This window comes from Agelaius tricolor, unplaced genomic scaffold (genome assembly GCF_023055355.1).
Source record: "Agelaius tricolor isolate 1412-34295 unplaced genomic scaffold, bAgeTri1.0.p SCAF_2, whole genome shotgun sequence".
NCBI classification, from domain to species: domain Eukaryota; kingdom Metazoa; phylum Chordata; class Aves; order Passeriformes; family Icteridae; genus Agelaius; species Agelaius tricolor.
The window spans coordinates 26,825,025-27,113,382 of record NW_027269262.1 but is presented as its reverse complement, the minus strand read 5'-3'; positions in this window follow the sequence as shown (position 1 = coordinate 27,113,382).

Genomic DNA, 288,358 nt, shown 5'->3' with positions numbered 1-288,358 from the left:
AAAATCCTCTTTAGAGTCTAAGAGTTTATGTTCCTGCAAAACTCTCCAAATTCAATCCTTGTCTTACAGTGTTGCAGTGAATGTCTTGATTATAAGCAAAAAGGAAGCACATCTTTTATATATATATATATATATATATATATATATATATATATATATATAAGCTATATATATTTATGGTATAAATATATGCACATACATTAAGTCAAGAATGCAAAGTCACTATAATTGAAGTCTTAAAAATCTAATCTAATTCTGATCATTATTGGTCTGGATCTAATTTTCGATTAGTTACTGTAAAGGAAAGATTTCTACAGTTAGAGTGCTTTCATATAGGAAAAGTCTCAATAAGAATAATATGGTTACACTTTTTATGTACATACTTTTTGGTTTCTGTTTCTTTCCTGGGATGGTGGTCAGTCTTCCCCTGCTTTGGTTCCTGAGGCCAGTGGTTTCATCTGAATGAAGAGGAAGGTGGGGGTGAGGGGATTTTGCAATAAATTATCAGTGTCTTTGGTTATTCATCATCTCTGAATTTAGATGATTACCCCTAAAAGCAGGTTTGTTCAGCTCCAGGTTGGGATATATCCACCACTCTCCAAGTTTTCTCGCTGTCTGAAATTAGCTTTGTAGTGCCTGGCAGTTTCTTTTGATAATGCCAGAAGAATTTTTAATATTTTAAGTACCAGAATATTTGGACCATTATATGAAGATAGTTGAGCACACACATCAATACAGTTAATATTTTTAGGGAGGTGATCTGTGTATCTGGTTGCAAGGGCAGAGGAGCTGTGTTTTCCTATTTGAGTATATAACCAAAGCATCCTTATAAATGATGTAAGTATCTTTAAGATTCCTTTAGTCCAGTAAATGGTACTAGTAACTTTACTGAACTATTTTAATGATTTAAAATGAAGACCCAGATTGCTATCTTCAGCAGAAAAAAAAACCAGACTTAGGTCTGTACCTTATTATAGACATAGTTGCATTTTCTTTTCTAAGAGCACTTTCTAAGTGCTTATCTGTACACACCAGGTGAATTGTTTCCAAATCCTTTCCCAGGTGTGAATCTAGAAATGAGAGGTGATAGGTCTGGTCAGAGTAACTTGCTTTCTCCCTCCTGCTCTGCAGTCCCCTCAGGAATCAATATATTGGCAGATGATTCCTTGGGTCCAGCAGCAGTTTTTGCCCTTGCTTGCTCTGGCTGGGCATTTAATCCTCTTGTCAGTGAGAGCAATTGAATGTGTTTTTGTCCCTTTTTCTTTCATGATGAAAGGGGTCAGCTTGCCAAAATTGTTTGCTTCTTTCATGTTTCATCTGACTTCCTAATTTTTGTTGTGAGGTGTGCAAGGGAAACACAAAGCAAAGTCTGTAAGACTAAACAAATCTTCTTTTTCTCTGCACTCTTAAAAATGCCAGATCGTGGAGGAGTGTGCCTGAACGTTTTCCCTAAGTAATTCAAAGCTATGTCTCTGTCACCGTGTGCTTTACATTTAACCAGATACAGACTTGGTTCTTCCTCCCTGGAACTTTGTGCAGCAAACTGTAAGTACAGTGAATCCACCAGTCACAATTCACTCCACACTCTGCTACAGTGATTCCCACAAGCTGTGGTTTCAGGCTCTCAGCAGCTAGGACTTATGTTTTGTAGTGATCCCCCTGGTTCTGGTTTAGAAGCTTACTATATGCATTAGATGTATATTAGTATGGACTTCTGGAAGGTCTGCTAAACATCTATTCTTGACATTTTGGGTCTTTCTTTCAAATGAAGTAATCAAAGATAGGAAGCTGTATAAACAGTCTAACAGGACACTTTAACAGTCAACGAACATGCAGGTATGTTACTTTTAAAAGTAGTCCACAGATAATTGTAATCATTAATCACTGGAAGAGTTATTGATTGACTATTCTTCTATAAATGAGTTGACTAAAGAGTGACAAAAATTTAATAAGCATGCACACTGATGAAAACTAGAGTGATACAGATGCTGAGTAATAAGTATGTTGGAAAATATTCAATCAGTTCTAGTCAGTTATGCCTTTGAAATATCAGAGAGAACTAGTTCTGCCTCCCACTGGATTCCTATTTAGAGATCATTGGTTACTGACTCATAATTCTGCTATGCAGCATTTCAGCAAACAAACTGGCTAAAACTCAACAGCTGAAGATGAGGAAATTTCAAATTTAGCTGATGCCAGGGGTACATTCAAAATACCAGCTCAGTAATAAAGATTGTACTTCAAGTTATGGGTGATAGGAGAGAAATAAAAAGGGAAAAAAAAGGTTCTTCAAGTGTGAGAAATGTCAGGTCATCAAGATATATTTTAAATCCTGAAATAAGAGTATTTGTTTCTCCAGTCAACAACTGAGCATACAGAACTATTTTGTCAGATTATTTCTGGGAGAAGTCCATGTTTTTTGTAATATGTTAAGCAATACCTCTGTATATTTTCTTGATAAATTAAAAAAAATATTACAGGAAATGTGCTTACCTTGAATAACTGCAATGTACCAATGAAAAAGATATCTCTGAAAATTACAAAAGTCGTGCAAGGTTGTGCACACATTAGGGTTTCTGAGTGACTCTGACTAGAGTTATGGTATTGCATCCTGTCCTGTGCCATATTGCGTTATCCTTTGTTGCACAGGTACTTACTGGAGTGACTGATGCATCTATCCCTGTTCAACAGACACGAAGTCACAACCTCATCTGAATTAAGATATGAAAGAATCTAGAATACATGAAAAAAACACGTTTCAAAGATATTTTGTACTACTCTGTCAATAAATCTTTCATAGCCCGATTTGTGTTGGTATTAAACTACCATTGCTACTTTTTGAGAATAGAAAATCACTATTTAAAAGTTTGGGAGTTGGGTTGCTAGGCATTTTTTTGGTTTGGGGTTTTTTCTTTTTTTATTTCTTCCCTAGATATCCTGGTTTACTATAGTATTTGTTTATTTTGTCTTTTCTTATGAGATTTCAAATACCCTGACATATCTGCACTCCTAAATCTCTCAGGAGAGACACAGGCTCTGGGACTTGCTTCAGAAAGTTCCCACAGGGACTATAATTCCCCATGTCCATGCAGAGAGCATTTGAAATGTCAGATTACATGTTGGGACATGTCTTCTGACATAAATCCAAATCTACACAGCCAATATAGGGGTTTCTCAGGTTTTATGCAGTACACAAATTTTAAAAGAATCTACACTAAAAAAAAAATAAATTTTGCTCCTACTTTAATTCAGAGAAAAATAAGTAATGGTGAAGCCAAAACTAAAATGCACATACTTTTGCAACCTGGAGCTAGTTTGCTACACCTAAGAGAAGAAAAGAGTAAAATATTAAAAAATTCAAATTCTTCTCTTCTTTGAGTGATTACCTGTTGTTAGCTCTGTCCATCTTGAGCAATGCATCCATTTTAGGACTTAAAGATTTCTCTAAAATGTATGTACCTTATAAAAAAAAAAGTGAAGGAGAATAACACTAAGAGTCATATTATGAGAGATTTGTGGGGAATAGTTGAAGGACTTGTTTAGCCAAGCTAAATAAAAACCACAAGAGCAAAATGGTAAAAACCATTTATGGTGGAAAAGATTGAAGAAGAGTTTGTGTTGGTAGGATGCAAAAATTAAAAGCTCAATATGATGAAAAACTGGTGAGACAGTAGGAGAATTTAGAATGCTAATAGAATGCTTAGAATGCTTAGTGTGTTAATATTCTGAGTAGAAAGCCAGAAAAGCAAAATCAAGCTAAGGAAAATGAAGCGTTGCATTAGACAGTTAAGGAGGACTACAAAACCTGTCTGAAGGCTTATAAACCAGATTGAAACAACCCTGACTATAGTTATCCTTCCCATAAAATAAGGAAGGATAGACTGGGTCATTTCTGAAATTATATAGGTTCTATGCAAGGAGTAAGTGAAAATTTTTTAACACAAATGTGAATAAAGGGAGGAAAAAGCTTCTATCTTGTTTCCTGGACTATGGTAAATTTACCTTTTTGACACATGTTAACATCTTAGCTGGCAAATGTTAAGAAATCATAGAATCACAGAATCACTGACACTACATGAAGAATTTTAAAAGTCCAATACATTTCCTTAGTGATGCTCATTCTTTCATGACTTTCTCATTTCTTAAGGATAAAGTGAGGCACTTACCCTCAGGCTACAGCGCTGTTACACCGAGGCTGGCAAGCAGTGCTGGATGTGACTAAGGTCTGTGCTTGAGCATCCCTGAGCCAGGGGGAAGCCTGCTCCCACCCAGTTCCCTCCCAGACATCAGGGCCAGGTCCCATCACTGCATCTCAGATACCTTGGTACCTACAACCAACACCTGCTCAGGAGTAACTACTCAGAAACAATAGTTTGTTTGTTGTCCCTTTGTGTTGTGTGTTTCTATTCCCTGATGTGTTATGATTTAAACCTTGCAGATGGTCCCCATTGTTCTCCAAATGAGCATTTGCCTACAATCTCCACAGTGGCCTGTGCTGACAAATTGCTGAAAAGGGCTGCACAATGAACACTGTAGAAGTGCAACAACATAATGTGCAAGCAAGATGATAGAGCCCATATTTATCTCCTTGAGTTGAAAAATTCACAGTGGAAGTTTGAACAGCTGCACTACTTTGTTTAGTCACCAGAGCTGATGTCTCACATAAATTATTTCGACTCAAAGAAATATTGGGAAATGTTTGCATTTTTAGTTAATGGAAAAAGGGGGGGAGCATTGGAATGGAAATGATGCTATGATACATGCTGCAAGGATGTGCTACCACTTCTAAGTGGTAGCACTTAGAAGTATATTGACAACCCATAATAAATAGAAATATAGATGTGATCAGTGCAGAATAATGAATAGCATTGTCAGTAGATAGTGAAATATGCGTTGTTGTTACCCATTTAAAATTGACTTTAGGTTGTATAGAAATAAATACATATCTGTTGGAACATAAAAGGAAAGACCAAGAGTGATAAAAGAATAAGAATGCAAAGACAAAATGCCCAGTCCTTGTACCCTTACTTGTGTAATAAGCTATACTAACTCAATAGAATTAAGAAACTTTTGGGGTAAAAAATGACCAATTTTGGAATTTAATGCAAAGTTTGAGAAGTTCCTGAATAGAGGAAACAATAGAATATTCTATTTTAAAAGGTATTTCAGTTTAAAAAAAAAAATTTCAGTTTAAAAAAAATATTTCAGTTTGTCTATATTTCCTTTGTGACATGAAGTGAGAAGGCCAGAAAGTCTTTACTTTTTCCAGATCTTTAATGGAAAGGTTGAAAAGCTTGAAAGCAGCCATGTCCTTCCTCAGGCCTCTGATCTGAGAACCTAAAGCCTGAGTCTAATTACATGCATATAAACATCTTTAAACATAAAGAGACAGGAAATGTTGTACAATATTGATTCTACAGGGTGACATGCTGACTGTGTTCAGGCTACCTAACTTTTGCCACTGGATTACCCCTAGAGAACAAGTGATGGGGCAGGGGGGGTTATTTTTTAAATTTATTACTGTATGAAATAATGCTAGCAGCACTGCTGCCCCCAGAGTGGAGTAGGTCTGGGGTTTTACAGCATTAATCCACATTGCATGCCTTGGGGCATTCAAAAGAGTATGCCTGAATCTCAAAAATATATTATAGAATAGCGATGGAGTGACACACAAACTGAAGAACAATACAAATGTTAAAACTTGGCCATACCACTTGTTATATTGGTCCCTGATCTGGACACCTCCCAAACCAACTATTGCCTCCAAAAGTTTTAAATGTTGTGTGTTCAAACAGACGGTGCAGTCAAGAACAATCTCCATTGGCTCTATTAGTAGCATCATGGTTGAGCTGTCTGTTGGCAAATATAGACACATGGAGCTGTGTCATGGGGCTGTTGGAGTCTTCTTTAAATTGGTATATTTCACTGAAATGTCTTGCCCTTCAAAAGCCCAAATTTGCAAAATACCTTTTTAACCACTGCTAAAAAGGCTAATCTTTTATGGGAAAAGAGAAGCTTGGTGTTATACAGAGGAGAATAATTTCTCAGAGAAGATCAGATTGCAAGATGGTTAAATAAATAGAGTTGCTTCTATATCTTCCTCATTGAAGAAATAGGCAGGGACACAAATGGTTAATAACAAGGCATAGGTTTGACGCTAAGTTCTTTCCTACCTGGATGTTGTTAGTCAACCAAATTTTCTGCTGTCATAAATTCCCAGATGTTAGTGACCCCAGGATTGTATGATGAGATTGTATCACTTCACTGGGAATATATGCACTATTACAAAGGAAACTTGTCTTTAATATAGAATTAAAGGATTCAGAAATATCAATAAGAAGGGTAGTCAAGGCCTGGTCTGTATGTTTATCCTGTATCCAATCTCCAAAATTTTTCTTCCAGACAAACTATGAAGGTCATACAGCTTGAAAGCTAGCAAACTAACTCAACAAACAGCAAAAAAGCCATAGCAAGTCATTCACATCCTCTTGCACTTGCAAATAATAAATTCAACAGTAATAAAAATGGCCAGGAAAGAAGCAGAAGCTTCATGACAGGAAAGCAAGAAAGATGTAGTACTGTCTGATCTTTCACCAACCATATATCTGAGGCTGATGGAGAGGGTTTTTTTTGGAAAAAAACCACAAACAAACAAACAACAACCCCCCCCCCACAAAAAACCAAACAAATATTTTCAGAAAGTGCTGAAGGTCTTTCAGCCACAGGAGTGCAATGGAAACAAATTAAATTTAAAAACAGTACCAGGGACAATTTGAGTATGTTGCTCTAGTTTATTTCCCATTTGGGAGAGAGTTAATTTAGAAATTCTTAATCCTTTATATTGCAGGAAACATCACAAAAAGAGGCAGTTGATCACAAAGGTAGAACATTGTTTCACCCAAGAAACTTTTGTGCTGTCTACTCCTGCTTACGTTCAGTAGCAGAATTAGAATTGGATGAAAAAGCAGTTATTACTTTCCTTTAGTCTGTCAGCACATTTGTAACTGTATTGGGTTTTGCTACTTGTCTTGGGAATGCAGGACTGCAAGTATCCATAGAAAGCAACTGTGTAATAAAAGTTGAATCAACAGAACTTGACTTCCACACTACAAGACAATTAGAACTTAAAATAACCCTACGACCCCGTATTCCTTAGATGTTTCTTTTTTTCCAATGCTTTTGAAGTGCAGTAGGAGGGACTGTGGATGTGTTTGCAGTTTCTTCTGTCAGTCTGTCAGATCAGTTTGCAGTTTCTTCTGTCAGATCTGTAAAAGGAGGGATGGAAAGGAAGGAAGTGGTGGAGGGAAGGGAGGAAAAAGAAAAGAAAAGAAAAGAAAAGAAAAGAAAAGAAAAGAAAAGAAAAGAAAAGAAAAGAAAAGAAAAGAAAAGAAAAGAAAAGAAAAGAAAAGAAAAGAAAAGAAAAGAAAAGAAAAGAAAAGAAAAGAAAAGAAAAGAAAAGAAAAGAAAAGAAAAGAAAAGAAGAAAAGAAAAAAAGAAAAGAAAAGAAAGAGAAAGGAAGGTATTTTGTATGGCTAGCAGAGCCAAACTCTTCCTCTTCAGGAGCCCAGGCTGTCAGTGTTGTCCAAGCCTACAAATACAAACAAAACCACATAATACCTGCATAATTCTACATCATAACAGCCAGGTCTGATAGATTTAAATGGACAGACCTCCAACAAAAAATGGCAAAGCAGAGATGGATTCTGACAAAATTTGAATTAATAATAATGACATCAATAACAAAATTATGAATAATAAGCTAAAAATAACAGCAATAATAATAGTAAGGCATTTTTACATTGTGGGTGTAATTATTACTACATGGCTTAACAAAGCTGAGGTCCAGATTATTAGATCTTCAGTCTTTTTTACATGCAGATAAAAAGCGTGGAGCAAAGTATAAGAGAGGGATACAAACAAGTGGACAATACTACTGTTCATTCTGGGATAAAGTACAATTGTATAAGGTACAAAGTGACTAGTAAAAATACCATGACCTGGCCTAGTGTTTTGGAAAGATGTGAGATCTCCCAAAATTTCTCTGATTGTATCTCTTCTAATCTAAATGTATGACCTGAGTCATCTTTTCATGAAAATGATCAAGGCAAAACATAAAGAATATAATTAATTCCTTGTATTATTTACTATTTTTAGCTTGGAATAGAGTGAAGGACAGAAAATTAAAAACTTATCAGTTCTAAAATGTAAAAATTCTATACGGTAACAAAGGATTGTTTCCCCCCCTCTCCTCTATTTCAGCCTAATGCTTTAGACCTCCTTCACATCCAAATGCACACAAAAGTCTGCCCACTGAAGTGAGTAATGCAGATCTTTTTTTTTTTATTATTTTGTTTTTGATGTTCTTAGCTTAATTTTTTTCATTGAAAATAATATTTTAGTAGACCTCAATCAAGGGGAAAAAAATTACTTTCATCAGCCTAGCAGAGATATCACCTTGACTTATGAATCATTGTTCTAGGTCAATGTGTACAAAAACAATGTGTACAAAAACAAAAGTATTCATAGGTACACTATAGAAAATGCAGAGCTTTGTTTATTTGTTCGGCAGTGTTAATTTCCTTAGAAAGAAAACTTCTTTGAAACTGATTCATACAGATATACACTATATATATATAAAACATATATGCTATTTTACATAAGTATAGAAATGTGAAATGGATTCACAGAACTCACTGTCATGACTCTGTACCTGTTGGCCTTTAAAAAAAAGTGATTTTCTAATAGTTTTTAAATGAAAAAAGTTGGTTGGTTGGGGTTTTTTAATGTGTCTATAATTTAGAGATTGTAAATTATTCCTGTTTGGCAATAAAGATCTAGATTAGTATTTTTCTTCAAATATTTTTAAACATTTTTTCATACTCTTATTTTTGACATTCATTTTCAGAAATTTTTTCTCCATTTAACTGTCAGATTTTGTATGCCAGTGTTATACAAAATTTTCATATTTGTTCTTACAGGAAGAATGCATAAAAGCAATACAGTTAACGTTGTCAATGCTTTACTTATGATCTCAATGAACTTTTTAAAACATGCTGCCATAAATCTATGGTTACTGATCAGTGTTTTAAGGAAAAAGTGTTTGATAACTGCAGTTTACTTTCCTTCTATTCATTTAAACTGTGCACTTCCATGGAAACTTTTTTATTACTGTTATGATAGCTGGCTAGAAACATAACCTGAGGAATGGTAGCTGAATAACTACAAAACTGTACTTAACTGTGTGTATTTCTTTATGAGGTAGTTTCAAATTGTGTTACCTTCATAGAACTTACTCTCTACCTTGATTTTGTGCCATGTATTTGAAATGCAATGGTAGGAGGAGAAAGTTAAAGCAGCACTTTCTAGTTAATCAAAAAGTGATTTCATGTAGCAATAAAGGTTATTTTATACAAATATATATAAATATAAATATTTTTCTGTTTAAAAGCATAAGTTTGCTAAATGAATGAGATGAAAAAATGATCTTTTGGTATTTCCAAAAGATACTTCATATTCAACTGTATTTTCAAACTGTAGCTGCAAAAATTTTACTCTAAATTTTTACTTCAATTATGAAGCTGATGCTCATTAAAGAATAATAATTTAATATTAGATGGTATAGGTTCAGTTTTTCAGTGATCTATATTCATAGCTGTAAACTGATCTCAGTCCTTTTTGATTGCAGTGAACCTATGCCAAATTGTACCCAGGCAGAATAAAGGACAACCAGTATTTTTATTTTGTGATTGGTTAGCAAAAACGTTTTCTTACATGTATTGTTTCCTTCATTTCTTTGGTGTGATACAGCACCTATATAACCTACATTCTAACTCTGCTGCAAAGCACAAAACCTGGTGTCACATAGGTCATCCCTTGGGCATCTCTGTGTCAACAGTTATCCTTGTTCATGCAGACACACTAGTGGGAGCAATGGAAGCATTTTTATCCCAGTATTCCACATGAACCAATTGTGCCATTTGACCTTGAGCAGCTGCATTTGTCCCATTTGCATGACTTCATAAATTGCACAGCAGCCTGGGAAAATATTACTTGATTCCTGAAACATCTGTACTTCAGATCTGATAAATGTATGTGAGAGTATATTTTATTCCAGCTCTTTCAAATATACTAGTCAGAAGATTTGACATGGTGAAGGATTACTGTCACCATCACTTCTCTGAAAGTTGTCTTCACAGTGAGAAAATCTGAAAAGACCACAAATGGAAACATGAGAGAAGTTGGGGTTTTGGGGTGTGGGTCTTTGAGGGTGGGATTTGGAAGGCATTTGAGTTCATGTTCAGACTCATGTGTTTATTATTTCTTATCATTGAAGCAGCCTCACAATCATGAGTTTTGCAGCCTTTCATTAGGAAGGCACAAAATGGCTAATTATCTCTTGTTACAAAGTCTTTTAAGACTAAACTATCCAATTAAGAACTGACACCTTAGATGATTTTCCCTTTTAACCCAATAACTGATTCCTTGAAGCCTGCATTGTGGACTTTTCTGTCCAATTACAAAATACCACCCAAACCTATGAAGAAGAAGGAAGAAGAAGGTAAGGACCTCTGCCCTAAAACCTCCATCTTGCTTCATATTTATTTCTATATTCTAAACCCCAAACTCTATGTTTTTCCACCGTGTGATATTACACACTTCTAACCAACTACACCCCCATAATCCCAGTGCTGTTAATCAATTTTGGAAGCCTTCTCCAGCTTCAGGTCCATTGCAATGTTCTCTTGTGGGTCTGTGCCTTCAAGCACAGAAAGTTTAAAATTCTCAGCATCCAGGGTTCCAACACTGGGGGGTTGATGTTCTGGGGTTTTTGTGGGTTTTTTTTTTGACTTACTGGGTTTTTTTATGGGTAAGCAAAGATCTGCTCATGTGACTTGTGCCAAAGAGCTTCTTATTTTTTCCCAAGGTTTAAAAGGATGGAACTAGTACACTGCCCCATCTGCATATAGTATAATATAACTTGTCAAAGTTAATAAAAACCTCATGCAGTTTCCTGACATTCTGCAATCATTATCAACTCCATTTGCATTTCCCATCAGAGATGCACCCAAATGTGTGGAATTGCCAATAATTTTTCAGAAATCTTTAAAAGTGAGATAGCCATGTTCCATTTATAAAATGAAATTTGAAAGACTGGCCCTGGACTATGCTTTGCATAATCAGCCTAATGGATTAAGAAGCTCATTTACAATATAAAGAATCTAAAATGGGTCTGATAAAGGTTTGATTACAGTTACATCTGAAAGAGATGACATCTGTTTTTGCCTGAGACTAAAACTATGATTTGGACTCAGTCAGTAAAGGAAGATGCTGTCCTAAAACAAGTTAAACCAGTTGCTTTCAGGTTCTGTAAAGCATCAGCTAACAGATTGGAGCTTCTAGGAAAAAAATGGCAAAAAGCAACATTGGTCTGTTTGCTTCATTTACCATTTACCCCTCTAAAGCATTGATTTTCTATTGCTTCACATTTGCTTGTGTTGGAAAGTAAAAATGCCATGTAGGCACAGAATTCACTCAGATGAAATAATGAACTACTATGTAACATTCAAATAATACACAGGGGAACTTAGGGACCTCTAATTACTTATTATTTGAAGTCTAGTGAAATAAAGACACCTTGATACACAAGAACTATGAAGTGCTGCTTTTTGTCTCTAAAGTGCTCTTATAGAAAAAAAGTATTAAAAAAGAATTGTTTTAAAACATCTGGCATGCACCTTATTTTTCATATTTAAAGAACAATTTGCTGCAAATTGCCATGCATATCCACAATGCTGGGTCTGGGTTTTCTCAGGAGGTTTTCAATTATCAAGCTCCAATGAATATCAATCTCAGCTTTACAGGTAAACTCTGAAATTAAATTCTCTTTGGTAAAATTCTGCTAGTCACATATAAACATTAATCTGTATTTTAAATTTATATTACCAATTTTTAACCTCTCTTATTCTCTGCTCAAGATATAGCCTTAAGGAACTCTGAAAGAACAGAAAAAGGGATATAATATTTTAATTTGCAGAGAAATAAACATGTGTGACTTTTTGTAATTTTGAAAATTCCAGCTACTCAGAATGTTTGGTTTGGATTTGTTTGTTTTATTTCAATAAAACTGAGGGCTTTTTTTTCTTGCTAATTGTCAAGAACAATTATCAAGATTTATTCTTTAAAAAGGTATGTTAGCCTCATCTTTCCACAAACATTGTCAAACCAAGTTTGAATCCAGACACTTAAAATCAATATAGGGCTGAAGGGGACTTTTCTTTTAGCCTTCCCAGAAGTTTCCATTTAAAGAAAATGCAAGGAATTTTTCAGTTGGTTTATTTGTCAAAAATAAAACACATCTATGTGTGATGAAAAAAATCTTATTGTTTATATTCTTCAGCAATAGATGTTTTATTTCTTGTTTAAACCTTAGACTGAATTACTATCCACCACCATATTACAACCTCTAAGACCACAAGACTTTAGGCTAGACAGTCAGAATGGTAGAACAAGAGATGGGGCATGCGTTTCATTTTTCTGAATAGTCTTTCCTGCACACATTATTGCTCAAATTAAGTCTTGTACTCATCATATACTACTTATAAAAAAGCTTCACCTCTTGGAAGTCAAATGTTTCCTTAAAAATTTGCAAAGTACTTATGGAAGAGAAAAGACTTAGAGAGAGTAGGATACATTATCTCAGTGAAGAAGAATTCCTCAAAAGGCACAGAGCAGTGGCCTGAAGTTGTTACCCTGAAACCCTGAAAGGGCCCTACAAGGTGCTAGAGATGCAAAAATGAGATTGTCTCTAGTCATTTGGAGAACACATGCCCTTCATCAGCTAGAGATATTCTCTGCATCTTTCAAACTAAGATCTGATGTGGATTATTGCTCTTAGACTTTCCTTTTCTGTCATCTAAAGAGAGAAGTCATGATGGGATTGGCTGCCAAGATCTGGTAGATAAGCAAAAATGACGGTGTTCAGTTCTACTGGTCAGTCCCGCTGTGGCACATGGCCATGGACAAAAAGCAAGACTTAGCATCTTTGGTGCATCCATTGAGGCAGTATATGAGCAGCTGCATAAGAGAAGGGATGTTTAATCAATGCTTACATTTTTAATGACATCTAGTGAAGAAAGGGGAGGTAGTTGGAAATAAGCTTTGCTACAAAGCTTTCGCTTCTGATCATAACCCTCTTGATGTGAAAACAGCATTTCAGTTGAAAAAAACTATCGAAGCCTTAACTTCAAAAATACACTCACAGTTGATAATAAAATCTATCTTTTCAGCACAGGTGGTCTTAAGCCCAGATTTTATCAACTGGATGTCAGCTGGAGGCCTGCATTCAAAAGTTGCACAATAATCCTAGTCTTCACACCACACGTTCACATATGACATCTGAATTGCCACACTTTAGGCTTGTGAACATTGTTCAGAGGAGCAACATTGACCTGGGAACACCTTTCCAAGGGTTACATTGAGTACCCTGATGCTCAGATCATTCCTAACCCCAATCTGAATAGCAGATGATCCAAAAAAGAAGACAGCAATATAAGTGATCGATATATCTTAGGCCACAGTTAAGATTTGCAAGACTTCACAAAGCCTCTTTTTTCTTCTTTTGCAATGATGAAAATGAGAGGTGACAATGTTCCTTCTACACTTCTTCATTTTGGAGTAGTCTTCTCTGAGTCTGCTGAGGAAGCTGAACCTTGTATTTGGAAGTATTAGAACTCTTAGAACTCTTTTTCCAAATGACAGCAGTGACGTTGAGTATAATATTTTTCCTTTTCCACTGAAGTGTCAGAAGATCTTAATTCAGACAATGGTTCACAGTTTCTTGGTGCACAACCGTGGCACAGGAACTGCATCTACTGCTTTTTGCATTGCTGGGACAAATATATTCAGTTTTTGAGTTTATAAGCTGGCTAAGCCAGCTTGTTTGTCTTGGATCATCACTAAAATCTAATGCAGAGTACAATTTAGCCTTGAAAACTCTGAGTTTGGAGGCAGACGCAACTTTCAAAGCCCAATGAAGTATGCACAGGAAATGTGAACATTCAGCATGTGAAATGTACAACTTCTTTTGCATTACCAGGAAATGCACGGTCCACAATATTCTTCAAAGCCAGATAATTAAATCTGTCTCTGCTCTAACATGATCAGAAATGCCCAAAGGAACCCTATAATTCTTAGCCACTACATAAATATCAAACTTGAAAAAGTTTTTTCAAGTTTCAAGAAAATCAGACAATTGCCAGGTATCCATTACTGTAATGTTATTTGCATTGCCCCTAATTATTTGTCAATTATATCATACACTTTTTTGCATTGCAAAAAATCACGGCACAAAATAATACAACCTTCATCTTTAACAAGGGATTATAATAATATTTCTCTTTCATAAACCATGGCAACCCCCCCCCCCAAAAAAAAAACCCAAAACAATCAAACAAACTAAATATAGCATTTTCACATTCCATATAGAAAGAGCAACTGAAAATTGCACCTGATGAAAATGTAAGTCATGCAAATGGCTAGAGAAAATGTGCACTTCAAATACTTCATAGCTTCTCTTAATAAAGCTAAAGGAAACCTGATTTTTTTTTTTGGTAAGGTTTTCTTGAGAGACAAATAGGTAACAACCTCAGGGATATCCATCAGGTATAGAAGAAATGATAGCTTGAAGAGTTTTATATGTCACCACTGTGACTGAGGAGTGGCATGATATGGATCAGGAAAAGACATTTGCTTTACTTTTTAAATTAAGAAACTACATTACATATACCAGATGCCTTCTGTCCTGCTGTTTCCCTAATCTTAGGGAAACAGATAATCTAATTGCTTGAGCCTTTGAAGGAGTATTTAGCAGTGTAGCACTACTTGGACTTCAGGTTTCTGTATGTCATTTTTGATAATGTCTGCTATAATAGAAATATTCTGTTTTTATTATATTTAGACCATTTAACCTGTAATGTGAGCTGATGTTGGTTTATAGCCCTATAACAGGTCTCTGTTTTTTCTTTGACTGTCCCTCATATTACACAGAAACAAAACCAAACCAAAGCCTATCCTCCCTTCATAGTGGAATTTTAAGTCTATTTAACATAACTATTAGATATCTATTTATAAAATATTTCCCATTAAGACATTTGCTTGGGTTCACATATTACTTTTTCTGAACATTTAGTGGTGAATCTATTAAATCACTTATGAATTTAAACATATGAGAGCAGGCTCCTTTAGGAATTTCAAAATTTGTGTCAGCCAGATCTTCACGTCAAAGGATTTTAAGATTAAATTATTATTCAGGCAATTATATCTTTCCATTAAATAAATTAAAAATAGTAAAAGTTAAAATATTTTAAATTAGCTGTATTTTAAATAGTTATTAAGAACACACTTATCTCAGTTGTTGCATCTAATGGTTATAACTATATAGTATTTATAGGCTTTTGTCAACAAATTAGAGATCTCTTCTTGGGCAATATGAAGACATTGAAGATACTGTAATCATTCAGTCCCTCTTATGTACATTTAATTACTTAAGGTGACAATCCTGTTAGGAGTAAGGCAGTCCAGCACCTTAAGAAGTCTGGATCTCAATAATAAAGTTTCATAAGAAATGTTAGCAAAGACAGCTCTAAACCAGCAGCAAATGTGCTGATGTCTTTTGTTAAAATTCTTTCCAGTGCAAAAGTGCTTTTCCTACAAAATTTTAAATAACCAAGTGCAAGAACATACTGTGAGCATGTCACCTGATTCAAAACGTATAAGCAAGAAATTCAGTAGCTCCCTACTGGCTTCCTGGAAAGAACAGGAGAAACAACAATTTATTCAATTTGTTGAAACCTGATGCTATTTATGTGGAGTTGAACTATACATATATTTACATATATATACATAACTATACATTGTATACTGTAATAGTATATAGTATAACACAGCATGACATGCATTTTCTGCTACATAAAAACTCCACGAAAATCAAAACCACAATGAATTGGAAACAAGTGTGGAAAGAAAACCAAAAACAACCAAGCAGGTGCTAATGCAGTACCGAGTCAAATTTAAACAAAAATTTTCTCATACCTGACCATTATATTTGCATCTTAATGTGAGGAAGGTCTTCTTTCTTTACTGTTTCCATTTTTTGTTAAATAGAAACAATTTGCTTAATCACTTAAGCAAGTATTGGAATCTCTTAAGCAAGTATTGTCATCTATGATCATAGGACAAAATGGAGATCTGATAATATTAGCTGACCTGATGTAGGGAATACAAGGTCAATTAGCTGACCTGATGTAGGGAAATACAAATACCTGATGATTGGAAATACAAGGTCATTGTATTCCCAATCTTTAGTTAGGGTAGTTTTCAAAACCTGGGACATGTACACATGCCTTCAGCTTTTATGTGAAAGATGTGAAGATCCTTCAACCAAAATTAAAAGTAGAAATACATATTATATCATATATTCACTTCTCTACCTTTATCCCTCTTCTTCAATTCCAAGCATTAAACAGCATATTCAGCAAAGAACCATTGGGATCAGTATTTTTTAATCTATTGATCAGTCCTTTTCTTTCAGTGACCACACACTCTCAGACAGTATGTTGTCTTCTGTTCTACAACCAACCTGGTACAGATTAGACAACCACAAAAAGTTGATAATTGCCAACACAGTTGTTTTTACAGCTAATCACAAACTAAAATAGTTATTAATTCTCTTCTAGGTTGGATAATGAGAGAGATTTTTGCTCCAACAAACTTTACCTCTTACATATTCTGTTTGAACTGATAAAGATTGAAGGCAGTAGAAATTCAGTTCATAAAGGTAAGTTCTTTGAGCAATTTTTCCCCCTTACTTTTAATATGCATGTTAAGCCTGATGGAACTTTGGAAGAGATGTTCTTAGCAAATGTCTGACATTGCTCTGTTAAGAGTTTTTGCTGTGTATTTCCCTCAAGGCTGCCAGTAGTCATTTCCCATGAACTATAAATAGTGCTTTTCTTGATGGAAAGTGCAGAGACTTAATATCTTTTGCAAGAGAGCTTTTGAGCAGAGTGGCTAACATCTCCATTCAGATTCACAGCACAGGCAAAACAACTTCCCATCTCCATTCTTATGGGAACTGCTTAGTTCTAGTTTCTTCACAGCAGACACAGAATGAATTGTTGCTGATAAGGTTCAGCTTCAGTTTCAGCTAAAAAGACCCCTTTATCCTGTTTACTTTGGAATAGTTGTCTATCTTCTTTATAATAGCAATAAAGTCTTTCTCCAATGGCCAAAAGCCAGTCCAAAGTCCTCATTAGTGCTTTTCTTTAGTTATTGCCTCTCATGGTCTCAACTCTGGGCCTTTTTTCCACTGTCTGCATGATCTAACAGCTTTGCTGAGCTCCTTGCTCTGTTATCAACTCACATACAAGGTCTGACACACACATATACAAGCACAGAGAGAAGTGTATATACACACAAGTTCCATTCCCTCACTTCTTGATTGAAATCTTTTTTCTAAGAGATTGTGTGAAGAAATCAATTCCACACTCCTATCAAACCTGAGCAGCCATGCAGCAATTTCTGACAAGTTTCCATCTTCTCTCTGTTATGTTAATTGCATTGTCATTCATTTTATGGCTTCCATTGCATGTTGTGACTTATATTTTCTTCTTTCAGTTTGTGACCCTTGGTTTTCTATTATGTATAGCTCTGAAGTAATTTTCCATATCTGTCTATAGTGAGAATCTGCTAAAGAGAAGGTTATGCTGAGGGAGTTGTACCAATTGGACTTACTTTTATTTAAGCTTCAATTTCCAGGCATGAGTTAATTGACTGTTTTAGTGTTTTATTAATGTTTTGAATGTTGTGCAGCTCTAAAGTCAGAACTGTCAGTTCTTTGCAGCATTACAGAATATGTGAGTGGACGTCTGAAGGATGTTTTACATTTCTAACATGGATCAGAAAACTCTCTTGCCTGTGAATCATTACTTTAGCAGTATCTCTATCTACATATTTAAAGATTAATGCTTTTTTGGTTTTTTTATTTCTTTCTCTTTTTTTTTTCTTTAAAGAAGAATTTTAATGTGTCTATAGATATCTTAGCAGAAATTTTACCTTGTAAAAAAGCACCTCAGTAATCCCAGTTTTCCATCAACAATCAGAAAAGAATTTTTCTCAGCCACCCATCTGTAAATGTTTTTTTTATTTATTTTTAAAACCAGGGGGGAGTATTTAATGAATTTTGAGCATGTGATGTCAGGAATATGTAATACAGTTCCCAACAATTAACTGATTTTCTTACTACACTATCTGCAGTCAAAGCCTGTCCTGCGGTAAGTACAAGTGGGTATCCTTTCACTTCTATACTTGCCATTATTTTCAGAATGCAGATCTATCACTAATACCAGTTCAATGAAAAAATCTGATTATAGAATCTGAATTCTAAGTGATCATTGTCATGTTTCAGCCTTGCACTCTGCACTAACCACGTCCACGTCTGACATGAATGTTTTGCATTGGTTTAACTGTATAGCAAATGTGAAGTCAAATTGACAGAACGTAGATTTTGACTTTCTCAGATGAATTAACATTTCTTCAGTCTTGTCATCTTTAGAGATTTATTAAGACAATGTCTCATATGAGTCACAATAATCACATTGGATATTTTTAGATTAGAATGTGCTCTGGAAACATGCTCATCTAGTTTTTTAGCTTCAGAGACAAAAGAAAATGTTTCATGTGCTTGCCTGATATTTTCTGGTCAAATATAGTTAACTGTTCAGTGACAACTTTCTTGTGTGATTTAAGACAAGTCATATATATTACCCTACTAGTAAAAACAGTGTAGTTTTCTGGATTTTGAGAAGAGTTATAGGCTAAATCTATTAAAGAGGGCCAGGCATTGAGTTACTTTGAAAATTAGGACCATATAAATACAGGAATGTATAATTTCCTTTTCCCTCCTAATAGCTTAGAGGATATGCAAATCCCAAATAAGACTTGATAAGACAAGGAGACACTTTAAACAAACTAAAAAAATGACATCTTTACAGTTCTGAAATATACTATTTAATAAATAAATATTGTAAAAATTATAAAGCCTCAAGTGTTTCGAAAACAGAAAATTTCAAATTTTACCTTTCGGATTTGAGAAAAGTATGACCTGACTAGCACTCTGTTGAAAATAAACAGACATTCTTAACTGGCAAAAGTTTCTTGCTATTTGCATGTGGGCACATTTGTACTCTATGCCAGGCACATCATAATGAATTTACTTCACAAGTTATTGATTGAGACTGATGATTCCTGAGATTTTGGCTCATGAGAACTGAAATGACTGCAGCATATCAGCAAGAAGCTTGAGCTTCACATTGTGGCTGCTCAGAAATCAACCCAAGTCAATCTTTGCTGTGATCTTAGATCAGGCAGCAAAAACAGAGGGACTGGTGAGTAATGCAAACTGGGTAATTGACAAAGCTGTCATGTAACCCCTGACAAGTTTCTGCTACAAGGCTGCAAAAATATGCTTTACCCATTCTTTGCTTGGGAAAAATGAAGTAGGAGTCTTAAACAGATTAACAGGAGCTTCTGAGGTTTGTTCTTTCTTGTCTATTTTTCCTTTCAGTTTACTGGCAGACGTGCCAGTTCATTTGAAAACCACTGTCTAGTGCAGCCTGAAGATGCTGATGGTCAATAATGGATATGCCGGGGAGAACACAATGCCAAGGAAACCAGGCTATAAGAAAATTTCAGAACCTCCTTGTTCTTTTGTACCTGTACAATTATTTTACTCCTCTCAATACCTGTAAAACATAGTTGCAGTATTTCTTTACTTCATAAACATTTTCTAATGTTTGCTTTTTTAAGGTGTACCTGGTCATTAGGAAATGACCACATTGTCAAAAATGGGTGGGAGTTCTCAATTCCTCTTTATGTGGTAATAGGTTTGTCACATTTGCTATTTACAGTTTCACAGTGACTGTAGCCACAATTTTAAAACTTAAAAGAAGGTGAACTGTGTTTTTTTCAGCTTAGAAGAGAGCATGTAAAGTAGGTCTGGGCAGGAGCTGGTCAGGACAGGAGAAGGCTATAAAGGAGACCTAAAAGTGAATACTCAGGCTTTAACTACTTTACAACAAATAGCTGTCTCATGAATGCCCTGTTTTTAAGCATTAAAGCCTGTGCCTTATTGCTAATAATTTGCCAATGTTATTAATAAAAAGTTGCTTTCTGCTTTAAGTCACTCCTCTGAAAATTTTCAACTAACTCTGCTAAAGAGGTGAAGCTGGAATTAATCTTGCTAGAGAATTTGGACCTTCTGCTTTGCACACTATGTAAAACTTATCCTATAACAACACTGTATTTTCCCTCTCTGACAAAATATCTAATTTTAATTTTTTTTTCAAGGAACATAGACTAAAGAAACTGAAATACACAGGAAACTCCATAATGCTTCACACTGTTTAATAGTCTGTTAAAAAAGGAATGAGGCAGGTCTCCTTCTCCTGATCCTTCTTCAGAATGGTCTCTGATGGGAATATCTTCAAATCTAATTAAAGAATCTGAGAAAATATCAAGGTTTTGACAAAATAATCTTTTTTTTTTTTTAATCTGACTATATTTCTGGTTCTTTCAAAAACCTCAAGACTTAACATTCCAGAAATGTCACTGATCTCTGACATGAAGGGAGGATATTCATCTGCCTTAGGGGGAAAAAATCCAAAACAAAAAACCAGCTCTGTATATTGACCTTAACAAATAAATCAAAGGAAAAAAAAATCCAGGAGTATCAAATCAACAAAGTATGTGGTATGGATGTGTGGGATCTGGATATTTCAGTTAAAGGAGTTATTATTATGAATTTGTAACATAATATTTTCTTTCAGATAAAATATAAAGATGTGTATTTTCTCAAACAGAAATTCTATTAAAATGAAGATTTATATTAAAAGGAAATTGAAGACAGAGCCAAACCCACCCGTATTATATTAGCAATCAACATGAAGATTGTTTAAAGATATGATACTAGAGGCTCAGAACTCTTGCATAAGGGTTATAAAATAATATTTCTTGAAAAGCTGCAAGAAATTCTCTGCTTGACAGTGTTTATCTCTGAATGCCTGCATGAGTTATTGACAGTGTTCAGAAGCAACGAGGTTATTTGAGCTCTCTCTGTGTATCTGAGCTTTCCTTCTACAAAATCTTTCAGTGAGAGAAAGTTCTCCTTGTCTAGACAGTCTCCCAAAACATAATTTAGGTTGTCAATGACACAATATGCTGAAAATACAACAAGGGAAGTTGACTTATACTGAGGAAGATACCTCTACATTCATATGATTGCATAGCTTTCTTTTTTATCTTGATAAAGGGTATTGAATAATTTTAATTTAAGGAGCTAGGATATCTTCTATAAGTATATTATATAGAATATATACTATATATTTTATGTAAATAAAACAAATTCCTCAAATAGCAACTCTATTTGGACATAAGCTTAATAAACTCATCAAGAGCTTCTTACTGGACTGAGACAAGGTAGAGAGAAATGGGGAATAAATGGGAAAAGAAAAATATTTTTAAGTAGAACAGTGAAATAAGTGCTATTTTTTAAATCAAGTTACAAAAACTGCTAGATACCAAGGATTACAATAAAATATTTTCAGCAATTTACTAACAGCATCTTTGTGCTTCTGTAATGTTTCTAATACAGAAATGGTGATGAGAACATACCCTGATAAAAATAAATATTGTCAAAAATCTCTTCTGTCATTAAACATAAACTTCTTGAATAATTTCTGAGCAATTATCTTCTTGAGAGACATCATTTTATGCAACGACTTACTAAGTTTTATAAAATGTCTGACCGTCAAATGTCTGTGTTAGTAGGAAAAGCTGATAAATCTTCATTAAGTAAATTCCAATTCTCTCTCAGAGGGGAGGTTAATAACTTCTTAATCTCAGACAGATGAATTTATTGTCAAAATATGTAGCTCACTATTACAAAGTTTCAAACAAGAATGAAAGGAGAGAAATCCCATGAAACCAAGTGTCTTGAAACTGTCTCTTAGATGATAAAATTTAATGAAAAATAGACTTCTAAAGTTAAAAAAAAATTAGCTGCAACACTGTAAATTTCCATTTAGCATTTTTAAAGCATTTTTTTAAAAACGTAAAAATGTTTACCTCACTGCTTTTAGTGCCTATAAAATAATAATTTAAAGTCAACTTAATATGCAAATTGAAATCAAGATTTAAGAGCAGGCTGTAGTCATGACTGACATGAATAGCAAAAAAAATCTCTTTCCACTAGCAAGAGATAATATCTTGCATAGACTACAAGAAAAATAACTCTTTCACAGCAAAAAAAAAAAACAAAAAACAAAAAAAGTCATGTAAATGTTTTGGTTCTCACTAAGGAAGTTCTCTAGTTTACTTTCCAATAGTCATATATATGGGCAGAGCTGTTGGGGGTGGTTTCAAAATTTTCATCTTCATTGGGCATGATGTTAGACCGACGTGCTTAGATACAACTATCAAGGTCATAACTTACCTGTAAAGCTGGATCAGATAATATTTACCAGATTCCAGGAGGAAGACCTGGGTTACCTTCCAGGTTCAGGTTGAGTACAAGTACATAAAAAATCCTATATCACCTTGACTCCAACTAATCCCCTTTCATGTTTCCACTTTAACTGCTGTAAAAGAGAAATAGAAGCGCATGGAACACAAGGTAATTTCTGCACTGCAGAAACAACCACTATAGTGACTCCTTCAGTGGGTTGATTTAGACATTTACTTTTGAATAGCCTTGTTGTATTTTGTTATGTATTCTCCAGCTAGGTTTATATGTGGTTAAACAGCATGTTATAAATAAATTACTTGACATTTCTTTGCCTTGCCGATCATTCCATCAAAATTCTATGTGTCCTGGAAGGCTGGGTTTTTTTTCAATTCATTTGGTAATTAGGTTGGATAGCTGTAAAAGTCAAAGCAACACCAGCCTCTAGCAATGCTTGTTACATAAATGAGTCAACAGAAATGTATTTTTTAAAGCAAACACAATTTAACACAACATGGCATTATTCCCTAAATTGAAGATAATCTCCAAAGTGTGTGTATTCCTATTTTTTTTTTTTGTCTCTGGATTGCAGTTTTGTGGATAAGGCACATTGATGTGTCATCTATATGCAGATACACTCTTTCACGTGAACTCCCTCAGTATTACGTTTATCAGTCAAACTGATACGAACTTATGCTCTTGCCAGGTCTTGTTGTGTACAGGTTTTCTTTATGACCTTTTGCTGTAAGGTTCTTTTATTGTAGGTCTCTCATTAGTTCTCCATTTGCATCTGCAAATATGTCCTGAATCACTGGGTGATGGATTCTGATTTGTTTATTTAGCTAGTATTCATTCTTCTATGTATTGCTATGGTCTCTAAAGTTGAATAAACCAAATGAACAAATCTTTAAAAAAGATTACATCATATTGTGACCTCATAGCACGTGTAAAAACAGTTTAACTGTGATTATTGGTTTTGATTTGATTTTTGGTTTTTTTTTTTTTTATTTTTGGCTAGGGTTAGGCTTAGGGTTAGAGGTTAGGGGTTAGTGTTAGAATTAGAGGTGGGTCAGGAGTTAGGGTTTGGGCTAGATTTAGGGTGTTTAGGGTTAGGGTTTGGGTTAGAGTTAGGGTTTTTGGGTTTGGGTTAGGGTTAAGGTTTTGGTTTTAAGGTTGTGTCAGGGTTAGTGTTATGTTTAGGGTTTAGATTATGGTTTTTATTAGGATTTGGCAATTTGCACTCACAGCCCAGAAAGTCAAACATGTCCTGGGCTTCATTCAAAGTAGTGTGGCCAGCTGAATGTGGTAGGGAATTCTCCCCCTCTACTCCGCTCTGCTCTGGTCTCCTCTCGCTGACCTCAGCTGAAGTGCTGTATCCAATAGTATTTAGAAAACTCTGGAATGTTCATAATCGATATACTCTCTGCAGTCAAAGCAGTGTTGTTGTGGTGTGTTTTATGCTTGTTCAGTTTTCCCTCCATTGTTCTCTCAGAAAGTCCTGCCCTGTTACCAGTTTGTGTCAATCCCCAAACCCCTCCCCAGTTGTCTTGGTTACCAAATGTATCTTTCTTGTTCCCCACCCCTGGCAGCCTGCCTGTCACTCGACACCCCTGCCTCTTTTTCTAGAGAGTTCGGGCCAGGGTGTCGAGTGATTGGGTTAGGGGCCAGGGTCCCTCCCGCAACTGTGTTTGATGGGTTCTCCGATCATGCCAATCCTTAATGTATCCCTCTCTGATTTGCTATCTTTCACCCCTCCCACCCTCTGTAAAACCGAGGCTTTTTCCCTGCCTCGGGGCTCTCAGCTTCTTCCACCGAACCTGCACGTTTCCCTACCAATAAAACCACCCCCCCGAAGAAACTGAGGGTCGCCTCTTCATTTCATCCTGCGACTTCGGAGCTCTTTACTGCGGCCACACGTCCGCAAGGCTTGACATCGCCTTGGGCACAAAGCCCTGACTCCGGGTTGGGGAAGTGCCTTACTGGCTGGAGGTTGGCTGGACACTTATCTAGCCTGGGCGTTTCACTTTTCACCGGCCACTGCTCCACAGTGTTTAGGATGTACTAGAGGCATCTAACTATTCATAAGAATTCTCTTTTACAATTGTCTACATTCTTGTTTCTCTATCCCAACTCCATCCCAGCAGATACCTCTTCTTGTTTGTGTTTATATCTAGAGGTTGTTCCTGTAGTCATATTCTTTCATCTCCTTTCACCTTGAGGAATAGATGGCATTTGACATTTTTAAGGCACAGCCCTTTTCCCCTCCCACAAAATATGTATTTTTAAGCTATGTATTTTGTGTCCTGTGACAGAAGCCTTTTTGGAATGAACTTAACAGCTGAGAGAGGCAAAGCTGATGCCTCCAGTTTTCTCTGAGATTGCTTCTAAATGAGAAGTAAAATTCTCAATGAGTGGCTATATCTTTTAACAGAGAATTTGGATAGAATATATAACAGTTTTCTTTGAGGCTTGGGTATTTTAATAAAGATTGAATTTCAAACTCCAGTATTAAAAATTTCTACTCTCTCACATATGACTTGCAGATGCCTTTGATGCATTCAAATATAATTTGCATATTGATTTCATTAGCTTCATTTTAATGTTTTTGGATTTTTTACTGTCTGTGAGAATTTTGTTATCCCATGTTCACAATATATGATTGTGATTCATTCTGATTCAACATTCTGAACAGTTTTGGTAACCCAGATATATTTTTACCCAGGAAATTTATATATTTGTGGTTGAAGTTTAAAATCAGACTTTTATCATGAATGGGCATTGTGAGATCAGCTAATGTCAACATGAGAGATGTGCAGCTTAATTCTAAACGTATTTGCCATACAACTGGAGGCACTTAAAAACAAGAAAGGTAAGCCTAAATAAATCATACTTTTATCTTTGCATTCAAACCCACCCAAGGTCATACTTCACTTGCCAATTTTTACCTTTAATATTTTATTTATATCTATACTCATATATATACATATATTGGGGAATATGCGTGGGGAAAATGTAAGCCACAGTTTTCACTGAGAGTACTCTTCCTTTAAGAATAATTAATCAAAAGGGCCAAAGTTCACAGTGTTGTGCTGCAGTGAGACAAATCTAATACAGACCGTGCAGCAACAGTGACTGTAGGTTGGCACCCATCTTGCACAAATAGTAAAACAGGGTTCTTCACATCTATTAACTCCTGACAAAAAACCTGTTATAATCATTGAAAAACTGTTTTGGTCTGAAATGCTTAAAGACATCTTTATGTTTGCATATTCAAAACACTTCTTTGCATATGCAATCATAATCACCAATTGCTTAAATTTCCATGTAATTACATGCATGTCAGGGTCTTCGACCCTTGGAAATAGCTTAGAACCAAAACAGCTGTCAGAACCCTGACTCTACATACTTTTCTTTCTAGAGGTCACCTTGGGTTTTCAAAAGGAACTTTCTTTAAAGCCATTTTGGTGGTTTGTTAAAATAGAGAGGGGGTGTTGATGCAAACGAACCTTCTAAAAGTGATTTTTCTTTTTCAAGAAAATCACATAAATTATTAAACATATAAGAATTATATTTTTGTATACAGAACTTCTATGAATAATAATCCTGTTAAGTAATCATGTACTTTGATCCTGTGTTCTTGCCTTCCTTAAATCTGATGATGATGATTTCCTTTTTTGTTTGTTTGGGGTTTTTTTCTGGAAGAGACAAATGTAAGAATTTTTCCCCCCTAATGCCAGGCCTACTCCAGCAAAATTTAAGCTACATTTTCTTTTTTTGCTCAGGTGTGGTATAGATTGAGCCATTAAGAAGGTGGAAATACTTCTTAATTTTTTTTTTTAATTAGAACATTATTTGGCATATTTTTGTGCTAACATTTTAGCCTCATATGCACAGAAAGAAATATCCAGCATTGCAATATGAACAGGAATCCTTTCTGTTTGGGAAAAGACGTGCAAAATTCTATATGGCTCATAGAAAATGTTCTGTTCTTTTATCACAATTTGCTGTTAGATAATTATTTATTAGTTTATATAACCCCCTATGATGCCCTGAAGGGGTACTCAGGGAGTATTTATTCAGAATCTCACAGCTACTCTAAGTACTGTTAAGCAAGCTGTATTGTTTTCTGCATATTCATCATAAACTACATGATTTTTTCCCTCAGTGTTATTAACAAAAGAAAAGCATGAACATTTAATATAAAATCATGGTTTATCAAGGATAATTAATTCTTTGTGATAAGCTTTAAAATTACATACAAATTTCTAAAATCATCTTGTTCTATAAGTCTGACAATCTGAAAGTAAAACAGAGTGAATTTAATAGAGAGAGTTGAGAAACACAAAATAAACAATGTGATTCTTATTTCTATAAAGAAAAAAAAAAGAGAAAATAAAAAATGAAGTATCTCATTTGCAGTATGATGAAACATATTTTCCTCTCGTCTGTGCTTCGGAAGAGCTTGTAATGTTTCGACTGACATAACAGTGAAAGCTGTAAGCCTACTGAGGAAAGGAATGTAAAACCCATACTGTCTTTAGGGGGTCACAGTGATTTGACCCATTAGAAAGAAGGTACGAATTTTGAAAGCTGATGGAAATATGCGTAGAACACGTGTAAAGCAAGATTAGGTGAACAGGAAATGTCTGTTATTAAATGTGCTGGACTGCTTTTTCTGAACAAAGCCACAGTGTAATGAAAAGGTGGCAAAGAAAACATGTTTTTCAATAAATGCTTTGAGTATTTGATATGGAGTTTAAGTTTATTATTAGATAGCTTGAAGGGGACTACCTTATACTTTTATGAGCTCATATTAGCCTTCATCTATTGTTAGAAACAAGAATGGAGAAGGGTAGTGAATATTTTTTCAAAATCCCTAAATATACTTCCCTAAGGGACAGAAGACTTTTACTGTATCCTTTATTTGACGCAGTTAGAATTAGCATTTAACGTGTTAGCCTATTATCTATACACTGGTAAACAAAAATGTGAGGCCTTTTGACCCAACAGAGCCTTGCATAAAAAAGAAATCATATGAACTTTTCTTGTCAGGAATAATGAAGCTCACAAAGGAGTCCAGTTCCCAAGTTCTCCTATCTTTGAAATGTTCTCTTATCTTCGAAAGTCTATTGAAATATCTTTGAAATTACAGGGATGATTGATTGACAGTTCCTTCCCATTTTTAATTTCAGAAGTTTTTTTGTCTGATTTTATGGTTAAAGTTCCCATATATACATAATTAATACAGAGTTCTTTGGGAAATATATCCCTTTTACTGTAGTCTCTAAAAACCCTGAGATATTACTGACAGATCATGATGATTGTATTAGGCTTGTAGACAAGATTCTCCACCCATATAATTCCAGAAAACATTAGCAAGGACTTCCTTAGTCATCATATGCAGTGTAATATGCCCTACCTTTCACTGAAAATAGCAATATCATTTTGTGAGTGAATATATTTATTACCTTCTGGTTGCCTTTTAAAATGTCTCAGCAGCTTTCAGAAAAAAAGAGAGTTAGCATTCAGTGATTCACTGTTGTTCTGATGACAGCCCATAATTTTTTCTGGGTAAGCATTACAGTGTGTAATACAGTTAGACATCTTTGACTACTGAGTATGGTTCTTAAAAAGAGCTGTCATGCAAAAGTTCAGATTGTTTTACTTTACCTAAGGTGCACGTATATGATGACAGGTGCTTCAGACTTCACAATATGTTTAAAACAGGAGATATATTCTATTGCTGCTCTTGAATATGAAGCTTTTCAAAATCAAGACCTGAGAAAATAGGAGAATCTGTTGTAAAAAGTAGACTTCTAAAATAACTAAGCATCAGCTGAGAATTATGGATATTAAAAATAACTATTTCTTTAAACTTGTTTGGAGTTAGAAACAACTGTGTTAATAGTTCTTTAACTTTACTGCAAAGCATATCATGAGCAATTATATCACACATGACAAGTTCAGCAGCGAAATATTATCAGTTGGCAGCTGGGTCTTTTACAAACATAACAGAATAGAAACACGAAAGGGACTAGAACTAACCATCTGCTGAAAAAGACTGAATTACACATTTAGTACAGCAAACCAACAAGAAAACAAAATAAACTTTAGAATGCAATTTAATTTACATCTCTATATTAATCTTCTGGGACATGCATAAAGAGTATATGAAGTAGATGATGGATTGTTATAAATGCATAGTTGTATTTGTAAACCAGTGAGTTTTTGATTCATTGAACTGTAATCTTTATCAAGACTTATGCTATCTGTGTGTACTGACATAGATTGCTTGCTGACTTTAAGATGGCAACCAATATTAATTTGACAGCAGAATTTAACAGTCAGGCATTACCCAATATTGTTCAGAAGATCTGTGAAAGTATACACTGGTCTCAGTCTAGGACAGGCCTTCCAGCCAGAATAAAACTTACCATGGAGATTGGGAGAGGTAAGAATCACTATTGACATCTTGAATGCCAGAGAGCTATCCTGAAATTTTGAATGTGAACAAAAATTACTATAAAGATTAATCAGCATACCTTCCCTTCTTAAGAGGCAGAACAATATTGAAGATGGGGAGATTAATTTTATGTTTGCATAAATGTAACACTTATAAACTCTTAAAGAAAGCAATATTATTTTATATTAGTGATATAATTCAATGTAAGAGAAATAACAGTTGCTGAAGAAAGCATCAGTCTATGGCAAGGCTAAGAGGGAGAGATATCTGAGCAGTACTATATCCTATAAAAAGTAGTATTCAATCCATGGACCTGACGTTGAAAATCCTACCCATACATATAGCTCTCTTTTCTCAGATTTATATTCAAGAGCCGAAGGCATCCTCCTAATTGTCTCATTCAGTTGATGAAAAGTGCCCTCTGTGTATGTCTGAATTTGCTTATTCAAACCTTGCTCACGACCTTCCTAAAGTCTTGAATTTAAATTCTCCCCTGATTTCAATTCTTGGTTTTAGCTTTGAGATTAAATTTTAGCTTGACACGCACTTAGCAAGCACACCTGACATTTACGATAAATAAAACGCCTAGTCTTTCCCAGGTCACCTTGTGCAGAACGCACGATAATGAAAATGACTCATACTTAAATAACACCTTTTAAAAGTCTTACTGAACCTGGTAGTTCTCTTCTGAGGTCACTGCGCTTGCCTTGTACATGAAATAACCCTTCCCACCCTCAATTCAAATAAAACATGTAAATATTTCCTAGAGCAGCATGTAATATTTCATAAAATATAAGGCTTTAATTTCATAATGAAACAGGTTTTAAAATATTATGCAAAAATTTAATCTGCTTATTTAACTTGTGCCTCATGTGATATGCTCACTTTTCACAGTGATATTAGCAGGTTTAGAAATGTTTTTGAGGGCCCATTCAGAATTTACATAAAAAAGAGTTTCCAGGTCTACAAGATTCATGAAAGAAGGACTCATTAAATTACAGATCTGAATGCCCACAATATTTATTGCCTACATATTTACATATCAAATTAGAAACATCTGTAACTAATTTTCAAGGATATTGAACACCCATAGATTCCACTTACAGTCAGACTGTTAGTGGCTGGCAAACTGAAAATCTGGCTCTATGCATACAATCCTCCAATATTTCTGTAGGTCATATGTAACCAGCAATGAGTCTGCAAATTTCCATATCCATTCAATAACATCCTTGGAGTTGTTATGTGTCTTTTTTCCTGGTGTGTCCTCATAAATGAAGTAAAAAATATCATCATTTTCAGTCAGTGCTGCAGCCTTATTCTCCACATAGTCTGGAGTGATGCTTGCCAAACCTAAGAAAAGCATGGAAAAAGAAATGAGTTTCTACTCTATCTAGTCCAACATGATCCAGGAAGCAGCTGAAAACTAATTAAGCCTTTTGAATCTTTACAGCAGCAGCTGACTGTATTTCAGCTCAGCTGAATCTCAGGTGTTGAGCACCAGTGACATTTCCTTTCTCTACCCACTCTACCCCAGGGAAGCTGCACCTCCAGCCCTTCCAGCATCATGATAAACAATTCTCCTTTTGTCCTAAAGACAGCATGCCTCTGTAATCTAACAGATGAAGTGTAGAAAGAGACCCCTAAGTATCTGAAACAAGAGTCCAAAATTCTGTTGACATTTTTAATCCAGATTTTGGGGGGTTTTCTGATCTGTCAGTTGTAATTTATGTGTGAACACCTATGAGGGAAATAATCACCCATATTTCTTTGGGGATGGATTCAGATGGTAGCTGTGCACCTGTGTAAGAAAAAATGTACATTTCTCTCACAGCTGTAATGGGGTAACTTTTTTCAGAAAAAACAGCTTTAATGGGTCTTAGATAATACACTACTCTTTTAAAGGAAAGATGGTGTGATTCTGCCTCAGAGAAAAGTAGCTCATTTCATGTGAAGCATATCTATTACCACCAGGAAAAAGTACATTCTATCCATCAACAAGCCTTCCAACACCAAGACCCACCACTATCCACAGTTTTCCATTAGTAGGTAACTCTCCTATCCTGTTAATACATATGGACTGAGTATCCAGCCAGGAGATTACTGAGAAGGACTAGTGTCTCTTTCTTGTGGTGGGGAGTTAAAGAAACATCAGTAGTGGCAAGTTTCGCACAAATGACAGAAGCTTCTATAAGAGAAACGTGTCAGGAAAAGGAAGCTCTGTCTTTCACAGAAAGTTTCCGTAAGGCATTAAAATTGAGCAGACTTTCAAGTAATTCCTAATATTTTTCACTGTCACCTTATAGGAAAATTTCCTTTGGCTAATGGATAATTTAACTTTTTCCTTGAAAAATTAAAATTATATGAGAGAAGACAAACTACAAGAATTAGGAGTAAAACAAGATGTTAAATACTTCTGTGAGGATGAGTTTTTAAATCCTGGTCTGTATAGTCAGAGAGAATGAAACAATACTGTCCCCATGCCCAAATCTAAGTAAGCATGCACTGAAAATATATTATGTTTTTTATAGTTAGAGTTTCCACCATAAAACACTAGCAACGTTGTTAATGAGAATCCAGGAGAAAAATGACAAAGGTGTTCAGATATGAATGATATTTTATGACTTAAAGCATTATCTTTGTTCTGGGAAATTTTATTCTATATTCTATTCTATTTTATTCTCTTTTTGTAGGACCCGGTGTTCTCTAAATAGGTAGACAACACATCAAGTTTAATGAGCCCACCGTGTTTAACAATTAAAATGCACAAGAATTCTGACAGAGATGGTTCCCACTACATCCTGAAACAGGAGATCAGAAAAACCCATATACTAAATGTCCCTTTCTCCTACTTTTACCTAGAGGTTCATGTAAACAAAGGGAACTTTAACTGACTTGAACTTTCCATCAGGAGCTACTTTAAACAACTCTCTTCTCTTGGGAGCTACATAAGAAAGCGTGTTTTCCACCCACAACCTTCCTTTTCTGTTATCAGCAACAAACCTTTGACACTTATAAGTTAGAACTGGATAGATTTAATTTTTTTAATGAAAATTAAAAAAACAGCTAATCATCAGGATCTTGATTCTTTGACTGAGACTAAACCATATGTCCTCCATAGTAAATTTGCATGCCCCTATGTGGCTCTGGCTAAAAGAACCTGACCCTAAACAAGGATCAGTCTTATTGATAACCCCATATTTCTGTTCCAATATTGATCTCTGTAATTGCTTTCTCACCAGGAACTAGGTTGGTTGTATTTTATTGAAATGCTTCTATTTAGAGAGAATTAACACTCTCTTGAGACTTATTAATTGTACATAAAGCAAAGCCATTAAACAGTGGACATCCCTTTTCCAATAGACAATAATCAGAAAACCTCACTGTTAATTCCAAAGGTGACCTGAAGAGCCCACAGGCAGTGTGCATTTACTATTGGGGGTTCAGAAATTCCTTTTTCATGTATTCTTTACCCACTTATTTTCAAAATAAAATTTCTCAGAACCTTAATTAGAAAACTCTAATAGAACTTGTGTGATCTAAGTCTGGAATCTTCATATGACACAGATTCATACATTCAGCTTTGAGTTCAGATGAAGAGAATTACTTGTGTGTCCCTTAACCTGCATTACACTGAAGATAAATGTATAGCCATGGTATAATCAGATCATCCACACCTATTCCTGTAATTGGACAACACCAGGAATTCCTGTTTTCTAAGATCTGATCTTCCTTTAAAAATCACTAAATTTTTTCCCATCCACCATAAAGTCAATCAGATATTTCAACATAATCTATCTGTGATTATGGTATAGTACTCCACCCAGCATAGGCATTTTCTTGACAGAAGTAGCATCTAGATGTTAAATCTGACCCTTCATCTGACAAAAAGAACAATAAAAAACAACCAAGAAAACCCCACACCAAATAAACAACCCCCAGGAAACCACTGTTAAAAGAGCTGAGGGTTAAGTCTGTACTGACACAGAAATACTATCAGAAACTGTTGATTATGTCAATGGATAAAATACTGTCAGATAGACACTACTTTAAATTTTGGTGCTTCATGTTGCATATCTATAATTAGGTATTTTAACATAGCCAAAAGTATCTTGTCAACCTAGCCTTATCACTAGCACTTTCATTTTCAACTTGTGGTCACAATCCAATGAAACTGTAGACTGCTTGTAATTGATCCTAAAAGATAGCTTTAAGAATTTTGTTTTATGCTAAATGATAATATCTGGATAGGAAATTCCATAAAGGAGATTGCCCAGGGAAAAATATGTACATCTGTAAACTAAAAGCATTAAAGTGGTGAAATGTAAACCCATTGAAATAGTCTATAAATGGTTTAGTATACCTGATATATCACATGGACATAATTACAATAGTAGTAATAATAACAACAGCAAAAATAGCAATAAAAATAGATCATATAAGCAAAAAATCTTAAACTAGTATTATACGGCCAATCTTTATTGATTTTACTGAGCACATTCTGCTTAATATCAGTTTAGGAATATTTAGTCTCTCCTTGTGTCAGGAAAGGCCTTACCTTTACAAGCTGGATGTGCTTGTGCTTTGACTCAGACCTTAAGCTTATCAAAAGAGGATCTTTTTTCCATGTAGTTGATCAGATGGCTGTAAATTAGCACAATAAAAAGAAATCTAAAATTAATATGGGGTTTTTCAGACTTAAATCTTTGAATTCTAGAACACTTGGTGCCTGTGTTCTCAAGTTTACTTAGAAGGAAGCCTCACATTTAAATAACCATGTGACTGCAGAACCCCTTCTTGACACCTTGCTCGATTTTATGTTGAAACTATTCAGAGCTTTCTTTAGCCATCTTCAGAGGAGCCCCAAGACTTAACTAGTGCTTAGCAGATCATTAGTGAATTTGTGTTGGATCCCCAAGCTAGCTGTTTCTCTTCCTCATACTAATATGGGATTCTGTTTGCAAGTATGCTCTCAAATTGTCAATGGATACTCCCAAATTACGTGATAAAACAAAAACACCTCCAGCCTCTTCTCTTGGAGATACATCACTGTGCTGACAAAATAATTAAAACATTTTAGTCTTGAGAGGGAAAAGCATGAACGTGAGAGATTATGAACATGTTTCCAGATTACTGAGGGAACAGAAGGAGATAAAAGCAACTTGTAAAAAACAATGGAAGGGACAGAAAAATAGTTGCACAAAAAGGTTATATGGAAATCCCAGAATGTGAGTAAAGTGCCAAAAGGAACAAGTGGATTAAGAGTGGAAAAGAATAAGAAAGAAAATGCAATATAAAGTATGAAATTGATATTTTTCTAACACAAGAAAGTATACACTCAGCAAATTGGCAGATGACACTAAGCTGAGTGGTGCAGTTGAAACACCTGAAGGACAGGATACCATCCGGAGGGACCTGGACAAGCTCAGGTGAGTGTGGCCACAAGAAGTGGCCCATGGGAATCTCATGAGGTTTAACAAAAGTAAGTTCAAGGTGCTTCACCTGAGTCAGGGCAATCGCCAGCAACAACCCAGACTGGGGGATGAACAGATTGAGAACTGTCCTACTGAGAAGGCCTGGGGGTTGCTGGTGGGTGGGAGGCTGGACATCACCCTGCCATGGACACACACCCCAGAAAGCCAAACATGTCCTGGGCTGCATCCAAAGCAGTGTGGGCAGCAGGACCATAGAGGGGATTCTGCCCCTCTGCTCTGTTTGGCTGAGACTCCACCAGGAACATTACTTCCAGCTCTGGGGACTCCAGCATAGGAATGACATGGCAATGATGGAGTTGATGCAGAGGAGGCCACCAAGTTGATTAGAGGGGTGGAGCATCTTTCCTATGATGAAAAGCAGAGAGGATTCAATTTGTTCATCCTGAAGAAGAGAAGGCTTTGGGAGATCTTACTGGGGCCTTCTGGTACCTGAAGGGAGCCTGCAAGAAATCTTGAGATTGGAGAGGGACTTTTTAGGAAGGCATGTAGTGTCAGGATGAAGGGAAATGACTTTAAGCTGAGAGTAGGTTTAGGACAAATATTAGAAAGAAATTATTTACTGTGAGAGTGGTGCAGCATTGGAGGCCCAGGGAAGCTGCAGATGCCTCATCCCTGGAAGTGCTCAAGACCAGGTTGAATGGGTCCCTGAGCAACCTAGTAGCAGAAGGATTGGAACTAAACAATCTGTGAGGTCGCTTCCAAGCCAAACCATTTTATCATTCCGTGATACTGAAAAAGTGGCCTTCTTTAATTTTGTTTGTAACTATGTTATTAGTTCTACTTACCAAAAATTCTTATAAGTTTGTATAATATATTTCTTATCTGAACAAAAGGGATGAAACCAGACACTTTATCTTGGAAAAAGTGGAAGAAACTTGCCATTTCTATATATAAATAGTGCCATTAATATTGTAAATGGAGTTGAACATGACAATCTAGAGAAAAAAATATTTTTATAATTATGTTGTCCAAATCATCATTCAAAAACCAAAGTAGATATGACAGTGTAAGTTCAGACATTGTGTTTGTACTTTCTCACACTCCAAGTAATAATGCTGTATTGACCAACTGTAGAAAATCTGGTAATGAAATGCTGATGTAAGAAGCCAGAAACACTGTTCAGGAAAATACCGTTATGTTGGAGATTTCAAAAGGCTTTCCCAGAGCACCTGACTCTGTACAGTATTTAAAGGGACTATCTGATCTTAAAGGTCTTTTAAGTTTGCACAGGGAAAGAAACAAGTGTTAATAATAGGCACTCATCTTGGCCAGTGCAGGTGCAATTAAACTGCCCAGAGGATTGACAGAATGTCCTCTTCCATACCTTGTCTTCATGAACTTGTGTAATTTATTTGGCAGCACTCAACCATGACCCTTTTTAGCTTAATTTATAAATCCATACCTGCTTAACAAATGCTTTTTACTGCAGGGCTAAAGGCTCAAGGGTTGAGGTTATAAACATTGAACATCAATAGCCCTGTTTTTAGTCAAAAAGATTAATTCTGTCTGAAAAAAAAAACAAGGGGTGGGAGCTGCACAGCAAAAGAAACTGGATAGGAAAAAAATGTCAAAAGTTAAGCTGTGGAGAAGCTTAAGTCCAAGCTCTGACTTTCCTGGATGTCCCCAGTTTTTCAGACTACTCAAAGGAATGAAGACCTCTCAGGAAAGATTGTGATACCTTAAACTAAGCTTGTATGCACATGGAACTGTTAAATTAAAATTCTGCAGTTTCTTTTTTCTCAAAGGAAACAGACCACTGCAAGGCACTGGAATTATAAACCACTGCAAAAATAAAAGTGAAAGAAAGTTATCTTGAGGTTTGGTCCTGAATCACCACCCAAAAGCAGTCCAAAGCACAGTGAAGCACACCTTAAACTATTCTTATTTGATGGAAAACCAGCAATGATTACCATTTCTCCTACTATCCTCCAAGGTAATCTGCCCTTGATATTCAAGAAAAAAGGTTAGTTGTATAATCCATGTACTGAATCAGTTGATATAAAAACTGAAATAAAATGTATAAAAAAACTATTCCCAATGCCCCAGACTGACAGAACAGCAAAACATTTGGATTTACTATTTTTCACTTGTTTCTGAGCTAACAGGTTCTTCTCATGAATCAAACTTGTTCTTAACCACTTGTTGGTCAGTAATGCTCCTACAAAATGTTTTCTTGAAACTAAACAGATACTGAAAGGAGAAGGATTAATATTCTTATGTTTCTCATGGTTATTCAGGACATTTGTGCCTTTAAGTACAAACAACTTCATATTATTCAGCCCATTACAATAATTTTAAAGAAGTTGATATACTTCTGATGTGATCTTGAGTGCTGATTTTGGAATATGACAACTAGGGTCAGTACAGAATAAGCAAACTTTGCTTTCCTTCCTCTAAGACTAGAAGTATTGCAATGAGTCAATTTGCCACTAAATAAATTAAAAGAAACGAGCGCCTAAAATATACCTGAAAATCCAGAACAGTACCTTGGAACACCATTGGTTAGACTAGTCTAAGATAATATGGTGCTAGTGTTAGTTCAATAACCTTGGAAAAATATGTTGGATTGATTTTAGCAACTATTGAAGGATGAAGAAATGAAGATTTAACTTAGTGCCAGTGTCGAATATTTTTATAGTTTGTAAAACGTAAGAATATCTAAAAAACCTCTTCAGATAGTAATTTTGAAACAGCCACGTGAAAAGAAACACTAGGATTAAAAAGAAGGTAGCTTCCCTGTGCAATCATCATTTAAAAGAAAAGCAGTAATAGTGAGCAGCTTCAAGAATAGAAGTTAAAAGAAAAAGGGATTTATGTGTAATATAATTTTATAACATTTGTCTGAGTACTAAACAAAAAATCAGCAAAAATAGTCTTTCATAAAGTTCATCCGTAACGATTCTCATAGTTGTTTTAACTATTTTAATTAGGCTGCATGTATTATTGAAAATGTTTCCACTTTGATTATGTGTAGAGAAGGGTCTCTGCCTATGTAAAGAGATCAAATTGGCATTTGCTTCCCATCTCCTTCAGAGCATTCAGATAAGGATAATTGCATTAGTTCCTGTCTAAACAATGTTTCAGACTAAAGCCCTAGGGCCAAAATACTAGGTCTTAATTGGCTGCACTACCTACTCTCGTCATGTAGACAAATTAAATTAATTACAATATTTTGAAAATGCTTCAACAACAGCTTTTAATCACAAAACAGGGAAAAGGCCTCAGGAATTCCACAGAAGCTTAAATATAAACTCTCTTTGGAGAGACAGCTATGGCACTCTGTATAAAATACTGCTTTTGTAAATCAGGGGGGAGGTGAAAATAGTTCTGTTATTCCTGGATAATTTTGCCATCAGTACAGCCAGTTTCATGCTGGTTTGAACATTAGGGTTTTGCATTATGAGCACTGCAATGTCCTAATTTTTTCTACATCTCAACTAATTAGCCTATTCATGAGGCAAGTATCTTGTAGTTATAGAAATCTGCACCTGCACACTTGACCATTCCTTTGACATCATAATTCTAAAATACGCAAAATAAATATCATTTACAATGCTGTCTACTTTCACGAACCTAGGCTTTGCCAGACAAGTGGTATAGAAAGCCATAATTTAATGTAAAAATCTGGAAAACGGATTTTTTTCAGTTTTTCTTAGAAAATAATTCTTAAGAGATATTTCTGAGTATTATACCAGAAGATATCAGTAGTACCTGTTCAAATAAATGTCCAGGTTTTAATCTGAAAATTCTTGATCTGTTTATTGTTGTTTTTGATAAACATATCAGATGTTTCAATTATATGCTTAAAATTTAATTACATGTTTATATTTACTTAGGAATGCGAGACAATTTGATCCTGGTTTCTCATGGAAGCGAAATATATGTAATCATCCTATGTATGTGTAAAATCTTGACTCATTCTTCCAATATGTTAATCTGTTAATCAAATGGGGCAACTGGATAGAATCATCATTGACAATAAAGTTTTAAGTTTTGTGAAAGAAGATGGATGAAAACACTCATATGTCAGATAATTCACAAGGGAAATTAAACTTATACATTACCTAACAGAAAAATCCACAACAGCCAGCTACAACAATATCAGTAGCATCAATGCCAAGGAAACCTGAGATGTGAGCCCATAGGGCATGTGTTTAATTTGTTCTTCAGCTCAGGGAAATTCTCGCTCTCACTTTGATACCTTGTCAAATTAATGCATGCATGAATTTTCAGTAATGCAAACTCACAATATTGTTGTTAAGAAGATGACAGGTGACTATTGATCCTGAAAATCATATGTTTCTTACACAAAGCAGACAAAAAAATCAGTCTGCTAAAGCATAGCCTGAGTTTGTTCTGTCCCAGAGAATTTACCTCTACTCGCTTGTAGAAAATATTGTGAAAAGTTACAAAGTGTAAAAAAAGAAGGTTAAAAAAAGTACAATTACTCAAGAGGATTATGAAATTTTGTTATTGAGTCATACTAGCATAAGTCCATAAGCATAATGGAAAAACATCAAAAATCTGAGTTGCAGCCTTCTTACAGCACAACTGATCTAAAGATTATCAAGCTAAAAGGCCCTCAGAGAAGGATGTCTTAGCAGCATGACAAGAAGAGAAAAGTGAATCGATGATTTTAATATAGGACCCTGTTTTCATGAGCTAAGGCTCCCTTAAAAGATAGAAGTATGACAAAGTTGGGTGGTGGATTATGTCTTTAAATGAAGTTAAGCAAATAAATCAGCCTGGGAAAAAAGTGTTCTGGCTTAAAAAAAAAAAAACAGAAAAAGTGAATATGAAAAGATTTAGTATCACAGTTTTATTTTCCTTTCATTTTCTATTTTACATCACATATGTAAGAAAACATTATACAAAGAGCTTCAGGCCATTGATCAAGTGCAGCATCTTCCCCTTTAGCTTAAGTTGTTCACTAGTGGTAAGACCTAGTTTAGATTTCAGCAGTGTTCCATCATAATAATTCTTATCTTACTGAAAAGAATTCACAGACATAGCTTAACATTTATTGCTTTTATTTCCAACACTAATTGCAATGGATGACTCCCAGTAGTGTCTCCCAGAAAGGTGTAACTAATCAGTTTTATAACAATTACAATATATTCTTAATAGCTCTAAGAGGTAGGATTCTAAATTCTACTGTTATCATGGGATCATAGAATATGCTAAGTTTGAAGGAACCCACAAGGATAATTAAGTCCAACTCCTTGCCCTGCACAGGACCATCCCCAAAAGTCACACCATGCGCTTGAGAGCATTGTCTAAAGACTTTTTAAACTCTGTCAGACTTGATTCTGTAACCACATCCCTGGGGAGCCTGTTCCAGTGCCCAAACATGCTCTGGATGCAAAACCTTTTCCTGACAGCCAACCTAAACCTTCCCTGACACAGCTTCATGCCATTTCTTTGAGACTTGTTATTGGTTATCAGAGTGAAGACATCCGTGTCTACCCCTTGTCTTCCCCTGACAAGGAAGTTGTTACTGCAATGAGGTCGCCCCTCTCTTCTCCTCCAGGCTGAACAGACCAAGTGACCTCAGCTGCTCCTCATATGGCTTCTCCTCAAGACCCTTCACCATCTTTGTTGCCCTTCTATGGACATTTTGTGATAGTTTAATGGGGTTTTTTTCCATATTGTGGCACCCCAAACTGCCCCCAGCACTCAAGGTGAGGCCACCCCAATGCAGAGCAGAGCAGGACAATCCCCTCCCTTGTGGGGAGCTGAACTCAAGCTACTCTTGTATGTAAAGAATTCATATTTCAGTAGGCATATAATAATTGCTCAGTCTGACAGAAATCTCAGGAGATAACCAATCCAAATTTTGCAAAAGAACCCATAAAACTTATCAGATTCTGAGAGCTGATTGCAACAATAAATGGGCAACAATGAAAATTTTGGGACTATTTCAATGCTCTAGTTCCTTTTCTGACTATACATGAGATTAATTAATTTAATTATTTTAAATTATAAAACGATGGGCCCAGACTACTTTCTTCTGACATTGTCATTTACCAAAATATATGACATGTAAATAACACAGTAAAAAGTATATGTCCTAGACTAAACTTCTATAATCACTGTGGTTTTAGATGTGGATTTTAGCACTTGAAAGAGCAGGATGAAAGTACTTATTTTGTGTATCATGGTTACAGGCATTGAAACAACTTTGAATGAACCCATATTTTTTAGTAAGTGTCCAAAAGTTGTAGCTATAGTTGAGAAGGGATTCATGTCACCAAACTACACTTGTTTAAAAGTTAGACCTCTAGTCCAGGTAGTTGTCTATGTTTTCTGAAATAAATCAAGAAAGAGATGCATACTTTCCATTCTTTTTCAAACATATCCTAACAGGACAATTGTATTTCATTAATAAAGACAAAAAACTTAAATTTTGGAGAGCAAAAGATAGATGAGACTGATTTTAATTTATGTAGTCAAAGTAAAGAGCATGACTATAAAATATTCTTAGAATGAAACAAAGAAAGTAAGGATCTGGGGAAAAATAAAAAATTTCTCACTTGAGAAAAAAACCATCATATTGAGCAGAAATCTATGTCTTATGAAAAAGAAAAGAAATTTTAGAAAAAATTGCATGTTTAAAAGACTGTATTTAAGAGGTTTATTTACACTTTTAGATTAATTTTCTACTAAAGAAAATTGAATTTATAGAAATATTTCAGACAATAAGTTGGGGAGTAAGAGTACTGAAATCCTAGGAAGAGCTTAAAATTATAATTGAAAGGAAATGTGGCAATTGTATGTGGTACAATAATATTTAACACAGATTATAAAATAAAATCCCTTTTAAAGGTATTTTTACATGACAGTTACCAAATTTAAATAAAAACAATAGTTCCAAATTGTAAAGAAATAACTGTAAAAAGGATGGCACTGCTTGTGATTCCATAGATAATTCCTTAAAAATTAAGGCCTTAAAATAAAAAAACCACTGCCATCAGGTTTGAGATTTTTAGCACTTCTCTCATGGTATTTGATTTAGAATTTGTTTTATATCTCTTAAAAAATCAGTATCTAAGATCTTTTGATCACCTGAAAATATTAGAACTTATTTTGTGAGAGGAAGATTTCCATCTTCCTGCCTGCAAACAAAATCTTGAAATGAAGAAACTTGAAGGTGAAAAATCAAAGCCAAATAAACGAAACCCAGTGGTCTTGTTAAATCCCCATCATTTGTAATCCAGTCTTCTGATATTCAGATACTTTAGCTATGATTTAAATGTGTGTGCAACTGCAGGACTGAGCAAATTTGTTTCAAGTACAATAATTTCCTACATCTGTTATAGAAGAATCAGAAATTCTAAAGGAATCCAATGAAATAACAAAGATGGGCCTGGGAGAATGCAGAATTATTTATATATTCTAGTCCCTACTCCTTTAGTTGCTCAGACATTTTTGTCCAGGATTGAGACTTTTGGAAAGGTCAGTTGTGAATCTCTTCAGGAAGCAAAGGAAGATAAATTGCCATTTTCTACATCCTGAATGCTCTACTAACTGAACGAATACAATTGAAATGATACCATCCCCATAGGCTTCAATGTGCATGTTTGAATATCTCAGTCTAGTATACTTATATCTTCACTGATATAGGTTTTATAAGACCCACTAAGGATTGTGAGATAAATTAAAAACAAAACAAAAAAAAAAAAGAACTAGATCATGGAGACTTTTCTTAGATCCCTACTTTAGAAACCATTTCATCCAAAACAAAAAAAATCAGTATTTGTTAGAGTTTACAGTGATACCACTCTAATATATATAACTGGAGTATATAAGGTCTGGGCTTAGATGCAAATATAAAACAGTATCTAGATGCTTAACTAACATTAATTCCTTTAGCAATATCAGCCATAAGTAATAAAGATCGTATTTACTTATATAACAGAAAAATCTGAATAACAAGTTGCTTTTCTTATCTTTAACCTTTTAAAAGAGAAGCTTTATTCTTCTCTTTGTTACAAACATTAGCAACAAATAATGATGTAGTAGTCTCTGCTCATTTCATTGTTCCAGTCATTAAAATCTGGAGATCTGCAAAACCAGCTCTAGCCATGTGTGTGCTTCTAATTGAACAGAGGATATTCTTAAAGTATCTATCTTCCAATTTTCATGTCTAGGTAATGATGTCAGTTTTACACTGACAGTTAACAAGCATAATGTGATGTTAATCGAATGACCTTTCAGCAATAAGTGATGGAAGAATTAACTTCTCCAGCCTTAGATCACATTTTCACTGAATAAATTAAGTGGAGAAATATCTTTCCTAAGTATCTTCAAGCACAGGAGCAGTACTAAGAATTAAAAGATTCTGCTATCTTGAGAACAAGTTATTACTGTATTTTCTGGAATGGCAAGGATATGAGAAGAAATGCAGACTAATTACTCCCCTATAATTTTAAAAAAGCCTAATATTCAAAAAACAGAACAGAATTACGAAAATGAACACACACATACATACACATAAAAGTTGAGGAAATGTTTTTAACCTGAATTCTTCCTATTTTATTATAATGCAACATCATTGATATTTATTCATTCGCCCATAAAACATTTTTGTGAATCCATTTTATTTCAAATCAGTAAAGTTTTGGTCATATCTATTGCAATATTTCCAAAAAGTAGGCTCTTAAACAGATAAAAAAAAAAAAAAAAAAAAAAAGAAAGGGTGACATCCAGGAGTAGCATATCTCAGTCTCACAAATGCTAGTGATAATGCTATTACTACTTCTTCCTAAACACTGTTTACAACAGAAAGAAGAACAGAAAGAAGAATGAAACATAAGCCCTTTCCTCCTCTTTTTAATTCTCTTCTTTCTTGGTGGACATTAAGAGCAATGTTCAGCTCAGTTTGCTCCAGGTTGTTTCCACACCTCTACCTGCCTGGTACTGATACCACTCAGTTCTGTTCTCCATGAAGCAATGACATCTGTAACAGATTATAAATGAAGTTTTCTTGAGAAATATGAGTTATTATAAGATATAAGGACTTGGATATAAGATATAAGAGCTTATAATAAGATATAATGGGTTTAGATATAAACACATTTTTCTAGTTGGCTACTGCTCAGCTTAAGGAAGTAAGTCCGAATATATCTATGAGAAAAAACTATTCTAATCACTGAAAATGCTGGATAAAGAAAAATACATTAATATTGTGCTTTTCTATCTGTTAAAACCCCAGGCTTTAGCTAACAAGAGTAATTTTACTGTATACAGATCAAGAAAAACAGTATACAAATTCTGCATTGACATAGGCAGAGGATGCATTCATAAACATCATTTGGCCTACGATACTTCCTGTCTGAGATGTGTTGCAGAATATGAGTGAGATGCATCCTGCCAGACCATCCTCTTCAATGTTCTCCAATGATTTCTTGGTAAGAGGTTGGAAAAATTTTACAGGTTGATACTGTTCAACCTCTTTTATTCTTTCTGCTTTCCATTTCCAAAAATGTAAATACATATGTAATTGTGAAGAAATTCTGATTGTCAAAAAGTGCGAATCTGACTCAGACCAGTAAATATCAAGGAAAACAATAGATTATGCTTTTGAATATAGTGCCTCTATGTGCTTTTCTGGACAACTGTAGAAATGCTCATGCACAGACAATGACAACCATAGAATAGCTGGAAAGCACTTTATATTTACCCTGAAAAAAATAAATGAAGGTCCCAGGCAGCATAATAGACATGGTGTCAATCACTAAAACATGCATCACCAAATCCCTCTATTGCAAAAGCTGTCCCAGATTGCAGTACAGAGTAATTACTTTTTGGATTTGTAATGACTAATAAACTGTATTTCAACAAGTTATTCTCTTAAGCATATTTCACAATTAATTATGAATATAGGTATTATAACATCTCTTTGCTTCTTGTTTATCAAGGTTATCTTGTATCTTTGGAGATGTTATGAAGAAAATGAGGAACTGTTAATTGAAAAAAAAATTCTCAACATTTGCCATAATCTTTAAATGTCATATCAATAGCTATAAGCAATGAACGTCGAGAAACATTGTCACTCTACCTTTCTGTCATTAATAAACTGTAGAAGGGCACTCTATACTCTCAGGAACTGTTTGCATCTCTGGACCACTCTCTTCATTCTTGCTCACCATTAGCAATGTAAGTTTATAATTAAGGATGATCTATTCAAGGTCCTTTCTGCATATCAGAAATCCCAAAGCATAATTAATTGGAATGAACAGAGCATCTGGTTGCTTGTGATCTTATAGTTTCAATGTATATGATATTTAATTAAAATAAATGCCCTCCCTCCCTCTCTCATAGGGGAATTAACTCATTAAAATTTTCAAGAGTGAGAATCAGTCCTCCAGCAAATATTAACATTTGGGAGGGAGCAGAAGACTGGTTGGATAAAGCAACCTGTCTTCTGTGTTATACATTTGTCCCTTGGTGCTGGATGACACTGCTACCTCTACTTATTCATCTTAACCTTGAGGTATGAATCTTCGATGTTCTCTCAAAACTATGGGTCTTTACAATACTTAAAAAAAACCCCACTGATGTCATGGGTCTTTTTGAATTCTCCAGGTAAGCACACAGAGAACTACATAATTCTGTCAAAATTAATTAGTCACTATGCATCTAATCAGCAATTATTAATAAACTAGAAAATCTTCATCTGTTTTATGGACATAACTTATTCATTAGGTTCTTAAGTATCCTGTACTTATCCCCATCTAGGCAGGGACACCCTGTCTCATTCGGGGAGCTTGCATACACACGTCAATGAAGGTAAGGTTGCGGATGGAGTCTAGCAGGACTTTAGTAAAGCCTTTGAGACCATTTCCCACAGAATTTTCCTGGAGAAACTGGCTGGTCATAGCTTGAATGTGTGTATTGTTAAGTAGGTAAAAAATTGGCTGGATGGTGAGGCCCAGAGAGTGGTGGTGTTAGAAGGGTTGTCGTGTGTTGGTATAGGCTGCCCAGGGAAGTTGTTGCATCACCATTTTGGAGGTATTTAAAAGACATGTAGACATAGCATTTGGGGATGTGATTTAATGGATTTAAACAGCTGAACTTGGTGATCTTAAAGGCCTTTTAGAACCTAAATGATCCTATGATTTACCTCACTCTGTGTGGTATGAGTTGTCTGAATTCTTACTATTACATGTGGATTTTACACACAAGATGAGGGTGGAACAGACCATAATGCTATTGAATACCTTGCTGTACATGGGAATTCTACATGCATTTTTATGCTGCTTTCACTTTGTCAGCTGACATCCAAAGTGTCCTTTTCCTTTGTGCAGGAATGCCAGGACTGCTGCATAGTCAGTACCTCAGATTTTAGTAACTGAGTTGTTCTTGTCCCTGCAGACTCAACTGTAAGATGATCCTGCAGATTTGACCTTGAGGGGTAGATGGGGGAGCAGATGGTCATATCTGCAAGCCTGTTTCTCAGATTTCATCTGGGATAGTCCAGGTGACTACCACGATACTCTGGTACCACTAGCACGATACTCTGCAACCAGCTTGTTCTCATTTGAAACACTGGAGTGTTAAACAACTGACTTGTCACACTTTCTGCTCCCATCTCACTGAGCCATGAATTAAACAAACGTACATAAGATCAGTTTGACTTTATTGATATCAAATAAACCCAAAACTGGGCTCAGAAAGAAGAGATCTAATACAATATGAAGTACAATGATGTCAAAAATTTGCTCTCTTTTGATTACACTGATATGAACATGTCATGAACTCTGCCATTTTCCCTCAGACTTGATACAAGTAAAACACTTCACAGTTTAGTATTTTTATTTTCCCCAAGGCTCCCATAAAATATTAATTGTTAGGAGTTGCTGAATCTGGTAGCCTCACAGAGGCAGGACTGCCACAACCCAATGCTTCAAGGTCCAGCCAATAGTAGAGCTGAGCAGGAATTTCCAATAAGCACTCATACAAAAGCAACATAAACAGCATGGCTGCACATGGCCAAGAGAATCACCACAGACACTCTCAGCATTTGTGCTAATGCAAACAACTCCAACAGCATCATCTTGGCCCCCTCTCTCCCTGGTCATGATAAGAACCATTAGTGGGAAACATATACGCCTATATAATAAAGATACCTCAGCTAACTGGCCTTAGGCACTCAGTCTACTGAGTAACTAGTCATTGGATTCTCTCTCCTTGAGCTGCTCCACACAAGGTAACACACATACAAACAGTTTTCTCAGGCTTGGACCTCCTTGTTCCTCCAGCAGACTTCCACAGACCACAGTACATAGCATTGTTTTTCTGGGATTTGGGAACACTATGTTCTATCAAAGCAAACTTGAAAACCCACCACTAGGCAAAGCTGTTTGGTAACAACTCTATCCACAGCTCAACTTGAAAGCATTTTATATGGTATAGAAATTTAAAACATTTTTTGAACAATTTTTTGTTATCAGAATCTACAGCTGGGTCACTTTTCACTTTTTCAAGATTTATGATGCCTTTTTTCCATGATGTCCTACTTTATCTATCCAAGAACCTGCCCTGACTTGTAATTTTCAGTAAGCAGTGGTACCTTAAAAATTCAATTATTTTAGCTGTGCACTGCTACATTATTTGCCTTTTATAAACTGGCTCTTAAATTATGAAGAGACAATAAGAAATACAATAATGAAGTAATGAAGGAGTCCTGATCAGAGCTAATACAAAAGTCATATCAGCTAGGGCTTTGTTGAGTGGTGATAACCAGTTATAAAAAACATCACTCAAAACATAATGCATCCATTTTCTGAGATTTCAACAGTACAGTAAATTTATCTGGTACAGTTCCATTTTTCTCTGCTCTGCTGCACATTCCAAGTCAGGAATGGCGTTTAGAAGAAATAGTCAAAACCAATTTAAACAGTATTTGAGTAGAGTCTAAGTGAGATGTGAATCATGATATTTTTGTGGTTCTGTTTTAGTCCACATGGTTGTATACAGACTTAAGTACATGCATATGTACTCTCAGGTGCTGGAATACATAAATATATTAAAAACGCATTTACTTTATAAAAACCTGCAGCAGTCTGGCGAGAAACATCCCGGCTAGCTGGCCAGCAACCGCTAGCAGCACGGGGGGCACTTGTCCAAATAGCCGAGCTTCGGGACAGCGCCCAAGGCCAATGCTCAGCGTTATAGCTGTAAGCGCTGCCTCGTGCAAGGACGAGACCGGTTAGAGGCCGCGGCCAACAGGAACAACGAGAGCGCTCTTCGGCTGGGGTAGAGTCCAGTTTATTACACCCAGAGAGAACCAGCAACTGAAGAGGATGAAGGAGAGGGTTACATCAGGTTATAAAGGGAAGGGAATGCAGGGGAGGAGTCGGTCCTTGGACCAATAGGGTGACAGGGGGGAGCAGGTTACCAAGGGTTGACTTGAGGGAAGCACCAATAAGAACCCCTTGGAGGAGGGGCCCCAGCCCTTGAACCAATCACTTGCTGCCCTGAGTAGAAGTTTCTAGAGGGAAAGGTGGGAGCAGGCAGTGATGGACAAGGCACTGGGAAGGGAGTTTAGGAAAGGATACATTTGTCATCAGGGCAACTGGGGAGGAGTTGGGAAAACTGACAATGGCAAGGAGGAGAGGGAGAACCAAGGCAGAACCATTACAGAACAGGAGGAACAGAACAGCCCAACTTCTACAAAACACAACACAACAAAAACCCACTAACATATAAATGTCTACATCTAAACACAAAGATTTTGGTGACAAGTATGATTATTTTGACTTTTCCAATCAGGAAACTGATTGTGCTGTCTTTTGGGAACTGTAGATCAATTTATATAATGATCAAGAATCTATCAACCATGCACATAGCTGTTATAACTTTGCCTTCCCCTTCTCTGTCATGAAGCTCTGAGAATTACTTTAGTAATACTTTAAGGAAGTTTCACAAGGAAAACTTTACTTCTGCCTAGACATGCAGCTTTAAAGAAAGATAAGAAAGGACTGCAAGAAGTAGCTGTTTTTCAAAAAATATTCCCAAAACAATATTAGAGAGCAATAAGCAGAATTTTTTTTCTAGTGTTTCAATAATTTTGACATTACTGTGTATTCAGGTGTTCCATCAAAGTAAAACTACACTGGAGATTGAATTCTAACTAATATTTGACTTCAGTATTTCAACATAGTTCATAGGGAAAAAAAAAAAGCCTTATTCAGTTGAACTTAATCCATTTCAGGCCAAATCTTTGGCCTTTTCAGGTGAATTCAGCATCCCCTTTTTATCTGAAACTCTCTCTCTCTCTCTTTGTTTTATAGTGACTTACAGATGAATATTTTTTTATAGTGATTTACAAACTGGTATTTGTTTATATCAATACCTCTTGCACCAAATCTTGAAAACTCATTCTTGCTAGTCATTATTATTTCCAAGTGCATTCAATATATTCTGAATGAAAATTACTCTGTATAAATGTTTTCGGTTGGGTTTTTTTTCAGTAGGAGTTGAACAGAGAAAACTAAGTTTCCTCTTTACAGCCATGTGAATACTTCTACTGGGAAAGCAGGACTTCAATTAGTTGAAAGGCTCCAGCATCTCTTGGCAAGCCCCAGAGTGACAACTCCCCAACTTTTCATACCCAGAGTGTGCCTGGGACAATCCATCACTCCTTCACAGCCTGTTGACAAAGGTAGAAAGGCTGAAGGAGCACAACAACATGTCCCCAGGTCTCCCTACAATGCTGGGTTGCAACCTTGTCCCACAGACCTTCTCATCTTCACAAATGTAAGTGTATCAAACTTTGCTCAATATACTGTAATTGGTATATACCATAAAAATGTCTAGGATTCTAGTAATGTACTCTCACACACTTAAATACATACATGTATATTGCTAGGAACCTAAACTTTTTTTTTCATTGCAAGCCAGATAGTCTAAATTATTTATTAAAATATAGCAATTTTTATGTTACATTCTCAAAAGAAACTTTTCAGCACTAGTTTCTCTCTAGAGCTAAAACTACTTTGAGGAGGTAAACTACAGGCATTCCTATAGCTTCTACTTTGCTTTAAAAATTCTCAGTTAAGAGTCAAGGTGATATATTCTGAGTATAATATTAGTTTCCTTCTCTCACTAATCATATTATCCCACTAAATATGGATGATTCAATTGACCATGCAAATACTGTAGTCCTGGGTGTTTCATTTGGTCTTTTATTACATTTTGATTCTACTAATTATAGACTACAGGGTGAGAATATTTGTAACATATGAATAACTGTTGAAGACACAGAATAATAAATTCACCTGCTGAGTAGATTACTACTTCTCATAAGCAAGTAATATATGTAGATCCATATCTGCATATTTTACCAAATGTAGAATAGGTCTTTCCCTTCCCAAACACCAAACAATATCTTGGCAGGTCATTTTTTATTCAAATTGAATTTTGCTAGCCATCTTTCCTCCAAGGCAAGTTCATAGCTGTAAAATGTCTTCATTACAATGTTTCCCAGAGTGTAAAATACTCCCCAACCCCCCCAGAATATGCTTTTCCATTATCAAAATTCTGGGTGATAACATCATCTGTATGGTATCATCATTAAGTGCTTCAGTACATTCATAGCTCTGAAAAACTGACTTAAAAGCAGTCACATAAGATTCATATTATCAAGGAAATTTTGAGGAATCCAAAAACCTTCTCCCTTCTAAATTATATATAGCTCATAAATTTGATTGAACAGTTATACCTTTCCAAGTTACATTTTCAAAGACACAGAACTGCTGTGAGCAAGTTTGTGGGTGAATTTGGTACTAAGAAACAAATGAAAAAGTATGAGAAAGAAACTCTGCCTCTCAGAAATGCAAATCAAATGATCAAATACTGTATAGATACAACCTGAAACCCTATGTACTCTACTTGGTGCTATTACTATTATTAGAAATAAATGTGGAATCCTGAGATTGAATTTTGGTACTGTCCCAAAGGATTTTAACTGAACAATAAAAAAAACTAACAAATAACATATACACTGTTATTTGTCTTGATTATTAAGCTTCTAAAGAAAAACATTTCCATTTTCCATTTGAATTTTCCTTTTTGAATTTAAATTCAAATGAAAGAGTTAAAAACTGTCATTTTAAAAGTACGTGCATGGATTTTCTGGGAGTCCAAATAAAGGTAAGAGATTTTAGGCCACATATTCTCTCTGACAAGAGTGAAGGTTAATACTTTATGTTATAGGACACTCTACCCTCAGCATCACCTACAGCAGGTACTTGTAAGTTAATATTATGACCAATTAAGGAAAATTAATACAAATGATAGGACATATGGCTCTGGCAGGCATTTGGTTGGAATGCATGATTGGTCATAGAGCAACATGAAGCTAGCAAGAGAATTAATTTCAGTTAGGTAGATTCTTATAACTCTACTGATTTCTTTGTTCAAGGTCTCACAGCTTGTACAAGATTTATCAGACCTACAATAGCAATTACCAAAGTATTAGGAAAGAGTAAATTCAGATGTTCACACTATGCTAGACCTGCTGTAACAGTAGGAGGCCTTCTTGCTACAAACAATTAATACTGAAAGTGGTTATTTTGTTGAAAAAATAGTAACTAATTTGTGTCATATTCAGTTTGCTACTGCCTCCTAGATATTACCTTGTCGCAGACATCTTTTTATGAAAATCCTTTTCATAGGATTTTTTCCTGCTGAGAAGCTGAGAGTTTCCAGAAATAAAATGTAAACAATGGTTATCTGCGGCTGTGGAACGCAACAGGTGCATCTTTGATTGGCCCATCTTGGATGTTTACAATTAATGGCCAACCACAGCCCAGTTAGCTTGGACTCTCTGTCCGAGACACAAACCTTTGTTATTCATTCCATTCTATTCTTAGTTAGCCTTCTGAGATGAAGCTTTTCCTTCTATTCTTTTAGTATAGTTATAATGTAAAATATATATCATAAAATAATAAATCAAGCCTTCTGAAACATGGAGTCAATATTCTCGTCTCTTCCCTCATCCAAGAACCCCTGTGAACATCATCACATTACCTCTTTTGGGTAATTCAAGTACCAGGCATCACAGAAAATCAATCAGAACTGACTTTTTTCAAAAGAAATCTTTGAATCTGAAAGGAAAAATAGAGAAAAAAGGCAATCTCTTTTGGCCTAGTGCTGAGGAAAAAGCCACAGGGTCTGCTCTGCTATCAAAATAATCTGAGAAACACTGTCAAAATAATCTCTGTAGGATATTTGCCCTGGAAAGTTCTTGTTCTTTTTTCTCTATGAAAGACTTTTACCAGCAAATTTTCTCTTGTCATTTATTGTTCTCCAGAGTTAATTGTGTGACACCATATTCCATACTTAATATTACTGTCAAACACAGTCTTGGTGCTACTGCAATTATAGATGGTATTGAAACAGTTAATTTGTTGGGTGAACTGCTTAATTATGGAAAGTTCTTAGTACTTCAGAGAATTGCTTCCTATATCCATGTCCTTACTGCAAATTGGAATGCCTTTTTGTCTACTACAAATTACATTAATAGAGTCTGAAAGTATTGGTATGTTTTAGGAGATATGACTTATGTTATAGAGAAATTTGAAACCAGTTTCATTAAATCAGATGAAAGGCCTATCAGACATAATATCCATTCTTTGATCATAGAAAATAGCAGAAACTTGCAGAAGGCACTATGAATTGAGCAGGCAGGTAGTAATGCCAGCTCTCTGGTGAGAACAGCATCCTCTGTTGCATTCACCTGAAGTTCAAAGATACCATAAATCACAGGTCATATTTAGTATTTAGAGGTCTGGTGTAGATTTTCTTTGGCAAACTTTAGCTGATTTTTGAAGTCTTGAAAATATCTAGCACTCACAATGCCCTTCAGGAAGGATTTCCTTGCCTTACCTACATAAAGAGACAAAAACCTGTTTTATTTTGCTTGTTTTGAATTTATCTCCCGCTAGTTTTTGTTTCAGGTTTCTATCTTTATTGTTCTTAAATAAATGAGACACTGTCATGCTTGCATGAAACCATTAAACATATTCTTTTTGACTGTACTAGAAGCTGGATCGCAGCACCACACCTGTGGTATATTAAAAAATATGTGCTTATTTGCAACATGCTTTGCACTCATAAATAATCATTTAGGTACAAAGCACTGCAAGAAACATGTACCTCATTTGACAGTAAATCAATATTAAATCTTGATATCTTTGATGCTATTAAAGAGCTATCTTAGTTTTTCCTCATTTCATACTTCAACTATCAGGTTTCTATTTTCTTGCCTACTATTTTTACTTGAGTGTAACTAGTTGATGGATTTGCTGTCCTTTCTTCTGATGATAATGACATCTACTGATGCTGGCATTGCTTTTGCTAAGGAGATTAATATACATGAGGCTCTGTGGTTTGTCTTTGCACTATAAAATTACTGAAATAACCATCTATCACTGATACATGTCTAATATGTTCTATGAAGCTTACTTTGGATGTTCCAATGCCTCAGTTATGCTACAGAGGCAGTTAAATGATGCACAACATCTTTTAGGAACTGCACGACATTATTAATTTCTGATTAACTGTGGACAGTTCTGTCTCTCTGCTTCAATAATTGCTTCTAATCAGTGAAAATAGGCCCCTGCTATTCCCAGAAACTTGTGAATATGCCTTTTGCATATGCCTTTTGTCCAAGAATCTTCCTTTTATAGTAATAAAAGGAATGTGAAGAAAGATGTACAGTGTTCTTATGCAGTAATGTTTTCCATTTTGGGTTTATTAAACCCTCTGTGCAGGAACTGTTCCTGCAGAATCTGCTTGTTCGGTCTGTTTTTTTTTTCTTTTGTTTTGTTTGGGGTTTTGGGTTTTGTTAGGTTTTTTGGTTGTTGTTGTTTGGGGTTTTTTTGGTTTTGTTGTTTTGTTGTTGTTGTTGCTTGGGTATTTTGGTTGTTTTTGTTGAGTTTGTTTGTTTGTTTGTTTGTTTTGTTTCCAGGCACTAGCAGGGTTCCCCAGAGCTTAGCACTTGGGCCAGTCCTGTTTCATATCTTTAATGATAATGTGGATAAAGGGATCAAATGCACCTCCAGTAAGTTCACAGATAATGGTAAACTGTGTGGGAGTGTTGATCTGCTGGAGGGTAGGAAGGCTTTGCAGAGGGATCTGCACAGGCTGGATCCATTGGGCTGAGGCCAATGGCACGAGGTTCAAGTCCCTTGCTGTTTCTGCTTCTCAGCTTCTTAGAAAGAAAGTCTGGAATGTAGTAGGAAACACAAGACAGGTCTTCTTATTTCCCTGTAAACTTACCATGGGCCTCTTAATGTAATGAATAAATGACTAACTGTACTACACTGTACATCTGAAGAGCAGGAAAATGCACTCTCTGGGAGGAGGATGACCAGCTGTTTTCTGCTTGTAGCAGCCAGCTACTCAGAAAAATTAGAGTCCACTTTATATTCAAAAGAACACACACAGAGCTTGAACTGTGTGCACATTGCCAGTAGTTCTGAGCTGTATTATCTCAGAACACTTAGAAAAATACTATATCTCTGGCAGACAAAGTACTCCTAAAGGTTTAGTACAGCACTGTCACTGCCAATGAAGAAAATATAAAATGCAGAAAATTTAAAGGTATTTACCCTTCCTTCTGCCTCACACCATGCAGAAGGCAGTTTGAACAGGAGAGAGGAGCTCTGTGCACTCTATTTACTGGGTCCTCCACAAAGTGTCAAGAATCTGCTGTATTTAGTTGCCACAAAATCTATCTCAATAAAGCTAAATTTAAAATTTCACTGACAATTTTGTGTTCATTTGTGTTCTGTTTCTGATATTTGACCTCCCATTTTCACAATTTAATTCCTATGATTTTTTTTAAATAAAAGTAATTTCTTAGATGTTTATAACTTTGGTAAAATTCCTCTGCCTGGAATACTTTTGAACACTTAAATCTTATGAGCTGGTTTCAATGAGAAGCAGTTACTGTCCAGTTCTTTGTAACAAAGAGATGATTTCAAAGTCTTTAGTCTGAAAAGAGATAGTAGAAAGTTAAGCACGGTAGAAGCTAAGTTAAGAGCTCTCATTCTTACTTTCTCTCCTCCAAATAAGATACAGATTAACTACTCTGGGGTTTTTTTTGGGTTTTTGTTTTTTCGGGGGGTTTTTTTTTGCTTTTCTTTTTTTCTTGCCTGTGAGATACTTGTGTTTAATAAAGTATCCTTCTGGAAAGGCCAGGAGTCATATGAGTGAGTCTACTTTATATATACCTATATTCACAATTTGATCCCAAAGAAGGGTTTGTCTTGAATTAGGAGCCAAAACAAATTTGGAACACTTTACATAGAATCAAATATCTCAGACTGGAAAAGTCCCAATAGTAAGGGTCAATAAGTCCAGATCCCTGCTTTTTGCAGGACTGGCTAAGATTAATCCATGTAACTAAAAAGTGTCTGTTGTCCAGACACTTCTTGTGTTATGACAGACTTGGTGCTGCGACTTCCCTGGGGAGCCTGTTCCAGTGACTGGCCATCCTTTTAGTGAAGAATCCTAATCTCCAACATGAGCTTCCTCTGATGCAGTTTCATTCAATTTCCTCATGCCCTGCTGGTGATCACTGGAGTGAGGAGATCCAGCCCCTCTTGAGGACACAGCACATTTGTGAAGAGCTCACCCCTCAGCCTTCTCCTCTCCAAGCTGAACAAGACAGGCAGTCCCAGTAAAGCAGAAATTCATCTCTGAAAATGCCCTCGTAGGATGGAAAATTGCAAACATATGTCTCAGTTTAGCTGTTTATCACTGAGATATTTTGTTGTGCAGTAGATTTCAACAGCTACTTTTTACACAAAATCCCTTCCTTACCGCCACGTCCCTGACTAGACTCATGAAGGCAGGGAAAGAGAGGCAGATCATCCCAATGTCAGAGGAGATGGAGGTTATGGGAAATAGAAGACTTTTTGTCCTACTCAAACGCTGGTAATGTAGAATGCAGGCTTATAACAGAAACAGAAGGAAGTGATTCAACATGGAAGAAAAGTCGTCTTTGTGATGGAATTCTTACTAGAGCAATGTACTAGAAAAAGTATGCCAAGTGCATACCACATGAAACAGGGATATATGCAATTATTTCCATGCAATGGAAAATTAGTCTATATTGCCAAAAACTATAGAAAGACAACTAGACCAAGTCAAATAAAGCATCTACCATGAAAATTGAAAGAACTTAAACATAAATGCATTTGCATCTCTAATTTGTTACCTTTCATGACATAAATTTCCAAAAGTTAATTGCAAATTATTCTGAGTGTTCACCCTGAAAATTCAGAATACATTTGCCTTAAATATTTGTCATTCTTTATTTTCTTGTGAGTTATTATGAGCATCAGTGACACAAAATTAATAAAGTTAAATCAAAAATTATACCAGAAATTGCTAGAGTTAGCAACAAAAGACACCATCTGAAACAAAATGTCATAGCACTTGTACGTGGTAAAGGGAAGGATGATGCTGAGGGAGGTGAAATAAACCAGGGATAAGCAGTTAATGGAGACTCTGTTTGGATTATTTGCACTAATTTTCCAACATACCATTATTTGAAATTGTGTACAATTCAAACAATTTCCTTCAGTTCTTCGTTCTGCCAAAAACTAACTTGTAACAAAATAAGATTCTGTTTTGTATTTTTAATCCAAGCATCTATAATGAAATTCTAAAAGGAAGCAGAGAATGGCTGAAAATTGTAAGCCTATAGGACAACAAAACTGTTTTGCTATTTTTGGGTTTTTTTCCACCTAGGATAGGTTAAATTGTATCTATGTCTCTAAGTATCCTGTATAAGGTTTTGCTCATCACTGCTGTGGAAAGGCATCTCATCTAGCTGATCCAATGAATAAATAAAGTAACCCAACTCTGTTATCTTTTACATACTCTTAAAAACTGTGCAAGTAAACCTTCCACATGTGTGTGTGTGTATGTGTGTGTATATATAGAAGGTTTGTAGCAATTTCGTGCTCGGATAGTTTGAGGGTTCTGTCATTTCATGGAAGCTTCAAGTGAGACCCTTTCTTTGTCCATGTGAAATTATTTTCTTTTCTTTCTTCTCAGACATGCATCAGTTCGTGGGCAAAGTCTGTTTGCTGCATTGATACATCAACCTTTAATTTTAGCTTTGGAGGTACTTCCAGTAATCCCTGCAAACTGCGTAGTTACAAAAATAGGTGTGTTGGTGGTCCCTTTGTTCAGCTCTTTGCTTGCATCTTTTTGCAGCACAAAGACAGATAAGAGCTTTAGCAACATAAATATTTTATATGAGCACTATCCTTCTTTACTTTCTGATGGGTTTTTGTACTATTTCTTTTCCATAGGGAGTATATTGGGATGACATAAACTATGAAACATTGCAAGCATAGGGCCATGATTTAGCAGATACATAATGTAGGCTCCTGGAATCAGACCTGCTTCAACCACCACCTTTTACTTTCCATCAGGACACTAAAACTAGAAAATTACAGCCCCTTTTTTTTTCCCCGTAAATTTAGGGAAATCAGATATAATTATACACCTATTGTGCAATTACTTCATTGTAATTAGAGCCAGACATCGTAAAAAAAGACCTTACCAAAGGCATTTGAAATATGGAAAGAGATTACCTGTTGTATGGGGGGACGGTGATGAAAGATGATGACAGTATCTTCACAATGTGTTGGACCAAAACCAGAGAGAAGAAAACCCTGAAGTGTATGCTCCTGAAGTGTTCTGTGTATATACTAAATTTTTATTGTATTTATAATAGTTTTTCAAGTTACTAATATTTTTTTTTTATTTTTGAGAAGAAATGTATGAATTTTTATTCCTCAAGTTCTCAATAAAGTGTGTAGCTGCTCATGAAGAACTTGAAAAAAACAAGTTAAATCATTTAAATCAACAAAAGAACATCATTAAAATCAACAAAACCAAGAAATATCATTTTAGATACAGACAATATTCTGCAAACTTGAAACTTTAAATATTTCAAGAAATCCATGATTTCTAATTCTGTCAATTACTAAGTATTTCAATGAGCTTACCTGTGCGTGAAAACATTATTTTCATAACTAGAACCTAATTACATTGTGTTGAAACACATTTTAAATTAATCTTTATCCATTTAAGGGGGTTTATTATTTTCTTTTGTTAGTCTGTATTTTTGCAAGGGGAAACCAGACAGGTGTCTCGCACAGGGTTTTTTTCAGATGCATGACGGTGCAAAAGGACCACAGATGTCAGAATGGTGTTATTACGGAAACAAATTCTACATCTCCAGTGGAAAAACCCCTCACATATTTTTTGCTCAAAACCACTGCCTGCTGTCTGCTCCAGCTTGCCTGAATAATCTCTTAAATTTCCACTGTGTCTGAGATAGCTTTATGTCTTCACAAATCAGTGTGCTGAGATTCAGTACATTTTACCCTGGGCACATTTATCTTATAACAACAACTTCCTGTTGTGAAGCAGAACTAAGGGGAACCACTTGTCTATGTGCAGTTAAGACCTTGAACACAGCTTGTACCACTCTCAGAGCCCTTACTTGTTTGTGAGCAAAGCCCCTGCTTCGCAAATTGTGACTTCTCTTTTTATAGTGTAATTTGGGTAAAAAATGTTGGTGAGTCATTTCTTAATTTATTGTACTTATTATATTCTACCACCAGCTGCCAAATAATTTGTAGAGATGCATTATCTTTTTGTGAATGTGCCCTAAGAGAGAGACAAATGTAGAAAGGCTGTTTGTTAAGTGTATGACAAAGAAAAACAAATACTGTCTTCTGAAAAGCAATTAAAATTGATCATCTCTCTTGAGTAAGGATTAATTAGAGAAGAAGTAAAAGTAGCATTTTTATTTAACCTCAGGAAAAAAAATCATTAATTAATACAATACTCTAAGTACAATACAAATCAATTTACATACCTTAAGCACAGTTCAGTGCAAAGCCCGGCTTTACCTTCAATATCCAGATCCTCCTCCAGGATTGCCTTTCAAACACCTTCAAACATTTCTATGCCCACAGTTTTGATTTAGACTCCTCTCAATTTCAGCTTCTTAACTCAAAACTGGGGTGCTTCTGAATCAGGGACCTGTGTTTATCTTACTGATTCAGTCTTGGCTCTCGGCATGTGGAAGGGAATCCAGAGGTATTTGTCAACCTAATTCCTCTGTGTATTATTAGACATCCCATAATACATACAGGGTGACTACAACTATTCAGGAAAAAGAAATGGTGGTAATGTACTTTGTAGAACAGTAAAAGAGTACTCACTGACAGGAGAGGAGCTCTGAGCTTCTTTTTTTTGGTTATTTCACATAAATTAGGCCAAGATGTTTGTAATACCCGTTTTGCAAAGATTGAGAGGTCTTCTATGGTGAAACTCAACTAGTATTTGGGGGGAGGAGGGGATATGTTGAAATCTTTTGAGTGCAAATTCAGAAACTTGCTAGTTTAAATAAACAGCATAGATTAAAAAGCAGAATGGATGGGAATGTGGAAGAAATAAAACCACTACATCTGATAGCACGAAAAAAATTAAATTAGGCTTAGATCAGGTGCATCTCCAGCAGAGCTTCTTCGAGAAATAGTTTTGCAGCACGATTTCCAAGAAGAATCACTAGTCCTTAGGAGAATATAAGATGACTTTTTGTTTCTGTTTATTTGAAGAATTTGGTGTTCAATATTCTGGATTCAGGTGCAACAAAGACAATCTCCTACAGAGACAATACCAAATAGCATCACAGAAGATGAACATTGACAGCAGAAACCTGAACTCATTGAAGTCTGATATTCTTTTAGTTCAGGAGCTGGATTTGATGATCCTTGTGGACCCCTTCCAACTCAGGATATTCTATGATTCTATGATTCTATGAAAAATCACTTTATCACTTTGTATAAAACAATTTTGGTTTTTGTTTTTGGTGGGTTTTTTTTTTGTTTTGTTTTGTTTTGTTTTTTTGCTTTTGGATACAGAGTGCCTGAAGAAAGGGTATATGGACTCTTAAATTAAAAGTTACTGAAATTGACAAATTAATTTTAAAATTGTACGGTATTATAATCATCAATACCCAAATAACTTTCATGTAACACATTTTATTATTTTTCTCTAGAAGGCAATGTTACTTTTGTTGTTCCACTGCTGTAATAATGCTTTTATTACTAACAAAGATCTTTGCTTTTTAGGGAAATATCACCTATCTATGTATGAAAAGTATTTCATTACTTTTAAGTAATGTGATGTTAGTTTAAGTAATGTAATGTTTTAAAAGTGATGACTTTTAAAACTAATTAGAAAGTTAAAGCTAGACCAGAGCAACTCTATTATTTTGTATTTCTTTTAATGAAATTTTTTTTCTCCTCATATTTCATTTCCATTGAGCCCAAGTATAATGAGGGTGGTAAGAAGGCTTATTATTCTCTATATCTCAGTAATTAATTATCATAACTTTATTAGTGATGATTTAGAATCCATGTCTTTATTTTGAATCAGTAATGTAATTAGTGTCGATATGATTTCTGGCAGGTGAACTCCAGGTTAGAAAAGTCTTAACAGTTGTTTTTTTCTTTAATAGCTTAATATTTTCCTCCTTGTATTTCTTTACATGTGTTTTCTTTTATATTTACTTGACTGATCACTACAAAAATCGAAGCAGACCCATTTAGATAGCTTATTTTACTAATATGGAAATATTCCTGTGACTACAGTAACTTAATCAATGACCATTGAAAATGAACCTGTTAACAACCTCTTGCAAACAAACTTTTTTAGCTGTAATACTTACAAGTAAATTTTCAAAACAACACTTTTTTTCTTGGTTGGTTTTTTAATCTCAAGTCATAAATAGATGCTATTTCACAATTATGTCATCATGATAAATAAAAAAAGGAGGCTGATTCTCCCACTTGATATCCAGTCTGGATAGTTCCACAGAACTTCACAGAATGGCTAAGGTTGGAAGAGACCTCTGGAGACCATCTAGACCAACCTCCCTGCTCAGTCTCCACCAGAGCACATAACTTGGGATTGCCTTCCAAGCAAAAAGGAGAGAAATGTTACACTAGCCAAATCAGAAAGCAATGAATCAATTCTCTGAATTTCTAAAATATTACATCATTATTTTTCTGATGAGGCACCTTTTTCTTTCCTGCACTGATCCACGGAATGAAGGAATGCATTTGGAAAAAATCCACTGTCCATCATATGGGAGCATAATTTCTCAGTGATTCAGCTATAACTGGGCTACAGTACAAGCAAAGTATTCTTTGCAGATGTTGCCCATGTCTGCATTGGTGAGGTTAACAGGGTCAATGAACAGATAAAATGGCCCATGGCATGATTTTTGACTTGCTTGGTCCAAACTTTCCTGCAAGGTGCAGGAGTTAGCTGTCAATGGACTTTCCCAGTGGTCAGTGTTGGTCAGACTGATCTGTCATGGGGTTAATAAAAGGGAATTTAAAATGACAGATGCTGCTGCCATGTGAAAGGTGGTCTCAGTGTCAGATAACAAACATCTCAGTTAATGTACCACTAAACTAGAGAAGAAATCTTGTCTTCCTAATTAATTTAATCTCAGATTCATCAGAATGCTTAGAGAGCAAAGAAGTTCTTGTTCTCTGTCCTGCTCTAATTTTAGTAGCCTGTATTATGTCCTCTTAATTTTCCTCCTCCAAAGCCAACCAAGCTTTCAAAGGTTGTTTTTACTCATTGCTGTAAAGTAAATTAGAAAGTGTCAGCATGATTTCTTGATGTGATGTGAATACCAAAGACTGAAAGATATTCTGGTTATATTACTGTGTTTGCCTGGAACAAATGAATGAGTTCTTCTCTGTGTAACATAATCAGTTTGACTTTGTTCTCACACCAAATCAGTGGCAGGCAAAGTCTTTGAGAGATCTGCAGGCCAAACCTCTTCTGTTCATGACATCATGACTCACTGCAGTTACATCATTTTATAGGGTGAAAACCACTAAAAATATTTTTTTGTTCAGGGGAGTTGTGGAGGGTTGGGGTGCGTGGATTTCCTTGCTTTAATAGCCATGTGTTGAGATGGAAAAAAAGTAATTTTCTTTTGTTGTCTTCTGTATTTATTAGTGTTTCTTTTCAGAAGTTAATACAACAATAATCTTTCAAATATATACATGTTCTGGACATTTATTGTTATTATACAGATAAGAAAAAAATATTTGTCTGACTAAAATCAAAATGTAAGATAAGCATTTATTTTTTCTGCATTATAGGAGACAAGCCTTTCAAAGCATTATTGTAAACATTGTGTGTTGTGGCCAATGTATGGTGACAAGCAAAGGACAAGAACAGGACAGGAAGGTGAAGGATGTTTGAGATCAACTGCCTTTAGCTTTGGTTGACTACATCCTTCGGTCTATCCAAATAAGTGTTCATTACTAAGTTTTGGTTTTACTTTTACAATTATATAAAGACCTTAAATGTTGCATAAGTCTTGTAGAGGTGAATGTCAAACCTATCCTCACACTTTTTCTGCATGAGTTTCTATTATCCACATATTGTTTTATTGAGACTTCATTTGTTTTCTCTCTAAAATGATACTGATTTGCTATGGCTAAGTTCTTCATGGCATATTACACTTCAGAATTTGGTTAATGTAATGCACAGAAAGAGCAATCTGGCATTTTTACTATCTCTAAAATAAAACTATATAGTCCATAGCAAAAAAAACCCAAAAACCAATAAAACAAATTATATGTGGACACTAACAAAGAGAATTATTAACTGAGAACATGGACAAAGAGCAAGATGAACTGAGAAAAAGTCATTTAAAAACCTAAAGAAGGAGGAGGAATAAAGACAATTCCTTCAATCATAGCAAATTGCCCCAACACAGTCCAATTTTTCATACTTTCACTGTAGGATTTTGTCACTAAGATTTCCCAGGATTTAAGATAATACTGATCTTAGCCTTAACAAAAAGGAGGCTACAACTACTTCCTGTGCTGGAAGTGCACAATAATCCTCTGACTACTTATGTCTAAATATAGAATTACACCTTCAACTACAGCATCAACAGTGTAAAACTGAACGCACAGCAATCACACACTATTGTTCCAGTAACATGTGCTTTAGTGCCCCTAAGAGTGTATTTATGGGGATAGGCCAAATGATTCCAGAGGAGCTATAACTGTCTTTTAAATCAATGATGCCTGCACTGAGGAGTCCCTAGGCTCTCATTGACACTGTCATACCAAACTGCTCCCTTGACACCTGCACTGAGGGAGAACTTCCCTTTTCAATGGTAGCCAGGGACCCTGGCCACAGAAACCTGGCTACAGCATTGGCTCTCTTAAGCTGCAATCACCCCAATATTACCACTGAATGAAAAATTCTACTGGCAAGTGTACATTCTGAAAAACTTATCTACCATTCAGTGTCTGCTTTGTAGTGTGATAAAGGGAAGTAAAAACACTAACACAGAAAATACTGGGATTTTTAATTAAGCAACATTTTAAAGATATGTCCCTCATAAGTAAGAGAAAAAATGTAATAATTTTTTTAAATCTATCTTTCAAAACAGGTAGAACAATTATAATTTTGCCTTCTTGGAGATTATTAAAGCTCTGTCTATTCCTCCTGCTCTAAACTAGCTCAAAGGAGCTAAAATACATGCACATGGCACATACACAGGAATTTTTATGCAAAAGACAATCACAGAAGGAATTAGATAAATGCATGTCTCCTAATGAAATAAATTTACTTTCTTTGATAAGATATGAAAATATGAGGATATGAAAATGACATGTTTACACAAAGGCATAAATAAAAATCTAGACTCATTATATATAAAACCACATTATATACATTCATAAGTGATGCATATCTATTCTGGTATTAGCAGTGCAATTTTCAACATCATTTGTAGATCTTAGTAGCAAAAGCTGCCATTAATCACATCTTCAGGAACTACTTAGGAATATTGTACAGCTATAGCTGTGACAAGAGTGGAAGAAAACTATAGTTGTCCATTTTACTTACATTTTGTATTAAATAAGTGTTTTTATTTGCTTGGGGACAGCCTGCAGTTCTGCATGTCAAACCAGTGCCTCACCTAGAGCAGGGGATTGACACCACACTGAAGGGCTGTCACTGAGCCACCATGGGGATCCCCTTGACTTTGATTGGCCTGGAAGCTTCTGCAAAACCCGGGTAAGAGAGTTCGGCTTCCACAAGAACAGGCATGACAGGCTGGGAATAGGAACACACCTTTTAAAAACATGACATATTGGAGAGACAAAAATTACACTGTGAAATGCTGGCATCTGCTGTGTACACACAGTCTTGGACATCTCAGGTCTTTGTTATAAAGGTCAAAGGTCAGTTAATGTCTCCAGAGTTTCAAGTGGAAGTAAAATATTTGGTTGGGTGCTTTTTTTAATGGGATTTGTTTGTTTGTTTGTTTTTGGGGTTTTGTTTGTTTGCTTGTTTGTTTGGTTTTGGTTTTGGGGTTTTTTTGTTGTTGTTTTTTTTTTTTTTTTAATATTTCTGTGTAGAATTTCAACCAGAAGTACCCAATGTCCCCATACAGGGCTCAGGTGTGCCATACTGTTTCAGGTGTCTCCAACAGCCAAATATTACTTTCTTTGCTAAACCAGTCAGATATAATGCCAAAACTGGAAATGTATCCCGCAGCTCCCTGGCTAAAAACCAGTGAAAAAATTCCACTTATGTCTCATTTCTGTGGTAACACCTGGGACTTAGTATCAGCTGTATCCAAATATGAGCTTTGTGCTGCCAAAATTCAAAGTTACATAACTTCTTCCATAGGTGACCCCTTGAACCAGTCCTGTTCCTTCTCACAAAATGCACTGCTGGGAAAACTTTCATTTAAAAAAAACTTTAAATGAAATCCTTCCAATTTAAAGTATATGGTCAAACATCTTCAAGAGACTGGATAAGATTTTCTGAAGAACAATTGTGTGAGCAGTCTTAGCCAGTTTTACTGAAGGTACTCTGGCTTGTAGGAGTGCATAATTATTATTTGCAAGAGGAACTGAAACTTGAGAACCTACCTCCAAGGTGAATATTCTTATAGTTGGATTGCTGGAGCAGTCTTGCCCTCCCACCTTCCCAGGTGAAGGAGTCCTGGGACTTCTCCTTGCCTTCCCAGGCAAGACTCCTCCCCAGTCTGGACGAGTCTTGCCCTCCCACCTTCCCAGCAAACATCCTGCAAAGTCAAAAATTTTACATGGAAAATTTCTGTGTAAACAGAATCAAACAAAAATTGTTTGATTTCAGCAAACAAGGTACATTTGCTTGTTTACATATAGCACAATTTTTTTGTTTTTAAAGGAAGGAATTGTTCACAGTATGCAATTTTCTTCTAGTAAACGTAATTGTCTAAGTTATATCTGGAAATTCTATTCATTATAGTCCTACTAAATCAATATCTTTTATGGATCACATACTCTCCAATAATACGCTTGAAATAATGAATGCTTGTTACTGTAGTGCAAGGAGAGAGTAAGTTAAAATCCACTCAGTCAGTCAAGAATGTTAACATCTCAGATGAATTATTTTTTCTTTGCTTATAACAAATAAAAAGATAGAGTTAATCTTGCTATTGAAGGGGACATTTAACAGAATAAACTGAAATTCCTAAACTGGAAGATCTCTTCCTTGGAATCCTAATGTGGCCAGATTTGAGATAAACACCAAGGCACCGCACAATGTTAGGTTGCTATGTGCATACTTGCAAAAGGAAAGTTCATTGCTATATAGCAGTTTGGGGAAGAAAGATAATAAAAGAGTTTAGGTATCAAAGTTAAACATATGCAAATCTTGTATGAAGGTCTTCAAAGGCTTTTCCCTCTGACTACCTATGACTAGCTCAGGAACATGTATATAAAATAGGCTGCTTCAGCAAACACCAAATGCGAGGGAAAATTATACTCTGACCATTTGAATTGTCATATCCTTCATTATCTACTGGCTCCATGCTTCCATTTCAGAAAACACAATTTCTCTTGATGGAATTTGTGTATATCACTTTTTCTCTAATGATATGTTTTTTAGTTTCATTTGAAAAATGCAAGAAAGCCTTGAGTATTTTGTCATCTTGGCTTGAGGATGAGCGTCATTTTAATTTCCCTTTCCCTTTTCTCATTTTTGATAGAATGATTTTATTTTTCAGGACTAGGCCTCAGAAAGATTGCAAAGCAGTTTTTCTCAAAGTCTGAGAACAGTGATATTACTAAAATACAACATTAGCTAACTTTTTAAAGAACGATGCAAAGTGCAAGTAAAAAAAAAATCTTTAGACACTTTTAAACCACCTTTCATGGTTTGGAGCACTAAGTCAGATTTCACATTTTAAAATTTTGATGTTTCACTCGAAGTCCCTTTAAAATCCGATTCTATTGTGCTCAGCTCTAGTCTGGGGAGGCAGCACATGAAGCTGAGAACCTTAGAAGAAGGAGGAGGGAAAGCACTTTACAAAGGAGTAAAACCCCCTTCCTTAACAATGCACAGTCAGTCTAGAAGTCCTAAAATTCATTCATGTTGTTTGCATCCTGATCAAGGCTGTACCCAAATATCCATTAGAATTTTCATAAACATCAGCTGAGTTCAAACATTGGATTGAATGAGCACTTAATGTATCACATCATCCTTAAAGAGAGATGCAGCAGCATGAGAAAGGCAAGTGCACTGGTTTCAGCTGGGTAGAGTTATTTGTCTTCACAGTGGCTGATATGGGGCTGTGTTTTGTATTTGTGCTGAACACAGGACAGAACTGATAACACAGAGATGCTTTTGTTGTTGTTGAGCATGGTTTACACAGAGCCAAGGCCTTTTCTGCTTTGGTGCTGCCATGTTGGTGAGGGGGCTGGGGGGGATGCATGGGAGGTTGGGAGGAGACACAGCCAGGACAGGTGACCCCAGCTGACCAATGGGATGTTCCAAACCATATAGCATCATGCTCAGTGTATAAAGTGGGAGGAAGAATGAAGAAGGATTTGGTGGTGGAGTTTATCCTCCCAAGTAACCGGTATGAGTGATGGAGCCCCTCTCTCCTGGGAATGGCTGAACACCTGCCTGCCCATGGGAAGCAGTGAATTAATTCCTTGTTTTGCTTTGGTTGTGTAGATTTGATTTCCTTATTAAACTGTCTTTATCTCAACACATAAGTTCTCCAGCTTTTGCCTTTCTGGTTCTCTTCCCATGTGAGTGGCCATGAGGTCACATGGGGCTTGGTTTCTGACTCAGGTAAAACCATGACAAAAAGCTGCTCAAATTTACCTGTGAATTTCCATGCTTTTGTGAAGGAAAAACATTATTATACAGACATAGCTGTAGATATTTTTAAAGCCATCAGACTTAAACACACTGGTATCATAGAATTAATTTCTCTCAGCTGCTCATTATATGACTTAGTCTCCCGACTCTTCACCAGCTTAGTTGCCCTGCTCTGGACACCTTCAGCACCTCAATGTCTTTCTTGAATGAGAGGCCAAACACTATACACAAGACTCAAGATGTGCCCTCACCAGTGCTGAATACAGGAAGACATTCACTGCCCTGGCCACTCATGCTCACTCCTGGCTCATGTTCCATTCCAAACACCCTGCCCCTAGTCTGTAGTGCTGCCTGGGGTTCTTGTGAAAGCACAGGACCTGATACTCTGATTGTTGACCCATTTTGTTGATCTCAACCCATGGATCCAGCCTGTCCAGATCCCTCTGTAGAGCATTCCTTCCCTTCAGCAGATCAAAAATTGCACTCTGCAAACTGACTGAGTGTGCAGTCGATCCCCTCATCCAGATCATCTATAAAAACATTAAACAGGACTGGACCCAACACATATCCCTGGGGAATCCCACTAGTGAGTAGCCATCAACTGGATGCAATTCCTTTCACCACTACTCCCTGGGTCCATCCATCCAGGCAAGTTTTAACACAGAGAATAGGACACCTGTCCAAGCCATGGCCTGCCAGCTCCTCCAGAAGAATGCTGTGGGAGACAGTGTCAAAGGCTATGCTGAATTCCAAGTGGAAGAGGGTTCTAAAATTAATGGCTTCTGGTTAACTGTCATCTGGCTATTATACATAATTATTACAAAATGCCGTGTTTAAAAATGGAAAGGAGAGAAGTGTGCAAAACCTGTAAGATTGTAAAGGAGAGTAGAAAACTTGGAAATTCAAAGTAGAATTCCTAAAAGATACTAGAGGACTACATCCAAATACTTTAAAGGAAATTATTTAGGTTTCAGAAACAGAGGGCTTATACAAAGTATTTAAGAGTACTAATTAATAAGCACTGATGTTGATCTTGCCCAGAGTTTAAGAGTTTAATAGTGTTACTTCTCATTCATACACAAAAGAAAAAAATTCCAAGGGCTGATATGATTTGGCTGCTAGTCTTCTTGAGGGAAGACTGCCTCATATTTCTAAGTGAAACTTATGGTATAAATCTTGTCATCTAAATTTAACCCCCTAAGAGATAAGTATCTGGTCCAAGCTTATCAACCAGTCTGTCATACAGTCAGGAGAAAGTTTCCATTGTAATGATGATTTATTCTATTTATGATATGCCCTTATTTCAGTACTAAGTAGATATGACTTCAAAAAGTCTTCTTCTCTCAGCACTGACTATATAGAAAACTCAGATCATTCCCTTACACTAGATATTTCCTTTTTAGTTATACAAAATATAAAAGAATAAACCTCAATTGAACTAAGTAAAGGCTTTGAACTACTGTCTATTTTCATGAATCAATCCACAAGATTTGTACACAACCAAACAGAGAATGCATTGCCAGATCAAAAAATCTTTTCAATCTTCCATTTTTTTTTTCTCTACGATGATGTTTTCTATGCCTAGTAGAAGCCCTTTCTCACACCCATAAACAAAAGCCTGAAAGCTGATTCATTGTTTCTCACAGTGAACTCAGTGGATAGCTCAGTATGAATCATACCATTTTTGTGGAACTATTTGTAAAATTTCTTTGCATGAGTTGGAGCCTTCCTAAATTCAAAGTTTCTTTTCATGTACTGAGATTTGGGCTTCTGAGACATTTGTTGCCTGGAGGGTAGAAAAGGGATATGGAGAATTTGCCTTGCTTCACTACTTTCCTCTCATTTATATCAAAAAGTCTCACAAATGGGTCTCTTCCCTGTTTGTTTGCTGTAGTGCAGTGTTTCTGAAACATCTGCCAGAGCTACAGATTTTGCAGCACCGGACTTTGATTTATGCCTACATATTGCATTAAACATGGCATGCATTGGCTTGTGCAATCCTTTCATCAGTCAGCTACTTTAGCAGAGTCCATCTGTATTCCTGTAGAGCATTAACTTGTAGGCTATTTCAGAATTTCACATTTGGTCCTTGACCTCTCAGAGGGATAATTATGAACTACAAAAGCACAAACTAGTTTTCACATGTTGAAATTTCAGGAAATTGAATTATAATCTCTCATTAGATATGGCAATTCATATGACATCTAGAAATTAATGGACAAAAGGCAAGTGTGCTGGTTGTGTGAAATAGGACTACACTGGCATCTATGACATTGTTAGTTTTTTTTTTTTCTTTTACATTTTTGGGGGGGCTTATCTCAAAATATTTAAATAGCTTTTTTGTGATCAGTTTTTATTGAACTTGAAAAACAAGTTTTTCTACACTTCAATCTACCATCCAATAAATGTGATGCTTGTCATACTCCTTGATTTTTTGTTTACATTCTAAATACATAAAACTCCTGATTTTGATTTTAACACCAGCATGATTTTGAAGTCCTATACAGCTCCTATCTAGCAAACAGAGCTCCTAGATCTGTCCACTAGATAAATTTCACAGACAAACCTATAAATTCTATTGCTTTGAAGGATTGATGCACAAAAATATATAGATATTAATTCCAGAATGCCATTAATAACATTATGCAATCCTTTTTCATTTAAAATCTTCTCATTATCACCATATTGCTCAGGAATATATTTTACTGAATAAAAAATCTTCTTTCAGAGAAATCATCGTGTTCTGTTGATGGAAAATTAAATGTCATGGTCAATCTTGCCTTATTACATTTTCCATTTTAAATAGAAATGTAGCATGGCTATTGAATGAGATAACTTATTTTCAGTATTGAGTCTCAGCTGAGACCTTACAGATAATAATGCTGTTACCCATGTAATTTTTGGGTGCAATACGGTACCATGAAGAAGCTGAATCGATAGAGAGATTCGGCATGAAGAACTGCAGATGGCCAAAGTGTTAAGAAAACTTAAATCTACAATACAAAGTGTTTGCAGTTTGAGCAAATAGGGCTGGAAACCTTCTACAGTAAGCAACATGCCAGTTAATCTAATATCAAAGAGTTTTGGTTACTGAGTTCACTGAAACAAACTGATGCAAACCAAGAACCTTTAGGAGGAATAAACATTAAATCCAGCTAAACACTAGATCTTAGAACACTCTATGTCTTGGCTACAAAATGCTTATCTCAGGAAATAGGCTGAGGGCACAAGGGATCCACAGTCAGAAAATAATTTAACTGTTCATTCAGCTGGAATGGTGTGAATCTGGCCACTAAGATTTAAGCCCACATTTAAAGACCTTGTTTAACAAAAAACTAGGCATGTATTAGTAAAGAAAACACTAGGGGGAAGTTCATGATTATATAAAAAAAACCAAAACAATAACACTACCTCTTTAAGGCAATTTTTTTTTTCAACTATTTAGGTCAAATGAGGTAGAAAACAGTTCTTCAAAGTGCTTCAAAGTACTATAATTTGAAACTGCTTTGAAAAACTATGCCAAATGAACCGCATCAGGCAGGTCCTACTTCCTATTGAAATACAAAATTGTGCGGCTCTACCTCTAAGAGTAGATACCTTTCAAAACACTCTATCCAGATCAAGTTACAGGGAAATTTTGTTATGACTGCTACATTTGCAGCAACTGATCATAGTCAAGAGAAAAGGACAAAATAGAAGGTACTGCAATGTCACTTTGATTACCTCTTATCACAGTAACACCCTAACCATGCAAGTATCTTAAGAGGAGTCAAGAAGCATATAATGAAGACAATCTGGTTACTTTTAACTAAAGAAAATCAAGGGCAAGGAAAAAAATTACGTTGTCTTTAAGCTGTGAATACCTTTAAGGACCCTTCCAACCTAAACCCTTCTGTGTTTATATGATTCTATATTTGATCATATCTGTTTAATGACCAACCTTCCCCCTCCCCTCTCCCCCCAAAAAAAAAAAGCCCAAGACCAAAACCAACCAAAAAAAGCCCCACAAAACCCCCAAATGTTAGGTACTGTTCAATTTCCCTTTATACTGTCAGGTTTAAATTTGATACTGCATAGCACCACTATGAAGATTCATACCTAGCTTTAGGTGAGAAATTGCCTTGTAAGTATGGCACAAAAGAGCAGTGCCAGCTTATAGGATTTTTTTTCATAAGCTACAGGCTCAACTGATGGAGTTTTATTAGGGATACAGAATCAGCTCACATTTTCTACTTCTACTAATTTTGTGGGTGGTAGCAATTAGCAGAGGATTTGGCAGACAGCTGGGGGCAGAACAGTAACCTCTTAAGTGGCCTTACATGATTCTCTAAAGCTCATTTGTCAGAGTCATTAAGCTTGTCTGCATAAAGACATCCATTAGCAGAGTCTTGCTCTACTCATGCATCTTTTGAAGCACCTTTGTTAGAGATTTGCTGTCATGGTTCACACAGAGATACACAAATGAAATCTATTATCATAATGACTAAGTCTGAAATTAAGAGCTAAACCCACATTCGGTGTTACATGTTGTTTATTCTTTTGCACTACTTGTTCTTTGGAGTAGAAATAAAGGTGTTTTGGAGCAGGAAATGGTACTTCAGACTGGAATTATGAAATACATAGTACAGAAATGGTTGAGGATTACAACTGCTACCATTGTACAGCAACTGCACTTAAAGTTATCAGTATTTTGCAATGCACATTTGCAACAGAGAGGAGCAAAGAAGGCCACATCCAGCCCATAAACCCAATATTAAAACATTCAGATGCAGTTTCGGTCCATTCCAATACATGAATCATCTGTTAGTGAAGAAATTATGAAGGTAAGAGGCAACTGTTGCACAAGAAGTTCTGCCTGAAGACGAGGAAGGACTCCTTTCCTGAGTGGGTAACCGAGCACAAGAAGAGGTTGCCCAAAGAGGTTGTGGACTCTTCATTGCTGAGGATATTCAAGAACTGTTTTGATGCATTCCTGACCTGTGCCCTCAAGGACAACCCTAGTTAGGCAGGGAGATTATACCTGTGGTGTATTTTCTGCAAGGTCTAAATTCCAGCTACTGGAGAATCAGTGGTGGCCACAATGCCCCCAGGTCTAGCTGCCCGAGGTTGGAGGGACAGAGTGGTATTTGTACAGTGCTAAAAAGTATAAGCAACAGTGAATGGAGGAGAAACTTTGGGCTGCAGATCCCATAGGAAGCAAGGGGAGAAAGCAGGGTGTATGGGGGTCAAAGTGGAAGCAATGGGAGAAGAATCTATCTGGGGGCAGTGCTCTGCCTGGGGACACTGCTCCATCTCTGGCAGCCTGTGTGTGGGGCCATGGTGGTGGCCTCTGTGAGTGTGTGTGCTGGAAGAGGGGCATCTCCAGGTCCTGGAGGGCTTGGAAATTCTCACAACATTCTTAATTAGGGTTCAATTTAGTTTTCCTTTATTTTTGCCCCCTGGAATCTCTGTCTAGTAAGAATATCAGCAGAACATCATGTCATATAAAAAATGTATGCAGAATAGAAATTTTCCTAAATCAAGATACAAATCCAAAATAAAATCAGAGATCACTTTAAACAAAATTACTTATTGCAAGGCAATAAGTAATAATAAAGCAATAATAAAGATACAGATACAGGTTCCAAATCACTCAAAGTACAATTTTGCTTTTTTTGAAATGCCAAATATTTCTATTTCATCTATCAATTTATTATCAGTCATTTAAATTTATTTGATCTTTATTCTGTCATCCCAGCAAGCAAATACAGAAGAAAGCTCAAGATAAAGTTACTAACTAATTACTTCTGGAAGTGAAAGTGGCATTTTTTAAATTACATGAATAGTTTTTCTTCCCCTTTAAATGGGGCAGACTGGGTACTTTAGAAAAATATCTGGTTGCCACTGATAAATATTAAATTATTGGACACTCAATGATTCAGAGCATTTAATTTATATCTTGATGAATATCTGCAATATGTAGTTGTGCTTTTGAACTTTTAAAAATGGAACTTAAAAGGATCAAGTCTCTCCACTGCAGAGTACTACTTTATAAAGTTCCAGTAAATGTATTTAAATAAGAGGAATTTATCAAGGAGAGTAATTTCTAACTGATATTTTAAACATCTCATATATTAATTGCAGGGCAGTAGTTCAGACATCAACGGACAATAGTTTGATTAACTTTTTGAGAAGCACAGTCATTTTATACAATATATTAAATCAATTGTTTCAATCTGAGGAGGGACAAAATGTCATAATGAAACAATTAGGTGGTAAGTGATGAAATAAATTGATCAAGAATGTATTTGATCATAAAACCTCATCTTTCATAATATATTGAAGAAATATTGTCAGTGAACTTACTAATTCACTATGGGCATGGTGTTACTTTTGATTTGGGAAGGACTGTGAGGTATCATATCCTTAAAATGTTAAATTTTTTCTAGAAAGAGGAAATAGTTTGCCATGACTGATACTCCCTTGGGATTGTGCCTAGCATATTTGGAGTAATATGATTTATTAATTTGATTATTTCATCAAGCCAAACAGCTCCAATTTTACAAAAGAGGGTGGGACTTAATATTCATTGACCTCAAACATCAATCAATAATTTTAGAAAATACATTTTAAATTATCATCCTCTGATCGATCTCCTAAGGTACCAGCATCTAAGGGTATGCATTAGACTAGCAAGTCTGTGTGTGGGTTGGATTCACTACTGTGACTTTTATGAACAAGTTTCTAATGTTCAAGGTCCACTTGGATGAGGCTTTGAGCAATCTAATCTTGTGAAAGATGCTCCTGCTAATGGCAGGGTGGTTGGAGTAAATGATCTTTAAAGATTCCAATCATTCCATGAGTCTATGATAGTGTTGGAGCCCTGGCAACAAGCAAGCCTCTGTCTCTGGACAACAAGTCCTCAAATCCTGCCTGGTCCTGACAAATCAGTTCCAATGGGAATCCTGTCAGAATATGGGAGATATGCTATGGCATGCATTAGATCCTTGAAAAACAGCCTTGCCTTTCTTTTCTTCTGTAGTTTCTGTCTAGCCTCCCTAGACTGCATAAAGAGGTAGTAGTTTAAAAGTAGTAATAGTTTAAAAGAAACATACCTGTAAGGGAAAATGAGTTTTCATCCTTTTCCTGAACAGTTATTAGTTATATAACAGCAATGTCACATTCATCCTACTAAAATTTAGTCTGTTGACTAAAGCAGAATTAAAACAAAACCATTTTTATATATTAACCAGCAATATCGTATTACAGTTTTCTAAGATTCTCTGCAATGCCACTTTCAACTTGCAGTTTTAATGCAAATGTCTCAAATGTCATTATTAACAGTTATGCTAACATGCAGTGTTACCTTTTTGTTTCCTAAGTGTAGAACTTGCAAGAGGAAAGTTAAATAAGTTGACCTATACTTGCCAAAATTCCTCCCTCAGATGTGATGCCAGTGCCAATGTGGAGTTCTTAGAGTACAAGGAATCCTACAGTTTAAGGAATTGAATATTCCTGGCACTGAGCTGATGGACTCATTTTGCACCAGAATAATGTGAAATCACAATAAATCTAAATTAATATTAGGTTTCTTTTGTATTCCAGGACGTGGGAGAATACAGAGATTAGAGAACCATAAAAAATGCAAAACAAAATCTGAATTTTAGTAGGGACACTGAATAACATCCAAACATGAATTTAGGGGTATCTTCAATCATTTTGTGGTATCATTTAGTTCAGTAGGAGTCTGAACCTGCCTGACTGTCAACTCAAAACTGTTTTGAACAATCAAAATGACAGAAACACATGATTCCCAAAGATGCATAATCCCATATTTTTCTTGTCATTGTTTTGAGACACTAATGAGTGACCAGAGATGAATCAAAGTGCCCTGCTGAAGCACCACACCTGTAGCAGAGGAACAGAGGGAAGAAACCTGTGGTGGTACACCATTTCATTTACAAAAGACTTAGGCCAGAATTAGCATAGAAGCATAGAAGTATAACGGTTATCAAGGCTCATATCCTATTATTGTAGTAACAGTGACCATCTTATACAATGATTTTCATAAATTGACTTCTGTCTGCAAAATATCTTAGTTTTTCATATTTCACATTCCTCCTCGAAAAGCCTTTCCCACATTGAACATCTTTTTGCCAAATAAAAGCAAATATTTTTTAAAATAAACTTCTTTCCAGAAAAATTACCATCCCTTTTTTAACATTTTTCAAGATTTTCTCCAATTAACCAGACTTGACTTTCCTTGAAAAGTTAAATGCTCACAGTTAAGTTCAAGATGTTTTAACTGCCTACCCATTTGTATTTTGATGTGTCATCTGTATAAATACCATTTACTTCTCAGGTAGAAATGGGTATCTCACATATGTTGGCCATAACTTTCCACTGAAATCCACCATTTAAAACTACATCTCTTATGTCATGTTTCCCTTTACCACACCAAACAATGAAATGTGATTTGTAGATTTTCCTGCAATTGTATGGCATTAGAGTTATTCCAAAGAGGTGAAGAAGGGAAATGTCTTAAGCACATCCATAAAAATAATTTATATTTCTAGCTGGCTAGAACAAAAGCTATTTTGAGCATTTTGGAAGATTTAGATTGTCTAGGGCTGCTGTAGTTGTTAGTAGAGAAATTTTCCTCAATAAGAAATCAGGAAGTTTTTAACAGTTTGCAGAGGTGTTTCTACTGAGCAAACAGCAACTTAATAAATGTACATAGTAACAACATTTCATGCACTGCTATTCAATTTTACATCTTCTCTTCTAATAGCCATTCATATTCTAAATTATATTTGTGAGCAAGAATCTCTGCCTTCTAAGTATTGTTACAGAAAATCATATCAATTAAACCATCCACAAGGAACTTCTTGAAATTTATTGAAGAAGAAAGTCTAAACTATTCCTATAGGTACACATTTATATTTCACTCTCTAATCTAATGTAGCTGCCAGCACTGTTAATTTACTTCAAGAATAGAGAGTGATCATATTACTTAAAGAAAAACAGTGATGGGGCTTCATGTTATTGCTAACAGACTCAGATGTATTAAAATATAAAGACAGGTAATACAAAATCCTAAAAGGGGGGAAAATCAATTCATTGAATTACAGAAGCCTGTAATTAGGAGAAAATAAGATACTTTAAAAATACAAATATATTCCAAAACCAGCCAGAACAGACCAAGAGCTGAAAATGAGCCATCATCCATTAGAACAGAGGCCCATTCTTCCCTAAAGAGGTGTGGCACCATGTGATGTGGAAAACTTGTTGATATTGGTAGAAAATATTTCCACTTCTTGCATGATAACACCAAACCTACCTCAGAAATGTGGGTTACCACCAAGATATAAATATGCCCTTTTTTAAACTTGTGAAGTTATCGGGAAGCCTGCTCATATTCCCTAAAATTGTTTCATAGCCATTTCTGTTCCTCATTGACTATCATGGTTTTGTAGACTTAGACATTACTTTTCCCAATCAGCTGCTCATCCTTACTTGCCATTGTCCCAGATGTAGCATTTAGGACAATTAGGGCTATTTCACAGACCAGTTTTGGTGACAATGTGTTTCATTATCTTGAAAGCAATGATGATGTCATAAGCGTTGAAGATGAACATTACTGAAAGAATCAGACAAAACACAGAGATATTTAATCAGCAATGAGGAGAAAAGTAATTCAGAAAAGGACACAATGTCTTCAAATGAGGCTTGGAAATTGCATTTTATTTTCTAAAAAGTGTACTGGAGTACAGAATTGTCCATTAAATAGAAACCCAGGAGAAACATCCCCTGCAGTTGATCTGAACAGACAAGTAAAAACAGCCCAATCAGACAATGAATTTCTAATTAGTGACCTGACAGTTTGTTTTTTACTTGCCACAGATGTTTTTTGTAGCATTTTCTGCATATTCAAGATCAGCTGTGTCTGTGATTTTGCATATATTAACAAAAAAACTTTTTCTGACTGCACTTCAGAATGGAACTTAGGAAGGAGTGAAAAAGTGCACCAGGGAAACTGAATATGTTTGCCTTGCCAAAAGTCTTTTTCTATGTTATTGATTAGGAATAAACCTCTTTGATTATTGATTATGAATAAAATCTCTTTTACAAAGTTAGCTTTTATTCTTCTATTACACAACAAACTTTCAGTCCGGAGAATAAAGATAAAATTCTATCTGCAGTAGCCAGTCCTCATGAGTAGTTTGTCATGAAAGCCCCTACAGGTTTACCTAACCTAAATCCAGACCTCCTGGTTCCTGTTAAGCCTAAAATATTAAAAATCCTTCCAGCATACTTCCTGAAAGATATACCTGTTTTTATACCTCTCTGGGTACAATACTACCTGTATTATAATTTAAACTTCCAAACACAGGATTAGATTCATATAATGAATAATTAACCAGGTGTGAGACCCCCACCTGCTGCATCCAACTATGACATTTCCACCACAGAAAGGACATAGATTTTTTGGAACAAGTCCAGAGGAGGCTCACCAAGATGATTAGAAGGATGGAGCACCTGTCCCATGAGGAAAGGCTGAGAGAATTTGAATTTTTGGGCCTGGAGAAGAGAAGGCTTTGGGGGGACCTTATTAAGATCTTCAGGTACCTGAAGGGAGCCTACAAGACAGATGGAGAGTGACTATTTACAAAAGCATGAAGTGACAGGACATGGGAGGAATGGATTAAAACTGAAACAGAGTAGTTTTAGATTATATATAAGGAGGAAATTCTTTACTATGAGGGTGTGAGGTACAGGAACAGATAGTCCAGAGACACTGTGGATGCCTCATCCCTGGAAATGTTTAAGGGCAGGTTGGATGGAGTTCAGATGAACTTGATCTAGTGGAAGGTGGCCCTGCCCACAACAGTGGGAATGGAAGTGGGTGATCTCTATGTCACTTCCAACCCAAGCCATTCTATCACTCTTTGAGTGAGTAAATGTAATTGTCAGAGTATAGTGCAATCCGCAAAAATCCAGATTGATCCTCAGACTGTCTGATGTCTGTCTTTGTTTCCCTAGAGACATCCCTAAGCATTTTACTTCCTTCTAATGAAAATAAACCCAGTAACGCTTTCATATTCATGGCTAGTTCATGCTTGCATCCCATTAAATTTCATGGAAAGTTTTTGCTCTATCTTGTAAGACAACTTCAGGCACTTGTGCTGAGGGTACTAGTCAACATTTTAGAAGAGTGGAAAAAATAAGTTGATATATAAAAGAAACAGTTAGGCTTAAGGACCATTTTCCAACCATCTGACACCTCCTGGAAGTTTGCAAATTATTCAGCAGATTATTTTACATTGGTGAGAAATTTCTCTTCTATTATTTTCGAAGACCACTAAACTTCAGGGTGATATTTATCAGTCCCAGAAAGAAACAGCAATCCCAAACTGACAAGATTTAAATGTTCTAGGTCCTGTAACGAGAAAAACAACTATTGACCTTGTATTCCCCATTCTTACTTCTCGATATTAAGCAGTTCCTTGCTTTTTTGCTAGCTTTTGTAAAACACATTTGTCCTGGGGTTACCAGCCATAAAAAAACCCAGGAAAAGAAAGAAAAGCTATAAAACAAGGAGAATTAGTAAGGAAGAATTCAAACTAGCAAGAGTCTGGTTGGAGACGGTACGGAGTACTTTTAGCATACACTACAATCGTGATAAGTCATTTAACCTAAAAATATATTTACTTCAAATGTATTTGCATTCCATGCTCATCTGATCCAATGCATTCAAGGTTCCCTGAACTGTTCTATGAGAGTAAGCTGTAATAGTTACTTGCATAGTACAGAGTATTGCAGTTTCCAAGGTCAATATTTTAAAAATGGGACTAGCTTCATGTGAGAGAGGTACAGTGGTTCTGTCCCCATTTTAAGAATGATAAAGGTATTTAAAACCACAAAATGGATTGTCAAAAAATTATTGCCCAATATTTTAAGTTAAGCTGAAATTGCTGTTAATGTACCTTCAAATGTCATTAAAGTATCCCAAGGAATTTATAATTTTGAAATAGTTTCTCAATTCCACCTTGTAACCAATCATCTGTTACTTTATTCTCAATATGTGTATGGCTTGGACCAAACCTTTACCATCTGTGTCAGTTGTGTTAATCAGCTCCCCACAGATCCTTGGCCAAGTGGTGCAGAAAGTTGATAGCCTTTATGATAAAGTCCATGCCCTTCAAGTTAGATTCTACTCATGCTAGATATTAAAAGAGTGCTCCATTGAGTGAGCATTAGTCTCTCATTCTTTTTTTACTTAAAAGTAAATTAGTTCTAGATAATTGCTACAAATAAAAGGAACAAAATTAATCATAGATAACAGTCATGGTGTATTTTGCAATTACATCAGTCAAAGAAAATACTCTGGACCAGCCTAAGTTTTTCTGCCTTGAAACTCTTTTGATTTTACTTGCAAGAGAGCTCGGGCATTAAGTACCACATAATGGGCACAAGTGGAGGATCAAGACCACAAACCAGAAAATAAATGAGCTTGATAGAACAGGTTTTCCCAGATGAGACTAAGAAAGTAGCCTGATCTTTTGATGCATGATTTGTACTCGTCAAAGTGAGAAGTGTTACCGTGGGCCGTTGTTTATTTTTATGGTTTTTATTATTTCCTCAAATCTTCCTTAAATGCCTCTGGTACTCTCAAATATATCTTCCTTCTCAAACATGACTCTTAATCTGAGGTTTTCTATTTGGTTTGAGTATATTTAACATCAACTCTTTAGAGGCCATGCTTGCTTAAATACGGTCAATTTAGCCTTTTAAAATTTTCTTCAGTAGAATAAAATTTTATCACAAATATAGTATTCTAAATGCGTGATCTCAAAGTGTTGCAATTATGTATTAGCTCTTTACTCTCTCCCCTTTGCAGATACCCCAGGAGCAGCCTGTGGACAGTCTGTGTAAGCAGGTTTGGCAGCAGAGTGATCTGCCCAGTATGCAGAGTCCTGCAGAGTCTGGAGGCACTGTCTGTGTCCTGTCCTGCAGCTGCTGCTAACAAAGCAAGCCCAGAGCCTCCCAAGGATCTCCTTCCCAGGCAGACCAGCTATAGCCAGTGGCATGCAAAAGGCCACCAGCCTCACCCACATTTTTGAAAATTAATTAAAGCAGAAGAATTTTGTGAGTGAATAACCAGACCTGATCATAGCAAACAATCTTTCTGTGCATAAGTCCTTTAAAATTCCTGCCTCCTAATTCTTGCCATTTTTTTAAAGTTAATATGTGTATTTAAGACATTTTTAGATGCATTTAAGTCTACTTTCTGTTACTGTGCATCATTCAAATTGTTTCATACATCCAAACCATATACTTCCACATATTAAAGTCATCTAAGTGAATGAACAGAAATACACTTTAAGCTCTAAATAAGGAGGTGATGTAGTGGTTAAATAAATTAGTAGAGTAACACTGTTAGTTCTGCCAGTTTCCATGCATGCCTAAAATGTCTTAATCTGCTCCTCTTATCTGTGAGGAAATGAACTTCTCCCAGTGGCAACAGTATATAAAAATCAAGTTGCTACCTTACTGGTGTATATATCAAGCATCTTTAAATTATATAAAAGTATCCAATATATCCTTGCATATATCAAAGTTATCAAGTATCCTTGCTTATATCAACAGTGTTTGAAGGCAGGACTGTTTGTTGGAGGACTTGCAATGTGACCAGCAAACACATGTATTCTTTCAAATTAAATTGCTACCTGAATAAAATCAAACAGAGGAACTTGGGAGTTACTCAGCTGAGGCCCTTGATTTACAGGCAATAATATTTTTTTCAGAACCACATAAAGCAACACCTAAAAAGGTTTAAAAATATTATTTTTTAAGGTTTTTACAGAACCTCACTGTCCAGATAATTATTTAAATCCAGATTAAAGCTACTTGTCCAGCTACTTTTCTCAGGTAAACCTTAGTTAAAGAAAAATAAGCTTATCTAAAACTTATTACTAAGATATATTGAATATTAGAACATACTGCATTAAATTGTGTAATGCCATAAAAAATACTATCAATTCACCATATGATGTTACAGTGCGCTATACTAACAACATTTCTACTTTAAATGTTATACTTATTGTGATACAAAATCCTTTAAATATAATTAAAATGGAAAAATTAAAACATTACATATTTTTAAAGTAAAAATTATATCTGAATAGGAAATCTGCAAGGCATTCTAGTCTCAAATAATTTTCTGTGAGAAATTCCAAATATGTAATTTTGTTCTGACTTGGATTAAAAGTAAGTTCTGAACTGCTGAATGGAAAATGTAATTATGAGTTTCAAACAGTTCTGAAGAAGAATAATTAATCTTCTTTTTTTCCCCCCTCCTTTTCCCTCAAAATAAGACTTAAGAATCTGCAATTTCAAGGTTGCAGTGTAAGCAGTGATATAACTAAGTTACTATTTTTCAGGAGAAATAAAGAATATAGATTTTAAATAAGAAAAAGGCCTGAATTTCCTCAGCCAAATTATTTTTTGTTATTCCATAAAACAAATGTATGCTAAGATGAAATAGAAAGGTTGATTCTAGACCTTGTCAATACAGATTTCATGATGGATTACTTAAAAATGAATTGGGCAAAATACAATACATTTTTTTAAGTTGGTAATCTTGCTTTTAAAATAACACTTACAGATCAGTAGCTCAGAAAATCAATATTTTAACACAGTGTACTGTGAAATCATAATGTTCCTAAATCTCATTACTGGAAAGTGTCACTGAAATATCTGAATGCCTCAGGTCAAAGGAGAAAGTGATAAAAGCAGTAGAGGGGGACAAGTAATATACTTCTTGCCTAGACATAGCCAAAGTAATGGAAGAAAATACTCAACAAGACAGAAAAACTCTCTGAGATAGTGGAAAAGAAAGCACAACACCTTAAAACTAACCAATGTATCTGTATAGAGCTATGCTGGATAAAAATAATGTCAGTCTGCTGCAAAATATGAAGTCCTTATGAATGACTGAAATAGAACTATTTAGAAAGTTTTCTTTTTGTGTACACCCTTTTATATATTAGAAGATTATTTTAATGTTAAAATATAACAACGGTTTTTTTAGCACTTAAAAAAACCCCTAATTTGATCTTTGCCATCAAGCTTCTGTTTAAAGAATCTTATTAAAAATCTGTAACAGATTTTGATGTTAGTAGGTTATCACCTAAGGCTTGAAGGCATTCCTGACTGTTCAGGAATGGATCTTCAGTCACACAAATGATTAAAATTTTTCAGACGTAATAATTTTAAATACAAATATATTTAATCACAAGTATATTTAAAGAGATTTAGGAGTGCACTTTTCCCTTGGACAGGGAAGAGTTTGCAAAGAACAAATCCAATTTGTTCTAAAGGCCTGGACTGAGTGGGGGTTTTAAGCATGTGCCAGTAAGAACAGCTTAAAATAAGTACATCCTTAAATATCTTGCTCAACTAGAATTTCTATTACCACACATCAGGATGTATTAGCCAACTAGCTGCTATATTTCATTATAAAGCCAGTCCCTTTCACTTTTAGGACAAAGCGATTTTTTTTAGGAGGTGCTGTTGGGGGACTGTACTGAGTCCAGCTAAGTAACTCACCATGAGTCTGAGGCCTGAGCAGGCAAAGAAGGAAGAGCCATTTTTCAAGGCACACCAGCCTTGAAAGATGCTGGTGTGAGGGGTCATGGGATGTAGGATGTGAGTGGTCATCCACAATGTGTGCTTTAGTAGTGCAACTCTTTCTTCCTCCCAATGCACCTTTTCCTCCAGACAGTGTTGTAAGGGTGTGTGGAAGGAGAGTGTCTGTTCCTTTAAGAGTGTTGGGTAAGGGACTTTCTTCACGGCAAGGATGGACAAAAATAAAGGGAATAAGCCACAAGCAAGAACATGCTTGTGCGGACACAGACCTGACAGGTGAATGATAAAGGAGGAAGTGGTGAGACCTAAACCTGATGAGTATTAAAGGGATGACATCTTGTGCAAGAAAGAGAAGGCTTATTCCAGTAAGGTTATATAATTGGAGAACATGTCAATTGGGAAAAAAGTGGAAAAGGGGGAGACCAGAATCAAAATACACAGAGATCACAAAACAAACATGTAGACAAGGACAAGAAACAAAACTCACCAGTCACTCTAATCGACAGGCTGTCAAGGAAGGCACCACTTTCAGGAAGATCAACTTGGATTTGTTACTGATGAGACTGTAAACCAAAGACCTAGACTGGGAGGTGTGAGGGAATAGGGGGAGTAAATTCTAGGAGGAAAAAAGCAAAGGAAAAGCAGAAAGAGGTCAGTACAGTTGTCTGTCTGAGCCTTACAGCTGATGACCACAGTCTGTCCTATAATTTTACTAACTTTTTTCTCAGTGATGTCTCTGAATAACCCCCCTGTCTGCGTATGAGCACCATGGAGACTAAGGGCCAGACACTGCTGAGACGTCTTTGTGTGTGAGTGAAAATTTCTGGTTGCTACTGGAGTCAGAACAGAGATAGTGGTGTCCCTGGACCAACATCCAGCAACGGGGGGAACCTTCAGGAGTCAGGTGGGTGAGAGTCTAACTGTTGATGGTTGAAGCATGGCCACAAGTGTGCCCGTGTGCCAGCTGTTAGACAGTGACTGTATCTTCCACAGTCCTGGGGTGTAAGCCTGTATTTGCTGGCAAACTTGAAGCCAGACCAGTCATCAATTAGCTGGGTGTCAGATCCAGGACGGAGTATTAGGAGGGTAGAGGATCTGTGCCAAGAATGTGCATTGCAAGAGGCATGAGTGTCTGTATATGTGTGTATGTGTGTCTGTGTCTGTGTCTGTGTCTGTGTGTGTGCACACTCGTGAATGTTAGGCTGGACCAGCTGGCAGCTGAGGACCTGTGGGAAGAGCTGGGATCTAGGCAGGAAAGCCAGTCAAGCAGATGGATGATGCCAGTGATTATGAGATCCACAAATATGTGTGTGTTTTGGAGAACATGGAGAGTATCATGTGCGTGCCTGCACTGGTGGCCTGTCTCAGACAGCTGAAAAGGAGGGGGACATCACTGTCTGAGCTTGTGTTTTATGACCATCCTCTGTGTAGGCAGGACGAGGTGACTTCTAACATTCCTCTACAAGAATGACCTTCTGTTGTCAGATCGATGCAAGCATGACATTGTGGTGAGCTGAGAGCTACCAGGGCACCCTGAGCCATGGTCTACTTTAACCCATGTGGCAGATCTCAAGCTCTTCCACCGCTCATGACTAACCCACAGATTTACATCCTCCTAAGTCTTCTCAGTCAGGCAAAAAAATGTGACATCCAATAATTATGTTTTCAAAAGTCCTGCAGAAAAAAAACAGACACCCAATATGAAATGAGGAATGACGTTCCCAGCTCTTAGGTGTTGAACACAAATATTTTAATGTTATCAGTTAAACTAAGATACTCATACTTCTCCTGATGATTATACCTGTATTATTTTTTTGTGAGAATTCTAATAATTATGTACCATTTTTGGGGTCTGCTCTTTTTCTGCTTTGGATTTGGTTACATGCTTGGATTGTACTGTAATTAAGGTGACTAGCAACTAAACAACATAGCAAACCATGACATTACCAAACAAGAGGTAACTTATTAGAGAACAATATATTAAAAATGTACCAAATTATGAATAATTATGCAGTTATTCACTTTGCTGTTTAAAAATTACATGAATAATTATTTGGTGAAAATGTCACATCACATAAATTATGTTATTGTTCTGCTATATAGTATTTTCTGCTCTTTCAGAAGGTGTGCACCATGCATTTGCACAGTGTTATTTCTAAAGGATTTAGCAATAATAAAAAGCACAAAAAGGCATATTTCTTTTAGTGAAGTTAGACTTGTTAATGTACACAGCTCCAAGGTTTCCTTGACAGCAAAGAAAACATTCTTGCTCGTGTAGAGGTTGTAACAGATTTACACTATTAGACCTTACTGGAACAAAAGCAAAATTGACAGAAACAATAATAAGAATAATCCTTTTAAAGTGAACTCTCAAAGCAACAGAAATTATGTTAAAAGTATTATAGGCAAAATTTGCAGATGAACATACTATGAGGGTTTTTCTGCATTAATAAAAGTTTTCTGGCCTTTCTCAAAGTATTTGGATTCTACTTCTGCATAATGTGAGGTGATGATCTTTAACACCCAATGGATGCTCAACATTTAAATGAGGTACGAAAAGACTAAAAAAGTAAATATATTTTAAAAATTCGTTTTTAATTATGTCCAAGATCTGGGCCGAAAAAAGCTCAGATAAAGGGTACTTTCACAGTAGTACTGTGAAGAGTATGTATCCCAATCTCTAGGTATCCTTTCCATGGACTTGATCTACCCTGTATTGTATTAAAGAACTTTAAACAAAACTTGCTGGAGAAAAGGAAGCTCAATCCATCACACTCCTACAAATTCAATACCAGGGACATCAAGAGATGTCTAGAGCCTGAAGAGGGATTGCAGGTCATCAGGAGAACACCCACAGAGCAGCACAGAGGCATTCCAGTCACTCCAGACAGTAAGACACATTTGTCAGAGGCCCAACCCAAATATTGCTATGGAAACACACTCAGCATGGGGAGCAAAAAAAAAGGACTTAGAGACACATGAATGCCTGCAGGGCTGTATCTTATTGACACTATGGAGCCATGTTGGGATGGCTCTGATGGCTAGAATGGATGGATACAGGCTCTTTAGGAAGGACAGGCATGGAAGATGAGGAAGAAGTGTTGCCCTCTCTATAAGTGCACAGATGGAGTGCATGGAGCTCCACCTGGGGATGGATGAGGAGTTGACTGAGAGTTCAGGATTAAATGGATGGGTCAAGATTAAGTGGAGGACAGGGAAAGGGGACAATATTGAGGGTCTGCTCAATGTGTTGTCCAACCAGGAAGACTGAGCAGATGAGGTTTTCTGTAGATGGATAGAAATGGCCTCATGTTCACAAGACGTGGTCCTCAAAGGCCCCGACACTTCAACCACACTGACACTTGTTGGAAGGGGAATATAGCAGGGCATAAGCACTCCAGATGGTTCCTAAAATGTGTTGAAGTTAATTTCTTTTCCAAGAGACAAAGAAGCCAATGAGAAGAGGTGCTATGCTGGAACTTTGTCTCACCAGCAAAAAAGGGCTGTGGGGAATGTGAAGCTCAAGGAAAGCCTAGACTACAGTGTCCATGAAATGGTGGAGTTCAAGATCCTCAGGACAGTGAGGGGGATGCACAACAAGCTCACTGCCCTGGACTTCAGGAGAACAAACTCTGTTTGTCTCCTCAGGGATCTGCTTAGTAAACTACAATGGTATAAAAAACCATGTCAAGTAGAGGGGCCCAAGAAAGCAGATTAATATTCAAGGATCACCTCCAAGATCCCCTCCCATTCATCCCAACAGAGAAGAAGTAGAGCAAAATTGCTAGCAGGCCTGCATGGATAAACTAGGACAAACTCAAACAGATAAAGGAAGTCTACAGAGAATGAAACTAACACAGGTAGCCTGAGAAGAGTAAAGAGAAATTTTCCAAGCAGACAGGGATAAAGTTAGGAAAGTTAAAGCCCTGATGGATTAAATCCAGTCATGGAAGCCAAGGGCAACAAGTAAACTTCTACAGGTACATCAGTGATAAAAGGAAGACTAGGGAAAATATGGATCCTCCCTGGAAGGAATAGAAGACCTATTTACCCAGGATATTGAGAAAGCTCGGATACTCAACCACTTTTGTGCCTTCATCATGCTGCTCAAAGCATTCAGTGGTTCTGTGAAGGAAGAGACAATTAATTTAAATGAAATTTCTACATATTCATATGATGGCAGCTTATGTTTCAATGTGATATAAACCTATGATGACACAAGTCATCAATGGGCTGGTTTTTTGTCATGGAATTGTCAGAGGAAAGCTGGAGTTACTGATATCTGAATAAAAAAAAGGTGATGATTCTGATGCTGGGGAAGAATGGGAGGCAGCTGAAATAATTGTCATTGATGTATGTTTTTGCTGAAATAGTCATTAGTGAAATGAGAAGTGCCACTGGCAGTTTGTCACCATCATGTTTTCAACAACAACTTAATAAAATAAATTTGGACAAGCTTCTTTATTCCCACTTGTAATCATGTTTTCATACTTGTCTTCATGGCCTTTTCCTTTTGCATCAAAGTTTAGATGTTACAATATTCAATTCTAGAGAAAAATAAGACAAAAAAATTTTGGCCAAAAATATTCTGAATTCTGAGTAGAGGATTCCCACTTACCCATTCCTTCATACATATTGATTTTAGTGATGGCACTAATTTAATTATTTATACTCTATCAATATAAAGAAACAAAAATCTGTAATTTCAGCCATGGCTATTAAGGCCAAGGTGTAAATTTACAGTAATATTAAAAAAAAAAACAACAAAAAAACAAAGAAAAACAAAACCAAAAAACTAGGAAAATGAAAAAGACAAAATTTTAAAGAAAAGTTGTGTGTAAAATCTTTTTATCAACATGGTACCTGATCACTTGTAGGAGGAACATGAACTAATTCAAACAGTGCTGGATTTGACTTAAGGCCAGTGCAGCAGTGCCATCACTGCTCTGAGAGCAGCACTGGGGATATAAAGAAAGATCTGAGGACAGAGATCAGAAATTTCAGCTGAAAAATTCTTCACTTGAGGACAATGACAATGCAGGGTCAAGCATATGAAATACCATCACAGAAATGGTAAAGAGCATCAAGAATATGTGACAAGCCTAGACAAAGACTTCTGCAATCTTTTTTCCTAACTCCTTTGCAACTGAATTTCTCTGCTATCTCCTGCCCAGTACTTGATGTCCCCAGAAGTTTTCACCTGCCAGGCTGGAGCTTGTTAGAGAGGATGACACCACAGCTGTACCTAAAGAAGATTTTCTTGGCCTAAATAGGCATCTAACAGATTAATGCCCAATAGAGATTTTATTTTTTACAACAAAGAAACTAACTAGGCTGCATCTCTGCTTGAGCAATTTGAAGAGGTTTCATGACCATGCCTTCACTGTTTGTATTAGTATATATTCCATCTTTCAGCATATTAGTGGAAAATAAGAGCTTAGGTACTTCATATATTATATATATTATGATTCTAACCAAATCACAAAATAATTTGTATTCCTCTTCTCTCTTCTTTGAAGACTCAAAGGTAGCAGCAGGAAATCCTCATGGAGTTTTGCTATTATTTCTAATTTTCTTCCTATATTAAGTTTCTTCCCATCTTAATTTTCCTTCATTTTTACTCCACATATCAGTCAATGCTCACAACTCACAACAAGAGCAGTGACATATTTGTTGAAGTCCTAACTCTACTTGCAATTATGTGGTAGATTTTATCATTGCATCTGATTCAAAGCTCATTGAAAACAATACAGACTGCAAATTCCTGTTGTAGAGCTGTGTTTCAGTTTATTTTTCCTTGTGTACACTGTAAGGCATTTTTCTACAATGAAAATTTATTGTGCTTTCCTCTCCACACATCACTTAGAAGTGGATGTGCCTCATTAGAGAAGTGTAGATGTTCCAATTAAATCCCTTAATAATATAAAAAAGTCAGAGTAAGTTCATGACAGCTATAAAGCATTGCATGGAATAGGACACACAAGAATAGCTGAAAAGGAAGGTACAGCAGGTATGGAATTAAATGTATTACACAGTAAAACTGATGGCATTGCAATTTACTATCCACTGAAAAAAAACCAAAAGAGTATCCTTTGCATATAAGCCTGTATGTCCATGTACAAGTCTACAAGCAAATAAAAGTCTGTATAATACATGAATGAAAATTTCATACTGAAGGACATAGACATGTTTCTGGTACTTGTAGGATCTTTGGAAATTGAGAATGATAGTCTCTGGCTACTGTGACTTGAAACAGAGAGTGCTTTCCACATACATGGCAGAAGAAAGCCACGACAAATATCTGAACTGAGGCCAGCAATATTTCCTTGAAATCTGGGGAACCATTGTCATGTATCCACAACCCTCATTGACTTTGGGTTTCAAATTTTCAGCTTGTAGACTTGAATGTTATTGGTTGGTGTAATTCTTTTTCATCATATTAAATGGTGCTTTGGTACCTTCCTGCTGATGTTTTCTGGTTTGAGGTTTTTTTTTTTTTCTTTTTCTTTTTATAAATCAATTCTTAAATCTGAAAAAATACAAAGTAAAAATAGTTTAAAAATTCTCTCAAATAACTTGTTTATAACAAATTATCAGCTAATTAAATAATTTCAAAGGAGACAATTGTCTTTCCTCAAAGCGTTTTTACCACTTATAGAAAGATTCGGAATCCCACTTCTGGAATTTAGTCCTTATTAATGTTTCCCAAAGTATTTTATTTTTTATTTTCAGCAACTCAACACACTATCACTAAAATAACCTGTCTGTTATTTTTGAAGGGTTTTTACACAAATAACTGTAGCATAAACACAGATTCAAGGCCTCACAAGGTTGCATGATATCTAAATAGATTAGAATAACATTTTTCTAGCCTAAATAGGTGAAAACAAGTAAACTTGTTTTCACCTATTTAGATAGAGAAATTAAAATTGCTATGTAAAATAGGTCTCAAACCAAATCTTTGTTTTTTTCTTTAGTTTTTCTGCTTCCAAGAACCTCTTGTGTGGGTACCTTTCCTATGTGTACCTTTATGTTGTGAACTTCTATCTTTTTGATCTCTGCCTGTTTCTCCAATCCAAAAATGAGAAGACAGCTCTTAGAGTATACCTATAATATAAGAAAGAAGAAAAAGGCTCAAGATACTCAGGATAATTTCTTTCCATACTTTCCAAGTATGTCTCCACACTTTTTCTTCAAAGAAATTTTTTCTCCTACTTCAGACATGCCTGTTCAAATGCCAATTCCAGTTTTGACCAAAATAAGCACTTCAACTTCTTTTTTTTTTGTTATGGAAGCAAAGGAAAAAAGTATCCCAAGCTTGTCAATTCATGTCAAAACACAGGCTCTAAGCCAAGAGCTTGTATAAAAGCCTCAAAAGGAATAAGCATAGATACAAAACAATTGTGACAGTTTCTAAACCTGTTCTTCCCTTGCAGACTGCTATTTACGTCAGCTGCACTGCTTCTGGCAGGAACACACAGTGGTTAAAAAGTGCTAATCATGCTTCAAATAAAAAATACCCTCTCTGAAAGGTGAAACAGGAAGTTTTAAGACTACATACTTTTGAAAATGACCAAGAATAAGACTTAATTTGTCCTTTCTCTAATTAATCACTATATGCATATATATCCATATGTCTCTCTTTACCTAATTTTCTACATTTTGAAGTATGCAGGTTGTATAAGCTCATTCTTACTCAAAAATTTACCAGAACTTTTAATGGAAAACTACTTTATGGTCAGATGCTGATGTGATTATAAACTTCAGGTGATGACAGTGTTGAATGTCTTCAGACAAAACAGGAATTGTGAGCCCATTACCAGAATTAGGATCAAGAGTGGAGTTCAAATAGACCTCAATTACATTGGAATAGCTTGATTTTCTCAGATTTATCCAAAGCTAAAGAAAATATGCTGTTCCTGCAAAAGTAATTTTTGTATAAACGTTGCAAAAAACTTAAAGTATCTGTCTTTTGTCTCCTTTCCTAGATGATGTGTCTTTCCAGTAAATTACACTGGGCATCACATTTATGACCAAAAATATGTAGGTTTCATCATTTAGCAGGCTTCTTTTTTAGACTATGAACACCTTGTGAAAGTCTCTTGAAATTAGATTTCAAATGTTACACCTCATGAGTTTCTGATTGTACTGAATGATGTTATTTCTATTAACTTCAGGAGAAACTGGAATTGTTCAGCAGCACCAGTTATCAATAGAGATTTAAGAAAGGAACTAGGATTTAGCACTAAAGAGAAGAATCCTAAACTTTAAATTGTTAGTCTGAACAGCAAATAAAGGATAAGTTTTCTGTGCTTAGAACATCTGAAAGAGAGTTTGGGAAAACACATTTTGGTTTCTGATTTCTGCACTGACATTCCTGACCTTAGCTATATGAAGGAAAAAGTATTTCAATTCCTTGCTGCAATATGAGAATTTCAGTGTATTCTGTTCTCAGTATTTATTCTCTTGAGATGACAAACCCTCCAGATTAGAATACAGCTGTAACACCATGTTTGTGCATTGCCTATGTATTATTGCAAGCTAAATAATTAATTAGATTTGTACTAGGAGAAAGGGTGTAATCAAGTACTGAGCATTTGAATTGCTGTCTTTTGGAAATATCATATTTTGATGATGAGAATAGGTATTACAGTCTTCTCCCTCACAGTCCTTCTGATGCCCCAAACCATATGTAATTCCCAATATTTTTGGTCTTCTAAATTTAAGCATGTTAATTTTATTATAAAACACTCCATACATATTAAACTGTTATCTCTAATATCACAAATATTATACCTAGATATAGCAATAAATTGATATTATATTTCTAGAAAGAGATAAATTATACGACAAAGGAAGTATTCATTCAGCAATCCCTATACCTCTAATAACAGGTAAATTAAGCATCTTTCATGGTGTTAAGAATTTCACCGAGGTGAGATAGAAAATGCAGGTCTAACTGTGTAGAGGACCAGACCTTAGCATGTTCTGTCTAAAACAGGCTGAGTACTGCTACAGGAAAGGTGACTGAAGGACAGGATCCTGTAGAGGTGGGGCAGTGCTGGCTGAGCCAGAGCCCTGCTCTGCCTTGAGACCCATGCTCAGTCAGCAGCTTTGATTGTGTGTTATGGATTGTGAGTCAGCACCTCTGAGGAGTTTGTTTTGGGAATTGAGAACTCATTAAAAAAAATCAACGGCTTGTTAGCCAACACTTTTTGTGGAAGAGGCTTGTGAGAATTTAAGGGCTTGTTAATCAGCACCTTTTGAGTCCAAGCAGTGAGCTGGTTACTGGAGTTACAGAAGACTGTACAATAAAACACAAAGAGCTCCCTGACACATGTCCAGTGTCTTTGTTCAGCCTGACAAGAATTTATAATGAACACCACACCCCCTACTGATGGGTCACCATAAAATGTAACAGATATTGCCTCAGTAAATTGATAAACCTGCACATGGAATAAGCACAAATCAGGCATAAGCAAAAAATGTCTGCTGTTATAAATAAGATTGAGTTGAATATGTAATTTCAAGTTGGTTTTTATACAAATCCAGTTAGATTACACAGTTCATTCATGATTATTCATACCAGCAACCATGTCAGATATGAAATTTACAAAATTACTTCTATTACATATGAGGAGTAATTTTAAGAAGGCCTCTGCCTGTCTTCTAATTATTTTCCTACATTCCTTCTCACTAAAAGATTATAAAACAAGATACAAAGATTTTAAAAAGCAAAGGTTTATAAAATCTACTCTGTTTACCATTATCTCTTGGGGTGTTCTCCTTCCATACTCCTGAAGAGAGCCTAACCTCTGCTGCTGACCCTCTATGGACTCACACTAATCCTCTAACCACGGTAATCTATTTATTAAAGTACTGTGTCCACCCACCTGGCATCATTAATAAAAGTCAGCCTTGCATGGATAAACAGTCCTCTGACTTTATGTCTATATTCTTTTACTTTCAAAAATTATTTCAAGTGAAAATTATATTCTCTGTAACTTCAAAATGAAGGAAAATAAGGAGAAAAGTTTAGAGGTAAAATGAGAAACAGTAAATAATAATATTTTTTATCACAACAAAAGTCAATACTTCTCATCTGAACAACTGAATTTTTCATAAAATAGGTTTCAGCTGCCAGCAGCTGTTAAGTTTGAAGCTCTCTGTCCTCCAAAATGCTTCACTGATCTGAAAATCTCACAGACAATAGTGACAGTCAGAAGAGAAAAGTACAAAACATCTGCATGGGTTTTTTTCTAGCCTTAAATGTATGGAAAAGCAAACTACATTTTACAGTGTGTTATATAAGTATTTTCTTCAGAAATAAAAATATAAAAATGAAGGTTGATTGTAAACTCATGTTACCAATATTAAAACCATGTCTTATGTACCAAAATGTATAGACTCTACTATTAAAACAGCAAGCAGTAAGGTAATTCAAAATTTAGTGTTCTAGAATTTCATTAACACAATTATGTAGCTTGTGTCAAGGAACATCTTCTTTTCCTTTTGGTTTAACTGAATGTGAAGATCTACTTTCCCCCTGCACTGTCCATAGTGCATATGACAGGGTTTCATGTACATTGCATTATTTGTAAAATTGACCAGCTCAGTGTTGGTTTTGGTGATTGCTCCTCTACATTTCTTCAACTTTTAAATGAAAGAGTTTTATATTGACATAGTTTCTATTAAGTACAAATCAAGTGGAATTGCTCCTTGCGATAACATTTAGAGCAGATATAAACTTACTAGAGAGCTAATAAAATAACACAGAATTAGTATAACTCGGTTGGTACAATTTTAATGGAATGGAACCAGAACAGCTCATTCCCTTACCTGCAAAATTATTTTATTTAGAAATATACATGTGACCCACAGATACACAATGCTGTGTCCTATCAGTATTTATATCAAATTATCAGTTTCATAAAAATAGCAACTCAATATGAATTGGTTGACAGTTTAATCAAAACCAACAAATTAGTGCTTCACCAGCAATCCCTTTCTGGAATTCTGATTTCTACTAGATAAATAATTTGCAAAGTATATTGCTTTGCAGAGTAAATATATCCATATTCATAGTAAGAGTGAGGAAAACCAGAGAACTATGTGCTCAAAACCAATTTTAAAACAATTAGTTTAGTCTCATAAATAGCTCCAGAGAACCACATCAAACAATTATTTTTCATAAAAAAGATCAATGCAATATCATATCAAAAAATAGCTGAATAGCATTTATTTTTCTGAACAGCTAAAGATTCAATCAATGTAATTAATGAGTAATTAGTTTTTGAGTTCATCATTGTGTAGAGCTAAATTCTGTGAAATATGGAAACAGTGAATGCCCCGTAGGGGAGAAGGTCTCCCATTTAATGCTTGCCTTTATTTCCTGAAGGACTTTAAGCCTCCCCTAAAGTCATACACTTTGCACAGCTGTGGAAGCAGAATATCCCAGCTCCTTCAGGGGATGCAAAGTGTGTGTGTGTGTGTATAACACCAGATCTGCAGCATTCAGGCCTAGGAAAAGACCCTATTCCAAACAGTACTGTATATCTCTTGTTCTGGGTGCTCTGCAATTTTTTGGGAATAAATTCTTTCTATTGGCCTCAGGCAGAGTATGCACCATCTCCATCCATCAGTGGAGAAAACTGCTGACCCTATTCTCACTGCTTTGCAAATAACATATACTGAACAACCGAACATGAGTTTTCTCAGGTATGCTAATAAAGTAGGTTAGTAGTAAGTGTAGTAAGTTCCTCAGCTTTTTTTTTTTGCTTTTTTTTTTATTTTGTGTTTGGGATTTCAGTCAGCTTCTTTGTTGTGTAGATTTACATTTTTAAATAAATGAAATTTAAAAATTCCCTTCTTCAAAAAGGCAAAACTATAGGTAAGCTACAGGTTTTTTCTATCCAACCAATACGTCCAATGTCTCCCATGGCTTCAAATATTTTGTGTGTAAAAATCGTGTTAATATCACCTTGTTGAGTCCTTACAGCTATGTCTGAGGGTTTAATTTGCAATAAAGAAATATAATTGCTCTCTATTTAGCAAAGGTGAATTTTTTCAAGATAGTTATTGCTGTAGCTTTATTTGCCAGAGATTTCTTTATGCTCCTGTGGAAGCAAATGACAGGACCCATATTAAACTGCAACTCTGTGACGGAGAGAAATAAACCACTTTACCAAGAGCTCCTGACTTCCCCTTCCCCAGTCCAATTCTAGTCATTTCAGCAGGGATCAGCTATAATAAATCAGCTTTGTGCTCATTTCAGCAATGGCAAACAATAAATCACAATAATTCTCTTACTGTTCAGAGAGATTTCAATTCTTAGGAGATTTTTAATCACAGCAGAGAGGCAAGAGTGTTAATGAGGTCTATAAATTACCTTTAAAGAGGGTAATTATGTCCAGTGTTGTAATAAAGGCTGAGACAGCTAATATCATTAAAGCAATTAAACACTTTTTTAGATTGTGAAGATAAATTTGAATTAAAATATTACTGTAAACAAGGGGCCCATTTATTATGGAGCAATTGATTAGATAGTGGCCTCAGCTAATATTGCTCTGGCTTAAATAGGTCCTGTGAACTTCATTCAGATTTTGTAAAGTAACAAGGCTACATATCACAGGTAGATTATTAGTACATTATCATCACATAAATCCATGAACAGCATCTTTACTTGCACTCTTAATTAGATTTTGTTGAATGCAATTAGTATAATTTTTTCTTAACTAGCTTCTGCTCATCTTTTTTTCTTTTCTAGATTTGTCCTTACCTTTCAGCTTTCTTTTCCATGGTCTGCATTTCTAAAAAAACAGAAAATGATGATAAAAGAACCTCATCATGAAAATTAAATAACTAGACATTTCTGGATGTTAAGCTACAATCCATTCCATGGATGCATTAATCACAAAAACATTAGCATTAGAAGAGCTTTTCATGATGAGCAGTCATAAAATCTGATACCTAAGGGAACAAGTAAAGATTTACTATCTTCTATTTAAGGTATACTCAATGATAGGCTGAAATTAAAACCTCTGCTGCGTACCTAATCACCCTTGATTTTGTGCCCAAAACTGAATTAAATTTTTTTCTTATCCTCTGCCTTTTCAGAATGATGCAATGTATTGCTTCCTTCAGCACAGTGGCAAAGTTCATTAGCAGAAGAGAGAAATATTCTTACAATAATTTATCCCGTAGATTTGTGATTATGATGTTTTTAGAATGGAAACAAAGATTTTGACTTTATTAGCCCAAAGATGACATAAAATATAATTTTCTGTATAGCTGATCTAGTAACTCTGAGCTAATCACAAATTGTTTGTTAGTGGGGAGCAGATACCTAGAAGATGCAAGAGAACAGCAGCCCAGAAGAATGGCCTAGCCAGCAGTCTGTCGGCTAATTAGGGAAAAAAATCAGGAGAAATTATGAATCAAGGGGAACAGTGTGGTAGTGTCCCAGTATTCTACAGAAGAATTAAATATTAACATGGGGAGAGCAAGCAAACAAAAATCCACTGGACTAGCTCAAGAACAGAGACATTCACTTATTAAAGACAGACCAATGATTTATGCAATCCCTGTCCCTAGGAGCTGTTCCCTTCCTAAGGTAGTGCCCAGACCTAGTGCACAGCAGACTCTTGATTTTCTGGGATCAATGAATGTTTAACTAGAACAATGAACTAGAGTTCATTGGTGGAAGAAATGCACTGAAAGGCTGGGCAGAGCATTCATACTGTGTGCCTGCATGAAATGGAGAGGAGAGCAGAATTGTCTGCCAATAGTGCTTTATTCCATATTCATTTTATTTACCTATAGGTTTTGAAATCATTCAGTATATTAGTTACAAAGAGTGTTTGTGGACACAAACACAGAGAGGTCCCTAAATCTGGAAAAGAAGTTGGCATTTAATGTATATCTCTATTTTTAGTATTTTTTTTTTAATCATATAGTGGTTTACTGCTCTGACTTTCTTTTTGATGCCTTTAATTTCTCCTCTGTATGGTTTAGTGACCATAGGAACACACCCTTAGGCCTGACTCTAAGGACCAAGAAGAAGATACACAAACTATGGAAGAATCTAATGAATCTCAGAAAACACTTGTGACCCTAGTTAAATACTGGATATATTCTTTTGTCTCCTGTTATTTGCCAAAGTTACATCCAGCCTCTGTCAACATACTGGAAGATTTAAATGTTTTTTGCTCTTCTTAGTTATTTTTTTTATATGCCCAGGAAGCTGCTGGACTGTGGATTACTTTTCTGTCTTTTGTTTCCAAAATGTGCATTTTACTTGTACTGTAAAACTAAATAAATTCCTTTTCAAGATGAGATGCACACTTCAGTCGACATCAGTGTTTAATACCTCTTCTACATTCTGCAACAGCAGGATTGTAAAAACAACACTGTAGGTGTTTTCAAGGCAATTTATCCATGGTTATATGTACATATGAACACAGTTTTAGCTTTTTGTTTTAAATGATTGCCAGAGGATATAATTAAGGGAAAAGTGACAGATACATCACAAAGATTAATCTTAGTAGCTGTAACTGTAAATCAAAGCACAGGTTGAATACAAATGTCTACCTGTATCTCACCTAATGTTAGACATATCAGTGAAGTATCCAAGGGAGAGATCTGAGATCTGGCTACAGACAACAGAAGGACAGGTACACATGAGGAGAAAAGACCCTAACTGAGCAAACTGCTTGCTCTACTCATTGTCTAGAAAACTGCTTAATGTTATGGGCTCAAAATTTAGAATTTAAGTTAAACAGGGAACAAAATTTTTCTAAGGAAAAAAATGGAAAGAAAACTAAATTCAACCTTGAATAAACTTCTTAATAGCAAAGAAAAACTAGTGAGAGGGAATTATTCAGACAATATATTTAAATTTGTTTTTAAAATGTATGCATTTTATACAATTGTCCAAAATTGCAATTAAAAATAAATAAATCCTGAGATGGCTGGATTTTTCAAAAGCAAATATACGTCCTCATGTGTAAGAGAAGCATGCATTCTTTTTTCTCTTTAACAGTGGAAAAATAATTCTCTGATATTATTTGATTAGCAAGGTAGACTAGCAACTACTACAATATTTCTTTGTTACACAGAGAAATATTCACAATTTTGAAACTGATGTTTTACATTACATGTATAGTTAAAGGGTAGCAAACACCTTACCCAAACCTCTTGAATATTTTCTTTCCATTTCACATAATACCACAGATGTTTCAATGTGTCTCCTCTCAGGGTGAAATTGTGGGAGGCTGCTCAGCATATCTAATGATTCAGGAGTAGTTGCCCACATTATTAAGCTTTCTCCATCTCTTGGCCAGCAGTTTCAATCTTATTTTGTGTGCATATTCAGGTGTCACCATTCATTAAACCCACCTCCACGTTCATAAAACCTTCCAACTCATTGGAACTTAAGAACATTATTTTGGTAATTTTTTTTCTAGACTAGTGAGTTATGTGTTTGAGTGGTGTAGGATAAAGTTGGGAGTAGAGAAAGAATGTTGCAATACTCATGTCTAGCATCAAACTGTTACACAGTCTAGAAGTGACTCACCTGACTTCACCCACAGTGTAGCCATTACTGGAAGAACTCCAGGCATTCAGCCTCAAATTTTTTTGTGAAAAATCTTTAAAATAGACCAGTAATTGAAGTATAGAGTACGGGCAATCAAATATTTAACTTTTTTAATATAACACATGCAAAATGATTTGAGACATCATTTTTATTCTTCCTCAGGTTGAGGGGTAAAGGGAAATCTCTAGTCAAGGAATGAGTTATGATGTCTCCCAACAAGCAATTGTGCTATGCTTGAGTGCTGCTTAGTTAGAAATTTGTGAATGTAAATATTGTGTGAAACAGAAGGTAATTTTAGAACTTTTTTCTGGTAGTATTTTCTAATTGCTACCAGCCATCAGACAATTGGATTTCTCAGGGTTATAACAAATATAGCTCCACCTGACTTACCATGTAACTCTTCATGGTCCTCCTCTTCCTGGTGCATATATTTATCTCACCTAAATGTCCAGAGATTTCAAGATTTCAATACAGGAGTAAGGGAAAGTTTAATTAATCAAATTAGTAATGTTATGAAGGAAATGGTATACACAGGTTGTCAAGAAATCAAGGAGTCTGGACACGGTATATGTATATCTTTGTTTTTCAGACCTACCTGTGTTTTTCAGACCAAAGCTATTGATGTTTCATGTCAACTAAAGATCATTTTTGTACAAGAACTGGACCTGAAAATGAACACTGGCTATTTCAGAAGAAGTAATCTGGAATAAATCAGCAGCACCTTGTTCCTAGTCACTAAAGTCAGAATGATCCATGCTCTAAAACTTGAAGCTTCAGGTTGTTTTGAAAAGGAAGAAGGACTGATTGCTATATAGGATTTTCCATACTAAATCTGGCAATTCATCCAGCTTGTTCTGTAATGTGCCTGAAGTAGTTACAAGTATCTTGTGGAATACCCCTAGGGAAAGAGAGAAAGAGAGGAAGAAGGAGAGGAAGAAAGAGAGAAAGAGAAGAAAGAGAGAGAGAAAGAGAGAAAGAGAGAAAGAGAGAAAGAAAGAAAGAGAGAAAGAAAGAAAAAGAAAGAAAAAGAAAGAAAGAAAGAGAGAAAGAAAGAGAGAGAGAAAGAGAGAGAGGAAGAAAGAGAGGAAGAAAGAGAGAAAGAGAGAAAGAGAGAAAGAGAGAAAGAGAGAAAGAAAGAAAGAAAGAAAGAAAGAAAGAAAGAAAGAAAGAAAGAAAAGAAAGAAAGAAAGAAAGAAAGAAAGAAAGAAAGAAAGAAAGAAAGAGAAAGAAAGGAAGGAAAGAAAGTCAGTCCCAGGACACAATCCATCAGCCAGTGACATACATTCAGTCACACCTAGGGTGATGTTTTGCAAGATTCATTTGCTGTTAAGGTGCACTTTATTTTTAGTTTACCTAAACTGTGGAAACAAATTCAAGGTAATTTATAATCTGTAAAAAATTAGGCTTATCAAACAATGAAAGCTATTTACATTTCAGATATATTTTTAATGGCAATCTTGCTTGGGCTTCATTTCAGTAGATGCCTGCTATCAGTCATGGACATAGTTTAATACTCACCTTGCCCAACCTAATGTTCAGGAATAGATTTCTGGTTATTAATTGCAATTCCACAATAAAACAGGTGCCTCATGCATCTCACCCCATTTACATTCAGGCAGGCTGGTACACCTCATATGCACACAGCACCAAAGCAATTACTGCTAAAAGCAGGTGTATTATTCATTGTGCTATGAAAAGTTCTCTTTCTGGTAGAAAAGTAATGAGTGCTTGGAAAGACTAATGTTTAATAATATTCTGTTAACAGATCATCTGTTAGAAATACTGATTAAAGGAAAGAGTCAATGCCAGATCTACATTTGGTGTTCATTTGCATAGCTCTGCTGAAATCAATAGCCCTGCATAGGTGTCTAAAGATCCAAATAAAAAGTGCTGACCTTAACGTTGGATTCTTGATCTCTGATAATTTGTGTGAGTTTTCAGCTATCTCTGAAAATACATTTGAATTACCCCAAATGATAGTTAAGGACATTTTTAAAAAGCATTAATTCTGAAGATATGTCTGAATTACAGAGCTAAGATTTGGATGCAGATACAAACCTTCTAGAATAATCACCAATCATCATCTTTGTATACCACACTTTGAATGAGAAAGTCTTAGAGGCAAAAACAGGTGACTAAGATATAGAGAATCTCATCCTAGAGGAGATTTTAAAGTGCAGGTGAAGTTAAATAAACAGCTTGATTTTCATCTATTTCCATCTCTGTAATGTAACACTGAAACTCTAGAGAGATTTAATTAATATCCTTATTAGACTACAGGTATCAGTAAGGTCCCCTGAGATGCAGGACTTGACATTGCTCTGTGTCAGTGCTTTGACTTCCATTCAAACAGCATGGAGCAGGATGCAAAGGTGAAAACTGGACAACAGTTCAGGAGCATTATTGCCTGTATTCCAAAAGACCTATTTGCAGATTATTAGAATAGATCACATAGTTTATGAGAGGTAACTTCTGATAACTGACAGGTTAGAGTCTCTTGCCAATATCCCTCTGGAAATTGAACAAATGTGAAAGAAATAAAACCTATATTAAAATAATATAAAAATGAAAATTATGGAAAAATTGTTAGCAGCAAGCAGAGAGATTATTTAAAGAATTCCAGGGATAGTCACAAGATCACAAAACATATTAAAATGTATTTAAAATAGATTTTTAAATTTAAAATATTTTTTCAATTCTCAGTGGAGTGTATTTAAACACTTAGCTACGTTCATAGCTTTGCTTTTTACTAGTGTATTCTAACGTGGCTCTAGATTAAAACATAACAAAATGCTGAACAGATTCCCAGATTTGCAATACTCAGTTCTAAATTTTGAGTACCTTGGAGACAATTTCAGAAATGCAAGACTGCACAAATATTTTTTGAAGGAAGGTTATTTCTATGTTTTAGATTATTGTGAGGAGGAAATTTTAAGTCCTTGATATATATTAGTTTTCTTTACCTCCAAACTTTCACTGATGTATATGATATCTATGGAGATGAGTAAAAGTTTGGTTACCAGAAGTGACTGAAATCCTTATAATTAAAGCATGTATCCATAGAAAAGAAATTCTTTCTCTAATTTAAATCAGAAATGTTTTCAATGTTGACTGTGTTCCTTCCTACCCCAGTGGATATTTATACTCAGGGGGAAGTGCCTCAATTTTCCATGTTTCCTTCTTATTCTTTTGCCAGGGGAATTTAAGAGACATAAATCATTTTTGTGCGCCTTCATGCAGCCTATTGGTCGAAGCCATGAGACCTTAAGATGGCATTAATCATTTTGAGGGTATTTATTCTCTTTATAGTCGAAATCCCTGAATTTTTTACAAGTTCTGTTAGCGACCTTCAAATAGAATAGATTTACATGGCAGATTTTAGGAGAAATACTAAGTAGATGACAATGTTTCTTCATGCAGCATATAAAAACAAATATCCAGTGAAGTCCAGAGGATGGAAATGTTTTATAACACTGAATGGAATAACATGTGTGAGCAAAGTTATGCACGTGCTGAAATGGCTTAGGATGGGAACCTAATATTTCAAGCCCTTATTTTTGCTGCAGTTCTGCCAACATATAAGCAATTCAGTCATTTCCTCATCCGTCTATGGAAGGAAAGGTCCCCACCTTGTTCAGTGAGAGAAAGACAATTCCTAAGAATAGTCATTTGGCATAACTGAAAGTCTACTGTTTTCATTATCACACACCACACACAAAAAAAGTTTTCTAGTTACCCAGGAAATATTTCCAACAATTTTTATGTATTCATCTGTGGACTTATAAATTTTCTTCTAACATAAAGCTTAGCTCCTCATTTCTTTCAAACACACCAATAAGCTACCATGACCTTTAGGAATAGGAACACAGGGAAAAACCCATTTATAAATGCATTTCTCCAAATTATCTTGAGTTCTAATTGCCATATGTTGCAGGTTGTAGCACAGTGCTGCTAACACCAAGGCTGTAGGTTTGAGCCCATATGGACCACTCACTCAAGAGTGAGAAGTGATCCTTGTGGGTCCCTTCCAATTCAAAATGTTCTTCAATAATGTATGGTGAAAATGTACATCTCACTTTCCCAAATGATCAGTATTTTCAGAGGTTTCACTGTATGAAAATTCTTTTCAACACCACGCAATTTTGTCAAAAAATAATACAAAACTTTTCAAAAGTTTTCAAAAGTTTTTTGAGGTAGGAATCCAGTCTTAGACGTACCTTGGGCAACATCTGACTTTGTATCAGAGATGGAAATTTGGAAACAATTATTATTAAACAATTATTTTTAAATAAATACAAATGAATTTCATAAATGTTTGTGGCTCTCATAATTTTTCACAAGTTAATGGTTCATATGCTTTACAAAAATTTGGAGAGGAAGATCTGCCAACAGGTCAATGATTATTAGATGTACATTATTTGATGATATTAATTGAATTTCCTTCCATAAAATCCACATAAAATTAGCCTTCATATGAGTCTGTACACCTAGGGATTTTTTGCCCAGGAAGTTGACTTTGCTGCAGACTTAACTATTGGATTCAGTCTGACATCTATTAAAAATTCCTCAGCTCTTCATTGATAAACAGACTGAGCTGTCCAATGTTTCTCCAAAGAAGGATCTTCCCTACCTTGTTGCCAGGCTGTGGGACCAGTGTGGGAAAACATCAGAAGTGTTTTAAAAAGGAAAAAAGCTGTGGGAAGTGACAGAGGAGAGAAAATTGCAATGCTTTGAAGGGAAAGGAAGTAAAGGCTTTAAAGTAAAATGTGATGGAGAACAGAAAATAATTGCACAAAAGAAAAGATGAAACATAGAAGCAGTTCATCTTCTTAGTTGTCCTTTATATTTAAACTAAAAAATTCATTCTAAGAACCTTAGTCAAGATTGAGTCCCAAGGTGCGGATACTTCTGAGTCACATGTAATAATAATTTGATTCTGCATTGAAAAAAATATTAAGGTGGTTTAGCAAGGTCATTGTGGTCTTCAGTTCATCTCAACTTGGAAAACTGAGAAAGTGAGATAATTAATCTGCACATCAACAAATGATGAATCTTGCTTATGAATCTCTCTCTGTGCTTATGAATCTTGGACAGTTTTTTCCTTCATTGTATACAAATATTCATAATTAAGGATGGCTGACGCTACTAACCTTCTGGAATTTCTCTCTATTATTTACCAAACTTTGGTCATGTTTTAGTGAGTTCCCTGTACAGCCCTTAAGAAGACCACGTCTGCAGTTGGCTGGCAATTTTATCAAAACCTTATTTAACTTTCTAGAAACTGAGAGCAGCCTTCATCTGTGGAAAACAGCAGATGGCAAGTAAGTTGGCTGCCAGTAACCAGGGAGATTTAAAGAGATATATAGATCCTGAATGTAATTTAGTGGGGACAGCTCTCAATGGTTTACACTAAAACTCTTTGTTTAAGCACAATTAATGCCAGAACCATTGCTTTCACATGACTGGGTTCTGCAGCAGCTATTAACATTATTATTCCAAAATACCAAGGGAGTAACACAGTGCTCTGTGAGGAATGATGCATCTTTCTTATAGTCTGTAATTCTAGCATTTCAAGATATTAAAGATCACTTTCAAGTACCTTAATGATGTGAGCAGATTTTCAACAGCTCTCAGTGGCAGTTGCAGGTTGCTGACAGAGACACTGAAAATCCAGCCAACTTTGTGTAGGTACTCAACAGAAAATTAGCTATTCTGAAAAATGGTAATCAGCTTTCAAATCCTGAATTTCTCCACAAATTTGGACCCATTTTACAAGGAATGAAATTGAAAATTCAAGGCAAAGTATAATCAAAATTTTGCCTGCCCTGACTTTGAGATGGTTTAAGAGTATTCAAGCTTGACCTTTCTCTGTCATGATTCAAATGCCAGGTTCAGACCCATAGTGACTGGAGGATTGCTAGAAAGAAGAGATGCTGAGCACTTTTCTCAAGGCTACAGAGGAAAACTCAGTACAAGAATCTGAAATCTGAAGCATTTATCTATAAAACAGCCTCAAAACTAGCTCTCCCTTCACCTCTTCGCTTCTGTGTCAGCAGAAGTCATCTGCAACACAAAGCAGATGCTTTTTAACCCATTTAGTTGGCCAAATGCAAAAAGGTAATAAGTGGTATGTATTTTTTTTATATATAAGATTCATACTCAACCAAAAATATTTTTTGATTAGCGTAAATGAGAGCCCTTTAGGCAAAAATGTAGTACCGTGATCATTACTTGACATGCGGAATGTGCCACAGTGGAGAAGAGTGAATAGAACTGGGGGGAAAACATATCTTTGTTTTTCTCTTTCTTGTCTTCTATTCAGCTCATTAGGTGAAGCAATGCTAAATTTTCACGTACTTAAACTTTGCAAACATCAGACAATAGAATTAATACAAATCTATTCTGAGTACTCAAACAGAAATGAACGTTAGGAGCAAAGAATCTTTGTAATGACTTGCAAAGATGTGCTCTGGATTCAGCTCTTTTAGAGGACTGTTCACCACAGCAGCTAAGATTATGACCACATGATGTAGTTCAATAAGCAACATCAACCAGTAAGAAAAAGGCAGCTGCAGACAAAATGAAGGGATTTGTCCTTCCTACATTCCCTTTGCAGGGCAGTTTCTTTCCAACATCAGAAATTTCTTAAAGACCTCATACAGTTTTCTTTTCTTTTCTTTTCTTTTCTTTTCTTTTCTTTTCTTTTCTTTTCTTTTCTTTTCTTTTCTTTTCCTTTCTTTTCCTTTCTTTTCTTTTCTTTTCTTTTCTTTTCTTTTCCTTTCCTTTCTTTTCTTTTCTTTTCTTTTCTTTTCTTTTCTTTTCTTTTCTTTTCTTTTCTTTTCTTTTCTTTTCCTTTCTTTTCTTTTCCTTTGCCACAAAGGACTTCTAATACCAGTAAAAAATTTTTCTTTTATGATTTGTCTTTCAAAGCTTTGTCTTCTGTAGTCCCCTTCGTGTATGTTTCATTACACCTTTTTGTACCAAAATCAAGCAATGATGGGTCACAGAAAGCTAATAAAATGCTATATTCCCTGCTTTTTACATTGTGTCATGTGTGGCATATCCAGGAGCAACACAAGCATTAAATGTCAGCATTGACTATTGTAAGAAACAAGTTTCAATGGTGGTGTAGATTTTCTTTTTTCAGAGGAGGATTGGTTTTCCCTCCTTTCCATTTCAGTTCATGGCACTGTTTCCTTTACAGTGATCAACTTTTTGACTGTCTTCAGAAACTGGGAGCAGTTCATATTTGAAGAATTTATATTAGAGAGAGATGAACCAATGTAGCTAAAATAACAAGGACTAGGTACGTAATTTCTCACCTTTTGTGCTTCATTATTTTTCATTTCTGAAATGTTGGTGCACATACAAGGTCAGACTGCTGGCATTATTAAAAGAAAAAACTCTGCATGCAGTCCCAAAACTAACATTATTTCTAGTGCTATTTTCCAATTGCTCTGGAAAGACAAAAAAATTTCACAGCAAGACTTAACATACCCAGCTCAATACTGGACATCCATGTTGCTATCAAATATCATATAAACACCCTTTTTGTTGACATATCTTTATAAAAATACCACTTTTTAATAAACACAAAGATATTGGGAGGCATAAGGACAGAAGGAAAAGTAAAACTTAGTCAATTAATATTAGTAAATCATATTAGTGGCGAACAATGTAAAAACAAATTATTCACATTACTAGCAACCATATGATAAAACATTCCCATAAGTGTCATCAAAATTCAATCAGGTCATAGCTACGGGCATTAAAAAGCAGCCATTGAGCATCCAGCATGTATAAAATTCAGCATGTATAATTTCAAAATGTGATACAAAAGAGGGCTGGAGATTTGACTTCTTTGCCTGCTGTTTCCATGAATAATCCTGTACAGTAGAGTACAGCAATGCTTGCACTATCTCCAGATGAATGGACTAGCTGACTGGGATACCATCAATAGATTTTATTTCCCCAAACCTGAGCTAAAGGGATGAGAATATTTTTTTCATGTTAGGACATTATACAGAAAGGAATTAATGCACAGCCTTTAACTGCAATCATTAACCTTCGCTTTAGAGGTACTTTGTCACTACAAAACTCAACCACATCTCTTCAAGAGCACATGTTGCCAAGCATACAGATACATCCTAAGATCCCTTTGCAGGTGTTCTCAAACTTAAGTCACAAGGGAAAGCCACCAGCAAGGAGAAACTAATGAAAAGCATTTCTCCACTTTCATTTGTTTCTGAGCTCTTGAATGTCTTCAGATTAGATTAGAGTCCACTGGAGTAGGATAGTTGTGTCAGAACAATCTGTACTTCAGTGAGAAGCAATTAGCACCTCATCACAGCATAAAACTCACAGCTTAAAAGGTGCTTTGTGCCTTTTCTGAGGATGTGTGCACACTTTGCTTCCAGCCTGCACTTCCCCGTCGGAAACTCTGCTCTGGAAATGTCAAGACATTCTGTTACAGGACATGGCTTTATGTCTGAAGTGTAATATCCGTTAGTTCTAACTCATTCTGCCTCTATTCTACAGGAGGAAAGAAACGGTTTTATCACTGCAACCTATTTAGATCTGCAAGCCAAAGTTATAGTTGCCTTTCCCTAGTCCATGCAGATCTGCTCACATGAAGGGGGTATGTTTCTATGCTTCTGTATGTATGCCTCTGCACCTGGAGGTCCCAAGATGAATGTTTCTAAAGCTAAGATTGCAAAGAGAAATATCTCAACTGTTACTCAAATTTTGCTCACAATTTGAGAGCTGTGGAAGGGATCCGAGGAAGTAAAAAGTTTTTATGCCAGTTTTTATGCCAAAAAGTCTGAAGTTATGCCAGAAGCAAATAAATATTTCAGCTAGAAATTAGGTGTTCACCAGTTCTCAACAAACACATACATCCAGGAATTATATGTTTTAGGTTTCAGGGGCGATGAGCTGCAGTGAACTATCCTCATACCACACACTGCTGTAGCAGTGAAAGGAGTACTGATGGACCCACAAAGAGGTTGCGATTATAGCAAAAAGGAAAAGAAGAGGGAAGAGGAAGAAGAAAAAAAGAAAGAAGAAGTGGGGAAACAAAGAAACAAACAAACAGGCCAATTTTTTTAAATTGTTGCTATGAAAAGAAGAAATTTTAGCATGTTACCTGCTGGTATTTAAATGAGTAGTAATTAAAGAACAATATGAGATATAAACAAGCCTTGGGAACCAACATTTACACATACACAGGTCAGTTCTGTGAGAACTCAGCAGCCATTCAGATTTCTGTCTAAAAGAAGTAGAAAATAAAACTAAGCAGATGCAAACCACTTATTGCTCAACACTGAGATCCTTTGCAGAGCAAATCCCTGCAACCTATGTGTATTTGTGCATCAAACTGGTAAACTTGCCACCCATTCTGTGATACATTAATTCATTCCTCATGACCAAATGAGATACAAAATTATGATAACTGTCTTCATCAGATATATTTAGAATAATTTTTTTTCTCCAATTCTTTCATTTTTCCTTTTTTATTCTTCCATTCTGCTTAGAAAATGTCTTTATTAGAGTTGGAGAAAGTTGGACAGGTATTTAAGAGAATGGCACATAAAAATACTGTCTCTGTCGTATTTGTTTCCTGCTTCAGTGAAAGCATGTTGATTCAAGAGCATTCACTGTTATTTCTCTCTCTTTTTAACACATATAGAAAACTAAGATGTCTTCACCATGTTTTTTACAGATAAATTTCTAGGACTCTGATAAAAATTTGAAACTTTATGACAACTTTTATGAATTTTCCCTCTTCAACTCACACTTTCATAGATACAATAAGGTACAAGGAAATTGTAAGTCCTTGATATATAGTTAGTTTTCTTTACCTCCAAACTTTCACTGATGTATGTGATACCTATGGTGATGAGTAAAAGTTTGGTTACCAGATGTGACTGAAATCTTTATAATTAAAGCATGTGTCCATAGGAATATGAAATTCTTTCTCTTGCCTCAATCTTTTCCCCCCTTCATCTTTTACTTTTTTTGCTTCCTTGCATACTCTTCTCCCAAAAAATCTGTTTTTTCTCACCTCGAAGTTTTCCTGAGTCCCACTGAGTACAAAGAAATACAAAAAAATAATTTTTTTTTGTTTTAAGCTTGCCCTTTTCTAATTTTCCTTTACAAGAGGAACAGCTTAAGCTCTTAGTTTTGTGAAAGATCATGCAAAAGTACTTTTCATTAAAATAAGTTATCCTGTTTTACTGAAAGTTTTGTTCCCATGAAATCACATTGCTTCTGTGGCTTAAAAGTATTCAAGAATGAACAGGAATAAAGTGCAAATCACGAAAATCATGTTAAGACTAAGCTTTTTTTTCCCCCCTCATATTTAATTCAATATATCTGAATAAAATACATGCAAGTTTTGATATCTTCATTTTCTTCCGGTGTAACAACTGGGATTTACATGAAACAAGGTACCAAAATGCAGATATCTATAAATCAATTAACTTCTGGCATTTTAAACTTGGTTCATGACTTTCTCTTAGTTTTTGCCCTTGTCTCTCATTATACAATTTTTTCCCGATTCATACATCCTCTTCTCATGGCAGGTTTTTATAAGTAATCTCTGTAGTGATCTACATTTGCTAAAAACCTCTAGAGTCATAAGCAGGGAACAGACTCCCCTTTTTCAACACAGAACATGTTCAAAGTGTGAGACACAAGCCCAAATGCAAGCTTTTAAAATCATGCCAGTGATACCATCTCCTTCTGTGGTTAATTAAGTGCCACTCCACCACGGTTTCTTAATGACAGCTCTCTCACTATCTATCACCACAGCCTAATCCAGAGCTAGGGGTAGATGACATGACTGTTCTTTGTGTAGTGCCTGTAGCCAGGCTTAAGAATAATCCACATCACATTTTGAAATATCTCCGATAAAATAACCAAGGAAAAATAATAGAATATCCCAGACCATGTGTCCAAGAATTTGCAAATACCATCATTCCAATACTTCTGCTATACGACTCTTACTCTGTATTATATGCATTTCCATTAACTTTCCATACTTTTTCCCTACTCTTACTTTTGAATGATAAAAACAAAAAGAAAGAGAATTTATATGGCCTGAGTGCCTGGAAGTAATTAATTTGAAAAAATGACAAATACCTGCCTCCTCTTTAAAATGAAAAAAGAAAATCAAACGTAAGACAATTGAATGTGTTTGCAGTACACACATCTTTAGCTTCTTATTTTTAGTTAGATTTTTATTTTTAGTTTCAGAACTTTTTCTCTCAAAAAAAAATCACTGTTAGGAAAACAAATTCTTCTCTGCTGTCATCAAAGAATGCTGAATAATTTCACTCAGAAGTCCACAATCTTCTTTTTTTCCCCTCACCAAGGTCTTCTGAGATTCCAGATGAACAGCTTTTCCTTCAAGCTCCCTCAAAGAAATGGATAGATGAAATAAAATGTTCATTTAGCCAGAAACAGAAATATTTCTCTTTGGAAACGAAAATGTGTGCTGTCTGTCTTTGTGTGTTTCTTTTAGGTTTGTTAAACATAACTCAGTAAAACACTTTCAGCAGGCATAAACTTAGGAATACAATAAATCAAGAGCATAACAGTGGTCTCACAGCTTGAACATGGAAAATTATGTCATCCAGATAATGTAAATAGTTTGAAACTAGCAGCAGACACAAGGAAGATTGCTGTGGAATAGTAGTTATAATTTCAAAGGACAGAGATATATTGTTTCTGCTAGAGGCAAGAACCTGAAAGTGATTTATCAATACCAAAGAACTCCTATAAAAGATTGTTATTTCTTCCCTCCATCAAAAAGCTAGTTGAAACAATTGTCAGTGAACTGGTAATGACTTGCCCTGCAGAGACATGTCACAATGGGATTTGGTCTTCATATCTCTCCTCCAAAATATATCAGTTTTTAATTGCTGATGAGAAAAATTCTATGGGTAAAACTGAAGAGGCCCTTGCTACGTTTTCCTACTTTCTTAGTCAATCTTCCTTACTCCTACAGGAGTATGTAGCATCTAAAGCTATACTTAAACTCTTCTAATACCAAGAAATTAGCATTTCAATAGTACCAAAATGAAACTTTTTTTTTCCTCCTGTTTTACTGTTAAAATCACTCAAATTAATATATTCCCATCAGTTCCCCCAGCACACACACAAATGGAAAACTTCTTCAAGTATCTCTTTGATTGAGCAGCTATTCACAATAATAAGGCTTCCTCAGAAAGAATGAGACTATTTGCATTTATTAAATAATTTTGAATCTTCCAATTGCTAATCTAGCATAGGTAAAAGAAATTGTTTGATTTAAAATAGGGCAATAATACAGGTTTTTATAAGGAATGTGTCACATATTGTCATGGCTTAAGCCCAGCCAGTAGCTAAGTACCACAAAGCCAGTCTTTCACTTTCCCACCAGTGGAACTGGGGAGATAATCAGAAGAGTAAAAGCCAGAAAACTCATGGATTGAGATAAAGACATTTTATAAGAGAAATCAAAAGTCATACATCCAAGCAAAGCAAAATAAGGAATTAAATCACTCCTTCCCAAGGTCAGGCAGGTGTTCAGCCTTCTCCAGGAGAGCATGGTCTCATCAGATGTAACAATTACTTGGGAAAACAAAACCCATCATTCCAAATGTTTCCACTTTTTATTTCCCCCATCTTTATACAGTGAGCATGATGTCAAATGGTCTGAAAAATCCCTTTGTTCCTGGCTGTGTCTCCTCCCAACTTCCCATGGATCCCCAGCCTTCTCACCAGTGTAAAAGCACAAAAAGCAGAAAAGGCCTTGGTTCTGTGTAAACCCTTCTCAGCAATAACAAAAACATCTCTACATTATCAACCCTGTGTTCAGCACAAATCCTGATTGGATTACTTCAAAAATGAAAGTTAGGTCTGCAGTATAATTAGAAAACATAAATATAATTGAAAATGGGAAAGAGAAGAAGGAAAAGTATAATTGGACACCTTTATCTCTGTGGTCACGATAGGAAAATAGGTTTCCTTTGTGCATAAAAAGATGTTTATTTTATGACAAATAATAATTATATACTATGCTCAATTAGACAAATCTTGAGTCTCTTGCTGCCACTTATGCCCAGGTATCCCAGATAATTTGGACCATTTTTTCACAGGACATTAAATTTTTCTTCTTAAAGTGATTTGTCTCCCTTAAGTGACCAAAATGGGGTTGGTCATCCCAGATCAATGGAGGGAATCACACATTTAAAAGCATGGACATCTCCTTTATAATCACAAACTACATTTGGAGGCTTTTAACTTAAGTCCATGAAGTTAGCATGTTCTGCTGTTCTATTAAAAACCTGGTACCTAAGGAAAAAATATAAAGATAGCTGTTTTGGTCTGGATTGCTGTTTTTTATTACAGATATTTGGGAAGAACAATTTCTACCTAATAGATCGAACACTTTTAAAAAACCCATAAATGCAAGCAGCAAGGTATAGCTCTGAGCAAAAGAATCTGGGAGCAGAAGAATCTGAACAAAAGAATGAACTAAAAGCTGATGACTTGTGGAAAAGTGCTCTGCTCCAGCCTCTAGTCTTTCCGCCAATATTAAGAAATATTGACATTATTGTCTTTTTATATGTGGTTATCAGAGACCTTCCCTAATGTCCATTGATTTTTTCCTCCATTACTCTGACCATCTTCTACAATGTGACCTAGCCATCCAAAACCAGTTTGTTTACCATGGATAAACAGCAAAACATATGCAAAATCCTTTTAAAAACAAAAAATAATGCTTCAAAAATGACAAAAGGAAGGGGAAAGACCAAGGAAAGGCAACAAAAAATGAAGATAATGCAGTTAATATTTCTGTGAGCAGCTGCAATGTTCATCCTAGCATACCATAGAAATTATTTGACTCCTGCATTATAATTTTTCTTAAACCACGTTTGGGAGTATTTGTATATACATATTAATAAAATATAAAAAGTCAGTTTATTAAAACTACTGGTTGATTTATGATCAAATATTCATAAATTAATTACGCATAATTAGCATGAAAATATAGACATAATTTAATGTTAATTAATTTTGTTTCACTTATCTTACAAGAGCATATGTGGCATGTCTTGCAGCAAAAGGTGTTATACCAAAATGTCCTCTGGAATGTAATACATTTAAAAAACCACAGAGATGCTCAGAAATGCTTTCTAAATACATTTGTCATAGTAAGAGCTCCAAAAGCATGTCATTGTCATTATATTTGAAACAATAAGGTGTATTTTAAAAAAAAGGACATGAACCTCTGATTCCAAGTGATCAAGGAAAACTTATCTATTTAACTTATCTATTCAGTTCCCAGATATCAGTTACCCAGATGTACCCTGACATTGCTTTTGTCTCAAATATTTTTCAAAACATATCTCTATTGCTGCCCTTTGTGCTGTCAGTCATGGTGGAATAATGCTTACTAGAAAGTCAGGCCTCCTGAAGTGTTTGCACATTCCCCATAAAGAAATTTGAAATAAACAACATTTCTTAGACTGGAGTTTAGAAAGACATTTCAAAAGCTAATTGAAACTGAGATCTGTAAATAATGCAAATAATTTTGAAATTTCTTAGCTTCTTGAAATTTAATTTAAAATAAAAATCTAAGGGCAATAATATTTTCAATCACTTTTCTTCTGCAAAAAAGTCAACTGCTATACTTTTCTGAAGGTATCTACTGGGCCTAAATTTTCTGAAAGTATTTGGATCCTATTCTGATGGTTCTCAATTGAGATTACCAGTTAATAGATGAAAATAGTATTCCAGATTTATACATACAGGAGAGATGGGCAGAAAATAGATAATGTTGCCATTTCATGTGCTCTGAACTGTCAGGTACCTGAAGAAAGGAAAGTTTAGAATAAGTTTAATGGGTGAAAATCCATTATTTATCGGTAAATTTTACTTAGGCATTTTGTCTAAGTCATCAGCACTTTGACTATTCCTTGATCACGTCCTTAGTTCAGACAAGGGTCTTATGAGAAATTCACTTTTGTTTGATGCCAATGGATCCACTAATACTCTTATGGGTCTTTATGTGCTCAAATAATTGATTTCTATAAGAATAAGAAGCATTTCGTTAATGGACATTTTTAATTGAAAGTCCAACCAAAATTATGCACAGGAGAAAATACCTAAATAAAATAATCTTTAAAAGTAACATCATCCAAGGTATTTTTATACAAGTTGTAAGGAGTGGGCTATCCTCCTGGAGAAGATTATCAGTAAGTGCAGAATGTATCGGTGTCCATAAAAATAATTAAACTTTAGGGATGGGAAAGTCATGGATGTATGCAGCAGCACTGCAATGTATTTTATATTCATGCAGATTCAAAACATGAAATATGGTCAGAGGAAATATTTCTTTTTAACCTTGAGGTCTGAAAAAGATAATTCAACTTGATAACCATTTTGCTGCACACCGTATTAGGCTACAAGCCAGACATTTAATACTAAATGAGGCTATATTTGCATAAAGTTGTCAGGATTGGGGTTTTTTCAAGAGGGGGTTGGAAGAACATGTTCCTAGGAAATATTGTGTACGCAGAAAGAAAGAAATATACTTAATATTTTTAAAGTTGATTTGAGTTTACAAAATGTAAAGTACTCCAAAAAACGTCCTTTTTCAACTACAGTTCTTTCCTGAAATATTTGAAAGCACATTTATTTGCGCTATTCTGGCTGAACAAAAAAAGTCAGTGTTAAATGACACTTCTTTATTTCCTGCTGTTTCGTAATGATTTTTTTCCTTACCAATCAGAGTTTGCAAAAAACTGCAGTTTGATAACAAGGAGAGCTCAGAAAGTCATTTTAGATAAACTACCAAAGACAGAGAATTATTAAGTGCCACAGAATGAGAAGAACATGTGAACACAAAAGTGGCCTTTCTGATATAATTTATTACAAAGCAGTTAAGAAAGGAAACATGAAGGAACATAAAAATTACTGCAATTGAACAAACTAGTGAACCAGCAAATATAGCATTTTCTCTCTGACAGTAACATGAAACAAAGACTTTGAACTATATTTTTTCCATTTTCTTCTCCTCCTTCTTCTTATCCTTCCTTTTCCCTTCCCCATCCCCTCTAATTTCACTGGGGAAGGTAGAAAAACAACTCAAGGGGATTTAAATCTGGTTTATTTATAAAATAAAAATACTTATAAAACTTGTTTACAAAGATTATGAGTAACAAAAATTGAAAAAAAAAACCACCCTATATTCAAAATCACTGTATTTAACTGACCAGAAATATACTTTATTTTTTTTTCATTATAGGAAAAAAATGTGTTATGTAGTATCAGGAAAAATTTTTTTTGGAAATCTCCAAAAGGTTGAGAAAAATGGAAAAATTGATTCCTTTTTAAGTGTTGCTTAAACTCAAAGTGAATACTTAAAATGGTTTGGAATTTGCAAATTAATTTATTTTTCTTATATATATCTTGATCCCATGAAAATTTAACAATGTTTAGCACAATTATGAATTAATACCACATATGTATTTGATAAGATGCATCATTAAAATAATAAATTGTTTGATGTATGGAAATTTTTAGATCATGGAAGAAACGGATGGATGAATTATAAAACACAATTGGAAATTACAAGTGAAAGTAGAAAAGTCCTGACTACTTACGGCTACAGACAACACCTTGAAGAGATTATTTTATCTTTTCTGGAAAATTATGAAAACACATGATGCCAGAATTAACTTTTTTCAAGTACTACTCTTGACTATTTTCACTGAGCTTCAATCTTAATATTCTCAGGTCTAAAAAGAGAAGTGTGATCCAGGTACACCTGCTTTCTGCATTTACAGCTATCATTCCTGTAAGTTTACAAAGTGTGACGCCTGGATCATTGTGAAAATTTACTGTCCTATATCTTATCATGTACTCTATTTTTTTCTTTTTTCCTTCAGGAAACGGAATGAAATCTTGAATTGGGAGGACCAAGTTGAAAAACACTCCAGAAAGGAGCAGTAGTCAATCAAAAATGAAATTGAAAAAGCCAGAAAATTTGAAATGGAGTGACTACAATGAATTGTATTGAGATGAAATTGGGTGTAGAGAAATAGACCAAAAGTTACTAAAATTATTCCCAGTGAAATCCCTAAAATCAGGAAAGAAAAATAAACAGACAGAGATGGAACTAAAGAAATTAAATTAAAGAAAAGTAAATGTTACGACATGAAAAGAAGGAAAGAAAATGGGATGACATGAAGTGCAGGAATATGGACCAAAGCTTGCCCAATTGATCCTCATTGAAATTGCAAGATTTCATTCCCTTTCCTGGAAAGAAATTCTCTTTTTTGAGAGGGACTAAATGATTCAGTACCCATATTTTGACTATTTTTGCTTTTTTCTTGATCAGAATGTAGCATTGGAGTCCTGGCAACTTTTCCTGTGTTTCTCATACCAAAAAAATGTATTTTAAATTTCTGTCTTTCTGTTCTCAATCTGACTTTCTCTTCTTATTCTGAGTCATTATTGACTTCCAACAGCAGTAGGCAGCTCTGTGTTTATTCCCTACCCAACTTGGTACAATTCTTTCTGTTTCAGATATAAAATTTTCTGTTTCCCTTTGTTTATGATCTTTAAAGATTTTGTATGTTTTTAACACTTTAGGAAGTAATATTTCTCTTAGGAAAATTTACAGATAATTTTAAAAAAGATGAGGTTGCAGCCCTCTGGAAACCATTCTACATGAATAAAGATTGGGCTGAGATCAGGTAACAAGACAACTTAAATCAAAATAGATATACCACTTTAAAACTTACCTGCGGTCACTGTGTACAGCTCACTGTCCTGTCTTTCTAAATTGTCTAATTGCAACTTATCTACAAATGTATTTAGTTACATCCTTATTGCTTCTAAATCTTGTTGCCTTTTCTTTAATCAATTTTTATGCTGCTCTTCTCTGTCGCCAAAAGCAAATGCCAATTTAGATATTCTTCTCTTTGCCCCTTTATTGCTGTTTTGCACCTATTTGTAAAAAAAAAAAATTATTGCCTTCCGAGAATCACTTTAGAAAATAGTATTTCGTGTGTCACCAAATGATCCCATAAGATAATGAATAATAAGGAAGAAATAAAGGGGAACTGCCATTTCTCTGGGTTTTCCCAGAAGCCCACAAAAAGATTTAAATCAATAGGCTGCACTGAAAATATTTATGCCTTCCAGGGATGAATTATGGTATTATAGCAAGTAGCAGAACTATTACTATGGATAAACACAGAGATTAATAAATTCCCAAGTCAGTAACTCTTTCTACTGTGGAAAAATTTGGCATGACACCATTGATGATTAAAGTAAAAAAGACCAAAGCCCTAATTTCTGAACATCTGATGCAGGATCTCTGAAAATCATCTGGTTTTCACAAGATGACATAGTCATTTCCTGAAAATCACTTCCAAGAGTGCCCAGCTATTACCAGACACCAAAGGTCACTTGAGGGAGAAAATCTCAGGCTTTTCTGTGAGAGCTAAGCACACAGCAGAACATACACCAAGCTCTTCACAACAACCCATACAACCATAACATTAAAGTCTGTCAAAACCAAAAGGATGTGGGGAGTTCCCTGTGCCTAGTTCCCTCATAAGCACACACATCACTCCTCATGAGACTGCAAAGTTAGAAATGACTAATCAAAAAAAGGCATTTGATTGAAATATTAATATTGTTGTCTGAGAAAAGAAAATTAATTTTGGACTCCTAGGTTTGGCACTCTGAGTGCCAAATACAGAACCATATACAAAACAATGACTTCACAATTAGTAATTACACAGACATGAATGAAGCTGCTCATGAGATTCCCACTGATCAGGCCAGGCTGGGGTATTTCAAAACCAAGGCAATATCCTTTGAATTCACATTTCCCTAATCCATTTTTTTACAATGAAATGAAGTCCTAGTAAAGTGAGTTCTAAAGAGAAAAAATAACTCCTTTTGTAATTTCCAATACAAGTAACACACAGAACACCACACACAAAGTCCACAATGTGGCTAAGGTTTAATGTTTACCATTTAGTTCAACAACAATTATTTTAGAATCAACATATGGAACATCTGCACAAAAAAAACTATTTCCCCCCTTGAAGAAGTAAATACAGTATTTTAGAAATTATGTTTTAGATAAGTACATGCCATGAACTTATATTTTATGCAAGATGAATATACATATTTAGCACATATTACCAGATTTTACAGCAATTTAACACTTCATATGAGTACAGGCTTGTGTCGTAAATTTGTACCCAATTTGTAAAAAATTTGTTTAACAGATAATGGGAAAAGGAGAAACATTCCATTATAGAAAATGAGTCTGCAAAATAATGTTATCCTACAGAAACTGCCTAGCAGAACATCTAAATCCTATATCATTTCTTCTTTATTTATTCATAGAAACATAAGAATTAGAAAAGCTTAACAGAAAGCGCTGAAATGAAATGCATTAATTATGTTATCTTGCTTTAACCCTGAAAAAACAAACCCTGAAGAGCGACACGGGCTTTCTCATGGTTGGACACAGTTGAAATCACTGACAGAAACATGCCAAATGACATCAGACACACTCTTTAACATTTGATGCTGGTTTGAGTAAGGCCAGTCCAGCTGACAAAGCCACAGCTTTGTTTTACTATTTGCCACAGTTTTAGTATAGTGTACAGAAAAAAATTACTTAATTTATCTTTCTCTTCAGTACAGCCGCAGCAAATCTTACAGAGACTCTCTCCTAGAGCTTGAATCCTCTACCAAACAGTGTACAACACTTTCAGGGATGGGAGCAGATCACCACCATTCCAGCTACAGCTATGGAGACAGGTATACAAGGAGAGTTTCAAAATCACCAGCTGTGCTCAGTATTGGGGTCAGTCCTGTTTAATATCTTTATATATAATCTGGATGAGTGGATAGAGTGTAGCCTCAGTAAGTTCATGGAGAACAAATACTAAGTTGCTGATCTGCTAGAGTATAGGAGGGATCTGGACAGACAGGCTTAGGCCAGAGGCATGAAGATCAGCAAGGCCAGGTGCTGGTCCTACGCTTCTGTCACAACAATCCTGTGCTGGCAGAAGAGTGGCTTGAAAATGGCCCTGCAGAAAGGGGCTGAACATAAGTCAGCATATGCCCAGGACACCAGGATGGCAAATGTCATCCTGACTTCTAAGAGAAATTGTGTGGCCAGCAGAGTCTGTGATCATCCCCCTGGACTTGTTACTGGTGAGGCTGCCTCTCAAATCCAGTGTTCAGCTCTGGGTCTCTCATTACAAGAAGGACATTTAGGTGCAAGAGTGAGGCCAGAGAGATGACACTGAAGCTGATGAAATGTCTGGAGCTCAGTTCTTATGAGGAGCAGCAGATGGAGATGCCTACTTTCTTAGCCTGGAGAAAAAGAGACTCAAGGGGGCCCTTATCACTGTCTACAACATAAAAGGAAGTAGGGATCACTTTCCCAAGTAACAAGAGACAGGACAAAAGGAAACGGTCTCAAGTTGCACTAGCGGAGGTTCACGTTGGATATTAGGAAAAATTTCTTCACTGAATGGGTGGTCGGGCATTGGAATTGTCTCTCCAGGGAAATGGTGGTTTAAGTATCCCTGAAAGCATTCAAAAGTTGTGTGGTTATGGCAGCTGTGGACAGGGTTGAGTGGTGAACAGTGTGGTCCTGGGTTAAAGTTGAGCTTGGTGAACTTGGAGGTCTTTTTCAACCTTAATAATTCTATAATTGTATGATTATGAACAACAGTGGAACTACCAGAAAGAAAGTGTTTTTAAAGGTGAGCCAATTATGTTGATATAGTTTGAAAGATATTTCCTATCCCATTTTGTTCAGATTGTTTTTCTTTTGCTCCCTCTTTTTGGTTTGAATTTACTGGACTTTCAGACAGAGCAAATGTTAAGAGTATTATAAAGAACAGCCACAGATGTTAAATTTGAATTTGCAAATATGAACCTTTGGACTTTCATGCCCCTTCAGTAAGAAAACAATGATTTACCACATGACTTCTAGGTCTAGCTAAAATTGCAACTGCTTAGCACCACAATGGGGGTACAACTATTCAAATTTATCTTAGTGATAAATAATTATGGGAAAAAATATTTGTGAGGAGTCTGAATTTATTCCTCCACAGTATGAAAAAATGGATGTGTACCAAGAGACTGGCTGACTTAAAATAAGACTATACAGAGATAGTTATGTTGACAATTGCATTATATTCAAGACATACTAAAGTAATTGAATTATTTTTTTGAACTACAGAAGGCTTTGGATAAGACCTTAATTGTTTAATTTCTTGGTGCATTTAGCAAACAGTTGAGCATTTTGTTAAAGAATGATCTTAGGGAATTGGGATATTGATGAAAAAAAGGAGGCAGAATTTTTAGATAAATTACCTTCTATGATTTGTTTGCCAAAATTAGCAAAATCCCTGAACCTCTGTGGTTTCCCAGAAGTAATCATCAGCTGTCATCTGTGTACAACAGGTTTTATTTTCAGCCTTCAAAAGTAAAAACCACATTTTTAACAACACCTGCTGCCTACTACTAAATGTATTGCCACGTAAATGGTACACTGTGTACTGCAATTCAGGTTTAAAGAGTTTCAAGACGGAAACATCAATTTAGGATCTGTTCTGCACCATATGCAGGACTGAAAAATTAAAGTCAAGGAACAGATACTGAAAGACTACCCACTGAAATCCTACATAAATAGTAACTCTCACTGCACCTCTGCTATCACCTGAACTGAAATTAGTATTATATGAAAGTAAGGGGAAAAAAGCTCCCCACTTAATATACCTTTCATAGTCTTCAACACATAAACTATTATTTATGATCTATTATGTATAGAGCAATTTTCAACCTTTCTGTGATTCATGGTTCTGAAGGAAATTTGTAATGTTGGAGAGTCTGTTTTGAAAGTTCATCTTATGCAGACTCCCACGTAGCACATATCATATTATTCCTCTCAGTCAGTTTTGCAAGTTATTTCAAAGAATGGGTAACTCCCCAGAGTTTGTGGACCATAGGGTGAAAGCCACTGATCTGAAGGACAGTTGTCAATGATTAGTGAGGCTTTCAAGCTCACTTCCTGTCACATTTCCTATTCAGATGGTTTGAGAGTGTGTGCTTCTATTGGTGCTACCTGTGCACTAGTACAATTATGAGCCTGATTTTCTTTAAAGAAAGAGGGAACAAGGTCTTTTTGTTTAGACAGCCAAATATCACACAGCCATTTGCTCACTCTAACCCAGTGGGATGGGGAAGAGAATAGGCAAAAAAGCAAAATTTCTGGATTGAGATAAAGGCATTTTAATAGGACAGAAAAGGAAGAGAAAATAATAATAATGATTTAAAAAATGTAAAAATCAAATAATGCACCACGCAGTTGCCTACCAGTCACTGATTGATGCCCTGCTGTTTCTCGTGCAGTGAGCCACCACTGCCCACCCCCTACGCCATTTCTTTTATGCAGCATGACGCTATATGTTATGGAATATCCCTTTGGTCAGTTTGGTTCAGCCATCCTGATTTCTTGTGCACTCACAGCCTCCTCCCTCTCAGGGAAGCATGGGAAGGGAAAAGGTCCTTGACGTAATGCTACTCAGCAATAGCTAAAAAATCACTGTGTTATCAACCTTATTCTCATGCTAAAGCAAAACACAGCACTCAGCCAGGTACTAGAAAGAAAATTACCTCTATTCCAGATGAACCCAGGACAATGGGATCAATTCTAAATTAGGAGTTTTAGTTGTTTGCTGGTTCTTTGAATCTCAGTGGTTAAAGTTACCTTCTTATATAAGGAACCTGGCAGACCATTAGAGATTGGGGGTATGAGGTGAGGAGGTGGGGAAAAGTCAAAAGATAAAAACATTGAACTTTTATGTTTGGGAAGGAATGGTGGAATTTTCAAGTTTCAAACCAAAGCTCAGCCTTTAAAATACCAGCCTACATATATTTTGCATGGAGTTATTAAAATTAACAGGAAACATTATTAAAATGATGGTACACAATATAATGGAAAAATTAATCTATCATTATTTTAAAGCAATAATATAAGAGATGACTGATGTACATCAGAATGTATTTTGATAGCAGGTCAAAATCAGTCTAATTTTTCCTCACTGAAAAATACTAAGACATCCAAGTCATGCAAATAATTTTCATTACAGTTCACTCAATGTTCACAGAGGTCCCTGTTCAGCAATGCAGATAGAACTCCAATAAGTTCCAATGAGAATGGAAGAACTACATTTCTCTGTTATCTATTATAGAAGAAGAGGATGTGCTATCAGATCTGATGGCATCAGCAAAGCTACAGGAAAATTCCAGAAAATATACTGTTGATCTAATTACGTTTGAATATTTCTATTCATTTCAACAGAAACTCGATCAGATGATTTGTGAAGAGAATTATACAGATTAAGCCATCAGTCTGTTCCTCCTGGATGGCATTTCACCAAACTGAAAATTATTCTGACAGGGATCAGAAAGAGAACCAGTCCCTCAGAAAAGCCCAGAGTTCAGTCTGTGTATCACAAACCCAAATGTCATTGTACATAATATCTATGTGAACACAGACTACAGAAAAAGTCCCAGCAAGTGGAACCTCTCACTGAGTTGCTGCTTCTTCTAAATTTTGTGAAAACTGTGAGAGAAAAGACAAAACAAATTATAAAATTACACTTCAATACTCTCGTTACAATGGATACAAAAACCATGCAAAAAATCAATTAGAAATGAAACTCCTGAGCTGTATATAAGGACATAATATTTTTCTTCTTGTTTCTTTTTTTTTTTTTTCATGTGAGCTATGGATAGGGACAAGCTGATTTGCAACAATACAATAGTCATCTGCATTTTCATGAAATACAATGCTTAAAGACTATAACTATTCTTTCCACTGCCATAATGGATGACTGTAAAATATAATTAAATGACTCCTTCAAAGCAATTTCCTTAAAGAAGGACAATTGCAACTATAATACACAAACACCTCATCCTTACTATGACAAATATATTCATCTACAATACATTGCCCAAGAGTCTCTTTCATTGTCCTCTGAGTTTCTTATGTGCCGGTGCTGTGTTCAAAGTGGTTCAGATTTATGTAAGTGCTAAAATTTTAAAGCCCAGGGTCAAGGACAGGTCTCACCAGTTCCCTTTCTGCTTCATGAGGCTCTGCACCCCACCACATCAGTCCAATCCCAGCCACAAGCATTCTATGGCAATTCTAGAATTTTGTGATCCAAAATACTTCACTTCTTGGAAATACAATATTAATATCGATCAGAATTAACTGAGAAAAAGTAAGGTTACTTCAGCAAATTGCTTGAATTCTAGACAATTTATTATTGCTGTTCTGGATGTTACTATGACATATAATAATGTAACATAGTATTACCATGAGGTAATATGCAATATAAAGTTAGCAAAAATAATATCTGATCTTGTCCATTGAAAAATAAGAGAAGGAAATGGAGGAATTCCTGCCAAGGAGGAAATGAGGATAAATGAGAGCACTAGGTAGCATAGGCCTGGCTCTGTAGCTAATTTGTCAGACCAGATTTCCAATATGTCTGTAGTCCATCACAACCATTCAGGGTGCTCAAAATTATACTGTCTATAGCCAAATATGCAGACAACTCTACTGATAAATTACTTGAGTTTTGTTCTCTTCCTGCTGTAATTTCCACGCATCCTAGACTCCTTTTCTCCATCCATAAAAGCTGATGACATTAATATCAAACCGGGCAGTGTGATTACCATGTTTCCCTCCCTGCTTGGGCACTATGAGTATATTCTCTTTTCCTCCACTGGGGAAGCAGCTCTTCAAACACATCAAAAAACCACCACTGAAGCAATGAAGTCAGACTGTCAGAAAGGTGAAGAAACACTCTTCACAACCTAAGACTCTTCTAGGTTGTGAAGAACAAAATCACATTTGTTTTTGCACAGCAATTGGTAGCAAAACCCAGAATGTAAGTGGTCTCTTAGAGGCACAGTAGAGTTGAGACCAAATCCAAGGCTCCGGGCAACCACCATCCTGTGGTTAATGCTGAAAAGACAGAACATAAAGATATTGGTAGGTAGCAACAACAAGCAGAAAAGTGGGGTTTTTTTGTTATTATCAACACCTACATTCTTAAAAGCGTCCTTCATTACCAATATCAAGTCAAAGTGTTCCTGGTGCCATATTCACTGTTACCACAAAGTTGGCCAGATCTGTGCCCCAGAATGTTACCCAGGCAGAACCACAGTCACATTTCTTCAGAACTGTATATGGGATTTTGTTAAACAATAGGGAAGATGACTGCCCGTAAAGACAGCCTATCTTAGTTCCTCTTTTTGAAGAGTTTAACTCTGTGTGCCTTCCTGAAGTAATATGCCTATAACTTTTTTCCTCCCTGAATCCAAAGTTAGACATTTAAAATATGCCAAAAGAATCTGTAGGACTTCTATTGGCTTAGAAGACACCTTACTTAAATACCTTCAAAAACACAACCAGGTCTTTTTGATAAAGTAGGCCACCTACTTCTTTTCTGGTGGATTTTTGTCCTCTTAAGGATGCATTGTACTTTTCAACTGGCAGAAAATGTTGCAGGTGATGAGGAGCAGCCAGTTTGGACACTTTGTGACGGCAACAGTCATCAGCGATAACATACACAACACTTTCCTCTTGGCATTTAAGAAACATTTCCCTAGCCATTTTCTGATGTTGAACCTTGTCATTCCGCCATATATGTAGTCACAGAGAAAAAAAAACCCAGAGTGCTAGTCAGGGTAATTTGTATTATTAGTTTGGTTTCTCTCTGCTCACAGATGTGAATAGTTGGGAGCCAGAGGACTGTTGTATTTCTTCTGCAGACCTGCTTCAAGAAAAATTTCTGATAAGTTTACATAGAAATCCATACTAACCCTCTGTGATCTGTATAAATTTCTGTATAAATGACATGTTTTGGATCCTTCCTCCTTCTCCATGAGCAATTCTCTATCTTTCCCTTTTAATTACCACTATATTTGCTTCTTACACCTGAAACTAACTTTAGGATCTGGGAGAATTTGGGATGATTATTTAGAAAATTCAGCTTTAACTCAAATTAATTCTGTAATGGCCTTCCCTTATGCTCCTTAAGACCATCCACCATATGACCTCATTGGTATTTATTTTCCTCACGTTATTCAGTGCTGTTGCCTTACTTATTCTGCCCTTGATCAAAACCAAACAAGACCTCTGTGTGACTGGCAAAGCTATCCTATTTTCTTAATAGCTCCCAGAATTCAGGGTGAGATAAGTATATGCAGCTGCAGGATCTGCATGAGGGTCTGTCAGTCACTGGATTAGATTGAACATGGATCCTGGAGAGGCATCTGAGCCTCACTGACATCAGAAATCTGTTACAGAAAAACATGGCAGAAGAGGCAGCATTCGTTGCCTAAAAATAAAAGAGACAAGTCCCAGCTTGGAAACAAAGTGCAAATAAGGTGGGTAAAATATCAGGGATGCTTGGATAGCTGTTGTATACACTGTTCACAGCAGGAATAGTGAATGATCAAAAAATACATTGCAAAATAAAACACAGTAGAATAATAAATAAAATTACAAAAACACACAGAGAGTTCTAGGCCATTTCTTCTAAATTTGTTTGCTTTCTCAATTTTTTTACATTTCAGTGATAATTCTTAAATCTGCCCACTGGGACAGGTGCTTTATTAGGTGCTCTTATCTTTATGTCAGCTTATCCTTCAAATGTATACATATTACAACTGACAGTATTCTAGAAATTTATTTCATATGTTTATAGATGACCATGCATCAGATTTTACTTCCAAACTGCTTCTTGATCTCTCAGTTTCATCATGAAGCCACTAGGAAGGTCTACTTGGTTGAGTCACAAGGCAGCAGAACAATTTCTTAACAAGATATACAAACTATAATTTAGTTCTTCATCTAGATCTATTCCATCCAAAGAAATAAAATGAAAAAGAATCCATTGCTGGGAATACAAGTAAGCAATACAGAGCAGACCTAAAAGTGTTAGAATTAATATAACAAATGATGGTGGCAAAAAGTATTTTTAACAGCAGGTAACAATATTGATGAGATTACATTGAATTAACCTGGAAAATACTGTTGGTATCTAACCAGCTGGCAACACAAAGCCCACCAATATTGTTAAGTGAATTCAGGTTAGCTGGATCTAGCCAGCTGCTTGGAAGCCTGATCACTGTCAAACATCAGTTACTCAGCTCAAACAACACTTCTCAGAAATCCCATAAAAATGCTCTGAGTGTCTTCAAAACTGAATGTGAGCAATTATTTAGGATAGAAATTCTAATATATGAAAAGGAGAATTCTAAAAAAAAGCTTCCTATGAAGTAGCAAAATTAAAATAAATTTTATGATTATAAGGAATATTAATCCAAATATTTCCGGGTGGGACGTGCCTGGCCCCGTCTGACCCTTGCTGCTGGGCCAAAGGTGGCAGCTGTGGTGTTTCACCTCAGAGATACCTTTGGCCGGCTGGATGCTACAGCTGGGCACTTGGAACAAATCCAGGCATAGTAGAAACTCAGTTTACCTCTGGTGGAAAAGGTTCAGGTGACGGTGAAGAGAAAAAGGAGAGGATTGTATCGTAGAGTTTTAATACAGAGTTTTATTCCAGGATGATAGACCTCTGAATCTTGTAACAGCTCCCAACAGAATCCCGACTGCATGGTCCCCTCTCCTTTTAAGCCCGGGGACAGGGGGAGGGGAAAGTAGAGGTTGGCACACCTGGGGGGTTGGGATAGGTGAAACAGGAAATGGCATCACACTGCAACAGATGATTATGCAACATCTTTAAAAATATTTTTCTTCAAGAATAGCGGTGTTTTGGCCTTTAGTTTCAGTTTTATTTGATTTCATATTAGTTTAAAAGAAACTACTTTCAACTGGAAAAAAGCTGTTAATAGTTGAAGTAGGATATGTGGGAATGTTTTTCTGTCCCTTGAAATCACCATATTTTTTAGTGTAGTTTCATTTTCAGCAAGTTATATAGTCCACAAAAAGATGACATTTAATTTCTTTATACTATGTCTTGAGCAGTTACAAACAAGTCCATCTGATTGTGTGTTTTCCCATTACTGGCATCCTGCAAACATTGCATTTGCCAATAATTCATTACCAGAGTAGTTTAAAAGAAATTTCTTCATTTACTAGCCACAAAAATATGTTCAGGAAGAAACAGGAACATAGTAAAATGGTTCAAAATGTAGGCAAAGAGAGCTGGAGGACAATTCACGATGCTAAGTCCGTGTTTTCAGACATCTATGCAAGTTTCCTGGGATTTTTGTCTAATCTTCTTGGATGTTGAACTGTAGCGGGATAAGTATGAATCTGACATTTTTACCTGTATACACTAGACATGGACTTAATTTGTAGCTCCAATATTTAGCACAAGGAAATCACCTCGTAGGTATTTTCAGCAGAAACTGAAGCTGAATCTTGATTTATGGAGCTTAATCAAGAGGGACAGTGAATGGGAAAAGATCTGCAGAGGCATGGCAAAATAGAGACATGGAGAAAAAGAATAAATATGAATGGTTGAAGTTTCAAAGCATACCAAAGTTCATGTTAGATTTGCTGTAAGTTCCATTTTAAAACATATAGCTTTTAAAAATAGAGAAAATTAACAAACAATAAATCCAAGAGAGTTATCTGATGGGAATTTGATAACTTGTTTTGGTCTAGTGTTCTCACTAACTTGAAAAAAACACAGAAAAGCAAAAAAAATTTAGTGATATAAGGGTGTTCTTTTCTTCATACATATATTTCAAATGAAATAGGAAATCATCACGCAGTAGGTAGACTTTCTATGAATAAAGAAATACACTTTCTTTTTCCGGGCATCTCCAATAGCCCATATCCATTTCTGGAAGTAATGGATGACACTACCTTTGCCATTTTCTTGATGCTGCTTGCAAATTATATTCTGCTTGCCTGTTCTTTAGGACAAGCATTTTAGTGCCAAGTGCTTGTGTGGTGAACTTCAGTATGTTAAAAGAATGCAGTTCCCCATCTCAGTAAACAAAAATAGCCTTAGAAATTCTAACAGCTTGACTTGAATGTATTTTAATAGCATTCAATATTCTAGTATTTTTAGTGAATACATTTCTGCTCAATGTTGGAAATCCCACTGTTCCTGGAATTTCAACTTCACTATGTTTATCAGCAAAAAAAAAAAAACCCAAAACAATAAACCAGCCTATGAGACTGCATGTATTGTTTCATTATAGATTTCTGATGTACCACTGAATGAAAAGAATAGTTCGAAAACAAAATCATTACAGTGGCAAAAGAAATTCATATGACTTTTAAAAATTATCTAGAAAGCTCCTATGAGCAAAAATAACCTTAAAATGTTTAAACCATACTTATTTTGATAAAAAGGCATTTTTTTAACAAAATAATTTTTGCAACTTTTTGAACCAGTTACCATGATTTGCTTCACATGCTTCAACTACCACAGAAAAAACAGACTGTAAGATAATTAATTGTTGAGCAAGATTTAGCAATTCTACATTAGCATTTCAAAAACATAGAAAAGTATTTAATGGCCCATCCTTGAAGAGGTTAAAATGTGAAGACAGAAGAAAACTGACTTAGAATTACATAGTGCAGGTGTTCCTTTGAAAATTTTGACAGGATTTGTGATGCTCTTTAACCAAGTTTCCATAAGATAGATGAGGAAACCATTAAAATTATAAGCATTAACTGCAGGATATTTAGATTTATTCATTTTACTTGAAACAAAAGTAAGGAACATAGACCTTGCATTCTCAAAGGTACTTAAATCTTTAAAACTCCCATGCTGCCTAATCCTTCTGCCACCAGGATACGAAAATGAACCTTGCCTTGATTAATATTCTATTAATCCATGACAAAGTACCCGTATCACTCACACACTTAGTTTCTCGGGGCGAGTTCCTGTGATATGCCTCATTAACTGGATTACGCGTTTGATCTGATCGCTGTCACGTCGTTCTGGTGACAGCCAGGGTGCCTCATGCTGGACTGTGCAGTGAAGTGTCTTTATCAGAGCCAGATCTTTCATGTAATGTCTCTCTGAACCCTCTCCTCTAATGTAAGAAATGTTTCCCAAGGTCAAAATGTTTGTGATTAAATGTGAAAGTAAATGTTGGTGTCTTGCCTGAGACTAATAGAACTAATTTGACTAACCTTTGGTAGATCTTTGAGAAAAAATAAAGATGAAAAAGTCTATGCTGAATCATTTTTCATTCAGTAAAAAAAAAAAAAAAAAATTTTCATCTCTGTTGACTTTTTTTTCCTTATAACTTCTGAAGGAGCTTAGGGCTGCTTAAAGGTAGCATTCTAACAGCCCTGACATGAAAATTCTCAGCTAGTTACAGATCAGAAAAAACATGATCAACAGCTGCCCTCTTCTTTTCTCATAGAGAACAGCTCCTCAAAACGGAGTCAAATTTCCCACTGCCTGGGGCTGCCTGCTCTTCTTTCATCTTACCAAGAACTCAGTCAGCTTTAAAAGTACAACGACTTTTTATCTTGTCTGTAGGGCAAGTGGATCGACCTTGAACAAAAGCCTTTTTTCTTATTTTTTACCCTTCTTCTGATCATCCTTTAAACTTTAATTGCTTAATAAGATGTTGATATTTATATACACAGAGCTGTATTTTTAAAGGAAGTCTAACTTTAGAAGAGGGTTAGAAAGCAGTTTTGTTCCTTTTATCTAAAATGGAAGAAAAACTTTCATTACTGAGACATTTCCTCTCCCCAACATCTGGATATTACAGTTGTTTCTCAGTGGAATTCTAAATGTTGATATTTTCAGAGGAAGGATGGTTTTGATTGTCTTACCCAGCTGATTCTGTCTAGGCTGAAAATCTGTCTAGTCTTTCCTCAAAGATCACCCTTTGTAGTGGACTCAAGCAGACTATTCTATTGTTTCAGTATCTTTGTCATAAGCAAGTGGTTTTTAATATTTGATCTGAATACTTACCACAGAATTTAAGTCCATTAAAACCAGTCTTGACTACTCTGGGCACGGAGAAGAGATTGCATCTTTCCTCTTTTCTGCAGTTTCTGTATTATATGCTTTAATCCAGTTTTAAGTTACCTTTGGAGAAGAAAGGGGAAATATAACTGATATTTACTACATTATAATTCTGCTTAGTTTAGATGGAGTATTTTAGGCTACAAGTAAACATCAGTGTCAGCTTGGCATATTGATTGAGAAAACTCACATCCAAGCATAGCAGTCCCAGCTTCAATTCAGATAGTGTGCAAAAATCATTCTCATTAATTCTGAGTATATAACTGTCTGTCATTCAACATATGAAACATAAAACTCTCTACTGCTCTTATCCACAATTCTCTTCACTTTTGCTTTCATAAAAATAAGAAGAATTATTTCTTTGACTGCCTGGGATAACACTGATAAATAAATAAATGCTGATAATACCGATTTCCTGACTTAAGCTCTGTGAACTTATAAGAGATCATCCCATGTAAAACAGGTAAGATGGTGGCTGTAAGCAAATCCAGCTTTATGTAAGCATCACTGAGAGCCTGACAATGCATCTACTTCTTTTATCATGCATTCAATGCGATGGGACCAAAGTTTTAAGCAAATAAAGCACCTACTTATCTCTATAGGAAAGGTCCACTTTTTATTTCATGCTTCAAAGAAATGATTGAAAACCTCTAGCTGAATAAAATCGTTTCTGTAATGAAGTGAAACCACAGTGAAACTGCTCTAATAGTATATAACACACTGTTAGTCAGCAGCTTGAAAACAACCTTCACTGCATAATATAAAATGTAATTTTTACATGGCAAAGTTATGACAGCTTCTTAAAAAGCTGAGTAAATACAATCTTTTATATACCCAAATAAAAATTAACTGAGTGCTTCAAGGTACCAAAAACTACTATTTGAGACCAGGACCAATAGAGGTCCTGGCTGTACTGAGGTCAACAGTAAAAGTCTTGGGTCTTGACTAAGCCAAATTGTCTTGACTGTGTCTGATTCAAGGTGAGATCTGATGGATCAGTAAAGCATGAACTAATGTGCACAGAGACAGATGGCCAGTCACCAGCTTGACTTTGATCCTAATAAAGTGTTGTTGACAGCATAAGAGGATTTGTTCTTCATTAATAACCAGCTGGATAGAGAGAAATTTTCTTATTTATACCACATATCATACAGGTTAATCAGCCCTGGAATACATATAGATACCTTCCTCTGCCAGGAAGAAAATTATCTTGGCCAGAGATCATAGCCAGAGAAATCAGAAATTAATTGAACCTCCTTACAGTATCTAAGGGAACACTGCTGATTGCCTATGTATAAAAATGTTAATATGCAAGCCCACTAGATATTATTACTGATATACTGTAAATCAAAATCCTGAGCAATTCTTTGTCTTGAAAAAGACTGAATCCAGCAGGACAAAAATGTGTGTTTCAGTGGATGCATGAAGAATAAAAATTCTCGGATTTCAGTATGTCAGGCAAGATTTGTCCATATTATTGCAGCAAAAACAAAAAAAAGGATCATATGTGTAGGATGATTTTATAGATGGTTTTAGAGAAAAGTCATGGAAAGTAAACTTCCCAAAGTAAAGTTTGCCATTGTCTGTGAAACTGATAAAACATCCATAACAAAAAACTTTATGAAGAATTCTTTATAATCAATTATAAGGAAAGTCTAAATGTGATTGAGCTTATGTGGTACCTTATATCTCAACCACAAAAACATTTATATGCTACATGTTAGGTATTGAACAGATGATAAATGTGAGAAAGAAAGCAAAAGATTATCCTAAATTTTACCTGTTGTTGAATCAAGTGCTTTAGGTTCCCAGCCTAGCAAGTCCACTGTGAAGGTTTACTTCATTCCCAAGTAAATCTGGATCTAGCACGATCCTCTATTTGATTTTTAATTAGATGAGGTTGTTATTATTTTTAAAAATTATCAAGGCATTACATTTTATAATCCAGAGTGACTGTTCTCTAAGAAAGAAGAAAATATATTGAAAGACAATTTTCATGATTTAAATAGTTAATGGCAAACATTTTATTTGTAGCATATTTTCCTAATCTTACAGTGGAAATGAATATGGTTTACTATGAATAAACAAAAACCAGTTTGAATACATATTATTTGCTTGGGTTTATACATAAGAGAAGAAATCATTTTCTTCTGCTTGAATAAGTCGTTACATATTAGAGACAAAATTAATAACAATATCTATACTTGTGTTCTTTCTACTCCTAAGTCTCTTAGGCTGAAGGACAGTCCATTAGCTACTCCTTCCTTCATGAATGTTCTACCCTTTACATGGTAATTGCATCTGTGACACCTCAAAATTCTTGTTGGGAGAACAGAAATTGGCCATTGTGTGTAGATCTTGCCTATTCAGTATTTGAATTTGTAGTCCTTTTTTTTAAACTTTGCAGTGCTAAAGAAATGCATGGGTTGGCAACATTCTGGAAAACAACTTGTCTGCCTCATTAGTCTGGATCCAGCCAAGGCTATCCAGACATGTTTATGATCATTTTTGAAGGAAAGTAAGTCAAGTGTGGTATAACTAATAACAATTTTGAATAGATAAGGTCCATGTATCATTCAATAAAAACACATCTTCCTAAACTTCTCTTTTTCTTGAATAAGAATTAAACATAGCCCTAAATATAAATATTTGCTAAGTGTCAACCCAAGTGAAACCAACCTGAATTTCCCAAAAGCTGAAGCAAAATGCCAAAGAGCCCTGATACAGAACACAAGCAAAGACTGTGAAGCAAGGGATCAAGGGATCATTGGCTATTGCAGAATTATGTTCTATTTATGAACAGAAAGGGCTTTACAGTCTCAAGGCTCTCTCCATAAACTTGTGTGTAATCACCATAAAGAATGGCAGTGTTAAGAAATCAACATTTTAGTAGCTATAGAGACATAACTGAGCTGTACCACTTGGATGTTATACTGTGAGGATTCCAGGAGATGTTTTGCAGTCAAACACTACTTTATTGTTTGCAAAAAAAACATGGCATTTTTGTGCCAGAATCAGATTATAATAGAAAAATAAAGAAAAGTCATTCTTCCAAAATTTCCAGCCTGGACAGTTCTGTCAAGGCCTTTGAACTGGTGAGTAACCCATCTCACCTCAAGCAACCTGGCCTGAATTAATCTACTCTCTGTACTTCTGAAAATAATCTCTCCTTGCTGGAAACATCCTCAAAAGTTAATACTTACTGCTGTAACAAAAACAATTAAAAGTAAATTTAGGAGGCAGATTTCTTTTTTCTGGTGCTTTCTGTTTTGTAGTTGAAGGAAGCTTTATAAATTCTATATTTTCTTAATTTTTGCTTATTGCTTTTCAGGAAAGAAAGGGCTTTTCTTATGTATGTTTACAAAAGATGCCACTGAACTTTACAAAACGCTCATTTTGTATAAGCTTGCTTAGATGGCAAAAATTAATTCTTTTATTCCTAAATGATTATTTTAATAATCTGAATACTACTCTAGGGTTAATTTTTCTTTTCTATTTATGGTTTGCTACAAATTTTATAATTAAATGTGGGTTATAAAATAAATTAATTTTTTTGTCTAAATATATGCATTTAAAATACATAAATTTTTCATCCTCATAACTTGAAGTTCATTTAATAAATGATTTTCAGTTCAATACCATTGGTGCTTCTAGGTCTGCATGCATGCAGACCATATTGAGTAGTGGTCATAAAGCACCTTGTGTCACATTAGTCTCCTATTTTCTCACAATAAGCTCTTCTTTATCTTTGCATTCTACTTCATTTTTGGAAGCCGTGGGCATCTGAAGTTTTGCTGGTATTTCTGGAGTGTAGGCAATGACAATGCCTTTTTTTATTTTTGCAGAATTATCTCTGCTAAGTCTCCCTTCCCTACTGAAAAAGGTCTATGTAGGTCCTGTGTTCACTAATCTGAACTTCCTACCTAGTCTGGACTGCAATTTTTGCAGTGTCACGTTCCTGAGTCAAAATTAATTCCTCTAAAATATCTGCCTCTCTAAGAAGAAGATTTTTTGGCAACTCATACATACATTTCTGAAGCAACTGCAAGGGAATTTTTCAACTTTTGGGTTGGCTGAAATTTCTTCCAGTGGTTTCTCCAAGTTTTGAAAGTATTTTAAAAAAGTTATTCATCAAAGGTTACAAACAAAACTTTTTGTACAGTTTTCTCTTGATTTCTCAAAACAGAAGAAAAATACAATTTCTTTAAATTTAAACACTCACAAACCATCAAAATATTAGTTATGCAAATTTTTTGAATGCTATAGCTTCTATAAAGTACTAATATATCATCACAAACAGCGACTTATACCTTCTGCCGAACCAAAGGCTGTTTTTATATTTCAGGTGCCACTTTTTAGATGGCAGACATTTAGGATAGATGTTACTAGCTTACTCTTTTCCAGACATGGAATAGTGTATAACAAGAACTGCAGCCCCATCCTTGATGATTGTTCACATCCTGAAAATGTTCTACTAAATACAATAAAATTAGTACTTTCTCATATCTGGGAATATCTCGTTCAAGACACCCAATTATTGAAGGAAGAACATGATTTCAAATTGTGGGTGGAAATGGACTACTGTCTTGAAGAATCAGTCCTCTGCTTTTGGAAGAATAGATCTATAATTTTCTTTTAGCAGTTTTCAGAGGCTTATTTGGTAAAGGGACTTTCTGACATTCTACTATACATTTAAAAGAATTTAATTCTCCAATTTTCCTTTTATACATACATGCACAAACAGATTTGTATACGCATACAAGGAGTTTTGGGTGCCTAAAGTAGAGCAACAAGTACCACTAACTGCAACGTTCCTCAAGTTTTTTATGCATTTTTGCAAATTGGCTTAATCTATATGAGAGTAATATGCTCAACAAATTTACACAGAGTGCCCAGGATGGATTTATGCCGAATTGCACTTAATTTCAACATGTAACAATTCTGATTAGTTATCCTTTGCAGCATAGAATTATTTGACATGCAAGATAACAGTGTCCTTCTATTATTTATTTATTATAGTATACCCCAGCTGGCAAATAAGTACCATGGAACCACTTGTTCACTCTCTATGCCTCCCACCCCAGATTAGAAGGGAAGAAGAATCAGAAAAAGGTAAAGACCATGTGTTGAGCTGAGAACAATTTAATATCTAAAATTAATGTTATTAATAATTAACTAATAATAATACTGATAATGAAATAGAAATGAAAATGGAAATTATAATTAAATAGAAATAATAATGAAGAAGAAAAGGGAGATAGCAAAGAGAGAGAGAGGAATAAAACCCAAGAGAAAAAATAAATGCTCAATAAAACTGCTCACCAGTCACTGGCAAATTCCCAGCCTGTTCCTGAGCCACTCACAGCCAAAACTCCCAGTTTGCATTCTAAGCATTCTGTGGTACGGAATATCCCTTCGGCCAGTTTGGGTCAGCGGTCCCAAATATTTTCAGCATCACATATCCACTTGATTCAGCAAATTGAGGTGGTCAAAAGCATCCACTTGACTTTTAACAAATTGTTCTTGTAAAATTATTCATGGAGCATTAAAAGCATGTCATGCTTCACTGGGTAAAAGTACAGTGATCACTGCACCCACTAACCTTTCTTACACCTTGTAACATGCTGTAGCTTATTTCTTTTATTTTTCTTCTCTCACTTTTTGTAAGGATCATTAACTAATGCATGTTTCCATGTGCACTGGCTATGCACTGCCTTTTTCCTTCAATATTGGTTTACTCCACTTTAAATGCAGGTTGTGTGGTTCAGGGGTCCTCAAGTGTAGTTTGCTTTCCATGGGGTGTATTACCCTTAGAGTCACAATGGCACAGTTCTGATTTTAATTTCTGCAACTTCAGAAATTTACAGCAAAATGGGCCCAATTTTCATAATTTCTAAGCATGCACCATTGACTTTGCAAATGATCGCTGAACTAGAATTCCCATACTAACAAGCAACCTCCCCAATAGCCTTTTTAATGTTCCAGTCTAAAACTTGCACCTCATTTCTAGCACTTATTTCTTTTCCCATTTGTTACTTTTTGTGCAAAGGAAACCAAACTTGCAACATACTTGACAGCAGACAAGACCCTAAGTGCTGATCTGTAAACAGTCTGGATTTAATGTTGGTTCAGTTAACCATAATCTGTTTCCTAGTGGGCATACCTTTAATTTTCTTTAATAATTAATGAAGAAGCTGACTTAAGAAAAATAAAATAAAAATTACAAGGATCATTCAGCTGTGTTGATTCCTAGGTCTACATGCCAAGAATTGTAATTTGTCCATTTCTAATAAGTAGATTATTTTTTTTGCATAAACAGAAGCTAATAGTACCTTTTTTTTCAGTTTAAAACAGAAGATACTTTACAATCTATCTTAATTTTAATCTTAATTTGAGTCTCTTCTCACAGGTAGACATTCACTAAGTACTGTCTAATATTTGCAGTAAACAAGTGAGAGGAATGACAGATTTTTTATAATTTCTTATATCACTACAACATATCTTTAGGCATTATTTCATATACATGCTGAAAAAACCAGAAATTTTATGAAATGACACTTTGAAAATAAATAATTTAAGTGGTATGGTAGCATTCAGGTATGAGGGACAGTTTAAGAGTATCCAGGCTAACTCAGTCTTATTTCATTTTTAGTCACATTTTCTCATTTTATTCATTTGGTTTGTTAGCATGAGCACTTCATTTTGTAGCTTTCCTTTGTGAAATGTCCTAAGCATAGATATTTTTCTTTTAGGGAGTATAGGGCAAACAGCTTCTGGTGCAGTGAGTAATGAGGACTCAGCAGGGCTGTGTAACAACAATCTGAGGTTCCTCAGCACAGTGCAAGAGAACGGTGCCCGCTTTATACCCTCGGTGTGTGCCAGCAGGAGATGACACACACACATCTCTGCTATCAGAGCTCCTTTGATAACAGCATAAAAGCTGTTATCTTGCCACAGGCATGGCAAGGACCAGAGTGCCCCAAGGGTCCTGACTGAGACAGGCAGACTGAAGATGCAGCACCTAATTAGAGAGCAAACTTGCTTAAGTCTTTCAGAGTCTGCAGGGAATATTTACAAAATAATATTTTAAAAGTCTTAAAACCCAACTGAGTTGGGACAAACTTCAATGCCAGCTGAAGGCATTTCATTAATTTGACCATTCCACTTGGTCTTTGACATTTTTCAAATCCCTTTTTCACAGCATGGGAGCTTGTCAAGAGATTTAGGTACGTAAAAACTTTAGATTTTTTCATGTTGGCAAGAAAATATTTTTCTCAAACCTTTCTGAAACAGTTTAACAGTAAAATTATTTTCACAGATATTTTTAAAATTATTCAGCTTGAAACAGATTTGTTTCAAAAAAAGTATAAATATTTAAAACTTAACAGAGTATTAAGCAAACTGAAAATAGGATCTCATAATTGGAATGTCAGCTAGTTTTCTACACTTTCTCATTAACTGATGTCTCTCCTATAACATTTTTCACTAGAGTGAAACTCTAAGAATTCATGGCCTTCTGAATTGCCCTAAAAATTACTTCTGTTTAAATACCTAATAAATGTACGTCCAGCTGGGGAAGTCCTATGGTTAGTACCCTAGAGAAGAAAATAATTCTGGCATTGCTTCAATAATAGTACTTCACATTTCTCTAGGACTTCACAGAGAGAGCCTCCAAGAGTTTTACAGTTTTAATAACTACAATCTAGGAGCAGATTTGCATGCTTGCAAAGAGAAAAGCCATGTTATATATAGCAGCAGCTCACAGCCTGGGGTATTGCCATTGCAAGCAATCCCACTATCCTGCTGTCAGAGTATTGATCTGGATAATGCACCCTACATATTTATCTAAATAATGGCATAGTCTCTCTAATTTTCTCAGATTAGCAGCCTGTCTACAGTGCTTTATGCTGCAACAATGTTTAGTTATGGTAGCCCTAGAAAAAACATTAAGAATCTTTTCAAAATAGAATATGGCTTAAATTCTCTTTAGACTCTTTAACTGTAGAAGAAAAACTCTCATTTTCACACCTTTAGTTTTACTTTGTAGATTGGCTGGATGATTCACATGCAAATTGGAAGAAAATATCAAGAGAACAACTTCTTCATTTGTCTCCAAACAAAAACAATATGCTCTCCAATATACAACAGAAAGTAGTATAAAAAAATTACCAATAAAAATCAGTGCAAACCAGGAGGGCCTGAGCCTGCTTCCACAAAATTTGTTTTATATGAGTAGAATCTTGGCTTAGCACATTGAATACCCATACTGATTGGCAGCATATAGAGCATAATCTTTCCTGAGTTTTATCCTCTTACTTTGCAACCTATTTCAAGTTTCAGGACAGGCTATTCAAGGTGTAGAAGCAGCTGTTCCTCTTAATGTCAAATCATCCTTAGCCTCACAACATCTCTCCAACTGTTAAATGTTTTTTAAAGGATGGAAAAATAAGAATATCAAATATGCAGGGAGCCTCTGTTTAGTGATAGATCCTGCATACTGTGAACCTGCAAGACAAAACATAATCAAATAGACTTAAACTATGTGGCACGTTATGTCTTCATAAAGGTGACCTGCCTTTTCTCCTAGATAAATTAAGAGGAAGAAAACCACCCAGCTTGTAATAATTATAGCTGGAAGAAAATTCAATTTGTACTACAGTGAGCACACTAAACTTGAAGTGTCTACACTGTTTTTGACGTTTTGGGAATGAAAATAATTCAGACATGAATAAAACATCTCTATGATACATGGATGCACAATATAAAGTAATGCACTGTTGAAAGCGATTGAATCCTCTAAGATTATCAACCTGGAAAAAAGAAAATAGAAACAAAAACAAAGACATAAAAAGCAAGTGAAAATAATCACACTAATAATCAACTCTACAGTTTCCTAGTGAAAAAGATCTTCTTTCAAAGGTGACCACAGAGACTACCAGAACAGGCTCCTGGATGAGAAAATAAAATTAAGGGTAACTGACTTGACCAATTTTGTTTGTATTTCTCAAGCAACTTAACTGTCAAAAACTACACTATATTTAATTAATATAAATATGCATTTATATGTAACGTGTAATTTGAATTACAAGAACAGACAAACAGAGATAGAAACCTAAATTTTGAAACATAACTGCAGATATAGTACATAAAACAATTCTTGTCTCCCCCAATACTAAGAGACACAACATTCATGTATTTTACTTAGGAAAAGTCTGCTTTGATTGCACTTCTAGAACTTCTGCTTCCAAGTAGTTTCCTGCCAGTTTTCACATATTCGATAACTGCTGTTCTCACAGGTGCTGGCCCTTTTCTTTCCTTTCTCATCATCTTTCACAAACCCACGAGCTCCCGAGGTGATGCTGTCCCATTATTCTGCCGACGTGCGCACAGGAGTTGTGCCCCAGCCCTTGGTAAATGCGCTGCGACACATTGACTTCAGCTGGCAGCCACTGCTCCTGATGAAGGTCACGCACCCAGGAGGGATGTCCTTATCATTTAATCCACCATATGCTGAGCTCTGAACAGAAGTGCTCCTCACACGTCTCAGGACCAGGGCCTCCTGAAGGTGGAGTGGATGTCAAGTAGGGTGGCATACCTTGGCCAGTTTAGGAAAGGAATAAATTCAGGCCAGGATAAAGCGCCAAAAAAAAGCCCAGAATAGCTGATACACTAATGAGCCGTACTTTGGGTAAATGTGGATTAGGGCAGTTTTCAGTTTAATCACATTTAGTCTAGAAGTTAGCAGGTAGTCTAGAAAAGGTAGTTTTTTTCTTTTTTAGCTTGTTGTGCTGGCTTTTTACCTAGTTCAGGCCATGTGTACCGAGCAAACATGGCACTGCAAATTGAACAGAAACCTTTTTCTGGGTGTTAGCTAAAAGGCAAAAGAGGAAACATGGTCTACAAATTACATTAGGTGGTACACAGGTGCTTATGAAGTACTGTAAATACATTTTATAGAACCAGTGACCATTTACCTGTTCTAAAACATTGTTATGAACGAAAGCAGAGATAACAGCCTAAAATGTATAAAATATGATTCAGCATTTTGCACCAGTCTCCTACATAAGTAAATTCTGAAAAGACCTTTTTTTCATAAAATACAGGTTTTTTCTCATTCCAGGCATTTTTCTTTGTGTTTTGATGAGGGACAGAGCCAGTGTTAAACAATAAACACTCTCTTATGTCTCCTGATTTCCACACATACAAAAACTCACCTCTCATATTTTTGTTCTGTACAAATGCAATGGTTCTGAAGCGGATATTTTATTTTTATAGAAGTCTGATCATGATTTCTGTGTGCATTTTCTTGGGCCAGGATTCAGTATCTGGTTGATGTACCAGAGCTGGGCTCTGACAGCCCATGAAAGGAGACTATACATGGTAATCATTCAATTTAAGGTAGATTACAACTATATAATCAATGAATGAGATTCACTATCATATGTGCTACCTTAAAACAGCTGAGGAAACCAATTTCTCTCTGTTCAGTTAGGAACCATGGTGAGTAAATCAAGAGCTTCAGCTTGATAGGAATTTTGTAGAGTCCAATTGAGTTCATGTACCCGAAAATTTGCCAAATTAAGCCAAATGTAAATTAAGCCAAATGTCCCGTCCCCCCATAAATGTTACCTGTCTCCCAGCTGGGTTTTTTGTGTATGTGCTTCTTGAAGTTATTAGACAAACAAGCCCTGGGTTTTTATAAAAAGAATTCTACTGAGATTGTTTCTTAATGGATATTGGGTGTTTATTCACTAGTACATGAATATTGAGATCTGTCCCAATAATAAAAAATGCTTTAGTAAATCACTGCAGATCCCACCAGTGGGCTCAGCTGTAACAGTTTCTCTACTTAGCGGTCTGGTTTAGTTCTGTATGCAAGATGATTTCCACAACAGAGAATCTCAATTAAACAGGAATGTAAAACCGAGGGGTCATCCTCAATGTTATCATCTTAGTAATTAATGATAACATTGAGTTGCATTTCAGTCAGGACAGATGTCTGAAGCATCCTACTTTGTTTACTCATCCATTCACTCCCAATACTACTGAAATTAATTTTTTAAGAAAAGGAATTTCTGTGTTATAATACCTGCTGTGCTTGGCATTTGTCTGCCCCACCTTGCAGCAGCCACCAGTTGATTACTGTGTTTGTGGCATCAGCTGGTGCTGCTGTTGGCACCCACTCAGCAGTGCAATTGCAGTAGCTAAACAGATAGGCTGGGTGTGATTGCCACGTGCCAGGGGCATGATGGACACAGTTGTCACATGATGGGCACATGATTGTCACATGATGGGCCCATGATTGGTGTCTGCTGGGCACACAAGTGACAGATGGGTGCATGACTGTCATGTTCTTGCCATATGATGGATACAGAGCTGTCATGTGCTGGGCTTTTGATGGGTGTGTCAGGCATGCAATTCTTGAAGCTTGTGCTGTGAACAGCTCCTGTTCTTTAGATGCCCCTGCTTTTTCTCTGCTTCTGCTTGAGATGACCCAGCAGATTTTCTAACAGTTCCTTGTTATTCCAGCTTCTTCTTAGAGGTTCTGCAGTTCTGTAAAAAGGAGATGCTTGAGTATGTTTTATTTTTATTAGATACCTCTCCCATGGTATCTAAACCATGGGAGAGGTCTGCCTCAGTCTTAACCACCACAACAGCAACCTGCACCACAATCTGTGACTGCTTTTATAGTTGACAGCAGATTTCTAAGCCAATCTGCTCCCTTTTTCTAGGCTGTGACTTCTGTAACCTCATTTCAGAAACCATTGTTCCAAGATTAAACCATTGCTCCTTTCCTGGCACACTTAGGCAGAACTATTTATTTCCAAATTTATATTGCACTTTTACAGATTATGTCTGAAGAGAACTACTTGGAAGAGAACTCCAGGCAGCATGTTCTTCAAAATCTGGTACAAGTGGTCTCTGACCTCTGGGAGAGGAGTGGTGCCCTAGTGATCACCTTTAGCAAAAGGGTGTCAGGGGTGGACATTTTATTCCCTGAAAGGGTGGCCAGGAACTGGAACAGGCTGCCCAGGGAGGTGGTGGAATCACCATCACTGAAAGCATTTAAAGGATGAGCAGATGTGGCACCTGGGGACATGTTTTAGAGGTGGATGTGACAATGCTGGGTTAATAATTGGGTTTGATGATGTTAGAGGTCTTTTCCATCCGTAATTATTCTGTGTTTCTGTGACTTTGAAGCAGATTTACCTTCCCACATCTCTGCTGTGTCCTGCTTAACCCACCCCTGGTGTCACATGGGGCCTCTCAGTGACACCCTGTGGGTGACAAACACCATGCAAAAATGCAAACTCCAACAGCAGGGAGGTTTCAGCAAGGGTTTGTGTGTGCATCAGTGGTTTTGGCAATCTGTTTCTGGAATAAACTATTACCAACTGTTTGCCTATTTAGAAATGATCAGTTTGACAAATGGTGGCTATAAAATGAAGGCTCTTAAATTGCTGACCTTAGGAAGCCCAAACAGTAAATAGCTTTAGTAAGTATCAAGCCTGAAGACACTTCAGAATAGACACAAATCATATTCACAAATCATATTTGCCATCACAAAGATTATCCATCAGTAAGTAAAATAAAAATAACCTTTTCCCCCCTTAAAATTCAATACATGCAGAGAATTTGCAGCTTTATTTATGGAAATAAAAAGGGAAATTATTACATCAGCACTAATATTTCTCTATGGATTGCCTATCAAAAGACTGAAAAGCCAGCAAAAATACCTCTACTGAACAGGAACTAGATCCCAGACTAAGATTTAAACTTTTTGTGAATGTAAAATAGACATGAACTTTTGCATTTATCATGGTTCAGGAGAAACCACAACTATATTAATATTTAGAGTAACTTCCCATTTATTGTTCAATTTGCTGGTTTGTGTATCTCCCACATAATTTACCACAGCTGGTATGAATTTATGAAAGCATGACTTTATCAAGTTGGTGTGGTCCACTTGTTCAACTCACAAACATAAACTGCTCAGAAATTGACTTTTCCCATCTTTCTTCATTATACCTACAAGGGATAAATTGTTCCTTAGGTTTGATAAAAATCCTGTGGTTTAGCTTGAGGACAATGTTTAACAGTGTCTACTCTGACATTGTCTTCCTAAATTTCCTGAGGGTTTCCAAATGTATGTTATTAGTTATGAAGATGACATAAATGGCAGAGATTATATACAATAAGCTGGCAGCAAAATAAGACCTCAATGAACAGCTGAGTGATTGCACTTTGTAATTCAGATGGAGATGAAAAACTGTATAGTAATAAACATCTGAAATGACAGGGAAATGTGAAACTGTACTATTCAATTTTAAAACAAAATGTTCTTCTTCTTATTAAGTCCCACAAAAACCTTTTGTTTTTTCTCTTCAATGAGGAAAAAAGGCAGGAAGCAATATAAAAAGCAACTATCATTTACTTCAGTCACTCTTCAGTGTACATGCCAGGCAGCAGTGTATCTGCAAGTAATTTTTCACTTCCATGACTAGAGGTGACCTGAAAATTTTGTTTATCATGATAAACTACTAATCTAATGTCTAACTGCATGCTGTATTTTTCTCCTGTATACATTCCAACATAAAACTCTGTGAGAATCTGTTGAAGGTGTATCATGTAAAACCTCAAGACTTAACAATTTATCCAGGGATTTACTAAGTACACATCCTGTAGTACATGTTTTACAACAAACTCAGACTCATTAATGAGGCATTCTATGTATTTCATTCTGTTCTACTGCCGAATTCCAGATTTATTGCACATAGAAAAGTCAGGTGTCACCAGAATCAAACATAAAACATTTGTAACATCGCTGTCCCTTCCTGGAAAAACTTTGCCCTCAAGAACAGTGATCACATCCTTCTCTTTAATGAGGGAAAACCTGAGTGACGAAAAGAAAAGGTATTGGTCCCAACTGTAGAAATAATGTGCAAAATCCATATGACACTTACTGAAGCATGGGTTTCTCTAAGTGCCATGTTATATGAACAAGGCCAGTCATTCATAGGGGGAGAACTGGGGATAGATCCAAATCCTTTTGACAGAAGCCAGCCTCAGATAAAGGATCACTACAATGTAATATGTCAATGCTATACATATGACATAAAGAGGAGCCGTGGGTGCTTTTGGAAGAGAAGTCCTGGTCTGTGAAACCTTTTCATCCCTTAAGTCCTCATGTACTCTAAAGAAAATCTTACTCATTTGGAGCTGTTCTGAAGAAAGTTGCAGGAAACACAGGGTTACTTGCTTCTGAGTCAATCAGTACACTGATGGACTCTGTGGTCCATCCTCAAAGGAATTTTATCTCTCACCCAATACCAAACACACAGGTATTACAACTTTTCTAAGCAATATTTACAACTTGGTCATTGTTGTCATTTGAAAGGAATGGAGGGAGGCGTCTCAAGTCACTCTTAATTAGGTCAGCCTTTTGGAGCAGAGTAACAAGTCCCTGAATAATTGTTGGAATAAAACTGTTCCTAAGGAGCCAGAGTTGGGAGGACAGGGACATACCCTGAAAAGTTGTGAGATCAAATCAATATCAGCCTCCTGGAAAACTGATAATTACTCAAAACATGGAAACTACTGCTATTGGCTTTGATTTGTGCAGTGTTTTTGGATTCTGTTTTTGTAGGTCAGCTCATACAAGGTGATCAACTCCAGAGTCATCCTCAGGTGACTGGGGGACACCTTGTCAGTTGCTTTCAGAGACCTCTGCAGGCTTTGATGGCTCTGCCTTTGAAAAAGCTGCAGCTGGGATACTCTTTTTAGAAGCAAAAGGCCTGCAGAACTCAAAATGGAAGAGGGAGAATGACTATGTTTTTTTCTGTTTGCTCTTGCCAGTATTACATAAGGACTGAGGGTTATTTTTTTCCCCCTTAACAATAATTTCTGATATTATAGTAGTCACTGATTCAATTTTTAATGTTATTATATCTTCAATATATTTTGCTGTAAGAACTAAAAACATATTATTGAATATTTTTAAGTGTTAAATGAGCTCAATTTATTATGAAGCCCTGTAGATTTAGCTGTATAAATTAGGGATGCTTCAAGACTTGATGTCTCTGGGTCTATGATAATTTAGCACCTTTTGTTTTTTTATAATGCTCTATAGTGTCAGCCTATGTACCTAAGAATATATTTGTGGCTTCATGTACTCCAGACCAGGAAAATTGTGACATTTATTTAGTCATATGTAGGCACAAAATATCTGTAAACCCTTCTGAATCAGGTAATGTTAACCCAGTCTTTCAGATTTAAGAAAATGGCAATTTCTTCCTGTTTCAAAAAGCTGAAGGAAGAAAGAGGCTGCACATCAAACTAAACAGACAAAACTATGTATGCATCGAGTATTTTTGTTCTTAGATAAAAAAGCAATAACCAATTCAACTGAGAATACTGGATTCCTTTTATTTTTGCTTACAGCCCAGAGAGAAGATTTAGAGAACAACCACGCAGCTTTTCATGAGAGCACTATGCAAGAATCAATATGGCAGCACAAGCCCAATGCCTTCATACAAAGCTAGCAGGACTGCCCGTGGTGGCAGAGTCCTCCGCAGCAGGGAAGAGATGTGAGCTGGGCCCTGGCTGCTGCCGGTGGGTCCGGCTGCCTCAGCCATCTGCAGGACAGCAGGGGCTCTGCGAGCAGCTGCCACGTTACATCAGGAATGCCTCAGATCTGGACATCTCTGGCTTTGATTCCCACTGTTTGCTGGTGCCTGGACCATAGGCCAAAGAAGGCATGTCTGCTTCCTGCAGCTGTTGTTCTCTATCTGAGCATGCTGGAATTCTCGAGCTGTACAAAACAGCAGGGTTTTTCTTGTGGAGGGATAGCTATCTTATTAATTTAATATAAGCAGGGTAAGATTTCTGGGTGATATAATAGGAGCACATTCCTACCTGAAGATCTAGATAAAAAAATATTATGATCCATTTATTTTTTTTTACGTTGAAAGAAAAACATTTCACCATTTTAATTTAAAAAAAAGAAGATAAAAGAATCCTATTCACTAAGAAAATTTCTTCTCAAGCTTAAAGAAAATCACAATCATTACTGTGTAATTGTTAGTCACTGTATTATCCAGAGGTACTATAACTGTGTCACAGTAGGATTTACCAGCACATAACTACTGTATCATCCCTTTGAAAGCTCAAAACCTGTGTACACATAAATTATTCTAATAAATGGCAAGTTGACAGGGAACATCTGCTCTAGCTGGTGAATCCACTAATGTGATCCACCTGTCACTGTCTGGGTCATTACATAACTGCAATTCTGAACTGCTGTAATATTTTTGGCACATATACAAAGCTCCAAGTTGCACTAACAGATTGAACTCAGGTCCAAGATTAATACAGCTTTTAAAATAAAACCAAAACATTTACAGTACTCATTAAGGCCACTGGGAAAATACCATGGAAATTCATTTCAGCATGATTTTAGAGTCCTTGTCTTTAGTTCGAAGCATTTCAGAGCACATTTCACTATAGTTGCCATAAATAATAAGAAAAGTGGGGGAAGATAGTTGTCATGATGTATCGATTCAGAGATTATTTTAGAGCACCAGTTTTCACATTGTGTCTTCCTGTGTGTCTTTCTGTTTATTTCCACTTTACTTTGTCCATATCTGCCTAGAAACTCACTAAAACAAAATGCTTTTAGCAGTAATGTCTTTTAGCAGTAATGTCAAGACTCAGAACTTAATCTGAATTTTTATATGAAATATTTAGATAAACCAGAAATAACCTGGACAAGGTTTCACTACTTTTACCAAAGCACATAGTCATTGAGAAGGTAAGAGCTGACCCACCTTAAGCCTCTAAAACCAGAACATTATGGTTTATGTTCTTTATGTCAAATGCATATTAGAAAATGAAAGTTCTCTTGCACAAATGATGCTTGCCATGCATTGAAAGGTGAAAACTCTGATAACATTTCTACATATACAGATTACCGTTATATCTGAAGAGATGAACAACAAATCAGCATATATTTATTAACATATTAAAGTTGGGTCATTAGCCTGAAAACTGGAACATCTCAGCTTTTATTTTAGTTGGATAGCGATTATCTATCACCAACCTTTAAATGATGTTCAACATCCAAAAGGCTTTGTTTCCCTCTTATATGTATATATAATTTCATATTTCAGTGCATTATCAACAGTACAGCTTCACCTGGTATAACCATTGGATGTGATACTTAATTCACCAAAGAAATGCACAATGGCCCAAACAAATTTCTCCAATATTTTTTTTCTGTATTTTTATATGAGAAACAGCTTTGGAGGATCAAACCATTTGAGATATTCTCACATAATTATATGGAAATAAGGAGCCTACAAACATTACATTCTCTATGCTTAAACTTTACTATTGATTTATTCCTTGGTTCTGAATAAAATCAATTTGAACAATTAAAAGGCATTGTGCACAAGTCGTTCTTCTTAAGATCCTTAGTGTGTCTGAATCATCACTCTTTGGTAATCAGAGGTGTACAGTTTTTAGAATTGATTATCTAATATAGCAGCAATTATGGATACTTCAATGCAGCTTTCTTGTTTTGAGCCAGTCATAAGTTTTCTTTTTAGCTTGAAAAGTCAGGTCAGAGTCATGGAACCCCATTTTCCTGCATGCAGATATCAGATATCCATCTGCATTTGAGACAGGTACTTTGCAAAGGAAAGGCATTCCAGAATTCTAATCTAGAATCTTTTATCAGATTCAGTGGGAGGATCCTATAACCTGGCCTATGCATTTCTGCATTATACAAATAAGGTTTTTGGAAGAGAGAGCCTTCTCTGTGCTCTGAAGGACTTGAGTTCTCTAGAATTTAAAATGCATTCTTAGTTTCCTCTTTTCCCTGAAGAATAAATGCCATAAAATGTGTTTATGTACGGGTGATACTGGTCCTCTATTTTCTTTATAATTTCACTGTGATTTTACAAATTTATCCTTCAACTTTTACACATTGAACAAAATATTTTTTGTCACTGGCCTGTCATGATGAATTCTTACAATCCTGTCATTTTCTGGCAATTTTCTATTTCCAAGTGTACAGTTCGGAAATATTTTATTTGACTTTCATTGGTAAATCAATGAAAAGGTTGTTTTTTCTGATGTCCCTGACCATATAAATAATTTTTAATATTCTCAGTGTGCTGTCAGGGTATGGCCATTTTATGCCTTCTGCCTGGAACATAAAAACAACTAAGAGATGATTGGTTATTTTGTTCTGGCAAAAAAAAATGTTGTAATGTCATAGTACAGGTACTTCACAAATATGAGAATGAAGGTGGTGCATGAAGATAAAGGGGATAAAGACCTGGAAGTACTGAAAATGTACAAATATATTAGTTGATTAATTACATTGAATCTAAGTCTCAAAAATAATCTTGGAAATTTTTCTAACTCCTCCCACAAGGATCAAGATGTCATTCTCTGTAGACTTCAATTAAGACTTTAAATCATATGTTAAACACCCTTAAATATGTATCCAATTTATAACTTATGCAGGGATATTGGGCAAAATTGTATAAACTTAAATAGCATCATTTCAATATTTAGGAGTCTGACTGCAATCACATAATTTCTTTTATATAGCATTTTTGTTAAAAAATGCTCTAGTCCAACTTTTTCTGTTGATCCATTCTATATAATATTATCCAACACACTGAATCTATATAAAACTATTAAAGGGAACATATAATTATTATAATTTTAGCCATATTTTTTTTCCTTCTACTCAAATTTATTCTTATATGTTTCTTCTGTTATTTGTTCCTTATGCAACTCCAAGCTCGGTTTCTCACCAAGAAAAAAAAAAAGATGTATAAAAAATACCAGCAGAAATCACTACTGGAGAGCCACACATGTTCCCTTACCCAAGTCAGCAGAAATACCAGTGTAACCAGTGCAAACCTGTTCAATGAATGAATGAAGAAAAGGGGAAAAAGGAATGTATAATGAGGCTGCAAAGAGCCTGAGAATTTCGGAAAGCGTTTTTTTCCCGTCACAAATGAAAAAGTAGAACATTTGTCTCTGTCCTACTCAGCCTTAGTAGCATGGTGAGGCCAATGTCTTCCGTCTGGTAGCACAGCATGGGTGAGCCACTTAAACTCCCTGGCTTACATGATGGTAGATCACTCTTGCTATTTAACTGCTCCATGCAAGTTATTATGCATGCAAACAGCCCCCACAGTAAAGAACACGTGTGAATTCAAGCTACAACCCTGACTTCAAAGAAGCGTTATTTAAACAAAAATGCTGGAAAGAATGCAACTTTGTCACAAGGGTGAAAAAAGTCCCTATCAATCTGACTCCTGCCTGTTTTGTATTAAATCTCTACATGACTATTAGTAACCTCAGCTACAACATATCATGAGTATGTTTCTGAGGTAGCTGTGTCTTCTCTGCAGACACCCTCAACTGCAGTTTTGTCTTGGTTCTGATCCCTAGAAATTGGACTGAGGACCCACAGCCTTTTGTGTTTCCTTTTCAGTAGTTCTTCATTAAAAACTTAATTTATTTAATTTTATTTTAATTTCAACAAAGAGAATATCTTTGACAGAAATGTACAATCTTATGTGCTTCAGCATTTTTTACTTAGCAACCTGAACCCCTTAGATGTCTGCTAATTATAACATCTAAACAATAACTACTATCATCTACATTTCACCTGCTTTGAGGGGGTTTCCATCAAGCCTAAAAATATCATTCAGGTGTGTACAGAGTTGGTTCTCCATAAATCTGAATCCCACTGAGCTTTTTTGAAGCAAAAAAAACAGATTTCTCATCTGAAAACTGCTATTCAAAGGTTTTTATTTATTAGCCTTATTCTTATTGTAAATCCATAAAGCAATTAATGTCTAAATGTATAAAATAATGAATGCCTGTCTCCATTATGCAATTTATCCTTTAATAAATCAATTATATACATTAAATATTTAAACATCTTTAGTATATTCTGTAAAATTTGCAGTAAATGCCAAAACTGCTTTCTATATAGAAGGCACCTATATAATGTCAAAGATCAGAAAAATTATTTTGGTTCCCAAAATTATTGTGAACCAAAAATCCAGCATTAATTTCTTAATGCCATATCTTTGCTCTCTGTTTAAGAAGTTTTATTTTTTCATGACAGTTGTAAATGAAGTTCTCTGACTAGAAGATTTGATGAAGTAGGATTGATGACTTAAATTGACTGCACATTAGATATTGCCACAGATATTTACCTGAATGGGATTTCTGGGTATCATCTTAATTGTTTTGACAGGGTAGTGATTAATGAACATTTTTTAGCAAATTTTTGAAAGCATATGGTGCTGCACAGTGAGGTGTGCTGTGACTGATACACTGAAGTCAGTTTCCAAACTAAAGGAAGCTTCTTTTTTTGCAACTAAATACTGCAGTGAATAAACAGAAATGTTATAGCTAAGTTGAAAATTATCAGCTAATTCCATAAAATCAAATACATTAAATTCTTGTGATACTTAGAATCTAAAACATCCATTTAAGCAGAAAAGTCTGCACATACAGTTGTTTCTGCATAGAGTAACAAATTATTAGTTTTTATCTCCTTTATTGTTCTGAAGTGTGGTGTTTGCAGCATGCTCACTTCTTTCAGGCAAGGTCTGAGCATCTACCTTCACTTTATAGACAAACTTGTTTTACAGCCTACAATCTCAGACTGTGTTATAGCATAGACAATAGTTATCAGTGGGAACACTAAATTCTTGGAGAATGAGAAAGACTCAAGGGTAAAAACCCTTTTTGCAGGTAAAGAGGACTCCTGGGAAGTTAGAGGTTTCATGGAGGGTTTGGGTGCCCTAAGGGGAAAACACAAAGAAGAGAGTCTGAGAAGAAACACATCATCTTTCTTAATCTCAAGAAGATGCTTAGCATGCTTTTTTTTCTGGCTGGTAGCCTTCTAAAGTTGAAAGGAAACACCAGCCAAAATTTATTTCCTCTCAAGAATATTTTCTGGACTTCATTTTAGTAACTAAGCAGTTGTTTAATAATGCCCAGGGAAAGTTTTTTGCCATACTATACAGTACTTCTGTTCTCAGTTACAAATAGAAAAACAAAGAGGATGCCAAAATAATTACTTGTGCTCCTTATGGTAACTACGAGGAGAAATCCTCATCTTTCATTTGTGCTAGGACAAAATGTAAATCCTCTTAAATATCTGTTATTGATTGCTTTCATGCCACAGTGATTTTATCATTGTTTAGCAAGCATGTCTAAACTCTTATATAAGCACAGAAAGGAATAAAAACCTGCAGTTCACTTTAGCATAGATGACTGGTCCCATGAAACAATAAATACAATAGACCATTTCACAATACTGTTTCTTTCGCAAATTTTGATCGTATTGTACTTCATATATAGGTGATAATATAAGAAGGTACTTGAAATTAATAATTGAAAAAGGAAACATAGAAATACAATATAGCAAAGTTATGCAGTAAATGATTTTTGAATGACTCATGCTAATCACTCAACTTCAGAATGTTAAAATTTTTTGATGTAGTGTCTTTAATCTTGCAGATAAAAAGATGGTTCTTTAAAATTCTGTCTTATCTAGCAAAACCATCATTAAGTGAGAAATCTGTAAATTACACAGAAAAGGTACCGTAAAATACCTTAAAATATCTCAGATATTTTCCATCAAAAATATTATATAGATGTGACTTCAAAATAAATGACAACAAAAGTTTCTCTGATTAAGGTGTTTCATATGATGAGTGCACAAGACATTTCATCACAGCACAAAAGAACTTTTACTTAAGTAATGACTGAAGATGTGCTTTCAGTATTATCTGAAAGCAGTTTTTAAATTTTTCTACACAATGATCCTTTGATATCCCAAGACTCTTTATAAAAGAGATAATGACTGGGAAATTGGAGTTAAAGACACTGAATTTCCCGTTCTAAAAGAAATTCTGAGGAAGATGTTTTTACTTTAATTCAAAGACATCTTGGAGGAAAATTGTATTACTAGCTCTGAATTTTAATAATGAATAGCCATGCCAGAAGCTACTTTTGTCCATTTCTCTTGTTCCTGGCTACTTTACATCATTCTGAACCTTTCAGTACATCAAAGTGAATATGAAATCTTGAAATACAGTGCATAATCTCAGTGGTACTGCTTGATTTTAGTAATGGAAATACTTCAAGCAGACATTTCTGTTGAACAAAGCAGGAAAAGTAAAAAAAAAAGTATTCAAAGATGTTACAGGAATGATTAAAACACTACAGGAGTGAATGATGAGTCTTTACTGGGTTTTGCAAACTTTTGTTCCATAGATATCATTAGTAAATAGCTCAGATTTTTTTTCATTATCTTCTGCATGGATTACAGAAAAAAACCCCAAACCAGACAGTTTGAAAAAAATATATCCTTAAGGGAAAAAAGTAAAATTAAAAAATAAAAAACCTAGCAAAACTCTCAGAAGGGAGTTACACTCTTTAGTTTTTCTGAATTTGTAAAAGAAATGGTGAAAACAAAAAGCCATTAAAATTCCAATTGTTTGGGTTCTTTCTGGAGCTTATGAAAAGGAACAAAAAGAATGGAAAACATCTGTGAGGACTCTTAAGGCTGTGGGTTTGTTGATGTATAAGCTTAGCATAAATCCTATGATAATTTTCTCTGCCTACCTGAGTGTCTGCCTTATAGCCCTATTGAACTTTCAGGATTTGGTTTTATGTCCGTGCAAGGCTTTAGAAAAAGGGGTGAGGGAGGAGCCTAAGTGGTAACCTAATCAGCTATTGGGACTGCTAAAGGCTTTACATGTACTTGGAGCACCCAGGCCCAAGATGCTCACATGTATTTAATGTCTTTTTGTTCTTTTGTAGTGCAGTTTCCCATAACAATGCAGCATCTGCTTGGTGGCAAAGTCCCAAAGTAGAATGGAAGAGACCAAGGGAATAACAAAGCCCTTCCTCTTCAGTTGTGAAAAACACTTGAGCTGCTGCAGCAGGCTTACACTTGCAGAGAGGGGAAAAGGGTCAGATACAGATTGCCTGAAACGATTATTCTGAAATTATATTGAAGGGAAAGGAGGGGAAGGGAAGGGAAGGGAAGGGAAGGGAAGGGAAGGGAAGGGAAGGGAAGGGAAGGGAAGGGAAGGGAAGGGAAGGGAAGGGAAGGGAAGGGAAGGGAAGGGAAGGGAAAACTTTGACCATTTTTTGAGCACTGAATTAAGACTTTATAACCTAGAATTGAGTTAAACAGCAATACAGAATGCCTTTACACAGTTTGAAAATATTTTGAAATGTTCTTAAAATGTTAACTCTTTAATGTTAAACACAGTGTTTTCTAGCAAAATCTGACTGGCTGAGCTTGGAGACTGAGGACATAGACATAATTTTGAACAAATATTTTCAGCACACTGTGGAAGTGATAATAGTCATGATTTTAAAATGCACAGATGCCTCTTTGACTCCTGCAAAAGTATCATGGCACATAAAAATTATCTCTAGCGTTTGCAACAACTGTGTTTTTATGTCTGATTGAGTGTTCAGTAACTAAAAAACCAACTACATAAGTGTTATAATTTTAATTTCCATTTAGTCCCTTTATAAACTTCTTTTAAAGTTTGGCTATGTGCATTGCTTTGTCAGGAAAAGTATCTCCACTTCAGCATTTTAACTATAATTAATGATGACATGTGCCTTGATTGTTGCCAAGTTTATATTCCCTAAGAGATGGAACAAAACACACAACGTGTGAATTATTTATACTTCCATATGGAGGCTTATTGTTAATACTTTCTCAGTAATTCTTGAGCTTTGGATCTTAATGAGGAAATGTAGATCACTGGTGCATTTAGTTCAAAATATAAAGAGCAGCATGCACCAAAGAGATGAAAATACTCTGATACTTCAAAAATGAACAATAAAGAAACCTTTCTTCCTGTCAAAATTGCTGTGACAGCTTTCAGAATGCATCTATACATGAACCTAGATACCCTTCTCTGCCATGTAATCTTCCTTTGAGCAATGACACACTGTCAATATTTTAACAAGTAGCTTCCGTAGTTTTAGAAAAATAAAATCCCTGTTGTCCAGTGGTATCCCTCAAATTTCAGACTCAAAATCATGGATCATAATCTATAATCTATAATGGGTTGAATGAGTGATAGGATACAACTCTTTACTTTCTAATTTAAAGCCCTACCAAATAGGTCAATATTTTTGGCATTTTTGATCTGACCTTTTCTAGAACTTTGTACCCTCAGGCATGCAATCTCATTCTTGGGACTGCCCTGTACAGGAGCAGGAGTTGGTCTTCAGTGATACCCATGGGTGCCTTCCAAGTCAGGATATTCTATGATTCTATGATTCTTCCACTGTTTTCTGTAGTAGAGATTAAATATTTTTCCCCTTCTATTTTTCTGTTTTTCTTAAGTTTATTTTGTGCCTTTTGTAACCTTTTTGCACCTTGAATAATTCTTCTCAGCACAAAATGAAGATCCTCTTTTGATAATTGCAGATAGTGCTCCAGTTTTCCTTGCTCTTAATCGACTGTCATAAATCAAAGTCTGCAATCTATAAATTTGTGTTGGGCAAACACATGGCTTTGCATGCAGTATTGCCTGTGTGATCTCATCCATTGCACTAAGCAGTACAGGGTAGTGATTTATTGGAGTAGGGAAACCAAGTAAATTCCCTGTCTGGACTAATATAATCGTTCCCTTGTTCTGAAGGTTCAGTGATTTCATGGTTAGTTGTTCTATCTCCTTTCCCTACAAATGCATGCAGATACCTATTTAACTTTAACTAACTCATACAGCACATATTTAACTTTATGAAAATATCTTCACTTCATAAGACAAAAACTTTGATTCCTGAATTGGTCAGGAAATATTAATATCCTACATATGTGTGTATGCCTTCCTCTCTGCATACCTAGAAGAGTGAATCCATAAATATGAGCTAAAATACTGTAATGCATTGACAAAGTAAAATTTATTCAAGTCATGTAAGTCAGAGTAGTTACAGACAAAACATATTGTGCTGAAAACAGGCTGATAGGCAGTTTTGCCTTTTTTAGGAGAAAATTAGGAGACAAATGTTATGCACATTGAGAATAAACTATCTGAAGACAGCACCATGTGCTTTACATATCTTGTTTGATGTGTGCAGTTATACAACTTGCACCTCCACATAAAGGAAGTGTTGGTAAATCTTATGATGCAAAATCTGTTAAATAAATTTAACAAAGAAGAAGAAAATACATTAATCTCTGAAATTATTATTCCAATAGATACAGTCTCCAACTTCTGTGCAACACAGGAAGGTTCAGTAAGAGAGTATTAAGAGAATATTTCTGTATACATAATCTAGCCTCAGAATTTATTTTCTCTTTAACCTGGCTTGAAGCAGCTTCATATAAGCCACATTGGCTTTCATACCAGGTATTTATTCCTCATAAATATTTTTTAAAGTTACAACAATAAAAAATAAAAAATGCAAAACAATGAATTGTTTCATGTAATAGTTAAAATACATATATAACAACAATTGTTCTTTTCAGTTTTGCATGCCATTAAATATTCTCTTAAAAGTTAGAAAATATTACACAGTGGGAGAAAATGTAACTGCTTGGCTTTATGAATTTCAAATATTCTCATCATTAAATATGTGGTTTTCTATGTATGTAAAGTTAGTAATAGTTGCTTCCTAGATAAAGATTCTGGAAAACTAGTGATCAAATGATGCATTACTTGAAATTAATTTCTTCCCAATCTTAGTTTTCTCCTTGGAAATCCATATCTGTTGGAAAAGCAGAACTGAGACTTAACTAGTCAAATTCTGCTTCACATTGGTCTGCTCTGAAAGTCACTCCCTGAAGTAAATTCATAATGTAAACCCTTGGCTGAGTACCATTAAACTGTAATTAGATCATTCTAATTTGGAACATTAGTGCTCTCATCAAATGAAGGTTCTTTTGAAAACACATCAGGTATGGTCTAGAATCTCTATTTAGCTTCAGTTTACAAACTCCAAATGCACCTGTTTGAGCTATTGCAGTTTGGATTGACTAATGATGCCATCATTTATCTTTCCCTATAATTCCATATTGAAGGCTCAATTCTATATTGAACCAATGGAAGCAACAAGGAAGCAGTTTTTGGTTTCCTGGCAGCACATTACCTTTACTACACACAACAGTTACTGACATGAATGTATCACATATTATTAGCAGCATATAAGCAAGTAAGAAGACAACGTCCAGCATCTTTTCAGTCTTAAAGAATGAAATCAATTTGATTAATAAGAAAACACTTAGGAAACCAACAAGTTAGACAAGGTTTAGCAATCCCACTGTGGCTTTTTTAGTGCGGCATTCACAGGACAACAGACACCTTAAATAACAATTAACTCAGTTGAAAAGAAACATTGCATTTTAGAATGCATTTTATTTCCCTCCCTTTTATGCTTCAGCCTACCAGAAAATTGAAATCTCTATCTCTGGCAGCTCTGTGGCAGACTTCCAGCTTTATCTTAATGAAGAAGGAATTATTTTTGACAAAGTTCTGTTCTCCAAGTATCCCAAAATCCTCTAATTCATTTACATGAGGTAGAGGGGAAAAGAAAGAATGGAAAGAAGAGCAGTGAAGCACACAAATATTACTCAAAAAGGATATATGGATGTGTTCTATGGAAGGAAGACATGAGTATTTTATAGCAGAAAAGTATAGCAGAAGAGTAGAAAAGTAGAAAATAACATTTCCTTAAATTTAATGCTTGAAAATTCACCAATTTATTCTTATATATAAAACTATCAAATGAATAATAAGTGAATTTCAGCAGTTTTGAAAAACAGTTGAGACTGAGAGGAAGCTACCTGCACTTTCCCATGAATGCCCCAATGATTTCAAAGGAGATAATGTTATTTTTCAAACTGGTAACTGGTAGTACATCTTGTCATGATGCTTTCTTTATTTCCCAAAAAACTCACAAATGCAAGCCAATAACCAGTACAAGGAAAAAATTCTTGTTGAAATTTAGAAAACTTCCTTAAACTGACATGAGGACTATTGGTTTCAAGCAGGACATTATGTAATCTTTCCATTATATTTACCAAAAATCTTCATACTACCATGTGTTCCTCTGATTAGTTATGGTAAAAACTACTGTGACATCTGTGTTCAAAGAACGTTGCTACTGACTGAACCAAAGCAAACACAGATGCCTCAAGACCAAGAAAGAAGGACAAGAGTTACATCACTTTATCCTTTATGTCTAAGGGTTGCTATTCTACAAATTATATATTCAATATTAACTATATATTGATGTGTATAACTCCAGAACAAGAATTTACTGATACTGTAATTAGTGAGACCTCTTAATAAAGGGGTGCTAGAAAACAATAATGCTAAATCATGGTGGTTTATCTTGAAGAACAGCCAATCTCCCAATGTCCCACCCAGCTGCATGCTCAGTCTCCTCCCCTGTGTGGTAGATAAAAAGTTTTCTTCTCCACAGACTGGAGAGAATTGCTTCTAAATGCCGCAGAGGAATATTTTCTCTGTCATGGAGAAACTTCTCCATGCTTTTGATAAATCCTCTGTTGTTTCACTCATTTTATTTCCTTCTTCTCTTCCTTTGTGGTATTTTCTGCCCTTTCTTACCTGCACTTTCCCACGAACGTCCTAAATGTGGCTGATTAACTCAGCCGTCCCCTGTGATGGATCTGTTGCAGGGATTGCTGTCACTGACTTGTCTCCAGCTTGGGGCAGCTCTGGCCATCTTCCCACAGAGGCCAGCCCTGCAGACCCACTGCTTCCAAACCTTGCAATCCACATCAAAACACTTGGTTAAAGACTCTAAAATATTTTAAACATGGTTCTTCATCCAGCTCTTTTTAAATCTTGGAATTTGTAGATTTTATCCCACAGGAATATGAATTGCTGAGCCACATTTGAATAACACTACTGTATAAAATGAAAAAAAATGTCCCAAATTAAATAATAGTGCATGGAAATTATATCTGGACTTTAAATTTCTCCTAGTTTTACTAATGTGCAGACTTGGCAAAAATATAACATATACAGTGAGCTAAGCTTAAACTTTGGCAATGATTATGTCATTGTTAAAGGAAGAGTGACAAATACCCAAACCTCATTTGCAGAGTTTTCTCAGTTTTCAGTGTAAGAGAATGCCTACTTGGAAAAGAGAAGCTGAGTTATTCAGATATTCAGATTATTCAGGACATGTTTATACAACTCATTTTCAAATTATTCAGAAATTTTAAACTCACCAAAAACATTCATACTTACGTACGATACAGTTAAAATTTCTTTTCCTCAGACAAAAGAAGAAATCCATAGCAATGATTCTTCTTTTCTCCTAGGGCGACTGTTTGGTCTGGTTACTATCCAAGTTCAACATAACCAGGTGACACTAATTAAAATAAAGAGTTGAGCTACAGGCAATTTCTGATGTACTTCTTCACAGTTTTGGTACCAGCTTGGTTTCATGATTCCCAAGTTTATTAAAAAAGCATATAAGGTACTCAAAAGCATCATATAGGAAGAGGGAGGTTTGACAAAACTGAATTTTACCTCTGTTGACTTTGGAATTTTCTGCAATTTCTCTGTTTTTGTTCTGATGAATTACTAGTTTTCTTTGGGGCATTTTATAGTTGTGATAAGGTATAGATCAGAGAATTTTTTTAACACATGTAAATGTAATTAAGCATCAATAACCTAATTAATTTTTTCTGATGTCAAATAAAACACAAATTTAAGTGATTTCATTAGGAGTAGAAACCTCAAATCTTTTCATCAAGCTCAACTATGCATTTAATTATGTTTCATAGAGCAAATTCTAAATTCCAAATCGTCATAAAATCTGTTACCCCATATTTTTATTTCAGATTCATTCTCTTTGTTTAAAAATTAACCTCAAATAATCCTTTTAATTGCAGCCTTATGAATTCCACTACAATTTTCATGGAGCCTAACAGAAAGGTATCCTGTCCTGACACATTATAACCCTTAATATCTGGGATATCATAATGACATCAGATTCATTTTTTATGATGTTCCGTACGGTTTAAGTGAAAAAAATTCTGGCTTAAAAATAAGATTCAAACATATTTTTATTATTCAATATTCACTTATTAAAATAAGAGATTTATACTCAAAACTTCAAAATGTACAAAATAAAATCTACTAGTGTAAAAAAACCTATACAAATAACACATAAAAATTATCTACAAAATTGTCAGTATATCTACAAAGAGGAAATTAAGAAGAAAAAATATTGCATGGTTAGTCTACTATAAGTTTTGCATGAATTCAGCAGGATAGTTTAAGTTATTTGTAGGCATTTGCCATTTCTTAAGGTTGGAAATGATGAAATTTTAATTTTCAAAATAATATTTTTTAATCAATTTTATTCTGTTAAAGTATACTTTTGATTAAAGTAAGACAATAGGAACATCACTACTTTGCAAGTACAACATTTGAATATACCCATAATGCAGAGAATAGTTAGAGCCATAGAGAGGTTATTAACATAAATTGCAATTATGAAACTGATTGTCATCATTTACGACTCTTTTCAAATTACTTGACAGATTGTCATGGGAAAATGAGTTATGCAAATTTATTAATGTTTATGCAAATTGTTTGACTTCAAGACTGAAGTAAGACTATGGATCCAATACCCTTCAACATGTACCATGAAAAGCAAAGGATACTCATTTCACTTAAATTTATTTGAATTAATCAGGATAAAAACAAAATAATCTTATTTCTAAAATTGCTTTGATTGGAAAATGTTCCTGACTCATACAAACGGAGCAATTAATCTAGCAAAGTATTATGTAGACTGTGAGAGAGTTCATTTTGGATCTGATCATGGACACATTTTGACTTAAGATCAGGAACTTATCAAGAATGAATAAAAATGAAGTAGTTAATGAGGGGAAATTGGAGAAGGATGTTATGCTGTACTTCTTAACTGCATTTTTTTTAAGTCTTCTGATTGCTTGTAAATTTTGATTTAAAGTGCTTTACGTAATCATGTAAATACTTTGCAGGCTTCACCCAAGCCAAGTTACTTCTACAGCTGTTTTGCAGATTTAGACAGGAAAATACATCAGAATGCATTTGAGATTTGACCATCAGCTTTTTCACGAACTGAAAGTTTGCTCATTAACAAATTTTTTGTCCAAAATCATAAAGAAAACAAGTTTAAAAAGTAAAAATCAGTTGGTTTGCAGGTCTTCTAATTGAAATCATAAACAAGAAAGGAAAAATATGTCCAATGGGCCAATGAGTAATATCTACAGATGTTTCTGTCAACATATGATTATGAACTTTGATTTCACTATTAAATAGAAACATTCTGTTCTATGGTAGTTTTAACTGCTACATAATTTCAAGAAGACTATTATTTTTCCAACATCCAGAACAATAAAATGATCAGAGGAGGAAAAAGAGGACCAGAGGTTGCCTGTTCAGACTGATACAGAATGAGAAGTAGTGAGAATATTCCCAAATTCCTTTATCTTTCCAGCAAGATAATCCAAAAAGAGAATTTATGCATGTCTCCATAGAGCAGCTGAAATGTTTTTTTTCTTTGTCCATTTGATTGCTCAGCAAGAAAAAAGGAGTTTATCCCACCTTTAACCATCTATGTGACCAAAGAAATATGCCAGGTCTCTGTATGGAGCTACTTGGGTTCTCTTTTTAATCACTTAAAAGGTGTACTGTTTAGCTTTATGATTCCACTCTGCCACTACTTGAGAATTACCTATTGCTGGCCACTGCCTCAGTAGAGACATATGACATTTCAGGGTACTTAACTATAGGGAAAACTATCAAATTTATAATGAAATACTCAATTATTCGGAAGTATACACAGACATACCTCAAGGACAGTAATAGACAACCAAGGGCTTTTTTTCTTGTACTAAGATGTACAATATGAACCTGCTTGGAAATAAAAAATATAAAAATGATAATAATCTGTAGAGTAACTGACTTTGCTTTTCATATTAAATTCAATTTCAAACTTTTGCCCATAGTTATTACAGGAAAAGAACATCTGAAGTGTAAAGTCAATTAGCGTTTATTTTGTCTGTCACCACTTATTATTCATTATGTTATACTTAGAAGTCTCAGCTGTATTCCGAATCCTAATTTCCCTATATCAAAAGGCTGAATATCAAAAAGGTAGGGAAAGAAGTACATCTGAGGCCAGATATGATAGAGGCCTTGTAGTCCTAATGTCCAAGATTCTAAAATTGGCAGCAATCTATGCAGGAAATATGACAGAAAAAAGATTTAAAAAATCTTCTGGAAAACAAGATCCTATATGTAGACAGAAAAAACCCCAAACAAACAACATGGTTTGCCAGGAAAATTATGCTTTAGGAATCAGGGCACAGAAAGGTAAGAGGCATGTGAGTAAGACCTGGGAAAGGTTGTTAAAACAAATAAAGATTCTTCTGTAAACAGAAAAAATTTTAAAAATAAAATTACTAGGAAGAAGGTTCTGAATAAAGATTGAGGATAAACTTTATGTGGCTCTGAAAAAATATAGTTAATATAAAAATTTTCAATATGATGCAGTTCTTTTTGGGGGGACAAAGAGAAGATGAACTTGAGGACAGTAGGAAAACAGAATTCACCACAAAAAAACTGGTAGGAAAACTGAAAGAGTTAATGACCCCAAATTGGCTGGGACCAAGGATCTTGTCCCACAGGTTGTTCCATATCTGAGACATGAAATCAGTATAGAATCATAGAGTCATTTTGGTTGGTAAAGACCCTTAAGATCATTGAGTCCAACTGCAAGAATAGCACATCAAGCATTCATACAAAGATTTTGGGGTTGTTTTTAATATCCAGTGAATAGTAGTTGTAGCACATAGTAGAAAGTAAAAGAAAAAAGCTAAAAAAAAAAACCAAATAGAAAAAAAATCCAAAAAACCAAAACAAATCCACCATAATTCAGGAGACAATTATTTGATCCAAACATCAGAACTGTTGATATTAAGTGAACAAAGTGCAAGGCATAGTAACAAAGTTTTATGTAAAGAACAACCATAGATATGGAAGTTAAAGCAAATGAGGTGAGACATTAAAGGTCTTAGCAAAGATAATCTGGCAACTAAAGTTCCTAAATCAGAGAAATACAAGAAATATCATCTAGTTGTACTTCATTGCATAACTGGTTTGTGACACGAAAAACTGGTAGAGTTGGAAAAGACAGAAAGTAATTGCAATGGATGAGAAGCTACTGATAACAACCAATAATTTACTGGGAAAATATTGTCTTAGAGTGAGATTCTAAGAATAGTTACCATTCTAAATAATGGTAGATATCAAATGCATTTTTTTCAATGCCCACTTTTAATAAAAAGATGGGAAAGCACAATTTTTTTTACAAGAGACCGGCATATCACAGAGGAAAAAAAATCTAAAACCAGGTTTTCTCAATAATTAGGGTAGTAGTAACAACAATGACATGTAGCTCAGGTAAAAAAAAAATAGAAAAAAAAAAAGTTTACATGGATCATATGAAGGAAAGAAAGTAATATCTTCCAAGATAAGAATAAATGAAACATTTTGGCCCAGTAAAAGGAAGACTGAAACATGATATATCTACTACCTTTAAATATGTGGTGGTTGAGAATATAAATACCAGTGTTAGGGTGAGCAGAAATTTATAAACATGATCAAGAAAGATTGCTTTCTGACTGCAATTTCAGATGAAAAAGTGAGAGCAAAACACCCAACTACTCAGAAACTTAGCTCCCCACATCACACTGTGCAAGAAGTTTCTATTACTGAAATATTTCCTAGTGTATTAACATACCCTAAAAGGCAGTAGCCTTGAATCTAAAATTACTTTTGTTACCCAAGAATATAAGGCATGAGAAACTGGAGGGATGGAAAAGCATTTTTTAATTCTGAATCCATTTACCTCTGCAGGGTAAAAAAGCTTTTCCTTTAAGCTTTGATCTCTAGAGCAACTAGGACTCTTCTGGTAGCGGCATCTTTCCTGCATGGTTAGCTCCAGAAAAAATACAAGTCTCACAAGAATTTTGAAATGCCCACAAATTTTCAGATTTTTTTATTGTGCAAATATTTTGGCGGCCTTTTTTTTTTTTTTTCTGTTTACTATTTTCTAAAGATAGTATGATCTTTTCTACTAGTTTGCTAAGGTTAACTCTTGCCTTTTTCTCACAGACTATCTCCTGTCCTGCCCTTCACTGGTGTTACTGTGCTCATGATGGGACAAAGACAAGCTGCAAGCTTCGTAGAGTTGCAGTGAAACAGCTCCCCCAAATGGTATTGTTTAGCACAGAGATCCCTAAGGAAATGCAATTTAAATTCATTAAAATGCTAAATTATTTGGAAAAACAGACCTTCATAGTATGTATGACTTTTTATTAGCAATTTTTTTTTTAATCTCTCTGAAAATGCTGCTGACCCTCTATTGAGGTGTTTTGGATACCCAGATGTCTGCAGATCATATTTTGGTGCTGCAGGACATTGATCATGGCTGACACTCAGAACCATAAAGATGCTTGGTTGCTTTTTGGACCTTGAAAGGCAGCCAGGATGAAAAGCATTTGTGGCTGAGAAGTGTTCATTCTTTGTTTCTTTGTTAAAGCAACAAACAGCCAAATAGCAGAGGGAATGCTGGGTAGTACAGGGGAGTATCACAGTACAGAAAGGAGCCTGTGATATCCCAGGGATCTTGGTCTTCCAGTAGTTATGAACATGACAGCAAAATGAAAAAGAATCTTGACCTGTTCATGAAATATGCTTGTTCAACCAAAATTTTGTCAGCAACATGAAAGTTGGTTGCTTTTATTTTTTAAAGGTACTTCATTTTGCTCTTCAAGCTCCTCAGTAAGTTCACACTTCATAATGCTGGTTTCTTAAAAGCCTGATTATTTGTTAAAAATAATGACATACAAGTTCTGGTAAAAACAAAAAATATAAACAAAAGGTAAGTTTGTCACATGGAATTCCATGTAATTATATTTGCCATGGATTTTCAGTTCATAATTGTAAAAATCAGACCCCCAAAAGTGTTTTGATGCAACATACAATTGCAGATTTTTGGATTTATTCATTTATATATCCCTGTATGTTTTTAATTTGCCATCTGATCATTGAGCCTGCAGTTTGACATTTTCCAGCTTTTGACTACCAAAAAATAATGTGGGTTTCTTTACTATGATTTTTTATTTTTAATAGTCAAACAAGTCTTCTTTTATGGAGGAACTCCAGGGCCTGATACTTAAGACTACCAAGTGACCTAAGACTTTTAATAAAATTCCGGCAACACTATGCCCTGATTCATTCCCTTTTTGCTGTGTTGAAACAATTACTGGCAACTCACAGCAAAAGTAGGTAAAATACTGCAGTAGAGGAGAAAATATAAGGATAAAATATAACATCACCAATTTATTTCTAAAAGGAATTTATTTACAAAAGTGGAAAAAAAGCTGTTATGTTTTGAAGTTTTTAATTATTTATTAGTAGTCAATAGGTGCTGATTTCTACTTTTAGTTTAGCAATGAAAAAAAGCCAAACAGAACAATTTGCAATTTCAGTTGCTTCAATAGCTCCTATTTACAAATTTTGTCAGCAGGTATATTTTTTTTGAACATCAAAACAGGCCTTATTCACAATTACCTGTTTGGAGATATCTCTAGCTATTTTGTGTATCAAGTGGGTAATCACTGGAAAGCAACAAAGAAAGTCTGAAACACACTGGACAGATACAGAAAGTTTTGTGGACATGTTAAAATAATAAAGTTAGAGAAACCTACAATAGTGAATGACTCTAGCAGAAACACAGCCAGCTTTACCCCTATTTAATTTCAGTGGACTTTGAAATTATTTCATGTGGACACCTTGCAGAATCAGGTCACGGATTCATCAGATTTTTGAATGTCACTGGCTTCATTAGACATATTTGATAACATTGCGGTTCACATCCAGCAAATATGCCAGCTATATGAACAGCAGCTGAAAAAATTGTCCTTTCTAAAAGACTCTGGAAATACAAACACTGAACAGCAAATATCCACCGTGTGTCATTTCTCTTCAAAGCTGGCAGCACTTTGCATTTTCAGGGAGGTTATTTTTCCCAGTAGTTCCATCCTGACCAAATGGTGGTGGCAAACAAACAATGAGCCAATATCATCGGAAAGAAAGGCTGGCAATAATTTTAACTGTTTTGTTCTCTAAGGACTAGAGACCAAATGAGGAAATGACCAAAACCACTGAAAACCATATTTATCAGTGTCAGTGTTGAACAAAGCATTGCCTTGTGTTTCATAACAGATATTATTAACTCACTGGTAAGGAACAATATTAAATGGAGTACAGGCTGCTCAGCTTTAACACCTTTGTAAATATGCAATCTGCTCTCAGTGCATCAGTCATGGACATCCAGCAGTCTTTGCTAACAAGAATATATTTTCACTGTGATGAGAATGATACCTTCAAATAGAAGCACTTACAAATAAATACTAAAAGCAAAAAGATGAAAACGTAAACTTTTTAGAAGTTAATTAAATTACATTCACAAAAAACCTATACTTTCAAGAAAAGAATTTCAATACAAAGAATTTTAACATGGGCCACGAAGGTAAGCAAAGTTATAACATGTTGTCTTATCAAGTCATTCCAAGACACAGTAACTGCAAGCACATGACTAGATTATAACAAAAAAAAAAAAATAATCTAGAGAAAACATAATATAAACAACATTTGGTTTAATACCCATATGAAAACTTAAAACTATGAGGTCTTCCTCATAGGTTTTGAACTCTTAAACCTAACCTTGTATTTAGAAAATCTCATTATCGCAAGGAAAAAAACATAGAATTTGTCCCTCTGTAGTTGGCAATATTCAATCAGTATTCTACACAAACAAGTCTCACTTTCCCTGTTCTGTTTCTGGTATTTCAGCTGTGTCTAACTAATTCACACATCTCCCCTTCTTAATTTATACAGTGGTGTATCCCTTTTAACATATAGCATTTCCCAGATAGCATGCTTTTCCACACCTTACTTAAAAATCTATCAAAACTGTGTCACTTAGGGAATGATTTTTTTTTTTTTCAGTGCCAGAAGACTGCAATGTTTAGTGACCTTATCCACTTAAGAAGTCATCTTTAAAATTGCTTTTTCTCCTCTTGGCATGCAGAGACCTGGCTCATACCCCCTGGCTTGCAACTCAGGGTTGTGCAACCATGTAAACTGGTTTTAGCTATCAGAAGCAGCAACTGCAGAGTTACAGAAAAACAGTAATAGCTTAAAAGAAGCATAAGCCCTAGGCCAGTATTTTCTAGCCTCACAGCACAAGGCATCCAAGAACCAGTGGAAGGCAGGTGCTAGACATACCTGCCAGCACTTTGTAGATACCAGACTGGCCAGGCAGCTGGACTGGGATTTCCACCTTTTCACTTCTGCCCTCCAAGGTGCAGATATTTCTAGACCCCAAACTATACCCCAAACCCCACGGTGATCCACTGGTTGCTGAGGCCATGGTGAGTTTGATCACAACAGTTTCTTTATTTTAAGTTCTGTAGTGGGAGAGAAACCCAAGGAAAGTGTATGAGACAACAAAGCCCATCATCTTGTTCACTGAGTTGGAAAAATTCATAGTTCCTGAAAGAGAGAAATTTCATACTGATAAATTGGTAGGAGTTATAAGGAATCAAAGGAAATGACTGAAGAAAATAAGTCTTGGTTTTAAAGCATGCCAACACAAGCTTGGCCAGTTTCATTATATGAATTTTCTTTTCTTGCACATCTAAGTTATTTGTATTTATTAATAACACTACTCTCCTGTCTATTGATTGTAATCGACTAATCTCATTTTTTTTAACAAGTAGAACTAATCTCATTTTTTTTAACAAGTAGAACAAGATATTATGGATTGTGCATAGACATCTCGACATCTTACTTTGTTTTTAATTTTTTAAGTAACTGAACTCAGTTTATCCATTTTAGGAAAAGTTTCCAGGAACTGCTTCCCATAGGAAAGACCCATCACTAACAACAGTGATGATACCTCTTCCTCCTCATAACAGAGAGAGCTAGTCAGGAGCAATGGAGAACAGATATACCCAACACCTAATTAAGAGCTTTTTATTTTAAAAAGCAGTAAAAAATACAGTGTCACAGTTTAATTTTTGAATGCTATTTTTTTATTGTGCAAACACAGTGGTATACAGCTCAAACCTGTTACCTATAAGTATCATGTAAGGAGAAGAAATGATTCTGTGTTAGGTGATTTCGTTTGAAGCACAGGCCTGATGATAGATCTCTTCTCATTTGAAAATGTGAAAAAGGAAATGAACAATGCAATGGGTTACCCAAGATGCCTTTAATTTTACTTGAAAGCTAGATGTTTTGAGGATTTTTTTGAGGATTGTTTTCTGTGTTCATATTCTTTACAATTTGTTCATTTTTCATACAAGGAGAAAGTGAAGATTTAGTTTATATTAATATCTACCTGTGTATTTCACTATTTCCCTAAAAATAAAAAAATGGCTACTGAAGATATGACAACCTGTGAAACTGTTTAGAAAGCACTGGTTGTGCTTTGAAATTCTATTCATAAGCTCTCAAACTTTAAATTTGTCCTGTAATACTACATTGGTCCCTGTGAACTCACACAAAATTGACAATTTTACAAATGTCCGCACAACATAACTTGATAACACTGTTTAAGCTCTCTGGCATGCAATGACGCAAAAGATAACTTCTAATCAACCTAATTTCTGAATTTTTTTTTTCTCTTCCAGGTTGATGCAAATTAAATTTTTTTAGTTTGCAAAGTATGAAAGTCTATCTTAGATGATGTACCACTCTCAGTCTTGACTTCTTAGCCTATGGTCATTGTTTTGGATGCTAGTTTCAAAGAATATTTAAGGAAGCTAGCATTTTAAATTGTAGCTGATATGAAATTTCATAGTGAAATTTCTTTGAAAACTAAAATCTCCCCTTTTATTCTGGGTTTCTAAGATATGAACCCTGTTTTAGGGCTCAGACTGAAGCTCAGGGATGTAGGATGATCCTTCTTGCTAGATTTGTAGCAGTTCTTGGTAGAGACAATGAATGTCTCTTATTCCCATGGAAGCCATAGCTAGAAGAGATGTCTGTCCTCATCTGCATTAGGACCTTGCTCAAGTTATCAGATGTTGAGCATTGGGTGAGATAACTCAAAGAAATGAAATAAAGATGAATAGTGAACTTATCAATTATTGTCAGCACCCATGGCAGTTCTGTTAGTAATAAAATCAAATAGAAGTAGCAGGGGAAACTCGCATTTTCACTTTTGAAAATCTTTGGTGTCTGGTATCTCCTGAGAAACAAAGCATCTGCACCAATAATCAGGATGGAAAGTTTAAAAGTAAAGCAGTATACTATTTCAATACCTTACCACATGGGAATGTCACCATACCCTTTTGCAAAATGTAACTTTTTCCAATTACTGTGAGTTATGGCTACTCAGACACCAGATGTCCAGTCAGAGAGGTTAATTAGAAACTTTTTCTGTCTCTGGAACCTCAGTAACTTGTTTTTCAGTAACAGATGAAAGGCAAAAATAATACATATTATATTATTGCACTGTTAAATTGGTATAGAAGGATAGACTAGGAAGTTCAGTATTTCCATCAGAGCACTCTTAGCTAGCCAAATTTCTCTTTGCAATTCCCTACCTCCAGCCTAACTGTCTGACACTGTACAGAAAATGCATGGAGATCAAAATTTCAATGTTGAATTCTTGATTTCTTACTCCTGGGACAATTATTGAAGGTTTCAAGCTCATGGGGGGTATTTGATGAAGAATGATGACAGCTATGGGGACAAATTCATACAGTTACTCATAGTCATGACTGTAACGGCCTAGGAAACAAGAAATCCCATAGTACCAGAAATATGGTCCACTCACATGCAGACCTCCATATCTGCTAGGGAATTTCATCTTGCAAATCTAAAACCATATTGAAAACCTGAGAAAATAGGGTCTGAATCGACACTGAAACCCACTATCTAAAATAATTCTATTATACAAGGTGCTCATTCCTTCACAGTACTGTGTAAATGAGTCATGCAGGTCATGGTGGATAATTATTTACTAAGATCATCCATTAAACAAAATCATTGGGCATTCATACTATTCAATACAGCACTGCATATCAACAAATCTCGGCTACATTGAATTCAATGCTGTTGACCAAAAGGTCAAACTCTCATTCATGTTTTAACACCCTCTGCTTCTTACCAGGCTCAACAAGAACACAACTGGAGTAGAATACTAGGTCTGTTTCAGAAGTTAAATAATTCAGGCCATTTCAAACTTAGGTAATAACATACCTCTCTTGAGAGAAAATAAAAACAGTCTTTATCACTCAAATTGTCCATTGCTTCAATTGTCCATTTAATTAGCAGCAGAAAATTACAGCTTTTAATTTCACTTTCTCAGAAAACAAAGAAACAAGCAAAATCAACAGGAGCTGTTGCAATATTAGAAAAAAATCAGAAAAGTTGTAAAAACAAAGACATGCTATTTCTGTTGCAACAACTTGTGTTTCAGGGTGATCAATCCCTTTGTAAAAATGAAACCAACCAGACTAGATAGACATTTTGCACGTATTTTTCATTAATGTAGAAGAATGCAATTTTTCCTCACTCACAGATTAATTAGATGTGTTACATTCAGCTGTTTTTGAATTACTTACCTGAATTATGTTAAATATTCTCCTTCTGCAGAATTGAAACTTTTAATATTCTACACTATATTTAATGCTTCCATGATACATTGCTCTGTGTTTAAAATGAAGAAAAGCAAAGCTACATAGGATGAAGTTAAAACTACTTTCCTTTTAAATTTGATACTTAAATTCATTCATAAATTACTTTAGGCTTTTCATAAGTTTAAATATCAATTTCCAACACCTGTATTTTTTAAGGAGGATCCAGAGGAAAAACAGAAAATAATCAAAATTTTAAAATCTGTTAGTAACTTATTATTACTATTCTTCTTCTTACTATTACTATTCTTTTTTATTTTTTCATACTTAGAAATATTACCATATATTCACAATCTTTGTCCTCTATATTACCAAGTACTGGAAAGTCATCAAAATTGTATACAATATACTACTCCAGGCGAAGCAGATATATTATTTATTATTTAACAGCCCCGGGCTGTGGTTTGACATTTAAAAATATTTCGCCATGGTAATGACATGGGATATTTCTATTCATTCCTCCACTGAGACTGATCTAAAAATAAATTAATCCATTCAACATACAAACTTTCCCTAGTGACCAAAACTTTTAACAACCATAGCTTTGTTCTTTAACACACTTTTAATAAGTGAGGAAATAAATAAGAAACCACAGTTTGTGCAGGCTGTGCCAGCACACAGGGCATGTCCTACTGCAGAATGGGCTGTTTTTCATAGGTGTGCTGTGCATAAACACACAAATGCATTAGAGGAGATCTATACAGCCCACGTGAGACAACAGGTGCATGTAAAAAAGGTGGAAGAGGAGAAAGAAAGAGACAAGCAGCATCAGACATTTTTATGAGCAGAAATTTTACTCAGGCTAGTGCTGCACTAATATGAAATTTTATATTTTTTTGAGTTTTTTCGTCATGACAAGAGAAATGGGGTTTCTGAAGAAAAAATAGTAATTTTTTTAGGGATGTCTAAGGTGAAAATAGCAGGTTGGTGCTGTATTTTTCAGTGGTAGAGGGTGGCACAATGGGAAACAGATCATCAAAGCAATGGAAGTTGAGTTCTTGTTTGTGAGCAAGATTCCCCTGAGATTTGCAGCAGAGGGAGAGCAGACCACGTACAAAGCCATTTGGAAATGTCAAAGGGATCAGAAGAAACTTGCAACTTGGCAGGAACTGCAAAAGTTACTTCATCCTAAAAATACAAAAATTAGATTCTGAAGGGCAACCAAGAGAGGATCCCAAAGACTGAGCAACTGAGAGAATTCAGCTCACTGGTCTTCAATGATTGGATTGAATACTGAACTTGGACCCCAGCTAAAAAGACATCATTTATGTCCATGGCTAATTAAAAAAAAAAAAAAAAAGACTTCCAATTTGTTACTAAGGCAATTTTATTCATGAGCTAAAAATTAGATTCCTGTTATTGTTTTTCCGGAATCAGATATTGCCACTTTACATTCTGTTGTTATTTTCAAGTTTTGAAATTACATAGGTGATCAGCTAATTAACTGCAGAGATAACAGGCAGTTAGCAAATCCAGTGCACTTTATTTACACAGCGGATTTAACATCAAATTCATGGTGAGAGCAACTCATGCGTCATTCACGCACCACTAAATTCCTTTGCATTTATAAAGCAGTTGGTTCACTGCTCACACTGTGTCCAGGGCTTCCCTGACTATGAGGAGGTCACTGTCCCTCAGATTAATGCTCCATTTCCCAGGGTTGTCTTTCTGTAAGTACACCCTTGGTATTTAAAAGATCTTTGTAAACTCTCTTAATGCTGGTGTCTATCTATGACTTTGAAACAATTTCTTAGAACAATATGATTGGGAATTTACAGAGACAAATTCCTGTTTCCTGAACTGCACTGTGCATGTTTTCAGAATAGTCTTCTGTCCTCATATTTTTGGTCCTCTTGGTTCTGGCACAGTGCTCAGATACCACAGTAAATGGTATTGTTCAGGCATCTATGCCAGGCTTTATTTGGGTTTATTTTAAGTCTTGGAACACTTAGGTGACAAAACAGTTTGCTTTTCCATTTCAATCCTAACATTTGCAATACCTGTACATAAAAAAACAGTTTTGAAAAATATATAAATAGAAAAAAAAATCACCAGTGAAACTACTCAAACTGAATTTTACCTTTGCTTACTTATTTTTAAGTGCAAAAATCAGAATATTGGAATAGTTATAAACATACTTCAACAATTTCATGTTATTATTATTTTATGACTGACTTTCAACTGGGTATAGAGGGAATATTTGGGGTTTAATTTTGTTTCCAGAATCTCAGGCGCTGTATTTCATAATAGCATTTTATGCTGCATTAACAAAGTTTTATGCTGTATTAACACAATTTTATAGCATAATGGAAAACAAATGGGTACAAAAGAGAGGTAAAATGGAAAATAAACTGTAAACTTTTTTTTTCTCTCGTTCCTGTGCTGTACACTGATAACATTACCAACAAAACAACAAACAAAGGCTTTTCAACTATCCTCTACTTCAACTTAATTTTGAAATGAGCATTTACTGAATCATATATTTTCATATAATGGTACAGAGACGGACTGGAATCCCTATTTTGGAGCTGAAAGCTTTCCAGCATGAGTACTTAAGCTTCATAAATTTAATTAGGCTTGATTCTCTGTACAAAGTACAGTATATTATAAAAGGCAACTATCAAAGGTTCAAGAAAGTGAAAGAAAAGAAGATGCGAAAATTTACAGCTAGTAAAGGGGCTTACACAAAAAAAAGGAAAATATTACTCTTCAGCAATTAAAATTAAAGAGCCTTTGTGTTATGCTTTCTGATTTTATTGACCTTTTCCTCAGAATGAGTGTGTTCTCAGCTGGAATTTTGTACAGCTTAAGATATTTTTCTCAAGATATGTTTCATGGAAAACTATAAGAGTACTCAAAGACTAGAAAAAAATACAGGCAAAATGGAAGATATCAACATATTTAGACTGTTTCAACTTGGAAAGAGACAGAGGAAAGCAAATACAGGTCTTTAAATGCTGGACACAAGAACAGCAGTGAAATGAAATCATCTGGTATCTAGGTACATAGTAAATAGGGCAAAAATAAAAAGCTAATAATGCAGAAACAAAAATTTAAATACAAAATAAAAAACCCTACTAATTGAAAAATCTGTAGGAAATTTAATAGTTTGAAAACATCATTAACTTCATCCTAGGATCTTTAAGAAGTTCATGAAACATGCTGGGAATAAGTGTAGTTGCAGTTTGCTATGATTAATTTGATTTTGCTTCCTATGGAGAATAAACAGAACTTGGTGTTGAACTTTGAGCATTTTTCTCCTGCTTGGTTACCTTCCAATTAAACCAGTTCCCTGATTCATCTCACTGTGCAACCATTCAAATCCTCTTGCTCTCCAAAAGGCTGGGGTAGCACAGAGACAGAAATTGGCTTCTGGAACCTGGGAATTAAAATAGATAAGTTTAGAAGGGACCACAGTAGTCATCTGGTCCAAACTCCCTGCTCAAGAAGGGTCATCCTAGAGCACATTGCACAGGATTGCCATGTGGAATTGCTTCCTTTGGCTGATCTGCTTGGCATATGCAAATGAAAGATATTCATAGAATCATGTCTTCTTCTCGTATTATACCATGGTCTCTTTGGAAAGACTTTTTTTGTTGACACCAGTCATGAGATGGTCCTGAACTATGTTTGAAATTCCTAGGTATAGTAACAAGTTGAATAAGAAAATAAAAAGATTCACTAAAGTGATTGAACCTCTACACATCCTGGGGACATGTTAGAACTCTTTAATTTAAAATTTTCAGGAAATTTTACTGTTTTCAGATAATAAACAACTAATACAAAAGACATTTGTCAGATTTCTAAACAGGTTATTTGGTAAAAAGACCAGAAGGACTTAATTCCACTTATTTAATGTTATGAAAAGAGCAGAAATCTTCCATCAAAGAAAATCATGGTTATAGGCAAAGAGAAGAATCAACTTGTATTTATTTATCAGGAGGTTTCAATCAGAACAATGTTTACTGAAGACAAAAGGCAGGAGCGAGACAGATTTACGGGATTTAATTACATTTTTTTCCTCTTGTGTTCCTAAAAAAGGTGATTTCCAACATTTACTTCTGCTATCCCATCTCAACCAGCTCTCAGTGACTAATCTTTTCTCACCAGCAGCTGTCAAGACTTCAGAATTTTTGGGGAGGCTACTGAAGTGTTTGCCATCTACACCTACCATTTGCTACAACTCTGTTTCAAAAATCATTCTCAAAAACCAATTAATTCCACATAGTTATCACCCTTCTTTTCATGGTTTTAATACCTTCTGCACATCTAAATATTCACATTTTCTTTTGATTTTATTTCTCATATTATGGGCAAGAGAAGGTGTCGTACTTTATCATTTGGCTGCTTTTCAACTAACATAAATCCTACACTTTGACATTTTTACTCTATCATCCATGTGGATGGGAACTGTCCATGGACTTTTAGGATTTCTCAAACATATAAGGTAATTTTTATGTCAGAGGTATTTTATTTCAAGAATAAATTTCCAAAGGTAATATATACTAAATAGATGCTCTATTAATAGTAAAGCTGATTAATTTAAAACAAACAAACAAAGGAAGAAAAACAAAAACCACAACAAAACAAACAAAAAAAATGAGCAAAACCAAAACAAAACCACAAACAAACACACAAAAACCTCCCAACTGGTTAGAATCTGAAAATATATGAATATATGTCATAGAAATCAGCTACTGTACTCATATAGGAGTCATATTATCATTTGATTAAAAGAAGAAAATAAATGACACATAGGAACACCTTTTAGGATTCTATATTAACCATTCATGTGCATAATAATGAAAACAAAAGAGCATTTCAAGTTCTCCAAGGCCTTTTTTTCCTAATTTTCAAATTCATTGTAAGACAGGTAATAATAAAGAACTTGAAGCAAAAAGGACAAAGAACTGAAGAAGAAAAAATATAGTGTTCTTATAAGCCTCCAAAGACAGTTTTGAAAATAGCAGTACATGATAGCTTATAATTTACAGTCTGGTGAGAATTTTGCAAATTCTAAACATTATTAAAAACCATAATTTATTTCAACAGAAAAAAAAAATTAAAAAAATAAAGGATTCCAATGCAAGTGTAAAAATTACTAGGAACATGAAAGAATTTCATGTGACAGAAATGATGATATTTGCACTGCAAACTCAGAAGATAAAACTTGTTAAAGTATATAACATAAAATACAGTATAGTGAGGATAAATTAGGTACTTCTGCATTTCTGCAGTACAAATGATATGACTATCCCACAAAACTTAAAGCCAGAAAAGTCAAAATACATAAATGGAAATATTTTTGTGCTATGTTAAATTACTCTATGAAATGTGATGAAATAATTGTAAGTCAAAAGTAAAATAGATTTTAAAAAGCATACCAAATATGTCTATAGAAAGAATGCCTATAATTACCAAAGATTATCAAGAATTAAAAAGATAGTAAACTATGAAATAATTTGTTCTGTAGATTGTATACCTCTTCTCTGATTCTTCTCTTTCTTTTGTGAGGAACGTAGGAACACATTCTCTTACATCATATATATTTAGTAAATTTCATGGGTCACCATAGAGGTACTGGATATATTTAGCTCAAATATACAAAATACACATGCTATTGATAAAACTTGTCCAGTCCTTAACAAAACCCCATTCAATGGGATTTAAAGAGGTTCAGCATATATTTAGTAGATATAGGCAAATTCCTGTTTACACCTCACTAGCTGGTTGTATAAATAAGAAAGAGTTTTGAAATTGCTGCCCTTGTCTTTCAGAGAGACACACACACGTTCTCCACCACCCTACAACAAAAAAAACCAAACCCACAGACATTTTCTTTCACTTTCTCCTCAAGTGGGTCTTAAAAGAGAATCACATGGCATAGTTAAAGACATATTTACTAATCCTGTTTTTGCAAGTTCTTTTACAATCTTTTATTTAATGCCTTTGAGTGCCAAAATCTGCCAAGAAGGAAGTCTAATAAATTCCTGTAGTTCAGTAACAATACCTAGAAGTCAGGAGGAAACCATAAGACAAATATCTGAAAACAATCCCAAAAAACAATTATGAGTGATTAAGCTGCAATTTTTATGACAGAAAAAAATCACTAGAATTTAAATTTAGATGCTATCCATGTGCAGTAATTAAATAATTAGATTCTGTTTTTGTTATTACTACTCAAACTTTGAAAATTTATTTTCATGTTACTTTCAAAATAAATAAATCATTTTGGTGGACATGTCAAGAAATAGGAGAAAGATTGATTTACAGGCTTTATGATTTTTTTATTTAAAAATTTGATCACATTACTAAAAATATTAAAATTCTTATAGGGCATGGTTAAGGCAAAAAAATAATTGTCTCTAATTAAAAAAAAAGTTTAACAACTTCAAGAATGATCCATACTAAATTAATAATAAATTCAGTTGAACATATAGAACATATTATTTACTGATCTAATTTAAAATTCTGTTTTTATTCATGGAATGTCTGAGAATAATTTATAGGGTTATTTAATGTACATTATCATTATCTGGATTTAGTCAATGACATTTAAAGGTACTCTTGAATCTGAAGATTGTCATCAGATTATGATCAGGAACAGATATTTTTGAAAATTATTACTAGTTATTATTGTTCGAGTGGTAATTAGTCATTCCTTGTATTTGCATTAATTTTATTTTTGGACAAATCACACTGGAACACAGCTCCATTCCTTGACATGGCTTTATTTTTTCCTAGAATCTGTGTTCAAATATGAATCTCATAAAACTAGCAAGTTCTATGCACATGCTTTATTAAGTCTTACATTATTTCTAAAAAGCAATTTAAAGGTCCCCCACAAAATAATTTTAAAAACTCAGGTGGGTCTGAGGACTTGTGCCTTTCCTTTTGTTATTCAGCCTCTAGTCATGTTCAAGGAAGAGCTCTGCCCTCTATGGCTGAACTCTATCTGTTGGTGAGGCAGAGACTTCCTCACTTTGCCTGTCGGATCCTTGTTTACTGCACCTTTTTTCTTGCCCTTTATTTCATATGCACACTGCCCTTTGTGTATGATCTGTCTCTCTCAGAAGATTTTGACAGCTCATTCTGAGCTACACGGTTTGCTTTAACACATGGATTTTGGCTACCACTGTTCCAGTTCTTAAAGACTGTAATTCATAGTGACCTAAAGGCCTGCTGATCTCCAGGAGGAACATCATCTGAGGCTTCACACTGAATGTCAATGCATCCTTCCCAATATGGTAAATATTTTTCTCTGAGCTGCCCAAGGACACTGCTTGCATTAGTGTTTAAGCTCAGCACATACCTCAAGAGAACGTGAAGAGGAGTGTACATGCATAATGAAAAGTTTCCAGTGTGTCTATGTTACTGATTTTAATTTGGGGAAGGATATAACTTCAGAGAATGGACATTGGTTTACATATGCTTTATTTAAAAAAACAAAAACAAAACCCAAACCCAAAACCAAAACAAAAAAAAAACAACAAAACCAAAACAAATAACAATAACCAAAACAGAAACAGAAACAGAAAAGAAAACAAATCCCCAAAAACAAAAACAAAACCAAAACCAAAAAAACCCCAAAACCAAAAACAAAACCCAAAAACCAAACCAAAAAAACAAAAAAACAAAAGCAAACTGTTTCTAAACATGTACCAGCAACTCCAAGCATAGGTACCATAAAGCTGGAGCATATGGTCCTGTGTTATTGGCAATTCTCATTTACTCCCAGAGCAATATCCTTGGTAAGGTTGAATGCTCCTAACATTATCCATAAAATGTTATCAGTCTGCTGAAATTTGGTCCAAGTTGGATGGAATTACATAAGTCCACTGGGAACTGCTGCTCTAACACAAGGGAACTTTCAACATGGGTATTGGGGCAGGGCCACAGGAAGTCTGGAGCCACCCCAAACAACAGTGCATTTGGAGGGCATATTTCTGTGAACTACTGTCTCTAATGTAAACTAGATACAAGAAAACACATTTGTCATTAAATGCTTGCTTCTATATATGTAAAAACATATATCATGCTTTTATAGTAATGTATCTTAATATATCATATAGGTATATACACAAGTAAAATATTAATCTATAAAACTTCTTGTCAGCATGGAACATGTATTTATGCATTTATACAGAACATATACTATATATAAGTGTAAATATGGGTAAATTTAAAAAAGCAAAATCAAGAGTTCTGTAGATCATGCCTGCTAGAAAGATGACAGGAAAATAAATCCATGAAAGGTGTTAATAATATTATCTAAAGCACAATATCATAAGACTGAGGAATCCATAGATAGTGAGTCTACATCCTTGAATTCTTCTGGTGTTCTTTATCTTTGTGGCTGAGACATCATGTAAAATACAGTTACTCATTGTTCCTGGAGCTGAAAAAAAAGCCAAAGAGGAAAAATAAAAGACTGGAAAGAATACTAAGCAAGTTGCAGAAAAAAAAAACTGGGAGGAGATTTTGACTCCCTTGAAGGCAGAGAGGCCCTGCAGAGAGATCTCAAAAAATTAGAGGACTGGGCAATCACCAGCCCTATAACTTTAGTTCAACAAGGGAAAGTGTCAGATTCTACACCTGGGATGGGGCAGCTCTGGATGTATGGACAGACTGGGGAAGGAGATGCTGGGAAGCAGTGCTGAGAAAGGCACCTGGGGGTCCTGGTTGATGTCAAGTTGAACATGAGTCAAGAGTGCCCTGGCAGCCAGGAAGGCCAAGGATGTCCTGGGGTTCATCAGGCACTGAATCACCAGCGGGGCAAGGGAGGGGATCATCCCATTTTGGTCTGCACTGGGGTGACCTCACCTCGAGTGCTGGGGGCAGTTTTGGGTGCCACAATATAAAAAAAATATTGAGGTTTTACAGAGCATCCAAGGGAAGGCAATAAAGATGGTGAAGGGCCTGGAGGGGAAACTGTATGAAGAGCAGCTAAGTTCACTTGGTCTGTTCAGTCTGAAGAGACTAAGGGGACACCTCATTGCAGTGTGCAGCTTCCTTATGAAGGGAAGAAAAAGGTCAGCGCTGATCTCTTCTCTGTGGTGACCTGTGACAGGACCCAAAAGAATGGCATAAAGTTGTGTCTGGGGAGATTTATTTCAGATATTAAAAAAGGTTTGTCACCCAGAGGGTGCTTGGGCACTGGAACAGGCTCCCCAGGGAAGTGATCACAGCACGAAGCCTGACAGAGTTCAAGAAGCATTTAGACAACACTCTTGGACCCATGGTTGGACTCTTGGGGATTGTCCTGTAAAGGGCCAGGAGTTTGACTCGGTGATCCTTGTCGGTTCATTCCAGCTCAATTTATTCTGTGATTCTGTGAATTCAAATAAAAACTAAATTTTACTGAAATAAGTTATGAAATTGGCTTATATAAAAGTTATCCACTAGTCTTTAAAACTGCCTGAGAATTAGCTACTTAACTCTTCCTGAGTTTTAATAGGGTTTAGGTGCATAATACCATTTAATCCCTGATAAACCTATATGACTCTGATATATTATATTTATATATAATGATATAATATATTTTATACAGTGATATTTTATACAGTGATATAATATATTTTAAACAGTCACTACTTAGAAAAGCAAGCCAAAAAAATATGAGGTTATAACATTAAAGAACTTGATCTCACTACTGAAGCTAACTTACATAATCCTAGGTCAATGTAGATATAATCATGAATTTGAAGTTAGAGAATACTAATTTGGTTCTGAAGAACAATGCTTAATTTTTAGGGGAACCTATTAATTCAGGCATTATATCATATTTAAGTGTTGTTTATATTCAAGTTATCTGATCAGACCTTTATACAAGTCAAACATAAGCTTTGTTGTCAATGATTTCACCACAGCAAAAACTCCTAAGATCCGAAAGCTGGTCTCGTGACAAACTGGGAGAGAGACTGTATCTTCATTAATGGTCCACACCTACATCAAACATTCTATTTTAGGAAAGAAATCATATTTATTTAGGTCAGATAACAAGAATACAGAGCTAAAACAACCTCAGCTAATATAGTCTAAAATACAATTGAATTTGGAAGAGCACCTGGCACGAAAGGTTGTTTTAAAGATAAATGATAAAATTAATGATTCTTAAAAAAAAGCATTTAATTTTTTTTCTGTCACTGCTTGCTGTTTTAGGGTAGAGGTAAAAAATGAAATTATATTAATTAGGGAAAATAAAGAACAAATATTATGCAGATATTTTTGCTAAAATTACTACTTTACTTAGTAGGGATGACATGATCCTAAGATAACATTATTAGGTTGTAAAAGTTAAACTTTGAAAATTAAGGCTAAATTATGGTTTCTCTATGGTACAGCTCTAAGAGTGTCCTGTGCACCTGCATTATGAGAAGATTTTAATTATCTGATCACACTCATTTTTGCATAGGATGTCTGCCACTGCCAGTGCATAACCTTCTCTTAAGAAAGTGTAATTAATTTCTTTGTGGATTTTCATGTGGTGGTCATGACAACAGGAGATGAAGGCTTGATGAAAATAATTTGTCTTGTCAACATTGCTATTTTTTCTATCTTAACATTTGGTACACTTTGCACAGCCTTGTTCCTGGAAAAAGCTGTATTGTTCTGAGTGAAACTAGCTAAGTATAGCCTGAGGCAGACACACAGCATGGAAAAATTCATACCTAACTTTAAAGTTTTTCAAAGTTATAAACTACTGAGAAGAGGATGTTTTAGGTGGAATTGTCAAAAAACCTCCACAGTAGGTACCACAAGCAATTTCCCTATAATATGCCCTTACTCTCAACTGGCATCAATTAGCATCCATGTAATGATTTCAGTCTTATAAGAGTTGAAATCTGTCAGAAAACCTTGTATTTGAACAAAGATAGGAAAAGACAGAAGGTTCAGAAACTAGTTTATAACTGAAATCAAACAGAAAAACATATTGATGTGAGGACACTGGAAATCCAGGCTTAGAACTCAGGAAAGGGAGACCTATAAGGCCTAGGAAAGAACTGGTAACAGGCTTGCAGCAGAGAACTGCAACTCAGGAAAAAAAAAGGAGACAGAATGGTGGAAGAAGTAGGCTTGTCTGGGAAATATAATAAACAGAGTTGATAATAACCTCATTGGAGACAGGAATGGAAAAGTCAGGTCAAAACATAAGGAAAAGCAAAGCTCAAAGGTCAGGAGAAAATCGGTTAAGATGAAGTGCATGGAAAAACATGCACTAAACTCTCCTGATAGAGGGTACCTGGGTTTGAAGCAGAAAGACTATATTCAGGGACACTGCTTTCTTTCAGGGAAATGCTGGCACATCCTGTTCTCATCTCAAGGGTATATCAGCTTTATTGATTCTCTCTTTATCTCCATGTGATTTGTGCGTTAAACACAAGTGTCAATGGCAACATACATTCACAATCATTATGGAAATCCGAATAACTGCGCAGTCACATTAATTCTGACACTTGTTATTTCAACATTCTTGAATTTACAGTGGTGATATTGTTCTTGTAACTTGGGTTTTCATTTGTTATTTCTTTATTTCAACTTTGGTTCAAAACTAGGCTAGATGTTTCCCAGCAACATTTATAAGGCCATTTATAGATATCTATGAAGATTTTAATAATTAAAACTTGCCCTAAAACCCCTTGGCTTACAGCTAGTTTTTAGTTTAACAGAGTTTTAATTTTTTTTTGTTATTCTTATGTTTTCTGAAAATGCCACAGTCATTCTCACATGGGTTATTTATACTTTTGCAGATTACTTTCATTTCTGTATTATAGTTGTATTTTATTTGTAGTATTTATACACATGCAATGGACTTGGCTTAATCTTCACAGTATTTAAAACATATATATATATATACATATATACATATATATATATATATATATATATATATATATATATATATATGTACTGTAGTTATTTTTTTACCCAGTAAGCATTAATTAATGCTCGGTATTAGAATGGAAAGAGAATCTGAACAAGTGTCCAAACTTTTCCTCAAGTGAGACTACTATTTTTCATTTAATAAACAAAAAGCTTTTACATACCCCAAGCAGCCCTAACAGTTTTGGTTCTTGAGTATATTTGCAATTGTCTAAAGCAACTGTAAAGTACACATCACACCATAAGGATATGAAAGCTAATATATACTGAAATATATGCTTTATCTGTTTCTACTAGCAGCTTCCATGGGTTTAGTTTTAACTATTTCCTTACAACATTTGCATCTCACATATAGTGAGGATTTTCAACTAGTAATGTTTTTAAATCTATGCATTAAATAGATTTTAAATATAAAGGGCTTTTGGGGCCCTTTATAATGATGGGCATTTTGAAGCTTGAATCGCACCAGCAGAATTGATGCATTTAAAGTTTCTTCATTGTGTGGATAGGGAAACAGTTGTCCTGTTCTATGATGTCTTTCAAAATATATAGATAGATAGATATACAAACCTGCAGAGACAATATTGTGCATTGACCCTGGCTTGCTCTATAATGCCCCTTCTCAGCTGAGCAGGGGAGAGAAAATATAACAAAGGTTCATGGGTTAAGGTACAGACAACAAGGGAAGACAAGATCGTATTCATCAAATACGATCAGTGGCAAAAAATCTTGAATGAGAGATATTATTTGAATTTATTACCACATAATCAGAGTAGGATAAAGAGAAGTAAAATAAAACTTAAAACACCCTTTCCTGGGCTCTATCTCCCGCTTTGTAGCAGTGCTGGAAGATGCAGAATGGGGGCTACAGTTCATTGCATGTTATTTCTGCTGTTACTTGCGGAGAAGAGTCTTTCCTCTGCTTCAATGTGGGGTCCCTCCCATGGGAAACAGTTCTTCATTAACTTCTCCAGTGTGAGTCCTTGCTATGGGCTGCAGTTCTTCATGAACTGCTTCAAGGTGGGGTCACTTTCCCATGGGATGCAGTCCTTCAGAGACAGGCTGCACCAATGTGAGTCCCTTATAGGGTGACAAGTCCCACCAGGAAGCCTGTCCTAGTGTGGGCTCCTTTCTTTATGGGTCTGTAGATCCCTGCCAGGAGCCTGCTCCATCACAGGCTTTGAACAGGGTCAGAGCCCCTGTTGGGCATCTACCTGCTTCAGCATGGATCACCTCCATGGACTGCAGGTGGATCTCCGCTCCACCATGGATCTCCATGGGCTGCAGGGGAACCTCTGCTCCAGGGTCTGAAGCACCTCCTTCCCCTCCTTTTCCACTGCCCTTGGTATCTGCAGAGTTGTTGCTCTCATGCAGACTTGCTCGTCTTCTCTGGCCACAGCTACATCTGTTCAAACACAATTTTTTCATTCTTAAATATGTTATCACAGAGGCCTTACTATCAGCTCCAACTGGCTCAGTCTTGGCCATCAGTGGATCCATCCCAGAGCTGGCTGGCATTGGCTCAGTTAGACATGGGGAAAGCTTCAGGCAGCTTCTCTCAGACAACACTCCTGTAACCCCATCACTACCAAAACCTGGCAATGCAAACCCAATATAAAGACATATATTAAAAAAACCAACATCATGATTCAAGGGTCAAAATTCAAGTTACCTTACTTTAGGCAATTAAATTCTTATCAGGAGACAAATCCTGTTCAGTATACTAATAAAAGGGGAAATAAAAGGAAAAAAGGAATAGGTAATGATTCCTTGGCTTGAAAGATTCAAAACACATATGATCAAAGCCTCTTGTTGAATCAGTTATCAAGTGTGATTAAATTAGGGATAGCAAGCGCTTAAAGTTAGGCAAGTAACCAATAAGCGTGCACATGGGCAGATAGTAGGAAATCCTCTGTTATCCAGGACTCATTTCGTACAGGATTTTTCTGCACATTGAACAAGAAGCTCAGTTTTTTTCAAGTGGTTTCCAGAGAATGAGTTTTATTGTTCCTGTTTTTCAGTTGCAATACATTTCTGAAACGGTATAGGTACAGACAGGTGAGCTGGAGGTTTTTTTCTTTGAAAATACTTCTGTATTCTCTTCGCCATACTTCTCATTTTTATCAAAGTTATGATCTGGACAAAACAGTAGAAAGTCATCAGAGTTTGCACAAGCTTAGAAAATGGAGAGAACATCGACTGATTAAAACCAGGGTGCAAGACAAGACAGCTATTAGTTTGTCAATTATTTAGACACCTAGAAACACTATACTGGTTAGTCATTAATTTGCTCACATGGTTCTTGAAAGTGTATTCGCTCTATGTGTTCTCTCTTCACTTCCTGTGGTCTCTATTTTTTCCAACAAAAGAAAGCAACCTAAATGATTGTTCTTTTATTCATGAATAAAAAATGTACATCGGTAAGGCTGCAGCTCAGAAGGAATATGCAATTAATTAGCAAATAAAAGGGTAGTTTTCTTGAGGGCTAAGTAATTTAAATGAGGTACCAATAATTTAGACACTGCTCAACTCTTGCTGGCAGGCTTTATAATGAAGTTATGTGTGTATTTAAATATTTCTTACTAATTGTTCCCTACATACAATGAAAATTGCCTGTTTTATAATACATTACATGTCAGGATAACTGACCTAATTAAACTAAATTAAGATTTCCCTACCTAGCAATGTATGTGTTGTAGATGCTGCAGGAAGACTAAGCAGCAATTTACCGAAATTTTGTGTTTAAGGCCTAATTTTTTGGTAATTCATGCTAGTCAAGAAAAGTTATCTATTCTATATTTCAGTCATCAATTCCATAGCCTATAAATATGATTGTTAATTTACGCAATTTACCACTTGAATTTACCCAGAAATCTGTGGCATAGAATATGAATAATCTTTCAGGGAGTATTACTGAAGTACAATGTATATGTTTCCCTGAGTCTCAGAATTTGTTTTTGCAGATGCCACAGATCTGATTCTTTGAGACCCCTATTTTAATCGCCTACACACGAGCACAGAAATTAATGACTGCATGGGCCAAGTAGGATTTTTCAACCAGCTGCTTGTATTTTGCCATACCTGCGTGTCTGAGATTAGAATTAAGGTCTAGGTATCTAAAACTGGGTCTTACAGTTCTGCAGACAGGTATAGCAGAAAAATAATGAGCTCCCAGACAGACACTACTCCATCATTCTAAAACAAGAGCTGGTTAGTCGTTTGTTTTTCCCAAGACAAAATGCCCTAAGGCTTTCAGAAAGACAAATTACGTACCTTTGCTTGTATTCAAACTCAAACATGACCAGTGGAATTACCACTAAGTGTCCCAAGTCCACAGCAGAGAATGAGAGGTTTTAGTTGAATATTTTTCCTTCTTAGTGGTCATTATCACAAAATGAGACAGAACTAGAACTTAAAGAATTTACCTTAGACACCAGTTTTAATCTTCTCTCCCTGGGAAGGAAAGTAAATTCCATTCCTTTTTTTTTTTCCCCATCTCCTGTCATCTTGTTCTCTGCCTCCATTTTAGATAGTATAACCATCTCCTCCCTATCCCCACAGAACCACACAATACACATCCTGTTGTTTGAATTCCCAAAAGAAATCTTACTACCTTATATAAGGTATTTTTATCACCATTTTTCCTATCTTTTTTTAAAGCAAAAAATATCAACAAAGACAAGAAAAGTACAGTACCAAATCCCCCCATGCAATTAATCTCCCTATTTGTGAAGGCTATAGAGAGGAAAATACCACTGCTAAGAGGAAATACCTTTTTGTATATTTGTTATGCAACTTTTTGCCTTACATTAGACTTAAATTGTCTCTGAAATACCAAGTGCCTTAGTGATTGGAAGGGTCACAGAGAAGCATGATGTGAATTACTAATATTTTGCAATGATAAAGGTAAAAAAAAGTCTTCTTAGAAAGCTTATTTATCAGATTCTTTTTTTACATTCTTCAGGGCAGATCTCAGCTGGAGTAAGCTGCCCTAACTCCAGGAGCCCTGATAATTTATCCTAAAATGAATAGTTGACCCTTGGTTTCTAAACACCAAGCTTTCCAAAATGGAAATAGAGAGATAACAATTATATTAAAGAACAGAGGCAGTTAAAAGAGAGGGTTTCTGATGTGACATTTTCACACTGTTACATTAAATTTACAATGGAAATAAAGCAGAGTAGCAGCTCTTACTACCTTAGGCTCTATATCCATTAACTGTTATGCACCCCCTGCAAGCAGAGATGACACCTTTTTGCTATCTGTCAAAATTATTCAAAAGAGGAAAAAAATTGTCTGTAGCTGCAGAGACTTGTTTGGGCTACTTCCATAAGCACCTCCCAGAGAGTGTCAAAAGGACTGTGGGATTGCATCATTAAACACTCTGCTCTCTTCCCACACACTCAGTTTTTCTAATATCTCTGAGAACACATGGTTTGGAGGAGCTCTCCAGCTTAGACTGTGGTTCCTATCAAATGAAAATGCAGCAGGCAGAAAAATACAGGAGAACTGGAAACTGGAGATACACATTTTGAGCATTTTCGATACTTTTAATTTATTGTTTTAATCTATTAATACTGGATAAAGTATTCTAATTTTAATAGAGATTTGAAACCTAAAGGGAGGGGGAAATTAAAGGTATTTGTGACTTCTCATGTTCTGGCTCATTTTATATACTATTTAACCAGTTACAACTGCAAATAAGCACCAATGCTTGAAAAGTTTGATGAGCTATGTCAAATTATTATGATTGCCTTATCCTGATACATCACATAAAAGATATGCCATTAAGATTGTATATGCAACACTTACTGAAAACTACTGTTCTTTTCCTCAGAAGAAAGATAATGTTTATGCTCTAATGCTGTAGACAAATTCAGCTCAGAAGAAGAGTTTGTAGATTAAAAAAAATCAGTATATGCTTTTAATGCAAAATAGTAGAAAATAATAGACATGCTGCAACCTGTGATTTTACAAGGAATGGCTTTGCACAGGGAAAATTGCAGATTACCTTATTTTTACTTTTTTTAGATTACTTATTTAGAGGATTACTTGCCCTACCCCCAGAATATTTTTCTTCAAATGAATGTGGAAGTTTATGGAGTAAATGTTGTAGTAAGAACAGGATTGCTCAGCTCCATTTTTTAGAATTATTAAAAGTGTTGAAGTGAGTGAGAGAGCACCCTCAGACACAGAACTCAGCCCTTTGCTCTGGTCTATATCCTGTTGTCCCTGATCCTGAAAGGGCTCATTCAGATTTTGTGATGCCTGTTTCTATTTGAAATGAAAATAACAAGGATAATGTATGGGATTATAAACAAAAGATAGCAATTAAAAGAGAAGCATGGATTTTCCTGATATTTTCATTTTATTAGGCTAACAACTTCATCAAATGAAATATTGATTTTTTCTGATGACAAATCCAAGCAGAATCCTATTTGAATTCAGCTTAACCTAATTGCTATTTATCTAGCATTAAGGGGGAAAAAAGGCTACAAATGTTTTCCAGTTTAATGTACCATAGCCCATGAAGCTATTTGTCAGCTTGACTGTACATTGAGGATCCCTTGTGAGAGACAGGCACCTGCCAAAAAAAGATAACAAATATTCAATTGGCTACTTTTTCTACTACATATACCAGTTTTTCTTTGACTTGTACAAGGAAAAATAAATGGCAACATAAACAGTTTTGGGCAGAGTACATCATTGAATAATATTCTCTAAGAATATTTTGCATGTGTTATTGATACATCTCTTATTATGCACAGACTTATTTTGAGAAATGATGCCTGAAATATACTGTATGCAATGAAGGCTTTCAGGGCATCCTACAAGGGGAAAACACCTTTTCTCCTTAGGATTTCTAACATTTTGGAACATTTCAGACATCTTAACTTGGAGACATAGATATATGATCAAATGTAACATCTGAATAATTAAACTGGCTAGGTTGACATTGACATTCTACTATCATAAACCATAGCATTTAATAAAATTAATATTTCAGACATATTCATAATTTCATATTTCATCTCCCAAAGCCAAATTCTATTTCTTAATGCCTATGAAAAGACAAAAGATTTCAACTAAACTATTATTCATCCAATTAAAAAAATAACTGATGCATGCAAACTGTTTGATATTTAAACACAAAGCATAAGAGATGCAAGGACAGTATGTATACAAAATGTACTGTGCTAGTTAATAAGTTTAGTTTAGCTTTAGTTATTCTTGCAAATACCTCAAAGCATATTCATTAGTGATTTGCAACATACTTTTCAAAATACGCAATTTTTATGCAACTGTGATACAATAGTTCATGAGGGCCAATATGGTTAAAACATATTCTGGGTAATGATGACAGAATCATATTCCTCCTCAGTCATCATTAGATGTGAAAACTACCTAAAATAAATTCAGAATTATAGTTGGGAGCATAATTTTAAGTTATGGAATTTGCCAGGTTTATATAAACCCACATTTTTTTTTTTTTTTTCCAAAAATGAAGAAACAAATTTTGACCATCTGAATCAGGCACGGTTTGGGAATGGGAAACAAAACAAAAACAAACAATCAAAAAAAAAACCAGCTTGAAAACTGAGTTCACTAAGCATGAATCACAGTCCCACAGAATTGTTTAGGTTGGAAGTGACTGCTTGAGATCATATATACCACCCTAATGGTGAAATACTATTTTTATCCTGAAGAGATATTTTTGATTGAGATCATCACTGTAGCTGCTTCACACAGGCTGAATTGTGTACCACTGCTTTAGATTAATACTAGACTTTTTCATGTTTCTTATAAGACTTTAAAAAATTGCAGCAAAAATATATCAGAAAAATAGTTTCTTTAGAACACAAAGAGATTAAATACACATTACATAATAATTTCCATAATAATAATTTAAATTGATTTTTAAAAATCATAATTGATTTTTTAAAATAAATTTACCAAGAGTTGTAACAGTAGATACAAAAGGAAACCAGGAAGGTAGAAAAATTTTCTCTTTTGAAGAAGAGCTCCCAAGCTTTCCTGTCTAGTGGTCAAATTACAAAAGAAGTCATATTATTAAACTCCAAGTTTAGCTGCATTTTTATTTCAGTTGTAAAGCTTTTCCATAGCTGTGGTCAAAAATTTCTTGAAATGATTTTCCATGAATTTCCATTAGTTTATTTTCCATAATATAATGGATAACTCACTTAACAGTGTCTATGGAAAAGCTTTCAGGAGAAATATGCATGCAACTGCATATCATCAGGAGACACTTCAAAGAGGAAAACTCCCTTTATTTCCTGAAGTTAACAATATTACTTCTTACATCTGTACTCCAGAAATCTGACAATAAAATAAAATGTCTCTTCGTAAGAACCTCCTTCTTACCTTAATATCTCATAAGAGCTACTGACATTGGTTTGTGGTTTTAGGGTTTTTTTAGTTCTACTCAGCAGTCCAATTTTTAAAATCATCCATTCAGATTTCCTATTCTGCAATTTTTTCAATCTAAAAAGCTGATAAGTCTGAAAGCAAGTACAGTAAAGCAATAACACTAGTTTTTGTCACTTAAGACTGTATCTGCATGAAACAGCTACTGTTTTTACAAGATTACTTATGTTGACTTCCTGTTTGGAGGCATAAACATGGATAGCAAGTGAAATGTTCCTTAAAAATCCACTCATCTTTCTCAACTCCCAAATTCTTTTTGGTTTGCTTTTTTTCATTATGGCTCTCAAGGTTCCTAATAGATGAAAAAAAAAAATACCCATGGATGTTCTACATTGATCTTAATATAATAATTTCTTTATTCCATAAGAGTACATCTTCTATCTGGGCTTTCAAACAGCTTTTCCTTAATTCTAAAAGAAAAGAATTTTTCGTGATGGGTAAAAACTGTGTCACTTGAAAAAGAGTACCTAATTTTATTGTTGGGAGGAAGGTATTTTAGGTATTTTCTACTTAATGCATAGGCTGATTGTAACTCCATTTTACAAATTGCAGTTAAGGCATTACTATTGGTGGAAATGCTTTAAAAATCACCTCTTTTATCCCTTCTACCCTGCAAAACCAAAATGAAAGTAAAGCTAATCTCTCCTTTTCCCCACATTCTTTTTCATGCTAAGCTTTATATACTATTTAGAACTTTCTATCCAAAATCTTCTCATAAGAATTTCTAATCAGTAAAATTTAAAAGGATTTAAGTATTCCTCTGTATCCATGAGAGAACTACCCTAAAGAGTGTCTCAAAGTTTTCTCTTAAAAAATTGCTTGAGAAAATATTTAGTAAAAATTGCATATTATGTAGTGAATTCATAGCAAAATACCACATTTTGAATCCTATGAAAAGTCCAGTAGAAGACAGCATGGCCTCTGAAATTAGCAATTTTACTGACAGCACTTAAGACAAGAAGTAAACTTAAAAAATATTGTATTACATTTTTATTCTAAAACCTGAAAATTGTCTCAAGTAAACCATGACAGTGATTTATCATACGGTATGTAAATTAAGCTGGAAAAACTTTTAGAAGCAAATAATAAATTTAAATACATTTCATTTGCTTGTCTGAATTTCAGAAAGCCCTTTGTCATTGAAGATAAGCAGGAAAAGAAAAAGTATATTTTGTATCATTAGTTTCTCTTACCAAATGTTTTCCTTCTCTTATCCTGTCTCTCCAGGTAATAATTTGAAAGCCAACACATTTTCCATTGTTGAGTTGTTGCTTTGTGGCCCTTTCTATCACAATAATTAGAGGAAACTACCTTAGTAAACTAGCTGATAGCTCTAAAAACAATCAAAGCCATTTAAAATCATTACAAAATTTACTCCTATTTTGACTGTGTTTTCTCACTTTAACTTAATATACTTTACATTTTGAAGGATGTAAAATTGGAAAATTTTTCAAAAAATCCCGAGCAGCTGAAATACCATAGGCTGAATTAGAATTCTAAATACTCAAGATGTTTTCAAAATGGAACAGCTGGTAACATTTTTGAGCCATTTTTTTCACATAGGAATTTTGGAATGAATAATTTTTTAAAGATTATACTTTATAATGACTGATCAGGATATTTATATACCATAGCATAATACCATCAATTTTTACATTTGAAACCTTGCATGGAATAAGCAAAATAGAACATATGTCATAATAAAAAAGTAATTGAATTTGCATTTCAAACTTATCAAAGTATATGCAGCATTATTTATTATGCCCAACAGTAATTTAGTACTTTCATAATGGAATGTTTGGAGTACAAGGCAAATTGGAGTCACTGAGACGGAGACCTGTCACAAACTCTACAACAAAAGAATGTGACAATTAAATGTACATTACACAGGTGCTATGACTACCACTCAACTCCAAATTGCTTTTTGACTTACATTTGCATATGGTTTTTATATGTCTTATACAATATTACACTATCATTGGACTACTTTAAGGTTTGGGCTTCCAAATTAGACCAAGCTGATTTTCAAAGATATTTGACTTCCATAAGTACATTTCCATAATGTAGAATTTATTGTTGAAGCTGAACTTTGCATTTTCCAAGTTAATACTTTCTGAGGTTTGGGGACCATTCTAGTCAATTTACCTCACCATTCTAATGTATCACAGGAGAGTTGCTGAAGGATCATGCTGGGTTTCCAGGTACTTTACACTGAGGCCATACCAGAGACCACAGCACATGGGGGACTCTCAGCTAAGTAGCCTTTTTTTAATGTTTCTGTTAATTCATGGGATTTTTTTTTAAAGTAGTGAAATCAATAGAAGATAGAAATTAGATATTAAAAAGAAGATAGACATTCCCCATTAGAAACTCCACGGAGACATGGCTACCTCAGGTCTGCTTACTTAAGTGTACCAAAAACTGGGAGTGGGGAGGGCAGTTATGACAAGGTAGAAGAAGAGAAACTGTAGGTACCACATGCATGATGGTTTTTTTCTTTCATATATCTTAGACAATTTGCTCGTTCTTTTTTTCAGCATAAAATACACTTGGAAATTGGACAAAGAATATAAAGTATGTATTTAATATAAAATATAACTATGTCCAAAAACTGGACAAGAATATAAAGAATCCTCAAAGAATTCTGTATTTTTGATAGACTTTGGAAATACAGATATAAAGAACTACTGGAAAACTGGAATAAGAAATTTTAAATGTTTGGGGAGGACTATCTAAATAATGCTCCTTCTTCCTGACCCGATCTTGTAGGCTAGGCCAAGAAGGCTTTCACCACAAAAATGACTGTTGAGTTCATTCAAGCACCTGCTGAGTTAAAGTCAGTCACTTGTTCAAGTACAAAAGGTGAGAGAGCTGTGACCTCTTAAAACTGGTTTGAGAAAAAGCAAACAACCCAGGAAATGGGAAGTTTTTTTTGATTTTAATTGTAGGTCAGAACAGCCCTCAGAATTTTAATGAGATAATTTTCATGACCTTTAAGTGAAGCTAGCTTATAAGCTTTGAGCACTGTAAGTCTGCATACTATTCTAGATATAATCCCAAGTATAGCCTAGAAAAACCAGGAAGAAAAAGCTCAATCAGAAGTGTCAACTTTGAACATAAAGCTCAGAGTTAGGAGGGTTATACCATTTTAAGTTATGAAAGAAGATGCTTTTTCATACAAAAGAGACTGCCTCCATCGACATGCACATTATGATTAACACTGCCACATCTGATGAGAGTGCTCATCAATGAAAGATATTTCTGTAAGCTTAATGAAACTTAAAGAATACTCCATAAAGGTCCACAATTTCATCACCCCAGAAAAAAGAGAAAAGAATCTTATTTCCCTCTGAAAGCAAGGAGCAATGACTTCGAATGATTTCCACTTTTATTTTATTTTTATTTTATGTATAGCATTTCAACAGAATTCTTTAGCCAAACTAATCCTGAAGTCACGGGCTTACTACTTCCAATACCTTTTAAAGACCTCCATCTGAAATTTTCTGTCAATTCTGTGCAGCTTTTTTCAGTTTGGACCAGACCCTGATTTAATCTCTGTTCCAAAGGCAACAAGAAGTCTCCAGTTTGGCTGCACTAGAAAGAGTGTAGTCAGCAGTTTGAGGTGATCCTCCCTCTTTACTTGGCCCTAGTGAAGCCACATCTGGAGGGCTGTGTCCAGTTCTGGGCTCCTCAGCACAAGAAAGACAAGGAACGACTGGAGAGGGTCCAGTGGTGGCCACAAAGATGATTTGAGGTCTGAAGCATCTCTTTTAGGAGAAGAGACTGAAGGACCTGGGTCTGTATAGAGAAGACTGAGAAGGGATTTCATCAGCACATGTAAATATCTCAAAAGCAGATAGGCAAGGGGATGGTGACAGACTCTTCTCTGTGATTCCACTGGACAAGGAGCAGTGGTCATAAACTAAAGGACAAGATGCTCCATCTCAGTGTGAGGAAGAACTTTGCCACATTGAGGGGGGCAGAGCTCTGGAACAGACTGCCCAGGGAGGTTGTGGAATCTCCCTCTCTGGAAACATTCCAAAACCATCTGGACACGTTCTTGTGTCACCTGCCCTGGGTGACACTGCCTTGGCAGAGGAATTGGACTGGATGATTAGAGGTCCCTTCTAATCCTTCAATCCTCATTACAGAAAGAATCTAGACCTTAGAATCTTTCTAAGGCATCCTTTTTATTTTTTTCCATAATAAATTATAGACACATAAATATAGTTATACTGAAATCCTTCTGTGATTATAATTTGAGCCTAGACTTAGGGTTTTGCCCACAGTTTTGTTCAAATATATTTTTTTCTAACTTCTTTCTTCCTCTTTGTGCTGCCATTGAGGGAAAGAGATAAGGTTGTCTTAAACCTGTTTGGGCTACTGTCTGAATTGATTTCCTTCTTTTTTTCCTCTGGTTATTACAGATTTTTCAGGGTAGACTTATCTCTGAATTTTTTAGGTTGAATGTTTCAAGTATGAGATAACATCCTTACAATGTTTGTTTCTTTCTTAGCTTTCATTCAGTGACATGAGTTCACAGTTTCATTATTAAAGCTAAATGCTTTAATAATGAAACTCCTTCTGTTTTTAAAATTGTACAAAATCTCAAAACTGGGAAACAACAAGCAACCCAGATGAAAACAACAAGCAACTCAAGTGATAAGAAGATTTATAAAATCAACTGTAATTTCTATATTTTAAATTTCAGAAACAGCTCATCAGACCAGTACTAAGCACGCAGTACAGTTTGCTATTAAGGGATTTTATCTCTTGCAGAAGTTTCCAATAAAACACACTGAAATTGAACCTGGTGGAAGTAGGTCTTGATCAAAACTGTTGCTCTGGATTATAGCTGTGTTGCACTTTCAGATGAACATAAAGCAGACAGTACATTCTTATGAACCCAAACCCTAACAGAGACAATTATTCTACTTCTTTTTTTTTTTTTCCCCAGTTGATTAGCAGTAGGTTTATAGGGCAATGAAATGGATGTGTTATATTGTTTGGAAAAATGTGGATATACATCCTTGATTCTATCTGGATACATCTGCACAATATTCTAAAGACAGAAAAAGGTCTCTTCTGAGGAATACACTAAAGGTAAAGCCTTTCTCACGAATCTTTTGAAAATTGTGTGCCATCACAGCCATAAAATTAGCATGACAGCCAATGATCTTTGCTCTGAATGATGCCAGAAAATGCCTTGTAGAATAACAAAGATGTAGTCAGTGGTTAACTCGCTCCTTACATTGCCTTTTTGACACTTCCATAAGGTACTTTTTAAAACTTAAGATGTACTTTGGCATGCAACTCTGAGACCAAGGCTGTGAGCCACAGAATCTGGAATTTTTGGATCAACCTGTGGAAACTCTCAGCAAGTTTCCACAATGTCTCACCCATATGTTCACTACAACTTAACATTTACTGTATTATGTTGCTAATCATTTTCATTTAACTGCATTTCATAAATGCCTTTGAAGTACCTTCATGCAACAATTTGTTCTTGTCTACTGTTCTATATGCTCTATTAATTATTGTGTTGACAAGCTGTCTGCTCAGTTCAATGGATCATCTTGGGAGGAGAGACAAATTTAGGAACACATCAGCAAATATTTTAGACAGCCTTTAAGTACTAATTTTATTGTCTCTAAATATTCCTGGGAAAGTGGATTACTTCTAATTTTTAGGTAAGATATACTTTCTTTAAAATGGCTGAGGGATTGATTTGTTTTGTTTTTGACTTGTCCATGGTCCATGAGCAAGGTATGAAATGACAAATAAATACAAATTAAATCAAGATCTCTGCATAATTAGGTGTGGGATATGTAAAACTCAAAACCGAAGCAGCTTAAGTGACCTAAGAGTAAAAGCACTTTAAATAAGCCAATATTTATTACTCCCCTTCTAACTGTTACATGTGACAGAAATATTATGCTGTTATACGAACAGGTTTCACACCTAGAAAGAATGAATGTCAACAATCAGCTATGTGATGACCCTTCAAAGTGGAAATGCAAACTTGGGTTAAACTAGGCTCAGATCCAGCAATTCCAATTCAATGAGTGTGATAACAGTAGACCCAGTGAAAGTGAGTTGCTGACTAATTTCTTCATTACTTACAATGGCTAAATAAAGCCACCACTAATAATTTAAATTACTTTCAATTAAATGCAAACACAAGGAAGTAATCAAGTTACTATTTTGATGGAAATAAAAGATTGTCACAGATGTCAAACTCTCTTAAAGGTAAGTATTATGGAGATACAAGATACTCCCCTGAAATAATTCCCAAAAGGAGAAAACAAATCCCAATTCTGAATTCCTGGTTTTTTAATACATAAGCCCCATAGAAAACTAAATATCATATATTTTAAAAGCATGTTTCATGCTTGCTGTACCTCATGGTATAAAATATATTAAGGCTTACTATTATGTTTCAGAAGATTATGGGTATGAGATAGGTTATCATTATTCCAAAAGTTACAGGACAGGAGAAGTTCAGGTCTCCATCTATATTACCATTGCTATCCTTAGCTTCCACGAATGGAAACCAAAATAAAAATACTTTGAGCAATTCATATGATTTTGAGCAACACAAAAGAAATTACTGCTGTCGATGACTTTACTGACAAACTTTGTTGACAAGTTTGTTGCATACATATCTAGCACACTCTAAAGGATACCAGCCATGGTAAAAATTGTAAGAATTAATTATGTAGACGGACATGCTAGCTGGGATGTTTTAATTTAAACATGCATTTATGTCATCAATGCAAACTTGTATTTCCAAGCACTCTGACTTTCATCCTTGCATTTTTGTTGGCAACAGCCTGACATTAAATTTATCTTATGCATATGAAGCCTAACTCTGATACTTTTCAGAGGACAAATATGACTAGTTCATTATTTCTGTAGTTACAAGTAATGACTATGGGAGTGCTAAAGAGACCCTTAGGTTTCTTGTTCCCAAGATTCATTTGTAAATTCCATATGTAAAACTGCAAAGTGGGAAATATATAGTACCCAGATGGAAGATGGAAAAATGCCAGTTAAGAAAAAGGAAAAGATTGACACCATTAGTATGTTCAAAAATGTAATGAGAGCCCAGGAATACTGCAGAATGTCTGTCCTTCACGGTGTCCAAACATGATTGAGGAAGGCACTAAGCAACCTTCCCTGACTGAGGCTGTTTTGAACAGGAGCTTGGACTGGACACCTCTAAGAGTCTTTCCCAGCCCCTGTATTCCTGTGGCTTTTTGAATGTCAGCCTCCCTGCCTTGCCAAAATTAGAGCCACCCACATCTTGTGGAAGTTGGCCTTTGTTCCACAACTTGCTTCCTAGTGACTTTGTCACTTCACTTCCTTTGTCCAGCTCCTTGCTTCCTAGTGACTGGCTTATCTCTGACCCAAGCCACATCACCACAAATCTCATGGATGTGTTTTGTCCTGCTGATCACAAGGCAGTGGCTCTCTCCCTTTCTATTCTTTACCTGCCAAAGATTCTCCTTTGTTATTTTATCTCTTGGTTAGAATTGGGTAATAAAGAATACTACTTAATGTGAATGCACAGCCTAACAGTTAGCCAAACTATTGTTTGGCTGTTGAGAAGGAAATGACCCACAGAATTTTTCAAAACAAGGCTGTTTGGTATAATACTTTGCAGGCTAAGTACTTACGTACTTGTAAAATCTAATCTTTAAGCAAGTATTAAAAAAATTAATTTTGCCTACTACGAACTCTCATAAGAAACTCAAATTCCTAGCAGCTTGAGACAAGGGGTAAACTAGCCTGAAGAATTCCTAAAACTGGCTTTCTAGGTACAAGAATACCATGCAAAAAATAGAACTCTTATTCAGACGATTTTTTAAAGAGACTAAAGACTTTTGCTCTGCTAAAATTACCTACACAAAATTGTTCTTTGTGTGGCATTATGTGCACAAATATTTTTTCTGAGCATTCCCAAACCACACACATTTATGCATTCCATTGTAAGATGAGTTTTGCCTTGTATGGGTGCTTATACCCAAAAAACAAACACACCTGTAATTCTACTAGTGTCTCTAGGCAACATACAGCTGTAATAGAACGCAATTTGTCTAAAAAAAGAAAGATTTTCAACTATAATAGTCCCTATACCTGAAGGTAATTCTTTTAGACTTCAACAATTATATTCATTTCACTGAGTATGATGAAACTTTCTGATTCCACAGACAAAACCACTTCTTCTGAAAATAACATTTCCTAGTCTTGTACAGTTTGCACTTCATCAGAGTAAAAAAACAGTATAGTCCAATTCCAGCTGAACCAGTGAACCAATTATGGCAGCACATTATGAACTGACAAGTTCCTATAATAGCATTCCTAGCAGACAAAAAATAGAGATAAAATCTAAATTAGTCACAGCCTTAGGCTTTCCCTTCACAACTAAAAGGCTACTAATGGGAAAACCAACAGAATATTACCTGCTCCACCTCTTTATTTGGTTTTGGTTTTTCTCTTTTTCAAATAGACTATGTCCATTAAAGGCAAACAAAAAAAAAAAAAAAAGAAAGAAGGGAAAGAAAAACAGAAATCCTTGAGGATGAACCAAATTTGCCTGACAAAGAAACACAGGAAAACTTTGTTACATATAGATGGAATAAAATAGTAATGCCTTTTTGAGATAAAATAAAAGGGATAAAAGACATTGGATCTTGATGGTCAATAAGTAAATTATAGGCATGTACTAAACTGTCTCAGACCTGTAAAAACACTCAAGACATATATACTCCTCCTTTATATTTTTAAGAAAGTCCAGACATTATGTTCTATATCTATGGTAAAAAGAAAAGTAATTTTATTTTGCATATGAGTTTTTTAAATATGTCTAAACAGTGATAAACCTTGATATATAGCAGACATTCTCCCAGACACAAATCTCCTGTAACAGATAGATCATTCTCATTGAAGTCAGTGAGGTTTCAGTAGTATTGATGCCTTGGGAGGCTACCTGGAGCAGAGGCTGGACAGTTAAAGGAATAAAGTAGGTCTTTATTAAAAGGCTTTCAAAGGATACACCTTGGGCAGTACAAGAGCCTGGCCGTGGCTTTACCCAAGACAGACCCAAGATGGATGCAAGATGGATGACCAGCCATGAGCTTTTACACTTTTATAAGTCTTGGTCCATTTACATATTGGGGTTGATTATCCAATTACAGCTTCAGGTTATGAAGTCTCATCCTCCCAATTTTCTCTCCTCGATTTGCTGTTGTTTACACTTTTTTGGGCCTGAAGCTCTAATGGTATCCTTGGTTCTCAGGCTGGAAAAGGATTGTTTTATCTAACTAAACTGTGAAGAGAACTTGCTAACACTTTATATGAAGTTCAGAGTCACACACTAAGGCAGTACAAATCTGGAAAATGTGAAAGCTAAAACTTAAGGCATCAGTATGGAACAGCAATATCAGTGCTGCAGTGGATTCCATTAATCTTATGACAGCCTTCACTTGAGAGCTTTGCCATAAGATAAAACAGAGAGTGAAACTGTTTCCTTTCATTGGCGTTACCATGATGGAAGCCATTTTTTTTTCTCAGACTGCCCAGTAGACACCAAACGGAGGGAATTATCACTTCAGCATCTTGTGGAGAACAACAAAGTTTTATCTCTCTTCCACTGTGCTTTTGCTTGGCTACATTGCTTTCCAACTGCCCTGGCTGGACTGGACAATATAATTCCCACTGTTCAAAGTCCCCTTGGCCCTGGGACCTTTCTTTCTGCTGGCACACTCAGTGCTTGACTAGAAGTTTTGAATCTACCTTCACTTGCTCATATAATATGTCCCCAGAAAACCTTCTTGCCTTGATTCTGCCATTCATAAAATTAGGATCATTAGGGGATTCCAGATACGCCATTCTTGGAAACATGGTCTGGATGACAACTGCTGTTAGGATAGAAGGCTAAACATACAGAGGGTGCATGACCAAAAAGCCAAAACTCTTTGAGAGATATTCAACACCAAACTCACCATGTTTGAGTGGAAGGCATCCAGATTTCAGAGCAAACAGAGAAATTCCAAGAGGCTTTTGACAAAAGAAATCAGCATAAAGAGAGGTATAAATGAGGCATGAAAATCGGTAGCTGTGGGTAGATACACTGGAGTGGCAGTGACTGCAGACATGGTCTGACTGACCATTGCCAGCTGTCTCCTCATCCCACTGCAACCCTGCAAAGGGGTACAAAGGAGCTGCAAGGATGCTGCGTCTGGCTTGGTGCAGGCAGCATGTGAGACCCTCACCCTGAGGTGCCTGGGGTTGTGGGGACTTTGTCACTGTTGTGTACATTGGCATGCTCTAAGGAGCCTGCATGAGCAGCAGCTGGGCTGGAAAGATTTACAGGGTCATGAGAATAAGATTATATGGGGACACTATTCCTCCCTGAAAAGGGGAAAGAGGCCTGGAACACAAGTGTGCTGAATGTGGGGTAGAGTAAGGTAAAGTTTTTTGGGGATTAGTTCTATGTTAAGAAATTAATGATCTTAACAGTTTTAAATGTCTAGTATAATGATTTATTTGTTTCATTACTAATGTTGAATGCATAGTTCATTGAATGCTACTTAATTACCAGTTTTAAATTAACCTTTATCTTGCTTCAATTCTAATTTGAATCACACTAAAGCAATTATTCTGATTGTATGAGTGAAGCAGAAGTTATGAGACCAGTAAGAGGAAAAGTGTCCAGAGACTGGTACAATACAGAGAGTAGGTTACCTGTAATTCAAAACCTTACCTTCTGTTTTCCATGCTTGTAGATAATATCAGTCCAGTCAGGAGTAAGAGAAGTAATTTAAATTTGCTTGTTCAATGCCACAGTATGGTTCACAAATTCAAGATGTACTGACTCCACAGGTTTGAAAAGATCACCTCCAGACACATATTTGTACACAGAATATTCCTTCACAAGGACAAATACAAGGAAAGAAAAAAAAGAAAAGGTTATTAACAAGGGTCAAGACATTTGTCTCTAGAGACTTCAGTGGACTACTCCTCCACCCCCTATAAGAAGCTGTAAAAGAAAAGTGCCCAGGAACATCATGAACAACTTACAATAGGCAAATAAGGTGAGGTTATTTTGTTTGGACTATTTTGTTGTTTGTTGTTTGTTGTTGTTTTTTGTTCAGATTTTTTTTTCTTTTGGGGGTTTTTTGGGATTTTTTTTTGTTTTTTTGTTGGGTTTTTTTGGTTTTTTGTTTGTTTGTTTTTTGTTGTTTGTTTGTTTGTTTTGTTTTTTTTGGGGTTTTTTTTTTGGGAGCAAGAGGGAAGGCCTTCAACTTCTTCCCTGACCTCTCTGAATGAGCAAATGAAGTCTGGACGTCGAATGACAACAGCCACCTTTAGAAGACTGGAGAATGTCAGGGGACCTCAAAGACACAGCTAAGAGAGTACCTATCAAGAAACTTGATCAACAAACTTCAGCAAGAAAATAGGGGATCAGAGACATTTATAGGGGATCCAGAAGACCAAACTTCTGGCTTATTAACCACTGTGACCCAGAATAAAAATATATATCAGCTGTGATCTAGATAGGATCAGAAACCGATATATACATATGGGCACACAGGCATAAAATTTGCCACATGTTTTTAATAACTTTAAGTAGTTATAAATAAATATATTATAATGTATTTTCCCATCCCTCCTATTTAAGCTTCATAATGCTAAACACAGTTTGTCACTAAAATTATAAGCTACTGTGTCAGTCTCCCTCATCTGAATCTGTAGTGGTGATACACTTCATGCACATGATGTAACTACTGGGGATGATGCTGTGCTGGGCCAGGAGTTGGACTCGATGATCATTGAGGATCTCTTCCTACTCAGCTTATTCTGTGATTCTGTGGTTCTGTGATAGTCAAATTTTTCAGTGTTAGATTAGTCTTGTTAAAACCTGAGAGTTTGCAAACACACCCACTTTGATAGGGCACACCTTAACCTACACTCTAATGTCCAGCAGTATCACCAAAATAAAACAGAATAGACTACAGCTCATAAAAAGGTAGGCTTTGAACTGGCCTGTAGACTATAAATTATCTACCCTTAACTTGTTTCTGTTAACTCCCTTTCAAATCACAATTTTCTTGGCAATAAGCCTGACACTCACTCACCACCCCCCTCAATGTACAAAACATTATCAGGTTTTTGAAGAATCACCAAGCAGCTCATGTAACATTTCTTTCAAATAAATATGTGATTTGGTAACAGCTAACATATAAGAAACAAGACCGAAGTTTGATAACAACATGATGAAAGAGTAAATAGCCTGTGGGCACAGCAATAGAAAAATGATTTATATCTCAGCAATCCATGATGAAATAGGAAAGAAAAATGCATTGGAAGTCAGCATGTAACACTGTCTGGAATTGAAAAGAAACATGATAAAGTAATTTACACTGGAATACATTGACTAAGTCTCTCTGTATCAGGTCAAGCCATCTTATTATGAAATGGAGTACATCAAAATTAGAGCATTAGAAAATTTGATTGACCCAAATATCCTACTAAGCTATTTGCCTCCCACAGTCTTTTTCTCTCCACTAAATTTCTGAACATTTTACTTCATTGCTCCTGTCCCTCCACCTGCATAACCTATTTCCTCATTGATCAGTACTGCCTAAACTCAGGATTTTGCAGCATCTGGCAGCCTCAAGATCAGACTTCTGAAAGTCACCTAAAAGGTCAAGGGCACAGCATCACTCCTCTGTATCCAGATTCAATAGCTCATTTAGGAAAGGTCATTACTGTTATGAAATAGAATCATGCAATCTCAAACTTTAAAGCCATCAGAAGAAGAAAAGCACTGCAGCTTGAAGTGAAAAAAACCCCAAAAAAACCAACAAAGATGGAAGCTGCTGAAAGCATTTTTAAAGCATTTAAGTGGTGCAGAAAAGGGAAAATCCACTTTCCTAGTTAGACGATGGATAGATAATATGCAAAAAGATGGATGTAAATGGACTTTGCAATAGAATCTGTAATTTTGCTAAATATAACATTCAGAGGTGAAAAAAAAGACCAATGCAATTGCTATAAAGAACTTCTGAAGAGTATTTGCAAACTTTTGCCATCAACAAAGCAAATTTCTTTATTGGGACAGAAAAGGTTAGAAGTGGCAGATTTATTTCTGATACAAGGAACTAATAACCTAGGAGAAAGCTATGTGGAAATCTGTTGTTAGGCACAAGCTACAAGTTGCTGCTGTGAATATGTAAGTATCTCTATATTTAGGTTCATGAGCTACCTTAAAGCTTTAGTAAGACCAAGTAGTTTCTGGCTCTGTGAACTTGTTCCACTTTGTCTGACTTGTTGGATAAATATTCTGCTGGTTAAACAATGCTGAGATCCATGCCAGTTTCCTTGTAAGTAATAGCTAGTCCAGGCAAAAGGAAAAAATCAGAATTCAAGAGTACTTTTATAACCAAATGTAAGAGGCGGGGAATAGATACCAAAAGGGTTAATTCCATTTTCACTGTGCCTATGAAGCTTTTAGCATGGAAACAAGGCATGCAAAACCTGCTTTCAGCAAGGACAGTTGAAGATAAGAGGAAGATGTCTGGCTCAAGAATTCACTGATAGACAAAACAAAGGATTGAATCTCTGGGAGCTTGGGGTGGGATTTATGGTGATGGGTAACTTGAAAAATGCATATGGCTACTGTATAAAAGCAACACACTTGTAAAATCACACATCCACATAAGACTGGCAGTATCCCCCATGGGACCTCAGACCTGAATAAATGAAAGCTCTTTAACACAGCTTTAGCTTTGGAGAGTCACATTCCAATATTTCGGACATTTGGTAACACTTTTGACATACAAGGACTTGGAACAGTGTCTTACTTATTGCAGAACTTGAAACAAGTTTATAACAAGGCTTAAATTTGTAACAACATTTAGGAATAATTTTCAGATAGTTTTTATTTATTTTACTTACTTCCTAAGCAAGATTAAGAAAACTGCCACCATAGTACTTTTGTTTGTTCAGAGATATATAGCATTAACCTTTAACACAGTGCATCTTTTAAAATCACTAAGGTTGAAGTTATCTGCCTCCAAACCCTGACTAAACAGCCAGGTACACTAGCTGTATTAGCTTTTTTTCTTATAGAAATGACCTAGCAGAATATATTGGTCTATCTTTAAATGGCAAATGGCTTACTAGAAGTGAAATGGTCACCGTATAAAAGCACAGCAGAACTCAGCACCTGAATGCGAGTGATTTTCTACTTCACAGCTTTTTCAATATTCTCTAGCTTGCCCAGATGTTTGAAGTTTCTGATGGAATTGGGGCATTAATTTTGTGGTGAACCTTTTTGTATGATCTAATAGTTCATAGAGCTCTGGCAAGCACAGGTAGGTTACTTAGGTTACAAAAGAGAACTCTTCACACAGCTGTCATGCATCAGCAGGTCAGCAGTAAAAGGAGGACTGCCAATAAAGAAGTGGAAGAAACCTTGCTAAACTAAAAAAAATGGTGACACTAGTTGAATGCATATGATAATGTGTTTCTGCTTAGAAATGATAAAGAACATTTGCTTCTACTAAAGTTGGTCTGTATTCTAATCAATAAATTAGTCAAAAGTCATTATAAAATAAATTAATCTCTTCAAATATGGTCTACAAATCAAATATAAATTTCAATATAGAAATATGCTATTTATAAAGCATCTTAAAAATTTTAATATATCCAGTTTACTTTTGTAGATTATAGTGTATACAAAAGATTCTAGTATGGGATAATTAATTTTTGAACATAGTCTTAAAATTATTCTGAATTTATAAAGTATTTACTGGAATTAGTAGGAATTGGAGTGCTGACAAAGAGGAAGTTATATTTTTCATGCAGATGCAAACTTGGATCCTTATTGAGAGTACAATGCTAAAACCAGGCTGATCAATCTTTGTATAAAGTATTTTCTGAAGATATTGAGACATCTCCTTGATCCTTGAATTCTTCAAAGGGCAGTAATATACAGATAATTCAATCAAAATAAAGAAGAGGAAAATCATCTCAGATTTATACTGTGGTAGGTACATCTTGTAAATTGCTGCTTCTGTCCTACTTGTAGCAAGCACTTTGACGTCCTTCATTTAAGACAAAGGCAACAGATACAGAATTAGCCAATTAACCTTAAAACACAAAAATCTAGAAGGAAACAAGTTACAGTAAAGCTTAAATTTCAGAGATAGCATTACTTGTGTATTCTTGAATGCATCTTTCAAATGCAAAAAGCTTTGGAGCAACCGTTGTTCCATGTTTCCTCAAAGTAAAGTATTTTTAGCTGCCTCTTGTACCTTGACAATGGATTTACCCTACCAAATTACTCAGGTGTTATGTTGTTACCTCAGCATTGCTTGCTTTTGATGAAAAACAACTTGGTGCACAGCTTGTACATTCCTAAAATACATCTTAACCTCCCTATGTGATAAAATCAGGGCCTGAAGGGTAAAATAGTCATTGTTCCCTCACACACAGAGGAAGTCATTTTAGTTCACAGCATCTTATTTTCAGTGGACAGGATGTAGAAGAATAATTTACTGATACCTTTACTTACATCTCTGGTTGAAGTATTTCACTCCCCAGAGCAGGGCATATAGTATTTCATAAAGCACAAATGATTTGATGTTTCAGAACACAGTTCTGTGGCTGCTCAAAACTATTTTGGGTACTTGCAATAAATAATTCTCCTATTCTATGACAACAGAATAAATGATGGCTTAGAATCAGTTTTGCACAGCATCCTGCTCCAGTTCAGCCAGAATACACTATTAGAATTGAAATTCCTTGTTTGTATGAGTGAGAAGGTAATAATTTGTCAAATTGTTGACATTAGGATAAAATTTTAAGGTCATGCATAGTAAATTAATTTCAATTTGAAAAAAATAGAGAAGTAGTCATATGACAATTTCTGACACATTGGAAATGGAATATAAATTTCCCAAACCAAAGTTACCAAAGAGTAAAGAAAGATAATAGTTTTGATATTGTTCCAAATGCTTTTACAGTGGATATTTTGGGGGATCTTTCTCTCAGGCACATGTGTTATAAGTGTTGCATTTATATTGTTTGTTTTTTTTCTCCCCAAATATTTTCCTACATTTGAAAATTTTTTCTGCCGTCTGCCATGGAAAATTCACACACACCAATGGATGCTTTTCAAGCCCTATTAAATTTGAATCAGTCTACCAATTAGATTAGCCAAAATACCTTAATCTAAAACTAAATTCAATAGTTCACAAAAACCAAATTTCCATAAACACAAATCTCATCTGAACTCTTGGTCGTACCAGTATATATCTTTTAGCTGTTCTTCTCTTTTACTACTGTTTAACAAAAGAGTGACAGAAACATTGATCTTCATGCCATATTTCACCTCTAGTTGAGTAATGGTATAGTTATTCAGGCATGACAAATTATCAGTGTTTATTAAGTTTGTACACTGTGCATAGTTTTTTTATTGAAACTACCCTGATGTGATTCTTTAACAAAATGTAATGTCTGTACATTGTCAGTAATTCCTCCTCAAATAACAATAATATACTAATATTAATTTTTCAGCTAAAGGAAAGCTGGTTTATACTTACCAGAATTAAGAAAATCTGCTGTAAATTATAACACTGCTGTTGTAGTTAAGTGGATGTAGAAAACCTACAGCACCTCCCAATGATTTCATTGACAGCACAATCCATAGGTTTTTTCACATGGACTCAGAGGATTTCAAAACTGCTTGTGAACTTTTGATTGTGATAGCTAATGGTGGTGGGGTACACATAAGAATCTCTGTACTCACATGTGAATAGAAATGCTTGTTACACCTGACTGACAATATTTGTTCACTTTATTTTAACAAAAACACAAGATTTTATTCCTGTTCTAGTTCCCATCTTTTAGCATCTCTTAATATTTGAAGAATTTTTATTCACAGTGAATCTGCTGTATAGGATAATGAATCACCCTTGTTTAAGATTGCATTTCAAACCAGAGTGCCTTTTCTGGACACAGGAAATGAAATTATTCTTCTGTTACAAGTATACAAGTACACCAAATTCTTTTAAGGCATTAAATATTATTCTTCCTACTTCCCCGCTATCTTTTCACTCTATTTAAAATTGGGATTTCAATAGTATTTTAGTCTTATAAGTATTTATTTTGTTTTGATGCAGTTTCTTATACATATTTCAGCCTGCTCTGTAATTTGAAAGATCTTTCTTCTGCTGCTCGGAAAATTAGAAGAATCTGTAAGAAAGACAAAGTGAGATCTGGGATATTCAAAGTATTGAAGACTTATGAAGTATTATTGTGTACTGGTTGATAGATCACTCCTCTAATTCCAGAACTGCAATGACAATTACTCTCAGCTTGTGGCAAAGTAGAAAATCCTTATTTTCTACTTTCTACTTGCTTGTGGCAAAGTAGAAAATCCTTATTTTCTACTTTCTACTTTTCTACATTTGGAGCAGGCATGGAAAAAAGAAATAGGTCAATTACAGAAATTAAATGATCAGAGGAACAAAGAGAAAATATCTTTTCAATAGAATTTTAGGAAGGTGATTCTTTGTTGATGTTTGAAACAGTGTAGTGCTAAAAAGAGCCTTTGACATACATCAGCCAAATTAGACTGGGATATTTATGGTGCAGTAAATCTAACTACAAACAAGCATAATGAAACAGAAAGGGCAAGAGAACAGACAAGAAAAATTACTATAAAATTGAAGATTTTCAAATAAATCTTGCATCCATTTGTTACCACAATTAAAAAAAAAAAAAAAAAAGATGTTTTTGGACCAATATATATTTTACTCCTTCTCTCCCTCTGATTTTTTAACCCACTTTTGACATGGTTCTTTTTGAAAAGATTTTCACCAGATCTTCTTCAAATATTTCCAGTCTTGGAAATATTTGAATAGGATGTTTTGTATTTTCACCTTTCTGTGGGTTTTTTCTCATTCTCTTTTTCTGTTTTTCACCCAACTCACAGGCCACTATTCTCAATATTTATAAAATTATACAATGTTATTTTATATCAAATATACAGAGCATATACACATACTAGAAATATTTGACTCTTAGTTCAACTACACTATTAAGGCTCTGGGCTTTTGAACATAGTATTAAGAAAAAGCTATCTGCAGGAATAATTTTTTAATAGAATACTATTGGATCTATATACAAAAAATCATGGAAACGAGCAAATCTGGTTTTCTGACACTTCACTCACTAAATTGTGAGGAATAAATGCACCTTCTATAGAGAACCATTTTCAAATTCATAGTTCTGATCCTTATGCTCTTTTTTCGTGTTTTGTTCTTCTCCTCAACCTCCTTTAGTGTATTTTATATTTCCTAGAAAACAATTACAAGAAATTAGAAAGACAATTGCTCATGGAAGGAATTATTTCTGTTGAAATTATGATATTATTTTTAATACTTGTTCACAGAAGCCAGGATCTCATTTAAAATTGATAGTATAATTGTCACTCATGAGATTATGTTAATGCAAATATTTCCTCCAGTGTTATGGTTAAGTTTGATTATCACACTTCTCTGAACTCTTCCAAACAATCAGCCAAAGTTATTCAGTGCATCATGTCCTATTCAATATATTTAGACTAGATGTTATTCTCTCCAATCTCTTTATTTTAAACTTTCTGCTCTAATGGCAGTCCCTGTTGAATGCTTAATTATGAACAAAAATTTGTATTCATGGTAATTTTATTTAAATTACTGATGCTGCAAAGTTTTATCCATCAGTTTCCAAATCATTTAATAATTTCAATATTAGAAGGAACACCACTGCAAGAGATGCCTCATGACTTTGGGGAGATTACAGCACTCAATACAATACATCTGCATGACTTTCCATCTGAAGAGCTGCTCTGGATATTTGTAGCCGATAGAGCTTACAATTCAAGTGACCTTAGCTTCTGTGTCTCCAATAAATTCTTAGTCTGCATTAAAGTATTTTGTGATAAATACTGCCTGTTAATACTGGAACACTATTCAATCATTAGTATTTTTGCTCAAATGTGTTACAAACGTACAGAAAAATTATCTCAGATTCTAAGATCTAAGAAAAATTTAACAGACAACTGGGATCATTTTTTGTTGATTTTTTCTTCCCAGAATACCAATATTAGTTTCTTGGAATGGGGTTTTGGTATGCAATTATTTACCATTTCAAAAGATCTTTTTGTTTATTTGTTTAATTTAATACATCCAAGATAATTTTTCTCCACAACTCAATGTTTCTTTTCATAGGTAGGGTTGAACAGATGCATCTTAAGACTTCATTGAAGTACTCTTCAGTGTACTGAATTAGTATACAGTACATTTCTGGCATGCATATTCAAGTACATCAAATTATAAAATACTTTCTATAAATACATATATGGGTAATTTTAAAATCTGCTTCCCAGACAGTAAAACAATCATTTAAGTACGTGCAAAACCCAAATTCAGAAAAGAAATAAACATGGATGCAGTGAATTGGCTTCGGAACTGGAATGCATATTCATCAGCATATTTTACGATATTCAAACATCCTACCATTAATCTTCATGTTGATGAGCTGTCAGTCTGTTTAGGATCTGTAATCATAAACCCACTTATTTACATAGATGGTATCTTATGCAGCGTAAGTCAGCTCCTGTATTTGCATATTTCCAACATTGCTTTTAAACTTCATTAAAAAGAAATACATTGAGAAATATAGTAAAATTAACAAAGTTCAAATTTTCTTTAAACTCATTTTTGTAAAATGTTTTTGAATCAGGCCAGCTTAACTCTAACACTCCACCTCAAAAAAATCCACAAGTTTGTGGGTAGGCAACACTCTTTCTTAGACCTTCATGTCTCCAGTGATTGCACTACCTGGTTTGAACATCTTCAGTTGGAAGAAGCAACTAAAAAATCCCCTCACACAAAGTGAAGGATGAGACAGACATATAGGCTTAATGGGTGCCATGGGTAAATTTTATTAGTGTTCCTTCCCTAACTAATAACTTGTAAGATTATTGGTAAATTCAAACCCAACAGAACTATTCTGCATGAATACTTTCAATGGTAGGGCATCTGGATTCCCATTATTAACAATTGTAGTGGCTTATTTATGACCCAACAAATTCAGCAAATGCCAAGCAACAAATAAATAGCTTCACTGCATTTAGTATCCCTAAAATTTCAAAATTTATATAACCATTGGAAAATATACCAGGGAAAATTTCCAAAACAGCAATGCTCCAACCTTGCAGAAACAAGATTAGGTATTGAATTTTTGCATGCTGTTGATGAATGCCTAAACCCTCCTTTTCTAAGCTATATTCCTTCCAAGGAACAAACATGATAAAAAATGAAAGTGTCTCATAAGTTTAGTTACTTAGCAACTTTTCCCAGTAATTATGTAGCAAATATTCTTTCAATCATGCTTCTAGGCAAGCCATTACAGGAGAAATACAGTCTGAGCATGAGAAGAAACCTGTGATCAATTATGTATTGAAGAAACTGTTCAAAAGCCTTCATCAGCTTGAGCCCTGCTGCCTACTTAGAGAGAGCAACATAAATAATCAGGAGTCATTTTTTCCGCAGGTCACCAGCCTCTGTGCTCAAGCAAGACAGTTCTGATTTGGGTGGTTTGTTGCATTTGAAACTTGAAAAACCAAGCAATCCAAGCCTTGGATAACAATTTGAACATGTAAGGAGGAAGATATGGGATAAACAGCCAGAAATTGAATCAATCACTGCATTTCTTAAAGTGCTCCAGCTTGAACAAATCATAGAGTACTAGATGCCTCAGATTCAGGAGAAACACTGAAAAGAATTTTTCGCTCAATGATAGGGATTTGTCTGCCAGTAGAGAAAGTCCAGTAGCTTAAGTTTAATATTTGAAGAGATATATGTTTAAGAACAATTTTGGTTGGTTTTTTTCCTAGTGTTGACACTTCAGTAATGGTATTCCAAGTCATTGCACTGTATTTCTCCTTTCTATGAAATCCTGCCATGTGCTGGATCTTAATGTAATCTTGTGCCCTTGAGTACCACAGATTAATTCATAACAGCTCAGGAAAAAATCCAGCACAGGACACAGAGGTTTACCTTGAGAACCACCAACACAAGGTCCAGCTAGGACTGAACTTACCTAAAATAGAAAGATATTTTTACAAATACAAAGCTTAAATTTCCTTGAATTTCAATGACAGCACAGACTAACAGTAAAGTATTGAACTTCTTGACACTTTCAGATCACTTTCAGATGATCACTTTCAGATCATCTTTTCTCTATGGTCAAAACTCATCAGAGAACACTTAAACAATAGTCAGATCTTCTCATAATTGGGAAGGTCACATTTTGGGTTGCATTCTTATTATCAAAGGCAATATTAAATGCAAACATATTAACAGAAAGTACATTTTCTCCCTGCTTCCAATGATAGAAATAACAATTAATAAAAAGTGTTTTCATTAAGTATGTTACCAAGAGTTAACATTCCATGTGCTTTTATTAAAATACTGTTGATTCAAAAGTATGCGCTTGCACTTACTAAGAGGAGTAACTATTCCTACATTTTTATCTATAAAGATGATGCTGAACATTTATGCTGCAGCAGAGGAAAGGTGATTACATTTTGAAAACTAATAATGTGCAGCTTCAAGCAACTAAAACAATTCTATTGGTATTTATTATTTGTTTTCTAGAGTTCTGTATATTCTACAGTCCTTTTTCAAAACTGCAGACTATTTACACCACCTCCTAAAAATATATACACATAATTGGAAAGATAAAAGAAAGAACTGAGATTTTTCTTTTGTGAAGGGTTTTCTCCTGTGTACAGTCTTAATTGTTCAACAGCAAATCTTAAGAAATGCATACAAAAATCCCCACAAGCTTTTTTAAATTCACATGTACACCTGTCTCTCCATATGCACAACTATTTCAGCTCTAAAAATAAGCCTAGACAGAACAGTATTTTAGTATCATCAAGTCAAAAAGACATCAGCAGAATTAACTGTTTGTATCAGTAGATGCTGTTTACTGAGAGCATTTTCTATGTGACGAATCCACGGCTCAAGTGAATGGAAGGGCTACTTTTTATTTCAGAGGTTTGTGCCATAGGAGAAATAGACTTGGCATACACAAATGTGCAATAGTGTTTATAGCTATTTTCAGAGGACTATCAACACAGGATGGTGGGAAAAAGATACACTTTGCACCTAACTAATTCTGCTATGGGCCATCTGTTACTATCTGATCTGAAAGTGTCAAGAAGTTCAATACTTTAGTACTGTTGCCCTGAACTACTAAATATGTTGCTGTGGATATTCTTGTGCAATTTATTTTATAAACCTCCTGATCCTAATACCTAAAAGCAATAACACTGTCTCTGCCACTTTAAGCAAAAAGAACTATGTTCTCAGACCCCAGTGCCTCAAAGTCTTAGCATGTGTGATTTTTCATTTCTTTTGCAAAAGGCTTTTGGTTCACACCACTATTCAGGTCTTGCAAAAAACAACCTCCAACAGGGATAAAATAGGATAATTTGAGCTGGGCAGCTTTAGTATCATGGCTAAAAGCACATCCAAAGGAAACAGCCAAAGTCCAACAATCTCTCTGACTGGGTAAAACATATATGTAGTCTTCATCTTTAAAGTATACAGGTGTACTTCCAGTTTTACCAAGGTATAAAATAAGTCCTGTAATTTAATATTACAATTAACTATAATTAACTATATATTCAGATTATCAGATCTTTTTTCTCATAGCCTAATTAGAAGAACAGATTTTTTTATACCAAGCTTGATGTGCTAAGAGTATTGCAGCCTCCCTTTTCCTATCCAAATTCATGATTCACCTCAAGGAAAAGGTTTTTTCAAAGAAATGTGTGGTAAATCCTTCTTTCTGTGCTCCTTCAATTGAATCCATATATTTTTCTGATTTTTCCTCATTTCTACTTTCCAAAATTTCATCACTATATAACATGTAAACTGAACACCTCACTGTGCAGAGATCAGACCTTATAGAAATCCCTGCAAAAATGTTTGTACCCAGCAAGTGCACATTAGTGCCTACTTTTATATCCAGCATGCATTTGAGGGAAGCAGCTAAACTGGACTGATTTAATTCATGTAGGATATCACATATGCTGACATAAGTACAACTTGAGTGATACTGCAGGCTTAATCAGAAAAAAATAAATAGAGTAGGATTTTTGTTTATTACTCCATAAACTGGGTGAATTTTAAACTTCCTCGTAAAAATTTAACAAGACTTTCTGTACTCACAGCATAAGGAAGCATTACAAGAAAATGCAGAACCTCCTGATGGAAGTAAAGGTCAAGGCTCACTTCCATTCATCTTGAACACTGTGCCAAGTTCTCTACATACCATAATTCATCAAATAATCTAATTAACTTGTTTAAAATTATAATTAAGTTAGACATACTTAAGGTCATGCAATTACAAGTCTGTGGAGAGAGTTTTACACCAACAAAGCAGCTGCAATCCAAATGAAAAATCACACATTCTCTAATAACTCTCCATTTCCAGACAGCTATTAATAATGGTTTTTTTATAACCAAGTTAAAAGGAGGTTTAGTTGCTTTGCAAGTGCTATCTATTCAGAAATACCAAATGCCACAATTATTAACTCAGGACAAGGCTTCTTTATTAGAATTTGGAATCACCACATTCCAAAAACATAAACAGGGTCAGGAGATGTTGAGGTTTCCATTTCCTGCTTGACTGCTGAATTCACAGTGATTCTGTGTGCTTTATTTGGTTTGGGCTTTTCCTCTGGTTGGTTGGTTGGTTGGGGGTTTAGGGGTTTTGTGTGTGTGTGTGTCTGTGTTTTATCTTTGTTTTTTTTTCTTTGTTTTCTTCCTGGTTAATCTTTTAAATTATCCATTTCTTACAATATGAGAGGACACATATTTGTTAGACTAGATGTTCTTAGCATATAGCCTCAAAAGAAAAGAAGGGAAAAACTCCCAACTTGTCTAATAAAGAAATACAAAAATCTGCTCAGCCCCCTGAACTGGATAATTTCACCAGTATATGATCCTTTATCCATGGTGAAGATATGCTGCAGTTCCTAGAAGGGATGGAGATGAGTGGCATGAAGTTGTTGTGCCTCATTATTTTAGGCAGAGTCAGGTGAGGCATGGCAAGACCAGAAATAGCAGACTGTCTGGCAGCAAAAGCATTGCTGTGTCAAGAATTCCATGCAGGCTGCCTCAAGAACAGAACAGAAAGGATGAGAGTATGGTAGCAGCTAGGGAGTTGAGCTTAATTTTGCCTGTAAATTATTTCAAAAATAGTTGGGGTTGCCTTACTTCTGTTAATCATCAGAAGATAAATTCTTTTCTTTACTAAAGTGTATCTATCTGCTTTATCTGTCCTATGCTTTGCCCTAATGTCAGACAGAAATATAGAGTTATAGTCATCCAGAAGGAAAGGGAAAGATTATTCCATGTAGGAAGTTTCTAGTTAAAGCAAGGAATCTGAGTAATCTTTTCATGCATCTTTCAGAAAGCTAGTATTAAATTCACCATAAAGTGATTTTGCGAAACACTTAGAGCAATCACTAACACACTAACATCACCACATACCACAAGTAATATAAAGTTGTCCTTTTTTTGTAGAAAATTATTTTTTCATATTTGAGGAGATTTTTTTTTTTCAAAAATAAGTTGATCTTGCATTTTTAAAATTAAGAAATAATATTAATTTTATATAATTTGGTATTAATGAGACTAAAAAGGTTTAAGATGATTTTATATTAAACTCAAACACTAATACTAATGAGAAATGAACCTGAATACAACCTACCAGTTAGCAAACATAAAAGATTTCTCTTTTTTTGCTATATCGACCAGCAGTATGTTCACATCCACAGGGCATCTCCCTTTAGATCAAGTCATAACTCACACTTTTATTATGGTCTCTGTTCTAATAGCTAAGGTGCAGATTTCCAGTAAATGAAAAAATGCCACACATTAAAACTCTTGAGTATCACAGCTCATGCCACAATTTTGTTTAGCCATAATTCTGTCCAGACTGCACCCTACCAATATTTTAGTCACTCTCCTAGGTCTCCAAGTTCATCATACAAACCAGAGTTTTCTGGGTTAGATTTAATTGGCTTCACAGTGGCTGGTATGGGGCTGTGTTTGGGTTTGTGCTGAACACAGGGCTCATAATATGGAGATTTTTTGTTATTGCTGAGCAGGGCTTACACAAGGAAAAGGCCTTTTCTGCTTTTTGTACAGCCATGCTGGCAAGGAAGTTACTGGTGCATGGGAGGTTGAGAGGAGATGCAGACAGGATGGGTGACACCAGCTGCCTAAAGGGACATTCCAGACCATTCCATATGACAGCATGCTTAGCATACAAAGTGGGAGGAAGCAGGAGGGAGAGGGAGACATTCAGAGTGAGGGTGTTTGTCTTTCCAGGTAACCATTACATGTGATGGGGCCCTGCTCTACTGGAGATGGTTGAACACCTGTCCACCCATGGAAAGCAGTGAATTAATTCCTTGTTTTGCTTTACTTGTGTGAGTGACTTTTGTTTTCCCTATTAAACTGCCTTTATCTCAACTCAGGTGTTTTCTTTTACCTTTCCTGTTCTCTCCCTGAACCTGCTAGTGAGGGAGTGAGTGAGGGAGTGAGTGAGGGAGTGAATGAGGCCTACGCAGGGCTTGGTTGCTGGTGGGAGTTAAAATGTGGCAGAGGGTCACTGAAATTCATCCTTTCTAATGCCTTCTGAAATGGCATTTGTCAGCAGAAAGCATTGTAAACTGATTCACATACGAATGAAACCCAGGAAGCAGCAAACAACTGTGTATTAAAGCAGTAAGTAAATTCTGTCCTTCTTGTCACTGGGACACCACACTACCTGCATGCCTACTTCAGTAAGAAGAAATACTGTCATCATTGAGGTATTTACCTCAGTAACAGTATGTCTTTTGATACTGGCATCAGGTGCTGTTAGGGGGCTCCAGAATAGTAGGGGGAGGAGACTCAAAGGGAAACTTGGATCAGCAAGTGCAGCAAGATTAGCAGCCATAGCCCATACTGGAAATATAACAGTTCTGGTCTACCTGATGGATCTTTCAAGGCCATATTATCTGGGAAATAAACTTCAACTTGCTTCCTAGAATGTTCTAAAATGCTAGTATTTTTCTACTTGGGATTTAGAAATTATTATGAGCAAATTGAAATAATGAATAACATGGTATTTTCTATCCTTTCTGTCAGATTTAAATTTTCTTTCTTTCATTTCAATTTCTTGTCTTTTATCTTTCTATTTCCTTTTTTATTTTCTCTTTGCTTGGCATTTGCCTTTTGTCTTACTTGCTGTTCAATTTCTTAATTTCAGCTTAGGTCAACAATATTACAATAGGTACTCATAGCTGAACCTTTGCAAATGCATCACATAGCTGAAACACAGCTTCAAATTGCTCCAAGAAATCAGGAAAACAGAATGCTCTCTCTGTTTTTTGGAAGTGAATGTCAGGAGCATATAAGCTGTGCATCAGCCAGGGTCAGACAAGAACATCAGAGAAGTCTTGGGAATGGAATAGATACCCTGCAGGTGTTCTGATGAGGCTTTTAAGATTTTATTTATAGATTAGGCCCTGGGCACTTCAATATCTTACTCATTTCTAATGAAATGCATTCGTTTTTCCTTATATTATTACAAACTATACTGTATTAGTAGAAGGTGTATAGCAAAGTCTAGAAAGGGTGTATTTTTCTTTTTTTTTTCAACAATGCTATTTATATAAAGCTAGTGTAAGTATGTGGGTTTAAAAAAATGCATATACATATGCTTTTATAGAAGTAAGTAACCACGAGTTTCCACAGCTTTATGATCACTTCCTTATGCATTTATTCAGAGGTCAGCAAAATAAAATACAGGAAAACAAATGTAAAAGTCTTTGAATGGTTAAAAGATGATGATTTGATTTTAGGTATGTATCTTGATAACACTGCATATTTGTCTCCAGGATTCCAAAAACATGAAACATGGCTTCATGAATGGTGAAGCTTACCCAGAAACACACAGTCATAGATAACATTTCATAAGCAGTCTAAGCATGAGTGATGTGGATACACACACAGCTGTGGGACAGAGTTCAAAACTGAGTTCCTCACCAGCTGTTAAGATATCTACCCTTTGCACTCACACTGAAGGAAGCCTAAAAGAAACCCCAAAACCCCCAAATTCCTCCTTCCTCTCCCCTCCTCTCCCACAAACCAACAAATTTCTTCCAAGAAATGGTTTATTCAGTATATTCACAGAATGTTAAGAGGCAAACAAGTTTTCACTTAGAAAATAAACCTCCACCACCTATCGTAGTTGGGATTTCTGGGGCAGATGTGTCATAGACTAAAAAGCAAAGGATCATATTTCATCATTATTTAAAAAGTATCCAACAGCCAGCAGTACAGCAGTTGAAATGTTTATTCTCACTAGCTCACTAATTCTCACTAATGTTTATTCTCATTTTTTCATGAACACTAATAATTTAGGTACTCTGCACCCCCTCAGGATCTTTTAACACCAATAAAAATACGTTGTCCAAACACAAGAACTAAAAGACAGCCAATTTCATTTAACAACAGAACTGCTAATGTTCTGTTAAATGGTTAGTCAAAAACCAGTAGATTATTTTATGACAATTTGCAAAAAGAATGGCACTATTTTTTTCATTTCAGATCAATCATTCCTGCTATTGGTGTCAAATTAGTGCAGTTTTGAAGCTATATCTATTTTGTTTATAAAAGCTCTAGATAGCATAAGAGGTAAATTCCCTTCTTATCTATTTTCATTAATAATCTAAAACTATGACTGGTTAAAATGAATTAAATATCATTTCCTTTATTTCCTCTCCTTCCCCATCCCCTCACTCCAAACCAGTGGAATCTCAGCTATGAATCTAATCATCTTCAGTATAAGACATAAGGATGCCAACAATATATTTTCCTGATGAGTTCCAGAAAACCAGACATATTTTTATCACTAATACCTATCTTCAAAAGACAAGGGAGAAATAGGAACAATTCTAAGCTGAACTAGACCAGGAAAACCTTGGTTTGCACCAGGACTGAAAATGAAAGAGAGCACATGTCAGGAAAAAAAACGCAATGGCATATGTTTAATTCTCCACTGACCCACATAATTAATTTTTTTAATTTTATAGATGCAGGAAACATTAATAAAAACAGCTGACCTACTGATAAAGAACACCAAATTTGGAGGAAAAATAACTTCTTTTCTTTCCTCTTTATTGTGGCATATCCACAACTCATTTAATGTTTTGTTGCTTGGGGTTTTGGGGAGTGGGGGGGAAAATTTTGTTTTGTTGTTTATTTTACTAGAAAGTGGCAATCAGTTGTTTCTATAGGATTTCAATTTTCATTTTGATCTTTCGCAAATAAATTGTATAAAACTAAATATCTATACTATAATTTGCTGGACCTCTATTTGCTTCTGGATCCATTAAATCCAAAAGTTACCAGCTTCTTGTGAACAGCATAAGGTGCCAAAGAGCCATAAACTCAGAGCCCTGATGATCTGAAAGACTGATTATTTTCAGCATCTGCTAATTCAGGTGACTGCTCTAATATCCCATACTGTTTATAGTGAGAAAGTAAAAAAATCACTCTCATTCAGGTCTGAAGCCCCCAAATTTTATTGTCAATTCTGGAAATACTTCTGAGACGATCAAGTTTTCTTACAAAAGAGATTAATTTCAACTCAGTGGTTCTCAATATTTCAATGTAAATTTTGAGGTCTGTTTAAGGTATCATTTCCTCTCTATGAAATGAAACCAAATTAATCTTTATCAAGAAGCATTTGATTTTTCTCTGTATGTATATACCTCCTATGTTTGTTCAATCACTCCTTAGAACTAGCAGGGGGCATGTAATTCATGCAGCCATCACTAATGGGGGCAAGACTGCCTTAAGTTTGATGGCTTACGAACAGGACACACAGTAGCAATTAAATTCATACAGAGGGACTGAGAGAAAAGAGACCATGGAGGGGAAACAAAAATCACTATGGAAATGTAGAGTCATCAAAAAATACATCTACCATTACCAAAAAGTAGCTCATTTTACAGTCTAAATGTTTTTTCTTCCTGCCAAAATTCCAAAAATATTTTATGTAATTAATAGAGAATACTCACTGCCTTCAGCCCTTTGAGTACTGAAGTTACCAACTTGATAAAAGCCAAAATGCCTGCACTGGAATTTGCTTAGGAAAAAAGGATGTACTCAGAATTAAAGGCTATGTGCTCTCAGTACCCATGGGGGTATGACAAGAAATTTTCTGAAGAAAGTATTTCACAAGCATGGTTCTGTCAAAGCACCATTCACTTCCAAAGCTGTGGAGTATAGTCCCAGGTACAAACTATTGCATGTCAGAAACTTAGCTCTGGGCTACATTTATCTGACAGTATTCCCCACCACACACCCAAAAGCACAGACCATATCACTAAACAAATGAGAAACAGACTAACATCAAAAATTAAAACTGTGCAACAACTGCACTGATTACCAAACTAAATTCATGATGTAAATGAAGTTTAAAAAGCATTTCAATTTCAGGAACTTTTGACTCCAAGAAGGCACCTACAGTTCCAAATGAACTAGCAATTTTTAGGAATATCTTTTTAACTGAATATAGTCTTGACATGACTTGATACATTGTGGGTCATAAAATCATGGAATGGTTTAGGTTTGGAAGAAACCTTAAAGATCATCTAGTTGCCCCCTTGCCATGGGGCAGGAACACCTTCACTAGACCAGGTTGTTTAGAGTTTCATCGAACACTTCCAGGGATGGTGTATCCACATCTTCTCCAGGCAACCTGCTTCAGTGCCTCACCACACTCAGAGAAAAAAATGTCTTCCTTTCGAAACCCACTCTTTCAGTTTAAAGTCCTTTTTTCTATCACTATAGGTCCTTGTAAAACATCTCTCTCTCTACCTTTCTTGTAGGCCTCCTTCAGATTCTGGAAGACTGCTCTAAGTTCTCCCCAGTCACTTGAGTTCTAATTCTTAAATGTGTCCCTAACAATTTCCTTTTATTTTGTTTTGATAACTGCTGAGATGTACTCAAGGTATCTGAAATGATAACAGTTATAACATTATTTCTCTCATCATTATCTAATCCAGTGGGAAAAGGAGTGGGAGGAAGCAGCACATCTGATTTATATACTCTACTTTTTTGCTCCAGCAAAACCTTTTGTGGAAGTTACAGCACAGGAACATGTCTCCCTTGAGCTTTTATACCTGCAAGCAGTACAAAAACAAATGCACTTTCCACTGGATGTCCAGCACTTTTTAATCCAAAGACGGGGCCTCTGGGGTATCTTTCCCAGAACAAGGAAGAGACTCTCAAAATTAAGTGCTGACTGTATACAGACCAGGATCCAGATGGTGTGATCTCATTTCTGGATATACTGCTGCCTGTTATCACCATTTCTCTTCAGAACTTGTACATCACATATTCAGAAATACATGCTGGCATGTTTAAATGAGCTTGTTTTTCTGTCTAGATATTTGGCAGTGGGTAATCCTGTTTTGTTATCATATGTCAGATAAGACCTTCTTCATGTTTGGGGATTCCTGAGGGTTTTCTGATTTCTCAGCATTTACATGTGCAATAAGAATGTTTGTGCATAATTTCTTATGACTGTTTGTCCATTTAGAAAACAAAAAGCCCTATTGAAACTCCGCTTCTGTCTCCTTACCCAGGGAAGAGCTGCCCTCACTGTGTCATTGCTCAACAAAAAATCCCTACTGAGCATGCAGGAGTCCATCATGTAATGGAAACCACAAAAAATGTCCAGATCACACAAATGTCCAGTCCACTGGTTTACAGGCAGACCTCTAACACTGAGGTAAAGCTGAATGTGTGGGGTGACCCCTATGCTGGGTGAGCAGGGACCAGAACAACAGGATTTCCTCAGACATGTGCCTCCTTACCCAAGGTAAAAGTGAGTTTTTGACATGCAGTTGAAAACTCAGGTTCTTCCTCTAAATCTGTATTTAATTGAGATTCTCATCATGTGTAGGGAGGCTAAAACATTTTCCAGTGTAAAATATATAAACATTTTGGCTGTAAATCAGACAGTATTTAGTCCAGTTGCTATAGAAATAAATTGGAAACATGAACTCGAGTTGATCAGAAAACAGACAAATAAACCTATAACCTGAGAATTTGTATTGACTGAGTAAATCTGACTAGGAATCATCATGGCTTTGCTTTTCTTTCTGGCAGGATATTGAGACTGAAGGATTGACTTTTCTCTGAATATTTTAAAATTATATAACACATATAATCATAAGCCAGCAGCAAATTCAGATCTCTAGTTTCCCATTTCCGTCTCTGAAAATGCCTTTTTTTCCCTTCCTTGCTCTGCTATGTAATGTAATTTAAATAATCAGACTCTTCTGGCCAAAAACATGAGCTACAGCACCAATCAATACCCTTATGTTTTAAATAGTGGAGGTTAAGGGACTATGACATTTCCTAAACATTGTACCTCTTCTTTTAAAGCATATTTTCATTATAATCAAACTACACTGTCCTGATACCATTCTTTTCTGTCATCTGTATATTACAACTTTTCCACTCAACCATCATGTTAAATAGTTTTTGGAAGAGGTTATATGAAAGATAATGCAAGTACCAAAATTTATTTTTTTTTCTCAGTGTGGGTTTTAAAGCAATCAGTCTTGCAATAAACAAGAGACTCTCTTGATAGGAACTGTTAGTATTTGTCAGGCATATTTCCCTAAAAAGAGTTGACTTGATATTAATAGCAATCTGTCGTTCTCCCTATCAATCAGGAGTTGCAATCAGCCACAAACACACCCTCTAGTTCTCCTTCAATCAGGGAAACAGTGCAGAAACTCAACTGCAAGTATTTAATAAATGCATAAAGGGAAAAATCAATCAGAAACTGTTGGGGCCACACCATGATACCTTTATTTAAACTAGAATTTTTCTTCCTCTTTGGGCAGTTTTATCATTTATCAGGTTTAGCACAAGCTGCCTGGCTGAGTCACCATCCCTGAAGTATTTGAAAGATATGTGGATATGGCACTGAGGGCTATGGTTTAGTGGTGGTCTTGGTAGTGCTGGGTTAATGGTTGAACTCCATGATCTTGAAGATTTCTTCCATGCAAAATGATTCTATGATTTTCTGCAGGGCTTCATACGAGGGAATGCAAATCTAATCTAGGGCTATCGTATCCAGGGCTGTGTTTTCCGGGAAGTTTTAGGTTCACAGTTATTATGAAAAGGAGAATCACTGTTGAAACAGTTACCACTTAGCACTAATGAAAATGTCTCTTTTTTCCAAGCCCTTTCTGGGAATGGAAAAGTAAGTTACCTCTCAGCACTTCCCAAACCAGCTCGGCAGCAAAGCACCAGAGCAGACTCCCCATCTCCCAGCAGTGGGGTATCATTAAGAAAACACCATGAATTTTAAACCAGGAAGCTTGGGGGTTTTTTGAAGAGCTTAAGACATTAACAAAACAGATTGTTTCTCCCAATGGTATGTTTAAACAAGCAAGGCACTTTCAAAGTGTTACTGTATAGAACAGAATTTTACTTATGCATGTGTTTGCACTGCCAAATACAAACTTCTGAAATGCCTTGCAAAATATCCTTCATTTTCAAGGAGAGACTTTATTAGATACCACTAAGGCTCCAGTCTCAGGACCATATGCTTTGATTCCCCTACGGGAAATTTCATCCAGAGACTGAATATCCTATGACATATTTGTAAATTTTTTACAATCATAGAATTGTTAAGGTTGAAAAGGACCCTCAAGACAAAAGAGTGTAACAGCTAATCCAGAACTGCACTATGGCATTAACCATATGCCTAAGTGTCACATCCACACGTCTTTTTAGTACCTCCAGGGATGGTGATTCAACCTCTTCTCTGGACAGCCTGTTTCAAAGCTTGAAAACCCTTTAGGGTTAGTAGAAATCAATTATTTTGGGTTTTAGAAACAACATGAAATAGTTTGGTGGTAAGGATTTCATTTTTTTAATTTAGCAGAAGATTGCCTTAAACCACTCTAATAAAATCATACCTGATAAATCACATCCAAGAATGAAAAGAAATATTTGTTTAGTTTGGCTGAAATATAAGATGCAGTAACTGTAACCTTGACTTAAAGTCCTCAGAGATCCTTGGGGATCTTTCTATTGGCTCTCATTTGGAAAGTCCATGTTAATACTGATTTGATTGCAAAATTCTTGTAACAACCAGAAATATGTACATAATCCTTAAAAAAAAAAAAAAAAAAAAGGCATTTTAAAGTCAAAGAATTTTAAACCAGACAATTTTTGGATTGAATTCTTGAAAAATGCAAGGTGGAAATGTTACTTTTAAGATATGGCTACCTGCAGCACAATTTTGTACTTCAATTGTTGCCTGGTGAATTCACTGTCCTACCAAAAAACATCTAATTAAGGTCTAAAGCATTTAAGCTGAAGTATTGTACCTCTGGTGATATCAGAGGATGTTATTCTTGAGCTAATTCATTTTGTGACATCAGAACAGGAAAGCACTTTTGCATTCAGAGTAAAAAATATGTTCTTCGGTAACCTTGGAAGCAAGAGGAGGAAGAGTTCTAAACTTTGAAATTGTCAAAAATTGACTTTGGGTGAAGCATAGAACATTTGTTATCCAGAAGAACTGTGGAAGATGAGTTACAAATTGTATATATATGTATATGCATATGAATGTGTATCTAAATAAAAAAAAATTGAAGCTAAATATTTATTCTACTGTGAATATGGCAATACAAAGTTTTTCTTGCTTAATGTTAGATGTCTACTAAGTATAAATTCCTCCTATATTTGATACATCTTAAAAGCTACCAATGACCTTCCTCTATGTCTCTTTCAACTACTAGTTAAACAAATATTCTAGAAAAGATCTAGGATTGAAGTTGTTTTAGTACTTTTGAGCAAAAGATACAAATGCATGACAGAATTGTCATTAAGTAATCGAAATATGCCTAAAAGGGAAAAAACTAAAATCCAGGAAAAGAATTTTCATATGAAACATTAGACCCAAATAAAGTAGATTACATTGACTTTTAACACTAAATACCAAATCTCAAAAATATCAGATTAATACAGTTTTGATACCATGCTAATTAACTGACTTTCTAAATTATAATTATATTTTGTAAGAAATGTAAGCCTCACACTAAAGTATCAATGAAAAATTACTCCAGTCCATATTTTGGTCAGAACATCATATACATCCTTCTTTTTTTTTTATTACCTATAAATCATAGTATCCTGCAAACTTAAGTCAGTCATGAAGCTGTTCTGGTAAGTTATGATGAGCATATTATTTTGAAAACACGATATAAAAAATGCAATAATTTAAGAGAATATTTTACAGGAGTCATAAAGGATGACTTATTCTACTTAACAGGTGTACTGTTTTAGGAAGACATTAAGCTATTCTGCACTACTATTTGTCTTTCATGTTTACTTTTCATCTGCTAGGCAGCTAAGAAGAAAATATGTCTTTTTCTCTGCCCTTGCTTTTCTTGTCTCAGTGTATTACAAAAATCATATATACTATCAGTCATATGTATTTAGATATTCAAAATATTTTTACTTAATTCTGAGACACAGCATCTGAAGTTCTGGATGTAGTGACACCACTGGGAAAGCACCCTACTCCAAAATTAGCAAAGTACCTGTAGTCTCCCCCATTGTCACTGAAATGCTCCAATTTGATGACAGAAAGAGGTAACAATGTCATTTTAGAAGCTTGTAATACTCCACTGTGAGGAAGTTTTATTCTTAGAATGATATTCTTTTGTTCTGAGGCAACTAATGCCAGTGGTGCAATCAGATACTAGAGACAAGTCACAGACATATCAAGGTGATTGTACCATATCCAGCAACACCTGAACACAGAGAAAAAATTATATTCCTTTTATTGTGATTTTCTTTCAAAAATAATTTTGAAAATTGTCATACTTCAGTGGCTTTAAAAATAGCTCATTTATTAAAAAGTTGTATCATTTTTCTGTAAATGATTACTATAATAAATGCTGTACACTTGGAGGACAGTGTTATCAAAAGACACAGAATGCAAAATAAAATATGGTGATTGAAGTAGGAATCAAAGCCTATGAAGTCCAGTAAAACAGGATCAACATTTAATTAAATTGGATTTCTCATTCTGGAAGGGAATGATAAATAGCATTCATGTATTTTACAATGCTTTAAATCATGACACATTCCCATATTTATGTTGTTATCAAGCATGTCTAGACATGGCTGCAATGAAGTTCTCTGTTTTACCCTTTTAATTAGGGTAAATTCTACTTTGCTTTTGCTAACAGCTCTGGAAAGAGTAATTTGCAATAATCAAAATCAAACATACGCATAAAAGTTCAATTAGAAATTTACCGTCTTTGTGGAAATAGAGTTTTTGCATTTAATAATACTGGAACTGAATTTAACTTATTGTTTGTAATTTCTATTAGAGGAAACCAATTAGTAGACTGCCAAAAAATTCACCAAACAGTCAAGCTGAGAACTAATGACTCATTTTTCATGGAGTCAGTAAAGGCTGAGTTATTCTAAAATAGCCCACATTATTAGCTTGACAAGCATCTAGGTATGCATCAAAAGTAAAAAGAAATTACAAACAATGCAAAAGAAATATTAAGTTTCTATCAAATTCATACCCTTCATGACCAGAAAAGCATACTTTTTGTTCTATATTCATCATTTTCATACTGGAAATTTACAATTGGCCATCGCTTTTGTCCTCTTCTTTTGTTTTTTTTTCCATGTGTAGATTTCTTTTTAACTTTTCTTACCTCTCAAAACCACAGAAAAGTCTCAGAATGGTATAAACAAGTCTGTTTCACCCTTGTGCTTCATCCTCATTCATTCAGACTGCTGATCCCAAGCCGAAACTTTGGACACACAAAAAAGAATCTCACCTTTGAGATGCAGACTGTCAAACTAAATCAAGTGTCAAACAACACTTCCCTCAGACTGTAAACACCAGGAATATTTGAAGAAAAGGACTCCTAGAAAGGAAACAAGCTTTGATTCCTCCTGGAAAGAAACAAACTTTGATTCTTTGCCTTTGAAGCCTGATCCTTTCAGATGAAGTTGCTGCAGAGGAGCATTCTAAAACAAATCATGTTTTGTAAGAGAACTCAATGAATTCAAACATCTTGGGCAAGAAGAAATCAGATTTTAATGTAACAAAGGGTTTTTTCTTGTGACAAGAAGGAAACTGGAGGTTAAAATGCACTTGGGGTTACCAAAACTGTGCAGAGCAGTTGTGTGTAAGTTGTTGGCCATTGCTGCACAGTAGATGTGTACCTTTGCGATTGTACTTACCACTGTGTTTACCTCAGTCAGTAACAGGAAGCAGATCATTTCAGGACAATTCTTGTAAAAGGAATGCAAAAGAAGGACTCTTCAATGGAATATATTCTCCAAGGTCACCTCAGCCAGCTTGCCAGAATTTTTTTTACAAGAAGAAACTTTAAAAGCAAATCTATCAGCCATTTTCAACAAGATATGTTAAGCCTTGAACAAACAAAACAAACACCCATATGGTGGCTAACAATTTAAAAATAGACTGAAAATCCACAATGGAAAAGTAAGGACATAGTTTAAGCTTGTGAAAATAGTGTACACAGAGACATTCTGGACAGAAAGTGGTGGGGACAAAAATTAGAAGGTTGATCTTTCCTATGAAAAAGAAAGTAGCTGACGGTAACGGAGTTATTTGGACCAGAATGATAGAGACTTCAATGGAAGTTCAGATGTCTCCACCACACAGAAAAACATGTATTTTATGTCAACTTGCTAACACCTCATCTAGAATCATGCACACACCATCTTTTCTTCTCAAGGCTTTTGTAATCAATAAGATAAAAAATATGCTTATATGCACAAAATCTTGGAAAATTTACCCTTATTTTAACTTTCATATGTGTGTGTGTGCGTGTGTGCATGAACCATAGATAATTTTATTCTTATTTCCTTTTCTTTTCTGATATGGGAAATGTTGTACTTCTAATGATAACTAGAACATAATAGTTGTGTTGCGCTTTAAAAGGCAGGTGTCCTCATTTATCTGTTTCAAGCTGAAAAAAGTTCATTTTTTTACTCTAGGGCATCTGTCTGGAAACATACCAGTATTTTTCTGCCAAAAAGCTCAGATATCCTAGCCAAGTTTCTTCTGACTGTGACACTCTGTTCTAGCAGCTCAAACCACACATTTTGTAATAGGTAGAGCTTGGTGGTGATAACTTTAAGCTCTCTACCAATTAGTTAGGGGCAGGCTTTTAGATGCAGAAAATCATTCATTTCCTAACAGAGTCATGTGGTTGTGACATATGGTTTTACATCATCCAAATCTTTGTGTTGCTTAACAACTTTTTAGACCATACATGGAACTGATCAAAATATGGAAATAGTTCATAGAAAATTTTACTTTATGGGTCTTTCAGTCTGAGAATGAAGTTTTTAAGTCAAGGAAAAAAAAAGACACTCAGTGGAAAAATATTATGGGATGAAGCCTACCCATAATTGGTGCTCAGGTAAGTAAAACCTTGACTACCTTGACCCAGGTCTAACTTATTTGATGATTATGGTGTATCCTAATAAAGCAAGCAACATTAAGGCAATTGCTGCAGGAAAACCTTTCTCAAAAGCTCTCTACTGTATATACCCCTGTTTAAACTATTCACGACAAAGAAACAAAGATGAACAAGGAAGATTGAAGAATTTTAGATTCTCATACCATGTTTGATGATAGTAACAGCTGCTTAGTTTAGTTATGACAAAAATCCAATAAAATTTGCTTGGGATGATCAACAAGGCTGTTAATGCCAACCACCTAGATTGGATAACAATTTGTGGTAGAAATACCAACCCCTTGGGAAGGCTAATGTCCAAGAGTGAGCAGAAGGCTGAGCCAAGTCCACTGTGTGTAAAGGGCTGGCTGACATCTAGGAGCCAGACTCATCAATTACCTGGGATACGTGTCCTCTTTCCCCAAGCCCATGGTGCTGGTTACTGCTACCACTGTGCAGAAGTCATTTGATGGTTGATATTGGTTTTATGTCTGTGAGCGTAGAACAGAAGTTAATAAACACATGGTAGACACATCCCACTTTTGCTATATTACTATAGAGATTTTAGGTTACTGAGAGGTGTAGTTCTGTTCTTTTAGCTATCTCAGTCCTAAACTCTCCCATGGCTAAATCAGACCTTCATGCCTCTCTCTCCGTTTTTTTTTACCTTTGGAAAATTTACATCTTGATTGAGTGGCATAAATATTAATAATCATAATATTGACAGTAATTAAATATTTCATGTCTGTGCTCTATTAAGATATTGCCCCAGAACCCTATGTTCAAAACTCACAGTTCACCTTCATCTTTAGGCCAGATTACAATATTTATAACATGATATTACACTTCACACTAAATAAATTTGCAATGAGAGGATATGCAATGTATAATTTTGTAAAAATTTGTAAAAAAAGTTTGTAAAAAAAATGTTGTAAAAAAAAAGTATAATTTTAAGGTTAAATGGATCTAAAAGTATGTAAAACACAGGTAAAAATCAGTTTTAATAACACATACCCTTTTCTTGTTAATTTGTTATTTATAATTTATTAGGATTAATTATTCTTCTTTTGCCTCTGACAAGGCTACATAAATGGTGAAATGAAAGATTAAAAGGTGAAGACAAACTTTCCTATAAAGCTATTTGACTGTTCCAAACTTTATAGCTTGTATATATCTGCAGAATAATTGTATGACACAAGCTTTATTTGCTCATTTGTTAGGATTTCTGTTTAAGAAAAAAACCCAAAAAACCCAAACTAAACCAAACCAAAATAAAGCAAAAACCAAATAAACCCCAAACCCGATCAAAATACTTCAAAAACCAAAACACACAAAAACCAACTAACCAAAAATTATTTTGCTACATTCAATATGGCAAAGCCCCTAGAGGACAAATATTTTGTTCAATGCATTCCACTGAAGATGTAACAGTGACTAAGGAAACTTCTAAAGAATTTATTCTTTTTCATTGTCATTTTCTTAGCAGAAAAATGGAGGTAGAATAAAACTAATAGAGAAAAACAGGTAGCATAATCAAATCATTACTTTCTGCTTTTGGAAACCACAATGACTTTATTCATCTCTGACTGGTCTACAGTTCATAGTCCTTCATGATCCATTTAAGCAGTTTATGATGTACAAAGTTTTTAACTTAAAGCACAAAAATATAAATTAATAAGTCAGAGCTGGTGAAGTCTAAATATTCTCAAATACAGAAAAATACACATTTTATATGACATTTTCATGAATATGTGGAATTAAGAGGTCAGTTATATCCCTCATTTCTTTTGAATAAATTAAGTCCTAGTTTTAGCCAATTGTAGTTTCAAGTAGGTCTCAACAACGTCTTGCATTTTGTTCAGGGTTGCAATGCAAGTGAGTAAAGAACTTAATCCAGTTCCCAAACAAGCTCTTAAAGTATTGCAAAATTAAACTTTCTTGTGTCTGTGCAGACATCCAAAAACTAGATTAAGAAAAAGCCAGCTTTTTCTGATATTTTTAAAGTTCTCCTTTTTTATACTAGACAGCTGAAAAATGCAGTAATTCAAACCATAATAGGTGCATTGTACCATGCATATCCCATCTATATTATATTTTACAGAAAGTACGATTTTGTTGTTTTGTTATTCTCTTACTCTAAAAAAATGCTAAAATATCTTAAATATTGCTTCTTATATATTCAACAATGAGGTGAAGTTCATACTGAAAATATGCACTCAGATTTGCATATGGATGTTTCAACTCCCTTTCCCCCTGGCACAACGTGCTGTGTATGCACAATATTGAAATTTAACAGTAATATGCCAAAGCATTTCATTCCCTGGTAATTCCTTTGCAACAGTGAGATTTGTCTACTTACCTCTTTGGCATAAATCTCCAGCATTAACAATTGTAATAACAGAAGAAGGAGCAAGAAAAGAGCCAGTTTGAGCCTCTAAACATCATACATTTTGAATACACAGTGCACATATTTCCTAGTCATTAGAAGTGACATGGTGTGTGGGACCTGAAGGATGTGTTTGCAAATGAGTTTCAGAGAAAGTTGAATATGTAATCCCAGTTATTTATGAACTTGCTGTGCCAGAACTCTCTTGTAGTAGCATGAATGGTATTCACAGTCAAAAAATGTCACTGATACAGTTCTCCACAAGAAGCCTCTCTAATGTAAATGTCTTTGTTAGCATGGGGGATAGGAAAGAAGGAACACGACAAACGGGAGTTTTTGGTTATCACAGCTCTCAAGAAAACATGAAAGGAAGAAGAGTTTTTACAGACACAGTCAAAAAAGAGGTGTTAAGACTCAGGTATTCAAATTTCCTGAAGATATTTCATATCTAACCACTGCAGTAGAGTATTTCTAAAATAAAAAGTAGGTGGAAAGCACAAATTTAGGGTCAGAAAAAAACAAATATAACTAACACTATGCTTTAGTATTCATGTTAAAACCTATGGAAACGTAGATAATTCACTGACAATTTGCATCATATGTGACAAAGGTTATTGCATTAGACTTTTATTTTCTCATCACCAATGGATTTGTTTTGATTGCTATGCAGTTCAGTTTAGGGCAGCATCCCACTTGTTCCTTTTGAAAACCACTTCCAAAGCCATCACCATTTTTTACTTCAAATAATTTGTAATTTTCTCTAGTTCAGAAAAAGAGAGGAAGAAAATTTTTCAAAATTGATCCTAGTAAAATTTACTTGCAAGAAATTCAGAGGCAACTTATTTATTTTCTTAGTGATTTTCTTACTGCTTACTGATTTTCACCAGAAAAATTTGCACAAGCTCTGTGCTATATGCATTAAAACAACATATAATCACAATAACAAGTAATTACTTGCTTGTGTTTATGGAGTAAATCTATCAAAAACCTAATTCACCATAGACACAGGATTAAACCTTGCCTCCTTTTAACTTCCACTCTTGACTTTAATCTCTGCAAGCCAAACACATTCTATTATTACAGTGACAGCTCCGATTGTTGTATTGGAACAATTCAAATAATTGTCTAGAGGGAAGAAATTACGGAGATTCTCTCTCCCAAATTTTGTTTTATTAACATCTCTTGATTTGCAAAGGTTTATGGCTTCCTGGTTCTGACTTGCAGTTTACAAAGCCCAAAGATTAAACAGCAGTAGAGTAACCCAAGAAAGAAAGAAAGTTGATATATTTGCTTTTAGAGGGGCCCCTGGGAAGCTGTTTACTCAGCTCCAGTAAAAGCAGAAAAGTATTGAGCTCCACTTTCTTTAAATATCTCACAGATTATCCTAGCATTCAGCAAGAACTGATTGTACAGGCTAGAGAATAAAAAATAAGTTTTTGTGTTGTATTATGACAACCAGAAGTTAATTTTGACCTTTTTTTGAGTTGGAATATAGCACATAGGCAGACATGATGTTGTATGAGATTGTCAGCTAAAAAAACTGAAGTCATTAAAAAGAGTAGACAATGTGGGAAACAACTGTATCAGTAGGGACAGGCAAGTGCAATGCAGTTGGCTCTTTTCTATTTATGACTTTGAAGGGACAATATACAGGCTCAGATAAAACCTTTTTTCCATTCTGCACTCATGTGTAAAATTCAAATTGTGATTTCTAAAGTTAGTATAACATCCTTATGCACAGTGAAGGAAAATCAGTAAGTGGAAGTTCTTGGATTTATGTTTAGGTATTTCTTCAACTTAAACTGACCTTCTCACAATGTGAATGTCACAGCAACATTCCTTTTCTAATAATCTCTTGCCAGTAGGTATTCCTATCCACCCTTTCTCTCCGTGATGTCATATGCATATAAAAAAAATTCTAATTTTTTTTCTTCACAGTGTTTCTTCCTTTTTCTTCTCCCCTCTTTGCTAATATTGTATTGATTTACTGAGAATTTAATGGAATTTCTGTCTCTATCTTCTCTTTGCTTTACACACTATTAGCTCTTCATCAACTTTTTCATTTTCTTCTAGTCCTCAGGTAGTATATCTCAGAGAGCTTGCATTTTTATTTTCATTGAATACCTGCTTGAATGCAATCATACCATTTACAACAAAGATTTTCCAGAATCTGTATGGCTAGAAGTGCATGATTGAAGAAGTAATATTTTCATCATGTTACCTTAATATTCTTTGCACAAATCCAATAAGATAACCAATACAGCCCACCTGCCCACATCAATAACACTTTCCTGAAGGCCCATTTCTGCATGGCAATCTGCAAAATGCCCCAGAGTGGGTTCCTGTTATTATCTGATTATTATTGAGACATATTTCTGACCAAATTAAGGTGCAAACAAGATCATATGTTGAAGTCAATAGTATGGATTTTATTTAACAGCAAATGTGAGGTAGAGAGACAGAAATAAACAGAAAAAAGACAGACTGGGTAGAGAAAGAGAGTGTCAGACACAGATTAAGAAATAAGATAATCACCCTCCCTGTGGATCCAGTGGCATCCCATTGATCCTCTTCTGGTCTTCTCAGTGGCGACAGGAGGGGTGGGGGGATTCCTGCAAAATATATGGATGAATATATAATGGATTAGAATGTGTTCAGGTATACATGGGAAGGTCCAAGCACCTGCCCCCATGGGGGAAGCTTTACACTGTCTTTTGCATCACACTCTGGATCTGCTGCAACATTTTGGGTCATGTGCAGTCCTCTGGTGGAAGGCCTCAGAAATGAGCCCATGGGGCACTTCAGGTGTCTTTGATGGTTTATGACAACTTCTAAGACATGACAGCTGCCCCCTCACATAGAGTTCCTTCAGAAATGTGAAAGGTGAGGGTGGAAGACAGGAGTGACTTCTAAAACTGAGCCAGTTTATGTGGAGGAGAACTCTCCAGAGGGTCTGCTTCTTATCTGGATTGTAGCCTCTGGTGATGGGGGTTCACCTCTCTGAACCACAGGTTTCACCATTACACACCCAAAACCTCTCCTTCTTCCCCTTGGTTGTAGGGAGAAAGTGTGCAAACCCACTCTCACCAAACAAATTTGTGGGCTATGGCCTCCCCCTGATTTTCAGCACAGCTGCTGAGTATGGCTTTCCTTGGGAATACATCCCTCTCCTCCAGGCTTGTTTACTCCTTCCTAGACCTGAGATAATTGGACAGTAGCACTGCCTTTATCTTATCTCAAATTGGTGTCAGGTGGCTTAATTTACTGTCCAAACTTCCATCAGAAGGCATATTTGGTAGGGTGGGCTTTGGTAGTCTCAGATGAGCAATCACTTTTTTGCACAGTTTGCTACAATGAGCAAAGTCCTTCAATGATTTTAATCATGTTTGAGCCATTAACTGTTTCAGTCTCTCACAGCTCCCTCACCTGCTAAAGAGTACTCCTTTGCTGACAACATCTTCGAGACTCCTGAAGCAGGGATCAGGCCTGTGGAAAGTGCAGACATTACTTTAGTCTCTCAGGGTTATGGATGGGACACCATGTCTCCAGGACAGGAAATAGATCTTCTATCACTTCACAGCAGTTGCCCTGGCCAGTGCCCCTGGTGGACCTTATGACTCAGTCAAGGGCTTCCAATTCCCTTGATTTATTTAGAGATTGAAACTGCGCCTTTCTTGCTCTAAAAAATTCTTCACATTGGATTTTTTTTTACCATGATTACTCTGTCTTGGCTTATACTATTCATCAGGAATTAATACAATCTGTGAATTAAGAGGTCACAAGAAATTATTTTGTTACGAGACACAGACTATTCCATCCAAAGTCAGCTCTGCATATATGCTGCATATTATCTCATATATATCAAGGAGAAAGAGCATTATGATTTTGTGTCTCTTATGAGCTTTGATTCTTTTAAGTGATACCACACTGGGGCAGGGGAGGGGTGGGGAAAGCAGTTTTAAACATTGCCCTCTGATAAAAACTCTGTAAGATAGGCCACTGAAAGCAGGACATCTCAGTGAATTCTCTACAAGATAAGAATGCACATCTGGAAAATATATGCATGCAGCACATCCATTGCATAGCTATGCTGCACAAAATTCAAATTCAGAGGTGTGAGGGGAAGGCATATTACTCCACAAATGGGAATGAGCTTACGTTGGATGACAGGTTATTGGGCCACATAGTGGTACAAAACAATTACAGCAAATCTCAGTAAAAAACAAGCAAAAAACATGCCTGCAAAAAACAAGCTCTAATAGTGGATTCAAAATCCTATGCAAATACATTAATATTATCTTTAACATCATAATGAACTGAATATCAATGGATATAAATAGACAAAATAATTTTGCATAATAAGAATTATGAAAAGTTTTTATGCTTCATTCTTTTTGGTCATCATTAAACAATTTTTTACTATTTATATTACAACACAGGTATGAAAAGTGTGTTTCTGTAAAAAGTTGAATTCAAGAATACTCTTTTTGAAAAATGTGTGCTTTTGAATTTGCCCCTAATAAAACATTAATTGTTTTTAAGTTGCAAATTTATTGATTCAGCTTTTGTACTGTGGACCACACAGAATACCACATAACTTTCCCTCATTTTCTTTCTTCTCAAAGTTGGTGCATCTTTACCAAAATGCAGCAACCCACAGTATCACAGGGAATGTGATGTGATCATTGAGAACTTTAACAGAAATGTAGGATGAATCATGGTCCCTCAGAAACATTATGACAGCTTTCAAAATGAGAAATGTATGTCTCTATAGACAGAAGTTGAATTATGCATAATTTGTAACATTTTTATTGCTTACATTGTTTCATTGTTTGCCATTTGCTCTTTGAAGTCTTCAGTATTCTTTCTGCTTTTTACTATTGTTTAAAAGTTGTAGGCATAAGAATATGGGCTGTAATAAATACTAAATATTTAATTTAAAATATCAAACACACATCAATAGAAGCATCTTCAATCATACACTAAAGCAATCAATAAATGGTGGGGGAGGATAATTCCTAATACTAATAACAGAATAATTAGAAGCATGTAGATTGGAGAACCAATTTTTTTTTTTTTAGCATAATTTCCATCCCTATGATTCTTCTTCATCACAGAGCATCACTTCCCTCACAGCAAGCCACTCTTGAGGTTGCCCATAGGCAACAAGTGCTGATCTGAGCACAGGTTCCTACTGAGTTACAGGGACCTGAATAACTTAAAATCACTTCGAAGTAAAGATTATATAATGCTGAACCTAGTATTTTTCCATGCTTCAGGAAGAAAACCCTTACAGAGAGGGACAAGCAGGCCCACCCCCACCTCACACCCCATGGCACCTGCCAGGCACCAGCTGCAGTTTGGCATCCCACACAAGCACAGGGAACCTTCCCTGAGCTGTTTCTCAAGGCCCCCTAGTCCTTCTACAGAGAGACAACCAGAAAACACTCACTCAGTGACAGAAAAATCATTTGCAGTCAGTAAGAGGCATTCACCAGCTCCAGTTAAAGCATGTGGAGCTTGGGCATCAGCCGGGCAGCTGTTGGCCAGGTGACAAAGGCTGAAGTGACACTTGCCCACAGCCCAGTTCCCCCTCTGATAACCACACCTGCCTGCATCCTCTTTTGTCCCTCTCAACTGCCCAAGTGACTGCCAACCATCCTCCTTGGTCATTTCCCCCAGCAGTGTGAGGTGGTGGCCCTGGTGGCCTGGCTCAGCTCTTGAGGTCCTCCCAGGCTGAGGTCCATGGCCATGCAGGAATGCCACAGCCCCAGGGAACCACCAGGAGCTGAGGCACACACGGTGTGACACGGGCAGAGCCACGCATGCTGAAAACCATAAAATTCCAACCACGTCTTCTTCCACCCCTAATTACTTGATCCTTAAAAGGTGTCAGCAGCACATTTTCCCATCCTCCCTGAACACAGGTGCACTCCTTTTATATACAGACAGAGTTGAAGTTCATTTTTTTTCCCCCCCATTTCTATGAATTAGACTAATCCATTAAGTTTCAGGCTACTGGGTTTTCAAGTAGTTCTATATAAATATACTACATTTGTATAATGCCTATAATATAATTCTTGCAGTCTTCTGGTAAGTACATACAGGAAAAAGAGAATTTCTGTACTACAGCCATAGAGAATGTATATTAATTTCCATTTAAAAGCAAACAGTCAAGATCCCTTTCAGCTGATCTGAGGCAAGTTCTGACTGGCGATGTTCATATGCACTCTTCAGAAAACATTTGAATAGATGCTCAGTTTCAAATTCACATGATGAAAGATGAACATTCACAGTCGAGTCTCCATGAATAACCCAAAAGAGCCCATTTTCCAGTCCTCCAAAAGAAGAATTTCACTTAATGTAATTGTCTAGACACAGGCTTCCCCTATAGTTCTACAAATGAAAATATTCACTAACATCATGGTATCTCATAAAATGAGAGTTCTCAGCACCCTGAGACTGCAAGATAAACAAGGCATGAGAAAGTGTGCCCACAAATGGTGCATTTGTCTGACTGAGACTGCCAATGTGCTTTTACTATGTGCATAACCACAGCCAGAGGGGTTTGCAATCTTCCATGATTTTGTTTTCCAGGAAGCTCTCTTTTAGCCTTAAGACTGATTTCAGCTTTACCAACATGTCAGTATTTGAAAATGTCAGCAACATAAAAATAAATATGTTGATAAATTCACCCTTTCTTCTTGGCTTTTCACACAATAGTGATTTTGAGCAGATTAGTTGCATGCACAGACCAGAGGAAGAGTCTGTATGTTTTACAGCACTTAATAGTTTTTACTGATTTTATGTTCAGTAACATTATGAAGTTGCTAGATATTGATCAGCAAAGACACTGCACTGCACTTTGATTAAAAGAAATCTAGAGGGAAATTCAGTATTTACTATCAACAAGACCAGAATACAAATGAGTAACATTTTTATTTCTAATATTTAGTGAATCTGATTTCTTAGTTTATTGTCCTGATTTACTTTAATTCAATCCCTTTCAAATATATTCTATGAAAAATAAATGTAACACTTTCTTTTTAAAACTACAAGCCTTTGGATAGTTTATTTAGGATTGCTGCTAGATTTTAAGTTTTTGCTTTAAAGGTTCTACAGCTAAAGACTAAATTTTTGTCTTTCCCTCTCTCCCCAGGCAGGCTCGAGATATTTTTCCTGCATCATCTTCTCTGAAATCACAGAATGATGAACAATCATTAAAAAAGAAAACCTGCTGAGAGACACACTCAGCATTGAAATTTCAGTCTGAACTCTTGAGGCTTGGCAGTGTTACAAGCATTTTGAAATCAGAGAAGAAATTAAGCATTTTCTTGATACTGAGAAATGATATCTTTAAAATAAAGTCCTTCATTTTTTTAGCCCTGGTCACTTTTTCATTGTGATAGCCAAGAAAATAAACTTTTCTTCTTCTGACATTTCAGAAAATAGGAGGAACTAGTTGTATTAAGATCAAATATAAGGAAATTCACTGCAAAAATACCTGGTGCTCCATGTTAAAAATGCATAGCATTGTGGCCACAAATGAAGAGGAATTTTGCAGTTTTCACATATAATGTGTCTTGTAGACAGTGGTCTTGTTCAAGACAAACTGTGTACCAATGGAGAAGTGATTCAAGGTACATATAGTCTGTTCCTACTCACCTCTTTCCCGTCAACTTTGAACTTACTTGCTAATATCAGATACATTTTAAAGTATGGCAGAAAATGAAGAGATTATTATTTACCATGGGAATTTTCAGCTGGATAAAGTGCATTAAAATTGGGAGAACCTCAGCCTTTATACAATAATTTTGACAGCTGTAAACCAGTTAATTTTGGAAGTGTACAGACACCACTCAATAAGTCTTCTTGTATGCAGGGATGCCAAGGTGTGTCTTCTCTCTTGTGCAATAAAAGAGAAGCAGGTATTCTTTGTGGAAGTTTTGAACCAGGGAGATAGGATGCCCCAAGCTCCATTTGTTTTGCTCCTCACAAAACAACCTAACTGTATATCACATCATACAGAAAGATGAACAACACAGCAGCCACTTTCAGTACATTTTCATCCCTTCGTATTTATAGCTCTGTCTCATTCACATCAACAACATTGTATCACACAACTTCAAGTCTCTGAATTAGAGCTATCTCCTCTTCCCTCCCTTACACACTTTATTAAAAGACACTTTAACTGAATGAGTGTCTTAAAAACTTGATATAACTTGATTACTCCCTACAATCCTCAGAGACAGCTTTCCAGAGCTACCCTGTATTTGAAATAAGCATGTTTTTATGGTACTTCAAGTCATGAGAAAATCAGTTCTCTGTCCAGAGTTGCATAAATAATGCTGAATTCTTTTGCCATTCTATCTTGCAGAATATGGATTGAAAAGTAGGTAATGGCTTTTTAGGGGAGGACATTACTGCAGGATTTATAGAGAGAAGAGAAGTGTGCAGGAAGGAAGCAGCAGGATGGGAGATTCAAGATATTTCTGTAAGCACAAAATAATTTAGTGTTGTATTCTGCAGAGTCCAGAGCAATTCCAGTGACTGAACAATTCAAACAGACGGAATGGCCTCTGGACAGCTGTCAAAAGAAGTTCACACAACAATATAGGATCATTGCCTACATTGTTTGTTAAGTCAGCCCATGATGAGTCTGTAACATTCTTGTATGTCCAAGGAGCCCTTTCTGGCCTGCATTTCCCAGATGTATTTGTGGACTTCTTGGCTGAGACGTACATTCTGTAGTCTTAGACAGCAGCACTCTCTGATTTTAAGGTTGCTTAAAATTACCAGTTAGTTATTTGTTCTTACAAACACTGTCTTACAAACATTAGATTGTCACTCAGCTGACTGGACTGCAGGGATATTTTCTGTGTCCAGTAAAGAAAAACACTCAATGTGTTTAGAATACTGACACCCTTTTTTATTGTCTTCAGTGCAAAACATACCTCTGCAAATGCACATATTGAATAAGCACCTGAAAAGATAATAAAGAAGCTTCTTTCTTTCGAAACTGAACAATCAATGTCCTTTTGAGAGAGATATCAAAAATTCACTGCACAGAACAAGAAAGGATCAGGCAAAGAAAATTTTGTCTGGATAATCTGCGAGAACAATACAGTAGTGCCCTTATCAGTTCAAGCCTATGATTTCCAAATGAATATAAGGGTTACTGGCTACAGAAGTTTAACTACACGTATTGACAGAGTTATGTAAGTCATAAATTTTAAATAGCTTGCTGCTTGAAAGGAGGTATCCACTAAAGATAAGCAGAAGCCTCATCTACAAGTTTCTCTTGAAATATTGGACCACATATTGTTTAAGATCTTAGATCATACAGTACACAATGTATAGATTTTCCATTAATCAGGATCTAACATTAAGGCAAAGAAATAGCTTATGGTATTACAGCTGTAATTCCTAAATTATAACTAAGGAAGATATAGTAATATGCTTGCATTTCACATAAACCTACTGTAATTTACTTATACTATATATAAAGACATTCTTATAAATTTGGTTTCAAACAGAGCATTGATTTAATAGCATCTTTAGAGGAATAGTGAACACCCTTTTTTTGTTTCCTCTCTGACTACACCTCAGGGTAAAATATATGAAAGTACTAAGGAATACATTATTATTGTTACTTCTTACAGTTAATAATTTCTTTATCCTAAGCATTCCAACGTCTGCCTTCAGCCACATACCAAATTGAAGCTGAGTATATTCACTGAAGCCCACAAGGAAGAAAGATTTGAGACAGTTGTAAACTGCAAGTGTCCTTGTTTTATCTGGGATAGAATTAGTTTTCTTCCTCACGAGTGGTAGAGCGCCGTGTTATCCATTTGGTATGAGAATAACATTGATAAAACACCAGTGTTTCAGTGCTTGATGACACTGTATAGCCACTGATAACACATCACTCCAGCCTTGCCTCATTTTAAAACTTCAGCGCTAAAAACCACCCAACCAAACAACAACCCACTACCCAGCCTCCATGCTCTGCAAAAGTGTAGGTTTCCAGACATCTTCCCTTGGGATACAACACACACAGCTCAGAAAATATGATCCTCATCTGTATGACACATTATCATGTCCACCCTTTGCAAATCTGAGTGGGCCTGAATGTGTGGTGTTTCCCTTGCTGAGAAGGAGATCTGGGGAGTTTTCATTAACTCCTTCCCTTTTTTTTTCAATATTCACCAGTGGAGCAGTGCAGAAGTGCAGCACATTTATGTCTAACAAGTTTATACCATATAGCAATGGTATTAATTACATATATCAATCCCCCAACATACAAGACAACCTTATGTATGTATGTGCCAATATTCTGTAACACTTAATTACTTATATAAAGAATGTATCATTCTGTTATAAAAACTATTAAAACTAGCTTATAGCATAATTGTAGTTTTTCTTTAGCGCTCACTTTACAGTTAGTATGTGAAAAACACTTTTCTAGTATATTACAATGGAAGACAAGCTTTTTAAAAAACTGGTAAATGCCTCCTTTTTGAATGTGCATGTTCATTTTATTATAGTTTACCTATGTACTATCAAGTGAATAGGACAAACATTAGAAAGATCAATACAGATTTTATTGAAGAAGCAGAGAGCAGAGATTTAAAGTTTGGGTTGAGAACACCTTGCACTCGACTAAAAAAAACTTTAAAAAATCAGGCAGGTTTTTCTGTCAGTTGGTGAAAGTAATTTCATACTTATCTCTTGTGCAATGTTTTGTATATGAGAAAAAAAATACTTGAAGCAGCACTTGGACAATCAAATTAATTCTAAAATTTCAGAAATTCAAAATCTTCCTAAAAGAAACAGGCAATATTATAACAGAGAAATTTCAAAGGCTTACCTTATGACACTGTGGAAAAAATTCATTTCTACTCAGCTTTAAGGTTATTTAAAATTTTTGTATCATCAGTTCAATGCAAACTGTCTTAGAAATCAATCAGAAAAATTAATATTTATTTTTATTTCATTTAGATGAAAGCATACACGTCCAAGCGATTGGGAAGCAAAATGTCACAACCTGCCTTTGGACAGATCTTTGTTCAAATTGGAGATCTATATTGTTTCCTTCTCCACTTGTAACCTCTGCTGTCCCCACTTGCACAGAAGAAATGCATTTCCTCCAGGTGTCTAAGATAAATATTTGAACAGTGGTGCTTTCAGAAGAGTGAAGACAGGGATGTTAGAGGAATAACTGTGGAGAATGACAAGGGTTGATAGGGCACAAGACAGAGTACAGGCCTGCATGTAAAATATGGTGAAAAATAATAATAGGGATAATAACCATTTTCCTAAATATCCAGGTAATCTGGCAATGTTGTTGCTATTGAGAGAATTTTTTCTTGAAATAGCTAAATCTCTCCAGTTTGAATAAGCCTTAAAATGCCGTCTGGTAATCCTGATATTTTAATATCTTTCTCACATATTTTTTGCAATTGAAAAAATAAGACTTTGCAAATTACAAGAGAGCCAGAAACATAAATTATGCCCTAATCAGGCCTTTGCATTCTACTTACTATCACTGTCTGTGCCCTATATTTTCCTGCTCTCTAGCTGATGTGTGCAGCCCTATTCCAAATCACAAATAGTTGTAAACATCAAATTTCAGTATACTGCCAATTTCCCTATGTAACCCCATATGGAAGGAAGCAAAGAGTTGCAAATATTAGAAGAGGGTGAACCACACAGATAGGTAAAAAATCAGACTTTAGGACAGAACTTGCTTTTTTGCATATTGTCACTTTGGAAATATTCTTTTTTTTCCTTTCTCAAACAGATGGAAAAAGTCGAAGACAATGCTCATGAATTAAACGCACATAAGTAACATCTGATACAGCTGCACTAAATCTCTGAGTACCTTTATGCTGATCACATTCTGTGTTCTGCTGATGACTATTGCCAGGCACACAGATTCACTGGAAAAATGGTTATGCATTTTAAGACTATACTGTATTAGTAGGTTAGGACTGCCAACTAAACCTTCCAAAGTTATATTTCATAGTAACAGGCCAACCCAAGAGTGCTCCCCTAGTGCACTGGTCTCCTCTCAGCCTGCTGAGCATCTTTGTAGTCTGCTGGAACAATGAAAAAGGAAGAGATTTTCTGCACAATAACTTATTTGGAAACATAATTTCACAATTTCTGTTCCTGCTTAAAATACAACAATAAAGTTGGCAGATTTGTCTCTGTATAGTGTAAATCCTTTAAAAAAATGCTAAAACATACAACAGCTTACCTTATGCTTAATATATCAATCAGGTTTCCAGCAGAACAGATTTTAAAAACAAAACCAATATACAGAACAACTAAAACCCCAAAACAAACAAATAAACAAACAAAAACCCACCACCCACAACAACCCCACAAAAACACAATCCAAAGAAACAACAAGCATGCCAATAGAAAATTAAAATGTACAGATATGCATGTAAGAACAGCCAGGGAAGTACAAGTTATGAGAAATCTACTTAGGATGTCATTTTATTACAAGTTGGGTGTAACTCTGTGCTTGAATAAAAAAGCCATAGAGACACCACCATATGAGAATCTTCTTCCCTCATATATAATAGTATGTGCAGACAGCTAAAACTCATATATTTACATGACTACATATTATTTAAAAGAATGGACCAAAGGAATAGAAAATCACATACTCTACCCCCAGCCATGTCAATCTGTTACCTACAGTGAATTCTGGAATACTAATACCCCAGTCTGCAGTAAACACATCAAATAAAGAGCTACTGATTCCTTCCTATGTCATTTATTCTCTCAAGATACAAGTGAGTTGTAATATGTCCTTATACCTTGCCCTATCCTCCCCACTTGAATGCTTTTGCAATTAGGTCACCAAGAATGAAAAAAAAAAGCCATTCTTCTCAAAAGGAAAAGGTTCATCAGTTTTTAATCAACTCTGTTCAAAATAATCAAGAACAAAGTGTACCCCAGCTCTGAAAAATGTTGATGTTTTCCTGTAGGAATTTATTGATTTGCCATTCTGAAGTGACTTGCCAAACAAAGAACATTTATTTATTTGAGCTTGATTGCTAATGAAATGATGCCAATGTGATTAAACTAAACCAGTGCTGCCTCTATGCACTTATGAAAATCACTGAATAACTTTTGGGACAGTTGATGACTGCAAACAGGTTTGACAAAAGCAACAAGGAGACCCAGTGGCTGTAAAGATCTTGCAACTTTATGGAAAAAAGCCACTCCTAAAGCAGGAAATACACAGCTCCTGACTGCAGATAGTCCTTATTTTCAGCTCCTGCTTTCTTAAACTGCAAAGCCAATGGAGTTCTCATGCAGCATAAAAATAGAGATTGTGTTTTGGTTTTTTATTTTAGCATGTAAAAATTATTATCCTCTTTTATTGAGAAGCATTCAAGAGGTCATTTTAGTGTTAATTTTGGTGCATGGTTCTGTTTAGGAACAAAAGAAGAATACCAGACTTTTCTTTAAACAAGTGGGGAGAAAATACAGGCCATGTTCTGCTCTTGATTTTGAGCTGTAGAAAAGCTGACAAGTAGAAACAATTTTAAGGCATCACTAGGCAGTCACAGCCGGTGGGGACTCCATTCTTGCGTTCCCAGCAGTTCATTTCACCCAAATTGGCTGAAAGAACTGAGCGGGTGCAGAGGTAACACAGAGGCAGATATAACTTGAGACCTCTTCTTCAAAGAGGTTGCTGCAATGGGTTTATGATGGAAGAGAAAGCCACACCTCTGTTTGAGATCTAGTCTGGTGTGTTTAGGAGTAGTAATAGTGTCAAAAGCAAAGCTTAGACATTTTCAGAATCACTATCTGACAAACTGAGTCCCTGAGTCATTCCTGTGGCCCTGCACCAGAGTTGCTCCAATCAGACCAAATGGTTTTGTGCTGAAGGCCCAAGTATCAGACCAGGGCTGAGCAGAGGGAAAGGTTCTGCTCCCTGACTTGTTGACAATTCTCCTCCTCATGCAGCCCAGGATGCTGCAATCATTCTGTGTAGTTTGTTACAGTTCAGTTCTTTCCTGGTGTCTGTTCAAGAATCTAGTAGAAAATAAAACCTTTCCTTCAATGCAAACAGAATCACATTATATGTTTGGACAGAGTGGACATCTGTGTAGCAGAATACACTTTGTGCAGCACATTCTGAAGGTTAGCTGCTGAATAACTCAATATGGAGGAGGGGGGTCTTATGCTCTACTTTGAAATGCAGCAACTCCACTTTGTTCCAGCAACAAACAGATCACAGCCAGTGAGAAGCAGCCATACAATATCCAGACAGCTGCAGCCACCGTGGAGTCCCTTACAAAGCAAAAAAAACATAAAAATGACAGGCCAACTAACACATCTATATTATCTAATGACACTCAAGTGTTGGGGTTTTTTTGGGGAGTGCAACCATGTCTATACTTCAGAGTTTTTAATGATTATAACTAACACAACTTTATTATTAGAATGAATAATTTTACGCCAATTATTACAGAAGCATTCTGTATCTAAAATGGTAGTAGACATATTTTTAGCCCCAAACTCTATCCCATTTCAATGCTAATAAGAGAAACTCTTTTTCCTGGATTTGCCACACAGTGTGCATAAATATAAAAATGTTCATGTAAGGGATAAAGCTCTGTGAGGAATAGAAAAGTCTGGACTGATTGGCCTGCTGGAAATTCTGCTTTCATTTGTAAAGCTTCTTACAAAGGTAAATCATGACTGATCCCATAATTCTGAATTGAAAGGTCCAGCACTGCTCACCTGTAAGAAAATTAAAACCCCCCATTTTGTTTTATCTAGACACTAGATACCACTAAGATGTATCTGCTTCAATGCTCTTCTTCCTTTCATCAATGCAGCAGAACAGCAGAAAAAGAAGATTTTTATTAGAGGAAGATTTTTTTTCACTCACAGATAAAGTAAACAGAATAATTTCTACAAGTTCTTAAAATTATTTCATAAAGATTTGAGCTACATGTGGGAAGGCAGACACCAATCAACTTTTTTTAAGTTTAATCTTACCCATTATTTTTGAGGTAGTTTTGCTGTTTGTTTCTTTTTAATTTGAAAGGCAAGATACTTCTAGAATAGTTCATACTTTCATGACTGGAGAGAGATTTCAGGTGACAGATCACACAGACAGTAAATATTTCTGGAATTTCTAACTGTAATGGACATTCCTCAAGTGAGTTGTGAGTAATGCAATGCCTGCATCAATATTCCATGTGAAAATCACCAGAATTGCATTATTGATTTTGCTAAATTTATTACCATTCTGATAATTCCAATCCATTGCTTTTGCAAACAATTTTAAATGAACAGCAAAGATATATTCTAGGTAATATGCTTCTGGGAGATTACTATGCTACGCAGCTGGTTAAATCCACTCAGCCTTCAGTGTGGAGCTGCAAACACTTCTAAATTGTATAGCAGTCTTCAACAGAAATCATCAAGAGTCATGTCTTATTGCTTTCATAAAATGTGGTTTACACCTCTCTGAGTAATTGAATTTTGCTAGGGTTATGGGCAGGCTGCATATTTTTGTGTGTGAAAATACTATAGAGTCCTTAGGAAAAAGCAGTTCTTCCTATTGTATGGAGTCCAATCAGAGATTACTTTGTGAAATTTATGCTGGACATTTTTCACTCCAAAATGTTAATTAACAAGCAGATGAGCTTTTCTAGGAGAGAAAATAGTCCCACAGACTTATAACTTCTCTTAGAGAAGTTTGGAAATGTTTGCTGCATATTATATAAATATTAACTTTCTCACATATTCTAGCACCAGCGTAAGTATAAAAAAACCCCTTCTGTACCGCCAAAATAATAGTTATTACAAATAATAATAATAATAATAATAATAATAATAATAATAATAATAATAATAATTATTATTATTATTATTATTATTATTATTATTATTATTATTTTAATAATAACAATTTTAAAATAACAATTGCTACTGTGATATCTACATCTGGCACCTGATAAACATTACAAATGAAAAATTAATCATGCCAAGTGCTATAATGAGGGTATCCCTAACATGAATGAATGCTAAGAACTAAAAAAATATCAAATTTTTCACAGCTCTGTACTAACATATTTGGAATCAATAAATGATAGATTGGATGGATGGATGGATGGATGGATGGATGGATGGACGGATAGATCGATCAATCGATCTATAGATGATAGATAGGTATCCACAGTTACAAGTAAGAATTAATTAATGCAAAAACTAAAAGGAAAAACTTATCACAAATGGTAAGAACGGGTACAGCACTAACATTTCAGTCCAACCTGTGACACTCAGCAGTCAATACCTGTGAAAGAGCTTTTGCTCACTAATTTTAATGGGTTATGTTGAAAAACCACAACCCACTAATTTTTATGCTCAGAAAAAACAACACAAATTTCGCTTCATACTTAACGTTTTCGGCACAAGAAGGAGAAAAGAGTATACTTCACAGAAAGCTGTAACAGCTTGAATAGCCAGCTGTATAAAAACAAACCAGCACCGTATCTCCCCTTGTAATTACAGTTCATCTTTAAATTAACAAAGTCATTGACTTACTCAGTCCTCTCCCTCATTTCCATTAGGCCTGGCAGTTTAACAAAGTATTATTCAGCAAAAAAATCAAATGAAAAGCTACAATGTATTTCCTTAAGTCTTAAGTGCAATCAAAGCTGTCATGCTTACAAATGTTTATTTGCTACTTCTTTTCCAGGAAAACCTTAGAATTTCATATATATTATCACTGATCTCAGTATCTCCTTGAACATTGCATTTCCTCAGGCCAATGTTGCTTGGAAGGCTGATGCAAACTGCTAAAGTATTGAACTGTCATCGACTTTGATAACAATATGCTCAAATAAAGGCAAAGTTTGCATGTTATGGAAATTTTAAAGAATTCCACTTTGTTCCAGAAATGACAGGAAAGTTCACTTCCAGCTTATGGCCCAGTCATCTCTTCTGAACAGAAAACATGGCAGCAACTATCAGAACTTTTCAAAATTATAATAACTTATATATTATACTTCAATAGCAATTTATGACAATTTAAGTCCTCTTTAACCACTCTGTCTTTCCTAAAAAAGCAAATGAAACCCCACTGGAGCATGTTGAAAGCAGATCAAAATTTTCTAATTTTCAATTTTTTAGGAAATCAAGATTCAGTGATTCACTGATGTTTAAATAAAAATCAATGAGACAGTATCAAGATAGGTCCATTATTTTGTATGAGTAGTGGCTCTGTGTGGTTCTGTTTCAAGACATCTGAGCCTGATTAAGAATTATGAGCATGAAATCTGATAATTTGCAGATAAGGAAGGGAAAAATATCCTTTCATATTTTTTGTCTTTGTTTTGTTTTCTAAGAGTAGACGGAGATGCTGCAAGAACAAGAAGAACAGAAATTATGTCCTGGGGACCTGAGGGAGAAAAGAGTCCCGTTTGCCTGGCAGAAAAGCAGAATGCTGGGATTCAAAGCAGTTATAGCCTAACCAGACATGCTGGGCAAAAGTCGAAGAAATCACAGGAAAGGGAAGGGAAAAGATAAATCCAAATGCCACATCTCTGAACAATGACAAGAACCTGCCCCACCTCCCAAGATCCCACAGAGTGTTCTTTTCAGTGGTGTAACTAACTGCCCTTCACCTGATCTACTATGGACAGCATCTCTTCAAATGCTGCCAAATTCTGTTTGGGTAGAATGAAGACAGGTTTGTTTGGTGTGGGTATCTCTGGGTTTTGTGCAAGTTTTCTGCAGGGAGGTAGTTTTTAGCTTTTGCCTGGGATTTTCCAGGGCTCAGAAGTTTGGTTTCAAACCATGCAAAAGCAGCAAGCTTAGACCTTCAGGGAAATTTCTAGGTCACATGCAAAGATAATGTTTCCAAGAAGCATGAAACAAGACCTTTTATTTTTTAACCTATGTGAATCAACTCATGTAACTTAGGGAAAAATTTAAGAATATGAAGTGGTCCAGCTGGAGAAAGATTGTACTTCTTGGACGTCCCAGCTAGCTATCCAGCACCGCTAGCAGTACGGGGGCACTATCCCGATCTTCGTGGTTCGGGACAGCACCTGAGGCAAACGCTCTGTGCTGTGACAGCAGCGTGACCTTTGGTAGGATGTGGCTTGGCGTGTGGCTACTGTCAGCAGAAATAAGAGAGCGCTCTCCAGCTGTGGTGAACCCAGGTTTATTGGGTCCCAGGAGAACCAACAGCCAAAGAGAACAAGGGAAGGGTTGCAACAGCTTATAAGGAGGGAGGGACACAGGGGAGGAGTCAGTCCTTGGACGAATAGAGTTTCAGAGGGGAGTGGGATACAAAAGATTGACTTAGGGAGAACACCAATGGGGATAACTTGAGGGTGGGGCCCCGGCCCCTGAGCCAATCACTCGACGCTCTAGCTGGAAGTTTCTAGAGAGTTCTAGAGAGAAGGGTGGGAGCGCTGAGTGACGGACAGGGCACCGGGGAAGGATTTGAGAAAGGGTACATTGATCTCCAAGGCAACTGGGGAGGAGTTGGGATAACTGGCAGCACAAAGGAGGGAGGAGGGAACCAGGGCAGAACCATTGCATGACTGGGGAAACAGAACAGTCCAATTAATACAGACACAACACAACAAGAATATTCACAAAATTCATAATAAGGAAACAAAATACTCACTAAGAGCAAGTTCATAGAAACAGAGCTCATCAAATAGACACTGTCCTGATTCTAGAACAGCAGTGAGGAATTACAGAGCACATGATGTCTGTGCAGGGCCAAACTATACATAGCAAAGACAAATAAAAAGTCTACAAGCTCATATAACCTCAATATGAATGTTCATTTGAGGAAGCACTTGAAGAAAAACTAGCTACCCGTTTCTACAATTGAATATATTGAGACATTGGCTCTTAAATTCAGTTTTCTTTTTAACAGTTGCATCTATCATGGTGCTCTAAGGAAACATAAAGCTATCTTTTAGTTGAACTATTCTTATGCAGAGAAAGCCTGTAAAGAAGCCTCAGGCAGTGACAAAAAATTTATACTTCACAATAACCTGATCAGTAAGACATATCCAAGGAAAGAAAGCAAACTAATTCTTACAAACTACCCTTTTTCATAGCCCTTGCATAAGAGTACTAGTTTCAAAATATGTCAGGCACAGTAGCAACTGCCCATTCCCAAATGATTTGAAAAATTTAGGTATGTCAAAGAGAAAGCCAGAAAAGTCATAAAAAATATTACGAAACAGCCAGAATTCCATTAGCTGCATGAAAAATTCAGTTCTAAAAATGTGGTGGTAGTATTGAATATCTCTGCATATTCTCAAAAAAAAGGAAATTCTAATTTGTAAGTTAGATTCCCATTCTATTTTCAAGACAAGTAACAGTACAGAGAGGAAAATGCAGCAGTCTTTGGTATTCATGCAGCTGAGCTGTTTAAAAGCTCAGCTTATTTTACCCACTGCATAGCCTTCAGTTCAGCTGAGTATGTTTCTATAAATTGTATTTCAATTTCAGAGGATAAAGACTAAGCTACTGGATCCCTGTTGTCTCCTCTGAAGCCCGTAGTTTAAATTCAAGCTTAAAAAAGTTCACACTCCCTGATCATGTGATCACATCTATTAATTCTATTGCTAAGTCTTGCCATGCTTTGGTGACATGGTTTGTTACAATTCAAAGGTCATGTTCTACTCCTGTTTACACTGGGGCCCATCTGGAACAAATTGGAGCTGCAGAATAAATATGATGTGGATAACAAAAGAATTTTTATATTACAATTACTTTTAGAATATATATGTAGAAATAATAAGGACTAAAGCATGATAATGAATTGTAGATCAGTTTTATTGCTTTGGGCTGAAACAAAAGAAGTCTAAATAAATAGATAGTGCACCCATGTTCTGAGCTGCATTTAGCCCTATTTGTTACTTTATTAGAACTGCAGAGCCAGATTCTGATGTCTGCCTGAACCAGTGCCCACTGGCCTCTGAAGAGACGTGTACCTTCCCACCATTTGGGCCATGGAGAAGGAGGGGACCTCCCCTCCTGCCCATAACCATGCAAAGGGATTCCAGTTTGAAATCACTTATCCTCACCAGAGCACTAAGTGCATTAATTCCCCTCCTTGCTACCTTTGCCAGTTTACCCAGACTTTCTGTATCCCTGCTTAGCTTTTCCTCATGGCACTGCCATATTTTTCTCTTAAAACTGTGATTCATGATTCTAATTTTACAGAGCTCAACTATGGAGATCATTTTAGACTTAGACTGAACAGAATAGGGTTACATGGTGAAGCTGTTTTCAGGCACCCAAGGATGCAGTCTCCTTTTAGAAGGTAAGGCACACACTCATGTGTGTGTGTGAAAATCTCATGTCTACATCAAGTGAGTGTGTCATTACTAATGTCTCCTCTCTAGGGGGCTTGCCAGAGCCCTCTGTCTCAAACCAGGATATATTAGACTCCTCTCTGGATACACCTGGGACACTGCTGCCCCAACGTGTTCACTATACACAAGTATACTGCACAAAGCAGGCTGCAGGAATGGAGGGGTGTCACAGGCTTGTAGGCTGCCCTTCAAGGATTGCAAAGGGGTCAAGTGCAGCCCTGGCAGGAAGTTTACCCTTACTGTTCATCTTTCTAACGCTCAGTCACAGTTTGGCTTTTGTAAGGTCAATATCTCACACTCAAGACAAATCCCAGTTTCACGACTGTCTAAAAAAGATGGTTTTCTGATAGCAAACATCAACTGAACTACAAAGTTTCACTTCAAATAAAAAAGTAACACCTTCTGTGTATGTACCCAGAGAGGTTTCATTTCCAGAACTGCTGTACTTCAAGCAAAATCCCTGTTTCTGTGAAGAAGTTTCTCATCAGTCATTTTCAAGGGCTCTATGGCAAGATGTTAGGAGAACAAGTTAAGCACAGAAACCTGTGATAAAATTAGAGTATTTTGTGGATTAGTTCCAAAATAGTTGTTTACAGTTACAGCTACTTACATTTTGTCACTATGAATTGCAAACATAATAAAATTATAGAGCAGCATATTCAGGTAGGTAGAGCCTAAAGTATAGAGAAAATAAAGGAATTAAAAATAAAAACATTATTTCCACATTTTATTTTTCAAAGACCTTTCCTGAAAAGATGAGTATCTCAGTGTGGAAATAATATGTCTTAACATGTTCAAAAATTAAATTTACTATTCAAGAAAATCTAATCTTCCAAGAACAAAATTGTCAAATCAAAGGTCCTTATAAATATATTTACATTAGAACTGCTTGTCAATGATTAATTTCTTTTTAGTAGCAATAATTCTTTCTCAAATAAATATTGCCTCTACTATGAAAAAGTTGTATGAGCCATGGAGTTTCCAAAGTATCTTACATATTTATCAAAGTTTGTTTTGAATGAACTTCAACTTTCTAGCTGAAGTAGTTCAACCAAATTCTATGCTGTCACTGAAAAACCCTGTAAGCTTTTATGATTTTTACCTGCTATTTAAAGTCTTTGCATATTACAGGGTTGACTTTGCCCTCATGTCTCTTTTCTCCCAGTGACTAAAAGGACTCATATTGTGTCTCAGTGCCAGCTCTCTTCTCCATAATGCTATTTTCAGTAGATAAAATATTGGCTAAGCATAAGAGAGTCCCTAGAAATCAGATGCAGTGATATCTTTCCAAAGGCTCCACCTCACATCAGTTAATGCAGGTTTGGGTACAAGTCCCAAATCCATCCCAAGAGCAGAATAGTAGCAAAAGTAGAAATGACATAATAAAATGCTACACAGAATCTGTCCTGATCTTTTTTAAAAAGGCAGACACACTTCTGCACTGTTTTGACTGATCTCTTGTATTGCTCCACTTCTCTCCTTGCATATCAGTGGTTTAAGTATCCAGAAATAAAGGAAAAGAAAAAGGAATGGACTTCTAATTTTGATTTCTGCATTATAGAAGTCTTAACCCTGAAGAAACTCTCTCTCTTTCCATCCTCTCCTACCACTTAGTTAACTCAGCATCATGACTACTAGATTTTGGAAGGCTGTCACTTAGCATCAAAAGTGATTTCAAACAAACAAAATAAAACTTACACTCTGGGTATTAATTTTTGATTATCATTTCTCCTTTTTCTTGCACCTTTCTCCCAGAGATATAAATACACATTCAAAATATTTCCTCAGTATGTTATGTTATTGTATTAATATTAATATGAAATATAACATGAAAAAAAAATCAATTAAGAGTTCTTTAGGTGATTAGTAAAAGACATGCTGAGAAAGGAGGCAATAGTAGACAATCTTTGAATATTTCTGTCGCAGACATCTTTTTATGAAAATCCTTTTCTTAGGATTTTTCCTTCTGAGAAGCTGAGAGGCCTCAGAAACAAAATGTAAACAATTATTATCTGCTGCTGTGGAATGCAACAGGTGGACCCATGATTGGTCCCATGTGGACGTTTGGAATTATTGACCAGTCACAGCAGAGCTGGCTCTCTCTCTGTCCGAGACACAGACCTTTGTTTTCATTCCATTCTATTCTTAGCTTAGCTAGCCTTCTGAGATGAAACTTTTCCTTCTATTCTTTTAGTGTAGTTTTAATGCAATATATATCATAAAATAATAAATCAAGCCTTCTGAACATGGAGTCAACATTCTCATCTCTTCCCTCACCTGAAAACCCCTGTGAACACCGTCACATATTTCTGCAGTTAAATCAAGGTAATGGGAAGAATTATTTTTCTTTTATCTTTTTTTTAATAGGATATGGAAATTTATATCCAAAGGTGAATAAAATTTTTTGAAGGATTATCAGGAACACCTGAAATGTGCCTGGCTAATATCACGCTTCCATCTCTCTCATGGAAATCTGTCTTTTCTTTGGATAACTGCCCTATTCCTAGTGTAAAAGAATCACTGTGGAGGAACAAGGCGAGAAGGAGAAAAGTGATCCATTGAAATTATCAAAGATGACTTAAAAATCACATGCAAGTCAAATTAACACAAAATTTTCACCCTTAAAAACATTATGAGTTTTAACTTCATAAACAAATCCTAATCAAAAAGTCCATAGCCTATAGTGACAGAGCATCCCTGCTACACAATCCAGTGATCTGTATTTTTTCATCTTGCAGGAGTCACGGATCTCTATCCTTATCCTATCAGTGATTCCTATTCCTCCACACTGATGGGTCACCCAAAAATAATTATTTTGGAGGAGTGAATGTAGCCTCACTGCCATGATAGCTGATAAATGTCTTTGGATATGAATTTTAGTAACAATTCTGAAAGAAAAATTCCTGTATAAACTCGTGACCATCTTCTTGTAGGAAAATAAGCACGAACCCTAAAACATTGTAGTAATCCCACTGCAGTAATCCCCAGAGTTACACTGCTTGAACTCCATTCCAGAAGTTGAGCAGGAAACTCCAGGATCAACTCTGATCTTATGTCCAAAATTGTTGCTTTCAGAAAATGACAGAGCAGTTTTCATGACATTTGAAGTAGGTTGAGGAGACTGATTATGAAAAATGAAAATGTGTATTATAGTTCTGGTAGCCTACTCTATTATAGTTCAGGTAGCCTAGGCAATTTATTTGGGTGGGGTTTTTTTTTTGCTTGTTTGTTGTTTTTTTTTTAATTGGAGAATTAGGACTGAAAACCCTTTCTTTCCTAATATTTTCAGAGAAAGTAGGTTATTTTTAGACAGTATCACAGTATTATGTACTTAATTTAGATGTGAGGGCACATAAACACATTTGAATGTCCATGTGGACGTTTAACTGTTCACACTAATGTTTTTCTTGCATGCAAAACCAGTTTTTTTCACTGTTTCACTTTGCTGGCAGCTTCTACAATGCGCTTTTTTTTTTTTTTTTTTTTTTTTAACTAGGTCCAAGTGAAAACAGGCTCTGTAAACTCCTTCTCCAAAGTAGTCCATTGTTACCATAAATGTAAGGATATATCCACTACATAGTGTATGAAATACAGTAACCTCAGAAAACTCTAAAAAATACATTTGTCTGCTAAAAAATAATCCTACTCTCTGTCCCTTCTAACTACTTAAATCAAGGCAACTAGTATCAAAAGTAACCTTTATAGAAAGAACTAGAAAGTAGAAGTGAATAGCTAAAGTTGAAAATATTCAGAGGATTAAAAAAGGACCTTAGTAGACTATGGAAAATAAGCAGGAGCATTTAAGTAATAGGAAAAAACCCAAAAAAACCAAATAGAAGAAAAATCTATGCAAAAGAGCAGACTTTGAAAAATTAAATAGGAAGAGTGTGTCATATTTCAGAAATATGACATTCAGCAAGAGTGAAAATCAAATTTATTTTCCTCTGAGATACCAACATTTAGGAGAAAAACCCAACTTGTTTTAAAAGTTGGTGCAGACATTTTTATTAAGAAGAGTTAGAAAGGGAGGTAATTGAATAGAAATGCCAAATAGTGAGAAATCTTTGACAAACCTTAGACTTCACTGTTATGTTGTGTTGGTATGTTCTGTTCCCCCATGTTTTGTAATGGTTCTGCCCTGGTTCTCCCTCCCCTCCCTGTCCTTGTCAGTTACTCTGGCTCCTCCCTGGTTTCCCTGGAGATCGATGCATCTTTTTCCAAACCCCTCCCCGGTGCCCTGCCAGTCACTCTCTGCCACCGCCTTTTTCTCTGGAAACTTCTGTCTAGGGCACGGAGTGATTGGTTCAGGGGCCGGGGCCCCTCCTCCGAGTTGTTGTTATTGGTGTTTCCCTTATGTCAATTTTCTGTTCCCCACTCCCCCTGCACTCCCATTCGCCTGAAGACGGGCTCCTCCCCTGTACCCCTCTCCCTTTGCCAAGCCTTAGACTTCACAGTTAAAGCATTGGAAACAGACTGAGCGAATTTTAAGATACTCAGCTTCAAATAAAACACCTGCTCAACCTTTATTCACAAATAGAGAGCAGATCTAGGGAAGGTACACATCTACAGCTGGACAGCAATTTCAAAAGCTTTCTGCACACAGTGGTACTTAGTGGATTTGTCTGATGACTTTATGTACGACTAATGAGAAAAAGTATTGCTAAATTCACAGCAAAATTAGTAAACCTCATTAGGAAACCCACTTTCCATGGGATTTGTCTGTATTTAAGGCAATTCATTGTCATGAGCTAGCCAAGCTCCACTTTTAAACAAGGAATGAGAAAACAAAAAGTTGTTTTAATCTGAGGAGACAAAGAATATTAAAAAGTTGGCATTTTCTGTATTAGTTTTCCATTGAGCTTGCAAGAGAGCAAGCAGCAAATCTCCATCTGGGAGAGACTTGCTGTTACTGGGTAGAAAAGAGTAATTTTGAAAAGACCTGGAATTCTCTGTTGAATTCTTCTGGTTCACAGGAGGAGATGAGGTCTTTGTAAAGTTAAAAAGACACAAACTGTTTCTTTGTTTTATGAGAAAATATGCAGATTAGCAAATTAGTTGTTAAAAACAAACTAGGTCTCTATGTACATCATTATTCACCACCTAACATACAGCTCTGCAAAAAGTAGAGCTGCAGCTGGACCTAAATTAGCACTACCAGTTTGCTGGGCTTGATACTAATTAAAACAAACAAACAAACAAAAAAAAGGCAGTACATCAGTTTTGAGTAAAAAAATAGTTCAGTGAAACCTGTACTTCCAAGTAGGATCCAGATACACCTCAGTTTTGGTTGACTCAACCAAAATATTAAGTATAGAAGTACTTTACAAATTATTATGACAATTATAATTTGGGCTAAATTCTTGTAAGAATGTGTAACACTTCAGATCATGGAAATTTTATCATGAGTTACCCTAAAAGCAAATTTCCACAGATGCAATTTTATTTTAATACAGCATGCAAAGCAAGTTACTGGAAAGGAAAAATTGATAAATAAATAGAACTTGTTTTCTTAACAAGTAACAGTTTTGTGATTTTGTAATACACTTACATGGCAGTAAGAATGGTAGTAGACAAGAAAATCTTGCACTTGTCACTGAAAAGTCCCTCAGTAGAACAGAGGGATAAATCATTTGACTGGCAAGGGATTCTGGAAAGGAGCTCTGGAAGACCTCTCATCCAACCCCCCTTTAAATCACCACGAATTCAGAGCAGAGCAGCTTGCTCAAGACATTCCAATAGATTTTGGTTTCTTTCTCCAAGTATTGAATTTCTACCCAAGGTGAAATGGTCCTCAATGTCTTTAGGCAATGTTTTCCAGCTTTTGAATGTACTCATTGTGTAAGGAAAAAAAAAAAAATCCAACTATTAATTGAAGTTTGCTAAATTTAAGCTTGTGTCTGTTACCTCCTATCCTACCACAATGCACCCTAAAAATATCTGGCTCCATCCTCTCTACTCTGAATATGCATTAGAAAGCAATAAGATTTTTGTCTTCTTTCGTCAAGATTAAACAAATTCTGTTCCCTCAGCCTCTATTCTCATGTCCTGTGGTAAAATTTCTGATCTTACGGTAGCTTTCTGTCAGGCTTGCTCCAGGTTATCAGTGTTTTCCTTGTATTGTTTTTCTTATTCATTACTCATTCATTAGTAATAAAAGAGCTTCTTGCACCAAAGGGTCTATTACCATTATCACAGAAATATTTCAACAACAAATTACAAAGAATTCCAGCTTTTTAAATAAAAGTTATCCTCACAAGACAAGTGATTCACGAAGAAGAAGAGTGAAAGAAAATCCTCAGTGAGTGGATTTCTAATTTTTAAGTTCTAATGTTATGTGAGGCTGTAGTCGAGCTATGAAATTTATAGTGACTGAGGTCTTAACCCCAAGACAGATTTAATGTACATCAGAAGACTACTTTTCAAAGCCAGAAAAGAATCTGGTAGCCAAGCAACCAATTCATTTTACACCACAGAAGAGATTTGTGGCCTTTGCAGGATGCTTCCATCATAGCCCTGTTACATATGCTTTAGTTCCTACTGAATGCAGCTTTTTTTTTTTTTCCTGGAAACTAAACCACCACAAATTGAAAAATACAGTATACAGTTACAGAGATTCCAGTCCTCAAATGCTGCTTGATCAGAAACTGTAAATAAACCAAACAAAAAACCACAAGTGATGTTTGCAGTAAAGTTGCTGACCAAATATTTTAGTGAAACAAATATGATTTTATGATTATCTTGGTAAAAAAAATACGTTTTGATGATCTTATTTTAAAATAGGCAATAGAAAAAACAAAAAAAAAATTGACTAAAAATATAAATCATTATATATTTCCTTTAGGAAAAGAAAGACATTCATTGTCATAGAACATATTACTGTCATGTGATGGTGTTCGCAGGGGTCTTAGGATGAGGGCAGAGATGAGAATCTTGACTCCCTTTTCAGAAGGCTTGATTTATTATTTTTTGATATATATTATATTAAACCTATACTAAAAGAATAGAAGAAAGGATTTAATCAGAAGGCTAGCTAAGAAAAGAGAAGGAATGATAACAAAGGCTTGTGACTGACCGAGACAGTCCATGACTGTGATTGGCCATTAATTAGAAACAACCACATGAAACCAATCACAGATCCACCTGTTGCATTCCACAGCAGCAGATAATCATTGTTTACATTTTGTTCCTGAGGCTTCTCAGCTTCTCTGGAGAAAAACTCCTAAGAAAAGGATTTTTCAGCAAACGTCATGGCTACACTGTCACCTTTAAATGTATAAAATATTCTTGGTTTCTCCCTCTAAGGGAATTAAGGCAGGCCTGACAAGTTCTAGATTTGAGGTACAGAATGAGAGCAGAGTAATGAATACAAACCAGCAGTAAAATCATCTGGGTCAGGACAAAATGAAGTCCAGTAAATTCAGTAATATTGGTCTGAAATTGATATCGGGGCACAGAAAGACTTAAGTAGCCTTGGTTATCAGGCAGGTGATCAGGAAGCAGGGCAGGGCTGCTTCTCTGGACCTGAGACTCAGGCAAGCCCCAATTTGGCTTGGGGAACCCAAGTTTCCCAAGGAGGCTCTCTCCTCCTATGCCCCAGATACACAATCTGGGCTTAGTTATCAGCCTTCTCAACCCACTCCTGCCCCCACACTGTGCTGCTTCTCTCTTTTGTGTGCAAGATGCTGGGACAGCACCTTCACTGGTGAACCATCACCGTATGGGTGTGAAACCATACAGAGCATGAAAGCCTGTGCTGGCTAAATGGAGTTATGGAGGTGTGAGGGGTTGGGTCATAATGGGGAGAATTGCTTTAAAAAGGAGTACTTGTCCCATAATCTGTGAAGGGAAAAAAGAGATGTTTCTGAAGTTGACAAATGCCCAACTGCCAAAAAATTAATTTTTATTTTCAACAAATTAAAATTTATTTTCAACAAATTAAAATTAGACTTTATGATCACTTTAACATTTATTATTTTGATATTTTTCAGTCTTTTCTACTGGACATGATGGAAGACTTTTATAGCATGCGTTCTTACTTCAGTGGCCAGCTTGAGGAAAGAACTTCTAAGTTACTCTCTTTTTGAGAAAAATAAAAGATGTAAAGATAAAAAATAAAAAATGTAACAGTCTTACGGCAGAGTCTGAAATGTCACAATTCCCTTTGAAATTTTACCTAATGGAATAGTTTAAAACCACTTTTAAAATGTGATTTCATAAGACAGCCACCTGAAAGTGCCAGGATTTCAAAGTTGGCCAAAGGCACTGTTAAAAAGCACATGCAGAGAATTCCATCTGTTCCCAACAACAGCACTTCCATCACATGCCCTCCTTCCAAGCATTCATACACAGACTGCCCCTCAAAGAAGAAAATAGCATTCAGTTACCTTTTAAAGTTGCAATTATCACTACAAGATTATGGGGTCCTCACAGCAAATGCAAGCAGGACATTGCTCTAGACCATAGAGGCAGATCTCCTGCTTGATTCAGGGTCTGGCCCTTTCTCTGTACTTAGCAGAGAAGTTATTTTGTCCTGTTTGGTTCTTTGGAGCCAGAGGACAGTATATATATGTCTCCAAATATCAATCTGAGAATTCCAGAAAAAAGGGTATTGAAGAGGAGACAAATTGACCCCTTCCCCACATCACCCAGTGATCACTCAGTGTATATGAAATCATCAAGCTCACATTTTGAGGAGCCTATTCCTATTTCCACATGAAGTGCCTAATGAATTCCTGTCCTCCAGCTGAAAAAGGACCCTCATTCTCTTGGACTTTGAAGTCCTTTTGTGAGTATTATGGACTAGACTCCTCCATTCCTGTTTGAACAGTGTGTTTCTGGCAAAACACATAGGGGCACAGCCACGCACATGTAACAAACATGAAATTAACATATCTACCGCTTGCAGCACTAACTAGCTGCAGCAGCACAGCGAGAGAGAAGAAGGGTTGGCCTTCTCGAGTGTCCTGGCAAGCTGGCCAGCACCGCTTGCAGCTCGGGGGACACTGTCCCACTCTCAGTTTTTGGGACTGTGCCTAAGGAGAGCACCCTGTGTTCTAGCAGTGATGCTTCCTTGCAGGAGGACGAGGCCACCTCTGGCTACAATCGGCAGGAAATAAGAGAGTGCTCTCCAGTTGGGGCAAGTCGAGGTTTATTGTAGCTCCCAGGGAAGCCAGCAACAGAAGAGAGCAAGGGAGGAGTTAAGTCAACTTATAAAGGGAGAAGGATACGGGGAGGAGCCCATCTTCGGGCGAATGGGAGTACAGGGGGGAGTGGGGAACAGAAAATTGACATAAGGGAAACTCCAATAACAACAACTCAGAGGAGGGGCCCTGGCCCCTGAGCCAATCACTCCGTGCCCTAGACAGAAGTTTCCAGAGAAAAAGGCGGTGGCAGAGAGTGACTGGCAGGGCACTGGGGAGGGGTTTGGAAAAAGATACATTGATTTCCAGGGAAAGCGGGGAGGAACCAGAGTAACTAACAAGGACAGGGAGGGGAGGGAGAACCAGGGCAGAACCATTACAAAACATGGGGGAACAGAACATACCAACACAACACAACAGCTAGCGTGTAAGTCTTCAGTCCAATATAGAAGACTCATTTCTTGACATGTGGATTTCAGAGTATTTAAAAAGTGTTCAGTTTTTAGGACAGATGTTCAAGCTATTAAAAGAATTTCATTACGTGTCAAAGTAATTTTAACTCCTGGATTTAAATGAATATAAATAAAAAAAAAAAAACCAAACAAAAACCAAAACCCAAAATACTACCTAACCAAAACCTAAGAACCTAAGTTCTTATTTCATAGGGATATAGGTAAAAGAACTAGAACATTTTCTAACATCTAGTCCCTCTCTCTTGCAAAAATTGCTAAGGGTTGTGGAATAGTACAGAGAAGAGACACTAAGTGGCAAGGTTCCCTTGTTTTTCTTGTATATCACCTTCTATCAGAGACAAAATAGCAGACACTGTGGGTCAGTGCTGTGAAAAATCACAAAGTGTGAAATGACATATTTTATTTTTTTTTGTTTTAAGTTCTCAAAAGATATCTAGAAAGAACCCATCACCATTTTTGGTGTTTAATGTATGTACTATCCACTTTCTGTTACTGGAAATTGCATTTTGGTTCCTACATTTCAGCAACTTAAAGCCAAGCTTTTCCTTTCATAACAGAGTCTCACTATTCCTCAGATAATCTCCAAAGCCCTTTCTAGCTCCAGTTAAGCAGTGTCTGACAGAAATACATCCAAAAAAACTTGATGAAGTCTCGGTAGCTTCTGTATTACAAGAAACTCCTCGTCTGAAAAATACTAAAATTACACTTATTGTATTCCTTAACATATCATTTTGGTTTCTCATTCTGTCATTGCCTCATACTTCTTTAGTCTTTCTTCTTCTGTAGTTATTCCTTTCCCTAAAGACTAATAACAGGAACAACACAACCTTGGGCCTTTGCCCTAGTGAATATAATTATATTTCTATTACTGTCTCCTCCAGATGACCCTATTCTGCTATATGTTATTCTGATCCTCCTCTCTACTGAGGAGCACTCAGAGCTTTGTGTTATAAATAATGCTCTCTTATTTTGTGCTCCAAGATCCTTAATGAAATTAAATATTAAATTAAAACTCTCTTCAGATTCATCTCTTCAAATAATTGCCAAGCTGCTTTTGAAGATTTCATCCAAGGATGTAAACAAGTATTTCTTTGGCACACATTAATTTCAAGAACTAAAAAAGATTGTGGCATCACCACAAATGATGCAGAAAAAAAAATGCATTACTGGAAACACACTTCTAAGGGGTGTAATTAAAGTCCTTATCAAGTTAGCATTATAACAGTCTCATTTAAATTAAGGGGGTAGGTATAGGTGGGAAACAAAATACCTTGAAATTTTATGACAAGACTTTGCACACATGAAAAGACAGGGAAATTCTGAGATGACACCCATGAGGAAAGAAAAACTGTTAAAATTATTTAAAATTTTTGTACTTCTGCAAGGGACCATTAGGCTTTTTCCTGGAGGAGGTATCATATTAGAAGACACAGAAACTCATCCAGGCCCCAGATATATCCCTTTGCTTGGGCACTAGGTTGAAGGCACTTTGCCTATAACACCAAATTCACCTCCAATGTCACTCCCAGAGGTGCTGAAATATGAGAGCAATCATTCCCTAGCTGCTTCACTCTACCACAAGATACTGAGCCCAGTAATAGAGCACAAGCTTCCCTGATTAGCACTCACAGAGTGCTGCTCCCCTTCCACTGGCAGCACCACATCCTCCCATGTCCTTGTGCTACTCACAGCCACATAAATAAGGAATACAATCACTTGTATGTCCCTGGGATGTGGGCAGTACTTCCCTGCCCTAAGTAAACTTCTTCCCCATGCACTACAACTAGAGGTTTAGTCAGCTGAACTCAGAGGCAAGAAAAGAATTATGAAAGAAACCCTGCACTGCTTTTAGAAACAGAGAATATTCTCTCTTCTGTTGAAGGTAACAAGAGAACCAACAGCAGCTCCAGAGTCTCTGGGGTGGAGGGAGCTCCCCCAGCTAGAGATTCTCTCACCCCATCTTTGAAGTTGACACAATTTAGACATTATCTTGAACATAAAAAATCAGTTATTCACTTAACACAATTTAACCAATTGCCAATGAAAGAACAAAAAACCCAACCCCACCATTACGCCCTGAAAAAAAAAGGGGGGACAGGGCAATTAGGCAGTTTCTTGGGCACACCAATTAAGGGATGAAATGTTCAAGATGTTTAAAAGCCATCTGGACACAATTCTGTGCAAAGTGCTTTGGGATGACTCTGCTTGAGCACAGAGGTTGGAGCTGATGACCCCCTGTGGTCCTTTCAAACCCAACCCATTCTGTGATTCTAATAAATCTAGATTTTTCTCTCAAAATGACAGACATGGGTCTTTCTCTACAGAGAGATCACAGTATTTCTGATCAACCTTAATCTTTAGTTATGATTTCATTCCATGTGCTCCGCAGAACAGCTTGTTAAAAGAAAAGTTAAAAATAACTGAACTCTGCATTATGTCCTTATCATCTATTAATACCAACTCTCTCATGAAAACGCTTCTTCCCATTGCAATCAGACTAAAAGAGAGATTGACGTGTGTTGCATTCCATTTAGTCTGTATAATCAGTATAGTATTAAATTGATAAATCATTCTATTAGGCACAGAAAAATTCTAGCATAGGTTTTTGAAATATAAATAACTAGCACAGGGAAGAACAATTTTCAAGGAGTTTCAAATGATACAAATTATGTTTATATGCCTTAAAAATTAATAAAAATATGTTTGCAAGTGAAAACTGCTGGATCATGCTATGTCTCCTGTATCACAACAGATAGAGAAATGGGCATATGATTCAGGAGCAGTGTTTTTTCATCTCTCTCTCTTTTAATTCCTTGTTGTGAATAAAACATTTGAAGGAACTATAACGCCAATGACCACAGAAATACACAATTACAATTATGCAAGTAAAACAGATCCGGTAAGTAACCAGTTCTTTAAACAGAAATAAAAGTGAGTATGAAACCTGTAGCAAAACCAAAGTGAAGAAAATGGCAACACTGAAGAAAAATAAGCCCGAGACTCAGTGGTCTACCACCACAAAAAATAACCCCAAAAGCAAAACATGGATAAGGAAAGCAGGAGGTGGGGAAATTCATACCTAGTTACAAGAATTTAATCACAGATGTAGGTCCTGAGAGGAAGAAAAAATAGAACATGAATTAATCTAATGGGTTCATTTTAAATGCACAGTAACAGGGAAAAAGGACTTAGGAAAAGGAAAAATTCAGACATAGATACTGTGCAAACAGTAGCTACCACAATTCTGAAAACTTTCTCGCTCCTACTATGACCTCAGAAGTATCCATTAACTTTATATATAGGCCACAAGATACAACAAAAATTATGGAGCAAAAGAGGAGGCAGGAAGGAAAATTAAGAGTATTGTCCTGCCCTAAAAGATCAAAGTATTTCCAGCAGAAATCATCATTTCAATATCTTCTCTCTCACTGTATAAGGTTTAGAAAACTTCCAGGAAGATATTTTCCAGCTGTCATCACTGACAAAGGAGAGAGAAATAAAACAGAAGAAAACACCACCCACTTCCACACAAATACATTTCAACTGAGTAAATGAAACTGCAACACACACACAATAAGATGTATCTATTCTATGTATGCATTTCAAGATAAAAATAACAGGTATGCACTATCATTAATCTGAAAAGAGATTAGTCATCACAAAAGATTAGACAGTTTAATTACACTGAAACATAGAACAGATATATGGTGCTGTAAGGTCCGTAATTCTTTAAGTATGGATAAGATCTGTTCATATCTAAAGAAATTACAGGACAAATTTTTAAGAACACTTTTTTCTATTTTTGGCCCCTTTCTTTTTTTAAGGAAATATAATTTTCTTCTCCAAACTCTTATGACATAGGAGAACAAGAGAACATGATAGTAAAGACTGAAGTGAGAGTGCACTCCATTTTCAGGGTGTCTGATGCATGAGGGAGACAAGGGGCTGACTCTTGCCTGTACCTTTCTCTCACTCCTCATGCCCTGCTGTAAATTGGTGTAATCAAATAAATCAGGGAAAGCTTTTCAATGCCTAAATAAAGATAGGGCAAAAAGAGACAGGTCAAAGAGCTGTGTGTCATTTTGAAGCTAAATCTTTCCATGTGCACCATTTATGTTTTGAGTGCAGACCTCCTTTAGCTTTACATAACATGCAGCTGCTCAGATCCACCGCTGGCTTCTGATTGCTAGAGGGCAACCTTGAAGCACTGACAATACTACTGGTGGCATTTCTTCTGCACAAAAACTTTTGAGTGAAACAAAATAAAGCTGCTGCATCAATTGAACTTTGTCAGTGAGTCATACAAATTCTCTTGTGATTCCAATTGGTCATTAAATACAGGATTAATCAGGGAAACAGCTGCAAAACTTACTGACACCAACAGGAGTCCCAGCAACTTCTCTGCACAGGAATTGTCCCAGAGAAAATAGGGTCAGGCCACTAGAGTACAAAACCAGGCATCTAGAGACATATAGCCTCTATTTCTGGGTCTTGCACTGACTCATAGCCTGACAGCAGGTGTGTTACAATTGCCTCATTGTGGCCTGAAGACAGAGACAACTTATTTCCCCAGCCTCCAAAAATACCCTGAAAACAAATGAGCACCACAAATTAAATTCTTGAAATACAGCGGTCCAAATTTTTCTGACAGAGTCATTTAACTCAAAAGAGCAATGTTAGAGTACATATTCCTCTCACAATAACACAATTAGAAACATCACAGAGAGACTGGAGATGAAATTAAATACTATTGCTTGATTAAAATAAATGTATAAAGTTCCCTGAATTGAATTTACATATCAAGTATAGTAAGCATTCATTTTTTTTCCTAACACTATTTGCTTTCCAGACTTCTCTCTCCCATTTTGCATTCCTGATGCTGCAAAATGGCTCTAGATTTTAGAGGTTTGATTGATGCTATTTATAAAAAAAAAATCTTCTGAGCAGACCAACTGAGTGGCTTCTTTAAAAAAAAAAAGAACATATGTGCTAATATCTGTTCCTCACAGGCTTCTGCTCATATACTCAAACCTCAGCTCTATTTTGGGACAAAATTGTCACTACATTTAGTTCAAATGTGCACGTAGTTATAAACACAGAATATGACCAGTTAAGTAGAGCAGACATTGTACCCTTATAAAACAGATGTGAGGAATCGCTGGATGATCTTAACTAATTTGTTTGGGTTTGGTGGGTTTTTCTTTGTTTTGTTTCACTTTGTTGGGTTTTTTTTCAGGAAGGAAACAAGATATAATTGATTTCTTACATTTCATATTAGATTAAAATTAAAACCATTAAGCAGAAAACGTAATTCAGGGAACTGAAAATATAAAGTTGAATTCCTGCCTGTAAACTCACTGCTTTTTTTACAGAAATTGTTTTTATTCTGGTTTTGATTGTGCATGTGTGTGTGTGTGTGTCTGGTATCATTTTTACCAGTATTCAAGTTATAGGATTTGCAGAGAAAAGCCTTTTTGATTGATATGTCTGGAAATGATGACTTATATTGATGCCAGTTAAATATCTGATCTCCAGACACACTCAGATTTCAAAAGTCTAAGTTCAGATTCAGCTTTTACAGGACTGAATTGATGGATCTCTTTGGCAGCATCTCCAATTCTGTTTTATGAGCCAATGTAAGAAATTAGATTATTTTGATTACATTCAAGAAGAAAGAAGTTTGACAAAGACACTTAATGGAACTAGCAAGATAGAAATGGTCCAGCATAACTTGCTAAAAATAAACCTAACATTAATAAAAGTGAAAATAATCAGAAGATTCACACACATAATTTTAATATTTATTAAAATCCTCCGGCAACATATTAACACTGTTAAATTTTAGTAATATCCTGTCTTGACTGAAAGATGTAAGAATTTTTCTAATAGACTGAAAGGTTTAACAGTTCTGTTACAATTCAGAAAACATCTATCTAACCCTTGCTGAACTCTCATCTCTGCCTTACTGACTGGAGATCAAGAGTGTAACCCTGGTGCTCTGTGCTAAATCTTGAAGTTCAAAGATATTCTGTGCTTTGCTGCTGGTTCCATAAAAAGAAGAGAGGCTGATATTTTCCCTCTTGGTGTCTACTCTGATGGGTGTGATGTCACCACTCATTCAACAAGAGCAGAGAAGTAATGAAGTAAAAGTAAAAGCACTTCTGGGGCTCAGATTTCATCTTTAATTTTTTGTTCTCAAAGACCCAAATTGGTCTTTTTTCCTTAACTGACAGGGACTGAAATACCCTCTATGGGCTGTGTTATAAGGTTCTCCCCAGAAATAAATGTTTGCCCAGTAAAAACACATCCACTGCCTTTGACAACGTCTCCCGAGAAGAATGTCTTGGAATATTCTGTGGATCTACAGACACAGGATCTTTTTCAAACTAAGGGAATAGCAATGAATTCTTTTCAGGTAAATTTTAACTAGTTCACTTAAAAGATATCAGGAGAGCAATACAGAATTTTTAGTAGAGCACAGTCCTATACTGTTTGCCTTTCCAGTGAGTGAGCCTCCAAAAGCCTCTCCATTCCAGGAAACGACCTGCACAGTAGCCAATTGCAAAAGACTTTTGTGAAGAGAAGGCACAGGCATGCATCACTGAGGATCACAGAACTGAGTCTTTGAGTCTTGTAGCTTTGCTATCATTTGCACCCTGGAAGACAGCTTTAAACCTACCTCTGATGCTTCAAAATAACCATCTACATTCACAGACAGACACACACCTTCTTTTCATATCTTGTCTCTAACTTCTCCTCCTTTTGTTTTTTGTGTTTGTTTTGTTTTAAATGTTCTTCTATAAATGTTCTTCTATAAATGTAACATCTCTGATGTTACACTCTTCAACCTACCAAGCCTTTAAATCTTAAAAATCAATAGCACTTAGTTAAGTGTTACTTAATGTCATCTTTGAGCAGAGGTTCCAGTTCTCCACAACAAAATTTCATTACATATTGTTGGGAACCTGAGAGCATTTTTACCCCACTGTGGGTAAGATGCTGTCATGGTTAAACATGCTAGACCAAATTGTATCAGCTATTTCAAATTTACTTCCTGCTCCAAAGCAAATGGCATAAAAGGATGGCCATCCTTTGATGACAATCCAGTGATTTCTGTTACGAAATTTGGCATCTGCTGAGTAAAATGTCTAGTTAAACCTTTTATCATTTCTTCTCTTGCCTTTCATTTATTTCCAATCAACACCCTCTATCACCATCTTACTGGAGTTATGTTTTAAACTTGATTTTAAAAGGAACTTCAGGAAGGTTCTGCAGGAGTGGTTTTTCAGGAAAAGGCTGGATGTATCTGTCATTAGAAGGGATGTCTTCAGAGAGGTCTGATCAGTCTGGTAGGCTGCTCTGGATGAGTACAACTTCACTTCCATGTCAGTACCAACAGAAAAGTCCCATGGGAGCTGAGAGCTTCTGTCCTCCTCTTATTATCTTCTACAGCACTGTGATCATTAGTCCTCTCTGTGTAACCTACAACAGAAAGCCAAAACCAAAGGAGGCAAAAGCCCAAGTAACAGCAATCCTTTGAATGTGTGAAGTATTTCCCTGGTAGCCTGATGGCAGGGTCCTGCTTTGTTGGGCTGTCAGCCCAGGAATGTGAGAACAAGGTCTGCTCCAGGGGTAAAGAACACTAAGAGCCAGTGGTCAGAGCTAGCACCAAGACTTCATGCTGATGTGGGATGAAACAAGCAGTAGAGTCCAGGTTAGACTTACCCAACATGTTACTGAGCCCAAGGCCTTTCCTTGAAGCAAGTCAGAGTTTCAAGGCATCCACTTTGTTACTAAGTGGCACAAACTGTCTTACACTGCTGATTAATGTTCCACTTGAAGACACGGGAAGGTTTCAACTTTATACCATGCCTCATCAAGCACCAGAGAGGTGATTAAGCAGCGCTGGCACACAGTCTGTCTTATTGATTAATTACATTGGCACACCTAAAACTTGATTGCTCCCTTCAATTGCTATTTCTCTCAATACCTTGTTGCTTCTGGGTGTGTGATATATAACAACATGACTTCATAAAGGTGGTGCACTGTTGGTCATGTGAACATCATAAACTACATATATCAGCACTGCTCATAAGAGAAAACATAGAAGTGAAATGTTTTTTTAAACTTCATTATTTCTTGCAGGTTCTTTACCTGACAGCTACTATTATTTTATGAGGGAGTCAGATGGCAGATAGAAACTTAAATTTATATTGTTTTTGATGGCAGTAGGCTTCAGTCCTTTCCACATTACTTTGTCATTCTCAATTCACATTGCCATTTCTCAAACAGTAGATCCATCACACAGCAAATCCATCCAATGACATACAACTAGAGCACCCAGAAAAGTCAATGCTGTGCCTGCTCGGTTTTTCAGAGAAAAACTGTGGGTGAGGTCTTGAAAAAATGTCATGATAACAGTGTCCCAACTGGTCTCTTTATTTTTAAAATAAAAACATCACCAAGCATTGTTGAAATGCATGAAACAGAAGCCCTAAGTCCCTCAGAGAAAGTAATGCAGGGACTGAATTGGAACCTTTAGATAAGCTGAAATATATTAAGCCACATAGACATGAAACAGAAGTGTAAGTTTTAGTTTTAAGTAGAAATATATCTTAAGTGCCTTAAAAGTCTGCATAGCTTGTAAGAGGCCCTAAAGCCTAGTTTAAAGTTCAGTAGTGTTATTTTTCACAAGTTTAACTTAGTTCCAGACATAGCAGAGCTTTGCTTGCATTTCTAGAATAGATAGAACTATATGAGTAAACAGATAGAACTATTCACATAAATAGGTAAAATTATATATGCACATTTTAAGTAAGAAATCAGATAGTACATTTGTGTAAATATGTAATATTATAATTGTCTTTCTTGGGTAAGAACTGACACTATTTTCGTACTACTTTTGCTCATTAGAATTAAGCTTAGATTGGTTTAGAAAGAATGTTTTAGAATCGTGTTTTTAGCTGATTGGAGGAATTAGGAATAAAAGGCCCTTGTAACAGGGTGCAGGGTGGATAATGAAAAAGAAAAATCTGCAGGAGCTGCTGCTGCAGTTCTGCTTGAAACATCAGAACCTACGCCATAAAGCTTTTAGCATGGACTTTGATACCTTGAACTCTGCCTTCGAGACTGATGTGCTCATGCAATAAACAACTTTACTGCAATCAACAACTGCTCTTGTCTCTTTGAAGATCCAAGAGCCAGGAAAATCTTGACAAAGCCAAAGGGGTGAATACCCCTTTGAAATCTTATAACATTCAGGAGTCTGCAATGCCAATCTCCCTCAGCACAAGTATTCTTAGCCTAATTTTGTGACCTCAACAGATTTTTTTTGCCTTAATGTTGACAGGAAAAAAAAGGGAAAAACAATGGCAAAATAAAAAAGAATATATAGGCTGCTGGTATGTTATAAGGCAACTTTGGTCTGCTTTGTGAGACTTCTGACCTGCTGGCTTTATGACCAGAAATCTCTTTCTGTAAGTGTAAAGTAAATGCCACGTATATTCAGCCTTGGACTTTACTGGGCATTTTGTAAATGCAATTTAAAAATCAATATGAGCTTTGGAATGATAACTCAATTAACATTAAATTGCTGAGTTTTCCTTGTCTATTTTATACAAGATTGATCATTGTAATTTCTTTTTGCTTAGATTAGTGAGATAGAGCAAATTACTTTTTGTTGTAATGGGCAGTCCATATGGTACATTTAACTTGCACCTCCAATAGTTGAATTGCACACCTGCTTTTCAGCTAAACCTAAAATCTTGGCAATCCTTTCAAGCGCGTTTCTCAAGTAAAAAAAACATTACTGCACAAATACTTCAAGGTGTGGCATGGAATCCATTCAGCTTTTCTACTTTTTTCAGCAACAAGCACTGACTGCAGATTGAGAGTCAGATGCATATACAAGTTTTGCTACCTTGAACACTATCTCTGTGCACAGTTCTCTGATGTGGCAGTATAAGCTCCAGCACACAAATTCCTGGTCACCAAGTTGGGAGGCTAGCTGGACGAGGAAGGAGAAGCAGAGTGAGGAATCACCCTGAGCTGCTGCTCAGAACACCTTGTGCAGGAGCAGTCCTCAAAGCTCCTTGGAGGGTCCAGGGATGCCCACTGCAAGTGAGCACTGCAGCTTTGCTATGGATGTTGTATTTTCCCAGGACTGTGTCCCAGGGTAATTCTAAGGATCAGGAACCAAGCAAGAGACTTGCAGCAAAAAAAAGTTGGGGCACATATTTTAACATTTATGAATTTTTAGCTGAGTAATGCAACACCATAGAGAACATAATACTGTATTGTTCTGAAATTGTATTCGTTGTACTGTTGTTGATAAACACGATCTAGGTAAGAACTCTCGTGATTTTATTCAGTAAAAGAGACCCAGGGCAGTCAAAAAACCTGCTTATTTGGAATGGCAACCCCAAATTTTAGCGAGATTAAAATACAAACCAGAAAAAGCTGCATCCCTGGTTTTGAGTCCCATGGAGAGCTGAAATATCTTCCATCTGTTACTAGTGAGACATGAAATAGTTTTTGGCCTTAATTCATTCAATTTTCTTTCAATGCATTGATTTCTCTAAGGTCTCCAAACACCAGTTACCACAATTATACTTTCCACTCAGAAATCGTGCTTTTGGTGAATTTAAGAGTTTTGATGGGGACATCAGATGTTGCTGTGCTGTTGCTGCCAAACAATAGTCTTCATCCAAACAGGCTGCCAAATACCCAGAAAACCCAAGAATGTGGCTACTATAAACGTTTTTAAAAAATTTACATAGTACACAAAAGAATCCAGCCCTTCTAGTCTTACCTGGTTCATGTACAGCTGGTCCATGGATATTCTAGATGAATCAATAATTTCTAATGCACCTGTACTGCAGGTAATCTCAGTATATTCACATAGCACAGATACATATGTTTGTGTCTGAGAAACCTTTCCCACAGCTCAGTTTTCCAGCCTACAGCTCTGTTTTTGCCCTGACCAGAAAAAAAAATCTGTAAGAGAAATCAAGACAAAACCAAGTAAAAGAAAAATTAAAACACCAGATATGAAAATATTCACTTCCTAATGTGCGCCTCTATTGCCTGACACTTTAGTGTTTTCATGTTTTGAATACATACATATTATGCGTTGCTGCTGAGATCAGTATGATCCCAATTTATATCAAGTATCTCTTGATACTCTCAAACATACTCTTTTTTATTCTATTTCACTTCATGTTCCTTCAAGGACACAGGTGCTGAACTTTTATTTTGAATTTCAGGTAGATTTTCCTTCCACAGGGTATGGAGAGCAGATTTTGAAAGCACTAAATTTTCATCTCTCAGATGCAGACATTTCCAATAACAGCACTTTTGAAGAAGTTCAGCAATGGCACAATGTTTATGCCTCATGAAGTTTTTGTTCACAGTCTCATAACATCTTCAGTAAAAGAAACCAGCTCCATGACATTAACTAAAAAGGAAATAGCATGGAGTATTCTATTAGAACTAAAGAAGGTTGTCCAAAATTTCTACAAAACAACTCTTTGCCAAGGAAGTACAGTATGACCACTCTTGCAGTAAGTTTTCTATCAGATTTTAAAGAGAAGCAATTTAGATAATTCACCCCCTCTTTTATTTTTATTAATAAAACTGGACATCTGCCATCAAACCATCCAAACTCTATTAAAGGATTTCACATGCAATCAGGTTTTGAACGTTAAACAACACCAAAAATTCCTGCAGTGACAGTACAATATCTATGTAAAAAGAACAGGAAATATTAACAGCTGCTACAAAGATAAATAAGAATTTAAGAATAGACTATCACAATTGGCCAAGCACATGAATTTAGTGTCTGATAAAATAGCATCCTAATTTAGTATTAAATTCAAGGCAGAGATTATTTTGACAATTTTCCTTTTTGTATTTACCCAGTTTTTAGAAGCGTGGAAGGGTTTGCAGGCATGCAAAGTGTTTCAAAACATTATATTATTTAATACTACCTTTATATTATTAATACCACCTTTATTTGACATTCAATTTCTTTCTCCCTTAAAATTTCAAGGGACAATGAGATTTAGTTCTAATTCCTATGCCAAATAAGCCATTACTATTATTAGCACAGGTGCCTCCTAGAGGTCAGAGTAAAAGATTTCATTTGGGCTATAATTATATTGGGCTGCTCACTTATCACAGTGCTTGCGGGAGTCCAGGTTTACCATCCGATCCAAGTTAGAAGAAAATAGATATTAATTTATAAGACATCTAACAGCAACCAATAAGCAACCAGTCCTTTTATTGCCTCTCAGTAATCAATTTCCATTTTAATCAGATTTACTGTCCTGGAAGATTGACACATCAATTACAAAGTTGTCAAAAAATTTATGTCATCCCCTCCTGAAGAGCTCTCATGAAGTCATGTCACATCCCACCCACTCAATCACAGCACTGGAAACTGATCCATGACCATCAGTGTCACCTCCTGACTGCACCTTATGATGCTGTCACAGCTCATCCCAGATGGATAAAACCACAGCCTCTTGTAATACCAGGATCCTACCCATGAGCAAATAAATCCAAGAGCTACTGTGTCAGCATTAGGCATGGTCCCCAAACATGGACACTTCTACTTCTTCCAGATCTTCTTTTGCTGACAGGCTGATAGAACAGCTCATTTTCTCAATGGCCTCCAGGTTGCACCCCATGCATGAGTTATTAAATTCACAATACTTAATAAATTTTGAGTTTTTATGATGCAGACATTAAAGTAGTCATCCTACTGCACTGGAAAGAGTGCACACTCAAAAGTTTTCAAACAGCATCAATTTCCTTATTATACCTATCAAGCAACACATTACTCTTACGCTCCAGAGATCATATCTTCTCTTAGTTAGAAATTTCAATAGACACTTTGAAATCCTTCCTGAGTTGTGAAAGAAACTCCTATTGCAACTTCTGGTGGAGGCTCAAAACAGATTTCTTCTTTATTCAAATACAAACAATGATAGCAAAACAGACCCCCCCAGCAGGCTCACAAAAAGGCTACTTAATTTATTCTTAATAAAATGTAGTGTACGAACTTTGAAATATAGGCCTTGATTCAGGATTCAGAATTCCTCCAGAGACCAAAAGAAGGCAGAAACCCATCCTCCTCTTCCAGGGTTCCAGAGCAGCAGCTCTAGCACTGAATGATGCACTCTTGTCCCTTTTGAAATGGTTTCTCACACAGAAGGGAAGCAGATGCCAGGTGAAAGAAAAACTGATGCATATAATGACCTTATTGAGTCCTTAAATCTAAATATTCGCTCAAGTAACAGACCTATTTCCCAAATTAATCAAAAAGTACTAACTAACAGTAGCATATAGAAAATCAGCTTGTGATTACTATATAAAATTTTGCAGGTTTTATGCTGAATTGCTCATAAATTGGGAAAAATATGGTGTTATGGCATGAGACACTTGAAACTAAAGCTAAATAAAACTCAAATTACACTGGCAGGAGGTGAAAAGTTCAAAGTGCACATTAAAGAATCCTGATGCGGATTCCTTCACCTGTAATAAATAATCTGAATCAAATTTGTAACATAGGTCATTCTTGATTTTACTGATGTAAAGGTTGGATACAGAGGCAACCTTGAGCACCATATATTCACTTCCAGTTACTATGAGAATTTTCCTAATATATAAATAATTGCACAAATATTTGAGTTAAGCTCAACCTCAAGTTAGGTTGCTTATCAATGGGTGCAATTATTAAAATGAAAAGGAAAGTTTAGAAAAAAGAAGTCTGATTTGTCCATATCATTTATTCCATTTTTTTTAAACATTCTTTTTTAGCCATTGCAGAATGAGATGTTTTCCTGGAGTACTAAGGTTCAAACATCTCAGTCCCAAACATCACCTGCACCAAAAAGCAGACCTTAGGCATGGAGTCACATCCTATACATAATAGAGATTCCTTGTTTTAAAATACATATAGAACACTAATTGAAAAAAGCTGTAGTTTTTTTGGTCAACACAGCCTAGAATGCCTAATAAATACAAATGCAGTTTCCCAAGTTACTAGAAACATGGATTCCCTGTCATAATTACAGTTATAGTTGCTGAGGAATTTGTACCCTGAGGAATATACAGAGGATGTACAGATGTCTTACTGAGCCCACATTTTGCTCCATTTTTTCTCATAAACATTCACATAGTGACTTCTGTATAATTGAATTTAGATTATTATGTTCATGGTATTAATTATGAAAGGTAAGATAACAGTCATCAGTCTTCAGGGTCTAGTCTACAGTAAATTGGCTGCATCACTTTAAATTAAAAACTACTGTGAATTGATGCAATAACTATAAGACTTTACTTATGTGAGACCTGAAATTAATTGTGCTAGAACCTCCTGATCTCCACACACAGTAGATCTATAACACCTCAAAACTACTGTTACAATTGGTCTTTGAAAAAGTCATAGTCATAATACTATTCAAATGGAAATGAGATGAAAGCAAATTAATACTAAACCTAATGTAACAACTAAATTCTGACATTACCATGGCAACTTCCATGACATTAAGCATGAATTGTGTGACAAAATAATTATTACTTTCATTGTAGCAATTCAATATATTTAGAATTGTGACCATACTCCTTCCCCAAAATATTTCAATGAAGATTACGTCTAAAAGATAATTTTATATTCTCTAATTTCTGAGTCAAATAGAATTAATAGCAAAAAACAGTATGACTGGATCAGTGTAAAATGATCTTAGGCGACATACTAGCAGGTTCGCAGTGTCTAATTCCAGAAAACAAAAAAGACAAAACCAAACAGACTCTTTTCTCCCTATCCTCCCTCAGCTCTCAGGAATATTATTGCCCTTGAAGTTCTGCCTGGAGTTGTGGGAACTGATGGATGCATCATATCTTCCTAATTTTTCTATATGCCCTTCTGATTTTATCATGAATGCTTCATGCATTGCTCACACAAGTGCAACAAAGAATTTTAGAGATTAAGACAATACCAGAGATTGTTGCTTCCTGCTCTGCCTGAAGCTCTCCCATGAACCTGCTTAGTCCCCTTGATTCCTGTGTCCCACTAGAAACCATTGAGAATTAAGTCCCTTCTAGAGTAAACCTTCCTCTGACCACAGGATAGGAGCTTCAGCCCATGGACAGTCTCTAACACTGGACATCCAACATCATGTCCAGCTGCAGTAGGACATACTCTGCTTTCCCAAATCCCCATGTTACCTAGTTGATATTTCCTTTTTCACTATTTTCATTGCCCCCAATGCCAAAATTTCTCCTTCTTTGTAGCCTCCTTCATAGCAGGTAAAACACTCAGCTTGCTCTTCATCCATTCAGTCCTCAAGTATTTTAATATTCTAAGCTTAAGAGAAATGGTTTATGCATATGAATTTACAACTTCTACAGAAATTCTCATCCCATTGTACAATTTGTAACTGGTATTTCCTTTACGTAATTACATAAAACAGAGTAGCTCCAACTGTTCCGTTATTTTTCCAAAGTCTACTTTAGACTAACAGTCCTGTCATCTAATTTTGAACTATTTACATTCAAGCCTAATGTACTAAGCTTAGTATTTCAAACACTCTTGAAAATCACTATTAATGAACTAGAGTTTTGCTTTTTTTTCAATCCTTCTGCAACTTCTAGAATGAATTTAAGAAGGGGGTTGCTTATTAAAGTAAGTGCTACTTATCTGGGGTTTCATTAATTTTTTCTACAGTTTTTAAATCTTAGATTTATGGCACTTAACACAAGAATCATCTTGATTTTGCCTAATATAAAACTCTTGCACACATCTGGCCTCATTTGTCTTCTAACATGTTTGTGGTCATGGTAGGCTACTAACAGTCTACAGTTTAAAAAAATAATTACAGTTACTTTTCCCACTTTGGCAGTTACAAGAAAAGACTTTTTTTGATATCTGAAAAGCATTCTTAAATATTTTTTCAGCATTATTCATACTTTGTCCTCTTTAAATAATGTCCAAAATTATTGGACTGTATTGTTTTCAGCTTTAGATAAGCAGCTCCTTGAATTTCCAAATATATTTACTGTTTGTTTGCATTGTATTCTGTTTGCTTAAAAAGCCATTAAAAAAACATCTAAGGTGAAGTCTTGATGTTTTCAATTTACTCATATGTGATACTCTGTTCCAAAATTCTGTTTCTTCTCATTTGCTAAAATCAGGTCTCTGTAGATTTATGATTTGTCAGACGCAGAGTGAAAACAGAAGGTGTGGTTTAGAGCATATTTTTGTATTAGCTGAATGAAGTTTCTTCCATTACCACCTGAAGAGAAGCCCTGTTCTTACACAGCCTTTTTTCCTCTTACCCCATTCTAATCTGTAATTATAAGGCAGACTGGAAGCCTGAAGCAGTCTCTAAATTATAATCCATCATGCATATTATCTGTTATGACATCTTCCCATAAGCAATTAAAGATTGTTTATGCTTATGACTTGTCAGTTCCCTGAACATGGTAATCTCTTTTTTTTTGTTGTTGTTGTTCTTTTGGAAGAAAATATGTCCTTCTTAAAAAACAGTGCAACACTAACATGCTTGGGGATTTTGAGCTCTTCAGTCCTCTTAGCCACCCCACCAAACTGTTGTTACACCAAAGTCAACAAGTACCAAGCTGGCCTCGGGAACTGACTGGACCCCTCCATCATCGCTTTAAAATCCCTTTCTGATCTCTGGGTGATAGCAAAAATTTTGGAAAAGCCACATGGCATTTAGCACTGCAAAGGCAACGACACTTGTCTAGACTTCCCACTAATTTTAGGAAGTTCTCTTGCTTACATTATCTAGACTTGCTCTGAAATTCTCTCAGCAGCAGCAATGCCCACCTGGGGTACTGTGTCTGTAGGAGCTCTTGCTAAGGCAACGTGCCTCAGTGCCACACTGCAGACATCCTTCAAGCATGTTGCAGATCCTGCTGGATATCACAGGGATACAGTATAATGCTAAAGCACTCTAAAAGACAAAACTACAGAAAATATTTTTTTCCCCATTTTTACAATGATTTTTATTGAGCATATACCTATCTATTCTAGAAATACTAAATGGGAGACATAAACAGTTTATGTAAATAAGTTTTAAAAAGTTATCTGCAGAACTCCAACCAAATTAGATACCTGCCAAGAAGAGACTGGAGAAATTAATTCCAAATACCATAAACTGCAAATTTTTTTCACTGCAACAACAATCTAGGCAATACCAGGCTTAATCATAGCCCAAATATTTAGAGGATCATGAGAAACGTCTCTTATATCTAACTTTTCCATTCTGCAAAAGCTGAATAGCTTTTTCTTTCTTTGGGAATACTTATTTAGATATTAGAAGCTAAATGTATGGTACTAACATAAGAAAAGTGATGGTTAGTATTTTTTCTAATCTGAATTCTAAATTAATCTACCCTGGAACAATCACCACATTTTTTCAGAGCAAGAGATTATTAAAGCTTTAAAAATTTATAAAGTTTATGAAGTTTACAACATAAGACATACAAAATGTCCAGCACACAGCTGGATAAACACATCATGTGATGGGTGATCAACTGGCCCACAAGTTGGACACAAAGGGTTACAGTGAATGGGGTGACATCAGACTGGTGACCTGAGTTCCACAGGGCTCCATCCTCACCTCTGTGCTCTTCAACATCTTCATTGCCAACCTGGATGCAGGACTGGAAGGAATACTGAGCAAGGTCACAGACAACACAAAACTGGGAAGAGCTGTTGACTCCCTCCAGGGCAGGGAGGCTCTGCAGAAAGACCTCCACAAATTGGAGGGCTGAGCAATCACCAACCATGTGAAGTTCAACAAGGGCAAATGCCAGATTCTACACCTGGGATGAGGCAACCCCAGATGTATGAACCAGCTTAGGAATGAGATGCTAGAAAGCAGTGCTATGGAAGGTGACCTGGGGGTCCTGGTGGATGTCAAGTTGAACATGACTCAGCAGTGCCCTGGCAGCCAGAAGGGCCAGGAGTGTCCTGGGGAGCATCAGGCACAGCATCACAGCCAGGCAAGGGAGGGGATTGTCCTGCTCTGCTCTGGGGAGGCCTCACCTTGAGTGCTGGGGGCAGTTTTGGGTGTCACAACATAAAAAAGACATTAAACTGTTAGAGAGTGTCCGAAGTAGGGCAATGAGGATGGTGAAGGGCCTTGAGGGGAAGTTGTATAAAGAGCTGCTGAGGTCACTTGGTCTGTTCAGCCTGGATAAGACTGAGGGAAGACTCCATTTCAGTGTCCAACTTCCTCATGAAGGAGATCAGAGGGACAGACACTGATCTTGTCTCTCTGGTGACCAGTGACAGGACCTGAGGGATTGGGCTGAAGTTGCATAAGGGGAGGTTTAGGTTGGATATTAGGAAAAGGCTTTTAATCCAGAGGGTGTTTGGGCACTGGAACAAGCTCCCCAGGGAAGTTACCACAGCACCAGCCTGACAGAGCTCAAGGAGGGGTGGTACAATGCTCTCAGGCACATGGTGTGACTCCTGGGAATGGTGCTGTGCAGAGCCAGGCATTGGATTTCAATGGTCCTTGTGGGTCCCTTGAACTCAGTTATTCTATGATTATGTGAAAATAACCTCTCATTTGAAAAAAAAAAACAAAAAACAAGCAAATTTAGATAGTGTTCAGCTACTCTTGCAAATCTTGTAGCCTTTTAAATATGCCTCTGGCCAAGTCCAATATAGTGTATAAAAGCAGAACTTCAAATTTATACAGATACTGTGTAAGTCAGAAAAATTAATACTAGAGCTTCTTAAAAGAATTGTAGATGCATGAAGTCAGCAGAGAGACACATCTGACCCAGCCATTCTGTACTGGATAGCCCTGCCACCTGCCTTCCTGCTTGCAGGAATTTCTGTTCAGTTGGTATTGATGAATTTTAATAGTCAGTTTTAAATCCTCTTAAAACTGATTGTTCCACTGAGTAGATATTTCAGGCATACTGGACAGCTGTATTAAATGTTTTTCTTTGGGATTTGATTACTTACAGTACATTGAGTTTTAATGCATCAGCCTCTGTTAACACTGGATTGATAGTATCTCGACTGGTTGCAATCCGGAGTTATTACAACATGATTTGCAGGCTGCTGAGAGAAGCTCTGCATTCTGCCATGTAAGTTATCAGAAATTCAATGTTCCTACATATCACAGAAGAACAGAAAAATTACATATACAATACAGCTTTATCATACAGCTCAATTTTCAATAGGAAACACTATCTAAAATAAAAGTAAGAAATAAACACGACACACACTGAAGTACAGATGGATGAAAAAAATGCAAACATTCCAGCTGTAAAAGTCTTGATCTCTATACAAACCTTTATAGTGCAGAGAACCATAATGAATTTTAATGGATTAGTCCTCGTTGTGAAAGACTTTTACTTAGTTCTAACACCACTAATAATATCAAATAGATCTACTGCTGCACAAGGAGACTCTAGAAGGATGGTACCATCACAGTTCACCACTTTCTGGGTAAGAATGCTTCTATTTACCATAAGCATTTTTATCTACCAACTACCTTTTTATTTCTCCAGTCTGGTATTAGTGTCATATTCAAGGATCACTTATATACAAATTCTAAGTAGCTACCCATAGTCTCAATAACATCACTGTCTTATCAAATGGGAAGAAAAATAAATGATCTCTAGTTCTGAAGTGTCTGAATTGTTAATAAAAAATACATAAAACTTTTATATATTAGCATGCCAAAAGCTGCTTATGGAATCATAGAATCATTAAGGTGAGGAAGGACTTTTCAGAATATCAAATTCAACCACTAACCCAGCACTGCCAAGTTCATCACTAAACCATGTCCCTTAGTACCACATCTACGCATCTTTTAAATACACCCAGGGATTGTGTCTCAAGTACTACCCTGGGCAGCCTCTTCCAGTGTTTCACAGCCCTTTCAGTGGAGACATTTTCCATAATATTCAATTTAAACCTCTCTCCTCAAGTCATAACTTGAAGCCATTTCCTCTTCTCCTATAGCTTGTTATCTGAGAGAAGGGGCTGACCCCCACCTTGCAAAACCCTCCTTTCAGGTAATTGTAGAGGTGCTTCCATTGTTTCTAATGCATCAATAACCCTTGCCTCTTTGCTGTCACATGCATCTCCATCCCCAATTTCCACTGAGACGGCAGGCCAAGGGACCTTGCTAGCACATCCTGCTTCAAATATCGGCATGCTGCTCCCAGGCTTATCTCTATCAAAGCAGGTTTTATTCTATTTTCTCTTCAAAAATAGTTTAAAACTCTTTCAGTGATCCCTGTTAACTCCTTACCAATGATCCTTTTGCCTCGTTGAGACAAGTGTACCCCTCTCTTGCCAGCAGGCTTGGTGTCATGCAAACTGATTTGTCATCAAAAAGTTGTAGCAAGCCAGTGACACCAGGGACAGAGACAGGTCTTGGTGTGCTGGCTTTTCCAGCTTCTTCCTGCAACAGGAAGGACAGAGGAGGACACTGCTTGTGCTCCTGATGCCTTAACCAGTCCTCTCAAGGCCCTGAAGTTTCTCATTTAGCCTTGAACTCCCTGCTGGGACTTCAGAGCTGCCTACCTGGAAAATCAATATTGATAATAGTCTCAGTATGGTACCAGGGTGAGGAACTTTCTTCTCATTACTTTAATCTGAGCCCCAGGGAGGCAGCAGATTTCTCAAATCTGGTGTGCATACTAGTCCTTCTGATCCCTCCAGAGAGGAGGCTCCTATGAAAATGACACATTCTTTTTCTTAACAGAAGGAGCTTTGATGCGGGCCATAGGCCCACTTAGCTTGGTTACAATGCCTCTCTTCTAGATGAACCATCACGCTTATCATTGCTTGGTTCCACTTGCATGTGGAACCATTGTCTTCATGCAAAGGCACCTTGGAAGGTGAGGCAGTCCCAGAGGAGACATCAGATGCCTGCTATACTAGGCAGCAGCTTGTAGTCATCATCCACTGTCCCCTAAGTCTCTGTGTCTAGCCAGACAACAAAATAATAGAGAATCCTGCATATTGTGTACCCTTTCTGCATGTTGGGCCTGTTTCAGGGAATGTCTCAGGTGTGAATGGTTATGCAATTTCATTTTCTATTGGGCTGCTGGTAGCATCTAAAAGTAATGTAGACATAATTTTTAAGAATTCTTGTAAAGATACTTTAATCTTGGGAAACAGAGGGAAGCACCTATTTAATTGATAAACCATCATAAATTTAACCAATTATGTCCTGCAGGATTTTACTTAAAATGAAATTATTCTTTATTCTCCTGATTTCCAAGATAACATACTCTCCTGTGGGACAGGAAGAATGAGATGTCAGCATTTAAGCATCTTAATTGCAGCACTCCACTCATACAGCACAACTCTCACCATTTACTTACAGAACAAAACTTCAAAATTTTTATATTATGCTATTTTAAATCAGCATTGATTAAAAATACTTAGCTGACTTACTATGATGAGAAAAGACGCAATAAGGAACTATTTCAGGCAAAAATCAATAGTATGTGGTCAGCAGAAGAGAACACCAACATTTAAGTCCATTTCCATGACAGGTTTTTTGCCTCTCAAATGATAAAAAAAAAAAAAATTGTATTTTTCAGTGGCTATTCATCAACTTTCATTTCCAAATGCATTTTACTTCTTCAGATTTAAGGACATAGATATCTTCTGTTTCCTAGCTTTGAAAGTTGGAGCTGTGAAAAACACAAAATGACATTTAACTGAAGTGATATTCCTTGGCTTATACCCTGAGCCATTAGGCTATTATGCAGAAAAAGGGATGTCATTGATTCACTCCAGTTTCACTTTTAAAGTACTGAACGAACATTAATTATTTCTCTTAAATAAAAAGCCCTGGCCTTCGACAAGTTAGAAGCGTAGCCTTTGATCTGGCAGAAAAGCATTTCAGAATTCCAGACTGAGGTATGAGGGACTACAGAAGCTCTTTTGAGGAATTACAAGGCTCTTCTATCTCATTATTTTCCATTTTGACTAGTTTTGTACAATCTCACACTGAAGTGCAGCAGTGTAATACATCTCAGGATTTACCAGTCCGATACTTTAAATGCTACATTGCGATGCCAATACTCTCCAAAGGCCACATAAGGAGTAGAGGAGTTTGAAGTAAATATTCTGCCCCACTATAATGTCTGTCCAGATCCTTCAAATTCAGTTTTTCACCCAAGAGCAGATAAATGTATGAAACTGCTGCCTACCTGTTCAGGCTTTGCAGTTCTGTAGCTGCATCACTCATCAGATCTGCAATACCTACCAAATAAAATGCTCAGTGACTCCAAGCAGAATGCAGAAACTTTCTGGGAAGCAAACCAAAACAGCTTTCATTACTAAAGTTGTTACATTCCACTCAATGTATAAAATATGAAGTAATAGGGAACTGGTAGATGATTTTACGCATTCTTTGTCTTACTTCACCATACATGCCTGTCCTGGATAAACGAAGTCAGGATGATTCCTTTATAAAACACCTAGCCTTGCTGGCCAAAAAACGCCAACAAGGAGCTAAAAATTACCCTAGTGCTAATCAGCAAAGCTGTAAGATCTAGAGGTGCTTAAAAGCCACAGCCAAGCAACTAACCAAATGCTCCTGAAGAGTTCTGAAGACACAATTTAAGTAGAACCTTATGTGAAAATCAGTTTTTTCCAGTAAAAACAGTACAGAAAAACTTGCCAGTCTTCATATTTTTGGCATTTATCACTTTTGCAGACTGCGAAAACGCCATTCAAACTGAATCAATGCAATATTTATAAAAAACCCAAGCTTCCAGGTGATGAACAAAAAACATTATAATCTTCAAAAATTTAGGTGCTTCTCTTCATGCAAAATTATTTTGTAGCACTAGAAGCTGTCTAGAAGCAACAGAGTATAGCCACAAATGCAAAATAACCACTCACCCAAGTTTCAATGTCGTCTTCACAGGCAAATACACCAAAGGAATGAGCATGCTTCAAAAAATCAGGGAACTTGGGAACTTAGTATTGACAAAACCCTTTCTCTATGCAAACATGAAATTTTGCAGAAGAACTCATTCAAAAAAGCTTTACCAGGAAATAACACCAAAGTAGTATTTCCACAATCTAAGTGCAAGTCAACTATTCATTTTTTCCCCTAAACAAAACTGACACTTACAAAAATAATAGCTTTGTTTTAACAATCTGCTTTTTCAGAGCAAAATAATTTGTATGTAGTCACTGTATCTAAGCCTTAGAGATTGTCAATATTAAGCTGCCTCCCTGCTTGTGAAACCTGTATTGCTATCAATGAGATGCAGAGAAATTTATATTAAAATTTCTTCTAGCCAAAAGGGCACATCAAGCTGCTTTATTGCCCTTGAAGGAGGAAGACATTTTGTCCATTCTCAAAAGGATACACACAGGTTTTCTATGTATCAGAAATATCAGAATATTTTATGACAAGAGTGGTGTATTAACACCTTGCAGAACTAAAGAATGACTGCAAGAGAAAGAGATATTGGGCCAAAAAAATATTTCATGTCATTGAAAAAGTTTTTTTTCTTCTCAGATCCCCTTCTCTTCACCTTTTTCACCTTTGCTTAACTCACATTGAGAGAAACAGGCTCAAATCAGTAAAAGCCATCTTGGACAAAAATGAAACTTCTCAGTTTCTAGATTTCCCCAAAACTGATTTATAGCAAACAGTCCAACAATCTGAATGATTGCTGGCTTGGAGGCAAAAACAAACAATAAAACCCTGTCATTGAACAATTTCTCTTTAGGCATATGTGAGATGTCAGAATGTGCTGAAATTATTAAACAAATATGACCTATACAATTGAAAATAGGTCACTTCTCACTTGGTTTTGTTCAGAAGGAATGAGATAAGGGAACTCCTCCACTTCTGCATTCCTTCCACTGGATTTCCTATGAAAGGAGGACAGTTGCCTCCTCCTCACAATTACTGGTATGGAAGTACCTTTAGGTGGGATTTAACTCTGGAGCAGGACCTGCTCTGAACAAGCAATTTCAGAATTGCCTTCCAGTCTATATCTTTCTATGCTTCTACTGAGCTTTATGGGTAGCAGACATATAAGATAGCAAATGAATATTTCACTTGGAGCCTTTCTAGAATATGCTTTCACCTATATAACCTGATAGATACATATCCTCTACCTGCGCCATTCTTATAATGTATGTACTATATCACCTCATATAGTAGAAGAGATTTCAAATATTTTGAACATCAATTTCAACTGCAAAATTGATTTGGCCATTTGTGGGACTTTTGCTATCTTCAGCTGACAGTAAAATTACCAGATTTTTCAGAGAGACAGTGTTCAAGGTCAAGAAAGCACACTCCTATGGTACATGACAATCCAAACTCATTTGTTTACTACCAGCTTACATTTCCCTCCTGTACTTCAACTATCATAAATGCATACCAACTGGCTACAAAAACCAAACCAAACCTACCAACAAAACATACCAACCAAATAAACAAGCAAACAAAACAAAAAAGCAAAACAAACAAAAGCAAACAAACCAACCAACCAAACACGAAAACCCTTCCACCCACTCCATCAGCATTCTAATAGTACTGTTTTTATAATCAACTTAAATAAAAATGTCCTGGAAAATAGAAATCACCTAAACATTTCATCTTGACAGTAAAGACTCCAAATGTCGTTAGTTTGACCCTGAAAGTGAGACTTACAGACCAGAATTGTCAGCCCCTTTGTTAAAACTTAGCAATTTCCACCAAGTATGAAAGAGTGGAAATTTAAGCCTAAGGTTTCCACTGTTAGGAAAAGCAATTATGTGATCCTCTCTAACTAGCCTTTCTGTTGAAGATAGCAACTATACTGCTTTGAAAAGCCACAGCACTTCCTGCCTCTTGCAGATTCAGAAGCTCACACGACAGGAGGTAAGGAAAAAAGCTGAAAATACTGTAGCAAGGAAATACAGAGCATGGAAGATAATTAGAGAATCAGATGGTATAAATGAAGACTACAGAGATTTATTGAAAAGATGAACACAGAGGTGGTGCAAGGGAGAGAAAAAAATTGTAAATGGGATTAGATACTGCAGCTAGAGTGTGCAAAATAAACTGCAAATTAAAGCTTTTATTTGAAAACATACTCCAGATAACAGAAGCATAGATATCAGGTGTCTTAGATAACTTCTATCAGAAACATTGTTCCAGGTAAGTTAACACAACCTTTAACATGTCTTTTGAAAGTCTTAAGAAGTCCTTAAAACAAAAGAGTATTTCCTGAACAACAGAAACACTAAACTAATGCTATAGGACAAGGATAATTTTAAAGGAATAATCTCTCAACATTCTTGAAATTATACCAAGGAAGGAAGGAAAGAACAATTGTTCAAATATATTAGCATCTTCAAATTATATTAAACAATTAAAGCAGCAGCAACATGCTCAAGTCCACAGAAACAAGCATTATAAACAGAGACAGCTTTAAAAATGTGACCCTCAAGTCACAATTCTTAGCTGGGATATCACTGCATATATATATTATTGCAGTTGGAATAGTCTAATTTCTCCTCCTTTGTGCACAAGGTACCAGCACTGAGCTTCTTGTTACCATGGTGGTAGATTCAATCACCTGGAAATTTAGCTTTGTATAAACCCTTTTAAAAAACTATTACTGTTTTCTCTTCATTCCAGGACACATGGCAGAGTGAGTGAGTGAGCACTTTCCAGTCATGGCAGAGTTGTTTCACAGAGAAGAAATAAATACAAAACTTCCAGATCCAGAATTTCACCTTTAACCTCTCTGCTTTCTTCTCCTGCAAATGTTTGATATCCCTGCTATTCATCAGGATAACAGCTAAGAGAGGTGATCAATCCTCAATCAAATGTTTTACAAACACTCTCCTTTGGTCAAACAGTTACAACCTACAGGTACTTTCTCCTCCTACAGCAGCAGGACAGCCTGCATTTAATCCTCCATGTCTAGACAAAACTGTTGTTCCAACAAAATAAATCATAATGAGAAGACAGTTAACTATTTAAAAACATCAGCTCTGTTTGTTCCTGAAGACTGATGTGAGGTCTCCTGGCATTGCCACCCCCAATCCATAAGGCTGTGTGTATAGTACTCTGCAACCTCAGTGTGACTTTGCAGGCTCTCCCTTTGAGTCACTCTGACTTGGATTTAAACACATTGTTTTTGGTTTTGCTTCTCTATTACCAGTAAAAACAGCATTTATAAAAAACCAAAAAAGATGATTTCATATAATTGACCAGAGCAAATAATAGCTCTGGAAAATTTTTATTGTATAAAGACATTCCGACCACATAATCCAAATGCTTACAAGACAGGATGAGTCAAAGTTAATTTATCATGGATACCTCTGTAAAAGTGAAGTTTACAGGAAAGATGTGAACGCTGAAAAAATTTCTGGCTTGCCAATTGTGTTTGGAAAAGACTGATGGAAAAACACTTGGAATAAAACAGAGGTACTCACAACATAATACAGTTGAATTTCCAAAGATGTATGGCAATTAAAAGTCACATTGGTATTTGAGAGGATAAAAGAGATTAGACACCTGGAAATATACCTATCATACAGAAACTCCAGGCTTTGACCTATTTTCTAGGCAAAGCAAAACTAGCCACCTTTCCCCTCCCTTTGTGATTCATCAAAACTGGAACAATTTCCAACTGAGCTTCACATGAGTTTTATCAGAATAACTTTGAATTACTACAATTAATGTTCTTGCACATGCATTTTGCAATTGATTTAACATCCTTATTGCTTCCTCTGAAGGCTATAATTAGCACCTCAGCATTCAGGGTTACTTGCAGTAAAATTTTCCAGCAGTAGGTCTTTATCTTTGTTGACATTTGGAAAGGTGTCCTTCCAGTAATTGGTGAAGGACAAAGCCATGGCAGTTGCCATACCAAGAAAGGAAAACAAACAAGAGGTAAGAAAGAGAATTGAAAAAAGGGTGAAAACGTTTTGTGGGAGAACAGGAACTTTTTTACTTCTTGCCTGATGAAAAAAATAAAAGCTACCCAAGGCACTTAAGGCTTGGGGTTCTCCCAGAACTTGCTGTTTGCTTTAAAGCAGCGAAACAGATCCGTGACAAATTTTTTTTTAATTTCATGGTTAACAGCAGAATGACAATGGGGTGGCACAAGGTGCACCTAAAAGCCAATTTTAAAACATAACTTACTACTAGTATTTCAAAACAATGCCACTCATAGAAGATCAGAAGGCCAAATTTACAGTTGTGGTATCATGAAAGCAATGCTGGAAGTCACAGGTTTGAGTTTTCAGTCAGGCATACAGAGGACTCTCTCACCTTACTTGGGAAGTAATCCACAATGAAAAATATATCCCTGCCACACATGACAGATCTAAACATTTCCAATTTAGAGCTTCAACAGTGAAAAAAGTGCATAGGTAATTACAGAAGGGGCATAAGAATTCATTAAATAGCTTTGTGTCCAAGGTTAAGTTCATGAGTGTTTTCCTTTTCAGGATATTTCTGATGTCACTGTTTCCAGTACATGATTCGAAAACCATACCTATTTGCTGTCCATTAAACTGTTGACCTTCAGGCACCAGATGCTTTGATCAAAAAATTATTTTTTTTAATTAACCACAATAATGTAATTGACTCATCTTATTGTACATCCAGTTTTAGTAATTGACTCTCCTTATCTTATTGTACATCCAGTTTTAGTAATCTCATGATGTTTTTGAGAAATTCTGAATGATAATGATATCATAACTCCGTATCACAAGTTTAGTAATATAGAAAGTTTTAAAACAGAGTATACAAAACAAAAATACTAAAAATCTGTTCATTCATGTCTCCACAATATGAAAATAGATATTTGCTTAAGACATATGCTGTTTAGTTTTCATGTTCAGTATAAAGCAGTATTTCTTCATTCAAAACACTATTTTTAGTAATTTATAATGATAAAATGTAGTCATCCCCCTTGTATTTAGCACAGAACAAATGGTTAAAATGGATGCAATAAAATCAATCTATTTTTAATTATTTCTCCAGTGAAGATCACCGGGAAAATTAGGTATTGGAAGCAGATTCTGGATGACACAACAGTCTTCCCAAGAAGCGGCTTGTTTGGGTTTTAGCACAGTACTTCAGTTACCCACTTTCCTAAAGAAAAGAAAAATTAAAAAAAAAAAAAAATAAAGCCATCAGTGCTTCTCAAGTTCTTCACTAGATATTTTGAGTGGAAGTCACAGTTAATTTGTACTGAGCACAAATCATCACCAACCAAATGCTTTCTTTGCTTTTAACTGACAGATGACATCACACACAGTTTCTTAGCGCACAGGGCAGAATGGCATAAAACATCTCTGCTCATGGCTAAAATTAACCTGCATTCACTTTGTCTACTGTTTCAGACAGAATTTTTCCCAGCAGAAGAAACTATTAAAATCAGAAAAAATATCCAGGCTACTGGTAGCATGTGTCTATGCAAATGAATTCTGAATGGCCTTGCATCTGTCTTTTCATATATCATTTACTCTGCAAAATATTTATTAAGTACATCCCTAGAAGTTACTTCTCCTTTCCAACCATTCATTTCTTGCTTTATACATCATGGCTGGGAGATTTTTTACCTCTGCTTCTCTTCATTGCACTAATAGAACATATGCACACTCAGCATTTCACTTTTATTTTGGGGATTATGTGTTTAAACCTCACTTTTAAGTTCATAAAGCCACAGATAAGACAGTTTGAGTAGAAATTTCCGTAAGTCTTTCAAAGATTTCTCAAGGTTGTCTCGCACTAAATAAGTTTTCTTTGTCCAAACTATTTAAGCTGTCAATTCAGTATCATTTCAAGCAACTAGGTCAGGGATACCTGAAGTCTGAACTGCAAACAGCAGATAGGTAGATATAGATATTGTTCCAGTTTAGATCAAGGAAACAATCTGCTGAAAAATAAAATTAATAGGCACAACTTTTCTGTCCCAGGTTCATTTTCCCTTTTTTGTTTAAAAATGGAAGATCCATTTTCAACTCTGGTCTGGTCAGACATGCCTGACAACCACTTAGACATTCTTTAAATGTATCATGAGGTTGAACTTTAGGGAGAGAGAAATTTTGGATGTACACCTATTCTCCAAAAAGGCACTAGAAAAGACGGCAAACTCAACTTAATTACAGCTACAGCAAGAAATAAGCAATTCAGTTTTTCACAAAGAACTTTTTTCTAAATTATAACTAACTCTATTAAAATGATGAATCCAGAGGAAGAAAACTGATCAACAACGTACAATGGAACTTAATGACCAAGATTTTTCTTTTTAAATAGTGAAGAAATTGGTTTATCTCAAATTCAGTAATATAGAAGTTATTAACATTAAGAAAGCAAGAGGTTATTTAAGAAGTTGCATGTGAGATGAACTTGGAAAACCTAACTTTGCAAATAAATTTGCTAGATTAGCTGTTTCAATATATTGTTGTTTATACTGAAAAAAATGTTTTTAATGTGTTGCTACTATTGGCTATACCTCTAAAGAGCAGTAGTAATGACAGAATCAGCTTCTACAAAATTAGTCACGGTGCTCTATTAAATTAGCATCAGATAAGAATCATATTTAAAACATAGCTTGATAAATATATTTTACTCTGTCCAGACTAAGAGCCATACCTGCTTGAAAAACACAACGGGAGACAGATGCAAATAAAATTGTCAATTTTAAGCTGTCTGTTTAAATTTCATCATCTTCTCTCCACTGCACTGACAGATGACAGTGGTCTTGCCACCAAGGAAAAAGCTGAAAGGGAGCAAATTACTCTCTGTGGTGCTTCACTATATATATTGTAAGGTTAAAGCATGGGAGGGAAGACAATAGCAGAGGGTCAATACCCCCAGGAAAGCAGGCTCAGCCCTACAAATTAAAATCAGTACCATCATTTCACTTGGACTCTGCTAGGGAAAATATCATGCACTTCCTATCAGCCCCCAGTGAGTTTTACAACACCAGAACAGATTGTAAATATCAAATTAT